Source organism: Lepisosteus platostomus, chromosome 5, assembly GCF_059453375.1.
Source record: "Lepisosteus platostomus isolate fLepPlt1 chromosome 5, fLepPlt1.hap1, whole genome shotgun sequence".
Classification (NCBI taxonomy): domain Eukaryota; kingdom Metazoa; phylum Chordata; class Actinopteri; order Semionotiformes; family Lepisosteidae; genus Lepisosteus; species Lepisosteus platostomus.
The window spans coordinates 54,815,277-55,073,477 of record NC_142615.1 but is presented as its reverse complement, the minus strand read 5'-3'; the positions used below and the strand labels follow the sequence as shown (position 1 = coordinate 55,073,477).

The window sequence follows — 258,201 nt, the reverse complement described above, 5'->3', positions numbered from 1 at the left end:
CCCAGGACAGGAACCAGTCCATCACATGACAAACACACACTCACTCACACACCCTGGACAGGACAGCACTCCATCACAGGACACACACACACCAGGGCCAGTTTTCCCAGAAGCCACACCCTGGACAGGAACCAGTCCATCACATGACAAACACACACTCACTTACACACCCTGGACAGGACAGCACTCCATCACAGGACACACACACACCAGGGCCAGTTTTCCCAGAAGCCAATTAGCCCAAAAGCCTGTCTTTGGACCCGGAGAACACAGGGAGAACATGCAGACTCCACACAGACAGCCCCCCGGGTCCAGACCCGAGCCCGGAGCCCCCCCGCGCTGAACCCCTCTGTACAGACGGCCGCACACAGCTCCGTTGTTCCCGATTCCCGAGGTGATCTGTTAAAAGAAGCCGGTGTGTTGCCTCCAGGTGACATTTCCTACTGGAGTCAGGACAGGAGGCTCTTCTGTACACAGAAGGGGGTGGGGGTGAGGAACAAGCCGCCCAGCCCTGTGGTTGAAGCCGATACCCCGGCTTCTCTCCAGACACAGCTGGGTGAGCTCCTCCAGTCAGTACAGGGGGCTCTACTGTACACAGAGGGTGGCGGGGGTGTGGAACAACTCCTTTGTTCGGGGCCTTGGGGCATTCTTGTTGTGAAAGGCGCTATATAAAAAAACTGAATTGAAATTGAATCTTACAGGTTTGGGTTTTTCGGAGATCTTGTCAGAGATCTTGTCTGACGTGCCATTTCAAAAACGTAACGACACTCCTCACGTCTGAGCGCCGCCTGTCTGTGACGTAACGTATGCTTACACAACCATGACGGTTTCATCATGGACAGCACGAAAGCCCGAAAAGTGGTTGACGTTTTAATTTGGCAACGCCACGATGGATCCCAGTTTTTTTTTTATTTTGGGGGCCAAAGAGGACAAAAAAGGAAACGTCTGGAGGTGGATCGATGGTCATCTCTGCGGTTGTTCTGATGTTCTGGAAAAAACAAAACAAAAAAAAAAAACGGCTCGCTTGCCCGGTCGTGTAGTGTTTCCACACCCCACGCAAATCAACTTCTCTTCGCCCCCGGGGGCTCGTCGCCCGCCGCACCCCTCTCACGTGATAGGGGCTTCCCCCGGCTTTGACGTACTTACCCCACCCCCTTCGGCCAACATCATACCGAAGGTCGCGCTTCGGGCCGCGGCGATGTTGACGGACTGTCTTGTAGCGTGAGAAGGGTTTAAATTTCGACTTAAGGAGTTGGCCATCGTTATATTTCACGAGGTATCATACGGGGGGAAAAAGAACATTTATATTTATCAACCTACTAGTAATACTGGGTGGATGTCACGTTCCCCAAAGTTCAGTGCCTCTCTCTAATAAAGTAGAAACGCGACATTAAACTCCGTTCGAAACGGGAGAAATCACCAGGACACGATACAACGTCCGGAAAAGAAAAAAAGAACTCCTATTCCCATTTGTAATGACCCCGTCGTGTTTTTCCCGGTGTGCGCTTATCTTTCGGAGACCGTTTCTCTCTGGTGTTGTTTTGCTGTTGGAATAAATGCCGAGGTGACCCTTCTGTGTGGAGTCTGCGTGTTCTCTCCAGCGGGTCGTTTCCTCCACCGCAGGGGCTGGTCGAACCTGGGTCTCCCAATCATCACAGAAGTGTGTGTCGTTTTGGGTGGTGGTGGGGGGGTGCATCGGGGATACTGCGCCCCAAGGGGGTGACCTCTCACCTTACTCCGGACGAAGGGAGAAGACCTGTACCTTCACGAGGGGAGAAGCTGATATTCACCCCTACTTCTCTCCAGAAACACCCCGGGATTGTTAACGAGCACAGAGAGTCAGGACCTCGGTTTTACGTCTCATCCGAAGGACGGCGCCTGTTTACAGTTCAGTCCCCCGTCACTATACTGGGGCATCAGGACCCACACAGACCGCAGGGTGAGAGCGCCCCCTGCTGGCCCCACTCACACCTCTCCCAGCAGCAACCTTGGGGGGGGGGGGGGAGGGAAAAAACCAAAAGCTAAACAGATTTTTTTTTAAAAAAATTTATTGATGCTTAACAAAAGGTCATCAGTCCAGTCTGGGGCCCCTCAGCTTCAGTCCAGACCAGTCTGGGGCCCCTCAGCTTCAGTCCAGTCTGGGGCCCCTCAGCTTCAGTCCAGTGCAGTCTGGGGTCCCTCAGCTTCAGTCCAGACTGGGGTCCCTCAGCATCGGTCCAGCACAGTCTGGGGTCCCTCAGCTTCAGTCCAGCACAGACTGGGGTCCCTCAGCTTCGGTCCAGTCTGGGGTCCCTCAGCTTTGGTCCAGCACAGACTGGGGTCCCTCAGCTTCGGTCCAGTCTGGGGTCCCTCAGCTTCGGTCCAGCACAGCCTGAGGTCCCTCAGCTTTGGTCCAGTCCAGTCTGGGGCCTCTCAGCTCCAGTCTAGTCCAGTCTGGGGCCCCTCAGCTCCAGTCCAGTCCAGTCTGGTGTCCCTCAGCTCCAGTGCTGTCCAGTCTGGGGTCCCTCAGCTTCAGACCAGCACAGTCTGGGGTCCCTCAGCTTCGGTCCAGCATAGACTGGGGTCCCTCAGCTTCGGTCCAGCACAGTCTGGGGTCCCTCAGCTTCAGTCCAGACTGGGGTCCCTCAGCTTCGGTCCAGCACAGTCTGGTGTCCCTCAGCTCCTGTCCAGTCCAGTCTGGGGTCCCTCAGCTTCGGTCCAGCACAGTCTGGGGTCCCTCAGCTTCGGTCCAGTCTGGTGTCTCTCAGCTCCGGTCCAGTCCAGTCTGGGGTCCCTAGGCTGCAGTCCAGTCGTCTGGGTCCCTCAGCTCCGGTCCAGTCCAATTCAGTCCAGTCCAGTCCAGATCTTAGCAGGCACAGAACCAGGAAAGGAACCTGGAAAGAATATTGTTATTGCAGGTGTGAGGGACACAGACACAGACGTCACCATGACATCAAACAGCAAGAGGAGACTCCTCCTTGAATCACAGACACGACCGGGCGGCGCCCCCCTGTCTGCTCACCTGCACCTCCTCTTCCTCTTCTTGTCCTTCCCGGCAGCCTGCTCCTCCTCTCCCTCGCTCTTCCTCTCCTGACCCACGGTCTCCGCCGCCTCCATCGGCTCGTCCTGATCATCTGTCTCCACTGACACGCAGCTCAGAGAGTTTAAAAAGACGCACCAGCGCTTCTGAAGCAGAGACAGGAGAGTCACATTAAGAGTCGGACTGGACACTCCAGTACATGAACACTGCACTGGGAGAGAACGGTTGATACAGACACACTGACTGGACACTCCAGGACATGAACACTGCACTGAGAGAGAGAGGGGTTCATACACACACACTGACTGGACACTCCAGTACATGAACACTGCACTGAGAGAGAGAGAGGTTCATACAGACACACTGACTGGACACTCCAGTACATGAACACTACACTGAGAGAGAGAGGGGTTCACACACACACACTGACTGGACACTGGACAGGAGTAAAGAGAGGATCAGAGCATTACCCACCTTCTTTTTCTTCTGTCTCACAGGAGGTGGTGATTGGACCTCCTCCAGCTGGAGTCCGAGGAGGGAGAGAGGGGGCAGGAGAGGGACAGCACAGGGAGAGAAAGAGAGAGACAGGTGAGTCAAGTGTCCCAAGAGTACAGAGACTCTGCTGAGATCACACTCGCAGTGAGTGACACCGACACTAACCAGCCTCAGGACAGCACTGCTAGAGCACCACAACCCAGACTCAACCACATCACAGCACAGATCAAACAGCAATATCTCACACATTGGGACACACACACACAAATACAACATAAACTGGAATGCTACAGAACCTTAAACAGACAATACACACTAGCTGAATATTTGACCAAAATAAAAAATAACAAACAGAAACAGACCCTGACGAAGTACAGGCTCAGTGACCACAACTTGGCCATAGAAACTGGGCGACACAGGCAGACCTGGCTGCCCAGAGAGGACAGGCTGTGCTCCCACTGCCAGCGGGGAGAAATAGAGACAGAGGTGCACTTCCTACTGCACTGTGACAGATACTCTGGGATTAGAGAAACATTCTTCCCGAAATTCAGAAATCTAATCCCAGAGTTCCCACACCTGCCAGAATCACAACGGGTCCCAATCCTACTGGGAGAGGGAGGAGGGAACTCAGTTGATCTGGCAGCCCAGTATGTGATCTCCTGTCACAGCCTGAGGAACAGTGAGTCTGTCTCCCAATAATGCTCCAGCCGCCTACAGTATATGTCAATATTTTATAATATGTCTTTGTTGTAAATGTCTGTAACATGTCTGCTTTACGCAGAGAGTGGCGGGGGTTGGATATCAAGGCCTGACGATACCGCATTATGCAGAGAGTGGAGGGGTGGGATGTCAGGGCCTGACGACACTGCTTTATGCAGAGAACGGAGGGGTGGGTGTCAGGGCCATACGACACTTCTTTATTCAGAGAGTGGAGGGGGTGGGATGTCAGGGCTAGATGACACTGCTTTACACAGAGAGTGGAGAGGTGGGTGTCAAGGCTATACGACAGTGCTTTCCGCAGAGAGTGGTGGGGGTGTGATGTCAGGGCCATAGGACAGTGCTTTACACAGAGAGTGGTGGGGGTGGGATGTCAGGGCCATATGACACTGCTTTACACAGAGAGTGGCGGGGCTAGGATGTCAGGGCCATATGACACTGCTTTACACAGAGAGTGGTGGGGGTGGGATGTCAGGGCTTGACGACACTGCTTTATGCAGAGAGTGGAGGGGTGGGATGTCAGGGCTATACGACATTTCTTTACGCAGGGAGTGGCAGGGGTGGGATGTCAGGGCCTGACGATACTACTTTACACAGTTAGTGGTGGGGATGGGATGTCAGGGCCATACGACACTTCTTTACGCAGAGAGTGGCAGGGCTTGACGACACTGCTTTATGCAAAAAATGGAGGGGTGGGTGTCAGGGCTATATGACAGTGCTTTCCGCAGAGAGTGGTGGGGGTGTGATGTCAGGGCCATACAGCAGTGCTTTACACAGAGAGTGGTGGGGGTGTGATGTCAGGGCTTGACAACACTGCTTCATGTAGAGAGTGGAGGGGAGGGTTTCAGGGCCATAAAACACTGCTTTATGCAGAGAGTGGAGGGATTGGTGTCAGGGCCATATGACACTACTTTACACAGAGAGTGGTGGGAGTGGGATGTCAGGCCCTGACGACACTGCTTTATTCAAAGAGTGGAGGGGTGGGTGTCAGGGCTATACGACAGTGCTTAATGCAGAGAGTGGAGGGTTGGGTGTCAGGGCTATACGACAGTGCTTTCCGCAGAGAGTGGTGGGGGTGTGATGTCAGAGCCATACGACACTTCTTTACGCAGGGAGTGGCAGGGGTGGGATGTCAGGGCCTGACGATACTTATTTACGCAGAGAGTGGCAGGGGTGGGATGTCAGGGCCTGAAGATACTGCTTTTCTCAGAGAGCGGAGGAGGTGGGATACGACCTCTCAGTGGGGCCAGCAGGGGGCACTCACCCTGCGGTCTGTGTGGGTCTTAATGCCCCAGTGTAGAGACGGGTGACACGATCTGGCCCACCAGCGACGAGCAGGTTACCAGATCTAGACAAAGGGAGCAACTCTTAGTCGTATGAGCTTAGTCACACATCGCAGCGATTAAAAAAACAAAACAAACATATTATGTCTGTTACTAACGACTTTTTTTTCCTACATTGAAAGTCACTTTCCCGGGTGATTTTCTAGCACGACTGGGGCTCTTCATTTCTCCTCGGTGTCTCATCGCGGGCGGATTTGAAACAGACCACAGAAGGTGGTCACACACTATATTATTATTTAGAGACAGGCTCACTGTCTGTATCTCAGGCTGGGACAGTAAATCACACTGTATTATTATTATTATTAATATTATTGAGAGTCTGGCTCACTGTTCCCCAGGCTGGGACAGGAGATCACATACTGTATTATTATTGAGAGACAGGCTCACTGTTCCTCAGGCTGGGACAGGAGATCCCACACTGTATTATTATTATTGAGAGACAGGCTTACTCTCTGTTCCTCAAGCTGAGACAGGACGTCACATACTATATTATTATTGATTGACAGGCTCACTGTTCCTCAGGCTGGGACAGGAGATAACACACTGTATTATTATTATTGAGAGACGGGCTCACTGTCTGTTCCTCAGGCTGGGACAGGAGATCACACACTGTATTATTATTATTGAGAGACAGGCTCACTGTCTGTTCCTCAGGCTGGGACAGAGGATCACACACTGTATTATTATTATTTAGAGAGAGGCTCACTGTCTGTTCCTCAGAGTTGGACAGGAGATCCCACACTGAATTATTATTATTGAGAGACAGGCTCACTGTCTGTTCCTCAGGCTGGGACAGAGGATCACACACTGTATTATTATTATAGAGAGACAAGCTCACTGTATGTTCCCCAGGCTGGGTCAGGAGCTCACACAGTATTATTATAATTATTGAGAGACAGTCTCACTGTCTGTTCCTCAGTCTGGGACAGGAGATTACACACTGTATTATTAGTATTGAGAGACAGGCTCACTGTCTGTTCCCCAGGCTGGGACAGGAGATAACACTGTATTATTATTGAGAGACAAACTCACTGTCTGTTCCTCAGGCTGGGACAGTAGGTCACACTGTATTATTATTATTGAGAGTGTGGCTCACTGTTCCCCAGGCTGGGACAGGAGATCCCACACTGTATTATTATTATTTAGAGACAGTCTTACTCTCTGTTCCTCAAGCTGAGACAGGACATCACATACTGTATTATTATTGATTGACAGGCTCACTGTTCCTCAGGCTGGGACAGGAGATCACACACTGTATTATTATTATTGAGAGACAGTCTCACTGTCTGTTCCTCAGTCTGGGACAGGAGATTACACACTGTATTATTATTATTGAGAGACAAACTCACTGTCTGTTCCTCAGGCTGGGACAGTAGGTCACACTGTATTATTATTATTGAGAGTCTGGCTCACTGTTCCCCAGGCTGGAACAGGATATCCCACACTGTATTATTATTATTTAGAGACAGACTCACTGTCTTTTCCTCGGTCTGGGACAGATGGTCACACACTGTATTATTATTGAGACAGGCTCACTGTCTGTTCCTCAGGCTGGGACAGTAGATCACGTTGTATTATTATAATTAATATTATTGAGAGTCTGGCACACTGTTCCCCAGGCTGGGACAGGAGATCCCACACTGTATTATTATTATTTTGAGACAGGCTCACTGTTTGTTCCTCAGGCTGGGACAGGAGATCACACACTGTATTATTATTATTGAGAGAGAGGCTTACTCTCTGTTCCTCAGGGGGAGACAGGACATCACATACTGTATTATTATTGATTGACAGGCTCATTGTTCCTCAGGCTGGGACAGGAGATCAGACACTGTATTATTATTATAGTGAGACAGGCTCACTGTATATTCCCCAGGCTGGGACAGGAGGTCATATATTATATTATTATTATAGAGAGACAGGCTCACTGTATGTTCCACAAGCTGAGACAGGAATTCACACTGTATTATTATTATTGAGAGACAGACTCACTATCTTTTCCTCAGTCTGGGACAGTTGGTCACATACTGTATTATTATTACTGAGAGTCTGGCTCACTGTTCCCCTGGCTGGGACAGGAGATCACACACTGTATTATTATTATTGAGAGACAGGCTTACTCTCTGTTCCACAGGCTGAGACAGGACATCACATATTGTATTATTATTATTGATTGACAGGCTCACTGTTCCTCAGGCTGGGGCAGGAGATAACACACTGTATTATTATTATTGAGAGACGGGCTCACTGTCTGTTCCTCTGGCTGGGACAGGGGATCACACACTGTATTATTTTTATTGAGAGACAGGCTCACTGTCTGTTCCTCAGGCTGGGACAGAGGATCACACACTGTATTATTTTTATTGAGAGACAGGCTCACTGTCTGTTCCTCAGGCTGGGACAGAGGATCACACACTGTATTATTATTGAGAGACAGGCTGGCTGACTGTCTGTTCCTCAGGCTGGGACAGGACATCCCACACTGTATTACTATTATTGACAGATAGGCTCACTGTGTCTTCGCTTGGGCTTGAACAGGAGATCACACACTGGATTATTATTATTGAGAGACAGGCTCACTGTCTTTTCCTCAGGCTGGGACAGGAGGACATACACTGTATTATTATTATTGAGAGACAGTCTCACTGTCTGTTCCTCAGGCTGGAGCAGGAGATCACATACTGTAATATTATTATTGATTGACAGGCACACTGTTCCTCAGGCTGGGACAGGAGATAACACACTGTATTATTATTATTGAGAGACCGGCTCACTGTCTGTTCCTCTGGCTGGGACAGGGGATCACACACTGTATTATTTTTATTGAGAGACAGGCTCACTGTCTGTTCCTCAGGCTGGGACAGAGGATCACACACTGTATTATTTTTATTGAGAGACAGGCTCACTGTCTGTTCCTCAGGCTGGGACAGAGGATCACACACTGTATTATTATTGAGAGACAGGCTGGCTGACTGTCTGTTCCTCAGGCTGGGACAGGACATCCCACACTGTATTACTATTATTGACAGATAGGCTCACTGTGTCTTCGCTTGGGCTTGAACAGGAGATCACACACTGGATTATTATTATTGAGAGACAGGCTCACTGTCTTTTCCTCAGGCTGGGAGAGGAGGACATACACAGTATTATTATTATTGAGAGACAGTCTCACTGTCTGTTCCTCAGGCTGGAGCAGGAGATCACATACTGTAATATTATTATTGATTGACAGGCACACTGTTCCTCAGGCTGGGACAGGAGATCGCACCCTGTATTATTATTATTGACAGATAGGCACACTGTGTCGTCGTTTGGGCTGGGACAGGAGATCACACACTGTATTATTATTACTGAGAGAGAGGCTCACTGTCTGTTCCTCAGGCTGGGACAGGAGATCACACACTGTATTATTAGTATTGAGAGACAGGCTCTCTGTCTGTTCCTCAGGCTGGGACAAGAGATCACACACTGTATTATTATTATTGTGAAACAGGCTCACGGTTTTTTTTCCCGGGCTGGGAGAGAAGATCACACTGTATTATTATTATTATTGAGAGACATGCTCACTGTTTGTTCCTCAGACTGGGACAGGACATCCCACACTGTATTACTATTATTGACAGATAGGCTCACTGTGTCTTCGCTTGGGCTTGAACAGGAGATCACACACTGGACGCGGAGCCGATCATTTGCAATTGGGCTGTGCCGACAGACCAGGACGAGCTCTGTCGGCTCAAAAGCAGCGCAGGACCTGCAAGAACAACAGAAAGATTAGCATCCAGCGGGGGCTTCATAGTGAGCCCAAGATCTCATCAAGAATCGGCTCCAGCAACAGGGCTGGGCGCATTGTTCCATTCTCCGACCACTCTCGGTGTAAACAAGTCCCTCCTGGTCTCTGCTTGAATTGCACTTTCCTGCGTTTGCTTTGGTGTAACTGGCTTCCCCTGCATGGGCGAATGTGTAGAAGATCCTTAGTAAGTCATTGAAGAAAACCGAGAAGAGGTCGGAGTGGCCTCTGTCGTTCATCAACAATCCAGTCAGGCAGTACTCCTCTGTAAAGCGCCGTTCGTTCACATCGATTGGCTTTTTTTTGCCTTCATTCGTACAAGTAGTAAAAGCAGACGCCCCTATTCTGCCGTGACTCGGTTGCGGCTACAACGCAAAGTACTGACCACTATACGATCACGGCGAGTTACCGAGACACACGTGGCAGGGCGGAAAAGGTGTGCTCTCTTCGTGTGACATAATTCGGAAAAGTCCTGACGTTGCATTTCAACTGAGCCCCAGTATACATCGACCCTTCGACACTCTGAGTGACAACTCTCTTGCGTGTTTTCTCATATTTATGTAGTTTGCTTGCATGATGCCCGGAACAGCGGGGTTGTGTGTTCCCATATGGTCTAGCGGTTAGGATTCCTGGTTTTCACACAGGCGGCCCGGGTTCGACTCCCGGTATGGGAACGTGTCCGTTTTGCCTCCTGCTTTCCAAAAGATCAGCACCGTGTACGAAAGAGCCGCATTAAAACCGCTCGAACATGCAAAACGTGCGAGAAGAGGGGGCGCTTGTTTCCAACCGAAACTTCTCGCATGTGAGACGAGCTGATCATCGCTGTGGGAGTGTTACTCTGGTAGACAGGGCTGACCTTCGGCAATAGGATTTATACTCTCCAAGATGGTATTTGCACTTTCTGGAGAGGCGATTTTCTCCACTTCAGTAGCCCGATTTCGTCGATTGCGTGGAGAGGGCTGTAGAATGTGGCGCCGCCTTTCCTGCTCCATCCATGACAGGCGTGCTGGTCTCTGGAGAGAGAGCACGGTCCATCAGCGCACTCCAATAAAGGCACTGGAAGCAGCTGAATCGCATTGGCGAAGCTCAGCGCTGGGCCGCTGGGCACGTCTTACCACCGTTTCCGTAGTGTAGTGGTTATCACGTTCGCCTCACACGCAAAAGGTCCCTGGTTCGAAACCGGGCAGAAACAGCCTTCTTTTGTCGCCACACACAAAAGGGGATTGGGGATTCGCCTAGCGCTGTGATCGAACAGACCCACTCACCTCTTAGTGTGGCGGGATCTGCACAGTGCATGTCGCAGCGCATCCTGCTTTCACTTCAATGCGCGTCCTGATGTACCCCGGTCTCCCGCGTGACAGGTGGGGACAGGTGACAGGTCCTATACTAACGAGGAAGACATCGCTCTCTCCGACCCCCGGCATCATGTCCCGACCCACCGTGCTGGAAGCCGACGCGTGCTGTGATTCCTTTACGGAGCAGAAATGACAACCGAGGAGCCGAGAGATCATTTCAGCATTTCGCGTCTGAACGGAAAACACAGACGACCAACTCGGAATGACTTGCCTTTGACGCTTCTCAAAGCGTTCTTTGTGCATCGAACAGACCCACTCACCTCTTATTGTGGCGGGATCTGCACAGTGCATGTCGCAGCGCTTCCTGCTTTCACTTCAATGTGCTTCCTGATGTCGAGTCGTGTGCCGTGCGGAGGCTCTGAAAGCGCGAGCAATGAAGGTGCACGGCGCTGTGGAAAGAAACACAGAGAAGTGAAAGCAAAAGGAGGTAGAAAGCTCCTGACAGCCGCTTCCTCTTCCCCCCCTTGCATTTTTCCCGTCTTGTTGTGCTAGCTGACAACGGCATGAAGAGGAAAACGGAGAAACCGTTTTTTTTATTTGAACAACAAAAATAAATATTATACAAAAAAGAGCACATGTGACGTATCAATAACATCGTCAGGGGCACGTGCTATAATCCAACTACACTTTCTGAAAATTCTACTGTCCAGACAAATGTACATGCTGATCTGCACTGAGCTGCTCAATTGAAATCCAGAAGGCAACACAGCCGCGCTCCTATACCAAGAGCCAAACCTGGACCGCCTGGGTAAAAAAACAGGAAACCTAAGCACTTATCCATAGTGACAGCTTTTGAAAAGGAGCTCTAATATTCACAAATACGAAGACAAGGTTTAAAATACTCCATAGGTTTAAAATTCAGGAATATGAATGGTCAATTGTTTACAATTGGAGCTTTTATGTTTCGTATGATTTAGTGACTTTTTTTACAACATGTAGAAAAAAACAGCACACCTAAATGACAAAGCCTTAGAACTACAGAGAAAAACAAATTGCGTTTAAAGTAAGTTTAAAGGCTCGAGATAACAGTGCAATATAAACGCAAATGTTTGTCGTCTTTGTGGCGCTTACTTTTTGTTGCTTTATCGAATTTCATGCAGTTTATTTCTGACATAAGACATAACAAGCTTGTGTATTTATGAAAAAAAAGCAGGGCAACAATTTACGTTAAATGCACATATAGTAAATGTATTTTCTCATATAATGGTGTGTTTTTTTTGTCTAAAAATCGTTCATGAATGGTTTAACAGACACTTTGCATGATTAAAAAAATATATTTATGAATCTTAATGTTTTATACAATAACGTTTTATTGTGAACATCGGCCCTGTTTATCAATATCACCAGTACAGTTCTGGATTTTATTCTGCCTTCCTACGCACATATGAATTTCCTTTCACTCAACAGCTCGCATGTGTGGTACTGTAGCTTATTAGCGCCAGGGAGAAAAAGAACGTCGTTGGCTTTTAAATGATGAACCATTTGCGTTTATACAAAATGACAAAACGTTGTCGCTGACATTTGGCCATACTCTGTTTAAACACCTGTTGTTTTCTCTAATATTGGCTCCTGTGCTTCGGACCATTTATGAGAGGAGAAGACACTGAAAAAGTCGTGAGAAAGTGGATTTTACACCTGTGCCAGTGCTGTAGTGGTATCATACAGACGCCCATACAAATCCATCACAAGCTGGAAGCTCTGGAAGGCAACATAAAAGATTGCTCTGTCCGTTGGTGGATGAGGTATGCTCGTTTTTTTCAATGTAAAATGTAATGTACAAAGATCAAATTTGATTCAAAATCCACGAGAGGAAGGGAAGATATCACTTAAAAAAATAAGAACTGAATATTTGGATCCGGGACCTCATACTTATCAAATTATTAAAATAATACTTATTAAAATATCAGATTGTGTTTCTGCAACATTTCGTGCACAGGACGCCGTATTTAACAATAAAAAAACAGTCACAACGAGGGCTTTACACGCAGTCCTGGGTATTTTCCCCTTTTATATTTTTGCCACTTTATATCGAACCTGTTACACTCCCAAAAGTGCAGAGTAGCTTGTAAATAAAAATGTACAATTCACCGCTGGTATAAACAGATGTGGGCCTTGTTTGCCTTTGTAAGCATTTGTTTAAAAAATAAGTTCACAATACGTTAAAAACACAAAAAAACACAAATTTAATCATATAACGATACAAACTCAATACCAAATCATTATGCCAATTAAGTACCTATCCTTTGAAAACAGAGAACACCTTTATATCTACAAAAAAAAACGTGACATTTGTGTATACTTTTGAATTACAATGCAGGCAGAGTAGTCCTCTGAATTCAAAGATCAGATTTTGGCCAAAACAAGACAATCAGACGGGAGTTGAATTCGGAACAAGAGCCTCTGCTTCGTGGTTTATTGAGCTTTTGATCAACGTCTGAGTTAAAAAAAAATTGCTATTTCAACTCTTTGATTGAAGTACACAAGAAACACATTCCTCCAAGCCAGAGTCAAACCAGCAACCTAAGGATTCTTCATTATTGCCACTACAGTCCTCTGCTCTATCAACTGAGCTATCTGTTTCTGGCACATACTGCCCAATGTTGTGCAATGTTTTGGGTGATTTAAATCACAGTTCGACATCAGGTTTTCAACTCGTTTCCTTAGTCTTGTTTACCTTGAATTTAAGCCACGAATCAGGTTTCTACAGTATGAGCTTCTGGAGATATTACAAAATGTTTGATGGGGCATCAATCATTCCAGGCGGATATTGACACCTTTTTTTCTCGAGGGATCATATTAAACATTTCATTAGGATCGAGAGGAGGATCGCCATGAGACACAAAACAGTTTCTTTCTGTCTTTCTTAGAAAGTAGCATTTGTGCTACATTAATAATATTTTCGTGGAAATATAGAAGTTGTAATTTTTAAAACTTATATTTGAATCAAAATGTGGTTTTGAGTTAAATATTAGCGTGTTCATGGAATTAGTTTGTGTTTGTCATTACTATATATATATAGCCATGTTACCAGAATTTGTAGCTGAAGTTTAATACTTGTGTTTTTTATGATGATTAGCCATTTGTTTATTACAATATTGTATAAAATGCATAATTTGAACTATATATTTTTCAGGGGTGAATAATTGTATATTCTCAGAATAAATTTCTAGACCAAATCATTGGCTTGATTTACTAGTTTCTACAACTATGAGACCTATCTTTGATGTATAATAGACCTTTAACTATATAGGTATAATAGTCCTCTAAATGTTTCCGTATAATAAAACTCCAACCATTTATGTATAATGGACATACTGTATAATCAGAGATGTGTAATTGACGTATAATGATATACGTATATTAAAATTTCATTCTAGACCAATTACGGACCACATTTATACATCTAAGGTATGTGTTTAATCAATGTACTGTACATCAGGAAAATAAAGCATATGCTCAGTAGAGGGGTTGTCATATTTTGTCTGTTAATCAAACATAAACAACAATTATGGACAACCATTTTTTGCCAAGGTTGTGAATATTATAATGCCTTTAAAGTCACGTTTAAACTTTCTGTAAAATTAAAAAAAAACACAGAAATACAAGCGGGCACTGATTTGTGTTCACGATACTCAAATGTAACAAATCCTGCTCTGGAAATTGTCTCTTCTCCCCCTGTGAGCCACAATCCCACCAAAAGGTCTCTGTGTGTCTCTGTTTGGGAGATGTCAAGATGCTGAGCCTGTGCTGTGCTTCAGTGGCAGGTGTAGAAGACACGCTGTTGTACACGGAATGCAAATTGAGCTCCTTGGACATGAAAACTGACAGATGGTTAAACCTTCTCTCAATAAACAGGAGATCCTGTGTCCGAAGTCCTGAGGTGTCTTTCTTCCTGTCTTGTCATACAGAATGTATCATTAAGGACGACCACATATGGCTTGATTTTGTTAAATGCAAGTATTTATTTCCTTTCTTGGAACCACTTGTTTTTCGAGAATTTCTAACAATTTGTGAAATATGAAATAGAAATCTTGCTTATAAGTGCAGAAGAAATACTGCCAGTTGGCAAGAGAACGACACCATTTTTTTTTCTTTAACCAAAAACCTGCATAGGGAGATAAAAATCCAATTGAAAAAATCCACTTGAGAAGTTTTCGTTGGGGAAGATGGTTGTGGAAGGGCAAAAAAATCGCAGGTGATTCACTCCTCTTGACTAGGTGGCGCTAGGAAGTGCAGAGTTTATATCCGGCTGAAGAAACTCCTCTTTCTCAGCTCCGCTTCTCTATTGTTTTGAAGTTGCGGCCGCGCTAACGAATGACGTCATTATACTACGCGAACCTGCATGTACTTCAACTACGTGTGGGTGACTGAATAATTTTCTTTAGATAACGAAAGTTGTTGTTTTTCTTTAAAATAACTTCAGGTTCTGAATAGGTAACGTCTTGTCGACTGTGTTTATGCTTGAACAGAGCACAGCCCTGACAACAGGATCTGTGAAGAATAAAAAATAAGTTGTTCTGTTTAAACTTCGGAAGTCAGTCTTTGTTTCTGACCGACTCTGAAGAAGGATGGCGGAGTGCTTGTTAAATCTGCAAACCCAGCTTGACTCTTTCATGCACGTTTTGCTCAAATCGATCGTGTATGAAGTGTCAGAAGTTTTTGGAAACAGGATGTCTGACTCCGAGAACGAGTTTCAAGACAAACTCCGCAATATCTCCCAGATCCTGGTGAGACGGGCCGTGTTTAAAATCACACAGTGTGTGGAGGACAGTGTCGGGAGTGAAATGGCGCAACTGAAGAAGGAAAACGAGAGCTTGAAGTGGAGATTGAAGCTGTGGGAGAAGGAGTCGGGAGCAGAAGGATATCAGGGACCGACAGATCATGTTGGATACACGCTTCCCTGTGAAGTGACTGCAGGAATAAAAGAAGAAATGGACACGAAACTAGAGCTGTCAGGTCAGTGTGGTGACTTGTATGTAGTCGGGATCTGTGCGAGTTTAAAAACAGTGTCTTTAACTTCCTCACTGGTGAGAGTATAGTGGAGAGATGCAGAGTGAAGTGGGAAAGACTTGTGTGTTGTAGCAACGGGATTTTTTACTGGAAACTAAACTGTTTTGTCTGGTTACGGTAATAAACACCTCGTTCAGATTCAGCAATTGTTTCACTGAATCAGTGAATAAATACAACGTCATTAGGAAAGAAAACGTATAGATATTGATTTTACGTCGTATTGGCTTTTTATATATTTACTGATGAATGTGTATATAACAATAATTTTAATCGGTTTAAGTATTTCAGTCCTCCGGTCCTCCTCTTCTCAATGCAGTCTTAATCTTAATGTACTGTAGTGTCCAGTCGGTCAGTGAGTCTGCATTAACCCCTCTCTCTCAGTGCTGTGTTATTGTACTACAGTGTCCAGTCATTGTGTCTGTATTAACTCCTCTCTCTCTCAGTGCAATGTAAGTGTACTTTAGTGTCCAGTCAGTGTGTCTCTATTAACCTCTCAGTGTCAGTGCAGTGTTAAATGTAGTGTGCAGCATTATGTGTAATGTTGTTGTGATATTATTCCAGTAGACTCGCATTTTATACAGCAGTTTTGGTCCTGACAAAGCCTGTATATCCAAAATTGCATATAATCAGAACACCATCCTTAAATGGAGCGGAGGGGCGGAGCAGTGGCTCTGTGGCTAAGGATCTGCGCCTGTGGCTGGAAGGTCGCAGGTTCAAATCCTGCGGCTGGCAGAGGAATCCTACTCCATTGGGCCCCTGAGTAAGGCCCTTAACCCTAACTGCTCCAGAGGTGCTATACAATGGCTGACCCTGCGTTCTGACCCCAAGCCTCTCTCCCTATCTGCTTGTCTCATGGAGAACAAGCTAGTGTATGTGAAAAGATAAATTCCTAATGCAAGAAATTGTATAGGGCTAATAAAGTAATCTTATCTTATCTTAAACAACTCATCTGTCACTGTACTAGCATGTCCATGTATATAGTGTAAATTACAATAAAAACAGTGATACAATTTAACTTTTCTTGTCTTGCTTTTTTTCCCTCTTTGTACTTATATTGATGTTCATGCTGCATGATAACTAGTGACTAGTTCCCAAAGAGCAGCTCAGCTGCGTGCTGTTAAGACTTGAATTTTTGGGGATTCCCACATCTTTATTTATAGTATTTGATTTTTTTTTCACAGCTGACTGGCTATACATGAATTTGTGTAAAAATACGTAACGTAAAATATGAGTCTGCTGTATTTTAAATCCTTTTTCAAGTTATGTGTTCAGAGATGAAGTGTGTTTGAATCTGTGATGTATATCAAGTTCTGAAAATGAGTTTTGAAAAGTTAATTTACTTACTACTGTTGTGTCATACAAATGACAAAGTTCAGGTGTCAGTGAAGCAGAAGTCTCTTTATTTCATATGCATATGGAAGTCTGGCTTCCAACCACCGGACTTAAAAATAAGTAGCTAAAGATGTTATTTTATACCTTTAAACAAACAAGTTACTATGACGCATTCTAAACAAATGATAAGACAGCAACACATGCCGATTAATTATATCTAAGTTGCAGACTAGACAACAGTTAGTTCTTTTCACATTCTGGGCGTACAGCCAGCTTACCAAATACATGCCCTTTACCTTACTGACCAAGAACAGGCAGCATCTTTAAATATTTGGGCACAAAGCTAACTTCAAGACACTAGACTGCATAGTTTGCAAAATACAAAAAAATACAAAAACAAAAAAATGATATTATCATCTCACTTCCCAGGTCTCTCCCTTATCTCTTCACTGCTAAATAACGTCTTTGCTATCTGAAATTTAAATTTTAAGCTAGTACTTTTTGTGTGGATATTACTTCCTTTTGAGCACTACTTGAAGCTCGTGTTAAAACTCAGGGCTCAATACTTGACCCTTTACTTTTCAGCATTTACATGTGTCCACTTGGTCAGCTTTTAAGGTCACATGGCCTCAACTGTCATTTCTATGCTGATGATTTTCACCTAGACGTCCATACCAAACCTGACAGTGATGTGGCTTTCTCTATTTTATCGAATTGCATCTCCGACAGAAAAAAACCTATGTGACTCAGAATTTCCTTCATCTTAACTGTGACAAGACTAGAGTCATGCTTATTGGCACCACCCACAAACTTTGTAAAACCAATGCTCTAGACCTATCCGTAGATAGTTCTGTACTTGAGCTTCAGTCTAAATTGAAAACCCGAAGATATTTAACTCAGACCTGACATTGGACCCATATGTGCAGCATATTGTCAAAGCATCTTCCTTTCACATACTATACAGCCACCTTTGAAGGTTTTATATACAGATGCAGCCATTCAAAACGCGTGAGGTACACCATGGTACAACATGGTGGGCGTGTTGCATCAAAACACGGTATGATGCAGTGTAACATGTCATATGACGTCATATCGGAAAGTATCCGGAATCACCTTGTAAAACTGCCAGGAGGAGCTATTAAAGGTTAACTCTCATGTACAGCATTTGAGCTTTTAAATTTAAACTGTGTATTACAGCATGTTAATCATCAGTCATTAAAAAGTTAGTATATTTTTTGAATGCAAGATTGTTCAGTTGGGCAAAAGTACACAACACAACCTTTATCATAAATATTTTAATTATGCAGAAATATTTTATGCATCAAAGCCTTTACCGAAGATATCACTAATAGTATTAATGAATGACCTTGGATAAGCTGTAAACTCAAAGTATTACGCTGGTCCACATTATTTGTAACCGTCATTTTAAATGAAAATACTTTTAATTTTTCATCGACAAAAAGTAACACCACAGCATTTCGTTGATCTAACTAACAAGAATGGGACATTAGCTAGACAATATGATAAAGGAATAAATGACTTTTTTGGTTTATTTCTTTAACACATTTATTTGAACATTTCCATCGATTGTACAAGCACTGAAAAACTGCCAAATCCCTAGTTCGTCGGGCATTTTCTTTTACTATAACAGACATAAAAACTCCCTTGCTTTTAACAGAGCGTTTCATAATTTCTAACAACGAAAATGATTTAAACTGCGACACTTTTATATCAAGAGCTCAAAATATCACAAGGATCCTCAAGAGATCAACAAAGACAACAGAAAAAGATATGTGTATCAGATACTGTACATGAGAATCCAAGCTTTTTTTATCTACGCTAAGAAGTAGTCTTTAAAATTTCTTCATCACACAGTGAAGTCAAAATTCCGGGATGTGCGTATATTAGAAAATATAGGACTTCTTCGAATGTGTGTCAGGCAATCAGACTTTGGGACCAGAATTATCAGTTTTATTAAATGTCTTTTTGATACAATCAGACAAATGCAACATAAATTGTTATCTTTGTCTTTTAAGTATCTTAATAAACTATCAGCATAGCTTTCTCCCCGTTTAGATTTATTTTTCTTGGGATTTTGGGATCAAACGTGGGAAGATTAGATTGTAATCATTTTTATTTTTTAAATACATTTTAGGAAAGTGTAATCTATACTAAAAAGCTGTATTTATTTTAATGATTCCCTCTCGCACTCCAAAACATACTGGTAAGTTAATTGGCTTATGGGAAAACTGGCCCTGGTTATGTGTGTTTGTGTCTGTCTGTCCTGTGATGGACTTGCGCTATGTCCAGGGTGTATTCTGCCTTGTGTCCGTTGCTTACTGGGATAGGCTCCAAATCCTCTGTACTGGATAAAGAGATTAGAAAATGGATGGAAGTAAAGGCACTGTGTGGATGGAACTATACACAGTGTTAGAAACCCACTGTGAGATGGCAGCATCTCACTGAGGCTAAATTATTTTATAGGGCTGGCTTAAGGAAACAGCCTTTCCACCTCTCTTGCACATCAATAGCCATACCTAGTTAGTTATTTCAACAAATCTTAAGATGCTGGCTCTGTGGATCCGCATCAGCTATGTTTGTCCATTCCTTCAATTCATGTGCATCCAACACACAGTTCAATGCTAGCAACTACACAAAATCTAAAATACAATCCTCATTTCAGTATCTATGTAAACATACAGTCTGTTAACTTCATCATCTTCATCAAAAGTATGCCTAACCCCATCAGGTTGTGTTCTTGTTATCAGTGTATTCCTCAACTTTCCTCAAATTATCTTTTTCCTACCAACATCTCTAGTCTTATATCCTGCAATAACTCAGCCAACACTTAACCCCTCAAAAGCTGCATGTGTTAATTTCTTTAAATCACAAATATCATATGTAAATACTGGCCAAGTAATACTCTGCATGGTGGAATAATAGTTTATTTTAAAGGGAACTAGAGAAACTAGGAACTAGAGAAATCAAGAAAGCCATTTCTTTCTAGAATTAATAAATGCACATCCTGTTCACTGGGGAAATTAAATCCACACTTTAATATGCATCTTTAATATGTTCAGAATTTGACAGCGAGAATCCTGATCGGGATGCATTACGCCTGTCCTTGCACTGGCTTCCTATCAGGTTTCGAGTCAACTTCAAAATCCTCATCCTCATTCAGTACCTATCTGGCTTATTATCTGTCTACTCCCCACCTTTGTCCGTCTGACTCTGGTCTTCTAGCTGTCCTCAAGAACATCTACATTCTGTGGGTGACAGGACCTTCTCTAGCTGCACCCCAGAGCTCTGGATTTGTATCCCCAGTGATATCAGTCACCTACCCTGAGTGCATTTAAATCTAACCTCAAAACCTTTTTCAGACGAATTAGTGTCTGTATCTGCTTCATTTTCTAATTGTGGTAGCACTTCTAACTGCTTGTCTTTCTTTTATGTATTTACTTTGTAATCTGTGGTCCTTATAACTGTTTTTACATCTACTGTATTGCTTTATTGCTTTGTCACTCTTCTCATTCGCTCTTTGCTAAATGACTTTTCATACTAATCTGATCCATCTAACTGCTTATTTTCTGTGCTTTCTCTATCCTGTTAGATTTACAATTATTCTGAAATTTTTCTTCTTGAAATGACTCATTTTTAAATACCTTTTTTCACTGTTAATATCTTGCAGCAACTATGCGACAAAATATACACTTAGCTCAACCTGACAGTTCATCCTGCTACCAACATTGAATAAAAAAATCTTTAGATTTCTATATTTGTCTTTATCTAGTGGTTTCATTAGTGACACAGGCTAAACTTTCTTGGAAAAATGTATTTTATGTGTTGCGAAAAACTGACTTGCTTTAACAAAATATATTTACAGATCCTTTCGCCTGGCAATCTACCTGAATGCCCAACTATCTGTGAAGCCCTCCATGAAACCATGTTTGCTATTAATTCATTTGGATCTCACTGACAGAATTGCTGTTTTTTATGCGTGCTAAGTTTCTGATTCCTCACTCTGTTTCATGTGTAGAGATGGATAAGACTTTATTGATCCCAAAGGGAAATGGACGTACATGTTCATGAACATGTTTGCATGTTCTTTTGTAATATACACTTTTTGTGATTTTTTTGTATATCTAAGCAAGTGTTCCTGCATCCCTCTTCTGCACTATGTATAGTCATGGCTTTTTTCTGTTTGCTTATTTCAAAGTAACACCTGCTCCATTTCTAAAACTTTTTGCTCTTGTGCATTTTTGTATTTTTTACACCTCTAGCACTTTAACGTCCTGAATTTATATTTGCCTTAATTTGTAGGACGAATTTTTGTTTTAGCCTTAAAAAGCTTCAGTTTTCACTATCTTTTGTTTCTTGTCCTTCAACTGTTATTATTGATCATCGAAGTATTGTACTTGACATGACTTGATTCACCCTTTCCTGAACATCTGTGAGTGGCAGAGATAGTGCTGTCTCTGGTGCGATCTTTTGCAGCTGACATTTCACTGTTTTAAACGAATAAGAAATTAGATTGCTCATAAATCACTTATTCTAAATAAACACAGTGTAATTGCTCTCTGAAAATGTTTGATTTGGAGACCTTGATCGAAACTGATTTTAGATGTCAGAAAGGATTTATTTTCTCTGTGTATTTCTGTGTGCGTATTTCCTACATTGCTTTGTCGAGATTTTAACTTTATATTTAGGCTCAGATTTCAACTATAAATCTCACACTAATTACTAGCGGTAAATACTGATGTTTTGCTCCCTCTTACCACAAAAATCTATATGTATTGTATCTGGGATGACCTAATTTTTGTACGTGTACCTACTGTGATTCGGAAACGGAACGGTTAAAGATGGCGACAAGTCAGGCACCCAGAGGGAGGGGGAGAGGGGGTGCGTCTTCCTGCCTCCATAACTAAAATGCCAAATAGTAGTGGCTTAAGCGATGTACACAGTCATGTAACTGACAGTTTGAGGTAGCCTATCGTATAGATTTCGCTTTGTTGCTGATAGATTAAGCTTTCGAAACTCAGCCCCAAATTCATGTGACTGATTTTTCACCCTGTTTCATTGGTTAAACGCAATGATCACATGCACCACCATGGTAACTTGCATGTGTAGTTTTTAATTCAGTTTGAATTATAACTGTACGTACTGTCTTCATATTTGGCAAGGGCTTTAAAGAGAGGGCGCGCGAAAAATATTCGATGCCGTCGTCCTGGAAGAATTTGACCTCAGAACGTTTGACTAGCCTACTGTATGTTCCTAAATTAATATCATTTATGACCTTCTATTTATATACCTTCTTCTGCTCCTCTTCTTTTTATGCTCAGCTACTAAAATTTCCCTTTAGCGGTAAAATTTCCTATAAATATTCAATACTAAGCGGATTAAAATGTGCACAGTAAAGAGATTAAATGATTAAATCTTTTCACTACCGACTAATGCACCATGAGTGCCCGTCGGTACCGTGCATTTTGAATGGCTGCATCTGTATAATAAAGTTTATTATTATTATTATTATTATTATTATTATAATAAAGGTCTTGTCTTCTTGTCCTGTGTTTTCAGGCTCAGAGGCCAGTGTTCTCCCTGATGCTGGGGAAAGGGCTCCTCTTGAACAGCAGCACAGTGAGGAGGAGGAGTGGAGCTCCAGTCTGATGCAGGAGACAGAGATCACTGCTGCAGAAGGGAAAGAGACACTCAGTGAGCAGCACACAGAGAGCAGACAGAGTGTGGAGGATCTGGACTCTGTGCCCATGATGAAGACGGAGCCTGAGAGTGGGACACCTGGACTCTTAGTATGTGATGCTTTTACAGAGAAGATTAATAATCAGGACACGAACAATATGTCACAAGGTTGTAATGAACTTTACTGTGTCTCTGTACAAGAGCTCAAAGAAGAACTGAGTGAGTTTAATCTTACAGATAAGGACATGGAGCCCCAGTTGATTGACCCCGCAGAGCTGAAGAAGGAGCCCCAGGTGATTCAGACTGCTGAGCTGCACACTGAAGGACACGATGGAGAAAACAAATCTCAGTTTCAGAACAGAGAGCAAAATCATTCCATGAAGGATTTGCAGAATAAGAAACCCCAGCATGATCAGACAATGAGGAAGAATCACTCAAAGCCTTGCTCAGATGGAGTGGACAAACTGCCATTACAACACAGGGATGAGCAGCCTTTTTGTCAGTCTAGAATTTCAAAAAACCTTCGCTCAGGAGAGAAATCTTTCACTTGCCGTCAGTGTGGGAAGAGTTTTAGTCAGTCACACAACTTAAAAAGACACCAGGGTATTCACACAGGAGAGAGACCATTCAGCTGCAATCAGTGTGGGAAGAGTTTTAGAGACTCAAGTGCCTTAATAGTCCACCAGCGCATTCACACAGGAGAGAGACCATTCAGCTGCAGTCAGTGTGGGAAGAGTTTTAGTCAGTCAAGAACCTTAATAGTCCACCAGGGCATTCACACAGGAGATAAATTATTCAGCTGCTGTCAGTGTGGGAAGCGTTTTAGTCAGTCACACTACTTAAAAAGACACCAGCGTATTCACACAGGAGAGAGACCATTCAGTTGCAGTCAGTGTGGGAAGAGTTTTAGAGTCTCAAGTGCCTTATTAGCCCACAATCGCACTCACACTGGAGAGAGACTGTTCAGCTGCAGTCAGTGTGGGAAGAGTTTTAGTAAATCAAGTAACTTAAGAGCCCACCAGCGCACTCACACAGGAGAGAAACCATTCAGCTGCAGTCAGTGTGGGAAGAGTTTTAGTCAATCACATGACTTAAAAAGGCACCAGCTTGTTCACACAGGAGAGAGACCGTTCAGCTGCAGTCAGTGTGGGAAATGTTTTAGTCTTTCAAGTAACTTAAGAGCCCATCAGCACATTCACACAGGAGAGAGGCAATAGAAAACACTAGGGAGGAGATCACACACCTATCTACATCAGTGGAACTGCAGTGGAGAGGGTCAGCAGTTTCAAGATCCTGGGAGTTAACATCTCAGAGGACTTAACCTGGACCCACCACACTAAAACCATGGTCAAAACAGCACGGCAGTGCCTATTCTTTCTCCGTAGGCTAAAGAGGTTTGGCATGCCATCACATATCCAGGCCAACGTCTACAGGTGCACTATTGAGAGCATCCTGACTGGTTGCATCACTGCCTGGTATGGGAACTGCTCCGCCCGGGATCGCAAAGTACTGCAGAGGGTGGTGAAGTCAGCACAGCTCATCACCGGCTGTGAGCTACAAAACATCCAGGATATCTACTCAGCTAGATGTCTGAAGAAGGCCAGGTCCGTTCTCAAGGACCGCAGTCATCGCAGTCACAAACTATTTTCCCTCCTACCATCCGGTTAACGGTACCAAAGTATTCGGTCCAAGTCCAACAGACTACGGAACAGCTTCTACCTCCAGGCAATCAGACTGCTAAATAGCCAACCTCCAGCTCCTTTAGCAAATCACCTGTAATGGCTACATGGACACACAGTTTTCACTGTATTCAGCATAACTGCACTACTTGTATATATTGCATACACCATGGACACATAGCAGCTCTACTCATATTGAGTTTTATTAAATTTCTATTACATCTGTTATTATGTAACCTTATTTTCATAATCTCAATTTTGTGATTTTTGTGTTTTTGTGATTTCTGTGATTCTTGTGATTTTTGTGAGCTTGCAGAAAAGACATTTCATTGCCAGCAACTACTGCTGCATGCTCTGTTGTTGTGCATTTGATAAATAAACTTTGAAAATAAATTGTTGCAGTCAGCGTGGGAAGAGTTTTAGTGACTGAATCACCTTAAGACACCACCAGCGCATAAGATAAGATCACTTTCTCACATTAGGATTTTGTCTTCTCACAACACTCTCACTATGAGGCCCACAGATAGGAAGAGAAGCTAGGGGTCAGCATCTCTGGTGTAGTTGTGGTTAAGGGCCTTGCTCAGGGGCCCACCAGCATAGGATTTCTCTGCCAGCTGTGGGATTTGAACCAGCAACTTTCCACCCACAGATATACATCCTTAGCTACAGAGCCACTGCACCTAATCACACCAGAGAGGGACCTTCCAGCTGCAGTCAGTGTGGAAAGGGTTTTATCCAGTCAGGTGACTTAAAAATACACCGCTTTAGTCACCACTTTAGTTTTTGATTTAATCATAGTCTTAGTCAAGTCAACTGAAATGTCTATTAGTTGAAGTAGGTAACTGCGTCAGCATGTGACATCTGTTAAAGGTTCCTCAGCTGACACTTTGCGTTTTCTTCTCTTTTCAGCATGGAACAAACCTGTACTTGTTCCTAAAATGTCTATTAGTTACTTTGTAGTCACCCACTTTTGATTTAGTCTAGTCAACTAAATGTTGACTATAATTACTCTTACTTATGGTTGATTAGAACAGAATTGGTTCTAGTCATGCAGTTTACTTTATGTGTATAATAACATGTATAAAGATTTACATGTTAGGATGAGCGATTATATGAGCGATTACATTAGGATGAGCGATCCCTCCTCAGCAAAGGGCTCAGTTTTGTACCAGTTCCAAGGAAGCTGGACATCCCCCAGACCAATGTCGACCTTAACCGCTTTTACCGCAGGATCCGTCTCAGAGCACATTTTGCCGACAATTCCTCTTCACAGGCAGCTGATAACAACCCGGTTATTGATGTCATTAACAACATTAATCCCAAACAGAGCTGTTGGACTCTCTCCTCTGGCCGTTTTCCACCAGTTGATTATTTCATCAACCAATGCACTAATCAAGCTCCCAAGGCACTCTCTATACCCAGTAAACATAGGTCTAACCTCACCCAAGGAGAAAATCAGGCGCTCCAGTCTCTTCGCAACAGGGATGATATCGTCATCAAACCAGCGGACAAAGGAGGTGCTGTTGTGGTGTGGCATAAGGATCTGTATGTCTTTGAAGCCTAAACAACTAACTGACACTAACTGACACTTCTGCCTACCTCCGTCTCCAACAGGACCCTACCACTGACTACCAAAAGGAAGTGGTATCCACCATTTCCCTTCTTATCAGCGGTAACGAGCTCCCCCAGGAGGCGAACCGGCTCATCATGGAACATCCACAGGTATCTCAATTTTACCTCCTCCCCAAAATCCACAAACCGGACACCCCTGGACGGCCCATCGTATCAGCATGTAACTGTCCAACTACTTACATCTCAGCCTTTCTCGACAGCCTCATGAGACCGCTGGTTGAAGATCTTCCCTCATACATCAAAGACACCAACCACGCGCTCCAACTTTTCAATGGTTTCCAATTTCAGGGTACCGAATGCCACATTTTTACCATGGACATCACATCTCTGTACACCGTCATTCCCCATAATGATGGCCTTACAGCCCTCAAGCACACGCTGGACAAACGCACAGTGCTTGATCCACCCACCCACACCCTGGTACGCCTTGCAGAATTGGTCCTCACACTGAACGCATTCTCTTTCAATAATCTTTATTACAAAAAGGTCAGTGGAGTTGCCATGGGCACCAGAATGGGACCCAGCTATGCCAACATTTTTGTCGGCTGGGTAGAAGAACGCTTCTTCGCTTCCTACACTGGCTATGTCCCTGACTTCTATAAACGATATATTGATGACTGCGTTGGTGCCGCCACATGCTCCAATGATCAGCTTGAGTTCTTCCTGCACCATTTCACCAACTTCCACCCGTCCCTCAAATATACGGTTAACATATCTTCCACCACTCTTCCGTTTCTAGACATCCACTTGTCTATCAACTACCCCCGTAGACATCCACTTGTCTACCAACTGTCCACTCGAAGCCCTCGAAATGTACTCATTTTTCATCAACAGAGAATACCCCAGCAGTGTGATTGACAGGGCCCTTGCCCGAGCCAAAAACACCCCCCGGACCATCAACCTGATCAGGAACTCTCGCCGTAACAACCGCATTCCTTTCGTGCTTCCTTACCACCCTAACACACTTCCTATCCCCAGGACCATTAACCACAACTTTTCCATCCTACAGAATGATCCCTCCATTGGGGCCCTCTTTTCTGATCGCCCTATCATCTCATATCCGCCGACCACCTAATCTGCGTAACCTCCTTGTTCACAGCTCCCTTGACCGCCCTCAACAACCATCCACACCAGGCACTTTCCGTTGCAACAGAGCTCGCTGTATCACTTGCAAGTACACAGCCACCACCACACTCATTCAAGGCCCCTCAGGACAATTCCGGATCACCCAGACAGCATCTTGTACCTCCAGCAACCTTATTTACTGTATCTCTTGCAGTAAATGCCCAGCCATCTACATTGGAGAAACAGGAAGGAGACTCGGAGACCGCTTCAGAGAACACGTCAGGGCTATGAAGATTAAAGATCTCTCCAAGCCCATTGTTTCTCATTTCACCTCTGACGGCCACGACCACTCTAATCTCTCCGTCTGTGTTCTCAAAGACGGTTTTCCGAACTCATACATCAGAAAGACCACCGAAACTAAAATTATTCTGCAGCTAGGATCACACATTCTCCCTTCCCTTAACGACAGACTACTGTTCTTTTAAATTTTCTCCATTCATTGGAAGTTTCATTTCACACCTCTCTGCACCCATTCTGACTTCACACCTCTTGATTGGCCTCTCTTTCTGTCCCCTGCTCCCGCCTCTCACTCCTCCTCCCTCCCAACCTTTGTTCTCCCGCTACTTTACCTTTGCCTACTGCCCTGTCTCTCTCACACCTGAAGAAGGCTCCACGGCCGAAACATTGTGTTCTCTTTCTTCTTTTTTTCAGCATGGAATAAACCTATAACTTGTTCCTTTTTTAATCAAAATAATATTAAGACCTGTATGTATTCAAATAGTATTATCATTATTTATACTTACGCATCAAAAGACGATTGCTGAGAAAAACATGACAGTATTTAACCTAAATGGCAAACAACAAATATCAGCAATGCATTGTGGTATATAACCAGAAAAGATGCTGTGTTAGATGTGTTTTCAATTTCAATTATATATGCATTTATTAACGTTGTCAATATTATTACGGTTGCAATTTAACCATGGTGAGAATCCCTGCCTGTCATACAAGAGAGTGGGGTTTGATTCCCGACAGGGAGCTAAGGAGCTTTTTCTATGACCTGTTTACAATTTAAACTGTAGTGTGAGACACCTTTCGTCTACAGAAATCTATTTTTTTTAAAGGAGATGAATTGGTTATAACAACACAAAACATCAAAGTGAAGTTGCTTTTCAGCAACTCCTTGGCTACATGGGAATTTTGTTTTTTTGACAGTAGGGTCATTTGCAAAATTAAACAAGGAATTGATTCACTCCTGTGGAATACTGTATAAAATGGAAGACAGGTTTGATACGGAAACAACTACACACATTTTAGTTTTTTTTCCAATTGTACTCCCATCAAAGTGACATAAGAAAAGTCATTGTCAGAAGTGGGATATGAAAACAAGCCACCAGGGGAGACGGCTGTAATAACGTCACCAGAAATATATTGAAAACAAATGGGCTGTCACTAAGGAAATTCATAGAGAAATACAGGTCCCACCATAAAACACCATAAGGAGTGCAAAACATGTTAAGTTATTTCTGTACTTCATCAGTGTCGGTAAAAGAGGGACTCAAGGACACAAAGACTCTAGTTTGGGATTCAGGCTGAGAAAGGGAAGTGTGACTTTGGACACAGGGCATTGCAGAGAGGAACAAATGGCGCAACGAAACAAAATGCCAAAACCCCAGATTGAACCAGGGACCTTTAGAGCATCAGTCTAAGGCTTTCTCAGCTGAGCTATTTCAACCTCTGTGTACGATCCAACCTCTGCTGTCTGCAGTAGCCTCCCAAAGTTCCAGCATGAGTGCACGAAGAGGAGTGGTAGAGTGTTACTGCAATGTCATTCAGAAGGGTAGTGATCCAGCTCAGCTCTCTGAGGTTTGGTAGATACATCTTCTTCATGAGTAATGTAGGATCAACGTCTTCAGGCTGGAGGAAGGGCTTGCATTTTGGCAGTAGTAACTGACTGAGTAGTGTCTTCTAGGACCTGGTCTTATCAGGTTGCTTTGCCACGTTTGTCAGTTCTGCTGAAAAGACCTGTCTCTAGGAAATTTAGGAAGCAGAAGAATGACTATGTGAAAGGTGACATGATCTGCTGGCTGTTTGATGTGATCATGAATGACACAGGAAATTCGAATTCTTGCAATAAAACAAAACAAGATCCATAAAACACTGGTGGGAGTGCAAAATGTGAGAAGATAAAAAGACACCTGTTTCTGCCCAATTTCAAACAGGGGATCTTGCACATGTGTGATGAACGTGATAATCACAATATTACAGAAATGACAGCAGCATTGAACATGGCGAGACGTAAAAGATTGTTAATTCCCTTCAAATACTCACAGTGTGTTTATTCTGCTGTATTAATTTACTGTGCTCATCCGGCAGTAACAAACCTGTTATCTACACACTGCTCCCAGGTGACTCCACATTCTACAGCTCTCTAGCAAAAGAGGAAGTCAGACTACAGAAATGGAGAAAATCTCCTCTTCAGAATGTGGAAATATATTCCTGAGAGAAGTCGTTTCTTGACGTTCAACACTCTCTGCAAGTCACCCATTCCCACCTTGCGCAGTGCAGTGGTTATCACATTCTCTTAACACACCAAAGGGTTTCAGTTTGAAAGCGGGCGACACTTTTTGCACATTTGTCACTGCTGAGGTTGCTTTATGGGTCTATTTTCTATACTGTGCTGATCAATTGGAAATCAAATGGCAAAAAAGACCCATTCCCACACCTAAGGTCAAATATTAGGAATCAAAACTGCTCGATTGTATGGAAGCACACAGCTTTATAAAGATGTCCAAGTGCAAGATCTTTTTATTCATAGAAGACCCTATTTATGTTATATGAGAAATATTAATATTAATACAGAATCTTTTTTCACCAAATAAATGGGCTTCCTGACTTCAGAAAGCCTTCTAGACAAATACTAAAAGAGCAAAAATTCCATTTGGTCAAAGAAATGAAAACACATACCCTACCAAACCGTGAGTACAGGCCATTCAGGGTGATAATACAGAAACATTTATAATTCAACAAATAAAACCTGTCAACTGGTAATCACCACTTATCATAAAAAATAAGTAGCAATACACAGTAGGGGACTCTTGAGTGCAAGTTAAATCCATGCAAGAAGGGGGTTTAGTGTTGTATTTCCAAATCAGATATGCAAATGAGAGATCTGGCCCAGCCAATCTCAAAGCTCCCTTGGTCTGGAATGGAGCTGCTCCCCTCTTCTAGTTATTCACACTGGAGTTAGGTTACATATTAGCACATTTCATCTAACAGTTGCTCCAGAAACAAAAACGTAAACAAATGACCTGGAATGTGACCACACCTATTAGAATGTAGTTCAACAGATAACTTGTAAACCTTGTCATAAGATTTTTTTTGTTCTACAAAATATACTTTATTCTGCAAAAAAAACATCTCAAAAGGAACATCTCACACATATTAACACTCCATGTAATAAAAAACAACGGCGGAACGGAGATTGATTGTCCGTTATCAATCTTTGCAAGTGGGGGCGAATTTGCGCAATTAACAGAGTCCCTCCAAACCTAGCACTTGCTATTGTCCTTTAATCCCTGTATAGGGCCCAAAGTCCTTTCCAGCGCTCCCTCGCCGTGGGGAAACCCCATTTGGCGACTAGGCGCTTCGTCCTCCTCCTGAGGTCTGATGGGCTCCCGCAGCGCCCGACAGAGGTTGCAGTAGAAGATGCAGTCGAGTTTCATGGGGAAATGTGGGACATCTCGACCCCCTTCCTCGACCGGCTGACACATCCGTGATGTACTCATACTTGCCGCCCCAGACGAAGCCGAAGTTCATCCCTTGCAGCGCTCGTCTGAGTCTGGCCGGCAGCGTGTACACCACCGCCAGGTAAACCAAAGCCGGCAGGATGTCTGCTTTCAACACCATCACTTTCCCTGTGTAGGACAGCGACCGCGTTTTCCACAGACCCAGCTTCGCGTTCACCTTGGCGATCCTCTTGGTCTAGTTGTTGGTCTCGTTGTCCTGGCTCTGGAAGGAAACCCCCAGTATTTTGAGGGGCTCCGTGCAGAGCACGAGACCCTCCGGCGCCGTCGTCCTGTACTTCCAGGGCCCGAAGAACTTCAGTTTGCTCTTTCGGCGGTTGAGTTTCGACCCCGAGGCTCTGGAGTATTGCTCCATGACCTGCAGGGCCCTCCTCAACCCCCTGTCCGACCTCAGGAACAGCGTCGTGTCGTCGGCGTACTGGGAGATCTTCTGGGTTTCCCCCGCGCCTCCCGGTATCTCCAGGGTCCCGTCACACCGTCTCTGCTAAGGGCTCTTGAAAGCAGGGAGATGATGCCCTCCCTCATGGTGTCTCCGAGTTTCACCCAGCGGAAAATCTCCTGCGCCACTTCCACCAGATCTGCCGCCAGGGTGTCCCAGAAGCAGGTGTAGAATTCCTTGGGGATTCCGTCCGGCCCTGGCACCTTGCCATTCTCCATGGACAAGAGCGCCGCCTTCAGCTCCTCGGCCGCGATCGGACCCTCCAAGTCCTCCCTCACCTCCTCAGGTACTCGTGCCTTCAGCTCCTCCAGAAAAGCATCGCCTGCCTCCACCTCTGTCTGCTTTTCTGAAAAGAGCTCCGTGTAGAAAGCGGTGGCCACTTCTACCTTGTCGCTCTCGTCCAGCACTTCCTCTCCATCTCCCCGTCTCAGGCCGTGGATCACCCTCTTTTTCTGGGCTCCTCGGACCTGATTGAGTTTGCGGAGCCTCTCCTTCAGGTCCCGTGCCCGGGCTGAATTGAAGGCTCCTCCCCCGTTAGCCGAGCTGTACTCCTCCTCTAGTTGTCTCTGGAGTCGTGCAGCTTCCTTCCTCTCCCTGGCCGCCTTCCGTCTGCAGTACGTCTGCGCCAGGGTTCGGGTCCTGTCTTTCACTGACTCCCACCATTCCACCACGGAGCTGTAGCCATCTCTCAGATCGCCCCAGCTCGCGTAGTCTTTCCGGAACAGTGCCCTGAAGTCGTCTTCCTCCAGTATCTCCCGGTTCAGCTTCCAGTACCCACGACCGAATGCCGGCAGGCTGGTGTTAGCCACCACCGTCAAGCGCTCGTGGTCGGAATACCACGCCGGGGACACCGTCGCCGACTCCAGGGAGCAGGTCGTGTGCAGGAAGATGTAGTCCAGGCGGCTGCACACTCCCCGGGAGTTTTTCCAGGTTGTTCCGGCGTCGTTAGGGCGACACCGTCTGAAGCCGTCTACTAGGGAGAACTGCTTAAGTAGCGATTCCAGCTCTGCCGAGCTAGCGTCGCTCCCCTTCTCCCGGTCGACGTTGAAGTCCCTGCCAAGCACCACCTGTCTGTTGGTGGTGCAGCAGCTGGCCAGGTCAGCAAACACTTCCTTCAGGATAGAGGGTTCTGTTGGAGCATAGACGTTAATTGCTCTCAACTTCTGCCCCCTCCAGTCGATGTGTGCGACCAGGATCCGGCCCTGCACCACCGGGAAGGAGGAAACCAGCGTCATCTCTGGGTTTCCGAGGAGGATTCCCACTCCGGAAGAGTGGACCCCTCCTACACTCCAGCATGATTCTCCCTTCATCCATTCCCTGGTGAATGTCAGCTTGTCGCTTTCATCCTTCAGGTGGACCTCCTGTAAGAAACAAACTGAGAGGCCAGATCATGAAAGACTCCCCGTCTTTTCAACGGGTCTATTAGCCCTCTCACGTTAGTTGTTAGAAAGGTAAGTTTCACAATCATGATTAAACAAGTGAAAGTTGAACCTCCTCTCTTTGTGCTTACAGTGGAAAACTTGGGAGTCTACATCTGGGCACTGTTTAGCCTAGATGTAGCTCCTCTTGTCTGGGTCCTGGGGGGAATATGCTGGGCTCCCTCCAGGTCTCGCTGGGGACTGAAAGGTAAACATGCTGGACAGGTCCAGCCCTACCATCAGTCCCGGCTCCAGGGCGGCTTCAAAGTAATCCTCGTCTTCCTCGAGGATACTCTCCGCCACCGCTTTGGGAAGGCTTTTTTCTTCCCTTTCTCCAGGAGTTTCGGGGACCTCCAGTTGCTCCTGGGCCTCGGGGGAAGGGGGCTCCACTTCCTGGGCTGCCTCTTCCTGTTGTTCCTGGGCCTCGGGGGAGGGGGTTCCGACATCCTGGGCTGCCTCTTCCTGTTGTCCCTGGGCCTCGGGGGAGGGGGTTACCTCTTCCTGGGCTGCCTCCTCCTGTTGTCCGTGGGACTCGGGGGAGGGGGGTTCTGTTTCCTGGGCTGTCACTTCCTGTCGTCTTTGGGCCTTGGGGGGGAGGGTTTCCATTTCCTGGGCTGCCTCCTCCGGTTGTTACTGGGCCTCGGGGGAAGAAAGTTCCGTTTCCTCTAGGACGAGGAAACGGTTCTCCCTTACCACTCTTTTCTTTTGTCCTTCCGAAGGTGGATCCGCCCTGCATCTCTTCTCCCGCTTTCTCTTTCCCTTCTTGCTGGGAGTTATTAGGGCCCTTTCTCCGGTCGGCCATTTTGTCCGTCGTCCTGGCAGCCATCTTGTGGCACTGGTGCAGCTGGGGGTGTGGCCTCGGCAGTTTCGGTTCTCTGCGGGGGAGGTGCGGGTTCTTTGTTCTCACCTCTCTCCCTTTGTCTTGAGACCGGTTTCTGCCCGCCGGCTTCCACCACCTGCGCAAATGAAGGTTTGCTTACCTTGCATTGGTGAAGGAGGTGCCCCTCTTTGTTACAGTTGTGACATCTGACGATGTCACACGTGTTCTCCTTGTGGCATCCTGGGGAAGTAAAGGTACCCCCTGTCGGCTCCGATGTTGAAGCGGGCCGGGGGGTGCTGGAAACCGTCGACGCCCTCTGGGTCCTCTTTCAGGAGGACTCGGTACTGGCGTTTGCCATACCAGACGCCGCAACTGTCCCTGATCTCCGTCGGTTCGCCCACCACAGTTACATACCTCCCTAGGTACGCTGTTACCAGTTCCATTGGTTCATAGGGGTTGTATGTGAGGACTGTGATGGTCCTCTGGTTTGTCTTCCTCATAGGCTCCGGCCTGAAATCAGAGAAACCGGGGTGCTTACCTTTTTCTCTGATCATTTTCGTTGCCTTTTCATATGAGGCGTCCGTGGCCATGTAGGTCTCCATGTATCTCTTTGCCTTGTTGTCTTGCAGGCAGTAGAGATCTCCGGCCACCAACTGCAGGATCCCTCTCAGGAAGGTAATGAAAAAGGATTTCGCAGTTGGCATCGTCTCTGTTTTCTTGGTCCAGTGGAACCGGATCAGTGTCTTCTTGTCTGCCATCTGGAAAGGAGAAAAAAGAAAAAAGGAGAGAAAGAGAGAGAGCAAGGTCCTGTGGAGAGGAGGGTTTAGCTGCTAAAGGAGCAGCGAGGGAGCCCTGGCCTTTGTCCTTGTGGGCAAAGCCCAGCTAGGTGCAGGCGCAGGAGGAGAGAGAGAGAGGGAGCGGATAATGCTTCCGAGTCTCCAGGAAGAAACTAAGAACTGCGGGCAGGCCACGAGTACCTACTCCCCGCCAAGAGGCCAAGGAGGCAGAGAGAGAGAGAAGAAGCGGATAGCGCTTCCGAGTCTCGAGGAAGAAAGCAAGCACTGCGGGCAGGCCACGAGTACCTACTCCCAGCCAAGAGGCCAAGGAGGCGGAGCAAGAGAAAGGGGGAGGGGAGAGGAGAGAGCAGAGAGAGAGAACGTTGCTGCCGGATCCCACCCAGCTCAGCTGCTGCTTGGCCTTAACCCCCTAGGCTCAACCTAGGGCGATACCAGCTCAAGCACTCTTCAGGATCTTCGATCGCCTTCTAGAACTTTGGAAAGACAGGAACTGCGGGCATGCCACTTGAACTTGATCTTAGCCAAAAGGCCGATAAAATTGGATTCCAGCTCACTGGCCCTGCAAAACTTAGTTCAAGACTTTAAACTCTCAGACACATATAGATGTATATATCCCACAACAGCAGGATATACATGGTCAGGGAGGAATAGCAGCTCCAGAACTGACTATTGCTTTGCCTCAGAGAGAGTGAAAGTTGTTGGGGTCACTCTTCAGCCTGTCTTCTTCTCAGATCATCAAGCTTTAGGGTGTAGAGTGGAACTCCAGGGCGGGACTTTCTTTGGCCCAGGCCTCTGGAAACTCAACACAAAGCTGCTAGAGAATGACGGGGTAGTATCCTGCTACAAGGAGAAACTATCACAGTGGCTGTCCTTGCAGTGTCTGTATGGGTCAGTAGGAGGATGGTGGGAGGAGGTGAAGGTGAGGACGAGGGTCTTTTTCATGGCTGAGGGAAGGAAGGCTGCCAGACGGAGAGGAGTGTTAGCCAGGAAACAGAGGCAGCTGCAGCGTCTCTACACGATGCTGCACAGTGGCTTCGATGTGCTCGAGGATATCACCCTTTTAAAAAAGGATGTCTGGAGCATAGCGGAAGAAAGTAGTCGAGGAGTGCTGTTAAGAAGCTGAGTGCAGTTCTTGGAAGAAAATGAGAAGTGTACTCGCTTCTTTTTCAGGAAAGTGGTAGGCTCCAAGTCTGTCATGGAAAGTGTAGTTGATGAGGAGGGAAGAGAGAGTACAGAGCTGAGTGCTATCCTCTCCTGCATTGAGGCCTTCTTGTCACGGACGTCCAAGGGGCCTAACCGTAGGTAGCAGGAGGGCGGAAAAAGACCCATATGCGTAGCGGCGAGACGGGAAAAAGGCCCGGGCTCATTAGTGCAAATAGTTCAGGAATGCCGTATAGAAACCTGTGCCCTCAGGGAGCGGATGTGGGGCGCCCTGGTGCTAGGCGGGTCTCAGGACATCCAAACGTCAGTGCTGAGCGAGGACAGAGTGCAAGACCCGGAAATATTTAGCCAAAGGGAAAGAGAGGGACAGGAAAGACAGCAGACCAGAAACAAGGGACAGGACAGAGAAGGACCGCCCTCTGGCTGCATAGGGCGTGACACTTCTACACAAGACTGTACAGCTCTACAGAGGTAAAGGATGAAGAAATTCATTTTTTTACCTCAAAGCTAGAAAACATTTTGAGTGAAGAAGAGAGGGAAGTACTTGAGGAGGATTTGACAGTAGAAGAGCTGAGAGGCTATTTAGAGCTTACAGAAGGGGAAAACTCCGGGTACTGACAGGCTCCCTAGAGGGGCGTCTGCTTTTACTACTTGCATGAATGAAGGCAAAAAAAAGCCAATCGATGTGAACGAACGGCGCTTTACAGAGGAGTACTGCCTGACTGGATCGTTGATGAACAACAGAGGCCACTCCGACCTCTTCTCGGTTTTCTTCAGTGACTTACTAAGGATCTTCTTCACATTCACCCATGCAGGGGAAGCCAGTTACACCAAAGCAAACGAAGGAAAGTGCATTTCAAGCAGAGACCAGGAGGGACTTGTTTACACTGAGAGTGGTCGGAGAATGGAACAATGCGCCCAGCCCTGTTGCTGGAGCCGATTCTTGATGAGATCTTGGGCTCACTAAGAGGCCCCCGCTGGATGCTAATCTTTCTGTTGTTCTTGCAGGTCCTGCGCTGCTTTTGAGCCGACAGAGCTCGTCCTGGTCTGTCGGCACAGCCCAATTGCAAATGATCGGCTCCGCGTACAGAAGGAACGTGCGTTTGGTACAAGAGTGCATGAAGGCACCGGAAACACATTGGGAACAAATGACCGGTCGCTCAAGACCTCTGTGAAGTACAGGAGCGTGCAAAACAAGGCTGTTTCCACCTGGTCTCGAACCGGGGACCTTGCGCATGTGAGGCAAACGTGATAACCGCTGCACTACTTGTAACTGAATGAATTTATATCTTTTGTATTCTGATAACCCATACGATAAGATCTGTTAGGTTTGCATGCATATTCTATATATTAACAAATGTATCCTCGTGTATTTGTACCTGTGTGTGCGTTGTTTGAGTTATGTCGCATGGTTGGATTCTAAGACCATTAAAAGAATCAATTTTGTGATTTACTGCCACAAAAATAATTGTCCCAGTAAATGCCCAAACCCCTACAGAACTGGTGCCTCGTGAGAGAACACTACAACAGTGTGTGATATCCTGTCCCAGCCTGTGGAGCAGACAGCGAGCCTGTCTCTTAATAATACTAATAATACAGTGTGTGATTCCCTGCCCCAGCCAGAGGAACAGACAGTGAGCCTGTCTCTCAATAATAATACAGTGTGTGATCTCCTGTCCCAGCCTGGGAAACAGTGAGTCAGCCTCTCAATAATTATAATACAGTGTGATCTACTGTCCCAGCCTGAGGAACACACAGTGAGCCTGTATCTAAATAATAATAATACAGTGCGTGATCTCCTGTACTAGCCTGAGGAATAGACAGCGAGCCTGTCTCTCAATAATGATAACCTAGTGTGGAATGTCCTGTCCCAGTCTGAAGGACAAACAGTGAGCATGTCCCTCAGTAATAATAGAACAGTGTGTGATCTCCAGTCCCAGCAGGAGGAACAGACAGTGAGTCTGTATCTCAATAATAATAATACAGTGTGTGATCTCCTGTCCAAGCCTGGCGAACACTGAGGCTGTCTCTCAATACTAATAATACAGTGTGTGATATCCTGCCCCAGCCTGAGGAACAGACAGTGAGCCTGTCTCTTAATAATAATAATACAGTGTGTGATTTCCTGTCCCAGCCTGGGGAACAGTGAACCAGATACTCAATAATAATAATACAGTGTTATCTCCTTTCTCAGCCTGGGGAACACTGAGCCTGTCTCTCAATACTAATTATACAGTGTGTCATTTCCTGCCCCAGTCAGAGGAACAGACAGTGAGCCCGTCTCTCAATAATAATAATACAGTGTGTGATCTCCTTTCCCAACCTGAGGAACAGACAAGAATGAGCCAGTCTCTCAATAATAATAAAGCAGATTATGATCTGCTGTCCCAGCCTAAGGAACAGTCAGGAAAGAGCAGGTCTCTCTATAACAATAATACAGTTTGTGATCTCCTGTCCCAGCCTGAGGAACAGACAGTGAGCCTGTCTCTCAATAATAATACAGTGTGTGATCTCCTGTCCCAGCCTGGGAAACAGTGAGTCAGCCTCTCAATAATTATAATACAGTGTGATCTACTGTCCCAGCCTGAGGAACACACAGTGAGCCTGTATCTAAATAATAATAATACAGTGCGTGATCTCCTGTACTAGCCTGAGGAATAGACAGCGAGCCTGTCTCTCAATAATGATAACCTAGTGTGGAATGTCCTGTCCCAGTCTGAAGGACAAACAGTGAGCATGTCCCTCAGTAATAATAGAACAGTGTGTGATCTCCAGTCCCAGCAGGAGGAACAGACAGTGAGTCTGTATCTCAATAATAATAATACAGTGTGTGATCTCCTGTCCAAGCCTGGCGAACACTGAGGCTGTCTCTCAATACTAATAATACAGTGTGTGATATCCTGCCCCAGCCTGAGGAACAGACAGTGAGCCTGTCTCTTAATAATAATAATACAGTGTGTGATTTCCTGTCCCAGCCTGGGGAACAGTGAACCAGATACTCAATAATAATAATACAGTGTTATCTCCTTTCTCAGCCTGGGGAACACTGAGCCTGTCTCTCAATACTAATTATACAGTGTGTCATTTCCTGCCCCAGTCAGAGGAACAGACAGTGAGCCCGTCTCTCAATAATAATAATACAGTGTGTGATCTCCTTTCCCAACCTGAGGAACAGACAAGAATGAGCCAGTCTCTCAATAATAATAAAGCAGATTATGATCTGCTGTCCCAGCCTAAGGAACAGTCAGGAAAGAGCAGGTCTCTCTATAACAATAATACAGTTTGTGATCTCCTGTCCCAGCCTGAGGAACAGACAGTGAGCCTGTCTCTCAATAATAATAATACAGAGTATGACCTCCTGTCCCAGCCTGGGGAACAGTGAGCTTGTCTCTCAATAATAATAATACAGTGTGTCATTTCCTGTCCCAGCCTGAGGAACAGTGAGCTTGTCTCTCAATAATAATAATAATACAGTTTGAACTCCTGTCCCAGCCTGAGGAACAGTGAGCCTGTCTCTCAATAATAAAAATACAATGTGTGATCTCCTGTCCCAGCCTGGGGAACACTGAGGCTTTCTCTCAATACTAATAATACAGTGTGTGATATCCTACCCTAGCCTGAGGAACAGACAGTGAGCCTGTCTCTCAATAATAATAATAGAGTGTGTGATTTCCTGTCCCAGCCTGAGGAACAGACTGTGAGCCTCTCTCAATAATAATAATCCAGTGTGTGATCTCCTGTTCAAGCCCAAGCGAAGACAGAGTGAGCCTATCTGTCAATAATAGTAATTCAGTGTGTGATCTCCTGTCCCAGCCTGAGAAACAGACAATGAGCCTGTCTCTCAATAATAATAATACAGCGTGTGATCTCCTGTCCCAGCCTGAGGAACAGACAGTGAGCCTGCCTCTCAATAACAAGCCAATGTGTGATCTCCTGTCCCAGCCTGAGGAACAGAGAGTGAGCCTGTCTCTCAATAATAATACAGTGTGAGCTCCTGACCCAGCCTGGGGAACATACAGTGAGCCTGTCTCTCAATAATAATAATACAATGTGTGATCTCCTGTCCCATTCTGAGGAACAGACAGTCAGCCTATCTGCCAATAATAATAATACAATATGTGATGTCCTGTCTCAGCCTGTGGAACAGAGAGTAAGCCTGTCTCTCAATAATAATAATACAGTGTGTGATCTCCTGTCCCAGCCTGGGGAACAGTGAACCAGACTCTCAGTAATAATAATACAGTGTGATCTACTGTCCCAGCATGAGGAACAGTGAGCCTGTCTCTCAATAATAATAATACAGTATGTGACCAACTGTCCCAGACTGAGGAAATGACAGTGAGTCTGTCTCTCAATAATAATAATACAGTGTGAATTCCTGTCTCAGCTTGTGGAACATACAGTGAGCCTGTCTCTCTATAATAATAATATAATGTATGACCTCCTGTCCCAGCCTGGGGAATATACAGTGAGCCTGTCTCACTATAATAATAATACAGTGTCTGATCTCCTGTCCCAGCCTGAGGAACAATAAGCCTGTCAATCAATAATAATACAGTATGTGATGTCCTGTCTCCGCCTGAGGAACAGAGAGTAAGCCTGTCTCTCAATAATAATAATTCAGTGTGGGATCTCCTGTCCCAGTCTGATGAACAGACAGTGAGCCTCTCTCTCAATAAGTATAATACAGTGTGTGATCTCCTGTCCCAGCCTGAGGAACAAACAGTGAGCCTGTCTCAAAATAATAATAATACAGTGTGGGATCTCCTGTCCCAGCCTGGGGAACAGTGTGCCAGACTCTCAATAATATTAATAATAATAATACAATGTGATCTACTGTCCCAGATTGAGGAACAGACAGTGAGCCTGTCTCAATAATAATACAGTGTGTGACCATCTGTCCCAGACCGAGGAAAAGACAGTGAGTCTGTCTCTAAATAATTATAATAATACAGTGTGGGATCTCCTGTCCCAGCCTGGGGAACAGACAGTGAGCCTGTCTCTCAATAATAATAATACAGTGTGTGATCTCCTGTCCCAGACTGAGGAACAGACAGTGAGACTGTCTCTCAATAATTATAATAATACTGTGTGAGCTCCTGACCCAGCCTGGGGAACATACAGTGAGCCTGTCTCTCTATAATAATAATTCAGTGTGGGATCTCCTGTCCAACTCTGAGGAACAGACAGTGAGCCTGTCTCTAAATAATAATAATACAGTGTGTGATCCTCTGTCCCAGCCTGAGGAACAGACAGTGAGCTTGTCTCTCAATAATAATAATACAGTGTGTGATCTCCTGTCCCAGCCTGAGGAACAGTGAGCCTGTCAATCAATAATAATACAGTATGTGATGTCCTGTCTCAGCTTGAGGAACAGAGAGTAAGCCTGTCTCTCAATAATAATAATACAGTGTGATCTACTGTCCCAGCCTGAGGTACAGACAGTGAGCCTGTCTCTCAATAATAATATAGTGTGTGACCACCTTCTGTGGTCTGTTTCAAATCCGCCCGCGATGAGACACCGAGGAGAAATGAAGAGCCCCAGTCGCGCTAGAAAATCACCCGGGAAAGAGACTTTCAATGTAGGAAAAAAAAGTCGTTAGTAACAGACATAATATGTTTGTTTTGTTTTTTTAATCGCTGCGATGTGTGACTAAGCTCATACGACTAAGAGTTGCCCCCTTTGTCTAGATCTGGTAACCTGCTCGTCGCTGGTGGGCCAGATCGTGTCCCCCGTCACTACACTGGGGCATTAAGACCCTCACAGACCGCAGGGTGAGTGCCCCCTGCTGGCCCCACTGAGAGGTCGAATCCCACCTCCTCCGCTCTCTGCGAAAAGCAGTATCTTCAGGCCCTGACATCCCACCCCTGCCACTCTGTGCGTAAATAAGTATCGTCAGGCCCTGACATCCCACCCCTGCCACTCCCTGCGTAAAGAAGTGTCGTATGGCCCTGACATCACACCCCCACCACTCTCTGCGGAAAGCACTGTCGTATAGCCCTGACACCCAACCCTCCACTCTCTGCATTAAGCACTGTCGTATAGCCCTGACACCCACCCCTCCACTCTTTGAATAAAGCAGTGTCGTCAGGCCCTGACATCCCACCCCCGCCGCTGTCTACGTAAAGTAGTATCGTCAGGGCCTGACATCCCACTCCCGCCACTCTCTGTGTAAAGTAGTGTCATATGGCCCTGACACCAATCCCTCCACTCTCTGCATAAAGCAGTGTCTTATGGCCCTGAAACCCTTCCCTCCACTCTCTACATAAAGCAGTGTTGTCAAGCCCTGACATCCCTCCCCCGCCACTCTCTGTGTAAAGCACTGTCGTATGGCCCTGACATCACACCCCCACCACTCTCTGCGTAAAGCACTGCCGTATAACCCTGACACCCTCCCCTCCACACTCTGCGTTAAGCTGTGTTGTCAGGCCCTGATATCCCACCCCCGCCACTCTCTGTGTAAAGCAGTGTCATACGGCCCTGACATCACACCCCCACCACTCTCTGTAGAGCACTGCTGTATGGCCCTGACATCACACCCCCACCACTCTCTGCGGAAAGCACTGTCATATAGCTCTGACACCCACCCCTCCATTTTTTGCATAAAGCAGTGTCGTCAAGCCCTGCCACTCTCTGCGTAAAGAAGTGTCGTATGGCCCTGACATCCCACCCCCACCACTCTCTGCCGAAAGCACTGTCGTATAGCCCTGACATCCCAACCCTCCACTCTCTGCATAAAGCAGTGTCGTCAAGCCCTGACATCCCACCCCCGTCACTCTCTGTGTAAAGCAGTGTCATATGGCCCTGACATCCCACCCCCACCACTCTCTGTGTAAAGCACTGTCGTATGGCCCTGACATCACACCCCCACCACTATCTGCGGAAAGCACTGTCGTATAGCCTTGACACCCACCTCTCCACTCTCTGTGTAAAGCAGTGTCATCTAGCCCTGACATCCCACCCCCTCCACTCTCTGAATAAAGAAGTGTCGTATGGCCCTGACACCCACCCCTCCATTCTCTGCATAAAGCAGTGTCGTCAGGCCCTGACATCCCACCCCTCCACTCTCTGCGTAATGCGGTATCGTCAGGCCTTGACATCCAACCCCCGCCACTCTCTGCGTAAAGCAGACATGTTACAGACATTTACAACAAAGACATATTATAAAATATTGACATATACTGTAGGCGGCTGGAGCATTATTGGGAGACAGACTCACTGTTCCTCAGGCTGTGACAGGAGATCACATACTGGGCTGCCAGATCAACTGAGTTCCCTCCTCCCTCTCCCAGTAGGATTGGGACCCGTTGTGATTCTGGCAGGTGTGGGAACTCTGGGATTAGATTCCTGAATTTCGGGAAGAATGTTTCTCTAATCCCAGAGTATCTGTAACAGTGCAGTAGGAAGTGCACCTCTGTCTCTATTTCTCCCCGCTGGCAGTGGGAGCATAGCCTGTCCTCTTTGGGCAGCCAGGTCTGCCTGTGTCGCCCAGTTTCTATGGCCAGGTTGTGGTCACTGAGCCTGTACTTCGTCAGGGTCTGTTTCTGTTTGTTATTTTTTATTTTGGTCAAATATTCAGCTAGTGTGTATTGTCTGTTTAAGGTTCTGTAGCATTCCAGTTTATGTTGTGTTTGTGTGTGTGTGTCCCAGTGTGTGAGATATTGCTGTTTGATCTGTGCTGTGATGTGCTTGAGTCTGGGTTGTGGTGCTCTAGCAGTGCTGTCCTGAGGCTGGTTATTGTCGGTGTCACTCACTGCGAGTGTGATTTCAGCAGAATCTCTGTACTCTTGGGACACTTGACTCACCTGTCTCTCTCTTTCTCTCCCTGTGCTGTCCCTCTCCTGCCCCCTCTCTCCCTCCTCGGACTCCAGCTGGAGGAGGTCCAATCACCACCTCCTGTGAGACAGAAGAAAAAGAAGGTGGGTAATGCTCTGATCCTCTCTTTACTCCTGTCCAGTGTCCAGTCAGTGTCCAGTCAGTGTGTCTGTATGAACCCCTCTCTCTCTCAGTGCAGTGTTCATGTACTGGAGTGTCCAGTCAGTGTGTCTGTATGAACCCCTCTCTCTCTCAGTGCAGTGTTCATGTACTGGAGTGTCCAGTCATGTGTCTGTATGAACACCTCTCTCTCTCTCAGTGCAGTGTTCATGTACTGGAGTGTCCAGTCCGACTCTTAACGTGACTCTCCTGTCTCTGCTTCAGAAGCGCTGGTGCGTCTTTTTAAACTTCCTGAGCTGCGTGTCAGTGGAGACAGAAGATCAGGACGAGCCGATGGAGGCGGCGGAGACCGTGGGTCAGGAGAGGAAGAGCAAGGGAGAGGAGGAGCAGGCTGCCGGGAAGGACAAGAAGAGGAAGAGGAGGTGCAGGTGAGCAGACAGGGGGGCGCCGCCCGGTCGTGTCTGTGATTCAAGGAGGAGTCTCCTCTTGCTGTTTGATGTCATGGTGACGTCTGTGTCTGTGTCCCTCACACCTGCAATAACAATATTCTTTCCAGGTTCCTTTCCTGGTTCTGTGCCAGCTAAGATCTGGACTGAACTAGACTGGACTGGACTGGAGCTGAGGGACGCCAGACTGGACTGCACTGAAGCTGAGGGGCCCCAGACTGGACTGGACAGGAGCTGAGGGACACCAGACTGGACTGGACTGGAGCCTAGGGACACCAGACTGGACTGGACCGGAGCTGAGAGACACCAGACTGGACTGCACCGGAGCTGAGAAACACCAGACTGGACTGGACTGGAGCTGAGGGGCCCCAGACTGGACTGGACTGGAGCTGAGAGACACCAGACTGGACTGGACTGGAGCTGAGGGACCCCAGACTGTGCTGGACCGAAGCTGAGGGACCCCAGTCTGGACTGAAGCTGAGGGACCCCAGTCTGTGCTGGACCGAAGCTGAGGGACCCCAGTCTGGACTGCACTGGAGCTGAGGGACACCAGGTTGGACTGGAGCTGAGGGGCCCCAGACTGGACTGGACTGAAGCTGAGGGGCCCCATTCTGGACTGGACTGAAGCTGAGGGACCCCAGACCCCGGTCTGGACTGAAGCTTGTAATTTTTGTTAAAAAATATATCTGTTTAGCTTTTGGTTTTTTCCCTCCCCCCCCCCCCCAAAGTTGCTGCTGGGAGAGGTGTGAGTGGGGCCAGCAGGGGGCGCTCTCACCCTGCGGTCTGTGTGGGTCCTGATGCCCCAGTATAGTGAAGGGGGACACTGGACTGTAAACAGGCGCTGTCCTTCGGATGAGACGTCAAACCGAGGTCCTGATTCTCTGTGCTCATTAACAATCCCGGGGTGTTTCTGGAGAAGAGTAGGGGTGTTACCCCAGTGTCCTGGCCTGATTCCCCCCCTGGTCTTGACCCATCATGGCCTCGTTATCACCCCCCCTCTCTGAACTGGCTCCATCCCTCTGCTCTCCTCCCCACTGAGAGCTGCTGTGTGCTGAGCGGACTGGAGCATCTTCCAGGTGGGGGCTGCACACTGGGGGGGCTGGAGGGGATCCCCCTGACCTGGGAAGAGCTCTGAGTGGAGAGTCCGGACGGATTAATTATTATTATTATTATTCGTGCTGCACTGGGCTCCTGTCCTGGCAGTGAGAGGGGGACTCTGTGATCAGTACAGATACTTATGACTGTATAATAATACACAATAGAAATGGAAAACAGGGTAGCGCTGTAGTCTCTTCGAAACGTTTTGAACTGCCAGAAGAAGTTTTCACAACCCGGACTCGTGAAGGTACAGGTCTTCTCCCTTCGTCCGGAGTAAGGTGAGAGGTCACCCCCTCGGGGCGCAGTATCCCCGATGCACCCCCCCACCACCACCCAAAACGACACACACTTCTGTGACGATTGGGAGACCCCGGTTCGACCAGCCCCTGCGGTGGAGGAAACGACCCGCTGGAGAGAACACGCAGACTCCACACAGAAGGGTCACCTCAGCATTTATTCCAACAGCAAAACAACACCAGAGAGAAACGGTCTACGAAAGATAAGCGCAAACCGGGAAAAACACGACGGGGTCATTACAAATGGGAATAGGAGTTCTTTTTTTCTTTTCCGGACGTCAGTTGTATAGTGTCCTGGTGATTTCTCCCGTTTCGAACGGAGTTTAATGTCGCGTTTCTACTTTATTAGAGAGAGGCACTGAACTTTGGGGAATGTGACATCCACCCAGTATTACTAGTAGGTTGATAAATATAAATGTTCTTTTTCCCCCCGTATGATACCTCGCGAAATATAACGATGGCCAACTCCTTAAGTCGAAATTTAAACCCTTCTCACGCTACAAGACAGTCCGTCAACATCGCCGCGGCCCGAAGCGCGACCTTCGGTATGACGTTGGCGGAAAAGGGGGTAGGGTAAGTACGTCACAGCCGGGGGAAGCCCCTATCACGTGAGAGGGGTGCGGCGGGCGACGAGCCCCTGGGGGCGAAGAGAAGTTGATTTGCGTGGGGTGTGGAAACACTACACGACCGGGCAAGCGAGCCGTTTTTTTTTTGTTTTGTTTTTTCCAGAACATCAGAACAACCGCAGAGATGACCATCGATCCACCTCCAGACGTTTCCTTTTTTGTCCTCTTTGGCCCCCAAAATAAAAAAAAAACTGGGATCCATCGTGGCGTTGCCAAATTAAAACGTCAACCACTTTTCGGGCTTTCGTGCTGTCCATGCTGAAACCGTCATGGTTGTGTAAGCATACGTTACGTCACAGACCGGCGGCGCTCGGGCTTGAGGAGTGTCGTTACGTTTTTGAAACGGGCACGTCAGACAAGATCTCTGACAAGATCTCCGAAAAACCCAAACCTGTAAGATTCAATTTCAATTCAGTTTTTTATATAGCGCCTTTCACAACAAGAATGCCCCAAGGCCCCGAACAAAGGAGTTGTTCCACACCCCCGCCACCCTCTGTGTACAGTAGAGCCCCCTGTACTGACTGGAGGAGCTCACCCAGCTGTGTCTGGAGAGAAGCCGGGGTATTGGCTTCAACCACAGGGCTGGGCGGCTTGTTCCCCACCCCCACCCCCTTCTGTGTACAGAAGAGCCTCCTGTCCTGACTCCAGTAGGAAATGTCACCTGGAGGCAACACACCGGCTTCTTTTAACAGATCACCTCGGGAATCGGGAACAACGGAGCTGTGTGCGGCCGTCTGTACGGAGGGGTTCAGCGCGGAAGGGCTTCGGGCTCGGGTCTGGACCCGGGGGGGGGGGGGGCTGTCTGTGTGGAGTCTGCATGTTCTCCCTGTGTTCTTCGGGTCCAAAGACAGGCTTTTGGGCTAATTGGCTTCTGGGAAAACTGGCCCTGGTGTGTGTGTGTCCTATGATGGAGTGCTGTCCTGTCCAGGGTGTGTGAGTGAGTGTGTGTTTGTCATGTGATGGACTGGTTCCTGTCCAGGGTGTGTGAGTGTGTGTGTCTGAGTGTCCTGTGAGGGACTGGTGTCCTATCCAGGTTGTGTGTGTGTGTGTCCTATGAGGGACTGGTGTCCTGTTCAGGGTGTGTGAGTGTGTGTGTGTGTCCTGTGAGTGACTGGTGTCCTGTCCAGGGTGTGTGAGTGTGTGTGTGTCCTGTGATGGACTGGTGTCCTATCTAGGGTGTGTGTATGTCCTGTGATGGACTGGTGTCCTGTCCAGGGTGTGTGAGTGAGTGTGTGTGTGTCCTGTGATGGACTGGTGTCCTGTCCAGGGTGTGTGAGTGTGTGTGTCTGTGTGTCCTGTGATGGACAGATGGTACCAAGCCTGGACACCCATGAGACACTGGCTTCCTCAGAAGACTCTCACGGAGGGCACACTGTCCCTAACCCGGGTCCAGAAGAAACTACAGTGATCTATAATTCCTGCGCCTCGGAAGGGTTAATGACGTCTATGTCCGGCGCCCGCGCCCGTGGACCGGCGGTTTGGCGTCGCGCTCCGCAGCTCGAGCTCCGGTGAGAGGCAGAGCGGAAGGGAGTCGATGTGGCCTCGGCGCCATCTTTGCTGGTGAGTCAATTGTGACCGTTGCGGTACAATAAACCATCAATAAACCTTTTCCCACCCCGTCCAGTATTTCTGTCGCGGCCCACGTCCCTTACAATCGACAAACTATAAAAAAACAGTAGCCCTTTGCAACATTACACGCCATTTTTTTTATTTTAAACGTCCGCTAGATACGCAGGTGGCTCGATACCTGTCTTATCCTCGCCGGCGTCTTTATACCGGCAAGTGAATTTTATTTGGGGTCCCTCAGAATTGTGACAGAAATGTCAGTGAACCACAATAAAAAACGAAACTTTTTTTTTAAAGGCGGTGAATGGATTTTTTGAGTAACCGTGTAGCGACTAACGTAAGGAAAAAAAAGTTGTCTTTCCCTACGAAGACGTTTTGGTACAGGACTTTCTTTAAATATCAGTTGTGCATAGCGTTTTACAAAAAGTTGATGATGATCTTGGAGATAATTGCAAAGGAAAATTGAGATAACTACCAAAACATTACGTGTGAAACGACAGGACAGAACTTTGAACCCACAAAGAAACAAAGGTATGAAATATTGCCTCGTCATGGGGGGTTGATAATTGTAGTAAGTGTTCCTAATTTTCGTAAAGAAATGTATATTATGGGAGTCACACGTGAGATTTAGTGTATATACGTTTCATATTGTGCATATATACGGGGTTAAAAAGTGGAATGAGTATGATTATAAACTCGTGTGTCCTTTAATCAGATAATTTTCGAACAAGCTTTGATTAGACAGGTGAAAAACAACATCAGATCCTTTTTTTTAATATATTCTCACGTCTGAATATCAGCTTCTCCCCTCTGGCCAACATTTCAGGGCTCCCAGGTGTAGATCCCAAATTGAAACAAATATTAATTTGTTACCCAGTTAAACAGTTAATAGAAGTGAGTGACCAGGGTAAATAAAGGTGGGTCAGTGTAAACTGTTTATTCTGGACCAGACTTTGTCATGTGTGATATGTCATGACTTCTTATATTAAGTTTTATCTTTATATTTAGTTCTACATGTGTAATAGATGCGATGTGTGTCCATAAAAAGGTTTCAAGTTCGTTTTAAAACCGTGTTTCCTTTTTAGGGTACGTTTGCATTCCAAGTGTGGGGTTTTTGCCTTTTTATCATATTTTGGATGTGAATCCGTGGTATTTTTGCTGAGACAAGTTGCCTTTCTTATACGCGGTGGGATCTGCTCGTGAGATGTCCGCTTGGTCCATTTCTGAGCTCAGTATAAGGTGTAGAAAGCATGACTGTCATCATAACCCGCCTCTCACCCAGGTGTGGAATAATGTTGTGACTATTGCTTCAGCAATAACATGCTGATTGCATGTTTCTAGATGGGTATAACAGAGATCTCAACTACTGAGGGGCCTTATTAATAAAGTCTCCACAGCCGAAGCGCTGTGTCTCTTTTCAGCTGGCGATAAACCTTTCCTCGATCCTTTGCGGACTTGTAAAACTGTTCCTGATCAGAATAAAAAACGCTCACGCTAATATACAAGCACCCGTGTCTCGCCAAAGCTGACAAATAAACAGACAGACAAGCCGCACTGCACGTGTGAACAGGGGAATGAGCTAGCGAGCGGGGATAGGGCGCCTCCTGCGCTTAAAAGCTTACAGCACCTGGTATTCCCAGGCGGTCTCCCATCCAAGTACTAACCAGGCCCATCCCTGTTTAACTTCCGAGATCAGACGAGATCAGGCGTGCTCAAGGGGGTGTAGCCGTAAGCGAGAGCAAGGCTCGCTGGCACCCTTCTTATTGAGAGGACAGCTCCGTCACCTCTTTTACGACGCTGCTTTTTTTCCCTTGCGTTTTTCTCTTCTTCCCACGTTCTCTCTCTTCACTGCCTTCGTCCCCGCTCTATTTCACTTCAGCCTTTCACTCTTGCTTCCTTCCAATGAGGACGGAGCTGCGGGAGAAAGGGCGCTATAGAGGATCGCTGTGGAGAGCTGCTGCTGTGCTTTGACATCTGAGCTCTGTGGAAAACGATCTCAATACAATTCTGAAAAACGCGACTCTCCGAACGCCAGCCGAACAAGTCTCCACAGCCGAAGCGCTGTGTCTCTTTTCAGCTGGCGATAAACCTTTCCTCGATCCTTTGCGGACTTGTAAAACTGTTCCTGATCAGAATAAAAAACGCTCACGCTAATACACAAGCACCCGTGTCTCGCCAAAGCTGACAAATAAACAGACGGACAAGCCGCACTGCACGTGTGAACAGGGGAATGAGCGAGCGAGCGGGGATAGGGCGCCTCCTGCGCTTAAAAGCTTACAGCACCTGGTATTCCCAGGCGGTCTCCCATCCAAGTACTAACCAGGCCCATCCCTGTTTAGCTTCCGAGATCAGACGAGATCAGGCGTGCTCAAGGGGGTGTGGCCGTAAGCGAGAGCAAGGTTCGCTGGCACCCTTTTTATTGAGAGGACAGCTCCGTCTCCTCTTTTACGACGCTGCTTTTTTTCCCTTGCGTTTTTCTCTTCTTCCCACGTTCTCTCTCTTCACTGCCTTCGTCCCCGCTTTATTTCACTTCAGCCTTTCACTCTTGCTTCCTTCCAATGAGGACGGAGCTGCGGGAGAAAGGGCGCTATAGAGGATCGCTGTGGAGAGCTGCTGCTGTGCTTTGACATCTGAGCTCTGTGGAAAACGATCTCAATACAATTCTGAAAAACGCGACTCTCCGAACGCCAGCCGAACAAGTCTCCACAGCCGAAGCGCTGTGTCTCTTTTCAGCTGGCGATAAACCTTTCCTCGATCCTTTGCGGACTTGTAAAACTGTTCCTGATCAGAATAAAAAACGCTCACGCTAATACACAAGCACCCGTGTCTCGCCAAAGCTGACAAATAAACAGACGGACAAGCCGCACTGCACGTGTGAACAGGGGAATGAGCGAGCGAGCGGGGATAGGGCGCCTCCTGCGCTTAAAAGCTTACAGCACCTGGTATTCCCAGGCGGTCTCCCATCCAAGTACTAACCAGGCCCATCCCTGTTTAACTTCCAAGATCAAACAAGATCAGGCGTGCTCAAGGGGGTGTGGCCGTAAGCGAGAGCAAGGTTCGCTGGCACCCTTTTTATTGAGAGGACAGCTCCGTCTCCTCTTTTACGACGCTGCTTTTTTTCCCTTGCGTTTTTCTCTTCTTCCCACGTTCTCTCTCTTCACTGCCTTCGTCCCCGCTTTATTTCACTTCAGCCTTTCACTCTTGCTTCCTTCCAATGAGGACGGAGCTGCGGGAGAAAGGGCGCTATAGAGGATCGCTGTGGAGAGCTGCTGCTGTGCTTTGACATCTGAGCTCTGTGGAAAACGATCTCAATACAATTCTGAAAAACGCGACTCTCCGAACGCCAGCCGAACAAGTCTCCACAGCCGACGCGCTGTGTCTCTTTTCAGCTGGCGATAAACCTTTCCTCGATCCTTTGCGGACTTGTAAAACTGTTCCTGATCAGAATAAAAAACGCTCATGCTAATACACAAGTACCCGTGTCTCGCCAAAGCTGACAAATAAACAGACGGACAAGCCGCACTGCACGTGTGAACAGGGGAATGAGCGAGCGAGCGGGGATAGGGCGCCTCCTGCGCTTAAAAGCTTACAGCACCTGGTATTCCCAGGCGGTCTCCCATCCAAGTACTAACCAGACCCATCCCTGTTTAACTTCCAAGATCAAACAAGATCAGGCGTGCTCAAGGGGGTGTGGCCGTAAGCGAGAGCAAGGCTCGCTGGCACCCTTCTTATTGAGAGGACAGCTCCGTCACCTCTTTTACGACGCTGCTTTTTTTCCCTTGCGTTTTTCTCTTCTTCCCACGTTCTCTCTCTTCACTGCCTTCGTCCCCGCTCTATTTCACTTCAGCCTTTCACTCTTGCTTCCTTCCAATGAGGACGGAGCTGCGGGAGAAAGGGCGCTATAGAGGATCGCTGTGGAGAGCTGCTGCTGTGCTTTGACATCTGAGCTCTGTGGAAAACGATCTCAATACAATTCTGAAAAACGCGACTCTCCGAACGCCAGCCGAACAAGTCTCCACAGCCGAAGCGCTGTGTCTCTTTTCAGCTGGCGATAAACCTTTCCTCGATCCTTTGCGGACTTGTAAAACTGTTCCTGATCAGAATAAAAAACGCTCACGCTAATACACAAGCACCCGTGTCTCGCCAAAGCTGACAAATAAACAGACGGACACGCCGCACTGCACGTGTGAACAGGGGAATGAGCGAGCGAGCGGGGATAGGGCGCCTCCTGCGCTTAAAAGCTTTCTGAATTCTGAGTACGTACGGGATCCTCGGCCTTGCGCTTAGAACAAAGTCCAAGTCCCTTTGCAGACAACAGCAGTTGTCAAATGATTGTCTCTGAGGATGTGCGACAATGGCCAAGGAAAGCCCCGATCTGAGCTTGCGCTCACTTTTTGACCAAGACACAGATGTGTGCTGATTGGTTGAGAGTTTGGCTGGCATTGGAGACCCACGTGGTATTACCACACCCTGCCAGTCCCTGATTGGTTGATCAAGGTGAGATATGAGTCACTTACTCTTGACACTTAGGAATGCAGTCCAGATGTCCATTTGGCACTCCCTAGACAGATAGGCGCCAATGGATGACCATTGATCATGATAGCCAGGCTTAGCTAAGTGCATCCCCATCTGGGAGCTGTCCCTTATCAAAAGAAAACATCTTAAATCAGCCTGCATGAATACTTTCTCTGTGGCTGCACCACAGAGATGGAAGGTGAGATGGGGCCTCATTTAGGACAGAATACCACCGCTTAATTCTGTCTTATTAACAAGCATTGCCGCTACAACGGCATCTCTCCTGTCAAACTTCCTCCTGACGTGTTTGACAGGATCTGGGCCGTGGTGAACAGTGGGAAAGACGCCCTGTGGAGAGTGAGGAACATGGGGCTGTTCAAAGGCATCGAGGTCCCAGTCAAGGCAGCAGGTAGCCTGGCCCTGTTCATCACCCAAGAGAACTATTACCTCAGAGATCTGTGGAGAGAAAGGAGGGAGGAAGCAGAAAATCTGTGGGAAATAGAGAGCATAGTTCAATATCTCAAGAAACTGTGAAAAACATTATCATGTTTAAGTAAAGAATGTGATTTACACCAGAAAAAAAGAAATTGTTGCTATGTAACTGGTACCACGCTCCGCCGCAGGGAAGGCTCGCTCCGTGCGCACACGTCCTTTCAATGCCAGTTCAACAAGTGCTCCGCATTAGCAGCGTCGGGGCTCCGGCGTGTCGCACCTCACCTCGCACAGCCCCCTCCTTGAATGTCTCGCGCTGGGCATGCTCTTCTCCACCTCATCTTATCGCGTGTGACCACCGACAATGGCCACAATGCCGGGGAATGGCACCTGTAAAGTGTTAATTGGGGCACAGGAACAGCCCGTCTCGTCTCGGGGGCCGGCTTCAAAGACAATACAGCAAACACAGCGGGGCGGGGGAAGTAGACGACACGACACATGCAGGTACATTCAGCTCCGGTGGGAACGAGTCATTTGTCGGTCTTTTAGTGTTCCCCTTTACCAATCAGTCGGGGTCTCCTCCTAATCCCCGTCTCATATGTAACAATCAATGACGAGGCCCCCCTGTCCCGCGATATTGTATTTGTCTCCTGGCCGCTGGCTGGCGCCGTGAGATTTAGTACTCGCGCAAGAGACCGGGGGCAGAGCGCCCCCCACAAAGTGTGCGCTCCAGGTTCCCTCTCGGGGCTCTGCAACACAGCGGAAAGGCAGCGAGAAGAAGCCTCTTGCTCTGACGCCGCAAGCCACAAGAGGGCGGAGGCGCCGCGCGCCCGGCCGACGTGTTGGACTGGTGTGCTTTATGTGCTGAAATAAACACGCGACAGCCCAGAAATGTTTTCAGAGTGCTGTGCACTGGAGGTTTTTGTCTTGTGAAGACTTGCCTTGTGCTCCTCCGTGCAGTTTGTTTGTTCTCCTCCAGTGCAGGACAAGCCAACACAAGGGAACACATTCGCCAACATCCAGGTACGCAATGCAATTTGGAAAGAGGCTCCTTTCCAAAGAGTTGCACACGAACGATCCTTCAGTCCAACTCGGGGGGCACAGAGCCCCAGCCACACACAGCTTCAAGTAGCGAGTTAGGCGCCATGGCTTTCGCTTGCGGCCACACCACCCTGAATGTGCCCAATCTCGTCTGATCTTGGAAGCCAAGCAGGGTTGGGCCTGGTTAGTACTTGGATGTGAGACTTCCTGGGAATACCAGGTGCTGCAAGCTTTTGCTCTCTCGGCCAGCAGGGGTCGCCGTTGGTGCCGTAGGCTTTGGGAGGAAAACCTGGAGGATGGAAAGGTGATCTATAGCCTCATCTCTAGAGATGTTTTGTTGCTATGGCATGTGTGTGACCCATATAAAAAAAAACCCATTTGTAAAACGAATATCGAATCTGCCTCTAAATCTGCAAATGAAGATGAGTCGATAAACCACTTGTTTTTCATATAACTATACATATATTCATTTATTACTGAGTTCATTAATTGAGCAGGGATACAATAGAGGTACAGCCATTCACTGTTTGACATGTCTGCACTGGTACAGAACCTAGCAATCAGAAAACGGGTGAAACTGTCTTGAGAATTAGCATACAGTACCGAGGCCCCCATGACCAAATAAAGGCTAACCTCGATAATCAGCCTAAATAATACAGACTACAGCAAAACGACTGACTTTGAAAAGGGAATGAATGTCCGGAAGGAGTAGTGCAACGAGCTTGAAATGCTTCTCCGGACCTCTAACTAAAAGAAACCGAGAACCAGCAGTGGAATCGACTCCCTTCGAACTGGGATCGTATCGCAGCTCATGGTGTCGTAACTCTTCCGTATCCGATATTGAACCAAGCACATCAGGGGAGAGCGCGAACGCAGTCCCCCACTACCAGAAATTATGCAGTCGAGATTCCCACATTTGGGGAATTCGCAGGGGTCAGCACAGCCGGAGTGCAATGGCCGAGCCTCGCCCTGGGTGAACCGATTTCGATTTTTATGAACTTTATTTTCTTTTCACAAAAAAAATACAGGACATCACAAATTAGAAAGCTTTACATTAATATACATACTTAAAACAGTATATATGATCACATCTCATTACATTTTGACACGGTACCAGTTAAATAGCAACAATTTCTTTTTTTCTGGTTCAAATCACATTCTTTACTTAAACATGATAATGTTTTTCACAGTTTCTTGAGATATTGACCTATGCTCTCTATTTCCCACAGATTTTCTGCTTCGTAGCTTCGTAGCAATATCTGGGACAGACTTCCCCCCTGAGGGTAGCGGCCTGTACATTATTTACCTTCGGAGTCTTTCCTGCTTCCCACCCCATAGAAATTGAAACATCAATCTCCTCAGCGCCGCCGCAACACGGTGTTGGATTGGGAAGGTAGAAGCCAGAAAATTCAAGACAGGCAAGAGCTCGGCTTTGATGACCAGCACCTTCCCTGTCATGGTGAGGTCTCGGTCCTTCCATTGCATCAGTTTTTTGTTTAAGATTGGCAATTTGTTCTGCCAATTTACTGTTCCTATCTCTTCTCCAAAATACACCCCCAGGACCTTAATTCTCTTCTCTTGCAGCCTGAGATCATGTCCTTCTTTTGGCTCCCTCCAGTTCTGATAAAAAAAATCTCACTCTTAGATTTGTTAATTTTTGCAGAGGAAGCCAAAGAGAACTGATCACAGCACTGCAGTGCTCTGCTAATTGAGGCATTGTCAGAGAGGAGGAGGGTGACGTCATCCATGTATAGAGACGTCTTTACCTCTGTTTCTTTCACAGCGCCGTGCACCTTTTCATTGCTCTCGCTTTCAGAGCCTCCGCACGGCACACGAAAAAAAATCAATATCAGGACGCGCATTGAAGTGAAAGCAGGAAACATGCACTGTGCAGATCCCTCCACATTAAGAGGTGAGTGGGTCTGTTTGATGCACAAAGAATGCTTTGAAAAGCGTCAAAAGCAAGTCATTCCAAGTTGGTCGTTTGTGTTTTCCATTCACATGCGAAATGCTGAAATGATCTCTCGGCTCCTCGGTTTTCATTTCTGCTCCATAAAGGAATCACAGCACGCGTCGGCTTCCAGCATGGTGGGTCGGGATATGATGCCGGGGGTCGGAGAGAGCGATGTCTTCCTCGTTAGTATAGTGGTGATTATCCCCACCTGCCACGCGGGAGACCGGGGTACATCAGGACGTGCTTTGAATGTGAAAGCAGGAAGCGCTGCGACATGCACTGTGCACACTAAGAGGTGAGTGGGTCTGTTCAATCACAGCGCTAGGCGAATCCCCAAACAGTATGCATGGCGACAAAAGAAGCCGGTTTGTTTCTGCTTGGTTTTGAACCAGGGACCTGTCGCGTGTGAGGCAAACGTGATAACCACAACACTACGGAAACGGTGGGAAGCTGTGCCCAGTGGCCCAGTGTTGAGCTTCGCCAATGCGATTCAGCAGCTTCCAGTGCCTTTATTGGAGTGCGCTGATGGACCTTGCTCATTCTCCAGAGACCAGCACGCTTTTCATGGACAGAGCAGGAAAGGCGGTGCCACATTCTACAGCCCTCTCCACGCAATCGACAAAATCGGGCTACTGAAGTGGAGAAAATCTCCTCTCCAGAAAGTGCAAATATCATCTTGGAGAGTATAAATCCTCTTGCCGAAGGTCAGCACTGTCTACGAGAGTACCCCTCCCACCTCCTGCAGGTTTCTGAGCTGCAGCAATGATCAGTTCGTCTCACATGCGAGAAGTCTTCAGGTGGAAACAAGAGCCCCCTCTTCTCGCACATTTTGCACATGTTTGAGTGGTTTTAATGCGGCTCTTTCGTACATGGTGCTGATCTTTTGGAAAGCAGGATCAGGTGACTCCTGTCACACGAGAGAGCACAGCCTTTTCCACCCCCAGCGTGTGTTTTGGTAACTTGCCATGATCGTATAGTGGTCAGTACTTTGCGTTGTGGTCACAACAACCTCGGTTCGAATCTGGGTCATGGCAGAATAGGGGCGTCTGCCTGTACTACTTGCATGAATGAAGGCAAAAAAAAAGCCAATCGATGTGAACGAACGGCACTTTACAGAGGAGTGCTGCCTGAGTGGATTGTTGATGAGGCCACTCTGACATCTTCTGTTTTCTTCAATGACTTACTCAGTGAAAATATTCAAGGCGATCTTATCACTGTACTCCACGTAGATGATCTAAATGAATTCACAGTAGAGTACAGGACACACCGTGAGGAGCTCACGCAGTCAGTACTCTTGAATACGACAAGAGGAAAGGCACACTGCACATCTGTGGAACAGATTTAGCTTAATTGGCTTAGCTGGCTAAAGCACCTGTCTAGTAAACAGGAGATCCTGGGTCCGATTCCCAGCGGTGCCTTTCTTCATGTCTTACTGTACAGAGTTTATCGTTATAGGCAAATCCCATGCCTTTTAATTTACGTGAATGCAAGTGTTCGTTTCCTTTCTGCAACAACTTGTTTTTAAAGAAATCTATACAGCTTGCGAAAGATGAAAGACAAATGTTGAACCCATGCCCCCAAAGAACCTGGAGCCTTAAGCCAGCACCTTAGACTGCTCAGCCACACTACCCGCTGTGCCTTGTCTCTTTGCCTGGAGGAAGCCGGGTGGCTCTTGCTCTTTTCGTCCAACTTAGTGGCGTTATGACTGTGGAACCGACTGCACCTGCTTTTTCTGAGATGCTTCCCCTCTCATGGCGAGATCTCGACTTCTTTAACATAAAGTTTTTCTGTGGAGCAGGCTTCAGACCTCTGCGTACAGCACCCTTGATCTCATTTTTTTTACAACAGCTGCATCCGGAAAATTGTGCTTTTTACTTTTTATTTGTACAACAAAAATACATACAATACAAACAAGAGCACATATAACGTATCAAGAAAATCGCCAGGGGTTCATGCTATAATACAATTACATTTTATGAAACACGATTGCACAAGGTAAATAAGAAAAGGTCCGCACACCCAGTGGGCAGTGATTCGTCGAATATACTATATATCACATCTTTGAAAAAATAAAACATTTCCCTGGGTCAGAGATTAAATAAAACTTCACTCGCACCAAACAAATTTATATTTCTAAATATCACAACATGATCGAATTTAAGTCATTTTAATAACAATGAATAGTCACCTATGCATTGCAATATAAACATTTATATTGATTTAAATCGCGTTTAAATCGCCTTTATTTAAAACCCATAAATAAAGCTGATAGTGTTTAGACTTTTAATTATTTAAAACTGTATTATAGCAGCACAATGCACAATGCAACGTAAATCGCTATCTTTGTCTTCTGCGTAATAATGTTCACCTCTCTGTCCAGCAAATTAACAATAGTAATAATAATGAACTTTATTGTATATGGCGCCTTTAAAGGTGGCTCCTCAAAGCGCTTTACAGGATAAAAACAATAACAACATTACTGTTAGGCTGGGCAAACTATTTTTTTTTAAAGAAATACAAAATGAGATATAATGATGTGTTCCGGCTTAGACATTAACGAAGAGCATAACAAAGGTCATAAAGGTCATAAACTATATTAATTTTGGAACATCAACATATTATGTAAACTGTATGTTGCTGTTATTGGTATTTTAAGGAAAAAAATACTGTAAAATCCTGGGTTCGGTACAATGATTCAGGCATTCATGTGAAGGACAACAGAGCTTTCACTGGCTCAAAAAGACAAAAAGAATAACGGACACAGCGCGAGCCTGCATTCTCTCCTCAGCCGTCCACACCACACTTTTCCCTGGGTCAGATTTTAAATAAAACTTCACTTGCACCAAACAAATTACCACACACTGAACACTGAACATGTTAACCCAAATATGTCTCACAATAATTTTATGGTACATTACTTTGCTAAAATGTATTTAAAAATAAAAACGATTACAAACGCCAGCAGAGAGAGAGACACACACACAGTTCTTCATTGTCAAAAAGTAATTGTTTTTTACTTTTTCAGCACCCAGACAAACGCAAACGCGTTATTAATGAAATGTTTTTATTCATTCTTAATCAAACTCACAAGTTGTCATCTGCTGTTGAAGCTCTGTGAGACTAGACTCACACATGGCTAGACTTGACTCGGCTCTGGCTTTCCCATCTATACCGATGCACTGCAAGTACAACCCTCCTCTCTGCGGGAGTGCTGGCTGTGACGAATTAAACCTGTTTCACAGGTATTTTCAAAGTAGAAGGGGGCAAGATTTCCAGCAAAAGACACCTCCCCCCCTTCAAAACCCAGTAAGTACAGTACTTACTAGTTAAGAAAGCTAGGCTCCTCAATGAAATCGCTTTAACATGCTAATGCATTGGTGTATTGGAGTAAGTAAAAAGACAAGGGACATTCTTCCTCCCCCTACATATTCAGAGTAGAATAGAATTTTCCTTTGACAAAACAAGGCTCGCCAGATAATGTGAATCGAAACCTGTTTTTCTAGCTTTTAAAGTCGTGCAATGTATAAGCAGGAACACATCATTATTTCTTACATATGAAAAATACATAATATAGCTCCCAAACAAACACAAACGTGTTTTTAATAAAATGCTTTGTTCACTCATAATCTGACAATTTCAGGAAGACTAAGGAAGGACTAAGGAAATTGTCATCTGTTGTTGAAGCTCTGTGAGCTCGGTGACTTTGAGACCACTTGTTATCCCAGGTTGTTTGAATCGCCACAATTCAGATAGAGAAAAAAGAGCTGACTGACAAGATTTAAGATGTGGCTGTCAATGTTGGATTAAAAAAAACACGTTGCCCGATGTTAGTTGCATTGATTGAAAAATAATTTTAGTTCGAGAGACTGGATAAGTAATTCAAGTGTTTTTTTTTTAACTTCCTGAAAAACAAGTAATAAAACTAAATTCAATTTAAAGGTCTTTATTAACATGACAGATGGGTGCAATCAGTGTTGGGTATTTACTTTGTAATCTGTATTGCTTGGTGATGCCACTTTTAAAGGTGATATATAAAATCAAGGCTTTAACTTGCTTTAACTCTGCAAGTCTGAGTTCTTGTGTCCGTCCTATCTGAGACCGAAAGTATTACAATATGTATCTTTATAGCAGGTGGTGTACAGCTTTTTAGTATAGATTACACTTTTCTAAAATGTATTTAAAAAATAAAAACGATTACAATCTAATCTTTCCACGTTTGATCCCAAGATCCCAAGAAAAATAAATCTAAACGGGGAGAAAGCTATGCTGAAAGTTTATTAAGATACTTAGAAGACTACACAGCCCAATTTATGTTGCATTTGTCTGATTGTGAGGCGAAACAGCCCTACACAGCCCTGTCGCAGTACACAAATATAATCATATCGTTATTAATTTCTTTAGATACGCAATTCCATATTATATTAGCAGAAAAGCTTAAAACTGCCACTATTTCACATGTTAGTTAAAGACTTCGATGCTTAAAATGTTTAGGGAGAAATCGAATTTTCTTTAAAGTACTGATTCCTGTACTTTAGCCTTCTGAAGTAGTTCCATAATATCTGGTATACGGAAAAGAAAGTGTTGAGAAAAAAAGCCTGGATTCTCATGTATCTGATACAAGTATCTTTTAATACAGTCTTTGATGTGCTCTTGAGGATCCTTGTGATATTTTGAGCCCTGGTTGAATGATAAGTGTTGCAGTTTAAATAATTTTCGTAGTTAGAAATTATGAAACGCTCTGTTAAAAGCAAGGGAGTTTTTATGTCCGTTGCAGTAAAAGAAAATGCCTGACAAAGTAGGGCTTGGACAGATTCCAAGTGCTTGTACAAATGTGCTTAAGAAATTATCCACGAAATGCTGTGGTGTTTGTCAAAGAAAAAACTAAAAGTATTTTCGTTTAAAATGACGGTTAGAAAGAATGTGGACCAGCGTAATACTTTGAGTTTACAGCTTGTCCAAAGTCATTCATTATTAATACTATTAGTAATATCTTCGGTAAAGGCTTTGATGCATAAATATTTCTGATAAAGGTAGGTTGTGTACTTTTGTCCAACTTTTGTCCAAGCTCAAATGCTGTACATGAGAGGTTCCAGCATGACCTCAAATGACGCGATACACTGCGTGATACTGCATGATACTGCGTTTTAATGTGACACGCCCACCGGGGTATACCACGAAATACCCCACCCATTTTGAATGGCTGCATCTGTGTATACGTCGCTGCGACGTATTATCAACATCTAATTGCAACCGTAAAATCGACAACATTAATAAAGGCATATATAACGTCGAAAACACATCTAACACAGTGCCTGAGGCTTTTTACTGTATATATCGTGGGTGCTGCAACTAGGAGTATACAGCCATCTGCACAGTGTACGAAGTAAATTATTTACGTAGTAATTAATTAATTTACTATATTTATTACTGTATTTTCTATATTTATTACTGTATTTTCTATATTTATTACTATATGTACTATATTTATTTTACACGTGTAAATAAATTAATGTTTGGCCATTGACAAAGTACAACTATTTTTTAATTACAAGTTAAGTAAATCCTTTTGCCCAAAACTGAAGGGGCGACACTCCTCCCTCCCCCCGTGACACCAGGCCTGTCCCCATCCTATTCCATAATGTCATTATATATAATACCTTACAACAGTGACCGTTTCCTTACTAACTGCATGCGTTAAAATTGCACATCAGCTCATAGTAGGGGGCACATAGCTGCGATGTATTATCAATGTTAAATTTCAACCATAATATCGACAACATTAATAAACGCATACGTTGTGGTATATTTTCCGGTTATATACCACAATGCATTGCTAGTATTCGTTGGTCACCATTTTGGACAGGTTTTTCAATCGTAGAAGAAATCCGCAAATATCTCAGCAATCCTCTTTTGACGAGTAAGTATAAATAATAATAATAATACTATCTGAATACATACAGATCTTACTTAATATTATTTTGATTAAAATAGTACGTTAATAAGCAAAAAATGGCACATAAAAATAGTGTGAAGGGGAAGATGACACAAAATCGTTTTGCCGTTTCTCTAATTATTCTTATTCTATGTTGTACTTTCAAACTTTGGGTACTCTTTAATTAGGACAGACTTTATTGCTCAACTGCTATGATGCAAGCCAAATTTTATACGTTTATTATAGCTTTGAGCTTAGTTAACCTTAATGGTTCATTTTTGAGATTATACTAAAGAAGATATTAATCATCATTTATTTGGGTAGTAATATTATATAATTTTCTCCTAGCTGCGGTGCTGAAGTCCCACCCTACCTTTAAAGAAATAAAGGAACACACAATGTGTTACTTGAAGAATGCATATGCAAGGCAGGGGGCCAGGAGATCTGGACACTGAAAATAATAGGTTTCTGGTTCTAACTGTTAGGACAATTAGACAGGGTTTGCAAATGGTGGACAAAAATCGTCTTAACTTTCATTGTAATATTTTTTTTCTTGGAAATATAGAAGTTGTACATTTTAAAATCTGTATTGTAATGTATAATAGGCCTCTACCCATATACGTATAATAGTCCTCTAAAATTATCCGTATAATAGACTTCTAACCATATACGTATAATAGACCTCTAAAGTTATCCGTATAATAGACCTCTAACCATATACGTATAATAGTCCTCTAAAGTTATCCTGAACTCCAATCATATATGTATAATAGTGCTCTAAATTTATCCGTATAATAGAACTCCAACCATTTATGTATAATGAACACCTTATCATAGACGTATAACAATAGACATATATTAGAATTTCATTCTAGACGAATTGCGGACCACATTTAGACGTCTAAGGTATGCGTTTAATAGACGTATATTATACATCTTTTGCCCACTGGGCCGTCGTCCATGTGACTGGATATAAAAATAACTGATTCATTTTTAACCGGTCTCTGGAAGCTTAGATGTGACTATTTTTCCTTCCTTATTTCTTCATTCCCATGAATTTACTCTGTATTAGAGGAAATGCGAAAGTGGGAAACTGCAGACATTCTTCGTGAGTGGTGGATTGTGGTCAGTGAGCATCTGCACATCTCTAAGTCAGTTCCACAAGCTGTTCTGTTGGGGATGTAGCTCAATGGTAGAGTGCATGCTTTGCATGTATGAGGTCCTGCGTTCAATCCCTGGCATCTCCAAGTGTTTCATATTACTGTGCTCACATTGCAATCTTCTGTTGTGTGAGAACTCTTTGTCTGTGTTTATAGACAGCTAGGTTTACACAATTAAATTTAGACACACTCGAAGTGCTACAGTGTTCTCTCCTGTTTTAAATGTAACTCCAAAACATTTCGTTCTGTTCTTCACACTTGTCATGGCTTTTGCAGAAAACACGATTTGAATTTCTTGAGAGATCATTCAGCGAGTGAGTCCTTCCTCTGGACTCCGCACTAAGCTGAAAGCTGCACAAACTCCTCATTGCATGTCCTATACTCTTACAAGCGCTCTCGTGTAGATGTGGAGCACAGTTATAAGGACACTTTGAACTTTTTCCGTTTGAAACGGAAAATGCAAATGATCATGAAAAGTATTGATCGTATAAAATATCCATGGTACAACTCGAGAAAGAACTGAAGGACTACACAACAACTTTTGATGATTACAAGTTACTTTAAGAAATACAACCATCCGCACATGGGCTTGGATCCTGAACGCTTAAGTTGAAAGAGCAAAAGCGAAGGATGACCTGTAAACTCTCTTCATTGTCTTAAAGTTTATAAAATAAAACAATATCTTACTTAATAATTTCTTACTGTTTATAGACCATTTATTGAATTTTTGCAAAATCTCATTTACAAACTTTTTTCTGTTAAATTGTTATTCACATACTCGAATGTAGATAAACGTTATTGTCTTCCGGGTGTGTGCCCATTTCTCAAAAAAAATATTTGTTAGTCTGTTGGGAGGCTGCACAAGGTGTTTAGAGATAGAACATCTAAAAGACAGGCTTTCTAAGCTTAACATCAAGGCAGTTTTCTCAACAGAAATGCTCTTTGGCACTTTCAGCTTTACTTTGGGAACATTGCCGAGATCACTTCTGAGCCAATGCACGTGATAGTGTGCCGGCAAGTACATTTAATATTGGCTGTGTTAGCGAGCTGCTTTTCCCTTTGAAACTTTTACTTCTTCATGCTGAATCATTGGCAGGGGTAAAGCTAATTAAATCTTTTCGCATAGCGCTCCATCAGAAAATACTTTCTCCTTGGTCAAAACGGGCACAGAAAGTTTTATAAGGGCAGCCTGTTTTGCACCGTCTAAATAACCGACAGTATGCGAATAAGCTTTTTAATAACAGTATTTACAATATAACCCATGTTAAAAAAATGCTTTTAGCTTCTTTTAGTCTAAGAAACAGGGGTGTTTTAGCGGATTGTGGTCTTCAATTAGTAAACGCTGAAGTGTTTCCCCGCTTGTGAACAGATCTGGCTCCATTTAAACAGAATCCTGCTCAGCTCCTGCTTTCACTGCAACTTTTGAATTGAGCCCAAAGCGATAAGCAAGCTGAATTATCAAAGCTCATTAGGTACTAGAGATCATGGTATGTTATCAGGTAAATGCAGTCCCATGTATCCTCCGTAATTTCGAGTAAATACCAAAACACACCATCCGCGACCCACAGCGGGAATAAGCAGGACTTGGTTGTTCAGAGCGTGAGGCAACTATCGCCAAGAGGGGGGTTTGATCCTCGCTCTCGCTACTATTTGAAATGCCAAAGACGCGTAATAGAGATTTTTGCAGATGTTTTTTTATGCTCCACTATACATTACAATAATGAAAACAAATCAATTAGAAATATGCAATACAACGTCGGTTCCCGAAAATAAAATCTGTTTTACACAGACATCATTGCTTTTGAGATAATCCAGATTGTGAAGACAACTGCGCCCTAGCTCTGGAAAATATTACTCAAAGGTTGGAAAGTACAACACGTTTGTACGTTTGACGTTTACAACATGTAACATGGCACTTCTCCAGCAAAGCAACTCAGGTTAGTGAACTACTGGTGTATTCAATACACCTCCATTCATCCATCACTTGTCAGGATGGTTGAGTGTTCTAAAGCACCATTCAAAGTGCTTTACAGGTAATGGGGACTCCCCTCCACCACCACCAAAGCACCATGATCAAAGACTTGTGTTTTTCTAGCTCTCACGGGTATTCTTGTCTCCAGATCGAGGTGTGGGTTCAAATCCCACTCCTACCAGTTGCTTGTCAGGATGGTTGAGTGTTCTAACGCACCCTGATTAAGGACTTCTGTTTTTCTAGCTCTCATGGGTATTCTTGTCTCTAGATCGAGGTTTTGGTTCAAATCCCACTCCTACCAGCTACTCTTTTTCCCTGTTACATTTTCCCATCTTGATGTGCTTGCTGACAATGACAGGAGGAGGAAAATGGAGAAACTGCTTAGCAGACACATGATGGGCAGGAAGATTCATGAACTATTAGATGTGATTAGCAGAAAGTCAACTATAAATAGACTTTGTGCATTAAGAACTGTTTGTGTTGCCTGTAATCTAGGTAAGATTTTCGGTAAGGTATGCATTCAAATGTGAAAGACTATAATAACATAAAACCAGGAGAAGACTTATTGAAACATACTGTTTTCCTTGCGGTTTCTAATGTATTTTATTAAATGGGGGCTTTGTGAAATCAACTTTTAGCCTCTTGGAATGCAGTCACTCTCCCCGGTCTAAATACCATTATGTAAAATTAGGAAGCAGCAGTATTTTGATAAAGTGCGGTCTTCCTTTATCACAGTAACACAACAGTAAACAGTAAACGCTCAGGTGTTTATAATTACTCGGGAGCAGATCACCCTCAATTTAGAAAAAACCTTTGCTCGTCCCTTGCTTTCACAGCGATATCTGAATCGAGCCCCATAGCGTTAAGAAAGCTAAATTACACAAAGCTCATATGACATTGGGAGTCACTGTACCCTATCACGTCCCTATCGCGTCAGAGAGACGCGGAAGTCCTGGGTTCGAGCCTCCAGTCGGGATGGGGCCGACCAGATACGGCAAGGGTGCCCGCCGGAGCCCCCGTTGCGTTACATTGGTGTCAGAAGCGGGGTGGGATAGCCCTTCGCCGGGGATGGCGATTTAAGCGGGGGAGAGTGTAACGCTTACGGCCGACAGGCACTGTGTAAGAGCCGGCGTACCAGAGCTGGTGATGTCACCGCCCTTCCCTGTGATAGCAGGACTACAGCTACTGGGCTGTAGAGAGATCTCTCTTTAGCTCACGGGTCTAGGTCGCTGCAGAGAGACGCGGAAGTCCCGGGTTCGAGCCCCGGACGGTGCAGGGGCCGACCAGATGCGGCAAGGGCACCTGCCTGAGCCCCCGTAGCGTTACAATATGAAATTTGTTAAGAACTTGATTGTCTATTCAAAGCGGGAAATATTTCTTATTTCTTCTGCAGAACCACCGGCATCGGAATATACTGATCCGCATAAGAAGCGCTTTCGGCTTCTGATGGTTTTTATTGAGCGCTGCTCTTAACTTTACATTTGCTCAGGCTAGTTTTCCCCATGAAAAAAATACATTTCCCAAATTACACGATTTCACTTTTTTTCCTATCAACAAGTAGAAATAAATAAAACATATAATGCAATATAAGAGCCACAGACAGGATGCCTGGTGGTCTAAGGCGTTGCATTGAGGTCGCAGTTTCCCCTGGAGACGTTTGTTCAAATCCTACTTCCGACAAAGAGCCTCTCTCATTAGAGTAGAAACGACAGAATCTCTAAGTAGAAAACATTTCCACAACATCTCGCATTTCACGTGTTTAATGTTATTTGTCTTAGTGGCTGTTTCGGTGAATGATGGCTCTCTTTTCTTGCAGGGTGACGGCAAACTTCTTCAGAGACGGAGTCTCCCACGCACAGCTTTTCTTTATCAGGACCGAAGGTAACAGAGACAGACTTCAAATTCAAATGAATTACTTCTTGAGCATTTATGACCGGTAAAAAGCTGAGAGCAGAAGAAAACGTCATTGGAAATGAAGAAATGTCTGCTGACAGTAATCAGAGCTCGCGCTCAACTGCGGACAACCCCTCCTTGTTAGTACAGTGTTGAGTACCCCTGCTTGTCGCGCGGAAGACCGGGGTAAGTTTCGGTGACAGGGTGCTGGTTTAATTTTTTAACAACCTGACTTCAGTTAAAAACTGTGTACTATTTACTAAGTTTCAGACTAGTTATTGCGGTAGAATATGGAGATCATATCTAGCTCTGAGCTCAACTGCAACAAGAAGTCGTGCTTAACAAAGTCAGAGCCCAGCTGAACGTGTGCTCAGTGTAGTGCCCAGGACTCAGGAGCATTGTTGTGGTTCTAATTAGCACGAACTGCAGGGGCTCTGAATCAGAGCATTTCAATTTATCTGTTCAGTAAATTAAAATGCAAGACACCTTAAAATGGGATTATTACTTTGTCTCTGTCCCGTTTGTATATAATCAAATGTTTAAAAGATACCAGTAAGGACACACAACTACTAATGGGATACTTATTGGAAATAATCCCAAAACAAGCACGTGCGGCAGCTGGTAAACCCCTGTAATAATATTTGCAGTGACAAAACACTTTGAAGATTTGCAATCTGTTTAAATATGGATTTACTAAATTTCAGTTCTCCGGCATAACTGTACTCTCACTGTTGCATACTAAAGGCTTTACATGCATTAGCTGTGATAATGCTTCTAATAAACACAGAATGAAACTTAGTTTTGTTCCTCATGGTGATCCTCTTGTAGATCCAAATGAAATGTTTAATATGATCCCCCAAGAAAAAAAGGAGTCCATTTCCGAATAATTGATACCCCATCAAACATTTTTTAATATCCCTGCAAGTTTATACAGAGAATCCTGGTTCACAGCTTAAATTCAAGTAAATAAAAAGGAAACGAGTTGGAAACGATGTCAATCTGGGATTTAAATCACCTGGAACATTTCACTACATTGGGCAGTATGGGCCAAAGAGCAATTACCAACATCCCTTTGATAGCTCAGTTGGTCGAGTGGAGGACTGTAGTGGGTAATAGCAGGGAATCCTTAGGTTGCTGGTTCAATTCCAGCTCAAAGGAAGGCGCCTTTTGTGTACTTTGTTGGTTCAACTCTGGCTTGAAGGAAGATGCTTCTTGTGTATTTTAATCAAAGAGTTAAAATAGTGAATCTGTTTCATTCAGACGTTGACCAAAAGCTCAATAAATGACGAAGCAGAGGCTCCTGTTCTGAATTCACCTCATGTCTGATTGGAAAATACCCCAGACAGCGTGTAAAGCTCTTGTTGTGGCTGTTGTTTTATTATTAGATTAAAATGACGTATTGTGCACTAAATGTTGCAGAAACACAATCTGATATTTTAATAACTTTTATTTTAATAATTTGATAATTTGAGCATCCTGACTGGTTGCATCACTGCCTGGTATGGGAAGTACTCCGCCCGGGATCGCAAGGTATTGCAGAGGGTGGTGAAGTCAGCGCAGCTTCTCACCAGCTGTGAGCTACCAAGCATCCAGGAGATCTACTCAGCTAGATGTCTGAAGAAGGCCAGGTCCATTCTCAAGGACCCCAGTCATCCCAGTCACAAACTGTTTTCCCTCCTACCGTCCGGTTAACTGTACCAAAGCATTTGTTCCAAGTCCAACAGTCTACGGAACAGCTTCTACCTCCAGGCAATAAGACTGCTAAATAGCCAACCTGTAGCTCCTATGCAAATCACCTGTAATGGCTACATGGACACACAATTCTCACTATATTCAGCATAACTGTATATATTGCACACACCATGGACACATAACAGCTCTACTCATATTGAGTTTTATTCCATTTCAAAAATGTAACCTCAATTTTGTGATTTTTGTGTTCTTGTGAATTTTTGTGATTTTTGTGATTCTTGTAATTTTTTTGAGCTCGCAGAAAAATACATTTCATTGACAGCAACTACTGCTGAACACCATATTGTTGTGCATTTGATAAATACACTTTGATTTGATTTGATTTGATTACCCTTTTGCCCCTCGACCTTACACCTCGCTTTCTGTTTTGGATTGTACGTCTATCTCCGTATCTCCTGGTTTACGAACTACCTTTCGCCTTTTGACCACGATATGCCTGACGTTTCGGATTATACGCCTATTTCAGATATCTACCTGCTCCATCGTCTGCATAGGATCCGCATACCTTTTTCATTGGAGCTTCCTTTAAAAATCTTGTGGCTTCTTCCAAATAACGCAACAGTTTTTCTGTGCCTATTTGCTGTTTTGATTTGTGGAAAAGGTTGTCAATCAGTGAATGTTTGACCACTAGAAATTTAGAGTGGGTCTATAAAGCTGCTCAATAAATTGGGGCGATCTGAAACCAAACCAAAAGGAGCGCATCTTCCCAGATGCACTTCCTCAGAGCGCACCTAATCGCCCTTTTGCGTAAACGGAAGGGTTTATCCCCAAAAATTAAATGGCAAGCAGAGTGCCGAAAAAGCCAAAAGACGGCTGCTCAGGTACTTGAAGAAATATATTCGGGCGATTCATGGGAAGACTAAGATGTGCATCTTCTTTTTCTGAAGACGCCTTTGATGAAGGACTGGACCCACTGCTGGATTGTGAGTATTTTTGTTTTGTTTATACAATCCAGACCATTGCTATTATTAGTTATAAACCTCAATAACACCATTAGATCGAACGTTATCTGTATATATGGGAATGAGAAATTCTTATTGGTTATATGTTGTGAATATGAGTGGTCTTTTTGAGTCTTATTAGAAACAAAGAAATATTAGATTTGCAAATATTGTTTTCTGCAAAGAAAGTCTTTGCATGTTTTTGTTTTACTGCAAATATTGAAAGGTAATCCTTCTGAGTCTCATGGACAATGCAGACAAAACAAACGTTTGGCTATTATAGTTGTAGGGAAAACCGGTTCAGGGACGCCAAATATGTAATCATAGTGGCTCTCTGAAGGCACCAGTTCTGTAGGGTTTGGGCATTTACTGAGACAATTATTAATTGTAGCAGTAAATCACAAAGTTGATTCTTTTGATGGCTTTAGAATCCAACCATGCGACATAACTCAAACAACGCGCACACACAGGTACTAATACACGAGGATACATTTATTAATACATAGAATATGCATGTAAACCTAACAGATCTTATCGAGAGGGTTATCAGAATACAAAAGGTATATATTCAATCAGTTACAAAGAGTTACACATCAAGAGGACATACGTTCAGTATATCATTCATTAAGACCGTTTCGTAAATGAACTTGGTTACAACGTCTACATTAGATACTCAAACAAGTACATAACTCTTAGGAATTAAATTGATATCAACTGGTTTGAATAACAATTGAATTCTCGAGCTGTAATGCATTGAAGTTGAATACTCATCCAATCTTTGGGGATTCAGATCTCCTGCGGGCACAAAGAAACAGTTGCAGGCTGTTGCTGTCCAATCCGCGCTCTCTGGCTCCGTGCCAGGCTGTGCTGTGCGGCTTGCGACGGTGCGCTGCTGATGCTCATTGTTGGCTTTAACTAGCAAAGTTTTTGCACAGGAGAAAAGATGACTGTGGGTCCCAGCAAGTCAGGAAGAGGACCGGTTCATTCCTGATGAAGAGCTAGTTCTGAATAGTGATTCAGCTTTCCACAGTTCCGACCTGTTCACGAGGCCTGCTGCTGGTTACTCTCTGGCAACCTCCACTCTAGACTCTTAGAACAAAGGAAAGTTCTGGCACTCGGACACACTGGCCGTTCCGTGGTTGTCCGGGCTGAGTCTCAGGATGGTCAGGAGGCGCGCTGCGAGAATGTCCTGCCCTTGGGAGCCTTCTGCTCCTGGGCCGTCCTGCCCTGGAATTCTCCTTTGAATTCCCTTTAGAACAGTCCACAGAATCCTCTCCAGAATCTTACTGAATCTTACTGACTCTCCCTGAATCTCTCAGGCTCTCTGTGTTGCCTGTTTTTACCTGGAGGAACTTCAGCTCATTGATTGGCTGAAAGTTCCATGGGCATCAGAGTCCCACGTGGGTTACTCGGCCCTACCAGTCCCTGATTGGTTGATCCAGCAAGGGCTGGAGAACTACTGTTCACCAAGTGGATGGACACACATGGGTGACCATGTGTAGTACCATCCACAAGGCATACAGTGGAGACAGTCCATCACAAGGTGAAAAAACTCGATGGGTCTTGGCAGGTTCAGGATGGTGTTGGGAATAGGAATGGCAAGGACTACAATCAGCACATGGGGGTGGATTTTTTGGATGCTCTTATAAAGGATTACAATTTGGCCCACAAAACTAGAACATGGTACAAAGAACTGTTCTTTCATTTCATTTATATTGTGGTGGTGAAAGACTCAATGTGAGGAGCAACAGGTAGTGGTTAAAGCCCAGGTTAAGGGGTGTTGGGGGTGAAAGCAGTGGATTGGGTCTGACTGAGCTCATTACTGACCTCACTGATGCAAACTCTATATGGGTTTGTGTACATGGGGTTGCCTTGGAGGCTACATGAGCTGAAGGAAAAGAACCCCTTTGTCATGTATCATGAAAACATCACCCACTGCATTTTAAAATAATTTGAACAAGAGCAATAGGGTACCGCTGGAGTTTATAGACTGACATAACTGCATGAGTAACTGGGAGAGGAGAGATGCAGTTCAGGAGGATTAGAGCTCTACAAGAACATATCCCCCACTCTCACAGCAGGGCCTGTTGTACCCAGTACAGTACTGCTGATCTAGAAGGCTGTTGATGAGGTTTTGAGCACCCAACTGAGAAACAGGTTCAGCCCTGGGAATAAGGGACAAAGAGGGAGATTCTTTATCCTGAAGTGGTAACTTGTTTTACAATAGCAGACAATATAAAGAAACACAAACCCCATCTTCTGGTTCTGCTGCTGCTCCACACAGGTTCCACTGGGAACAAGAGGGGCCAGGAGCTCATGAACAGTAATCAGGGTTGTTGCTACAGGGTGGAGCTGGAGAAAGTTAGATGCAAAGTGTTCAAATATAACGCATTCCACATGCACCCTTATTCCCACATGCTCGCATTCCACTCATTCTCACATATCCAGGTGCACACTCTTTCACAAATGCTCACGCCGTAAGTGATTAGCCTATCACTTTTCCCTGCCTTCACTATTTCAGTTCTCCTCTTCCCCCTGTTCCTCACTCACTGTGGTAGTCTCCCTGAGCTCCTGTAGTGCGCATACTTCTCCAACTCCTTTCTTTTTTGGATTATTACTGACATTTACCTGTTTCGTGGTTTTTCACTCTCGCCTCTTGTTTTTGGATTTGTTTGCCTTATTCTACTGCCCTCTACCGTGTTTTGGACTTATTGCTTGTTTATTTGATTAAGAATTTTTGCATTGCGTTTTTGGACTTTACTACTTTTTTTTACTCTTCCATTTCTGATACCAGACTTGTCAAGTACTGAAAGCTTGAACTTCAGAGGAGTGAAACACAGGGGAGAACCCACCTCTCAAGTCCCAAAGGCCTGCCACTATGTTTGCCCTGTGCAGAAGATAAAAAGCACAAGAAACAGAGAGCAGACCAGCTCCAGTGTGGTAAGCTCAGCACCTCAGTCTCAACTTCTAGTGGTCTCATGAATAAGATGCTGGCCTCGTACTGCTGTGTCTGACTGCCTGCTCATCTCTGAACCTGGCTATGTTGTACTCCTGTTTGAACAGGAGGTTACCTAGAGCTTTGAAACCTGTTCTCCCTCAGAAACTGTTCGCTGAGTGAGAGGAGAGGACAGACAGGCTAGATGGGCTAAACTTGCTTCTCTTACCTATCTGTTCAGCAGGTACCTGATCCAGCAATCTGCTGTGAGCTGGATTAGCTATTGGATATTATAATGAGACTCACACTGGCACTGACAGAGCAGTCTGCGACTCTCCAGACTGGACTGGTATCTTTAGAACATGTGGTCATACTGGTCATAATGTATTGACGGATTAATCAGAGATATGTATGTGATATAATTCAGGACTACGATGTCACAGGAAGACAAAGGAGAGAATGGAAGTACTGCAGGTTCCAGAAATGTTTGTCAGCTGGAATGAGTACAGAGATTGAGTACCAGAAACCGGGCACTCATTCTCACTACCACAGAACAGTCAGCTGGCTAACAGTGGACAGCAGGCGCTGACCTGGGAGTAATATCAGTGACCCTGCTTGCCTGAATGTTGTGTGAGGACAGACACTGCAGAGAGAGAGATTAATGAACAGGACTCTCTCCCACTCTTTCCTTTTCCAGGGCTCAAGGTGAAGGACAGCTGGGGGGGGGGGTTCTTACAAGAATGTGCGTGCAGCTGAGACATCTGTGTCAAGGGTATCCCATGAACAATCTGACCCCTGAGACAACACCAGGCAGAGAGAGGAGCAGCTCAAACACTGCAGTGTATCTGATACACCATGAACAGGGGACAGTCTATGGAAAGTCACACAGGGTCCTGGCTCCGGGGTTGTGCTGGGTTGATAAGGGGTGCTGTAGGTCTGAAAACCTATTCAGTACCAGTATGGAGCAGCATACTGCAGCAGTGATGTTAATGATTAGCTCCCAGTAAGAACAGGGATGACTCCAGCCAGTGATGGTAATGTGAGGGTAGTTCATACTGGGACTGGGAGTGTGTGTCTCTCTACTATCTGATCATAAAGTTGGGCAGGTAAGACAAAGAAGTCATTTGGAGGAAGAGGTATCATTCAGTGGGAGAAGACAAAATATCTCCCAAGTGGAGGCACAGAAGTTGCAGTGGGGAGAAAGCCATTATTAACCTCTCTCACTCAGTGCAGTGTTAATGTACTGTAGTGTCCAGTCAGTCAGTGCGTGTATTCACTGTCTCACTGTGTTTTCTCATGAGACTGAGTGAGTGGGTGGGTGGAGCCTTAGAGTGTTTGAATCGTGTGGCAGTGTTTGTTCACTGGTTTGTGTTTTCTTTGTCATTTTTTGGGGGGGAGAAAAAGAAGGTTTTGGTAAAAAATTGGTTTATTTTCATTCCATAGGCAGCTCTGGGGGCTCTGATCCTCTCATTTGAGAAGCTTGCGTGGCGCCATGGTGTTAAAATTTCCCCTGTGGAGTTCTGTCCACTGGAGAGGTGCATATGTACAGTTGGGGAGGTCGTGGGCTGCAAGATCAAGTCCGCTTCCTGCATGAGTGGAGGGATAGTTGTTTTCCTACAGTCTACTGATCTGGCAAACACCCCGGTGGAGAAGGGGGTTGTCTTGAACGGTACCTTCTCCCTGGTGCTGCCCTCTCCAACGTGCCTCTGTTTATATGGAACGAGCTGCTGGAGAGGAAGCTGTCCCGGTACAGATAGGTGGTCTCTCTGATGAGGAGGGTCCCTCTGGGCTGCAGGGCACCACAGCTAAAGCAAATCATGTCTTTCTGAAGACAAGTGTACGTGATCTTGGTGGAAAAAAACGCTGGAAGTGATCAATGTGGCGCTTAAATTTTGAATTGACAACTGTGATTATGTGGTATTCGCTACTTCGGAATCGATGAAGTGCTTCAGGTGCGGGAGCGAGGGGAACATGGTGAAGAACTGCCTGGAGATGGAGGATGAAACGAGCAGGTACCCTCAGTCCCAGGGTGCACTGGAGGTCAGGCAGGCAGAGGGGAGCGGAGCAGCGCAGGGAGGCAGCGGGGAGACAGCCCACAGGCGGTTTGCAGGAGAAGAGATTGCTGGAGGTGTCCCACACAGGAGAATAGGTAGGAGAGATTGGACTGCCACAGCTTAAATTCAAGGTAAACAAGACACTAAGGAAACGAGTTGGAAACTTGATGTCGAAGTGGGATTTAAATCACCCATTTCACATTTTACTTCATTGGGCAGTATGTGCCAGAGAGCAATACCGTGGCATCTCTTCGATAGCTCAGTTGGTGGAGCGGAGGACTGTAGTGGAATCAGCAGGGAATCCTTAGGTCGCTGGTTCGATTCCGGCTCGAAGGAAGGTGCTTTTTGTGTAATTTAATCAAAGAGTTAAAAAAAGCTAATCTGTTTCATTCAGACATTGATCAAAAGCTCAATAAACAACGAAGCAAAGGCTCCTGTTCCGAATTCAGCCCACGTCTGATTGTATTGTTTTGGCCAAGATCTGATCTTTGAATTAAGGGACTACACTGTCTGCTTTGTAATTCAAAAATACATACAAATGTCAAGTTTTTTGTAGATATAAAGGTGTTCTCTGTTTTCAAAGGATAGTTACTTAATTGGTATAATGATTTGGTATTGATTTGGTATCGTTGTATTATAAAGTTTGTGCTTACTGTGTTTTTATCGTATTGTGAACTTATTTTTTAAACAAATGCTTACAAAGGCAAACACGGCACACATCTGTTTATAGCAGCGGTGAATTGTACATTTTTATTAAGTACAAGCTACTGTGCACTTCTGGGAGTATAACAGGTTTGATATAAAGTGGCAAAAATCTAAAAGGGGAAAATACCCCAGATTGCATGTAAAGCCCTCGTTGTGACTGTTTTAGATAAAAATGGCGTACTATGCACGAAATGTTGCAGAAACACAATCCGATATTTTGATAATTATTATTTTAATAATTTGATCAAATTGAGGCCAAGGATCCAAATCTTCAGTTCTGATTTTTTAAAGTGATATCTTTCCTTTCTGTCGTGGAAGTCACACGATGTGAGCAATTTTTTTTTACGTTGCGATCCAAAGAGGCTCAGACGCACAGTCTAACAGTAACCAAACCAGAATGGATTCTGCTGGGAGCCGGGCTGAGCTCATTCTCACTCCCTGTGCTGAAAACAGAATTATTTCTTCCCCGAACATCGTCTACAGATCACTTGGGCGCTTTTAACCTTCTCGCAGCTACGGGCGAGACTGACGCTCACGATATGAAGGCACCCGGTGGTACACCTTCTCTAACTCTCACAATCGTAACAGACTTTGCTTTTAAAAAAAAAAGTAGATATAGCCCTGAGAAAAGCATTAGCTTTATCAGTTTTGACATTTATCTATTTTAAATCAAAGTTTGACTTTTTTATTGCATTTTACATTATAATAATAATCATCATCATCATGATGATTGCATACACTTATATAGCGCTGTTCTGGATACGCCACTCAATGCGCTTCACAGGTAACGGGGACTCCCCTCCACCGCCACCATTCTCCTGAATGATCACAGAGAGTCAGGACCTCGGTTTTACGTCTCAGCCGAAGGACGGCACCTGTTTACAGTTTAGTGTCCCCGTCATTGTACTGGGGTATCAGGATCCGCATGGACCGCAGGGTGTGCGCCCAGTGACAAAAAACTAGATGTGTGTCGGGCTCGGCTGCATCAGGACAATGACGTCACGGGGACAAAGTAGAGGAAATCAAAACGGTTCTATAAAAGACCTGTGTCAGCTGTTGGTTTGCAGTCTGGGCTCTAAATCCTCCGATCCAATTTTAAATCTCTCTAATACCTGAGATGCGGCTTCTTCTGAGAATTTATTCGCATACTTATTATGTGTAAGTGTATAGATGAAACCTTTCATATATTATTCAGTTTTAATCAAAATGCTTTACTAACGGTTTTTATTTGCATTCGAAATGAAGCGGAATTTTAGCACGACACACAAACCCTTTGTCTTTTTTAGAGAGTGATTTTTAAACAGACAAAAATGTAGAAAACGTGTTTTTTTTAGCACTTCAATAGCAGGGTCAGTGGCGTAATGAATAACGCGCCGGGCCTCGCGTCAGAAGATTATAGGTTGGCCTGCCGTCTGGCTTGTTGCGTTTATACCACTTACATTCTTTTATATAAATTAACTGCACCTGAAAGCTATAGAAAACACTTTGGGTAAGTTGTCTGCAGCCTCATGCGAATTTCGACAACTTACCCAAAACACTGTACTGTCTGGAGATCAGCTCCAGCTCTGAACTCAATTGCAATGAAAAACCATGTGTAACAAAACTGGAGAACAGCTGAACTTGTGCTCAGTTCGGTGATGAGGGTTCAGAACTGTCCTTGTTGTAATTAGCATGAACTGCACAGGCTCTGAATCAGACCATGTCAATTAGTCTGATCAGTGTAGGACACGTTAATGTAGAATTATTAATAGGTTTATTAGTTAGTTCAGGTTTACCCACCTGAACTAATGTAGAATTATTACTTGGTCTGTCTCTTGTTTGTATAAAAATGAATGTCTCTGACAACTTAATGTTAGTTTTACGATGTAGGTCAGGCATTGACATATGCATGAGTGTACAAAATGACTCCTGATTCAACTCATGTTCTATAGGAGATTGGCGATTCCTCCTGTTTCTCGTACAACCATATCAGAACAGAAGCCCGTGTCACCCAGCTGTGATTCAAGATCGACTCGCATCTTTATCCCTTTTTTGTTCGTGATCATTATTTTCTTTAGTTATGATCAATATTGAACTTTTTCTAAATGAAATGACAATAATCAAACATGCAGGCAGATTTTTGAAAAGTATTCGGAATTGACAGGGTGCTCCTTTGGAACAGTCGTCAGAAAATGTGAGAAACTGAAAGTTATGTAAGCTCTCACACAAAGCATTGAAGATTGGAATCTGAGTGTAAAAAAGCTACCCGTCTTCCAGTGATAGGCAGGGATACACACCATGACTCGAATAGACTCAGTGAACTTTAACACCTATGATATTACGAGTGCTTTGCACATGTCGAACTTCAAGAAGGAACTACTACAACAGTTGTGGACATAATTCAATACCACCGGCAAAGTCCAATGCCGGCAACTTCTGAGAAAATAATGTTCACTCATGGAATTTGGTCTTTGAATGGCTGGCGGGAAAATTCATTTATACTCCTGTTGCACCCTCAGCTGAAACATGTTAAAATAACAACGCAGATTTGTTGGAGAACCTGACAAGAATTATTGGGTTAGCACTGAATATATTCTTGTATATTTACTTTAATTTTAATATAAATATAAACATGCATGCTGTATAATCTATTGTAATTTTAAAATATGTTAGTTGAGGATGCGATGGGGGCTATTATACCCTGTGAAACACGCAAGGAACTGTAAAAAAGGCTGGTATTTGAATAAAATTGGCGATCACAAGAAAACCACAAGTTATGTGGTATTATCATCAATATCCTTCAAAATCGACGTTCAAATGAAGGATTTGAAGAAACTTTGAAAAAAGCAACAGTAATAGCAGAGGATTTTGATTTTTGCTCTTCAAGTCAGTAGATCGCCATAGAGTTGCACCCCTACAAACAGCACAAAGGATGAATCCCACCTCCTTCGTTATTGCTATATTTGTGCCGGTGAAAGTAGCGTTTGTGCTATAGAAAGCATCTCGGAAGATGAAGGTGCAGTCACTTCCACATGTCATGATATCATTAGATCCGACGACAAGAGCTGAAGCCCCCGCCATTTTCCAAGCCAGCAATGTGAGGAAGATGAACACGGAGGAAGGTAGTGTGGCCGAGTGGTCTAAGGCGCTGGATTTTAGGCTCCAGTCTCTCTGGGGGCGTGGGTTCGAATCCCACCGCTGCCAAATGTTAATGTTTTAAGACCTGCAATACGATCAGTAAAAGCGCTTTTTGTTAGGCTGAGGGAGGTGTTTAGAGATAGACTTTATAAAAGACAGGCTGTCAGCTTAACATCAAGGCAGAAAAAATATTTTGTTTTCTCAACAGAAATTCTCTTTGGCACGTTCAGCTTTATAGGGAACAACGTCTGCCGAGATCACTTTTGAGGCAGTGCACATGATAGTGTACCGGCAAGTACATTTACGGTAATATTGGCTGTGGTGGTGAGCTGCTTTTGTCTGTGAAACTTTTAATTCTTCACGCCGAATCGTTGGCAGGGGTAAAGCTTATTAAATCTTTGAACATAGCGCTCCATCAGAAATACTTTGTTCGTGATCAAAAGAGATCAGAGGATTAAATTCATGAATTCACATAGCATACCTTACAGGAAAGATTTAAAAGGGGAATTGATTGTGCTTCCTGATGTTGTTCCTGTGGTTTCTTTGGATACAAAGGTGAATGTTCTTTGACGTTCTGCTAGAGTATCCACTGGGTGGGCTTTATCAATTAGCTCGGATAGGTCATCTGTGCTCCGTCTCCGGAAAATAATCAGCACTGTCGTTTTTTCCTGTGCTGTCTTTTAAAACATATAAGATCACGAGTTTACAGATTTCTCCAAGTAACAACTATACATTTAACCCAGCGGTTAGCATTCCTTCAATCCAATAGTTTTACTCCGGGTAAAAAACAGCGAAATATGTAGAGAGATGATATTCAAATATTTCAACATTCTTATTGGATTACCTGTATGGATATATCGCTCAGAATTCCTAATATGATTTTGAGTTCAGTTTTGCTTTACTACTTTCAGAGTCTTTTATTGACCTTGCTGAAGCAGAGAAGTGACACAATCACAAATGCGACCTACCTGTGCTGCTGTTTTTGGCTAATAATAGTTAAAAAAAACAGCTCCTTGCATTAAGAGCAAGAGCAACCAACACGCTCGCTCGTTGTGTTTGGTATTTTCCGGGGTGCTCTTCCTCAGCTGCAAAGTTATTTGGCGAGCAAAGACCTCTGAGAAGGAGTCTGAATCCGTCAACAACACAGGAATTCTAAGATCGCACTGCCGTCTTGTGTACAGAGATCTGCCTTTTCCTTATAGAGTGTTTTGGTGTTTAAGAACACGTATCCTACCTTGAATGCTAGTTTCAAAAGATACGTTACCGGATCACAGATTTTCTTGAAAGGATTTGGGAATGCACTTACCGGGATTCAAACCCGGTTCAATTATTTAGAAGGCACCTATACCACCAACGCACTTCTGAGAAACACCGGCACATTTCCGCAATCCTCCCTCTCACCTACAAAGTTATGAAGAGACAGACGTCCAATGAAAACTAATTTGATTCACTCAAGGCTTCGCTCTTTTGTTGTGATGTCATTTTAATTAATGTAGCTGTGATAAGGTGTTGTTTCTGTCTCTTAAAGTTTAAGTCTGCTCCTTTCTTCCTGGTTTAGAAATAATGTTCCATGATTGTTTACAAACACCACTATCAATTATTTGTCCAGCTCTAACGCCTGTGTGCGTTGACAAGGCATCTCAAAAGGACATATTAAATAACATGATCCTTCCTGTTACCATTCCTGTGGTTGGAGTGTTGTTTTGCCCTTTTTCGTTCTTCTACAATATTTGCAGACAGGACTTTATCACTCAAGTTGTACAAAACAAGTCGGTCCATGAGAATCATCAGTACTGCTGTTGTTCTATGCGTAGTTTAATCAAGGCAGTCGAGTGAGGAGGTAAAAAAGCACTCCCCGTCGATAAATCAATCATCGTCGCCCGTGTGACTGGATATAAAAATAACGGATTCATTTTAACCAATCTCTGGAAGCTTCAATGCGGTTATTTTTCTTTCATTATTTCTTAATTCCAATGAATTTACTCTGTAGTAGAGGAAACACAAAAGTGGGAAACTGCAGGCATCCTTCGTTAGTGGTGGATTGTGTTCAGAGAGCATCAGCACATCTCAGTTCCGTTAATAAGTCTGTTGGGGATATACCTCAGTGGTAGAGCGCATGCTTTGCATGTATGAGATCCCGGCATCTCCAGGTGCTTTATATTTCTGTGCTCGCATTGCAATCTTCTGTTGAATGTGAACTCGTTGCTCATGTTCATAGAGAGCCAAGTTCACACAATTAAACTCTGGCAAACTCGAAGTGCTACGGTGTTGCTCTGCTGTTTTAAATGTACCTCTAAAGCATTTAGTTCTGTTAACTACCAAATGATTTGAACTAATTTTATGTCATATTCAGGAAATCCAGAGGTCTTCAGACGTGTCGTGGCTGTTGAAGAAAACACCTTTTGAATCTCACCCGGGATTTCTTGAGAGATCATTCAGTAAGCGAGTCCTCCTTCTGCACTCCGCACTGAGCTGAAAGCTGCACGAATTCCATTGTACAACCGAGAAAAAAACAACGACATTTGATGATTACAAGAAATTCAAGAAACACAACAGTCCGAACACAGGTTTGAACCCCGAACGCTTAATTTAAAAGACAAAGCGAAGGATACGACCTGTAAACTCTTTTACAGTTTATGATATAAAAAAATCTTCCTTTCAGAATAATTTCCTGCTGCTGATAGACTATTTATTGAATTTTAACAAAATGTTTTTTTAATTTTTAACAAAAAAGTGTGCACACTTATAGAACCAAGGCATTGAAAGTTTTTTTAATTGTTGTTCCAAAAAATGTTCCATTTGTTTTCATTCTTAATCTTGTTGATTAAAAGATTAAATGCAAAAAAATCTGAATGTGAAAAAAGGTCAAAATGCTATTGAAAAAATCAGTAATGTGAGGAAAGATGAATTGTGGGAGCCCCTTACCTCCCCATGTCATGCTGTATTTCTCACTCATTCTACTGGGAGTGGTGCCGTCGCTTCTGGATAAAGTCTGTCAGTAGACATTCCAGACGGGTCAGGTACTGTATGACTGCGCTTCGGCACAAGAAGAGACATGTGACTTGCGAGGATCACGACAGTGTCATTCACCATCCGGAGCCCGGATAGCTCAGTTGGTAGAGCATCAGGTTTTTAATCTGAGGGTTCAGGGTTCAAGACCCTATTCGGGCATTTGTGTTTTCCTTAAGTGTATTGTGAATTTAATTATAAATCGTATTTTATCTTCCACTCTTCTAGCTGTACTGTCGATATTTTAAAAGTTAATCACTTGTATTTTCTTTAGTGTTTCCTTTCACAAACCGAAAATGTTCAAGACTATTTTGTCACCACACTCCACGTAGATAATCACAGGAAAAGAAAAGGAAACGCAGTGAGGAGCTCACACAGTGAGTACTCTTGAATACAACAAGAGGAAAGGCACACTGTACATCTGTGGAACATCACGTCCGAGTTTACAGTGACGGCTTCTATTTCCACTGATGAATGAGACAGATTCATGAGGAGATCCTACGCACAACTAAGCGAACACATCGCTATTTCGGTCTGATGTAGAGGCTCCATTTGTGTCAGCAGTACTATAAATGTAAGTCTTATACACTTTCAGGGGCTGCATCTGTAGCGCTTCATCTAAGAAGACTGTTTTACTTTACCACACGGTTACATTCACCCACCCAATTTATTCTCAGAATACCCAATGGCTCAATAACCCTGTTTCCCCTGGGAACCACCAGTGTACAGTCCCATTCCATTCAAAAATATAACAAATATATTAAATTAATATAGTCAATGAACAAATATATTCAATGAACTGTGTAACAGAGGGCTAAAACTGTTTTTTGGGATGGCTGAGTAGTTAAGGTGTTGGACTTAAGCTCAATAAGCAAATGTCTATGAGGGTTCAATCCCTACTCCTGTAATTTGCTTTTGAAGTGACAGAACACTTTGAAGATTTACACTCTATTAAAATATGTATTTACTAAATTTCAGTTCTCTTCACTCCCTGGGATAACTGAACTCTCACTATCACATACTTAAGGCTTTACATGCATTAGCTGTGATACAGCTCCTAATAAAGACAGAATGAAACTGTATCAATAATAAATGACATGTTTTAAACAAACGTGTATTGCTTAACTTCATTATTAATAAATTGGTGTGACAGGAAAGCAAATTAAATATTACAATGATATTCCAAGCAACTGATGTGTGCCGGAACCAAATGTCATCCACTGTGGGCTTTGTAAATTGTTTAAAAATTGTAAGTGAAGTTGAGATAATTAACAATTTGTTGAATCCTGCAGTTACAGATTAAAATGTGAGAAGACTTTCTCTGGGTTTATCTCTGTCCGAGTGCCTGATGTGAATATGCTGAACGCGGTGTCTTTGATTTACAGTATGTACTCAAACAACCAAAGAATCCCATTCTTGTCATCCTATGGTTTGTCAAACGTGATTTTTTCAAAGTGTGTGCAATTTCGTTTAGTCTTTCGCTCCTGTACTAGAGCAGTAATGTTTCTAGACGCGCATGAGCATGGTATAGCATGCTGACAGCAGGAACACGTGGCCAACAAGCAGTGACAGTATCAGAGGTGTCTGCAGTATGTTGGTTTGTGAGCAGCGATAAAATAAAATGCAGTGGAAGCAGGTGTGCCTGCATTAATAAAGCTCCATCGAGCAGAAAAAGTAACAGAAGAACCAACCTAAATCCAGCAGAAAGTTTCTGCAGCTGAAATCACAGGCAAACTGCCACAGGCTTGAACTCACAACCTCAGCATGACTCCATTATGTACTGCTATATAAGGACAATGCACCAACCAACTGTGCCACTGAAGCTGCACAATGGGATTGTTACATGTCTTAGATGTATTTATTGGAAGGTTGCAGATATCATAAATCACTGATTTCATTATCTGCATGTTTAATATCCAGGAGAGAGAACTCCTTCAGGTTCTACAGCTCATAAGTGCACTTTAAGAAGTCTGCTTTTGTGAGATGGATCTCCGAGGTGCAGCTTTTTTCTTATTACTAAAGATACCTCTACATTGTAAACTATTTGAAGACCTAGAAAAAGGAACATGGCGTTAGTTGAAATAAGCACTGAATGGGTTAAAACCCACGCTCTTTGAATTGCTAAAGCGATGCCTTGAGGAGAATAAATCAACATACTGTATTCACACAGGTCACTTGGCCATGGACAAGAACGATCAGCTACCACCACTATTATTATCATTATTATTATTATTATTCAACCATTTGGGGAACAATACAGTTGAACAATCCCACTGTTCTTATGGCAAGAAAAATAACATGAGACCACTGTAAGAGGACGAGTGCTGTAATTGTTTGAACAATTGATTTCTATTTTTCCCTCTTATGGGCGACCCTGTGGTATTTCTTTTTCTCTTCGTTGTTGTGCCCGGGCTAGTTCTGCAGCGATATTTGCCGCAGAAATTTCTGCGCAGCTCCGTATTAAATCTGTTCTCAACTGCAATGGACAGAAGACGACTCCAGTAGATAGCTGTGTAGTTCTGTAGGACCACACATGACACAGTGATAGTGCGGCTCTTAATGGACTGGTACACAGACCACATGAGAGGCAAGCAAAACGCTTTTAAAATTCCAAAGGCTCACCAAGTCAGAGGAACAGCAATGAACTGAAAAGATCTGTTACAGACATCTATGTCAACCTCTTTAGAGCTATAAATGCCATTTTTTTTTAATTTATTTGTAGATTAACACTCCCAAGTAACAGCACTTTACAGTATATTAATGTTAATTCCGCTGGTGGACATTAGCTGGTGTTTTTTGTAACAATTTGTTTGCTCTGCTGTAAGGAATAATAATAATAACATCACTTTATTAACCCTTTACAATTTATTGCATTAGGAATGATCTTTTTGCATACCCCAGCTTGCTCTCCATGAGACACACAGATAAGGAGAGAGCCTGGGGTCAGAGCACAGGATCTGCCATTGTATGGTGCCCTGGAGCAGTTGGGGTTAAGGGCCTTGCTCAGGAGCCCAGTGGAGTAGGATTCCTCTGCTGGCAGAGGGATTTGAACGAGCAACCTTACAACCACAGGCGCAGATCCTTAGCCACAGAGCCACTGCTCCACCCTAAATATGGAAAGTAAAGTATAGTAAAGAATATACAGTATATAAAGCACGCAAACCTAAATGTTCAAAGTTTTCAGGCTCTTTAGCATTTTCCTTCACATATGGAAAAAGTTTGATGTGTTCTTGTCACATTTCTCCAAGTAGATAATCTACACAAGAGCGCATGTAACAGTAAAGGACATACAGTGAGGAATTCGCGCAGCTTTCAGCTCAGTGCAGAGTCCAGAGGGAGGAATCGCTCGCTGAACGATTTCTCAGGAAATTTCGGTTGAGTTTCAACAGGTGCTTCTTCAACAGCTATGACAAGTTGGAAGACTCATTGAAGTCTGAAGAGATCAGCCTCTCTGACAGAGTGTCCAGTGACACTAACTAACTGTCCTACTGTTCTCTGCTAACGTAGAGGGTGAATGTTGATTTAGGTGAATGTAAGGTTTCTTTCTTGTAAAATATTTTCGAGCGTATTTTTGCTGCTGAAAATTAATCTTGTGTATTTGAATGAATTCTGATATTGTCACCTAATTCTATACATTGTTTCATCAGACTAGAACATTTAGAGGAGCTCAATTGCATTAATTAATTGCATAGTGATATTATTTCTTGCCGTTTAAATACTTCAGTCAAAACTGTAGAGAAGTTGCTCCTGTTTTCACCATTATAAGAACTGTGATGCACCAGTATTATTTACTCTCATAAAAGTATTGTAATTGTATTGTTCTGTTCCGTTACAGCCTTGAGTGACACAAATCTTCTCCTTTACTGCACTACACTTCTCCAGAGGCCAGTTCAGCACACAAGGATCCTCATTCAAACAAACACTGCAATCATTTGATAAATGCCATTTCTCATCCTTTCTCTTAGTGTTGGTGCTACTATTGTATGCAAAGGAGGCGACTTGACAATGAAAGGTGTAATCATCTTAAAGAGAGTCTTCATGAAGGAGTGTGTCGGCAAGCTCTCCTCTGGCAATTGACCGGGCTTGTGAAGAAACCAATCTCATTCAACAACCATACAAATTGCACAGCTTAAGGCACATGAAGCACAATTCGTGGGCTAATTGACACAAAACAATGTCACTTCACCTTATCCACAAAGCTGTTTTGCTTGTCTGACCACCTCTTCCTACATTACAGTGAGCACATACTGTATATTTCAGTATCTTTTATTTACCTTACTATTTTACTGTCCCTTTCACCCATGTGGAGATGTATCCACAGCGAAAACCCCGTGTTTCGCCCTACGTTTGTGCCAGTTTTACAATCGGTGTAGGAGCCTGCCTTACAGAAGTCCAGTAGCACAGTTGGTCAGTGTGTGGTATGCATATAGCTGTGCACAGTGGAGTTATAATGAGGTTGTGTGTTCAAGCCTTCCCTGGAGCATTAAGTCTTTTGAACGTTTTCCACCCAAAAAACGTTCATTCGCTGTAGTAGTTTCACTGTGACTTTGCAGGTAAAATATTCTTAATGAGAATAATATTTCATATGCGATAAATAACTGAACTAGAAAATATTGGAGAGAAATGGCTAGTCACACTATTTGCAGCAGGCACTCAGACAGAGAAATGTCCTGTCATTAAAGAAAATTCATGAAGAAGAGGAGTGACATCATTGCAAAGGCGATATTTTCTGATGTCTGTCTTGGTTAATATTCATTTGCGTGGGAATTACTTCTGTCATTATTACTAATACTGATAAAAACAGAAAACTCACAGCTCTCTGGAAGTTGGCCTGGACTCTAGAAAGTGTTTTTATTTGCAAGCGGCTCTGGAACTCAACACCTGTTGATGGGTCACTTCTGTCAGACACATCAGTGGAACCCAAGCCCACCTACACACACATTCACACACACTAACAGATATACTGTACACCTACACTCTCACACACATTTACACTCACAGACACATCACACATTTATACACACAATAAGACACTCACACACTCACATATATACACTCACAGACTCACAGATACACAAATAGACACTATATACGCACAAAGACACCTACATACACTCTTAGGTACAGACACACTATAACTAACACTAATGCAGATACTGCTAATATTACAACAGTAACACAATCACCAAAACTTACACTATCATTGTTACTAACACTGACAAAAACTACTACTAGACTAATAATACTTATAATAACAGTAATACTCTCATGAAAACTAACATGATGATGATGAGTGTTAATACTCTGACACTAACACTATAAGTATCACTAATATTACATAAATACTAGCATTAAAACTAAAACTATCAGTAATGCTATCATCATTAATACTCACATAGACACTACACACACTGACAGACATGCCCACACATACACTTACAAATATAAAACTACACACTGACAAACACCACACACTCACGGACACAAACCATACACACACATTCTCAGGCATGCATTCACAGAAACAAATAGACACTATGCATACTCATAGACACACACTTATAGACACCAAACACTCAGAGACCCCACACGCTCACACACTAACAGACACAACAAGCTCACAGACACATACCTACACACTCACAGACACACAGCCCACACACACAGACACCACATACTTCCAGACACGCACCCACACACGCACAGATACTACAAACTCACTTACCTACAGATACACTATAACACAAATATAAATACTACTAATACTACAACAGTAACACTATAATTATAATTAATATTAACATGAATATGAACATTAAAACTAAAACAATCAGTAGTGCCACTGTCATTAATACTCACATGAACACTAGCATTAAAACTACCAGTTGTAATCTCAGTAATATTAACATGAAGACACTGATATTAGTATTAGTTGCTGCTCGTTGCTCGTGACGTCACACCGCTCTCTGTGACAAATGCGAGACACTTAGAAGCGTGCAGTGACAAGGCGCCTGTCGCCGTGGTTACCATTCTTATGATTTATAAACACTGGAAAAATGCATTTAAACTGTTACATACATTTATGAACTTGAAATATCATTTTCTAGCTCTAGGATACAGTTACCTAAATAATAATATGAATAATCATTGTTTAATTTCGGATTGAACATTATTAACCCTAAACGCACTATGGTAATTGGTCGATACAGTCTTTATTAACTGTTCTCTAGATACTTAAACAGGGTCAAGAAAAGAATCAGTACTCACCAATCGGTGAAGTTAATCGATTTTTCTACGGTTCTTCTCCGTGCGCTCCGTGCGCCTCCCACGCTCTTTCTCTCTCTGATCCCGGTGCTCTGGCTGGTGTCTGTGACATCACAGCGCTTATTCTGACAGAACAGAGCGCGTCTCTGCTGCTTTTGTGTGTCTTTTTCATGAATGCCAGAGGTACTCGAAATGTTGCAAAAAGAAAAGCGTTTTTTTTTTGTTTTGTAAAAAAGTGAGTGCTGATTTTTATTTTATACAGGAAACGCATGCATGTTGAAACACTATTTAAATTCTATAAATAACTGAGAAATAATAAAGCAAGGAAAACATGATACAGTATATGTAAAAATACAATTTGATCACATAATTTACTTCATTAACTCTGGTGGTTATATGTTTTTTTTCTGTTGTGTTTTTTTCTCTTGTACATGTTTCTTAATCTTCTGGTTGTAGTTAAATTTGTAAATTCTATACGTTTAATAAAAAAAGTTTTAAAAAGTAGTGCATCTCTGCTGGAGGAGACTCCTGGTTTTCATACAAATATAACATCTCCAAAAAACTAAACCGGGCTGTGAAGAGAGGCGATTTATAACAGTTGGAGAAGGAGAGCGACAAACCGAGGAATGAAAATCATTAAACAGAAAAAAAATAGTTTACTTCACAGATTAATGCGTTACAAAGATTACCCGTGTGGAGCAGTAGAGAACGAGCACGAGTCCCTGAAATAAGCGCTTTTAAGGGTTTTACACGAATCTTCAGAGTAAAAGAGCCAGGAGGATCAGACTCCTGATCCTGGAGGTGTATACTGGTTTTATTTCCACCAAGCTCTCACTTCTATAGGTAGTCTGATGATTTCACTTAACTTTATAATTGTAACTAGACTTCACCTAATTGTACATTTATAAGACTGTCTGTGAGACACTTGTGAGAGCAGCTGAATCCCAGGGCTGGTGTGGAATCACACACAGACAGATCTTCTTCTGTGTGATCTGAGTCCCACTGCTCAGAGCTACAGACTGGTCAACTGGTCACTATTTTAGTCACGACCATCGGCCTTTGGCTACTAATAATCAATATACTGATCAGAGTGTCAATACTGGTGTTTATTACATAAATACAAAAATAATTCCACACTCACTTGTGTTATAAAACACTTAAAAAACATGTTTGGAGGCTGATATACATTAAAGAAAGTAATACTGAAGGGCTGGAAGTCCTGGAAAGGGTTTATTGAAGTTTCTTGCTTCTGCCCTGGAACAGAGCCCACAGCTGCCAGATCAGTGACCCCTGAGCCCAGTTCACAGAGAGGAGAATCAGGAGCTCTTTTATGTCTCTAAGAGGGCTGGGAGAAAGGGGAAAAGGGGGAAATGTGACTTGAGTCCAGGCTGTTCTGTCTGATATTGTTCATGTAGCAGCACTGATTGTCTGAATATCTTCTGGTTCTGGATTGTGAGGATAGAGAGCAGTACAGCATTGAGCTTCTGTCTGAGTGTGAGTCTGAGTTGTGAATCTGACTGAGAAGAGAATAATGATTTTTTATTCTGCCTCTGAGAATTTTTCTTCTTTGCCAAGTGGTGTTGCATCCCCTTCAGATACTCTGCACAGACTGCACAGAGTGAGAGAAGAGGAGAGAGAGATGGACAGATAAGAGCACACACAGCGAGACAGACATACGTCTTGATTTACTTTGAAGCAAGTTTCAAAGGTAAACGCAGACGTCACTTTGAGCACTTGGTCTTTTATAGTACAAATATCACACTGTGCTCTACATGGCCGTGTCTTCAAGATCGTTGTGAACCAACACAGTGGGCAAAAGACGTATAATATACGTCTATTAAACGCATACCTTAGACGTCTAAATGTGGTCTACAATTCGTCTAGAATGAAATTCTAATATACGTCTAAAGTTATACGTCAATTATACGTCTATGTTTAGACGTTCATTATACATAAATGGTTGGAGTTCTATTATACGGATAAATTTAGAGGACTATTATACTGTACATATATGGTTGGAGTTCCGGATAACTTTAGAGGACTATTATATGTATATGGTTAGAGGTCTATTATACGTATAACTTTAGAGGTCTATTATACGGATAACTTTAGACGTCTATTATACGTATATGGTTAGAGGTCTATTATATGTATATGGTTAGAGGTCTATTATACGGATAACATTAGAGGTCTATTATATGTATATGGGTAGAGGTCTATTATACATCAAAGATAGGTTTTATAGGTGTAGAAACAAGTAAACCAAGCCAATGATTAGGTTTAGAAATTTATTCTGAAAATACACATTCACACCTGAAACATATGTATTTCAAATTATACATTGTATACAATCAATCAACAATCAACATATGGGCAATAATCATAAAAAACACAACTAGTCTTAAACTTCAGCTACAAATTCTGGCAACATGGCAATATACAGTATAGTAATGACAAACACAAAACTAATTACATTAACACACTAACTCAAAACCACATTTTGATTCAAATATACATTTTAAAATGTACAACTTCTATATTTCCAAGAAAAAAAAATATTACAATGGAAGTTAAGACGATTTTTGTCCACTATTTGCAAACCCTGTCTAATTGTCCTAACAGTTAGAACCAAAAACATATTATTTTCAGTGTCCAGATCTCCTGGCCCCCTGCCTTGCATATACATTCTTCACGTAACACATTGCGTGCTCCTTTATTTCTTTTTCCGTTGATGTAGGGTGGGACTTCAGCACCGCAGCTAGGAGAAAATTATATAATATTACTTCCCAAATAAATGATGATTAATATCTTCTTTAGTATAATCTAAAAAATGAACGGTTTACTTAGCTCAAAGCTGAAATAAATGTATAAAATTTGGCTTGCATCATAGCAGTTGAGCAATAAAGTCTGTCCTAATCAAAGAGTACCCAAAGTTTGAAAGTACAACATAGAATAAGAATAGAGAAATGGCAAAACGATTTTGTGTCATCTTCCCCATTCACACTATTTTTATGTGCCATTTTCTGCTTATTCACGTACTATTTTAATCAAAATAATATTAAGAAAGATCTGTATGTATTCAGATAGTATTATTATTGTTCATACTTACTCGTCAAAAGAGAATTGCTGAGATATTTGCGGATATACTTCTACGTTTGAAAAACGTGTCCAAAATGGTGACCAACGAATACTAGCAATGCATTGTGGTATATAACCGGAAAATATGCTGGGTTAGATATTTTCTCAACGTATGCGTTTATTAATGCTGTCGATATTATGGTTGGAATTTAACATTGATAATACATCGCGGCTATGTGCCCCCTGCTATGAGCTGATGTGCAATTATAACGCATACAGTTAGTAAGGATCGGTCACTGTTGTATGGTATTATATATAATGACATTATGGAATAGGATGGGGACAGGCCTGGCATCACGGGGGGAGGGAGAAATGTCGCCCCTTCAGTTTTGGGCAAAAAGATTTACCTAACTTAATTTGCACCCTAAAAAAATAGTTGTACTTTGTCAATGGTCAGACAACACTAAATGACACGAACAGTCACTCAGTCTGTTTGATGGGCAGGAGGGCTATCCGTCCAGGAACTGCACATATCAGTGTTGTTATTGAGTGTCAACATTACGATCCTGTTTGCTCAGGTGGACCGATTCCTTGCAGTAGTTTATCATTATACTTAAAATCGTTATATAACTAGGACTAGTTATAGCAGTCTGTGCTTTCTGTTGGTTTTACAACATTTTTTTCTTAACGATTCAGAACGTCCATGTAGCTGCAAAAATGAACGCTTATGGTACTTTTCGCTCCAGGCAATACAAACCGTGAGAGTGACGAAAAATGTGAAACTGAACTTCATCGCAAATACCAGATTGCTAGTCGTAATCTTCTATCATGGCATAGCTGCGAGATTTCATTTGGGTAGCTGCACCATACAGCTCCGTTTCAACCGAAATATCACCCCCCCTCAGAATTTCAGACGCCCCCCTAAAGATTTTTCCCCGGGCACCGCGCACTGATGGGGGACGGGGTGTCCAGGAAATGGTATCAACTTTTGTCAAGAAAATAAAAATAGAAACTCTATAGGCACTCAAACATTTTACTGTTTTTTTTTCAGGCAGGTGGCAAGACCCCCTCAGCAAAACCCTTGTATGCCAAGCTGTGGGCATTGATTCGTCGAATATACGTATATTCACGGCGAAAATACGGCTATACGTATATATACGTCGCCTCGACGTATAATCAACGTCGAATTGCAACCGTAAAATCGACGACATTAATAAACGCATATATAACGTCGAAAACACATCTAACACAGTGCCTGAGGCTTTTTACAGTATGTATCGTGTGTGCCGCAACTAGGAGTATACGGCACTCTGCACAGTGTACGAAGTAAATTATTTTCGCAGTAATTAATTTACACGTGTATAATAAATATAGTAATAAATATAATAAATTAATTACTGCGAAAAAGTAATTAATTTACACGTGTATAATAAATATAGTCATAAATATAATAAATTAACTTCGTACACTGTGCTTTGATATGGATGTTCATTGGAAGGATTTGAGGAAACTATCAAGGATCTCAGAACAACCAAAGATACATTTGGGCATCTGCTATTGGTAAAGATTAACGAATACAGTAAGTGTGAAGTTTGCACACACACGAGAGAAAAAAATCAGTTTTAATTCACTTCATTAAACTGACGGTGTGTATAGCAGAGGATGGTTTCGATCCATCGACCTCTGGGTTATGGGCCCAGCACGCTTCCGCTGCGCCACTCTGCTGACAGCTGCTGAAGCGTGATTCAACACAACTGCTCTATCTTTGCTTTCTAAAAGTGCGCCCGAGATGAAAAGTCTAAACGGTAAACGCAGACGTCACTTTGAGCACTTGGTCTTTTATAGTACAAATATCACACGCTGCACTACATGGGCGTGTCTTCAAGATCGTTGTGAACCAAAACTTCTGCTTTCCAAGGCAACTGATTCTTTCGTCGTTAATTCCCAAATCTTCAATGAGAATCAGTGAAATGAAAACCAAACACATGTACACACTCGCGTCCTAGCGTGAAAGAAAAAAGATGGAAGCATTTGAGAAATAACGAGTAGTCTGAACAGCTCCAGCCTGTCAACTGCTCTTCAAAGTGATCGCTACCTCCACACCCAGTTTATAACACTGAAAATGATTCAGGAAGCATAGCAAAGGTCTAAAACCAGTGGTTGAAAAGCGTCTTGATACATAAAATGACAATTTCTCAAAAGTAATATCTTCATCTTTGAAATATTGTCATCCATATATTTTCGTTTTTCTCTTTTTTACATATCACGCTTTCGAGAAATAAACTGTCTTGTAATGAAGGCTGCATTAGAAAATGTGTATCTAGCTTTGTTCAAATAAAACTGGCACATCCCAGTGGGCAAAAGATGTAGAATATACGACTATTAAACCCATACCTTTTAAATTGTAATCAACAAATGGCTAATCATCATAAAAAAAACACAACTAGTAAACTTTAGTTACAAATTCTAGTAACATGGCAATATATATATAGTAATGACAAACACAAACTAATTACATGAACACGCTAATATTTGACTCAAAACCACATTTTGATTCAAATATAAATTTAAAAATTTACAACTTCTATATTTCCACGAAAATATTATTAATGTATCACAAACGCTACTTTCTAAAAAAGACAGAATTAAACTGTTTGTTTTGTGTCTCATGGTGATCCTCCTCTCGATATGAATGAAATGTTTAATATGATCCCTCGAGAAAAAAAAAGAGTCAATTTCCGCCTGGAATGATTGATGCCCCATCAAACATTTTGTAATATCCCTGGAAGTTTATACAGTAGAATCCTGGTTCGTGGGTAAACAAGACTAAGGAAACGAGTTGGAAACTTGATGTCGAACTGGGATTTAGATCACCCGAAACATTACGCTACATTGGGCAGTATGTGCCAGAGAGTGGCTTTTTCACTCAGACGTTGATCAAAAGCTCAGTAAACGGCTCACGTCTGATTTTCTTGTTTTGGCCAAGATCTGAACTTTGAATTCAGCGACTACTTGGTCTGCTTTGTAATTCAAATGTAGATACAAATGTCACGGTTTTTTTGTAGATATAAAGGTGTTCTCTGTTTTCAAAGGATAGGTACTTAATTGGCTTTATGATTTGGTTTTGATTTTGTATCGTTGTGTTATTAAGTTTGTGCTTTTTGTGTTTTTAACGTATCGTGAACTTATTTTTGAAACAAATGCTGACAAAGGCAAACATGGCACACATCTGTTTATACCAGCGCTGGATTGTGCATTTTTTTTAAGTAAAATCTACTGTGCACTTTTGGGAGTATAATACTGTAGGTTCGATATAAAGTGGCAAAAATATAAAGGGGGAAAATACCCCAGACTGTGTGTAAAGGCCTCGTTGAGACTGTTGTTCTCTTGTTAAATATGGCGTACTGTGCACGAAATGTTACAGAAACACAATCTGATATTTTTAATAATTTATAATAATAATAATAATAATAATTTCTTACACTTATATAGCGCTTTTCTGGACACTCCACTCAAAGCGCTTTACAGGTAATGGGGTCTCCCCTCTACCACCACCAAGTGCTCTCGGATCCAAATATTAAGTTCTAATTTTTTTAAAGGTGATATCTTCTCTTCCTCTAGTGGAAATCACACGATGTGAGCAATTTTTTTTGTTTTTTTTTTTCACGTTGTGATCCAAAGAGCCTGAGACGCACAGTCTGACAGTAACCGAACCAGAATGGATTCTGTTGGGAGTCGGACTGAGCTCATTCTCACTCCCTGTGCTGAAAAGAGAATCGGCTCTTCCCCGAGCACCATCTACAGCTGCTGGATGGTACTCTGCGTCCTGCTGCTCCAGCAAATATTTTGACGAAAGACAGATCACTTGTGCGCTTTTAACTTTCTCGCAGCTACAGACGATACCGAAGCTGGCGATATGAAGGCAACCGCTGGTACACCTTCTCTAACTTTCACAATCGCGATAAACATGTTTTTTTAAAAAAAGACCTTTGAAGAACTAGATATAGAAATATATAACTAGATAAAAACATTAGCTTTATCGGTTTTTACATTAATCGATTTTGAATGTAATTTGATCTTTTTACATTGCATTTTACATTGAAAAAAAAAACGTGCATACCTAATCCACCAACGGACAGAGCAATATTTTATTTTATTTTATTTCAGAGCTTCCAGCGTGTGATGGATTTGGATGGGCGTCTGTATGATACCACTACAGCACTGGCGCAGGTGCAAAATCGACTTTCACAGGACTTTTTCATTGTCTTCTCCTCTCTCAAATGGACCGAAGCACAGGAGCCAATATTAGAGAAAACGACAGGTGTTTAAACAGAGTATGTCCCAATGTCTGCGACAACGTTTTGTAATTTTGTATAAACGCAAACGGTTCATCATTTAAAAGCCAACATCATTCTTTTTCTCACTGGCGCAAATACGCTACCAGACATGCGAGCTGTTGTGTGAAAGAAAATTCATATGTGCGTAGGAAGGCAGAATAAAATCCAGAACTGTATTGGTGATATCGATAAACAGGGCTCATGTTCACAATAAAACTTTATTGTATAAAACGTAAAAATTCGTAAATATTTGTTTTAATCATGCAAAGTGTCTGTTAAACCATTCATGAAGGATTCTTAGACAAAAAAACACACCGTTATATGAGAAAATATATTTACTATATGTGCATTTAACTTACTTTTTAACAATTTTAGTTTCAAGGTCAATGAAAATTGTTTCCCTGCTTTTTTGTCATAAATACACAAGCTTGTTATGTCTTGTGTCAGAAATAAACTGCATGAAATTTGCTAAAGCAACAAAACGTAAGTGCGACAAAGAAGACAAACATTTGCGTTTATAGTGCAATGTTATCTCGAGCCTTTAAAATTACTTTAAATGCAATTTGTTTTTCTCTGTAGCTCTAAGGCTTTGTCATTTAGGTGTGCTGTTTTTTTTACATGTTGTAAAAAAGTCGCTAAATCATACGAAACATAAAAACTCCAATTGTAAACAATTGACCATTCATATTCCTGAATTTTAAACCTATGGAGTATTTATACCTTGTCTTTGTATTTGTGCATATTACAGAGCTCCTTTTCAAAAGCTGTCAGTATAGATTAGTGCTTAGGTTTCCTGTTTTTTTATCCAGGTGGTCCAGATAAGACTCTTGGTATAGGAGCGCGTCTGTGTTGCCTTCTGGATTTCAAATGAGCAGCTCAGTGCAGAAAAGAACCCTGTAGATTAGCATGTACATTTGCATGGACAGTAGATTTTTCAGAAAGTGTAATTGGATTATAGCACGTGCCCCTGACGATGTTGTTGATACGTCATATGTGCTCTTTTTTGTATTATATGTATTTTTGTTGTTCAAATAAGAAATATTTTAAAAAAACTTTCAGGATGGTTGCTGCTGTAAAAATAAAATGACATCAAGGGCGCTGTATGCAGAGGTCTGAAACCTGCTCCACAGAAGAACTTTATCCAGAGGTGTTAAAGAAAATTGATTTATTTTCCTGACTGCAATGTATGGTGAAGCATAAAATCTAGCTGCATAAATCTCTATTACGTGTCATTTATGAAGGCGTTTCAAATAGCAGCCAGTGAAGGATTAACGCTTTTGGAGCATGTATTATGTTCTAAATACTCTTATTTAAATAAGCTTAAATTCGCATACTGTTATTTAGACATTGCAAACCAGTCTGACCTCATACAACATTCTGTGCCCGCTGAGTAGATCTTAAAGCAGCTTCAGCCAGAGTAGCAGTAATGGCAACACAGTGCTTGGAGTTCAGCTTTTCTTATTTCTTCTGCAGAACCACTGGTATCGGAATATACTGATCCGCATAAGAAGCGCTACCTGTTTCAGATAGTTTTTATTGAGCGCTGCTCTAAACTTTACATTTGCTCAGGCTTGTTTTCCCCATGAAAAAAGACATTTCCTTAATTACATTTAACTTTTTTTTCCCTTATCATCAAGTAGAAATAAATAAAACATATCGTTCCATTTAAGAGCCACATGCAGGATGGCTGGTGGTCCAAGGCGTTGCGTTCAGGTTGTAGTTTCCCCTAGAGATGTTTGTTCAAATCCCACTTCTGACAAAGAAGTTAGAGTAGAAACGATAACATCCCTAAGTAGAAAACATCTCACATTTCATGTGTTTAATGTTAAGTGTCTTAGTGGTTGCCTCGGTGGTTGATGGCTCTTCTCTCTTGCAGGGTGATGGCAAACTTCTTGAGAAAGGGAGTCTCCTACGTAAGGCTGCTCTTCGTCAAGAGCGGAGACAAAAGGAACAGACTTCAAACTGACATTAATTACTGAGAGCAGGCGAAAATGTCTTTGGAAAAGAGGAAATGACTGCTGACCGTAAACAGAGCACCGGACAAGCGCTCCTTGTTAGTGTAGTGCTGAGTACCCCTGCTTGTTGCGCGGGAGACCAGGGTATGTTTCTGTGACAGGGCACAGTGTCCATGTGGGTTCAATCCCCACTCTTGGTAGTGTTGTAATAAGTTTTAAGTGACAGAACACTTTGATGATTTGCACTTTAAATATGAATTTACTAAATTTCAGTTCAGTTCTCTTCACTCCCACTCCCTGGCATAACTGAACTCTCACTATCGCATACTGAAGGCTTTACATGCATTAGCTGTGATACAGCTCCCCAATAAAGACGGAATCAAACAGTTTGTTCTGTTTCTCATGGTGATCCTCTTCTCGATCCAAATGAAATGTTTAATATGATGCCTCAAGAAAAAAAAAGGAGTGAATTTCCACCTGTAATGATTGATGCCCCATCAAACATTTTGTAACATCCCCGGAAGTTTATAAAGTAGAATCCTGGTTTGTGGCTTAAATTCAAGGTAACCAAGACTAAGGAAACAAGTTGGAAACTTGATGTCGAACTGGAATTTAATCACCCAGAATATTTCACTACTTTGGGTAGTATGTGCCAGAGTGGAGTTCTTTAGATCCATTGACAGCTCAGTTGGTAGAGTGGAAAACTGTAGTGGGAACAGTAAGGAATCCTTAAGTCGCTGTTTTGACTCCAGCTGGAAGGAAGGTGCTTTTTGTGAACTTTAATCAAAGAGTTAAAATAGCAAATCTTTTTCACTCAGACGTTGATCAAAAGCTCAATAAACGATGAAGCAGAGGCTCTTGTTCCGAATTCAGCTAACATCTGATTGTCTTGTTTAGGCCAAGATCTGATCTTTGAATTAAGGGACTACTCTGTCTGATTTGTAATTCAAAAGTAGATACAAATGTCACTGTTTTCAAAGGATAGGTACTTAATTGGCTTTATGATTTGGTATTGATTTTGTATCGTTATATTATTAAGTTTGTGCTTTCTGTGTTTTCCATCGTATTGTGAACTACTTTTTTAAACAAATGCTTACAAAGGCAAACACAGCACACATCTGTTTATACCAGCGGTGAATTGTACATTTTTATTAAGTACAATCTACTGTATTTTTAGAAAAAAATGGCGTACTGTGCACGATATGTTGCAGAAACACAACCTGATATTTTCATAATTATTATTTTAATCATTTGACAAGTATGAGGTCCAGGATCCAAATCTTCAGTTCTGATTTTTTTTAAAGTGATATCTTCTCTTCCTCTCTCGGAAATCACAAGATGTGAGCAAATGTTTTTTGTTCTTTTTTTTTCACGTTGCGATCCAAAGAGCCTCAGACACACAGTCTGACAGAAACCAAACCAGAATGGATTCTGCTGGAGGCCGGACTGAGCTCATTCTCACTCCCTGTGCTGAAAACAGAATTATCTCTTCTCCGAACATCGTCTACAGCTGCTAGATATTGCTCTGCGTCCTACTGCTCCAGCAATTCCTTTGATCAAAGACAGATCACTTGTGTGCTTTTAACCTTCTTGTAGCTACAGGCTCTTTGATGGCTCATGCTGATCGTCCTCTGGATCCAAAAGAAAATTTTAAAGCTGATGCATTTTCGATTGTAATTTGCATCTAGCTACAACGTCCCTGGAAAAAATATTTTATTAGTTGTGTGCAATCGGTATCTTTTACTTTACAGATGGTAGTGGAAATAGTTTTTAAAATGTTTTCTAAAGAAGATTGTATTGCCAGGACCTGCCTTTAGCGCTCAGTAGCGATTACACTGTTGATATAGATGGAGAAGAAATGTAAGATGAATTGATGATCTAAGTTAAAATAGCCCTATCACGCCTCCTGTAACAGTGTTTGTATTCATAGCAAGTAATATTCTTTTTCAAACCCGAACGTTGCTTTTGCATTAAGTGTTACATAACAATTACCGGTTTCGGTAGCTTCTGAAGAGCGCACTTTTCCAAACTGAAGCCTATAAGAACATTATTCAAGATGCACCATGGCCCAGAATCGTGCATCGGGACAAGGATTAACATCAATTGAAAGAACTCGCAAATAAAAGATTTGACCGAAAAATTAAATGAGTAGGCAAGTATTAAAACAACACCATAACTTCTTGACTTCCAAACTCTTTCCTGGTTCAGGCCATGTAAAATGACATCATCAGTGGAGTCATGCCGAGGTTGTGAGTTTAAGCCTCACCTGGAGCAGCCTGGTTTTCTGTCTTGACAGGTAAACAGTGTTTTGTGTTATTTGCTAAATGGAGAGAGGATTCTGTGTTAATTGTGCTCCTCCTGGAAGAGGTCAAGATGAGATGTTCACGAGGCTGGTGGTAAATATCCTATCCAGGAATATTTTTTGTTCTTTATCGGGGAATATCGAATATCGGGGCTGTATAAAGGGGCTGTAGGGGGTCAGATCTATAGATGTAGTAAACACATCAGTGGAGACGGTGTGTCTGCTCTCTGTGAGAGAGACGGGCGGAAAGAATAATCTGTGGTCTGGGAAGAAGAGACCCTCTTTTGAAGAGCGGCGCTCCTCACGGAAGAGAATGAAAAAAATATTTTTCAGGGACGCTGATTTTTCTCTTTGGGGGAATTAATGTGTGACCTCGTGGCGCAATGGTAGCATGTCTAACTTCAGATCAGAAAGTTGTGAGTTCAAGTCATGTTGAGGTCAGCTGATGTGCTTGCAGGTGCTGCTGGTCCCGAACCCAGAAATTACACCACGCGGTTGGGTTTTATCTGTACACCACTTAGGTAATCTGAACAAAATAACAGAGCAGTATAGAACACGCAATAAGGAGCTTATGCAGCGAATAATCTTGAACTCGACGAGAGAAAACTGCCCATCTGCGTAACATCATGTCCGACTTTAGAGACAGTAACATCAGAGAATGGAAGTTTCAGACCATGTTTTTGTTACAGGTTCAAGCAAACCTGAAAGTTAGGGAGTGTTTGGTCACTTTTGTATGAAAACGTGTCTGAAGCCTGTAATTATAATTCGCCCCTTTTTTAATTGTGGTTGAAATCCACTCCTATGTACCAAGACCTTACAGTATATTCATGTTTACTTAAATGACTAACGCTATTGGACATTAGTTGGTGTCTTTTTTTGTAATGATTTGCTATTTCATGCAGGAAAGAAAGGAACCTAGACCCAACGTTTGCTTTCAGGTGCAGTTCATTTACATACCGGACATCTATTTCTGAGGAGCCTGATTTAAATCACACAACCCCGGAAGAAGTCGAATCGATAATCTTGTAAACCGAAATAAGACGCGTTATCCATTAAACCACTAGCCCGTCACGTAAATGAATTGCACCATGGTGAGTTCAGTGCCGCTACTAGTAATACCCCACCCCCATCTTAAATTTCTAAGTGAGAAACGTGTTTTCTACATTTTTGTCAGTTTTAAAACTAGGAGTATACGGCACTCTGCACAGTGTACGAAGTAAATTATTTTCGCAGTAATTAATTTATTTACACGTGTATACTAAATATAGTAATAAATATAATAAATTAATTAATTACTGCGAAAATAATTTACTTCGTACACTGTGCAGAGTGCCGTATACTCCTAGTTTCGGCACACACGATATATACAGTAAAAAGCCTCAGGCACTGTGTTAGATGTGTTTTCAACATTATATATGCGTTTATTAATGTCGTCGATTTTACAGTTGCAATTCGACGTTGATTATACGTATATTCGTATATTATACGTTGAATATACGTATATTCGACGATATATATATATACGTATATTCGACGAATCACTGCCCACTGGGAATAGGTTTATTCCATGCTGAAAAGAGAAGAGAGAAAACATAGCTGTGAAACCTTCTTCAGGTTTGTTTTCTCTCTTCTCTTTTCAGCGTGGAATAAACCTACAGTATTACTTGTTCCTTTGCAGATACGAATGCTGACGTAGCTACCCACCTGAATATATTAAACGCTTCATCTATATGATTAACATAATGTTCTCCTGAATAACTACTCAAAAGAAGCCGTAGCTCAGGTGTTAGAGAGATTTGAAATCGGATCGGTGGATTTAGAGTCCAGACTGCGAACCGACAGCTGACACAGGTCTTTTATAGAACCGTTTTGATTTTCTCTACTTTGTCCCCGTGACGTCATTGTCCTGCTCGCAGCCGAGCCCGACACACGATACTGTCTGGTTTCTGTCACTGGGCGGGTCTGTGTTGGTTCTAATGCCCCAGTATTATGACGGGGACACTAAACTGTAAACAGGTGCCGTCCTTCGGCTGAGACGTAAAGCCGAGATCCGGGACCTCATACTTATCAAATTATTAAAATAATAGTTATTAAAATATAAGATTGTGTTTCTGCAACATTTTGTGCACAGTACGCCATCTTTATCTAAAAATAAAACAACAGTCACAACGAAGCCTTTACACGCAGTCTGGGGTATTTTTCCCTTTTATATTTTTGCCACTTTATATCGAACCTGTTATACTCCCAAAAGTGCACAGTAGATTGTACTTAATAAAAATGTACAATTCACCGCTGGTATAAACAGATGTGTGCCGTGTCTGCCTTTGTACGCATTTGTTTAAAAAAGTAGTTCACAATACGATAAAAACACAGAAAGCACAAACTTAATAATACAACAATACAAAATCAATACCAAATCATAAAGCCAATTAAGTAGCTATCCTTTGAAAACAGAGAACACCTTTATATCTACAAAAAACTTGACATTTGTATGTATTTTTTAATTAAAAAGCAGACAGTGTAGTCCCTTAATTCAAAGATCAGATCTTGACCAAAACAAGACAATCAGACGTGAGGTGAATTCAGAACAGGAGCCTCTGCTTCGTCGTTTATTGAGCTTTTGTTCAACGCATGAATGAAACAGATTCACTATTTTAACTTTTTGATTAAACAAAGTACACAAAAGGTGCCATCCTTTGAGCCGGAATTGAACCAGCAACCTAAGGATTCCCTGCTATTACCCACTACAGTCCTCCACTTTACTAACTGATCTATCAAAGGGATGTCAGGATGTCAGGAGCTGCTCTCTGTCACATACTGCCCAATGTAGTGAAATGTTCTGGGTGATTTAAATCCCAGATTGACATAGTTTCCAACTCGTTTCCTTTTTTTTAATTTGAATTTAAGCCGCGAACCAGCATTCTCTGTATAAACTTGCAGGGATATTAAAAAATGTTTGATGGGGTATCAATTATTCAGAAATGGACTCCTTTTTTTTCTTGGGGGATCATATTAAACATTTCATTTGGATCTACAAGAGGATCACCATGAGGAACAAAACTAAGTTTCATTCTGTGTTTATTAGAATCTGTATCACAGCTAATGCATGTAAAGCCTTTAGTATGCGACAGTGAGAGTTCAGTTATGCCGGAGAACTGAAATTTAGTAAATCCATATTTAAATAGATTGCATATCTTCAAAGTGTTTTGTCACTGCAAATATTATTACAGGGGTTTACCAGCTGCCGCACGTGCTTGTTTTGGGATTATTTCCAAAAAGTATCCCATTAGTAGTTGTGTGTCCTTACTGGTATCTTTTAAACATTCGATTATATACAAACGGGACAGAGACAAAGTAATAATCCCATTTTAAGGTGTCTTGCATTTTAATTTACTGAACAGATAAATTGAAATGCTCTGATTCAGAGCCCCTGCAGTTCGTGCTAATTAGAACCACAACAATGCTCCTGAGTCCTGGGCACTACACTGAGCACACGTTCAGCTGGGCTCTGACTTTGTTAAGCACGACTTCTTGTTGCAGTTGAGCTCAGAGCTAGATATGATCTCCATATTCTACCGCAATAAGTAGTCTGAAACTTAGTAAATAGTACACAGTTTTTAACTGAAGTCAGGTTGTTAAAAAATTAAACCAGCACCCTGTCACCGAAACTTACCCCGGTCTTCCGCGCGACAAGCGGGGGTACTCAACACTGTACTAACAAGGAGCGGTTGTCCGCAGTTGAGCGTGAGCTCTGATTACTGTCAGCAGACATTTCTTCATTTCCAATGACGTTTTCTTCTGCTCTCAGCTTTTTACCGGTCATAAATGCTCAAGAAGTAATTCATTTGAGTTTGAAGTCTGTCTCTGTTACCTTCGGTCCTGATAAAGAAAAGCCGTGCGTGGGAGACTCCCTCTCTGAAGAAGTTTGCCGTCACCCTGCAAGAAAAGAGAGCCATCATTCACCGAAACAGCCACTAAGACAAATAACATTAAACACGTGAAATGCGAGATGTTGTGGAAATGTTTTCTACTTAGAGATTCTGTCGTTTCTACTCTAACGAGAGAGGCTCTTTGTCGGAAGTACGATTTGAACAAACGTCTCCAGGGGAAACTGCGACCTCAATGCAACGCCTTAGACCACCAGGCATCCTGTCTGTGGCTCTTATATTGCATTATATGTTTTATTTATTTCTACTTGTTGATAGGAAAAAAAGTGAAATCGTGTAATTTGGGAAATGTATTTTTTTCATGGGGAAAACTAGCCTGAGCAAATGTAAAGTTAAGAGCAGCGCTCAATAAAAACCATCAAAGCCGAAAGCGCTTCTTATGCGGATCAGTATATTCCGATGCCGGTGGTTCTGCAGAAGAAATAAGAAAAGCCGAACTCAAAGCACTGTGTTGCCATTACGGGTACTTTGGCTGCAGCTGCTTTAAGATCTACTCAGCGGGCACAGAAAGTTGTATGAGGTCAGACAGGTTTGCGCTGTGTAAATAACAGTGTGCGAATTTAAACTTATTTAAATAAGATTATTTACAATGTAATACATGCTCCAAAAGCGTTAAAACTGCACTGGCTGCTATTTGAAACGCCTTTAGAAATGACGCGTAATAGAGATTGATGCAGCTGGCTTTTATGCTTCACAATACATTGCAATCAGGAAAATAAACCAATTAGAAATATGCAATACAACGTCTTTGAGTTCGGCTATTTTTATTTCTTCTGCAGAACAACTGGTATGGGAATGTACTGATCTGCATAATTCGCGCTTTCGGTTTCTGATCGTTTTTATTGAGCGCTGCTCTGAACTTTACATTTGCATGTGCTAGTTTTCCACATGAAAAAAAAGAGATTTCACTTTTTTTCTTATCAACGAGTAGAAATAAATAAATTACATATAATTCAATATAAAAGCCACAGGCGAGTTGGCTGGGGGTCTAAGGCGTTGCGTTCAGGTCACAGTTTCCCCTCGGGTTTTTTGTTCGAATCCCACTTCTGAAAAAAAGGTTTTCTCGTTTTTCTCTGTGAAAAGACAATCAAGTTCTTAACAAATTTCATATATTAGACTTCCGCAATACGTTCTGGCTTTAACAGGAAACTGTGCGCTTCCACAGAAAGAGTAACAAGAGGAGACGTTTCCATGTTACTTGTAGACTTAGATAAAGGAACGTGGCGGTGAATGAAAGAGGCGCAGACGGGATTCGGACCCGCGATCTTCGGTTTACGAGACCGACGCCTTACCACTTGGCCACCGTGCCGTCGCTGGGAGCGGGGTCAGCTTACTATATGTTGAATCAACCCTAGTAATTTTACTGTTGTAATAGAGGAACAAGAGGCGCAGTCGGTAGAGCTTGCGACCCTTAAGTTCAAAATCGTTGATTCATGGGTTGTTTGTGTCCTTTCTGATCCCTCTAATCTTTTAGTAGGACAGTGCAAGCAGGACGTGATAGGGTACAGTGACTCCCAATGTCATATGAGCTTTGTGTAATTTAGCTTTCTTAACGCTATGGGGCTCGATTCAAATATCGCTGTGAAAGGTTTTTTCTAGATTGAGGGTGATCTGCTCCCGAGTAATTATAAACACCTGAGCGTTTACTGTTTACTGTTGTGTTACTGTGATAAAGGAACACCGCACTTTATCAAAATACTGCTGCTTCCTAATTTTACATAATGGTATTTAGACCGGGGAGAGTGACTGCATTCCAAGAGGCTAAAAGTTGATTTCACAAAGCCCCCATTTAATAAAATACATTAGAAACCGCAAGGAAAACAGTATGTTTTAATAAGTCTTCTCCTGGTTTTATATTATTATAGTCTTTCACATTTGAATGCATACCTTACCGAAAATCTTACCTAGATTACAGGCAACACAAACAGTTCTTAATGCACAAAGTCTATTTATAGTTGACTTTCTGCTAATCACATCTAATAGTTCATGAATCTTCCTGCCCATCATGTGTCTGCTAAGCAGTTTCTCCATTTTCCTCCTCCTGTCATTGTCAGCAAGCACATCAAGATGGGAAAATGTAACAGGGAAAAAGAGTAGCTGGTAGGAGTGGGATTTGAACCAAAACCTCGATCTAGAGACAAGAATACCCATGAGAGCTAGAAAAACAGAAGTCCTTAATCAGGGTGCGTTAGAACACTCAACCATCCTGACAAGCAACTGGTAGGAGTGGGATTTGAACCCACACCTCGATCTGGAGACAAGAATACCCGTGAGAGCTAGAAAAACACAAGTCTTTGATCATGGTGCTTTGGTGGTGGTGGAGGGGAGTCCCCATTACCTGTAAAACGCTTTGAATGGTGCTTTAGAACACTCAACCATCCTGACAAGTGATGGATGAATGGAGGTGTATTGAATACACCAGTAGTTCACCAACCTGAGTTGCTTTGCTGGAGAAGTGCCATGTTACATGTTGTAAACGTCAAACGTACAAACGTGTTGTACTTTCCAACCTTTGAGTAATATTTTCCAGAGCTAGGGGGCAGTTGTCTTCACAATCTGGATTATCTCAAAAGCAATGATGTCTGTGTAAAACAGATTTTATTTTCGGGAACCGACGTTGTATTGCATATTTCTAATTGATTTGTTTTCATTATTGTAATGTATAGTGGAGCATAAAAAAACATCTGCAAAAATCTCTATTACGCGTCTTTGGCATTTCAAATAGTAGCGAGAGCGAGGATCAAACCCCCCTCTTGGCGATAGTTGCCTCACGCTCTGAACAACCAAGTCCTGCTTATTCCCGCTGTGGGTCGTGGATGGTGTGTTTTGGTATTTACTCGAAATTACGGAGGATACATGGGACTGCATTTACCTGATAACATACCATGATCTCTAGTACCTAATGAGCTTTGATATTTCAGCTTGCTTATCGCTTTGGGCTCAATTCAAAAGTTGCAGTGAAAGGAGGAGCTGAGCAGGATTCTGTTTAAATGGAGCCAGATCTGTTCACAAGCGGGGAAACACTTCAGCGTTTACTAATTGAAGACCACAATCCGCTAAAACACCCCTGTTTCTTAGACTAAAAGAAGCTAAAAGCATTTTTGAACATGGGTTATATTGTAAATACTGTTATTAAAAAGCTTATTCGCATACTGTCGGTTATTTAGACGGTGCAAAACAGGCTGCCCTTATAAAACTTTCTGTGCCCGTTTTGACCAAGGAGAAAGTATTTTCTGATGGAGCGCTATGCGAAAAGATTTAATTAGCTTTACCCCTGCCAATGATTCAGCATGAAGAAGTAAAAGTTTCAAAGGGAAAAGCAGCTCGCTAACACAGCCAATATTAAATGTACTTGCCGGCACACTATCACGTGCATTGGCTCAGAAGTGATCTCGGCAATGTTCCCAAAGTAAAGCTGAAAGTGCCAAAGAGCATTTCTGTTGAGAAAACTGCCTTGATGTTAAGCTTAGAAAGCTTGTCTTTCAGATGTTCTATCTCTAAACACCTTGTGCAGCCTCCCAACAGACTAACAAATATTTTTTTTGAGAAATGGGCATACACCCGGAAGACAATAACGTTTATCTACATTCGAGTATGTGAATAACAATTTAACAGAAAAAAGTTTGTAAATGAGATTTTGCAAAAATTCAATAAATCGTCTATAAACAGTAAGAAATTATTAAGAAAGTAAGATATTGTTTTATTTTATAAACTTTAAGACAATGAAGAGAGTTTACAGGTCATCCTTCGCTTTTGCTCTTTCAACTTAAGCGTTCAGGATCCAAGCCCATGTGCGGATGGTTGTATTTCTTAAAGTAACTTGTAATCATCAAAAGTTGTTGTGTAGTCCTTCAGTTCTTTCTCGAGTTGTACCATGGATATTTTATACGATCAATACTTTTCATGATCATTTGCATTTTCCGTTTCAAACGGAAAAAGTTCAAAGTGTCCTTATAACTGTGCTCCACATCTACACGAGAGCGCTTGTAAGAGTACAGGACATGCAATGAGGAGTTTGTGCAGCTTTCAGCTTAGTGCGGAGTCCAGAGGAAGGACTCACTCGCTGAATGATCTCTCAAGAAATTCAAAGGGTGTTTTCTGCAAAAGCCATGACAAGTGTGAAGAACAGAACAAAATGTTTTGGAGTTACATTTAAAACAGGAGAGAACACTGTAGCACTTCGAGTGTGTCTAAATTTAATTGTGTAAACCTAGCTGTCTATAAACACAGACAAGGAGTTCTCACACAACAGAAGATTGCGATGTGAGCACAGTAATATGAAACACTTGGAGATGCCAGGGATTGAACACAGGACCTCATACATGCAAAGCATGCACTCTACCATTCAGCTACATCCCCAACAGAACAGCTTGTGGAACTGACTTAGAGATGTGCAGATGCTCACTGACCACAATCCACCACTCACGAAGAATGTCTGCAGTTTCCCACTTTCGCGTTTCCTCTAATACAGAGTAAATTCATGGGAATGAAGAAATAAGGAAGGAAAAATAGTCACATCTAAGCTTCCAGAGACCGGTTAAAAATGAATCAGTTATTTTTATATCCAGTCACATGGACGACGGCCCAGTGGGCAAAAGACGTATAATATACGTCTATTAAACGCATACCTTAGACGTCTAAATGTGGTCCGCAATTCGTCTAGATTGAAATTCTAATATATGTCTATTGTTATACGTCTATGATAAGGTGTTCATTATACATAAATGGTTGGAGTTCTATTATACGGATAAATTTAGAGCACTATTATACATATATGATTGGAGTTCAGGATAACTTTAGAGGACTATTATACGTATATGGTTAGAGGTCTATTATACGGATAACTTTAGAGGTCTATTATACGTATATGGTTAGAAGTCTATTATACGGATAATTTTAGAGGACTATTATACGTATATGGGTAGAGGCCTATTATACATTACAATACAGATTTTAAAATGTACAACTTCTATATTTCCAAGAAAAAAAATATTACAATGAAAGTTAAGACGATTTTTGTCCACCATTTGCAAACCCTGTCTAATTGTCCTAACAGTTAGAACCAGAAACCTATTATTTTCAGTGTCCAGATCTCCTGGCCCCCTGCCTTGCATATGCATTCTTTAAGTAACACATTGTGTGTTCCTTTATTTCTTTAAAGGTAGGGTGGGACTTCAGCACCGCAGCTAGGAGAAAATTATATAATATTACTACCCAAATAAATGATGATTAATATCTTCTTTAGTATAATCTCAAAAATGAACCATTAAGGTTAACTAAGCTCAAAGCTATAATAAACGTATAAAATTTGGCTTGCATCATAGCAGTTGAGCAATAAAGTCTGTCCTAATTAAAGAGTACCCAAAGTTTGAAAGTACAACATAGAATAAGAATAATTAGAGAAACGGCAAAACGATTTTGTGTCATCTTCCCCTTCACACTATTTTTATGTGCCATTTTTTGCTTATTAACGTACTATTTTAATCAAAATAATATTAAGTAAGATCTGTATGTATTCAGATAGTATTATTATAATTATTTATACTTACTCGTCAAAAGAGGATTGCTGAGATATTTGCGGATTTCTTCTACGATTGAAAAACGTGTCCAAAATGGTGACCAACGAATACTAGCAATGCATTGTGGTATATAACCGGAAAATATACCACAACGTATGCGTTTATTAATGTTGTCGATATTATGGTTGAAATTTAACATTGATAATACATCGCAGCTATGTGCCCCCTACTATGAGCTGATGTGCAATTTTAACGCATGCAGTTAGTAAGGAAACGGTCACTGTTGTAAGGTATTATATATAATGACATTATGGAATAGGATGGGGACAGGCCTGGTGTCACGGGGGGAGGGAGGAGTGTCGCCCCTTCAGTTTTGGGCAAAAGGATTTACTTAACTTGTAATTAAAAAATACTTGTACTTTGTCAATGGCCAAACATTAATTTATTTACACGTGTAAAATAAATATAGTACATATAGTAATAAATATAGAAAATACAGTAATAAATATAGTAAATTAATTAATTACTACGTAAATAATTTACTTCGTACACTGTGCAGATGGCTGTATACTCCTAGTTGCAGCACCCACGATATATACAGTAAAAAGCCTCAGGCACTGTGTTAGATGTGTTTTCGACGTTATATATGCGTTTATTAATGTTGTCGATTTTACGGTTGCAATTAGATGTTGATAATACGTCGCAGCGACGTATACACAGATGCAGCCAAAATGGGTGGGGTATTTCGTGGTATACCCCGGTGGGCGTGTCACATTAAAACGCAGTATCATGCAGTATCACGCAGTGTATCGCGTCATTTGAGGTCATGCTGGAACCTCTCATGTACAACATTTGAGCTTGGACAAAAGTTGGACAAAAGTACACAACCTACCTTTATCAGAAATATTTATGCATCAAAGCCTTTACCGAAGATATTACAAATAGTATTAATAATGAATGACTTTGGACAAGCTGTAAACTCAAAGTATTATGCTGGTCCACATTCTTTCTAACCGTCATTTTAAACGAAAATACTTTTAGTTTTTTCTTTGACAAACACCACAGCATTTCGTGGATAATTTCTTAAGCACATTTGTACAAGCACTTGGAATCTGTCCAAGCCCTACTTTGTCAGGCATTTTCTTTTACTGCAACGGACATAAAAACTCCCTTGCTTTTAACAGAGCGTTTCATAATTTCTAACTACGAAAATTATTTAAACTGCAACACTTATCATTCAACCAGGGCTCAAAATATCACAAGGATCCTCAAGAGCACATCAAAGACTGTATTAAAAGATACTTGTATCAGATACATGAGAATCCAGGCTTTTTTTCTCAACACTTTCTTTTCCGTATACCAGATATTATGGAACTACTTCAGAAGGCTGTCAGCCAGTCAGATTCCAGGAATCAGTACTTTAAAGAAAATTCGATTTCTCCCTAAACATTTTAAGCATCGAAGTCTTTAACGTGAAATAGTGGCAGTTTTAAGCTTTTCTGCTAATATAATATGGAATTGCGTATCTAAAGAAATTAATAACGATATGATTATATTTGTGTACTGCGACAGGGCTGTGTAGGGCTGTTTCGCCTCACAATCAGACAAATGCAACATAAATTGGGCTGTGTAGTCTTCTAAGTATCTTAATAAACTTTCAGCATAGCTTTCTCCCCGTTTAGATTTATTTTTCTTGGGATCTTGGGATCAAACGTGGAAAGATTAGATTGTAATCGTTTTTATTTTTTAAATACATTTTAGAAAAGTGTAATCTATACTAAAAAGCTGTACACCACCTGCTATAAAGATACATATTGTAATACTTTCGGTCTCAGATAGGACGGACACAAGAACTCAGACTTGCAGAGTTAAAGCAAGTTAAAGCCTTGATTTTATATATCATCTTTAAAAGTGGCATCACCAAGCAATACAGATTACAAAGTAAATACCCAACACTGATTGCACCCATCTGTCATGTTAATAAAGACCTTTAAATTGAATTTAGTTTTATTACTTGTTTTTCAGGAAGTTAAAAAAAAAAACACTTGAATTACTTATCCAGTCTCTCGAACTAAGATTATTTTTCAATCAATGCAACTAACATCGGGCAACGTGTTTTTTTTAATCCAACATTGACAGCCACATCTTAAATCTTGTCAGTCAGCTCTTTTTTCTCTATCTGAATTGTGGCGATTCAAACAACCTGGGATAACAAGTGGTCTCAAAGTCACCGAGCTCACAGAGCTTCAACAACAGATGACAATTTCCTTAGTCCTTCCTTAGTCTTCCTGAAATTGTCAGATTATGAGTGAACAAAGCATTTTATTAAAAACACGTTTGTGTTTGTTTGGGAGCTATATTATGTATTTTTCATATGTAAGAAATAATGATGTGTTCCTGCTTATACATTGCACGACTTTAAAAGCTAGAAAAACAGGTTTCGATTCACATTATCTGGCGAGCCTTGTTTTGTCAAAGGAAAATTCTATTCTACTCTGAGAATGTAGGGGGAGGAAGAATGTCCCTTGTCTTTTTACTTACTCCAATACACCAATGCATTAGCATGTTAAAGCGATTTCATTGAGGAGCCTAGCTTTCTTAACTAGTAAGTACTGTACTTACTGGGTTTTGAAGGGGGGGAGGTGTCTTTTGCTGGAAATCTCGCCCCCTTCTACTTTGAAAATACCTGTGAAACAGGTTTAATTCGTCACAGCCAGCACTCCCGCAGAGAGGAGGGTTGTACTTGCAGTGCATCGGTATAGATGGGAAAGCCAGAGCCGAGTCAAGTCTAGCCATGTGTGAGTCTAGTCTCACAGAGCTTCAACAGCAGATGACAACTTGTGAGTTTGATTAAGAATGAATAAAAACATTTCATTAATAACGCGTTTGCGTTTGTCTGGGTGCTGAAAAAGTAAAAAACAATTACTTTTTGACAATGAATAACTGTGTGTGTGTCTCTCTCTCTGCTGGCGTTTGTAATCGTTTTTATTTTTAAATACATTTTAGCAAAGTAATGTACCATAAAAGTATTGTGAGACATATTTGGGTTAACATGTTCAGTGTTCAGTGTGTGGTAATTTGTTTGGTGCAAGTGAAGTTTTATTTAAAATCTGACCCAGGGAAAAGTGTGGTGTGGACGGCTGAGGAGAGAATGCAGGCTCGCGCTGTGTCCGTTATTCTTTTTGTCTTTTTGAGCCAGTGAAAGCTCTGTTGTCCTTCACATGAATGCCTGAATCATTGTACCGAACCCAGGATTTTACAGTATTTTTTTCTTTAAAATACCAATAACAGCAACATACAGTTTACATAATATGTTGATGTTCCAAAATTAATATAGTTTATGACCTTTATGACCTTTGTTATGCTCTTCGTTAATGTCTAAGCCGGAACACATCATTATATCTCATTTTGTATTTCTTTTAAAAAAAAATCGTTTGCCCAGCCTAACAGTAATGTTGTTATTGTTTTTATCCTGTAAAGCGCTTTGAGGAGCCACCTTTAAAGGCGCCATATACAATAAAGTTCATTATTATTACTATTGTTAATTTGCTGGACAGAGAGGTGAACATTATTACGCAGAAGACAAAGATAGCGATTTACGTTGCATTGTGCATTGTGCTGCTATAATACAGTTTTAAATAATTAAAAGTCTAAACACTATCAGCTTTATTTATGGGTTTTAAATAAAGGCGATTTAAACGCGATTTAAATCAATATAAATGTTTATATTGCAATGCATAGGTGACTATTCATTGTTATTAAAATGACTAAATTCGATCATGTTGTGATATTTAGAAATATAAATTTGTTTGGTGCGAGTGAAGTTTTATTTAATCTCTGACCCAGGGAAATGTTTTATTTTTTCAAAGATGTGATATATAGTATATTCGACAAATCACTGCCCACTGGGTGTGCGGACCTTTTCTTATTTACCTTGTGCAATCGTGTTTCATAAAATGTAATTGTATTATAGCATGAACCCCTGGCGATTTTCTTGATACGTTATATGTGCTCTTGTTTGTATTGTATGTATTTTTGTTGTACAAATAAAAAGTAAAAAGCACAATTTTCCGGAAGCAGCTGCTGTAAAAAAAATTACTCCAATACTCCAATGAACAGACCCACTCACCTCTTAGTGTGCACAGTGCATGTCGCAGCGCTTCCTGCTTTCACTTCAATGCGCGTCCTGATGTACCCCGGTCTCCCGCGTGACAGGTGGGGATAATCACCACTATACTAACGAGGAAGACATCGCTCTCTCCGACCCCTGGCATCATATCCAGACCCACCATGCTGGAAGCCGACGCCTGCTGTGATTCCTTTATGGAGCAGAAATGAAAACCGAGGAGCCGAGAGATCATTTCAGCATTTCGCATGTGAATGGAAAACACAAATGACCAACTTGGAATGACTTGCTTTTGACGCTTTTCAAAGCATTCTTTGTGCATCAAACAGACCCACTCACCTCTTAATGTGGAGGGATCTGCACAGTGCATGTTTCCTGCTTTCACTTCAATGCGCGTCCTGATATTGATTTTTTTTCGTGTGCCGTGCGGAGGCTCTGAAAGCGAGAGCAATGAAAAGGTGCACGGCGCTGTGAAAGAAACGGAGGTAAAGACGTCTCTATACATGGATGACGTCACCCTCCTCCTCTCTGACAATGCCTCAATTAGCAGAGCACTGCAGTGTTGTGATCAGTTCTCTTTGGCTTCCTCTGCAAAAATTAACAAATCTAAGAGTGAGATTTTTTATCAGAACTGGAGGGAGCCAAAAGAAGGACATGATCTCAGGCTGCAAGAGAAGAGAATTAAGGTCCTGGGGGTGTATTTTGGAGAAGAGATAGGAACAGTAAATTGGCAGAACAATTTGCCAATCTTAAACAAAAAACTGATGCAATGGAAGGACCGAGACCTCACCATGACAGGGAAGGTGCTGGTCATCAAAGCCGAGCTCTTGCCTGTCTTGAATTTTCTGGCTTCTACCTTCCCAATCCAACACCGTGTTGCGGCGGCGCTGAGGAGATTGATGTTTCAATTTCTATGGGGTGGGAAGCAGGAAAGACTCAGAAGGGAAATAATGTACAGGCCGCTACCCTCAGGGGGGAAGTCTGTCCCAGATATTGCTATGAAGCTACGAAGCAGAAAATCTGTGGGAAATAGAGAGCATAGGTCAATATCTCAAGAAACTGTGAAAAACATTATCATGTTTAAGTAAAGAATGTGATTTGAACCAGAAAAAAAGAAATTGTTGCTATTTAACTGGTACCGTGTCAAAATGTAATGAGATGTGATCATATATACTGTTTTAAGTATGTATATTAATGTAAAGCTTTCTAATTTGTGATGTCCTGTATTTTTTTGTGAAAAGAAAATAAAGTTCATAAAAATCGAAATCGGTTCACCCAGGGCGAGGCTCGGCCATTGCACTCCGGCTGTGCTGACCCCTGCGAATTCCCCAAATGTGGGAATCTCGACTGCATAATTTCTGGTAGTGGGGGACTACGTTCGCGCTCTCCCCTGATGTGCTTGGTCCAATATCGGATACGGAAGAGTTACGACACCATGAGCTGCGATACGATCCCAGTTCGAAGGGAGTCGATTCCACTGCTGGTTCTCGGTTTCTTTTAGTTAGAGGTCCGGAGAAGCATTTCAAGCTCGTTGCACTACTCCTTCCGGACATTCATTCCTTTTTCAAAGTCAGTCGTTTTGCTGTAGTCTGCATTATTTAGGCTGATTATCGAGGTTAGCCTTTATTTGGTCATGGGGGCCTCGGTACTGTATGCTAATTCTCAAGACAGTTTCACCCGTTTTCTGATTGCTAGGTTCTGTACCAGAGCAGACATGTCAAACAGTGAATGGCTGTACCTCTATTGTATCCCTGCTCAATTAATGAAATCAGTAATAAATGAATATATGTATAGTTATACGAAAAACAAGTGGTTTATCGACTCATCTTCATTTGCAGATTTAGAGGCAGATTCGATATTCGTTTTACAAATGGGTTTTTTTTTATATGGGTCACACTCATGCCATAGCAACAAAACATCTCTAGAAATGAGGCTATAGATCACCTTTCCATCCTCCAGGTTTTCTTCCCAAAGCCTAAGGCACCAACGGTGACCCCTGCTGGCCGAGAGAGCAAAAGCTTGCAGCACCTGGTATTCCCAGGCAGTCTCCCATGCAAGCACTAACCAGGCCTGACCCTACTTAGCTTCAGAGATCAGACACGTTCAGGGTGGTGTGGCCGCAGGCGAAAGTAATAGCACCTGACTCGCTACTTGAAGCTGTGTGTGGCTGGGGTTCCGTGCCCCCCGAGCTTGACTGAAGTATCGTTCGTGTGCAACTCTTTGGAAAGGAGCTGCTTTCCAAATTGCATTGCGTACCTGGATGTTGGCGAATGTGCTCCCTTGTGTTGGCTTGTCCCGCACTGGAGGAGAACAAACAAACTGCTCGGAGGAGCACAAGGCAAGTCTTCACAAGACAAAAACCTCCAGTGCACACGTCAAACAGTGAATGGCTGTACCTCTATTGTATCCGTGCTCAATTTGGGTGGGCAAAACGAGAAAACGAGCGCACCGTTTCCTACACATCTGCAGTCACCAATGCACATTCGCAGCATTTCCCGGGACGCAATTTGGCCTCATTTGCATAACACCAGACCGGCAGATCGCTACGCAAGCTCGCTTCGTGCACCTGCCATACACCGAACAAACACCGGAGCCTTTTCAGCAATTTCCAAAAAACGGGCCTGCTCGCCTGCCCACAAGGCTCCATCTCTTACCCGCTCTCCAGAGCCTGCTGTCTTCTGTGCTGTTCTCTCGGCACCGCTGCAGCGCACACAACTCCTGTAGCGCGGGGAGAAAGTTTCCACGCTCCGCCGCAGGGAAGGCTCGCTCCGTGCGCACACGTCCTTTCAATGCCAGTTCAACAAGTGCTCCGCATTAGCAGCGTCGGGGCTCCGGCGTGTCGCACCACACCTCGCACAGCCCCCTCCTTGAATGTCTCGCGCTGGGCATGCCCCGCTCTTCTCCACCTCATCTTATCGCGTGTGACCACCGACAATGGCCACAATGCCGGGGAATGGCACCTGTAAAGTGTTAATTGGGGCACAGGAACAGCCCATCTCGTCTCGGGGGCCGGCTTCAAAGACAATACAGCAAACACAGCGGGGCGGGGGAAGTAGACGACACGACACATGCCGGTACATTCAGCTCCGGTGGGAACGAGTCATTTGTCGGTGTTAGTGTTCCCCTTTACCAATCAGTCAGGGTCTCCTCCTAATCCCCGTCTCATATGTAACAATCAATGACGAGGCCCCCCTGTCCCGCGATATTGTATTTGTCTCCTGGCCGCTGGCTGGCGCCGTGAGATTTAGTACTCGCGCAAGAGACCGGGGGCAGAGCGCCCCCCACAAAGTGTGCGCTCCAGGTTCCCTCTCGGGGCTCTGCAACACAGCGGAAAGGCAGCGAGAAGGAGCCTCTTGCTCTGACGCCGCAAGCCACAAGAGGGCGGAGTCGCCGCGCACCCGGCCGACGTGTTGGACTGGTGTGCTTTATGTGCTGAAATAAACACGCGACAGCCCAGAAATGTTTTCAGAGTGCTGTGCACTGGAGGTTTTTGTCTTGTGAAGACTTGCCTTGTGCTCCTCCGTGCAGTTTGTTTGTTCTCCTCCAGTGCAGGACAAGCCAACACAAGGGAACACATTCGCCAACATCCAGGTACGCAATGCAATTTGGAAAGAGGCTCCTTTCCAAAGAGTTGCACACGAACGATCCTTCAGTCCAACTCGGGGGGCACAGAGCCCCAGCCACACACAGCTTCAAGTAGCGAGTTAGGCGCCATGGCTTTCGCTTGCGGCCACACCACCCTGAATGTGCCCAATCTCGTCTGATCTTGGAAGTTAAGCAGGGTTGGGCCTGGTTAATACTGGGATGGGAGACTTCCTGGGAATACCAGGTGCTGCAAGCTCTTGCTCTCTCGGCCAGCAGGGGTCGCCGTTGGTGCCGTAGGCTTTGGGAGGAAAACCTGGAGGATGGAAAGGTGATCTATAGCCTCATCTCTAGAGATGTTTTGTTGCTATGGCATGTGTGTGACCCATATAAAAAAAAAAAAAGTTTGTAAAACGAATATCGAAGCTGCCTCTAAATCTGCAAATGAAGATGAGTCGATAAACCACTTGTTTATCGTATAACTATACATATATTCATTTATTACTGATTTAATTCATTGAACACGGATACAATAGAGGTACAGCCATTCACTGTTTGACATGTCTGCACTGGTACAGAACCTAGCAATCAGAAAACGGGTGAAACTGTCTTGAGAATTAGCATACAGTACCGAGGCCCCCATGACCAAATAAAGGCTAACCTCGATAATCAGCCTAAATAATGCAGACAACAGCAAAACGACTGACTTTGAAAAGGGAATGAATGTCTGGAAGGAGTAGTGTAACCAGCTTGAAATGCTTCTCCGGACCTCTAACTAAAAGAAACCGAGAACCAGCAGTGGCATCTACTCCTTTCGAACTGGGATCCTATCGCAGCACGTGGTGTCGTAACTCTTCCGTATCCGATATTGGACCAAGCACATCAGGGGAGAGCGCGAACGCAGTCCCCCACTACCAGAAATAATGCAGTCGAGATTCCCACATTTGGGGAATTCGCAGGGGTCAGCACAGCCGGAGTGCAATGGCCGAGCCTCGCCCTGGGTGAATCGATTTTTTAAGAACTTTATTTTCTTTTCACAAAAAAATACAGGACATCACAAATTAGAAAGCTTTACATTAATATACATACTTAAAACAGTATATATGATCACATCTCATTACATTTTGACACGGTACCAGTTACATAGCAACAATTTCTTTTTTTCTGGTGTAAATCACATTCTTTACTTAAACATGATAATGTTTTTCACAGTTTCTTGAGATATTGACCTATGCTCTCTATTTCCCACAGATTTTCTGCTTCCTCCCTCCTTTCTCTCCACAGATCTCTGAGGTAATAGTTCTCTCGGGTGATGAACAGGGCCAGGCTACCTGCTGCCTTGACTGAGACCTTGATGCCTTGGAACAGCCCCATGTTCCTCACTCTCCACAGGGCGTCTTTCCCACTGTTCACCACGGCCCAGATCCTGTCAAACAAGTCAGGAGGAAGTTTGACAGGAGAGATGCCTTTGTAGCGGCAATGCTTGTTAATAAGACAGAATTAAGCGGTGGTATGCTGTCCTAAATGAGGCCCCATCTCACCTTCCATCTCTGTGGTGCAGCCACAGAGAAAGTATTCATGCAGGCTGATTTAAGATGTTTTCTTTTGATAAGGGAGAGCTCCCAGATGGGGATGCACTTAGCTAAGCCTGGCTATCATGATCAATGGTCATCCATTGGCGCCTATCTGTCTAGGGAGTGCCAAATGGACATCTGGACTGCATTCCTAAGTGTCAAGAGTAAGTGACTCATATCTCACCTTGATCAACCAATCAGGGACTGGCAGGGCGTGGTAATACCACGTGGGTCTCCAATGCCCGCCAAACTCTCAACCAATCAGCACACATCTGTGTCTTGGTCAAAAAGTGAGCGCAAGCTCAGATCGGGGCTCTCCTTGGCCATTGTCGCACATCCTCAGAGACAATCATGTGACAACTCCTGTTGTCTGCAAAGGGACTTGGACTTTGTTATAAGCGCAAGGCCGAGGATCCCGTACGTACTCAGAATTCAGAAAGCTTTTAAGCGCAGGAGGCGCCCTATCCCCGCTCGCTCGCTCATTCCCCTGTTCACACGTGCAGTGCAGCTTGTCCTTCTGTTTATTTGTCAGCTTTGGCGAGACACGGGTGCTTGTGTATTAGCGTGAGCGTTTTTTATTCTGATCATGAACAGTTTAACAAGTCCGCAAAGGATCGAGGAAAGGTTTATCGCCAGCTGAAAAGAGACACAGCGCTTCGGCTGTGGAGACTTGTTCGGCTGGCGTTCGGAGAGTCGCGTTTTTCAGAATTGTATTGAGATCGTTTTCCACAGAGCTCAGATGTCAAAGCACAGCAGCAGCTCTCCACAGCGATCCTCTATAGCGCCCTTTCTCCTGCAGCTCCGTCCTCATTGGAAGGAAGCAAGAGTGAAAGGCTGAAGTGAAATAGAGCGGGGACGAAGGCAGTGAAGAGAGAGAACGTGGGAAGAAGAGAAAAACGCAAGGGAAAAAAAGCAGCGTCGTAAAAGAGGTGACGGAGCTGTCCTCTCAATAAGAAGGGTGCCAGCGAGCCTTGCTCTCGCTTACGGCCACACCCCCTTGAGCACGCCTGATCTCGTCTGATCTCGGAAGCTAAACAGGGATGGGCCTGGTTAGTACTTGGATGGGAGACCGCCTGGGAATACCAGGTGCTGTAAGCTTTTAAGCGCAGGAGGCGCCCTATCCCCGCTCGCTCGCTCATTCCCCTGTTCACACGTGCAGTGCGGCTTGTCCGTCTGTTTATTTGTCAGCTTTGGCGAGACACGGGTGCTTGTGTATTAGCGTGAGCGTTTTTTATTCTGATCAGGAACAGTTTTACAAGTCCGCAAAGGATCGAGGAAAGGTTTATCGCCAGCTGAAAAGAGACACAGCGCTTCGGCTGTGGAGACTTGTTCGGCTGGCGTTCGGAGAGTCGCGTTTTTCAGAATTGTATTGAGATCGTTTTCCACAGGGCTCAGATGTCAAAGCACAGCAGCAGCTCTCCACAGCGATCCTCTATAGCGCCCTTTCTCCCGCAGCTCCGTCCTCATTGGAAGGAAGCAAGAGTGAAAGGCTGAAGTGAAATAGAGCGGGGACGAAGGCAGTGAAGAGAGAGAACGTGGGAAGAAGAGAAAAACGCAAGGGAAAAAAAGCAGCGTCGTAAAAGAGGTGACGGAGCTGTCCTCTCAATAAGAAGGGTGCCAGCGAGCCTTGCTCTCGCTTACGGCCACACCCCCTTGAGCACGCCTGATCTCGTCTGATCTCGGAAGCTAAACAGGGATGGGCCTGGTTAGTACTTGGATGGGAGACCGTCTGGGAATACCAGGTGCTGTAAGCTTTTAAGCGCAGGAGGCGCCCTATCCCCGCTCGCTCGCTCATTCCCCTGTTCACACGTGCAGTGCGGCTTGTCCGTCTGTTTATTTGTCAGCTTTGGCGAGACACGGGTGCTTGTGTATTAGCGTAAGCTTTTTTTATTCTGATCAGGAACAGTTTTACAAGTCCGCAAAGGATCGAGGAAAGGTTTATCGCCAGCTGAAAAGAGACACAGCGCTTCGGCTGTGGAGACTTGTTCGGCTGGCGTTCGGAGAGTCGCGTTTTTCAGAATTGTATTGAGATCGTTTTCCACAGAGCTCAGATGTCAAAGCACAGCAGCAGCTCTCCACAGCGATCCTCTATAGCGCCCTTTCTCCCGCAGCTCCGTCCTCATTGGAAGGAAGCAAGAGTGAAAGGCTGAAGTGAAATAGAGCGGGGACGAAGGCAGTGAAGAGAGAGAACGTGGGAAGAAGAGAAAAACGCAAGGGAAAAAAAGCAGCGTCGTAAAAGAGGTGACGGAGCTGTCCTCTCAATAAGAAGGGTGCCAGCGAGCCTTGCTCTCGCTTACGGCCACACCCCCTTGAGCACGCCTGATCTCGTCTGATTTCGGAAGCTAAACAGGGATGGGCCTGGTTAGTACTTGGATGGGAGACCGCCTGGGAATACCAGGTGCTGTAAGCTTTTAAGCGCAGGAGGCGCCCTATCCCCGCTCGCTCGCTCATTCCCCTGTTCACACGTGCAGTGCGGCTTGTCCGTCTGTTTATTTGTCAGCTTTGGCGAGACACGGGTGCTTGTGTATTAGCGTGAGCGTTTTTTATTCTGATCAGGAACAGTTTTACAAGTCCGCAAAGGATCGAGGAAAGGTTTATCGCCAGCTGAAAATAGACAGCGCTTCGGCTGTGGAGACTTGTTCGGCTGGCGTTCGGAGAGTCGCGTTTTTCAGAATTGTATTGAGATCATTTTCCACAGAGCTCAGATGTCAAAGCACAGCAGCAGCTCTCCACAGCGATCCTCTATAGCGCCCTTTCTCCCGCAGCTCCGTCCTCATTGGAAGGAAGCAAGAGTGAAAGGCTGAAGTGAAATACAGATGCAGCCATTCAAAATGAGCGTTAAAAACCCGCGGTTCAGTAACCGTAGGGCACCGCGGTAAGTGATTGGCTGGCCAAAATGACCGACAGGGGCACTCGTGGTGCATTGGTTGGTAGTGAAAAGATTTAATCATTTAATGTCTTTACTGTGCACGTTTCAATCCACTTAGTTTTGAATATTTATATGGAATTTTACCACTAAAGGGAACTTTTAGTAGCTGAGCATATAAAGAAGAGGAGCATAACGCATCTGAAGGTCATAAACGATATTAATTTAGGAACATAAACATTACTGTATGTACATAAACTGTACTGTGTATGGCTGGTCTTGATAGTTTAAAGAAAAAATACACACCAGTCTTCCATTTCTCCCTAAACATTTTAAGCATGAAAGTTTTATGAAACGATACCCAAATAAGTGATTGCTGTATAGAATGAATTTTAATTTTTAAAAATTATTTAACACAAAAATTAAGCTGTTTACATCTTCCGCCTGAGAACAGTCACCCGTTGCTACCCAACGCAGAAACACAGCCACTAACTAGCAAAGAGAGGACATTAGCTAGCCAATATGATAAAGAAATAAATGATTATTTTGTTTATTTCTTTTGCACATTTATTTGAAGATTTCCATCGATTGTACAAGCACTTGGAAACTGTCCAATCCCTAGTTCATCAAGCATTTACCGGTCTGGCGCCGGTCTATGTCTTCTAGGATATAATGCCAGCGAACTCTTGTTTTTATGTCCACTATAACTACGCTGGGCAAACGTTCCAAGGTCAAATTCTTCCAGCACGGGGGTACCTTTAAAGCGGAGACGACGGCACCGAAATTTTTTGGCGTGCCTTCTCTTTAAAGCCCTGGCCAAATATGAAGACAGTACGTACAGTTATAATTCAAACGGAATTAAAAACTACACATCCCAGTTACCATGGTGGTGCTTGTGATCATTGCGTTTAACCAACGAAACAGGGCGAAAAATCAGTCACATGACTTTGGGGCAGAGTTTCAAAAGCTTAACCTATCAGCAACAAAGCGAAATTTACACGATAGGCTACCTCAAACTGTCAGTTACACGACTGTGTATGTCGCTTAAGCCACTCCTATTTGGCATTTTAGTTATGGAGGCGAGAAGACGCCCCCCCCCTCTCTGGGTGTCTGATTTGCCGCCATCTTTAACTGTTCGGTGTCTGAATCGGAGTAGCTACGCATACGAAATAAAGTTAATCCCAACTACAAAACATATATTTTTGTGGTAGGAGGGCGCAAAACATCAGTATTTACTGCTATTAATTACTGTACGTTTTATAGTTGAAATCTGAGCCTAGATATAAAGTTAGATATAAAGTTAAAATCTCGACAAAGCAATGTAGGAAATACAGAGAAAATAAATCCTTTCTGACATCTAAAATCAATTTCGATCAAGGTCTCTAAAACGAACAAGAAAAAGAGGATTTTCGGAGGGCAATTACGCTGTGTTTATATAGAATAACTGATTTATGAGCAATCTAATTTCTTGTTCGTTTAAAACAGTGAAATGTCAGCTGCAAAAGATCGCACCAGAAACAGCACTCTCTCTGCCTGTCATAGACGTTCAAGAAAGGCTGAATGAAGTCATGTCAAGTACAATAATTCGGTGATCAATAATAACAGTTGTAGGACAGTATATAAGGAGGATAAGGATTTTGAAGTTGACTCGAAATCTGATAGGTAACCATTGCAAGGACTTGAAAACAGGTATAATGCATCCCTGATAGGATTCTTGCTGTCATATTCTGAACATATTGAAGATTGCTCAGTGTGGATTTAATTTCCCCAGTGAACAGGATGTGCATTTATTAATTCTAGAAAAAAAGCCTTTCTTGATTTCTCTAGTTCTTAGTTTCTCTAGTTCCCTTTAAAATAAACTATTATTCCACAATGCAGAGAATTACATGGCCAGTATTTACACATGATATTTGTGATTTAAAGAAATTAACACAAGCAGCTTTTGGAGATTTAAGTGTTGGCTGAGTTATTGCAGGATAAAAGACTAGAGATGTTGGCAAGAAGAAGATAATTTGGGGAAAGCTGAGGAATACACTTATAACAAGAACACTTCCTAATGGGGTTAGGCATACTTTTGATGAAGATGATGAAGTTAACAGACTATATGTTTACATAGATACTGAAATAAGGATTGTATTTTAGATAATGTGTAGTTGCTGGCATTGAACTGTGTGTTGGATGCACATGAATTAAAGGAATGGGCAAACATAGCTGATGCAGATCCACAGAGCCAGCATATTAAGATGTTTATAATTAGAGGCAATTTGTTTAAATAACTAGGTATGGATACTGATGTGCAAGAGAAGTGGAAAGGCTGTTTCCTTAAGCCAGCACTATGAGATATTTTATTCTCAGTGAGATGCTGCCATTTCATAGTGGGTTTCTAACACTGTGTATAGTTCCATCCACACAGTGCCTTTACTTCCATCCATTTCTAATCTCTTTATCCAGTACAGAGGATTTGGAGCCTATCCCAGTAAGCAACGGACACAAGGCAGAATACACCCTGGACATAGCGCCAGTCCATCACAGGACAGACAGACACAAACACACACACACCAGGGCCAATTTTCCCATAAACCAATTAACTTACCAGTATGTTTTGGAGTGCGAGAGGGAGTCATATCACACATATGGAGAAAAACCATGTGACCCAGAGAGAACATGTAAACCCCACACACACAGGATGGCAGGAATTGAACCTAGGACCCCAGTGCTGCAAGATAGCAATGCTAACCACTTTGCCACCATTATAAATGGATGGATATCTTAGTTATCTTTTTAGTTCACAGGTTTGCATGCATAATTTAATTTTGAAAGCCACTGAGACATCAGGTACAACTGTTGTATTTATGAAAAAGAAACAAAACAAAAAACATACTAACAACTGTGCCATCCTACTCCTTAGTTAATACATTTTATTATTCATAAACAGTTAACATTGTTAGCAAAATATTTTGAATTATATTTAACCCTATTTTTTCTTTAGTTTTGTATTTAACTTATTATATGATAGTCAGACTTAATGTATATTTGAACAATGAAAATATATTTTTACAAGATGCGGGGGAAAGTGCAACAGCTTATTACAGTGCTAAATTCTTATATTATTGATTGCTAATAGTTTATGCTAACACCTAACTTTCTTAATTAGATGTTTTTAAAACAGTGAACTAAGTGTAACATACTATTCAGAAATACAATCGAAAATAGTTTTGTGGTGTTTGTATGGATGAAACGTTTCTAAAATGTATAACGTAACAAAATTAATGTAATGTCATTAGACAGAACAACACGTTTCTGGTTTGTTTTAATTAGCTAGTATTAGTTAGTAGTTAGTAGTTTTAATTTAATTAGTATTGCAATTCGCACTGATTCCCTTGTGAAGATATGGACTTAAGAATATTCGTGCATGGTCAAAAAAATGGCATTAAGCACTTAAAATTAATATGGTTAATAATAGTAAACTGTAACGTGCTGTAACAAGATCGGTTAAACTGCGAAGAAAATGCTTTCAGAGAAAATGTTTCAGGTGTGAAGAACATAGATCTCAAATGCAATTTCAACAAAAACCTGTTCCCACACACCCTGCCCCCACTACCATTAGAATATACACAAAGCACTGAAATCTTTCGAGCTAATGATCAGGTGACCCGAGAGAGAGAGAGAGAAACACCAAGGGGTGCGGAACCAGGGAACTATTTACGTGGAAAACGGGCGATCTCCCCAGACTGTCCGCCCGTTTCACTGTTACCTAGCTACCTCTTTATTTAGAACTCACTAACACTGATTTTTAGTTTAGAAGGATTCAAGTAGGGTTTTAGATGAAAGGCAGCGACCTTAATCAAGCCCAAATCATAATTGAACCCATTCAGAGCCTACATTACATTTTAGCATTTCATTCTGAGCAGAAGACCCTCACACCTGAAGAAGGCTTGCATTTTCTCTCTTCTCTTTTAAGCATGTGTACAATGTGTAATACAATTACAATGTGTAATTACAATGCTGTAATACAATTTGAATCGTATGAGGGTGGGGGGGGGAGGGGGAGGTGTCTTTCGCTGGAAATCTCGCCTGCTTCTACTTTACAAGTCCCTCTCTGCCGGAGTGCTGGCTGTGACGAATTAAACCGGTTTCACAGGTTTCAATCACAGACCATGTGACATGGGAGTCAGGAAACTAACACACAGCGTCACCGGATTTGATAACGCTATAAAAACGCTATAAAATAATGTGACTAGGCACAGAACAAGTTTACAGCACAGTACAATAATAAATGCTGACCATGACTTTAGAAGCATAAATTGCCTTACACTCAATTTAAACACAAGCTGTCTTTAGCCCTCTAAGCTGGTTCATACAGAAATGTAGAGATCCAGGCTCAGAACACACAGCTTCATTAGCGAATACATATGCAGGACAACTAGAGAAGACGTTTTACAGAGGATGGATTTTTAGAAACATCCCATCAGTGACATCACTGAAGTCAACTCCTAGGTACTGTAACTGTCGTGTGGATAGTTTCACAAGAATCAGACAAAGGTTTAAGCATCGCTTGTTCTAGATAAAACTGCGAAAAAAAAACCAACAACCCATAATGTACTTCTTTGCGGGTCTGTTTGCCCAAATCATATATTCACAATGTGAAATCTAGAAAATAATATTACGTAACCAAAATCCGGAATATGGAAACAGAACCTGTGTAATTGTTGATAGATGATGTACTCGTAACATTTTTACAAGACAAACTACAACATTTAAAAAATGACTTGTATGTACTTGATATCTCTAATCAATCCACGGCGACATTGTTAAAGCAGAGTCCCAGTAAAATGAAACTAAAACGCCCTGGGCATACCGTTTCGCGCTTCATATTAGTTGCTCAAAAGTAATTTGACCGTATGAAATGCATAATATAAACCTAGAAACATATACGTGAGCAGTATTTACGTACTGTAGTATCGGTGTTAAGACATACCTCTCAAATACTGTAAATCAAGTTAAAAATATCTCAAGACCGATTCTGGTCATAATGAAACCATGTTTCGTGTATGTTTTCTTTAAAGTACCGAGACCAGCCATATAATGTATGTTTATGTTCCAAAATTAATATCGTTTATGGCCTTCACACGCGTTGCAGTATGCTCCTATTCTTTTTATGCTCAGCTACTAAGATTTCCCTTCAGTGGTAAAATTAGATATGAATATTCAATACTTAAACGGGCACAGTTAAGACATTAAATATACATATACATACTGTATACAGTACAGTTTTCATACAGTAATATGTTTATGTTCCTAAATCAATCTCTTTTATGAGCATGTGAAAGGCATGGTGAATCGATTCTCAAAAATTACTGTACTTTGCATGATTGGAAACAAATGCGTGATTGCAAAATGCTGTGGTGTTACTTTTACAAAGACGGTCAATGAAAAAAAGAATGTTAACCAGGGCAATACTTTGAGTTTACACTTACAGCTTGTCCAAGGTCATTCATTATTAATACTATTAGTAATATCTTCGTTAAAGACTTTGATGGCCACAGCTCAAACATGAGAGGTTGAGCTTTATTAGCTCCACCTTGCCAAAATTCCGGATACTATTATTTTGCTTGTCATATTATAGGAGAATTTACGGTAACTAGCGGTATTTACCGGTAACTTGCGGTAGACTGCGTACAGCGTACCGGAAAATAATGCGGTATCGCCCACGCATTTTGAATGGCTGCATCTGTATGTCCCCCAGCTCGGAGCCCATTGGGCCTGCTGGTGTGACCAGAGCTGCAGCGTCGCCATGCTGGTGGGGGTCAGTTCGGCTTTTCTGTTGGAATGAACAGGGGGGTTACATGATGGTGCTGTCTGTGGTCTGGCTGTCCTGCTGCTCTGGATGAGGGGTGCGTAGTGTGGTGCAGGTTCTTGTCCCATCCTGCTCTTGGTCCAGGTTGGAGGGTTGCACCGATTCTGAGTCTTGTTAGCTGGTATGGATGGGTTTGGGGGTGTTGATACCAGAGTGGTCCGGGGGGGGTGCAGGTGTCTCGGGGGCATTCTTGTTTTTCTGTGAGTTCAGGTTGATTCTGTTGGTTTTGCCACGAATCTCCCTCACGCAGGCAAGTGCTCCCGCATTCCTACGAGCTCTCCCCGTACCAAACGTGCACGTGTCAATCATTCCTCTGCTTAAACCCTCATCTGCCCCCCGGTCATTGCTCACGATTGAGATTCTCTCCAGGAGCTTACGTACTAACTACACCTTTGCCTTACTACGACTTCTCCCCTGGACCTCGACCCCGCTTTCCGACTACAGCTTTAGCCACTCGATTTTGTACCTTCGCCTGTTTTACGCTTTCTCGGATCCTGACCCCAGCCTGTCTCTTCGTTTACGCCTCTGCCTTCTGAATCCACACCGACGCAACTTCTACGCCTTCCCGGACTCCGACCCCTGCCAGTCCCTCGACTACACTTTCGCCTGTCGATTCTGTGCCTACGCCTGTGCTACATGTGGAAGACCGAGTCAAAAGGTGAGGACAGTGACTATGCGTGGGAAAGGTTTTCTGTTCGCACCTAAGATCCCTGTCTTAGGTGCAAACTAAAGCCTGTGATTCCTCACACCCATTCAACCAGAGAAAATTGAAACAGATTGTAGGATGCCAAATGGCACCCCCCTGTCCTGTTTGTTTGACTTCTGACACTGCACCTTTCCCTGTATGTTCCTTTGATATGATAAAGTATTGCCTACTTTTAATGTTTAAAAAAGGAAAGTATAACTTCAGTCCAGTGAGCATGTCTTGAGTGCTAGGGGAAACCCTTTCTCTGTGATATGCTCCCCTTCAGCTGATTGTATTAAAGATCTCTGTTGACAATCTCCCAACCTGAGTGAAGACTGAGTTTTCTTCGACATCCGCCTTCCCGGACTCGGACCCCTGCCTGTTTACTCCGACTAGGCCTGCGTCTCGCGCCAACCCTACCAAGGGCACCGCATTGGATCCCTATCCTCAGCAGTCAGCCCCTGCGTGACAGGTTCTGAGTGTCTTGGTTACATCCGTTTGTGTGTATAGATGAAAAAGCTATTGAAGAGCACCCCGACACCCCCCACCCATCTCGGTGGAAGTTGCCATGTTCAAAAAATCCTAAAAAGATAATTAAAGTTTCACACAACAAAGCATGACTGTGAAAGGTCAGGAGGCCTGCCTAATGGTGGTGCTGGCCCCACTAGCACCTCTTCCAGCAGCAACCTTAGTTTTTCCCAGGAGGTCTCCCATCCAGGTACTGACCAGGCTCACACCTGCTTCAGTACTGAAGGCTGCTGATTATGGCCAGCAGCCATATCACCCTGCAACTCACAACTGGCAACCCACTGAAGCTAAGCAGGTGGGAGCCTGGTCAGTACCTGGATGGTAGACCTCCTGGGAAAAACTAAGGTTCCTGCGGGAAGAGGTGCTAGTGGGGCCAGCAGGGGGCGCTCACCCTGCGGTCCATGTGGGTCCTAATGCCCCAGTATAGTGACGGGGACACTATACTGTAAACAGGCACCTTCCTTCGAATGAGATGTAAAACTGAGGTCCTGACTCTCTGTGGTCATTACAAATCCCATGGCGTTTCTTGTTAAGAGTAGGGGTGTAACCCCGGCGTCCTGGCCAAATTTCCCCATTGGCCCTTACTAATCATGGCCTCCTAATAATCCCCCTCTTTGAATTGGCTACATTTCTCTTCTCTCCTCCTCACTGATAGTGGTGAGTGTTCTGGCGCACTATGGCTGCCGTCGCATCATCCAGGTGGATGCTGCACATTGGTGGTGGTGGAGGGGAGTCCCCATTACCTGTAAAGTGCTTTGAGTGGACTGTCCAGAAAAGCGCTATATAAGTGTAAGCAATTATTATTATTATTATTAATGAGCACAACACTTGATTACAGTAAAAAAATCATTAAAAAATAAAGAAATGTTCCACAACTCAAAGCAAGGTTGTATAAGGTTAGGGGAGCTGTCTGGTGTGTAAAACACCTGGTTGCAGCACTGTGGCTGTTGTGCTTGAAGAGCTATTGACTCGTGAATACCACCCCCCTATCCCCATGTACCGGCTGTCTAATGGTGCCATATTGAAAAAATCATTACAAAATAAATAAAGGGGCCACAGCCACAGCAAGGTTGTATAAGGTTAGGGGGCCTGTCTGGTGTGTAAAACATATGGTTTCAGCAGTGTGGCTGTTGTATTTGAATTGCTATTGAGCCATGAAGAAGACCCACCTATCCCACTGTATTACCTGTAGTGTTACCTTCAGAAAATCATAAAAAAATAAAGAAAGGGGTCACAGCCAAAGCAAGGTTGTATAAGATTAGGGGGCGTGTCTGGTGTGTAAAACATATGGTTTCAGCAGTGTGGCTGTTGTATTTGAATTGCTATTGTAGCGGCAATGCTTGTTAATAAGACAGAATTAAGCGTTGGTATGCTGTCCTAAATGAGGCCCCATCTCACTCTCCATCTCTGTGGTGCAGCTGCAGAGAAAGTATTCATGCAGGCTGATTTAAGATGTTTTCTTTTGATAAGGAACAAGCTCCCAGACGGGGATGCACTTAGCTAAGCCTGGCTATCATGATCAATGGTCATCCATTGGCGCCTATCAGTCTAGGGAGTGCCGAATGGACATCTGGACTGCATTCCTAAGTGTCAAGAGTAAGTGACTTATAGCTCATCTTGACCAACCAATCAGGGACTGGTAGGGCGTGGTAATACCACGTGGGTCTCCAATGCCCGCCAAACTCTCAACCAATCAGCACACATCTGGGTCTTGGTCAAAAAGGGAGCGCAAGCTCAGATCGGGGCTCTCCTTGGCCATTTTCGCGCATCCTCAGAGACAATCACGTGACAACTGCTGTTGTCTGCAAAAGGACTTGGACTTTGTTCTAAGCGCGAGGCCGAGGATCCCGTACGTACTCAGAATTCTACCAACGTGAATGCTCCGCTTGATCAACGGCAGCCTACAGTTGGACCCTCGTCGACAAGCTGAATAGCTTATTCAGAAGCAGCGCTGGACCGGGAACGAACCAGCTTCTTCCCAGGCAAAAGAGTGACTTGTGAGGACTCGCGGTCACACTCTGTGCATAGAGACTTTCTACTAGCCAGCCGGACTGCTGGTAGATCCCCTCGGAGCAACGACTGCCCTGCGCGCCGCAGTCAGATTTCTCCGCCCGTCCTACTCCGAGCTGCACCTTGACTGGTTGGCCGGTAGCCAGAGAACGCCGACACAACGCCCATTGGACAACCGCTGCAACAGAGGCTGCAACAGAGCCTGTCAGCTGGTTTGGTGTTCGTGGCGGGAGATTCCAAATCCATACACAGTGGATAAGTAAACCCCATGTTCTACATTGCGTCATTCAATTATACCTCAACACAAGTTTTTATCAATTTAATTCATGAGTAATGTATTTACTTCCGAGTTTAGAGTTTAGAGTAACAGTGGGTAATAACACTGATTAGCGATTTGATAACTGAACGATATATATTGACATATATTCTCTGTTGTGTATCTCTTTGTGTTTGCATCTCTTCGAGATTACATACCTTGTATATTGATAACCCTCACAGTAAGGTCTGCCGCTCGTATCCAGGCAGACTAGTATATCTTTGGTGCACAATTTATATTAATAAATGTATCTCGTGTATTGAACCCGTGTGTGTGCGTTGTTAGTTGTTCTGACGGTTGATTTTCTAAAAGCTACAACGAACAACCTCCTGATTACTGTTACAATTAATAATTGTCTCAGTAAACCCATCAAACCACTACACTATTGAGCCATGAAGAAGACCTACCTGTCCCATTGTATTACCTGTAGTGTTACTTTCAGAAAATCATAAAAAAAATAAAGAAAGAGGCCACAGCCACAGCAAGGTTGTATGAGGTTAGGGGCCCTGTCTGGTGCGTAAAATATATGGTTTCAGCAGTGTGGCTGTTGTATTTTAATTACTATTGAGCCATGAAAAAGACCCACCTATCCCAGTGTATACCTGTAGTGTTATCTTCAGAAAATCATAAAAAATAAAGGTTCCACAACCCAAAACAAAGCTGGGAAATGTCAGAAGACCTGCTTAGTGTGCAAAACACTTACTTGCAGCATTGTGGGTACTGTGATTTAAATGCTATTGGTTTGTGAACAGAATACCCCTATCCCAGTGCATTGTGCCATATTAAATAAAAGCACGAGAAAAAGAGATTCAGAACGCAAAGTTGTGTCAGTGTTCTGTGTAAAAAATCGGTTTGAACATCATGGGAGCTGTTTTTAATGAGCTGCTGAGTAAAGAATATTTTAATCTTCCTGCTGTCAGTAGTATTGTCAATATAGTTGACCCTTACCTGAATGAAAACAGGGCGTAATTGAAGGGTTTCAGAAATCAAACATAGCTTTATTCCTGTGCTTACAGTCTGGGTAATTGGAGACTGCACTGTTCTGCTTCCTAAGGTCATATATGGGTTTTTCGCACGAAGCCGTATCGAACAGTATTTTTCGCGTTGTGAACGTGTGCACACAGCGGTCCTCCGGGTTCCAGTAAGTGCGTAATTACGCATCGATGAAAAACCGGAGGTTTAAAAAAAGATAATTAGCCCACTGATAGTTTGATGTAGAGGCTGTGGAAATATCCACAAGTCTTGGTCTTTAAAATGCATTTGGTTTGACGGCGTTCTGTGCTTCCATTGGGAAGATATGGACAAAAGAATATTCGTGCTTGGTAAAAAAAATGTCATAAAAACGAAAAAGTAAAGGCTGAGAAAGCATTCACAATGTATTTTATACACAAAGGAAGTATTCTCGCAACTCTAAGAGGTTTCGTGGTTTAATTTTTTTTAATTGTTGAATCATATTTAAATGTTAAACAACTGAAGAGTATATTTCTGTAGACCAGGATGGCCGAGTGGTTAAGGCGTTGGACTTAAGATCCACTGGACAAATGTCCACGTGGGTTCAATCTCCACTCCTGGTAGTGTTGTAATAAGTTTTAAGTGACAGAACACTTTGATGTTTTACACTCTATTTAAATATGAATTTACTAAATTTCAGTTCAGTTCTCTTCACTCCCACTCCCTGGCATAACTGAGCTCTCACTATCGCATACTGAAGGCTTTACATGCATTAGCTGTATGCGATAGTGAGAGCTCAGTTATGAGTTCCCAATAAAGATGGAATCAAACAGTTTGTTCTGTCTCTCATGGTGATCCTCTTCTCGATCCAAATGAAATGTTTAATATGATGCCTCGAGAAAAAAAAAGGAGTGAATTTCCGCCTGTAATGATTGACGCCCCATCAAACATTTTGTAACATCCCCGGAAGATTATACAGTAGAATCCTGGTTTGTGGCTCAAATTCAAGGTAAACAAGACTAAGGAAACGAGTTGGAAACTTGATGTCGAACTGGAATTTAAGTACCCGGAACATTTCACTACATTGGGCAATATGTGCCAGAGAGGAGCGTTTTAAATCCTTTCGATAGCTCAGTTGGTAGCGCGGTTGACTGTATTAGAAACAGTTAGGAATCCTTAAGTCGCAGTTTTGACTCCAGCTCGAAGAAAGGTGCTTTTGTGAACTTTAATCAAATAGTTAAAATAGCGAATCTTTTTCACTCAGACGTTGATCAAAAGCTCAATAAACGATGAAGCAGAGGCTCTTGTTCCGAATTCAGCTAACATCTGGTTGTCTTGTTTTGGCAAATATCTTATCTTTGAATTAAGGGACTACACTGTCTGATTTGTAATTCAAAAGTAGATACAAATGTCACTGTTTTCAAAGGATAGGTACTTAATTGGCTTTATGATTTGGTATTGATTTTGTATCATTATATTATTACGTTTGTGCTTTCTGTGTTTTTCTATCGTATTGTGAACTTATTTTTTAAACAAATCCTTACAAAGGCAAACACAGCACACATCTGTTTATACCAGCGGTGAATTGTACATTTTTATTAAGTACAATCTACTGTATTTTTAGAAAAAAATGGCATACTGTGCACGATATGTTGCAGAAACACAGCCTGATATTTTCATAATTATTATTTTAATCATTTGACAAGTATGAGGTCCCGGATCCAAATCTTCAGTTCTGATTTTTTTAAAGTGATATCTTCTCTTCCTCTCGTGGAAATCACAAGATGTGAGCAAATGTTTTTTATTATTTTTTTTTCACGTTGCGATCCAAAGAGCCTCAGACGCACAGTCTGACAGTAACCAAACCAGAATGGATTCTGCTGGGAGCCGGACTGAGCTCATTCTCACTCCCTGTGCTGAAAACAGAATTATCTCTTCCCCGAACATCGTCTACAGCTGCTAGATATTGCTCTGTGTCCTACTGCTCCAGCAATTCCTTTGACCAAAGACAGATCACTTGTGCGCTTTTAAACTTCTTGCCGCTACAGGCTCTTTGATGGCTCATGCTGATTGTCCTGTGGATCCAAAAGAAAATATTAAAGCTGATACTGATATTTTCGATTGTAATTTGCATCTAGCTACAACGTCCCTGGAAAAGATAATTTATTAGTTGCGTGCAATCGGAATCTTTTACTTTACGTATGGTAGTGGAAATAGTTTTAAAAATGTTTTCTAAAGAAGATTGTATTGCCAGGACCTGGCTCAGCGCTCAGTAGCGATGACGCTGTTGATATAGATGGAGTAGAAATGTAAGATGAATTGATGATCTAAGCTAAAATAGCCCTAACACGCCTCCTGTAACAGTGTTTGTATCCATAGCAAGTAATATTCTTTTTCAAACCTGAACGTTGCTTTTGCATTAAGTGTTATGTAACCATTAGCGGTTTCTGTAGCTTCTGAAGAGCGCACTTTTCCAAACTGAAGCCTACAGATGCAGCCATTCAAAATGCGCGGTAAAAACCTGCGGTACGGTAACCTACCCACAAGCCACCGCGGGGCACCAGAGGGTACCGCAGGGCAAGTGATTGGCTGGCCAAAATGACCGACAGGGGCACTCGTGGTGCATTGGTTGGTAGTGCAAAGATTTAATCATTTAATGTCTTTACTGTGCACATTTTAATCCGCTTAGTTTTGAATATTTATATGGATTTTACCACTAAAGGGAAATTTTAGTAGCTGAGCATAAAAAGAAGAGGAGCATAATGCATCTGAAGGTCATAAACGATATTAATTTAGGAACATAAACATTACTGTATGTATGTAAACTGTACTGTGTATGGCTGGTCTTGGTAGTTTAAAGAAAAAATACACACCAGTCTTCCATTTCTCCCTAAACATCTTAAGCATGAAAGTTTTATGAAATGGTACCCAAATATGTGATTGCTGTATAGAATGAATTTTAATTTTTAAAAATTATTTAACACGAACATTAAGCTGTTTACATCTTCCGCCTGAGAACAGTCACCCGTTGCTACCCAACGCAGAAACACAGCCACTAACTAGCAAAGAGAGGACATTAGCTAGCCAATATGATAAAGAATTAAATGATTATTTTGTTTATTTCTTTTGCACATTTATTTGAATATTTCCATCGATTGTACAAGCACTTGGAAACTGTCCAATCCCTAGTTCATCAGGCATTTTACCGGTCTGGCGCCGGTCTGTGTCTTCCAGGATATAATGCCAGCGAACTCTTGTTTTTATGTCCACTATAACAGACAATCTCCTTTGCTTTTAACCGAGCGTTTAATAATTTCCTAAAATGAAAATGATTTACTTTATTTCACTCACAGGATCAATAAAAGTATCTATCATCTGTCTAAACTATGGGACAGAATTCTGGGGTCTCCCCATACCAGAGATTATGGTAGGGCTTCAGAATGGTGATTGGCTGACACCATCTGACACCCCTCTGATTGGAGAAAAAAAGACGTGCTGGTTTGCTATACATACTGTACCAGGAAGAGGATTTCTTTCTATTCAAAACATGTATTTTAAAAGTTTAAGAAGTAAAAACCTTACAGCGTTCACAGATTTCTAAACTGATCAGGATCGTTATCTTTGTCTTATGCATAATAATGTTCAGCAAATTAATAATAAACTTTATTTTATATAGCTTTTTAAACGAATAAGTAATTAGATTGCTCATAAACCTAATCACTTGCTTTTTCTTTTTATTTAGGCTCAGATTTCAACTATAGACCGTATTATTAATAACCATAATAACAACCAACCAACAAAAACAACCATATAAACATAATACCAACCAAAAACATAGATAACAACCACAATACAAAATCAAATAATCAAACCATTTTACTCTCGCAAAGTCCTCCAATTATCATAATCCCGCCCCTTATGCAAAACCAAACCTTCCTCCCATCCCAGTTTATCCTGTTTATCATAAACAAAATCCACCTCAATTTTCAACATGAAGCATTACACAAAATCAATACCTCAACACTCTATACTCAACAACGATAATTCACAAACAGCCAGAACATGTAACTACACATTCCCAAACAGACCTAATTTCCATAGCCCCGCCCTTTATGCAAAACCAACATCCCTCCCCTGTTCTCTCACTCCCCTGGTGGTTGTAATTGTTTTTATTTTCAAATAAATTTTAGCAAAGTCATGTATTTTAAAAATCTTAAGATTTTTATATTTATGTCTTTATTTAGTGGTTTCATTAGTGACAAAGGCTAAACTTTCTTGGAAAAATGTCTTTTATGTAAACCATGTTTGCTATTAATTCATTCAGGGCTAAAATATGTTCATTGTCTTCTAATGAAAAAGGGTTCCTTTCGCCGTAGTCGGGAGCCTAGCCTTTAACTAGTAAGTACTGTATTTACTGGGTTTTTGAGGGGGGGGGGGGTGTCTTTCGCTGGAAATCTCGCCTCCTACTTTGAAAATACCCGTGAAACCGGTTCAATTCGTCACAGCCAGCACTCCTGCAGAGAGTTGGGTTGTACTTGCAGTGTATACAGTACACGCGTTATGCTCTTCGTTAATGTCTGTGAAGTTTTATTTAATCTCTGAGCCATACTGATTCTTCTGGAAGCCAGTTTCCGCCAGGGAGTAAAAAAAAAACACACTATGGTATTCTCTCCAATGCAGTGCAGTTAAAAACATACCTCTGATGCTGCTCCTAAATGAATATCGTTTATGACCATCAGAAGCTTTATGCTCCTTTTCTTTTTTCCAGTGGATTGAACAGGGAGAGGCATTTCATGATGTACTTTTCACTGATGAAACAACAGTGGCTCTGGAACAGTTTTCAACCAAGTCGTTTTATAAAAAGGGGAGATATGTACACGTTACTGAAGCTAAAAGTTTAGCCTTTGTCACTAATGTAACCACTAAATAAAGACATATAGAAATCCCTACGTTACAGACTGTGTATGGCTGGTATTGGTAGTTTAAAGAAAAAATACACACCAGTATTCCACTTTCTCCCTAAACATTTTAAGCATCAGAGTCTTACATGTGGTTATTTCGAAAACGTTTGTACGTGCTCCTTCTTACCATGTTACTGTTTACTGTTACTGACCATATTAAGTTTAAGTGCCTGTGGGCACTCTTCCTGTCCGTGGGGGGTGGACCGTCTTTCATTAGAAGGTTAGTCTGTTCTACTCTGAGAATGTAGAGGGGGTGGAAAGTGCCCGCTGTCATTTAATTAGTATTAAAATCTTAGTTATCTTTCTAGTTCACAGGTTTGCATGCATAATTTAATTTTGAAAGCCACTGAGACATCAGGTACTACTGTTGTATTTATGAAAAAGAAACAAAACAAAAAACATACTAACAACTGTGCCATCCTACTCCTTAGTTAATACATTTTATTATTCATAAACAGTTAACATTGTTAGCAAAATATTTTGAATTATATTTAACCCCATTTTTTCTTTAGTTTTGTATTTAACTTATTATATGATAGTCAGACTTAATGTATATTAATGTATATTTGAACAATGAAAATATATTTTTACAAGATTTTACATTAAGCACTTAAAATTAATATGGTTAATAATAGTAAACTGTAACATGCTGTAACAAGATCGGTTAAACTGCGAAGAAAATCCTTTCAGAGAAAATGTTTCAGGTGTGAAGAACATAGATCTCCAATGCAATTTCAACCAAACCTGTTCCCACACACCCTGCCCCCACTACCATTAGAATATACACAAACATTTTAGCGTTTCATTCTGAGCAGAAGACCCTCACACCTGAAGAGTGCTGGCTGTGACGAATTAAACCGGTTTTACAGGTTTCAATCACAGACCATGTGACATGGGACTCAGTAAAGTAACACACAGCGCCACTGGATTTGATAATACTGTACCTAACCAAAATCCGCAATATGGAAACAGAACCTGTGTAATTGTTGATAGATGATGTACTCGTTGAAATAACTCATTTCTAAATACCTTTTTCACTGTTAACATCTTGTAGCAACTTTGCGACAAAATATACACTCTGACAGTTCATCCTGCTACCAACATTAAATAAAACAAATCTTAAGATTTCTATATTTATGTCTTTATTTAGTGGTTTCATTCGAAGCTTACAATGTTTAGGGAGAAATGGAATACTGGTGTGTATTTTTTTCTTTAAAGTACCGAGACCAGCTATATACTGTATGTTTATGTTAAGATTTCCCTTCAGTGGTAAAATTAGATATGAATATTCAATACTTAAACGGGCACAGTTAAGACATTAAATATACATATACATATTGTATACAGTACAGTTTGCATACGGTAATATGTTTATGTTACGCGATTAAAAAATAAATAAATAAAACTGAAAGGTCCAGCACCAGCTGGATTTGAACACACAACCTACCAGTTGGTAGTCACACACCTAGACCAGTAGGCTACAAGACAGCTCACATAAGCAGCCAGGCGAAACAGCCCTACACAGCCCTGCCGCAGTACACGGATATAATCATACCGTTATTAAATTCTTGAGATACGCGATTCCATATTATATTCCCTTTTAATCAAATTCTAAAAGTATGCTTGTTGACTCCGGTATCACGTTAGTTAAAGACTTCGAAGCTTACAATGTTTAGGGAGAAATGGAATACTGGTGTGTATTTTTTTCTTTTCATGATAGGTGTCGCATTTTAAATCATTTTCGTAGTTAGAAATTATGAAACGCCCTGTTAAAAGCAAGGAAGTTTTTATGCCCGTTGAAGTAAAACAAAATGCCTGACAAAGTATGGCTTGGACAGATTCCAAGTGCTTGTACAAATGTGCTAAAGAAATTATACTTTGAGTATACAGCTTGTCCAAAGTCATCCATTATTAATACTATTAGTAATATCTTCAGTAAAGGCTTTGATGCATAAATATTTCTGATAAAGGTAGGTTGTGTACTTTTGTCCAACTGAGCAATCTTGCTTTCATAAAATATACCAACATTTTAATGACTGATGATTAACATGCTGTAATACACAGTTCAAAATTAAAGGCTCAAATGCTGTACATGAGAGGTTAAGCTCCCCCTGGCGGTTTTACAAGGCGACGCCGGATAGTTATGCGTGATGCCCCGGTGGGTGTGTCGCGGTATGCCGCAAAATACCTCACCCATTTTGAATAGCTGCATCTGTATAGATCACCTTTCCATCCTCCAGGTTTTCCTCCCAAAGCCTACGGTACCAACGTCAACCCCTGCTGGCTGAGAGAGCAGAAGCTTGCAGCACCTGGTAATCCCAGAAAGTCTCCCATCCAAGTACTAACCAGGCCCAACCCTGCTTAGCTTCCAAGATCAGACAAGATCAGGCACGTTCAGGGTGGTGTAGCCGCAAGCGAAAGCCATGGCGCCTGACTCGCTACTTGAAGCTGTGTGTGGCTGGGGCTCCGTGCCCCCCGAGCGGGACTGAAGGATCGTTCGTGTGCAACTCTTTGGAAAGGAGCTTCTTTCCAAATCGCATTGCGTACCTGGATGTTGGCGAATGTGCTCCCTTGTGTTGGCTTGTCCCGCACTGGAGGAGAACAAACAAACTGCTCGGAGGAGCACAAGGCAAGTCTTCACAAGACAAAAACCTCCAGTGCACAGCACTCTGAAAACATTTCTGGGCTGTCGCGTGTTTATTTCAGCACATAAAGCGCACCAGTCCAACACGTCGGACGGGCGCGCGGCGCCTCCGCCCTCTTGTGGCCTTGCACCATCAGAGCAAGAGACTCCTTCTCGCTGCCTTTCCGCTGTATGCAGAGCCCCGAGAGGGAACCTGGAGCGCACACTTTGTGGGGGGCGGGGGACCGCGTTCGCGCTCTGCCCCCGGTCTCTTGCGTGAGAACTATATCTCACGGCGCCAACCAGCGGCCAGGAGACAAGTACAATATCGCGGGACAGGGGGGCCTCGTCATTGATTGTTACATATGAGACGGGGATTAGGAGGAGACCCCGACTGATTGGTAAAGGGGAACACTAACACCAGAGTGACACCCCCGGCGTCTCTTTTTGAGAGACGCCCTGGGATTTCTTAATGGCCAAGGAGGGTCGGGACCTCGGTATTACGCCTCCCCCGAAGGACGGCGCCTGTTTGTGCAGCAGAGTGTCGCCATCAGGATGCTGGGGCATAAGAAAGCCAATCAGACCGCAGGGTGAGCGCTCCCTACTGGTCCCAGTCACACCTCTTGCAGGAGCAGCAGCAACCTGAGCTTTTCCGGGGGGAATCTCCCATCCGGGTGCCGGCTAGGCTCACACCTGCTGGGCTGCCGTGGGTGAGCCCAGTCGAGAGTCGCAGGGTGAGATCTAGTCACCGGGGAGAAACGATACAAGCAAAGGATTACTCGGCTCCCTGCACTTGAAAAGAAAATAACAAATGACTCGTTCCCGCGGGAGCTGAATGTACCTGCATGTTGTAGTGGTTTGATGGGTTTACTGAGACAATTATTAATTGTAGCAGTAATCACGAGGTTGTTCGTTGGGGCTTTTAGAAAATCAATCGTCAGAACAACTAACAACGCACACACACGGGTTCAATACACGGGATACATTTATTAATATAAACTGTGCACCAAACATATATTAGTCTGCCTGGATACGAGCGGCAGACCTTACTGTGAGGGTTATCAATATACAAGGTATATAATCTCGAAGAGATTCAAACACAAAGAGATACACAACAGAGAATATATGTCAATATATATCGTTCGGTTACCAAATCGCTAATCAGTGTTATTACCCACTGTTACTCTAAACTCAGAAGTAAATACATTACTCATGGATTAAATTGATAACAACTTGTGTTGAGGTACAATTGAATTCTCAAGACGCAATGTAGAACATGGGGTTTACTTATCCACTGTGTTTGGATTTGGAATTTCCCGGCACGAACACCAAACCAGCTGACAGGCTGATCATGATAGCCAGGCTTAGCCAATTGCATCCCCGTCTGGGAGCTTGTTTCTTATCAAAAGAAAACATCTTAAATCAGCCTGCATGAATTCTTTCTCTGTGGCTGCACCACAGAGATGGAGGGTGAGATGGGGCCTCCTTTAGGAGCATACCAACGCTTAATTATGTCTTATTAACAAGCATTGACGCTACAACGTCTATGACAGGCAGAGACAGTGCTGTTTCTGGTGCGATCTTTTGCAGCTGACATTTCACTGTTTTAAACGAACAAGAAATTAGATTGCTCATAAATCACTTATCCTATATAAACACAGCGTAATTGCCCTCCGAAAATCCTCTTTTTCTTGTTCGTTTTAGAGACCTTGATCGAAACTGATTTTAGATGTCAGAAAGGATTTCTTTTCTCTGTATTTCCTACATTGCTTTGTCGAGATTTTAACTTTACATTTAGGCTCAGATTTCAACTATAAATCGTACACTAATTAATAGCAGTAATTACTGATGTTTTGCTCCCTCTTACCACAAAAATATATGTTTTGTAGCTGGGATGAACTTTATTTCGTATGCATAGCTACTACCATTCGGACACGAAGCGGTTAAAGATGGCGGCAAATCAGACACCCAGAGAGGGGGGGGGGGGGGGGCGTCTTCTCGCCTCCATAACTAAAATGCCAAATAGGAGTGGCTTAAGCGACATACACAGTCGTGTAAATGACAGTTTGAGGTAGCCTAGCGTGTAAATTTCGCTTTGTTGCTGATAGGTTAAGCTTTCGAAACTCTGCCCCAAAGTCATGTGACTGATTTTTCACCCTGTTTCGTTGGTTAAACGCAATGATCACAAGCACCACCATGGTAACTGGGATGTGTAGTTTTTAATTCCGTTTGAATTATAACTTTACGTACTGTCTTCATATTTGGCCAGGGCTTTAAAGAGAAGGCGCGCCAAAATTTTTGGTGCCGTCGTCTCAACTTTAAAGGTACCCCCGTGCTGGAAGAATTTGACCTCGGAACGTTTGCCCAGCGTACTCCTAGGTACTGTAACTGTCGTGTGGATAGTTTCACAAGAATCAGACAAAGGTTTAAGCATTGCTTGTTCTAGATAAAACTGCAAAAAAAACAAAACAACAACCCATAATGTACTTCTTTGCGGCTCTGTTTGCCCAAATCATATATTCACAACGTGAAATCTAGAAAATAATATTACGTTGTTGATAGATGATGTACTCGTAACATTTTTACAAGACGAACTACAACATTTAAAAAATGACTTTTATGTACTTGATATCTCTAATCAATCCCCGGGGACATTGTTAAAAGCAGAGTCCCAGCACAAAACGAAACTAAAACGCATACCATTTCGCGCTTCTTATTAGTTGCTCAAAAGTAATTTGACCGTATGAAATGCATAATATAAACCTAGAAACATATACGTGAGCAGTATTTACGCACTGTAGTATCGGTGTTAAGACATACCTCTCAAATACTATAAATCAAGTTAAAAATATCTCAAGACCGATTCTGGTCATAATGAAACCATGTTTCGTGTATGTTTTCTTTAAAGTACCGAGACCAGCCATATACTGTATGTTTATGTTCCAAAATTAATATCGTTTATGGCCTTCACACACGTTGCAGTATGCTCCTATTCTTTTTATGCTCAGCTACTAAGATTTCCCTTCAGTGGTAAAATTAGATATGAATATTCAATACTTAAACGGGCAAAGTTAAGACATTAAATATACATATACATACTGTATACAGTACAGTTTGCATACGGTAATATGTTTATGTTCCTAAATCAATCTCTTTTATGAGCATGTGAAAGGCATGGTGAATTACTGTACTTTGCATGATTGGAAACAAATGAGTGATTGCAAAATGCTGTGGTGTTACTTTTACAAAGACGGTCAATGAAAAAAAGAATGTTGACCAGGGCAATACTTTGAGTTTACACTTACAGCTTGTCCAAGGTCATTCATTATTAATACTATTAGTAATATCTTTGTTAAAGACTGATGGCCACAGCTCAAACATGAGAGGTTGAGCTTTATTAGCTCCACCTTGCGGAAATTCCGGATACTATTATTTTGCTTGTCGTATTATAGGAGAATTTACGGTAACTAGCGGTATTTAGCGGTAACTCGCGGTACGCAGTCTAGCTTGCGGTAGACTGCGTACAGCGTACCGGAAAATAATGCGGTATCGCCCGCGCATTTTGAATGGCTGGATCTGTATATGTATAATAGTCTTCTAAATGTATCCGTATAATAGAACTCCAACCATTTATGTATGGTCTATGATCTATAATCATAGATGTCTAATTGACGTATAACGATATTCGTATATTAGAATTTCATTCTAGACCAGTTACGGAGCACATTTACACGTCTAAGGTATGCATTTAATAGTCGTATATTCTACATCTTTTGCCTACTGGGATGTGCCGATTTAAACTTAGCAAACCAAGATACACATTTTCTAATGAAGCCTTAATTAAAAGACAGTTTGTTTCTCGAAAGTGTGTTATGTAAAAAAAGAGAAAAACGAAAATATATGGATGGCAATCTTTCAAAGCTGAAGATTTTACTTTTGAAAAAATGACATTTTATTTATGCAGATGCATTCGCTGGTTTTAGAACTTTGCTGTACTTCCTGAATCATTTTCAGTAGTTTAAAGTGGGTGTAGATTTTTCTTTCAGGTTAGGACGCGAGTGTGTACATGTGTTTGATTTTCGTTTCACTGATTCTCATTGAAGATTTGGGAATTAACGAGGAAAGAATCAGTTGCCTCGGAAAGCAGAAGGTTTGGTTCTCAACGATATTGAAGACACGCCCATGTAGAGCAGCGGGTGATGATTTGTACTATAAAAGACCAAGTGCTCAAAGTGACGTCTGCGTTTGCCGTTTAGACTTTTCATCTCTGGCGCACTTTTAGAAAGCAAAGATAGAGCAGTTGTGTTGAATCGCTACATGGCAGCTATCAGCAGAGTGGCGCAGTGGAAGCATGCTGGGCCCATAACCCAGAGGTTGATGGATCGAAACCATCCTCTGCTATGTACACTTTATGCACGATAGATTTAGCACACCATCAATTTAATGAAGTGAATTTAAACTGATTTTGTCTCTCGTGTGTATGCAAGCTTCACACTTAAGGTACTCTTTCCTCTTTACCAATAGCAGATGCCCAAATGTATCTTCATAGTTTCCTCAATTCCTTCAAATTAACATCCATATCAAAGCAATTATGTGTATATATATATATTACAATTAAGGTACATATTAAAAATATCAACGCACATTTGTATAATGCTCATTTAATAATGATTGTCAAGGATTGTCAAGTTCTCCAACAAATCTGTGTTCTAATTTTAAAATATTTTTGCTAAGGATACAACGGGTGTATAAATGAATTCTCCCAACAGCCAGTTAAAGAAAAATTCCACACGTGAAGATGGTTTTCTTGGACATTGACTTAGGTACTTATTTGTTTACCTGTTGTAGTTGCACACAAGTAAAACACGAAGATTTCCTGCAACATTCAAGAGGGTTTGCGAAGAAATCCCTTCAATTTTTAGCGGAGATTATATTTACATCATCACAATCTGAAGCCCGTCCCTGAGTGCGTTTGACCCATCAGCCCTTTGTTTAACAGCTGCACAGGGACACATTCCCATTGCTTTTCACAAATCACTGGCATTTGTTTGCAGCATTTCTTCTGTCCTGAGAAGCAAGATTTGTATTTTATCTTTCAGAAGTTGTATGAATTTCTTGAAGTTCAGAAACAACTTGTTCCAGAAAAGAAATGAACACTTGCTTCAAAGTAAATCAAGACGTATGTGTCTCTTGCTGTGTGTGCTCTTATCTGTCCATCTCTCTCTCCTCTTCTCTCTGGCAGTCATTGCAGAGTATCTGAAGAGGATGTAACACCACAGCGTACCGGAAAATAATGCGGTATCGCCCGCGCATTTTGAATGGCTGGATCTGTATATGTATAATAGTCTTCTAAATGTATCCGTATAATAGAACTCCAACCATTTATGTATGGTCTATGATCTATAATCATAGATGTCTAATTGACGTATAACGATATTCGTATATTAGAATTTCATTCTAGACCAGTTACGGAGCACATTTACACGTCTAAGGTATGCATTTAATAGTCGTATATTCTACATCTTTTGCCTACTGGGATGTGCCGATTTAAACTTAGCAAACCAAGATACACATTTTCTAATGAAGCCTTAATTAAAAGACAGTTTGTTTCTCGAAAGTGTGTTATGTAAAAAAAGAGAAAAACGAAAATATATGGATGGCAATCTTTCAAAGCTGAAGATTTTACTTTTGAAAAAATGACATTTTATTTATGCAGATGCATTCGCTGGTTTTAGAACTTTGCTGTACTTCCTGAATCATTTTCAGTAGTTTAAAGTGGGTGTAGATTTTTCTTTCAGGTTAGGACGCGAGTGTGTACATGTGTTTGATTTTCGTTTCACTGATTCTCATTGAAGATTTGGGAATTAACGAGGAAAGAATCAGTTGCCTCGGAAAGCAGAAGGTTTGGTTCTCAACGATATTGAAGACACGCCCATGTAGAGCAGCGGGTGATGATTTGTACTATAAAAGACCAAGTGCTCAAAGTGACGTCTGCGTTTGCCGTTTAGACTTTTCATCTCTGGCGCACTTTTAGAAAGCAAAGATAGAGCAGTTGTGTTGAATCGCTACATGGCAGCTATCAGCAGAGTGGCGCAGTGGAAGCATGCTGGGCCCATAACCCAGAGGTTGATGGATCGAAACCATCCTCTGCTATGTACACTTTATGCACGATAGATTTAGCACACCATCAATTTAATGAAGTGAATTTAAACTGATTTTGTCTCTCGTGTGTATGCAAGCTTCACACTTAAGGTACTCTTTCCTCTTTACCAATAGCAGATGCCCAAATGTATCTTCATAGTTTCCTCAATTCCTTCAAATTAACATCCATATCAAAGCAATTATGTGTATATATATATATTACAATTAAGGTACATATTAAAAATATCAACGCACATTTGTATAATGCTCATTTAATAATGATTGTCAAGGATTGTCAAGTTCTCCAACAAATCTGTGTTCTAATTTTAAAATATTTTTGCTAAGGATACAACGGGTGTATAAATGAATTCTCCCAACAGCCAGTTAAAGAAAAATTCCACACGTGAAGATGGTTTTCTTGGACATTGACTTAGGTACTTATTTGTTTACCTGTTGTAGTTGCACACAAGTAAAACACGAAGATTTCCTGCAACATTCAAGAGGGTTTGCGAAGAAATCCCTTCAATTTTTAGCGGAGATTATATTTACATCATCACAATCTGAAGCCCGTCCCTGAGTGCGTTTGACCCATCAGCCCTTTGTTTAACAGCTGCACAGGGACACATTCCCATTGCTTTTCACAAATCACTGGCATTTGTTTGCAGCATTTCTTCTGTCCTGAGAAGCAAGATTTGTATTTTATCTTTCAGAAGTTGTATGAATTTCTTGAAGTTCAGAAACAACTTGTTCCAGAAAAGAAATGAACACTTGCTTCAAAGTAAATCAAGACGTATGTGTCTCTTGCTGTGTGTGCTCTTATCTGTCCATCTCTCTCTCCTCTTCTCTCTGGCAGTCATTGCAGAGTATCTGAAGAGGATGTAACACCACTTGGAAAAGAAGAAAAATTCTCAGGAAAAATTCTCAGGAAAATTCTCAGGCAGAATAAAAAATCATTATTCTTTTCTCAGTCAGATTCACAGCTCTCACAGACCGTCTTATAAATTTACAATTAGATAAAGTCATGTAACAGTTTTACAGATAATTTAAATAATCAGACAGCAGTTTTGGCAGTGGATACATCTCCACATGGGGGAAAGAAACTGAAATATATGTGCTCACTGTAAAGTAGGAAGAGGTGGTCAGACAAGCAAAACAACTTTGCAGATAATGTGAAGTGACATTGTTTTGTGTCAATCAGCTCACGGATTTCGCTTCATGTACCTTAAGTTGTGCAATTTGTATGGTTGTTGAATGAGATTGGTTTCTTCACAAGCCCAGTCAATTGCCAGTGGAGAGCTTGCCGACACACACCTTCATGAAGACTCTCTTTAAGATTTAATTGTCAAGTCGCCTCCTTTGCATACAATAGTAGCACCGACACTAAGAGAAAGGATGAGAAATGGCGTTTATCAAGCGATTGCAGTGTTTGTTTGACTGAGGATCCTTGTGTGCTGAACTGGCCTCTGGAGAAGTGTAGTGCAGTAAAACAGAAGGTTTGTGTCACTCAAGATTGTAACAGAACAGAACAATACAATTACAATACTTTTATGAGAGTAAATATTACTGGTGCATCACAGTTCTTATAATGGTGAAAACAGGAGCACCTTCTCTACATTTTTGACTGAAGTATTTAAACGGAAAGAAATACTATCACAATGCAATTCATAAATGCAATTGAGCTTCTCTAAATGTTCTAATCTGATGAAACAATGTATAGAATAAGGTGACAAGGTGAATTCATTCAAATGCACAAGATTAATTTTCAGCAACAAAAAAAGTGCTCGGAAATATTTTACAAGAATGAAACCTTACATTCACCTAAATAAACATTCACCCTCTACATTAGCAGAGAACAGTAGGACAGAAGGTTAGTGTCACTGGACACTGCGTCAGAAAGGCCGATCTCTTCTCCCTCATTATGCAGGCTTGCCCACTCATGATGAACTGTCCTCCAGCGATACTCAGCTGCCATCATCGACTCAGACATGACGTTCATGTACATATTATACCTTAATATGGCACTGCATTACAATAATTTGATCAAAACAACTGGTGAAAAAATAATAATCAAATATTTCTTTCCTTCTTTTAGTAGATAAAGACTTTGTCCAAAAAAGAAGCATTTATTCCTTTCCTCTCCTACCACCCTTACAAGTCACCCAGTTTTTAATTCAGAGGTGGATTAAAGCTCTAGTCTCTTTGGGGGTGTTAGTTGGAATCCCACTGCTGCCAAATATCTCCAACTATCTCAGTGTTAAGAAGCAAAAAACACACATTTGCTGCAGAAGGAACAGGAGAATTTGAGCCATTCAGCCTTATAGTGTGATGTCATTTTCTCATGCTCATTTTTAGATGCTTGTGATCGAATCTATGATTCTTATGAGTGTGGTCACCCTCCATAAAGGTTGCACAGATACAGATGCAGCCATTCAAAATTATTTTGCGGTGCGCTTTATGCATTCTACCGTGAGTTTCCGTAAATTCTCCTATAATACCGCAAGCAAAATAATGGTATCCGGAATTTCCGCAAGGTGAGCTAATAAAGCTCAACCTCTCATGTTTGAGCTGTCGCCATCAAAGTCTTTAACGAAAATATTACTAATAGTATTAATAATGAATGACCTTGGACAAGCTGTAAACTCAAAGTATTGCCATGGTCCACATTATTTTTTTCATTGACGGTCTTTGTTAAAGTAACACCACAGCATTTCGCAATCACGCATTGGTTTCCAATCATGCAAAGTACAGTAATTTTTGAGAATCGATTCACCATGCCTTTCACATGCTCAAGAGATTGATTTAGGAACATAAACATATTAACGTATGCAAACTGTACTGTATACAGTATGTATATATATTTAATGTTTTGAAGGAACCCTTCTTTCGTTGGAAGACAATGAACATATTCTAGCCCTAAATGAATTAATAGCAAACATGGTTTACATAAAAGACATTTTTCCAAGAAAGTTTGGCCTTTGTCACTAATGAAACCACTAAAGACATAAATAAAGAAATCTTAAGATTTTTAAAATACATGACTTTGCTAAAATGTATTTAAAAATAAAAATGATTACAAACGCCAGCAGAGAGAGAGAACAGGGGAGGGATGTTGGGTGTGCATAAGGGGTGGGGCTATGGAAATGAGGTCTATTTGGGAATGTGGAGTTACATGTTCTGGCTGTTTGTGAATTATCGTTGTTGAGTATGGAGTGTTGAGGCAAAATGCAATTTAGCACTTTCTAGCAAGAGGAGACCCCCAAATTAATAATGTAACATGCTATTGTTGGTGCATGAACATAGTTCATAGTAACTGTATTCTGTTATTTCTTTAGATACACGATTCCATGTTATTTTTTAACCCCTGGCGGGACTGGGAGTCCATAAGAATCAAGTAATAGGTTTCCTTGCGCTTTGACAGATTGTCTTTAAATCAATTGTTGATTTAAAGGTTGACAGTAAATGTTTATATTGTAATGCATACTGTACAGCCTCAAAAGATATTAGATATGAGATATTAAGAGAGAGCATCTGCATTTATAACTTAGTTTTTAAAATTAGTCAAGCAATATGAAGCATCTCTTTTTACTTTAAAGTCCCTTAATTATAATTGAGCACAGCTTTCTCACCACTTAGATTAGAGAGAGAGAGCGTAGAGAGAGCGTAAAACCTGGGTGTAACAGCTGTTCCTTTTTCTGATCACTCGCATTCTGGATACACGTCTCACCTGTCCTGTTCTTTGTTTTCCTAATTTGTTGATTATGCCTGTTGCGATCCACTCCTGCCCTCACACCTAAAGAAGACTATTTTAAATTTCTTTGCGCGGTCCATTGTGCAATTAACCCTTGTATGTGCTGTCCTTAAGGTGATATCACATAAAGGTGATATGTAAAATAATATTTTTTATTATTGTTATAGAGAAACATGATCAGATTTTCCCCCGTTCAGAAAAAAATATCTAAAGTATACTAGTTTGTCACTAGCATACTTTTAATACAGTCTGTGCTCTTGAGGATACTTGTGATATTTCGAGCTCTGTTGAATGATAAGTTTAAATAATTTTCGTAGTTTCGTATGAAAATCTGTTAAAAGCAAGGGAGGTTTTATGTCCGTTACAATAAAAGAAAATGCCTGACAAAGTAGGGCTTGGACAGATTCCAAGTGCATTTATGCAATTTACGTTGCATTGTGCATTGTGCTCCTGTAATACAGTTTAAAATAATTAGAAGTCTAAACAGTATCAGTTTTATTTATGGGTTGCAATTTAAAAAAAGTCAAAAACCGCACTCAAAATGCAATTTATAGCTTTCTGGCAAGAGGAGACACCCAAATTAATAATGTAACATGCCACTGTTTGTGCATGAACAAGGTTAAACTGCTATTTCCTTAGATATGCGATGCTTGTCTGTCCTGGCTGTGCTCTCTCGCTCTCTCTCTCGCTCGCCCTTCCCCCCCCCCCTCTCAATTCAATTCAAGGTGCTTTATTAGCATGACAGATGGGTACAATCAGTGTTGGGTATTTGCTTTGAGATGCCACTTTTAAAGGTGATATATAAAATCAAAGCTTTAACAGACTTTGATTTTAGTCTGAGTTCTTGTGTCTGTCCTATCTGAACCCAAAAGTATTACAATATGTATCTTTATAGCAGGTGGTGTACAGCTTTTTAGTATAGATTACACTTTTCTAAAATGTATTTAAAAAATAAAAACGATTACAATCTAATCTTTCCACGTTTGATCCCAAGATCCCAAGAAAAATAAATCTAAACGGGGAGAAAGCTATGCTGAAAATTTATTAAGATACTTAGAAGACAAAAATATCAATTTATGTTGCATTTGTCTGATTGTGAATCAAAAAAACACATATATTTAAACACGTGTTTGCAATTTAAATCAAAATGCAATTTAAATCAATATAAATGTTTATATTGTAACGCCTAGGTGACTATTCATTGTTATTAAAATGACTTAAATTCGATCATGTTGTGATATTTAGAAATATAAATTTGTTTGGTGCGAGTGAGGTTTTATTTAATCTCTGACTCAGGGAAACATTTCATTTTTTCAAAGAAATGTTTGTTAAAAAACAAGTCATGGCTCCAGCACGATTTGATCACAGACAAGGTGACATAGGAGTCAAGAACCTAACCCACTGCGCCACCAGCAAGGTCACATGGAGAGTGCTGAAAAAGCACTACAGAAACATTATCAACAGACAATGTACAGCGTGTACTATTCTTGTGTTGCGGTACATGAATATATCGTTCTTAATTTCTTTAGATACGCGATTCCATATTATATTCCCTTTTAATCAAATTCTAAAAGTATGCTTGTTGACTCCGGTATGACGTTAGTAAAAGACTTCGATGCTTAAAATGTTTAGGGAGAAATGGAATACTGGTGTGTATGTTTTCTTTAAAGTACCGAGACCAGCCATATACTGTATGTTTAAGTTCCAAAATTAATATCGTTTATGGCCTTCGCACGCATTACAGTATGCTCCTATTCTTTTTATGCTCAGGTACTAAGATTTCCCTTCAGTGGTAAAATTCCATATAAATATTCAATACTTAAACAGGCACAGTTAAGACATTTACTGTAAATCTTTCTACAACCGACCAACGGACCACGAGTGCCCCTGTCAGTCAACCAATCATGTACCGCAGTATTTTGCTTCATCGCGCGTCACGATGTGCGACGCCATAGCCAATTAACTCCGGTATGTGTCTGTACACCGCACTTTGAATGGCTGCATCTGTATAACGTGCCACGTTTTCAGAGAATTGCATTAAATACAGGTCAGAAGAAGGCGACAAAGTGTCCACTAGGCAGTTCAGCGATTTCAACGGTGTTCTCTGTTGTTTAGGTCCAGAATGACACCCGTTACAACCAGGAAACCCACAGTGTCAGGCATCAAAAAGACTTCCCAAAACCCTGATCCTCTCCTTGATCGGGTGATGGCATCCAGACATTTCCTGCAACAAAGCCAGGATACGGTCTTCAACAACACGAGTGAAAAGCTAATTCCCAACCTTTGCAATCCTTTGCAAAGAAGGACCGCATGTGCTCAGTGTTAAATGCACTGTTCATTATTAATAATAATAATAATCTTTACATTATATAGCGCCTTTAAAGGTGGCTTTTCAAAGAGCTTTACAGAATGACAACAATAAAGTTAAAAAAATACACAAGATAAGCAGCATGAGAATACACAGTTAGAGGAGACAATAGATGGTGGTATTAAATACAGTAGGAACAGAGGGGTAAAGAATAGTTCATTAAAGGCTCTTCTAAAGAAGAGGGTTTTGAGTCTGGATTTGAAGGAGTTTAGAGAAGGTGACTCTCTGATATTCTTGGGGATAAAGATCCAGAGCTTTGGGGCAAAACAGGAGAAGGCCCTGTCACCCATAGAGTGTAGATGGACTGGGGGACAGATAGGAAATCACAATTAGAAGAGCGAAGGTTATGAGGTGGGGAGTAGGGCGATAACCCAGACAGGTATTCAGGTGCCAAGCCATCGAGAGCCTTATAGGTGAGAATGAGGATTTTGAAGTTGACAGTGTAAGAAAACCGGCTCAGGGACGCCAAATATGTAACTGTAGTGGCTCTCTGAAGGCACCAGTTCTGTAGGGTTTGGGCATTTACTGGAACAATTATTAATTGTAGCAGTAAATCACAAAGTTGATTCTTTTGATGGCTTTAGAATCCAACCATGCGATATAACTCAAACAACGCACACACACAGGTACTAATACACGAGGATACATTTATTAATACATAGAATATGCATATAAAACTAACAGATCTTATCGAGAGGGTTATCAGAATACAAAAGATATATATTCATTCAGTTACAAAGAGTTACATATATCAAGAGGACATACGTTCAGTATATCATTCATTAAGACCGTTTCGTAAATGAACTTGGTTATAACTTCTACATTAAATACTCAAAACAAGTACATAACCCTTAGGAATTAAATTGATATCAACTGGTTGGGATAACAATTGAATTCTCGAGCTGTAATGCATTGAAGTTGAATACTCATCCAATTTCTGGGGATTCAGATCTCCTGCGGGCACAAAGAAACAGTTGCAGGCTTGTTGCTGTCCAATCCGCGCTCTCTGGCTCGGTGCCAGGCTGTGCTGTGCGGCTTGCGACGGTGCGCTGCTGATGCTCACTGTTGGCTTTAACTAGCAAAGTTTGTGCACAGGAGAAAAGATGACTGTGGGTCCCAGCAAGTCAGGAAGAGGACCGGTTCGTTCCTGATGAAGAGCTAGTTCTGAATAGTGATTCAGCTATCCACAGTTCCGACCTGTTCACGAGGCTTGCTGCTGGTGCTAACCTCGAGTGGATCCTCTGGTTACTCTCTGGCAACCTCCGCTCTAGACTCTTAGAACAAAGGAAAGTTCTGGCACTCGGACACACTGGCCATTCCGTGGTTGTCCGGGCTGAGTCGCAGGATGGTCAGGAGGCGCGCTGCGAGAATGTCCTGCCCTTGGGAGCCTTCTGCTCCTGGGCCGTCCTGCCCTGGAATTCTCCTTTGAATTCCCTTTAGAACAGCCCACAGAATCCTCCTGAATCCCTTCTGAATCTTACTGAATCTCCCCTTCTGAATCTCTGTGTTGCCTGTTTTTACCTGGAGGAACTTCAGCTCATTGATTGGCTGAAAGTTCCATGGGCATCAGAGTCCCACGTGGGTTACTCGGCCCTACCAGTCCCTGATTGGTTGATCAAGGTGAGATATGAGTCACTTAATCCTGACACTTAGGAATGCAGTCCAGATGTCCATCTGGCACTCCCTAGACAGATAGGCGCCAATGGATGACCATTGATCATGATAGCCAGGCTTAGCTAAGTGCATTCCCCTTTGGGAGCTCTCCCTTATCAAAGGAAACCTTAAATCAGCCTGCATGAATAGTTTCTCTGTGGCTGCACCACGGAGATGAACAGAGATGGGGCCTCATTTGGGAAAGCTCGCAACACTTAATTCTGTCTTATTAATAAGTCTCGCCGCTACATATGTATAGTTATATGAAAAACAAGTGGTTTATCGACTCATCTTCATTTGCAGATTTAGAGGCAGCTTCGATATTCGTTTTACAAACAGTTTTTTTTTTATATGGGTCACACACATCCCATAGCAACAAAACATCTCTAGAGATGAGGCTATATATCACCTTTCCATCCTCCAGGTTTTCCTCCCAAAGCCTACGGCACCAACGGCGACCCCTGCTGGCCGAGAGAGTAAAAGCTTGCAGCACCTGGTATTCCCAGGAAGTCTCCCATCCAAGTACTAACCAGGCCCAACCCTGCTTAGCTTCCAAGATCAGATGAGATCGGGCACATTCAGGGTGGTGTGGCCGCAAGCGAAAACCATGGCGCCTAACTCGCTACTTGAAGCTGTGTGTGGCTGGGGCTCCGTGCCCCCCGAGCGGGACTGAAGGATCGTTCGTGTGCAACTCTTTGGAAAGGAGCTTCTTTCCAAATCGCATTGAGTACCTGGATGTTGGCGAATGTGCTCTTGTGGCCTTGCGGCGTCAGCGCAAGAGGCTCCTTCTCGCTGCCTTTCCGCTGTGTTGCAGAGCCCCGAGAGGGAACCTGGAGCGCACACTTTGTGGGGGGCGGGGGAACGCGTTCGCGCTCTGCCCCCGGTCTCTTGCGCGAGTACTAAATCTCACGGCGCCAGCCAGTGGCCAGGAGACAAGTACAATATCGCGGGACAGGGGGGCCTCGTCATTGATTGTTACATATGAGATGGGGATTAGGAGGAGAACCCGACTGATTGGTGAAGGGGAACACTAACACCAGAGTGACACCCCCGGTGTCTCTTTTTGAGAGACGCCCTGCGATTTTCTTAATGGCCGAGGAGGGTCGGGACCTCGGTTTTACGCCTCCCCCGAAGGACGGCGCCTGTTTGTGCAGCAGAGTGTCGCCATGAGGATGCTGGGGCATAAGAAAGCCACACAGACCGCAGGGTGAGCGCTCCCTACTGGTCCCAGTCACACCTCTTGAAGGAGCAGCAGCAACCTGAGCTTTTCCGGGGGGAATCTCCCATCCGGGTGCCGGCTAGGCTCACACCTGCTGGGCTGCCGTGGGTGAGCCCAGTCGAGAGTCGCAGGGTGAGATCTAGTCACCGGGGAGAAACGATACAAGCGAAGGATTACTCGGCTCCCAGCACTTGAAAAGACTGACAAATGATTTGTTCCCGCCGGAGCTGAATGTACCTGCATGTGTCGTGTCGTCTACTTCCCCCGCCCCGCTGTGTTTGCTGTATTGTCTTTGAAGCTGGCCCCCGAGACAAGACAGGCTGTTCCTGTGCCCCAATTAACACTTTACAGGTGCCATTCCCCGGCATTGTGGCCATTGTCGGTGGTCACACGCGATAAGATAAGGTGGAGGAGAGCGGGGCATGCCCAGCGCCAGACATTCAAGGAGTGGGCTATGCGAGGTGAGGTGAGGTGCGACACGCCGGAGCCCCGACGCTGCTAATGCGGAGCACTTGTTGAACTGGCATTGAAAGGACGTGTGCGCACGGAGCGAGCCTTCCCTGCGGCGGAGTGTGGAACCTTTCTCCCCGCGCTGCATTTGTTGTGTGTGCTGCAGCGGTGCTGAGAGAACAGCACAGAAGGCAGCAGGTTCTGGAGAGCGGGTAAGAGACGGAGCCTTGTGGGCAGGCGAGCAGGCCCGTTTTTTGGAAATTGCTGAAAAGGCTCCGGTGTTTGTTCGGTGTGTGGCAGGCGCACGACGCGAGCTTGCGTAGCGATCTGCTGGGCTGGTGTTATGAAAATGAGGCCGAATTGCGTCCCGGGACATGCTGCGAATGCGTCCCGGGACATGCTGCGAATATGTAGGAAACGGCGCGCTCGTTTTCTCGTTTTGTCCACCCTTTTGAGTGTTAGTGTGGCGTGTGAGTATGCGAAAGAGTGGGCCCAGCAGGAGGCGGTGGTGTGCGGGGCGAGGAGCTGGCCTAGGCTGCGCGCTTTGTGCTGTGGGTGCGAGCCGCTTGCAGGGGTTTGTACAGCTCATACTTACCTGGCAGGGGAGATACCTTGATCAGCCTGTAGGTGGAGTAGTTGGATTGTTTTCTTGTTTTGTGGAAGCAGTGTTTGTTTTGCAGTTCACGAAATGGCAACTTTTGGATCCCGCAAGAATGCTGTGAGTTTTGAGCTTTTGGATGACCTCTTCATGGATTGTATGCAGTTCAGCAGAAAAGTGTTGCAGAAGGAACTTGGCTTTGAACCTCGGCACTTGGATTTCATCTTCGCTCTCCCAGGTCAGAAAGCTTTTGAGGTTGTTTTTGCTACCTATTCTCTGTTTGAACAATGTGTGGATGTGTTTGAGGCAAAAAGAGGGAAAGTTCCTGCCCTTGAGAAGATCGACTTGCAGCCTCTGACACAGAGAGAGAGGAAAACGGTGCATGTTGTTATGTTCTCGGAACTGGCAAAGACAGAGGACATTCACACCTGGCTTAACCAGTACTGCACCGTCCACCATGGAACTGAGGTTAGAGATGTTGACGGTATAAAAACAGGAGCAAGGAAATTCGAGGTTCGCTTGCTACCGGACAATGTAAATGGAGGCTTAAGGCACCTGCCCTCTACAATCCGGCTGGGCGCCTGCAATGGCTATGTTTTTTATGTGGGACAACCAAAGGTGTGTTGGCGCTGTGGTGCTGTGGGACACCTGGCATCGTCCTGCACTGTGAAATGCTGCAAGACTTGTGGCAAACATTGACATTTAGCCTCTGACTGTTCAATGCTGCCAAAGTGCAATTTATGTGACTCGGAAGGACACGTTTTTAAGAACTGCCCTCACGCCTACGCCAATAAACTCAAAATGAGAAAGGATGAGGCAGTGCTTGTTTCAGCCAAACCGGCCCGAAAAGCCAAAGCAAACAACAAGTCAAACAAAGAACCCTTGTTGGACAAAGACTCTCAGCCTCCAGCCAGGATCAGTCCTGCTGTGGCTCCAGGGCCGGTGGAAGAGAAATCCACTACGCCCCCACAACTGCAGACTGCACCAGACAAGCACGAGGGTTTGAAAACCCCCGAGAACAGCGAGGACCCCTCCCCCACTCCTGCTCCTCAGAACGAGAGCCAGTGTGGGGCCCCCCGGTGGAGCGGGTCCAGCGAGGATACCCAGGATTCAGCGGAGCTGCTTTTCTCAGACTCTGCAAGTCCTACAGATGCCCTCCTCTCCTCCATCCAGTCCATCACGGAGGATCTGCAGCAGCTGGTGGGTGAGGGGGAAGAGGAGACTGGTGCATCGGCTGCACCCCTTTCCCCTCAGTGCTCCCAGGAGCTGGACTTGAGGAAAAGGAAAAATGACTCTGTTTTCTCCCCGAGCGAGGAGGAAGGAGAGCATGGCGATGGGGACAGCTGGAACCCCTCCACCCCTCCCTCTACCCCCTTCCTTGAAATGGACTCCGTGAACGCTTTTACTGCTGCCACCCTGATGAAGGCTCATTCAGAGGATGGCTGGCAGGAAATTGGTAAGAAGAAAAAGAAGAAGGTAACAGGTGAGACAGAAGAGAAATGTGTTTTGTAAAGACTGGTTCCACTTTCTTATGTAATATGGCTCTAAACATAATTTCTCTTAACACCAGAGGTATCAATGACAGAGTTAAATGCCAGTCTGTCTTGGATTACCTCCAGCAGAGAGAGGGAGATGTGTTGATGTTGCAGGAGTGTGCTTTAGCCTATCAAGAGAGGTATAAAAGCTTTGAAGATATGTTGGATAAAGGGCCTTCTGTTTGGTCAGGGGACAATAACAGAGCCTCTGGCGTGGCCATTCTTTTCAAAGGATGGGCATTCAAATTGAAAAGTATTCAGAGGGTCATAGATGGCAGGTTGCTGTGTGTGGATGTGGAATGGGGGACCGTTAACCTGCGGCTAATCAATGTGTATTGTCCTACTGACGTGGGAGGAAGGGTGGAGCTACTCAAAGCACTCTCTCCACTATTGTTATGTAGCACAGACGTGATAGTGGGAGGGGATTTTAATTGTATCTTAGAGCACACAGACAGGCAGTCTAGCTCTCCGATAAAATTGGATTCCAGCTCATTGGCCCTGCAAAACTTAGTTCAAGACTTTAAACTCTCAGACACATATAGATGTATATATCCCACAACAGCAGGATATACATGGTCAGGGAGGAATAGCAGCTCCAGAATTGACTATTGCTTTGTCTCAGAGAGAGTGAAAGTTGTTGGGGTCACTCTTCAGCCTGTCTTCTTCTCAGATCATCAGGCTTTAGGGTGTAGAGTGGAACTCCAGGGCGGGACTGTCTTTGGCCCAGGCCTCTGGAAACTCAACACAAAGCTGCTAGAGAACGAGGGGGTAGTATCCCGCTACAAGGAGAAACTATCACAGTGGCTGTCCTTGCAGTGTCTGTACGGGTCAGTAGGAGAGTGGTGGGAGGAGGTGAAGGTGAGGACAAAGGCCTTTTTCATGGCTGAGGGAAGGAAGGCTGCTGCAAGACGGAGAGGAGTGCTAGCCAGGAAACAGAGGCAGCTGCAGCGTCTCTACACGATGCTGCACAGTGGCTTCGATGTGCTCGAGGATATCACCCTTTTAAAAAAGGACATCCGGAGCACAGCCGAAGAAAGTAGTCGAGGAGTGCTGTTAAGAAGCTGAGTGCAGTTCTTGGAAGAAAATGAGAAGTGTACTCGATTCTTTTTCAGGAAAGTGGTAGGCTCCAAGTCTGTCATGGAAAGTGTAGTTGAGTGCTATCCTCTCCTGCATCGAGGCCTTCTTGCACGGACATCCAAAGGGACTTACCGTGGGGAACAGGAGAGCGGAAAAAGACCCATATGCGTAGCGGCGAGACAGGAAAAAGGCCCGGGCTCATTAGTGCAAAGAGTTCAGGAATGCCGTATAGAAACCTGTGCCCTCAGGGAGCGGACGTGGGGCGCCCTGGTGCTAGACGGGTCTCAGGACATCCGAACGTCAATGCTGAGCGAGGACAGAGTGCAAAACCCGGAAATATATAGCCCAAGGGAAAGAGAGGGACAAGAAGGACAGCAGACCAGAAACTAGGGACAGGACAGAGAAGGACCGCCCTCTGGCTGCAGAGGGTGTGACACTTCTACTCAAGACTGTACAGCTCTACAGAGGTAAAGGATGAAGAAATTCATTTTTTTACCTCAAAGCTAGAAAACGTTTTGAGTGAAGAAGATAGGGAAGTACTTGAGGGGGATTTGACAGTAGAAGAGCTGAGAGGCTATGGAGAGCTTACAGAAGGGGAAAACTCCGGGTGCTGATAGGCTCCCTAAAGGGGCGTCTGCTTTTACTACTTGCACGAATTAAGGCAAAAAAAAGCCAATCGATCTGAACGAACGGCGCTTTACAGAGGAGTACTGCCTGACTGGATAGTTGATGAACGACAGAGGCCACTCCGACCTCTTCTCCGGTTTCTTCAATGACTTACTAAGGATCTTCTTCACATTCGCCCATGCAGGGGAAGCCAGTTACACCAAAGCAAATGCAGGAAAGTGCAATTCAAGCAGAGACCAGGAGGGACTTGTTTACACCGAGAGTGGTCGGAGAATGGAACAATGCGCCCAGCCCTGTTGCTGGAGCCGATTCTTGATGAGATCTTGGGCTCACTAAGAAGCCCCCGCTGGATGCTAATCTTTCTGTTGTTCTTGCAGGTCCTGCGCTGCTTTTGAGCCGACAGAGCTCGTCCTGGTCTGTAGGCACAGCCCAATTGCAAATGATCGGCTCCGCGTACAGAAGGAACGTGCGTTTGGTACAAGAGTGCATGAAGGCACCGGAAATACATTGGGAACAAATGACCGGTCGCTCAATACCTCTGTGAAGTACAGGAGCGTGCAAAACGAGGCTGTTTCCACCCGGTCTCGAATCGGGAATCTTTCTCGTGTTAGGCGAACGTGATAGCCGCTATATTTCGGAAACCTGCAGGGACCGCTGCTGGTGTCTCGCTTGCGTTTCGAGCTGAGAAAGGGAAGCGTCACTTTAGGCAGGGGGTGCTGGAGAGAGGAACAAAGGGCGCGATGAAACAAAATGCCAAAACCCAGGATCGAACCAGGGACCTTCAGATCTTCAGTCTAACGCTCTCCCAATTGAGCTATTTCAGCAGTGCACAACGCGCACAGTCACCTGCTCCAGCCTTCCTGTGTTGCGGCATGAGCGCACCAAGAGGAGCAGGAGCAGGAACGTCACTCAGAAGGAAAGCCACCCAGCTGCGCCCTCTGAGCTCTGTCCAGCGCATCTTCCTCGCATGGACTCCTGCCTGCGACGGACAGGAAACAATTAGCAAGAACAGAACAACACCCCATGGGTGTCTCATGACCACACCTTAGGTTGTGACACGTGCAGGTGTGAGGGGTTGCCGGGCTACTTTGGAGCAGAGCTTGGGCGGAGGGGGGGCGGGAAAGCAGACAAAGAGGTGACACCTCAAGGTCTGCACGATCACAGCTCTCCGCCGCCCCAGGCTTCCGCTCGATAAGCTACTGGACACACCCGCCCCTCCTCACACAGACCGTGGAAAAGCCCCCAAGTGGGAGGGCTCTCTCTTCCTCCCAGGAGCTCTTGGACACGACGCACAGTCTCTCCAGGAACTAAGCAAAGTGTTTAAAGATACTTTCTCAGCTTGACATCAAGGCACAAACCAAAATCCTTCTTGCGTCCTCTCAACCTAAATGCGTTTTGCCACTTTTTGCGTTATGCAGGGAACGACGTCTGCCCAGATCACCTTTGTGTCAATGCAAATCGTAGTGTGCCCTCCGTTTTAATGTTGGCTGTGCTGGCGTGCTGCTTCTGTCTGTGAAACTTGAATGTTCTGCTTCTTCACACCGAATCGTCGGCAGGGGTTGAGCTTGTTAAATCATTGCGCATAGCGCTCCTTGAAAGTACTTTGTCCAAGTTTAAAAGCGATCGTGGGATTAACTTCATGCGTTCAAAAAGCATGCCTCGCATGACAGATTTAAATGGGGAATGGAGTCTGCTTCTTGCTGTTTTTCCTGTGGTTGCAGTTACAAAGTTGATCGTGCTTTCACATTCTGTTAACAGTATTCACTGGCTGAGCTTTATCAGTTGGTTCGAAAAGGAATCTCTGCTTCGGTTCCAGAAAACTCATCTGTACTGTGTTTTTTTCCGTGCCCATGGCAGTCTTTTAAAGCTGGTAGTAATGGCGGCAAAGTTAATTTTTAATCCGCTTTAAAAGAATAAGGACGGGCTGGGGCGAGCTCCATTTACCACTCTTTCAGCTAACCGCCGCACTCGCAAACTGATTACACTGCAGAGCCACAGGCGCCTCGCTTTTCTCCATTCTCTGGGTCAGGGTGAAAAAAAAACTTTGCTGGTATTAGCTGGCCTGCTGGGAGCACCTCTTCTTCACTGATAAGCAAGATTTGTGTTTCATCTTTCGCAAGCTGTATAGATTTCTTTCAATACAAGTTGTTCCAGAAAGGAAACGAACACTTGCATTCACCTGGATTAAAAGGCATGGGATTTGCCCGTAAGGATACATTCTGTACAGTAAGACAGGAAGAAAGGCACCGCTGGGAATCGGACCAGGATCTCCTGTTTACTAGGCAGGCGCTTTAGCCAACTAAGCCACGGCGCCAGCAAAGTGCTGTCCTTTGACAGCCACTTGGACACGTCTCAACTGCTCTGAGACATCTGCGTTCGGTGTGCACCGAGCCTGCTCGCCTTGCAAGTTGCCTCATTTACATGCGATAGCTCCACCACTAAGAGAAAGGATGAGAAATGGCTTTTATCTGGCACTTTTCATGTCAGAGGATCTCAATCTGCTTTCCGTGTACAAGAGGATGTCCAACTCATGTAGCTAAAGACGTAGACGACAGTGCTCCACTGAAATCTTGATCTCACAACCCTCGGCATGACTCCGCTGTGTTCTCCTTTAGACAAAAGGGGGAAAAGACTTCTTTCATCACACGTTTTGCACTGTTTACGGTGTTTGCAGTGCTCTTTCTTAAATGAAAACCAGGAATCGGCACCATATGAGGTGAGACTAGATAATATTGGAACAAGTAGCCTCGCCATTCCATGCGTGATGTGAGCAAAGTGTAATTCCTGTCTTTATAGTGTGCTTGTTAGAGACTTAGCTGGCACCCAGAGCGCTTTAAATCCGGGAGTCAGCAGCCCAAGACAAGAGAGCTTCCTTCGTCTATGTTTTTTGCGTGAAGGGGGGAAACCATGCGTGTGCTGCAAACGATCTTAGTATCGAAGTGCCGTCCCACATAACCGATCCGAACAATCTGCTTTACAGAGGAGCACTGCCGGAGCTTATCGTTGGCAAACTGAAGACCAGGCCGACCTCTTCTGTGACTCTTGAACACTCAATCTCAAGATTGTGAATTCAAGCTCCACGCTGGCGGGAAATTCCATAGGTAATGATCACATTTTCTTGCATGCTAATCAAAAGAAATATTAAGAAACTTTTCCCCATACCAGTTTTTTACAAAAGTAAAGGCACACGGCACATGTGTGCCACATCACGTCCGAGTTTAGTGACAACTACCTCAGAGATTGGAAGCTGGGTAGTTTCAGATCAGATCACTTTTTTATCAAAGGTTCAAGCAAACCCAAATAGTTTTGCAAGAGACATTTCAGTATCCCAGTCAAATCCAGTACGATTGCTGGATCCTTCGAATTCGACTGAACTATAGCACAGATCTGCAGTCCACCATTAGAATACTGTGGGTGTGTTGTATAAGCCATACCGCCCAAAATAGTTCTAAAACAGGAGATGCATCCTCGTTTAGGAACGTGGTATAAAGTGAAATGGTCTGGGAAGAGTCCTTCGTTTGAACAGTTCAAAATAGACGTAAAGGGGTATTTACGGACTCTTTCGAAATGTAAGAACAAGCTGTGCGGACCTTATCTTTATTTACCTTGTGTAATCGTTTTCCAAAAAGTGTAATTGTATTATAGCATGTGCCCCTGACGATTTTCTTGATACCTTATATGTGCTCTTGTTTGTATTGTATGTAGTTTTGTTGTTCAAATAAAAAGTAAAAGACACAACTTTCCGGATGCGGCTGCTGTAAAAATAAAATGACATCAAGGGTGCTGTACACAGAGGTCTGAAACCTGCTTCGCAGAAGATCTTTATCCAGAGGTGTTAAAGAAGTCGAGATCTCGCCATGAGAGGGGAAGCATCTCAGAAAAAGCAGGTGCAGTCGATTCCACGGTCATAACGCCACTAAGTCGGGCGACAAGAGCAAAACCCAACCGGCTTCCTCCAGGCAAGTAGTGAGACAAAGAGAGAGGGCACAGCGGGTAGCGTGGCCGAGCGGTCTAAGGCGCTGGATTAAGGCTCCAGTCTCTGCGGGGGCGTGGGTTCGAATCCCACCGCTGCCAGGTGCTTCTGTCGCGACCTCCTTTCAGCTGACTTCAGACGAAAGGGAGGGAGCTGCTTTTTGGCAGTCTCTCGAGAAACTAAGCAAAGTGTTTAAAGATACTTTCTCAGCTTGACATCAAGGCACAAACCAAAATCCTTCTTGCGTCCTCTCAACCTAAATGCGTTTTGCCACTTTTTGCGTTATGCAGGGAACGACGTCTGCCCAGATCACCTTTGTGTCAATGCAAATCGTAGTGTGCCCTCCGTTTTAATGTTGGCTGTGCTGGCGTGCTGCTTCTGTCTGTGAAACTTGAATGTTCTGCTTCTTCACACCGAATCGTCGGCAGGGGTTGAGCTTGTTAAATCATTGCGCATAGCGCTCCTTGAAAGTACTTTGTCCAAGTTTAAAAGCGATCGTGGGATTAACTTCATGCGTTCAAAAAGCATGCCTCGCATGACAGATTTAAATGGGGAATGGAGTCTGCTTCTTGCTGTTTTTCCTGTGGTTGCAGTTACAAAGTTGATCGTGCTTTCACATTCTGTTAACAGTATTCACTGGCTGAGCTTTATCAGTTGGTTCGAAAAGGAATCTCTGCTTCGGTTCCAGAAATCTCATCTGTACTGTGTTTTTTTCCGTGCCCATGGCAGTCTTTTAAAGCTGGTAGTAATGGCGGCAAAGTTAATTTTTAATCCGCTTTAAAAGAATAAGGACGGGCTGGGGCGAGCTCCATTTACCACTCTTTCAGCTAACCGCCGCACTCGCAAACTGATTACACTGCAGAGCCACAGGCGCCTCGCTTTTCTCCATTCTCTGGGTCAGGGTGAAAAAAAAACTTTGCTGGTATTAGCTGGCCTGCTGGGAGCACCTCTTCTTCACTGATAAGCAAGATTTGTGTTTCATCTTTCGCAAGCTGTATAGATTTCTTTCAATACAAGTTGTTCCAGAAAGGAAACGAACACTTGCATTCACCTGGATTAAAAGGCATGGGATTTGCCCGTAAGGATACATTCTGTACAGTAAGACAGGAAGAAAGGCACCGCTGGGAATCGGACCAGGATCTCCTGTTTACTAGGCAGGCGCTTTAGCCAACTAAGCCACGGCGCCAGCAAAGTGCTGTCCTTTGACAGCCACTTGGACACGTCTCAACTGCTCTGAGACATCTGCGTTCGGTGTGCACCGAGCCTGCTCGCCTTGCAAGTTGCCTCATTTACATGCGATAGCTCCACCACTAAGAGAAAGGATGAGAAATGGCTTTTATCTGGCACTTTTCATGTCAGAGGATCTCAATCTGCTTTCCGTGTACAAGAGGATGTCCAACTCATGTAGCTAAAGACGTAGACGACAGTGCTCCACTGAAATCTTGATCTCACAAACCTCGGCATGACTCCGCTGTGTTCTCCTTTAGACAAAGGGGGAAAAGACTTCTTTCATCACACGTTTTGCACTGTTTACGGTGTTTGCAGTGCTCTTTCTTAAATGAAAACCAGGAATCGGCACCATATGAGGTGAGACTAGATAATATTGGAACAAGTAGCCTCGCCATTCCATGCGTGATGTGAGCAAAGTGTAATTCCTGTCTTTATAGTGTGCTTGTTAGAGACTTAGCTGGCACCCAGAGCGCTTTAAATCCGGGAGTCAGCAGCCCAAGACAAGAGAGCTTCCTTCGTCTATGTTTTTTGCGTGAAGGGGGGAAACCATGCGTGTGCTGCAAACGATCTTAGTATCGAAGTGCCGTCCCACATAACCGATCCGAACAATCTGCTTTACAGAGGAGCACTGCCGGAGCTTATCGTTGGCAAACTGAAGACCAGGCCGACCTCTTCTGTGACTCTTGAACACTCAATCTCAAGATTGTGAATTCAAGCTCCACGCTGGCGGGAAATTCCATAGGTAATGATCACATTTTCTTGCATGCTAATCAAAAGAAATATTAAGAAACTTTTCCCCATACCAGTTTTTTACAAAAGTAAAGGCACACGGCACATGTGTGCCACATCACGTCCGAGTTTAGTGACAACTACCTCAGAGATTGGAAGCTGGGTAGTTTCAGATCAGATCACTTTTTTATCAAAGGTTCAAGCAAACCCAAATAGTTTTGCAAGAGACATTTCAGTATCCCAGTCAAATCCAGTACGATTGCTGGATCCTTCGAATTCGACTGAACTATAGCACAGATCTGCAGTCCACCATTAGAATACTGTGGGTGTGTTGTATAAGCCATACCGCCCAAAATAGTTCTAAAACAGGAGATGCATCCTCGTTTAGGAACGTGGTATAAAGTGAAATGGTCTGGGAAGAGTCCTTCGTTTGAACAGTTCAAAATAGACGTAAAGGGGTATTTACGGACTCTTTCGAAATGTAAGAACAAGCTGTGCGGACCTTATCTTTATTTACCTTGTGTAATCGTTTTCCAAAAAGTGTAATTGTATTATAGCATGTGCCCCTGACGATTTTCTTGATACCTTATATGTGCTCTTGTTTGTATTGTATGTAGTTTTGTTGTTCAAATAAAAAGTAAAAGACACAACTTTCCGGATGCGGCTGCTGTAAAAATAAAATGACATCAAGGGTGCTGTACACAGAGGTCTGAAACCTGCTTCGCAGAAGATCTTTATCCAGAGGTGTTAAAGAAGTCGAGATCTCGCCATGAGAGGGGAAGCATCTCAGAAAAAGCAGGTGCAGTCGATTCCACGGTCATAACGCCACTAAGTCGGGCGACAAGAGCAAAACCCAACTGGCTTCCTCCAGGCAAGTAGTGAGACAAAGAGAGAGGGCACAGCGGGTAGCGTGGCCGAGCGGTCTAAGGCGCTGGATTAAGGCTCCAGTCTCTGCGGGGGCGTGGGTTCGAATCCCACCGCTGCCAGGTGCTTCTGTCGCGACCTCCTTTCAGCTGACTTCAGACGAAAGGGAGGGAGCTGCTTTTTGGCAGTCTCTCGAGAAACTAAGCAAAGTGTTTAAAGATACTTTCTCAGCTTGACATCAAGGCACAAACCAAAATCCTTCTTGCGTCCTCTCAACCTAAATGCGTTTTGCCACTTTTTGCGTTATGCAGGGAACGACGTCTGCCGAGATCACTTTTGTGTCAATGCAAATCGTAGTGTGCCCTCCGCTTTAATGTTGGTTGTACTGGCGTGCTACTTCTGTCTGTGAAACTTGAATGTTCTGCTTCTTCACACCGAATTGTTGGCAGGGGTTGAGCTTGTTAAATCTTTGGAGAATGGAGTCTGCTTCTTGCTGTTTTTCCTGTGGTTGCAGTTACAAAGTTGATCGTGCTTTCACATTCTGTTAAATTCTGTATTCACTGGCTGAGCTTTATCAGTTGGTTCGAAAAGGAATCTCTGCTTCGGTTCCAGAAAACTCATCTGTAGTGTGTTTTTTTCCGTGCCCATGGCAGTCTTTTAAAGCTGGTAGTAATGGCGGCGAAGTTAATTTTTTATCCGCTTTAAAAGAATAAGGACGGGCTGGGGCGAGCTCCATTTACCACTCTTTCAGCTAACCGCCGCACTCGCAAACTGATTACACTGCAGAGCCACAGGCGCCTCGCTTTTCTCCATTCTCTGGGTCAGGGTGAAAAAAAAACTTTGCTGGTATTAGCTGGCCTGCTGGGAGCACCTCTTCTTCACTGATAAGCAAGATTTGTGTTTCATCTTTCGCAAGCTGTATAGATTTCTTTCAATACAAGTTGTTCCAGAAAGGAAACGAACACTTGCATTCACCTGGATTAAAAGGCATGGGATTTGCCCGTAAGGATACATTCTGTACAGTAAGACAGGAAGAAAGGCACCGCTGGGAATCGGACCAGGATCTCCTGTTTACTAGGCAGGCGCTTTAGCCAACTAAGCCACGGCGCCAGCAAAGTGCTGTCCTTTGACAGCCACTTGGACACGTCTCAACTGCTCTGAGACATCTGCGTTCGGTGTGCACCGAGCCTGCTCGCCTTGCAAGTTGCCTCATTTACATGCGATAGCTCCACCACTAAGAGAAAGGATGAGAAATGGCTTTTATCTGGCACTTTTCATGTCAGAGGATCTCAATCTGCTTTCCGTGTACAAGAGGATGTCCAACTCATGTAGCTAAAGACGTAGACGACAGTGCTCCACTGAAATCTTGATCTCACAACCCTCGGCATGACTCCGCTGTGTTCTCCTTTAGACAAAAGGGGGAAAAGACTTCTTTCATCACACGTTTTGCACTGTTTACGGTGTTTGCAGTGCTCTTTCTTAAATGAAAACCAGGAATCGGCACCATATGAGGTGAGACTAGATAATATTGGAACAAGTAGCCTCGCCATTCCATGCGTGATGTGAGCAAAGTGTAATTCCTGTCTTTATAGTGTGCTTGTTAGAGACTTAGCTGGCACCCAGAGCGCTTTAAATCCGGGAGTCAGCAGCCCAAGACAAGAGAGCTTCCTTCGTCTATGTTTTTTGCGTGAAGGGGGGAAACCATGCGTGTGCTGCAAACGATCTTAGTATCGAAGTGCCGTCCCACATAACCGATCCGAACAATCTGCTTTACAGAGGAGCACTGCCGGAGCTTATCGTTGGCAAACTGAAGACCAGGCCGACCTCTTCTGTGACTCTTGAACACTCAATCTCAAGATTGTGAATTCAAGCTCCACGCTGGCGGGAAATTCCATAGGTAATGATCACATTTTCTTGCATGCTAATCAAAAGAAATATTAAGAAACTTTTCCCCATACCAGTTTTTTACAAAAGTAAAGGCACACGGCACATGTGTGCCACATCACGTCCGAGTTTAGTGACAACTACCTCAGAGATTGGAAGCTGGGTAGTTTCAGATCAGATCACTTTTTTATCAAAGGTTCAAGCAAACCCAAATAGTTTTGCAAGAGACATTTCAGTATCCCAGTCAAATCCAGTACGATTGCTGGATCCTTCGAATTCGACTGAACTATAGCACAGATCTGCAGTCCACCATTAGAATACTGTGGGTGTGTTGTATAAGCCATACCGCCCAAAATAGTTCTAAAACAGGAGATGCATCCTCGTTTAGGAACGTGGTATAAAGTGAAATGGTCTGGGAAGAGTCCTTCGTTTGAACAGTTCAAAATAGACGTAAAGGGGTATTTACGGACTCTTTCGAAATGTAAGAACAAGCTGTGCGGACCTTATCTTTATTTACCTTGTGTAATCGTTTTCCAAAAAGTGTAATTGTATTATAGCATGTGCCCCTGACGATTTTCTTGATACCTTATATGTGCTCTTGTTTGTATTGTATGTAGTTTTGTTGTTCAAATAAAAAGTAAAAGACACAACTTTCCGGATGCGGCTGCTGTAAAAATAAAATGACATCAAGGGTGCTGTACACAGAGGTCTGAAACCTGCTTCGCAGAAGATCTTTATCCAGAGGTGTTAAAGAAGTCGAGATCTCGCCATGAGAGGGGAAGCATCTCAGAAAAAGCAGGTGCAGTCGATTCCACGGTCATAACGCCACTAAGTCGGGCGACAAGAGCAAAACCCAACCGGCTTCCTCCAGGCAAGTAGTGAGACAAAGAGAGAGGGCACAGCGGGTAGCGTGGCCGAGCGGTCTAAGGCGCTGGATTAAGGCTCCAGTCTCTGCGGGGGCGTGGGTTCGAATCCCACCGCTGCCAGGTGCTTCTGTCGCGACCTCCTTTCAGCTGACTTCAGACGAAAGGGAGGGAGCTGCTTTTTGGCAGTCTCTCGAGAAACTAAGCAAAGTGTTTAAAGATACTTTCTCAGCTTGACATCAAGGCACAAACCAAAATCCTTCTTGCGTCCTCTCAACCTAAATGCGTTTTGCCACTTTTTGCGTTATGCAGGGAACGACGTCTGCCCAGATCACCTTTGTGTCAATGCAAATCGTAGTGTGCCCTCCGTTTTAATGTTGGCTGTGCTGGCGTGCTGCTTCTGTCTGTGAAACTTGAATGTTCTGCTTCTTCACACCGAATCGTCGGCAGGGGTTGAGCTTGTTAAATCATTGCGCATAGCGCTCCTTGAAAGTACTTTGTCCAAGTTTAAAAGCGATCGTGGGATTAACTTCATGCGTTCAAAAAGCATGCCTCGCATGACAGATTTAAATGGGGAATGGAGTCTGCTTCTTGCTGTTTTTCCTGTGGTTGCAGTTACAAAGTTGATCGTGCTTTCACATTCTGTTAACAGTATTCACTGGCTGAGCTTTATCAGTTGGTTCGAAAAGGAATCTCTGCTTCGGTTCCAGAAATCTCATCTGTACTGTGTTTTTTTCCGTGCCCATGGCAGTCTTTTAAAGCTGGTAGTAATGGCGGCAAAGTTAATTTTTAATCCGCTTTAAAAGAATAAGGACGGGCTGGGGCGAGCTCCATTTACCACTCTTTCAGCTAACCGCCGCACTCGCAAACTGATTACACTGCAGAGCCACAGGCGCCTCGCTTTTCTCCATTCTCTGGGTCAGGGTGAAAAAAAAACTTTGCTGGTATTAGCTGGCCTGCTGGGAGCACCTCTTCTTCACTGATAAGCAAGATTTGTGTTTCATCTTTCGCAAGCTGTATAGATTTCTTTCAATACAAGTTGTTCCAGAAAGGAAACGAACACTTGCATTCACCTGGATTAAAAGGCATGGGATTTGCCCGTAAGGATACATTCTGTACAGTAAGACAGGAAGAAAGGCACCGCTGGGAATCGGACCAGGATCTCCTGTTTACTAGGCAGGCGCTTTAGCCAACTAAGCCACGGCGCCAGCAAAGTGCTGTCCTTTGACAGCCACTTGGACACGTCTCAACTGCTCTGAGACATCTGCGTTCGGTGTGCACCGAGCCTGCTCGCCTTGCAAGTTGCCTCATTTACATGCGATAGCTACACCACTAAGAGAAAGGATGAGAAATGGCTTTTATCTGGCACTTTTCATGTCAGAGGATCTCAATCTGCTTTCCGTGTACAAGAGGATGTCCAACTCATGTAGCTAAAGACGTAGACGACAGTGCTCCACTGAAATCTTGATCTCACAACCCTCGGCATGACTCCGCTGTGTTCTCCTTTAGACAAAAGGGGGAAAAGACTTCTTTCATCACACGTTTTGCACTGTTTACGGTGTTTGCAGTGCTCTTTCTTAAATGAAAACCAGGAATCGGCACCATATGAGGTGAGACTAGATAATATTGGAACAAGTAGCCTCGCCATTCCATGCGTGATGTGAGCAAAGTGTAATTCCTGTCTTTATAGTGTGCTTGTTAGAGACTTAGCTGGCACCCAGAGCGCTTTAAATCCGGGAGTCAGCAGCCCAAGACAAGAGAGCTTCCTTCGTCTATGTTTTTTGCGTGAAGGGGGGAAACCATGCGTGTGCTGCAAACGATCTTAGTATCGAAGTGCCGTCCCACATAACCGATCCGAACAATCTGCTTTACAGAGGAGCACTGCCGGAGCTTATCGTTGGCAAACTGAAGACCAGGCCGACCTCTTCTGTGACTCTTGAACACTCAATCTCAAGATTGTGAATTCAAGCTCCACGCTGGCGGGAAATTCCATAGGTAATGATCACATTTTCTTGCATGCTAATCAAAAGAAATATTAAGAAACTTTTCCCCATACCAGTTTTTTACAAAAGTAAAGGCACACGGCACATGTGTGCCACATCACGTCCGAGTTTAGTGACAACTACCTCAGAGATTGGAAGCTGGGTAGTTTCAGATCAGATCACTTTTTTATCAAAGGTTCAAGCAAACCCAAATAGTTTTGCAAGAGACATTTCAGTATCCCAGTCAAATCCAGTACGATTGCTGGATCCTTCGAATTCGACTGAACTATAGCACAGATCTGCAGTCCACCATTAGAATACTGTGGGTGTGTTGTATAAGCCATACCGCCCAAAATAGTTCTAAAACAGGAGATGCATCCTCGTTTAGGAACGTGGTATAAAGTGAAATGGTCTGGGAAGAGTCCTTCGTTTGAACAGTTCAAAATAGACGTAAAGGGGTATTTACGGACTCTTTCGAAATGTAAGAACAAGCTGTGCGGACCTTATCTTTATTTACCTTGTGTAATCGTTTTCCAAAAAGTGTAATTGTATTATAGCATGTGCCCCTGACGATTTTCTTGATACCTTATATGTGCTCTTGTTTGTATTGTATGTAGTTTTGTTGTTCAAATAAAAAGTAAAAGACACAACTTTCCGGATGCGGCTGCTGTAAAAATAAAATGACATCAAGGGTGCTGTACACAGAGGTCTGAAACCTGCTTCGCAGAAGATCTTTATCCAGAGGTGTTAAAGAAGTCGAGATCTCGCCATGAGAGGGGAAGCATCTCAGAAAAAGCAGGTGCAGTCGATTCCACGGTCATAACGCCACTAAGTCGGGCGACAAGAGCAAAACCCAACCGGCTTCCTCCAGGCAAGTAGTGAGACAAAGAGAGAGGGCACAGCGGGTAGCGTGGCTGAGCGGTCTAAGGCGCTGGATTAAGGCTCCAGTCTCTGCGGGGGCGTGGGTTCGAATCCCACCGCTGCCAGGTGCTTCTGTCGCGACCTCCTTTCAGCTGACTTCAGACGAAAGGGAGGGAGCTGCTTTTTGGCAGTCTCTCGAGAAACTAAGCAAAGTGTTTAAAGATACTTTCTCAGCTTGACATCAAGGCACAAACCAAAATCCTTCTTGCGTCCTCTCAACCTAAATGCGTTTTGCCACTTTTTGCGTTATGCAGGGAACGACGTCTGCCGAGATCACTTTTGTGTCAATGCAAATCGTAGTGTGCCCTCCGCTTTAATGTTGGTTGTACTGGCGTGCTACTTCTGTCTGTGAAACTTGAATGTTCTGCTTCTTCACACCGAATTGTTGGCGGGGGTTGAGCTTGTTAAATCTTTGGAGAATGGAGTCTGCTTCTTGCTGTTTTTCCTGTGGTTGCAGTTACAAAGTTGATCGTGCTTTCACATTCTGTTAAATTCTGTATTCACTGGCTGAGCTTTATCAGTTGGTTCGAAAAGGAATCTCTGCTTCGGTTCCAGAAAACTCATCTGTAGTGTGTTTTTTTCCGTGCCCATGGCAGTCTTTTAAAGCTGGTAGTAATGGCGGCGAAGTTAATTTTTTATCCGCTTTAAAAGAATAAGGACGGGCTGGGGCGAGCTCCATTTACCACTCTTTCAGCTAACCGCCGCACTCGCAAACTGATTACACTGCAGAGCCACAGGCGCCTCGCTTTTCTCCATTCTCTGGGTCAGGGTGAAAAAAAAACTTTGCTGGTATTAGCTGGCCTGCTGGGAGCACCTCTTCTTCACTGATAAGCAAGATTTGTGTTTCATCTTTCGCAAGCTGTATAGATTTCTTTCAATACAAGTTGTTCCAGAAAGGAAACGAACACTTGCATTCACCTGGATTAAAAGGCATGGGATTTGCCCGTAAGGATACATTCTGTACAGTAAGACAGGAAGAAAGGCACCGCTGGGAATCGGACCAGGATCTCCTGTTTACTAGGCAGGCGCTTTAGCCAACTAAGCCACGGCGCCAGCAAAGTGCTGTCCTTTGACAGCCACTTGGACACGTCTCAACTGCTCTGAGACATCTGCGTTCGGTGTGCACCGAGCCTGCTCGCCTTGCAAGTTGCCTCATTTACATGCGATAGCTCCACCACTAAGAGAAAGGATGAGAAATGGCTTTTATCTGGCACTTTTCATGTCAGAGGATCTCAATCTGCTTTCCGTGTACAAGAGGATGTCCAACTCATGTAGCTAAAGACGTAGACGACAGTGCTCCACTGAAATCTTGATCTCACAACCCTCGGCATGACTCCGCTGTGTTCTCCTTTAGACAAAAGGGGGAAAAGACTTCTTTCATCACACGTTTTGCACTGTTTACGGTGTTTGCAGTGCTCTTTCTTAAATGAAAACCAGGAATCGGCACCATATGAGGTGAGACTAGATAATATTGGAACAAGTAGCCTCGCCATTCCATGCGTGATGTGAGCAAAGTGTAATTCCTGTCTTTATAGTGTGCTTGTTAGAGACTTAGCTGGCACCCAGAGCGCTTTAAATCCGGGAGTCAGCAGCCCAAGACAAGAGAGCTTCCTTCGTCTATGTTTTTTGCGTGAAGGGGGGAAACCATGCGTGTGCTGCAAACGATCTTAGTATCGAAGTGCCGTCCCACATAACCGATCCGAACAATCTGCTTTACAGAGGAGCACTGCCGGAGCTTATCGTTGGCAAACTGAAGACCAGGCCGACCTCTTCTGTGACTCTTGAACACTCAATCTCAAGATTGTGAATTCAAGCTCCACGCTGGCGGGAAATTCCATAGGTAATGATCACATTTTCTTGCATGCTAATCAAAAGAAATATTAAGAAACTTTTCCCCATACCAGTTTTTTACAAAAGTAAAGGCACACGGCACATGTGTGCCACATCACGTCCGAGTTTAGTGACAACTACCTCAGAGATTGGAAGCTGGGTAGTTTCAGATCAGATCACTTTTTTATCAAAGGTTCAAGCAAACCCAAATAGTTTTGCAAGAGACATTTCAGTATCCCAGTCAAATCCAGTACGATTGCTGGATCCTTCGAATTCGACTGAACTATAGCACAGATCTGCAGTCCACCATTAGAATACTGTGGGTGTGTTGTATAAGCCATACCGCCCAAAATAGTTCTAAAACAGGAGATGCATCCTCGTTTAGGAACGTGGTATAAAGTGAAATGGTCTGGGAAGAGTCCTTCGTTTGAACAGTTCAAAATAGACGTAAAGGGGTATTTACGGACTCTTTCGAAATGTAAGAACAAGCTGTGCGGACCTTATCTTTATTTACCTTGTGTAATCGTTTTCCAAAAAGTGTAATTGTATTATAGCATGTGCCCCTGACGATTTTCTTGATACCTTATATGTGCTCTTGTTTGTATTGTATGTAGTTTTGTTGTTCAAATAAAAAGTAAAAGACACAACTTTCCGGATGCGGCTGCTGTAAAAATAAAATGACATCAAGGGTGCTGTACACAGAGGTCTGAAACCTGCTTCGCAGAAGATCTTTATCCAGAGGTGTTAAAGAAGTCGAGATCTCGCCATGAGAGGGGAAGCATCTCAGAAAAAGCAGGTGCAGTCGATTCCACGGTCATAACGCCACTAAGTCGGGCGACAAGAGCAAAACCCAACTGGCTTCCTCCAGGCAAGTAGTGAGACAAAGAGAGAGGGCACAGCGGGTAGCGTGGCCGAGCGGTCTAAGGCGCTGGATTAAGGCTCCAGTCTCTGCGGGGGCGTGGGTTCGAATCCCACCGCTGCCAGGTGCTTCTGTCGCGACCTCCTTTCAGCTGACTTCAGACGAAAGGGAGGGAGCTGCTTTTTGGCAGTCTCTCGAGAAACTAAGCAAAGTGTTTAAAGATACTTTCTCAGCTTGACATCAAGGCACAAACCAAAATCCTTCTTGCGTCCTCTCAACCTAAATGCGTTTTGCCACTTTTTGCGTTATGCAGGGAACGACGTCTGCCGAGATCACTTTTGTGTCAATGCAAATCGTAGTGTGCCCTCCGCTTTAATGTTGGTTGTACTGGCGTGCTACTTCTGTCTGTGAAACTTGAATGTTCTGCTTCTTCACACCGAATTGTTGGCGGGGGTTGAGCTTGTTAAATCTTTGGAGAATGGAGTCTGCTTCTTGCTGTTTTTCCTGTGGTTGCAGTTACAAAGTTGATCGTGCTTTCACATTCTGTTAAATTCTGTATTCACTGGCTGAGCTTTATCAGTTGGTTCGAAAAGGAATCTCTGCTTCGGTTCCAGAAAACTCATCTGTAGTGTGTTTTTTTCCGTGCCCATGGCAGTCTTTTAAAGCTGGTAGTAATGGCGGCGAAGTTAATTTTTTATCCGCTTTAAAAGAATAAGGACGGGCTGGGGCGAGCTCCATTTACCACTCTTTCAGCTAACCGCCGCACTCGCAAACTGATTACACTGCAGAGCCACAGGCGCCTCGCTTTTCTCCATTCTCTGGGTCAGGGTGAAAAAAAAACTTTGCTGGTATTAGCTGGCCTGCTGGGAGCACCTCTTCTTCACTGATAAGCAAGATTTGTGTTTCATCTTTCGCAAGCTGTATAGATTTCTTTCAATACAAGTTGTTCCAGAAAGGAAACGAACACTTGCATTCACCTGGATTAAAAGGCATGGGATTTGCCCGTAAGGATACATTCTGTACAGTAAGACAGGAAGAAAGGCACCGCTGGGAATCGGACCAGGATCTCCTGTGTACTAGGCAGGCGCTTTAGCCAACTAAGCCACGGCGCCAGCAAAGTGCTGTCCTTTGACAGCCACTTGGACACGTCTCAACTGCTCTGAGACATCTGCGTTCGGTGTGCACCGAGCCTGCTCGCCTTGCAAGTTGCCTCATTTACATGCGATAGCTCCACCACTAAGAGAAAGGATGAGAAATGGCTTTTATCTGGCACTTTTCATGTCAGAGGATCTCAATCTGCTTTCCGTGTACAAGAGGATGTCCAACTCATGTAGCTAAAGACGTAGACGACAGTGCTCCACTGAAATCTTGATCTCACAACCCTCGGCATGACTCCGCTGTGTTCTCCTTTAGACAAAGGGGGAAAAGACTTCTTTCATCACACGTTTTGCACTGTTTACGGTGTTTGCAGTGCTCTTTCTTAAATGAAAACCAGGAATCGGCACCATATGAGGTGAGACTAGATAATATTGGAACAAGTAGCCTCGCCATTCCATGCGTGATGTGAGCAAAGTGTAATTCCTGTCTTTATAGTGTGCTTGTTAGAGACTTAGCTGGCACCCAGAGCGCTTTAAATCCGGGAGTCAGCAGCCCAAGACAAGAGAGCTTCCTTCGTCTATGTTTTTTGCGTGAAGGGGGGAAACCATGCGTGTGCTGCAAACGATCTTAGTATCGAAGTGCCGTCCCACATAACCGATCCGAACAATCTGCTTTACAGAGGAGCACTGCCGGAGCTTATCGTTGGCAAACTGAAGACCAGGCCGACCTCTTCTGTGACTCTTGAACACTCAATCTCAAGATTGTGAATTCAAGCTCCACGCTGGCGGGAAATTCCATAGGTAATGATCACATTTTCTTGCATGCTAATCAAAAGAAATATTAAGAAACTTTTCCCCATACCAGTTTTTTACAAAAGTAAAGGCACACGGCACATGTGTGCCACATCACGTCCGAGTTTAGTGACAACTACCTCAGAGATTGGAAGCTGGGTAGTTTCAGATCAGATCACTTTTTTATCAAAGGTTCAAGCAAACCCAAATAGTTTTGCAAGAGACATTTCAGTATCCCAGTCAAATCCAGTACGATTGCTGGATCCTTCGAATTCGACTGAACTATAGCACAGATCTGCAGTCCACCATTAGAATACTGTGGGTGTGTTGTATAAGCCATACCGCCCAAAATAGTTCTAAAACAGGAGATGCATCCTCGTTTAGGAACGTGGTATAAAGTGAAATGGTCTGGGAAGAGTCCTTCGTTTGAACAGTTCAAAATAGACGTAAAGGGGTATTTACGGACTCTTTCGAAATGTAAGAACAAGCTGTGCGGACCTTATCTTTATTTACCTTGTGTAATCGTTTTCCAAAAAGTGTAATTGTATTATAGCATGTGCCCCTGACGATTTTCTTGATACCTTATATGTGCTCTTGTTTGTATTGTATGTAGTTTTGTTGTTCAAATAAAAAGTAAAAGACACAACTTTCCGGATGCGGCTGCTGTAAAAATAAAATGACATCAAGGGTGCTGTACACAGAGGTCTGAAACCTGCTTCGCAGATGATCTTTATCCAGAGGTGTTAAAGAAGTCGAGATCTCGCCATGAGAGGGGAAGCATCTCAGAAAAAGCAGGTGCAGTCGATTCCACGGTCATAACGCCACTAAGTCGGGCGACAAGAGCAAAACCCAACTGGCTTCCTCCAGGCAAGTAGTGAGACAAAGAGAGAGGGCACAGCGGGTAGCGTGGCCGAGCGGTCTAAGGCGCTGGATTAAGGCTCCAGTCTCTGCGGGGGCGTGGGTTCGAATCCCACCGCTGCCAGGTGCTTCTGTCGCGACCTCCTTTCAGCTGACTTCAGACGAAAGGGAGGGAGCTGCTTTTTGGCAGTCTCTCGAGAAACTAAGCAAAGTGTTTAAAGATACTTTCTCAGCTTGACATCAAGGCACAAACCAAAATCCTTCTTGCGTCCTCTCAACCTAAATGCGTTTTGCCACTTTTTGCGTTATGCAGGGAACGACGTCTGCCGAGATCACTTTTGTGTCAATGCAAATCGTAGTGTGCCCTCCGCTTTAATGTTGGTTGTACTGGCGTGCTACTTCTGTCTGTGAAACTTGAATGTTCTGCTTCTTCACACCGAATTGTTGGCGGGGGTTGAGCTTGTTAAATCTTTGGAGAATGGAGTCTGCTTCTTGCTGTTTTTCCTGTGGTTGCAGTTACAAAGTTGATCGTGCTTTCACATTCTGTTAAATTCTGTATTCACTGGCTGAGCTTTATCAGTTGGTTCGAAAAGGAATCTCTGCTTCGGTTCCAGAAAACTCATCTGTAGTGTGTTTTTTTCCGTGCCCATGGCAGTCTTTTAAAGCTGGTAGTAATGGCGGCGAAGTTAATTTTTTATCCGCTTTAAAAGAATAAGGACGGGCTGGGGCGAGCTCCATTTACCACTCTTTCAGCTAACCGCCGCACTCGCAAACTGATTACACTGCAGAGCCACAGGCGCCTCGCTTTTCTCCATTCTCTGGGTCAGGGTGAAAAAAAAACTTTGCTGGTATTAGCTGGCCTGCTGGGAGCACCTCTTCTTCACTGATAAGCAAGATTTGTGTTTCATCTTTCGCAAGCTGTATAGATTTCTTTCAATACAAGTTGTTCCAGAAAGGAAACGAACACTTGCATTCACCTGGATTAAAAGGCATGGGATTTGCCCGTAAGGATACATTCTGTACAGTAAGACAGGAAGAAAGGCACCGCTGGGAATCGGACCAGGATCTCCTGTTTACTAGGCAGGCGCTTTAGCCAACTAAGCCACGGCGCCAGCAAAGTGCTGTCCTTTGACAGCCACTTGGACACGTCTCAACTGCTCTGAGACATCTGCGTTCGGTGTGCACCGAGCCTGCTCGCCTTGCAAGTTGCCTCATTTACATGCGATAGCTCCACCACTAAGAGAAAGGATGAGAAATGGCTTTTATCTGGCACTTTTCATGTCAGAGGATCTCAATCTGCTTTCCGTGTACAAGAGGATGTCCAACTCATGTAGCTAAAGACGTAGACGACAGTGCTCCACTGAAATCTTGATCTCACAACCCTCGGCATGACTCCGCTGTGTTCTCCTTTAGACAAAGGGGGAAAAGACTTCTTTCATCACACGTTTTGCACTGTTTACGGTGTTTGCAGTGCTCTTTCTTAAATGAAAACCAGGAATCGGCACCATATGAGGTGAGACTAGATAATATTGGAACAAGTAGCCTCGCCATTCCATGCGTGATGTGAGCAAAGTGTAATTCCTGTCTTTATAGTGTGCTTGTTAGAGACTTAGCTGGCACCCAGAGCGCTTTAAATCCGGGAGTCAGCAGCCCAAGACAAGAGAGCTTCCTTCGTCTATGTTTTTTGCGTGAAGGGGGGAAACCATGCGTGTGCTGCAAACGATCTTAGTATCGAAGTGCCGTCCCACATAACCGATCCGAACAATCTGCTTTACAGAGGAGCACTGCCGGAGCTTATCGTTGGCAAACTGAAGACCAGGCCGACCTCTTCTGTGACTCTTGAACACTCAATCTCAAGATTGTGAATTCAAGCTCCACGCTGGCGGGAAATTCCATAGGTAATGATCACATTTTCTTGCATGCTAATCAAAAGAAATATTAAGAAACTTTTCCCCAAACCAGTTTTTTACAAAAGTAAAGGCACACGGCACATGTGTGCCACATCACGTCCGAGTTTAGTGACAACTACCTCAGAGATTGGAAGCTGGGTAGTTTCAGATCAGATCACTTTTTTATCAAAGGTTCAAGCAAACCCAAATAGTTTTGCAAGAGACATTTCAGTATCCCAGTCAAATCCAGTACGATTGCTGGATCCTTCGAATTCGACTGAACTATAGCACAGATCTGCAGTCCACCATTAGAATACTGTGGGTGTGTTGTATAAGCCATACCGCCCAAAATAGTTCTAAAACAGGAGATGCATCCTCGTTTAGGAACGTGGTATAAAGTGAAATGGTCTGGGAAGAGTCCTTCGTTTGAACAGTTCAAAATAGACGTAAAGGGGTATTTACGGACTCTTTCGAAATGTAAGAACAAGCTGTGCGGACCTTATCTTTATTTACCTTGTGTAATCGTTTTCCAAAAAGTGTAATTGTATTATAGCATGTGCCCCTGACGATTTTCTTGATACCTTATATGTGCTCTTGTTTGTATTGTATGTAGTTTTGTTGTTCAAATAAAAAGTAAAAGACACAACTTTCCAGATGCGGCTGCTGTAAAAATAAAATGACATCAAGGGTGCTGTACACAGAGGTCTGAAACCTGCTTCGCAGAAGATCTTTATCCAGAGGTGTTAAAGAAGTCGAGATCTCGCCATGAGAGGGGAAGCATCTCAGAAAAAGCAGGTGCAGTCGATTCCACGGTCATAACGCCACTAAGTCGGGCGACAAGAGCAAAACCCAACCGGCTTCCTCCAGGCAAGTAGTGAGACAAAGAGAGAGGGCACAGCGGGTAGCGTGGCCGAGCGGTCTAAGGCGCTGGATTAAGGCTCCAGTCTCTGCGGGGGCGTGGGTTCGAATCCCACCGCTGCCAGGTGCTTCTGTCGCGACCTCCTTTCAGCTGACTTCAGACGAAAGGGAGGGAGCTGCTTTTTGGCAGTCTCTCGAGAAACTAAGCAAAGTGTTTAAAGATACTTTCTCAGCTTGACATCAAGGCACAAACCAAAATCCTTCTTGCGTCCTCTCAACCTAAATGCGTTTTGCCACTTTTTGCGTTATGCAGGGAACGACGTCTGCCGAGATCACTTTTGTGTCAATGCAAATCGTAGTGTGCCCTCCGCTTTAATGTTGGTTGTACTGGCGTGCTACTTCTGTCTGTGAAACTTGAATGTTCTGCTTCTTCACACCGAATTGTTGGCAGGGGTTGAGCTTGTTAAATCTTTGGAGAATGGAGTCTGCTTCTTGCTGTTTTTCCTGTGGTTGCAGTTACAAAGTTGATCGTGCTTTCACATTCTGTTAAATTCTGTATTCACTGGCTGAGCTTTATCAGTTGGTTCGAAAAGGAATCTCTGCTTCGGTTCCAGAAAACTCATCTGTAGTGTGTTTTTTTCCGTGCCCATGGCAGTCTTTTAAAGCTGGTAGTAATGGCGGCGAAGTTAATTTTTTATCCGCTTTAAAAGAATAAGGACGGGCTGGGGCGAGCTCCATTTACCACTCTTTCAGCTAACCGCCGCACTCGCAAACTGATTACACTGCAGAGCCACAGGCGCCTCGCTTTTCTCCATTCTCTGGGTCAGGGTGAAAAAAAAACTTTGCTGGTATTAGCTGGCCTGCTGGGAGCACCTCTTCTTCACTGATAAGCAAGATTTGTGTTTCATCTTTCGCAAGCTGTATAGATTTCTTTCAATACAAGTTGTTCCAGAAAGGAAACGAACACTTGCATTCACCTGGATTAAAAGGCATGGGATTTGCCCGTAAGGATACATTCTGTACAGTAAGACAGGAAGAAAGGCACCGCTGGGAATCGGACCAGGATCTCCTGTTTACTAGGCAGGCGCTTTAGCCAACTAAGCCACGGCGCCGGCAAAGTGCTGTCCTTTGACAGCCACTTGGACACGTCTCAACTGCTCTGAGACATCTGCGTTCGGTGTGCACCGAGCCTGCTCGCCTTTCAAGTTGCCTCATTTACATGCGATAGCTCCACCACTAAGAGAAAGGATGAGAAATGGCTTTTATCTGGCACTTTTCATGTCAGAGGATCTCAATCTGCTTTCCGTGTACAAGAGGATGTCCAACTCATGTAGCTAAAGACGTAGACGACAGTGCTCCACTGAAATCTTGATCTCACAACCCTCGGCATGACTCCGCTGTGTTCTCCTTTAGACAAAAGGGGGAAAAGACTTCTTTCATCACACGTTTTGCACTGTTTACGGTGTTTGCAGTGCTCTTTCTTAAATGAAAACCAGGAATCGGCACCATATGAGGTGAGACTAGATAATATTGGAACAAGTAGCCTCGCCATTCCATGCGTGATGTGAGCAAAGTGTAATTCCTGTCTTTATAGTGTGCTTGTTAGAGACTTAGCTGGCACCCAGAGCGCTTTAAATCCGGGAGTCAGCAGCCCAAGACAAGAGAGCTTCCTTCGTCTATGTTTTTTGCGTGAAGGGGGGAAACCATGCGTGTGCTGCAAACGATCTTAGTATCGAAGTGCCGTCCCACATAACCGATCCGAACAATCTGCTTTACAGAGGAGCACTGCCGGAGCTTATCGTTGGCAAACTGAAGACCAGGCCGACCTCTTCTGTGACTCTTGAACACTCAATCTCAAGATTGTGAATTCAAGCTCCACGCTGGCGGGAAATTCCATAGGTAATGATCACATTTTCTTGCATGCTAATCAAAAGAAATATTAAGAAACTTTTCCCCATACCAGTTTTTTACAAAAGTAAAGGCACACGGCACATGTGTGCCACATCACGTCCGAGTTTAGTGACAACTACCTCAGAGATTGGAAGCTGGGTAGTTTCAGATCAGATCACTTTTTTATCAAAGGTTCAAGCAAACCCAAATAGTTTTGCAAGAGACATTTCAGTATCCCAGTCAAATCCAGTACGATTGCTGGATCCTTCGAATTCGACTGAACTATAGCACAGATCTGCAGTCCACCATTAGAATACTGTGGGTGTGTTGTATAAGCCATACCGCCCAAAATAGTTCTAAAACAGGAGATGCATCCTCGTTTAGGAACGTGGTATAAAGTGAAATGGTCTGGGAAGAGTCCTTCGTTTGAACAGTTCAAAATAGACGTAAAGGGGTATTTACGGACTCTTTCGAAATGTAAGAACAAGCTGTGCGGACCTTATCTTTATTTACCTTGTGTAATCGTTTTCCAAAAAGTGTAATTGTATTATAGCATGTGCCCCTGACGATTTTCTTGATACCTTATATGTGCTCTTGTTTGTATTGTATGTAGTTTTGTTGTTCAAATAAAAAGTAAAAGACACAACTTTCCGGATGCGGCTGCTGTAAAAATAAAATGACATCAAGGGTGCTGTACACAGAGGTCTGAAACCTGCTTCGCAGAAGATCTTTATCCAGAGGTGTTAAAGAAGTCGAGATCTCGCCATGAGAGGGGAAGCATCTCAGAAAAAGCAGGTGCAGTCGATTCCACGGTCATAACGCCACTAAGTCGGGCGACAAGAGCAAAACCCAACCGGCTTCCTCCAGGCAAGTAGTGAGACAAAGAGAGAGGGCACAGCGGGTAGCGTGGCCGAGTGTTCTAAGGCGCTGAATTAAGGCTCCAGTCTCTGCGGGGGCGTGGGTTCAAATCCCACCGCTGCCAGGTGCTTCTGTCGCGACCTCCTTTCAGCTGACTTCAGACGAAAGGGAGGGAGCTGCTTTTTGGCAGTCTCTCGAGAAACTAAGCAAAGTGTTTAAAGATACTTTCTCAGCTTGACATCAAGGCACAAACCAAAATCCTTCTTGCGTCCTCTCAACCTAAATGCGTTTTGCCACTTTTTGCGTTATGCAGGGAACGACGTCTGCCGAGATCACTTTTGTGTCAATGCAAATCGTAGTGTGCCCTCCGCTTTAATGTTGGTTGTACTGGCGTGCTACTTCTGTCTGTGAAACTTGAATGTTCTGCTTCTTCACACCGAATTGTTGGCGGGGGTTGAGCTTGTTAAATCTTTGGAGAATGGAGTCTGCTTCTTGCTGTTTTTCCTGTGGTTGCAGTTACAAAGTTGATCGTGCTTTCACATTCTGTTAAATTCTGTATTCACTGGCTGAGCTTTATCAGTTGGTTCGAAAAGGAATCTCTGCTTCGGTTCCAGAAAACTCATCTGTATGTTTTTTTCCGTGCTCATGGCAGTCTTTTAAAGCTGGTAGTAATGGCGGCGAAGTTAATTTTTTATCCGCTTTAAAAGAATAAGGACGGGCTGGGGCGAGCTCCATTTACCACTCTTTCAGCTAACCGCCGAACTCGCAAACTGATTACACTGCAGAGCCACAGGCGCCTCGCTTTTCTCCATTCTCTGGGTCAGGGTGAAAAAAAAACTTTGCTGGTATTAGCTGGCCTGCTGGGAGCACCTCTTCTTCACTGATAAGCAAGATTTGTGTTTCATCTTTCGCAAGCTGTATAGATTTCTTTCAATACAAGTTGTTCCAGAAAGGAAACGAAAATAGTTCTAAAACAGGAGATGCATCCTCGTTTAGGAACGTGGTATAAAGTGAAATGGTCTGGGAAGAGTCCTTCGTTTGAACAGTTCAAAATAGACGTAAAGGGGTATTTACGGACTCTTTCAAAATGTAAGAACAAGCTGTGCGGACCTTATCTTTATTTACCTTGTGTAATCCTTTTTCATAAAGTGTAATTGTATTATAGCATGTGCCCCTGCCGATGTTATTGATATTTTATATGTGCTCTTGTTTGTATTGTATGTAGTTTTGTTGTTTTCAGCTGACTTCATATGAAATGGAATGAATTGCTTTTTCACAGTCTCTCGAGAAACTCAGTTTTAATGCCCTCCATTTTAATGTTGGTTGTGCTTGCGTGCTGCTTCTGTCTGTGAAACTTGAATGTTCTGCTTCTTCACACCGAATCGTTGGCAGGGGTTGAGCTTGTTATATAATAATTATAATAAATAACTTTATTTTATATTGCACTTTTAAAGGTGGCAATCTATATGAGAGCGCATGTAACAGCACAGGACACCCAGTTAGGAGCTCACACAGCTTTCAGCTCAGTGTGCAGCGCTCTCTTGCCTTCCTGAAGATGACGTTAAATTAGTTAAAATCATGTGATAGTTAACAAAGCTTAATAGTGAAACAGCCAGCACAAATGGTTGTGTTTGTGATTATGTCACTTCTCTACTACAGCAGTGTCGATAAAAGAAACTCTGAAACCACTAAAGCACTGCACAACTGAATTCGGGAGAATAATATTAGGGATTCTGAGCGATATCTGCATACAAGCAATCCAATACAGATGCTGAAGTCTTTAAATATTGACTCTCCCTGTTGTGCTGCCTTTTCCTTGAAGGAAAACTATTCAACTGGAAGAATGTTTATCGCAGGTTTAAAACTTGCTGTTGCTATTTGGAGAAATCCACAAACTCGTGTTTTTCTTGTGTTTTAAAAGACAGCCATACCCACTGACAAAATAACGACACTGCTGCTGATTTTTTCCGGAGCCGAATCACAGTTGACCTTTGTGAGCCAATTGATGAAGCCGACCCTGTGAATACTATGGCAGAAGGTGGAAGAGCGTTCAACTTTATAACTACCGCAACCACAGGAACAACAGCAAGAAGCAGAATCAATTTCCCATTGAATGGTGCTGTTGTTTGAGGTATGCGTTGTGAACGCATGCAGAGAATCCCACAATTTCTTCTAAACTTGATAAAGTATTCCTGATGGAGCGCTGTGTGCAAAGATTTCATAAACTGTACTCCTGCTGACAATTCGGTGTGAAAAAGCAGAGCATTCGAGTTTCACTGATAAAAGCTGAATGCAAGCCAAAAGCAATATTAAATGGAATTTACAGCACACTACGATTCGCACTGACTGAAAAGTTATCTCGGCAGCTGTTGTTCCCCGCGTGAAGCTGAAAGGGTCAATGAGCATTTCTGTTGAGAAGACAAATTAAAGCTTTTTTCTGCCTTGATGTTGAGCTGACAAAGACTATCTTGAAAGATATCCCAATCTCTCGACAGACTGTCGAATAAATTCTTAACTGATCAAATTCTCATCGGAAGCAAGGTCTTAACATAGAAGAAACTGGCAGCAGCGGAATTTGAACCCATGACACCAAAAAGACCGTAGCCTAAAACCCAGCACTTCAGACCGCTCAGCCACACTACCTACTGCAGCACATTCCTTCCTTACATTACTCAATTAAAGAACACTGGGCTTTAGCTCTTGTCCAACATGGAAACGACTGTACCTTCGTTTTATGAGATATTTCCTGTCACTTGGTGAAATCTCAACTTCTTTGGCAGCTCTGAATATAGTTCTTCTTTGGAGCAGACTTCAGACCTTTTATTTAATTTATAAAGGAGGGCGCATTCCAAAATGTGTAATTCCTGTTTTAGAAAAGCTCTGGGCGGTGTGTCTTCTTTTAACGCACAAACAGTGTTCTAACTGTATACTGTAGATCAGTGCAGCTATCGTACTGGATTTAGCTGGGATTCTCAAATTTTTCTTAAGAAGGTATTCAGGGTTGCTTAAAACTTGAATAAAAAAGTGATCTGAAACTACCTACTGTACCTTCCAATCTCTGATGTTGCTGTAACTAAACTCGGATGTGGTCTTTTGCAGATGTGCAGTGTGCCTTTACTCTTGTCGTATTAAACAGTACCTCTGTTGTTGGGCAGAGTTGAAGGGGAACAAACTGCACAGAAAATTACGGAACGATAAAATGTTTCTACACTTCAAAATGTCCCTTTAAAACCCTCCTCACACACGTCAGTGTGGGGAGTGGGCAGGTAGAGAGGTTTTACAGATGCTCATGATATTTCTCATGGGGTGTTACCTGTTGTAGTATCTCTCTCTGCGCCTCTGCGGCTGAAGTGTGAGGTAACGTTTTGAACAGCCTCTTTGTCTTACAAAACAAGAAATGAAAATCAACTGGTAAATTGAACAGTGCAGTAATCAGCACAGTATACATTAGGAAGCAATTAAACAAAAGATTAGCAAAAATTGAAGCTGAGTAGATTGGAGTAAGAAATTAATTCTATTTGTAAGCAAACAAGAACCCACGCTGGGCATGAATCACACCAATCTTTCAGCATTTCTGAAACGTTTGATTGAATTGACAAAGAAATCCTCTCCCGATCTTCATCTTTGAAAAGGTTAACCTTTTGAGCCAGCAGGTGTAACACTGCAAAGCTGGCTGTTTCTCACAGATGTTTGAAGCTGTAGATAACATTTTGCATGTTTGGTGCCATGGCTTAGCTGGTTAGTGTGCCTGACTAAAAAACAAAAGATCCTGGGTGTGAATCCCAGTGGTATCTATTCATAAACAGCGGGCCAATCACTGCCAATATTTATGGAGCTCAATTTAAGGATGAAAGGATATGCATGTGTTACAGCTTTCTGCAGGTATTTTATGTTTTAGCACAAGTGTTGGCTCTGTGGCACAATGGAGGGCGTGTTGGGCTTCTAGATGTTAATAGAATGAAGTCATTCAAAGGTTGTGGGTTGGAGTCCACCCAGAGTCACATGTTATTTTGATTCAGCCTTTCGAAATCCTCTAGGGATTGGTGTTGATCAAGTCAAATAGAGGACTTCTTCTGAGTCGACAGTCGAAAATGAACAAGCGGCCACAAGGGAGAAATTAGCACTGGACCTGGTCGGTGATCGGATTATTCCTATCCTGTAGTCCTTGCACTGGTTCCCTGTCAAGTTTCATGTCGACTTTAAAATCCTCATGCTCACCTATGAGCCTCTCCATGGCTTGGCACCTCAGTACCTGTCTGAGCTCTTATTGCCCTACTCCCCTAATCGCAACCTTGGCTCTTCTAATTCTGGTCTCCTATCTGTCCCCCAAGCCCGTCTACACTCTACGGGTGACAGGGCCTTCTCCGGTTATTCCCCCAACCTCTGGATCTCTATCCCCAAGGATATCAGAGAGTCACCTTGTCTAAACTCCTTCAAATCCAGACTCAGAGCCTCCTTCTTTAGAAGAGCCTTTAATTAACTATTCTTTACCCCTTTGCTCCTACTGTATTTAGTACCACCATCTACTGTCTCCTTTAACTGTGTATTCTCATCCTGCTTATCTTGTGTATTTTTTCATTGTATTGTTCTCATTCTGCAAAGTGCTTTGAGAAGCCACCTTTAAAGGTGCTATATAAAGTAAAGTTTATTATTATTATTAATAAAGAACAGTGCATTTAACACTGAGCACACTTGGTCCTTCTTTGAGAAGGACTGCAGGGGTAGGGAACAAGCTTTTCACGTGTGTTGTTGAAGACCATATCATCGCTTTGTTGCAGGAAATTTCTGAATGCCATCATCGGAGTAAGGACAGGATCAGGGTTTGGGGAAGTCTTTTTGATGCCTGAAACTATGTGGTTCCTGGTTGTAACGGCTGGCACTCTACACATAAACAACAGAGAACACAGTTGACATCGCTGAACTGCCTAGCGGACATTTTGTCGCCTTCTTCTGACCTGTATTTAAAGCAATTCTCTAAAAACGTGGCACATTATATCTGTGGTACCTTTATGGAGGGTGAGCGCACTCATAAGGATCATAGATTCGATCACAAGCATCTAAAAATTAGCGTGAGAAAATGACATCACGCTATAAGGTTGAATGGCACGAGTTCTCCTTTTCCCTCTGTAGAAAATGTGTGTTTTAAAGGAGATGTCATGTTATTTTTTTTGCCAGACAAAGCCATGCCGTAAGAACAGTGTGGTTATTTAAATGTATTGGTATGAAATTGGTTTAAATCAAAGGGATGTAACAACAAAAAATTAAGTGCTTCTTAACACAGAGATAGTTGGAGATATTTGGCAGCAGTGGGATTCCAACTTACGTCCCCAAAGAGTCTGGAGCTTTAATCCAGCTCTTTAGAGTGCTCGGCTGTGTTAGCCCTGACTGCCTCATACCTCACACTGGCTCAGAGAAAACTGGGTGGCTTGCAAAGACTGGTAGGAGAGGAAAGGAATAAATACTTATTTTTTATCTGCTAAAAGAAGAAAGGAAATATTTGATAATTGTCTAGCAGTTGTTTTGATCAAATTATTGTAATGCAGTGGCAGGTACAATTAAGGTATAATATGTACATGAACTGAGTCTGAAGTCTGAGTCGGTGATGGCAGCTGACTATCACTGGAGGACAGTTCATCATGAGTGGGTAAGCCTGCATAATGAGGGAGAAGAGATTGGCCTCTGTGATGCAGTGTCCAGTGACACTAACTATCTGTCCTACTGTTCTCTGCTAACGTAGAGGGTGAATGTTGTTTAAGGTGAATGTAAGGTTTCTTTTTTGTAAAATATTTTCGAGCACATTTTTGTTGCTGAAACTTTATCTTGTGCATTTGAATTAATTCCAATATTGTCACCTAATTCTATACATTGTTTCATCAGACTAGAACATTTAGAGGAGCTCAATTGCATTCATGAATTGCATAGTGATAGTATTTCTTGTCGTTTAAATATTTCAGTCAAAAATATAGAGAAGGTGCTCCTGTTTTCACCATTATAAAAACTGTGTTTCACCAGTAATATTTACTCTCATAAAAGTATTGTAATTGTATTGTTCTGTTCTGTGACAGTCTTGAGTGACACAATCCTTCTCTTTTACTGCACTACACTTCTCCAGGAGCCAGTTCAGCACACGAGGATCCTCAGTCAAACAAACACTGCAATAGCTTGATAAAAGACACTTCTCATCCTTTCTCTTAGTGTTGGTGCTACTATTCTATGCAAAGGAGGCGCCTTGACAATTAAAGGAGTCTTCATGAAGGTATTAATGGCAAGCTCTCCACTGGCAATTGACCGGGCTTTTGAAGAAACCAATCTCATTCAACAACCATACAAATTGCACAGCTTAAGGCACATGAAGCGAAATTCGTGAGCAGATTGACACAAAACAATGTCGCTTCACATTATTTGCAAAGCTGTTTTGCTTGTCTAACCACCTCTTCCTACTTTGCAGTGAGCACATATATTTTATTTTCTTCTCTTATATTTTCCTTGATATTTTACTATCCCTTTCCCCCATGTGGAGATGAATCCACATCCAAAACCCCATGTTTCACCCTGCATTTGTGCCAGTTTTACAATCTGTGTAAAAGCCTGCCTTACACAGGTCTAGTGGTACAATCAGTCAGTCTGTGTTACTTATATAGCTGTATACAGTGGAGTCATGCTGAGGTTATAAGTTCAAGCCTCCCCTGGAGCCATTAAGTCTTCTGAATGTTTTTCACTCATAAAAAGTTCATTCGCCGTAGCAGTTTCACTGTGACTTTGCAGGTAAAATATTCTTAATGAGAATAATATTTTGTATGCGATAAATAACCGCACCAGAAAATATTGGAGAGAAATGGCTTGTCGCACTATTTGCAGCAGACACTCAGACACAGAAATGTCCTGTCATTAAAGAAAATTTATGAAGAAGAGGTGTGACATCACTGCAAAGGCGATATTTTCTGATGTCTGTCTTGGTTAATAATCATTTGCGTGGGAATTACTTCTGTCATTATTACTAATACTGATAAAAACAGAGAACTCACAGCTCTCTGGATGTTGGTCATGACTCTAGAAAGTGTTTTTATTTGCAAGCGGCTCTGGAACTCAACACCTGTTGATGGGTCACTTCTGTCAGACACATCAGTGGAACCCAAGCCCACCTACACACACATTCACACACACTGATAGATATACTGTACACCTACACTCTCACACACATTTACACTCACAGACACATCACACATTTATACACACAATCAGACACTTACACATTCACATATATACACTCACACATGCTATCATCATTAATACTCACATAGACGCAGGCACTACACACACTAACAGACATACCAACACATACACTTACAAATATAAAACTACCCACTGACAGACACCACACACTCACAGACACACACCATACACACACATTCACAGGCATGCATTCACAGAAACAGACACTACGCATACTCACAGACACACACTTATAGACACCAAACACTCAGAGACCTCACACGCTCACACACTAACAGCCCACACATGCACATACACCACACACTTCCAGACATGCACCCACACACGCACAGATACCACAAACACACTTATCCACAGATACACAATAACTAACACAAATATAAATACTACTAATACTACAACAGTAACACTATCACTAACACTGACACAAACTACTAATAATAACAGCAATGCTGTTACTAAAACTAACATTACTACTAGTGTTAATACTCTAACAGTAACACTATAATTATAATTAATATTAACATGAATATGAACATTAAAACTAAAACAATCAGTAGTGCCACTGTCATTAATACTCACATGAACACTAGCATTAAAACTACCAGTTGTAATCTCACTAATATTAACATGAAGACACTGATATTAGTATTAGTTGCTACCCGTGACGTCACACCGCTCTCTGTGACAAATGCGAGACACTTAAACGCGTGCAGTGATGGAGTTCCTGTCGCCGTGGTTACCATTCTTATGATTTATAAACACTGGAAAAATGCATTTAAACTGTTACTTACATACATTTATGAACTTGAAATATCATTTTCTAGCTCTAGGATACAGTTACCTAAATAATAATATGAATAATCATTGTTTAATTTCAGATTGAACATTATTAACCCTATCTATCTATGAATTGGCTTCATTACTCTGCTCTCCTCTCCACTGATAGCTGATGTGTGGTGAGCACTCTGGCGCACTATGGCTGCTATCGCATCATCCAGGTGGATGCGGCACATTGGTGGTGGTGGAGGGGAGTCCCCATTACTGTAAAGCGCTTTGAGTGGAGTATCCAGAAAAGCGCTATATAAGTGTAAGCAACTATTATTATTATTAACCCTAAACACACTATGGTAATTGGTCGATACAGTCATTATCGTCCTGGCCAAATTTCCCATTGGCCCTTACCAATCATGGCCTGCTAATAATCCCCCCTCTTTGAACTGGCTACATTACTCTGCTCTCCTCCCCACTGATAGCTGATGTGTGGTGAGTGTTCTGGCGCACTATGGCTGCCGTCATATCATCCAGGTGGATGCTGCACATTGGTGGTGGTGGAGGGGAGTCCCCATTACCTGTAAAGCGCTTTGAGTGGAGTGTCCAGAAAAGCGCTATATAAGTGTAAGCAATTATTATTAATTAACTGTTTTTTAGATATTTAAACAGGATCAAGAAAAGAATCAGTACTCACCAATTGGTGAAGTTAATCGATTTTTCTACGGTTCTTCAGTTGAAATAATTGGTTGTCGATAGATAAGTGATCAATAACTCTTCTCCGTGCGCTCCGTGCTCCTCCCGCACTCTTTCTCTCTCTGATCCCGGCTCTCTGGCTGGTGTCTATGACATCACAGCACTTATTCTGACAAAGCAGAGCGCGTCTCTGCTGCTTTTGTGTGTCTTTTTCAGGAATGCCAGAGGTACTCGAAATGTTGCAAAAAGAAAAGCGTTTTTTTTGTTTTGTAAAAAAGTGAGTGCTGAGTTTTATTTTATACAGGAAACGCATGTATGTTGAAACACTAAATTCTATAAATAATTGAGAAATAATAAAGCCAGGAAAACATATATGTAAAAATACAATTTGATCACATAATTTACTTCATTATCTCTGGTGGTTAATTTTTTTTTCTGTTGTGTTTTTTTTCTCTTGTACCTGTTTCTGATCCTCTGGTTGTAGTTATATTTGTAAATTCTATACGTTTAATAAACAAAAAAGAGCGCGTCTCTGCTGGAGGAGACTTCTGTCCGGAGCCCGGAGGGCTTTTCATACAAATATAACATCTCCCCCCAAAAAAAAAACGGGCTGTGAAGAGAGGCGATTTCTAACAGTTGGAGGAGGAGAGTGACAAACAGAGGAATGAAATTCATTAAACAGAAAAAAAAAGTTTACTTCACAGATTAATGCGTTACAAAGCGTACCCATGTGGAGCAGTAGAGAACGAGTCCCTGAAATAAGCGCTTTTAAGGGTTTTACACGAATCATCAGAGTATAGAAGCCAGGAGGATCAGACTCATGTTCCTGGAGGTTAAAATGTGTATCCTGGTTTTATTTCCACCCAGCTCTCAGCTCTATAGATAGTCTGATGATTTACATTAACTGTATAACTGTTACAAGACTTCATCTAATTGTACATTTATAAGACTGTCTGTGAGACACTTGTGAGAGCAGCTGAATCCCAGGGCTGGTGTAGAATCACCAGAGCACTGCTCAGAGATATAGACTGGTCAACTGGTCACTATTGTAGTCACGACCATCGGCCCATTGGCTACTAATAATCAATATACTGATCAGAGTGTCAATACTGGTGTTTATTACATAAATACTAATATAATTACACACTCACTTGTGTTATAAAACACTTAAAAAACATGTTTGGAGGCTGATATACAGTAAAGAAAGTAATACTGAAGGGCTGGAAGTCCTGGAAAGGGTTAATAGAAGCTTCTTGCTTCTGCCCTGGAACAGAGCCCACAGCTGCCAGATCAGTGACCCCTGAGCCCAGTTCACAGAAAGGAGAACCAGGAGCTCTTTTATGTTCATGTAGCAGCACTGATCGTCTGAATATCTTCTGGTTCTGGATTGTGAGGATAGAGAGCAGTACGGAGTTGAGCTTCTGTCTGAGTGTGAGTCTAAGCTGTGAATCTGACTGAGAAGAGAATAATGTTTTTTTTTATTCTGCCTCAGAATTTTTCTTCTTTGCCAAGTGGTGTTACATCCCCTTCAGTTACTCTGCACAGACTGCCAGAGAGAAGAGGAGAGAGAGATGGACAGATAAGAGCACACACAGCTAGAGAGACATACAGTACGTCTTGATTTACTTTGAAGCAAGTGTTCATTTCCCTTCTGGAACAAGTTGTTTCTGAACTTCAAGAAATTCAAACAACTTATGAAAGATAACATACAAGTCTTGCTTATCAGGACAGAAGAAATACCGCAGGAAAATGCCAGTGATTTTTCTCCTTTTAACGAAAAGTGGAGAAAAACAACGGCAGTGCATTTCCGTCGGCTTGATTTAGCTTAATACAAGTATTCACTTCCTTTTCTGTAGATTACAGAATGCGAAAGATGAAATAAAGTTATTGGTTATTCATGGTCAGTGCAGGAGAAATACTGCTGGCTGGCAGGAAAATGTCAGTATTTTATTTTAACTACAAACGTGAATGGCAAAAAGCAACGGGAGTGTGTTTCTGTGCAGTTGTTAAACAAAGGGCTGGTGGTTCAAACCCACTCAGGGATGTGCTTCAGATTGTTCTGCTGTAACCATAATCTCTGTTTAAACTTGATGGGATTTCTTTGCAAACCCTCTTGAACTTTGCAGGAAATTTGCATTTTACTTGTGTGGAACTACAAGTAAACAATTAAGTACCTCAGTAAATGTCCAAGAGAACCATTTTCACGTGTGGAATTTTATCTTCAACTGGCTGTCAGGAGAATTAATTTATACACCCGTTGTATCCTTAGCAAAAATATTTTAAAATTAGAACACAGATTTGTTGGAGAACTTGACCATCATTATTAAATGAGCATTATACAAATGTGCGTTGATATTTTGTATATGTACCTTAATTGTAATAAATATAAACATAATTGCTTTGATATGGATGTTCATTTGAAGGATTTGAGGAAACTATCAAGGATCTCAGAACAACCAATCTTGGTAAAGATTAACGAATACAGTAAGTGTGAAGCTTGCACACAAACGAGAGAAAAAAACCAGTTTTAATTCACTTCATTAAACTGACAGTGTGTATAGCAGAGGATGGTTTCAATCCATCGACCTCTGGGTTATGGGCCCAGCACGCTTCCGCTGCGCCACTCTGCTGACGGCTATCAGAGCGTCATTCAACACAACTGCTCTATCTTTGCTTTCTAAAAGTGCGCCCGAGATGAAAAGTCTAAACGGTAAACGCAGACATCACTTTGAGCACTTGGTCTTTTATAGTACAAATATCACACGCTGCACTACATGGGCGTGTCTTCAAGATCGTTGTGAACCAAAGCTTCTGCTTTCCGAGGCAACTGATTCTTTCGTCGTTAATTCTGAAATATTAAATGAGAATCAGTGAAACGAAAACCAAACACGTACAGATGCAGCCATTCAAAGTGCGCGGTACAGACACCGCAGTACAGATACCGCAGGTAAGATGACACGCGATACCGCGGTGCGTGATTGGTTGACCGACAGGGGCACTCGTGGTCCGTTGGTCTGTCGTAGAAAGACTTACTGTAAACGCCTTTACTGTGCCCGTTGTAGATATTGAATTTTACCACTGAAGGGAAATCTTAGTAGCTGAGCATAAAAAGAATAGGAGCATACTGTAACGCGTGTGAAGGCCATAAACGATATTAATTTTGGAACGTAAACATACAGTATATGGCTGGTCTTGGTACTTTAAAGAAAAAAATACACACCGGTATTCCATTTCTCCCTAAACATTGTAAGCTTCGAAGTCTTTAACTAACGTGATACCGGAGTCAACAAGCATACTTTTAGAATTTGATTAAAAGGGAATATAATATGGAATCGCGTATCTAAAGAATTTAATAACGGTATGATTATATCCGTGTACTGCGGCAGGACTGTGTAAGGCTGTTTCGCCTACCTGATCATGCGAGCTGTCTTGTAGCCTACTGGTCTAGGTGCGTGACTACCAACTGGCTGGTTGTGTGTTCGAATCCAGCTGGTGTTGGACTTTTCATTTTTATTTATTTATTTTTTAATCGCGTAACATAAACATATTACCGTATGCAAACTGTACTGTATACAGTATGTATATGTATATTTGATGTCTTAACTGTGCCCGTTTAATTGAATTAAAAAAAAAATATTTAACACGAACATTAAGCTGTTTACATCTTCCGCCTGAGAACAGTCACCCGTTGCTACCCAACGCAGAATGGTGATTGGCTGACACTATCTGACACCCCTCTGATTGGAGAAAAAAGACATGCTGGCGTGCTATACACACTACCAGGAAGAGGATTTCTTTCTATTCAAAACGTGTATTTTAAAAGTTTAAGAAGTAAAAACCTTACAGCGTACACAGATTTCTAAACTGATCAGGATCGTTATCTTTGTCTTATGCATAATAATGTTCACCGCTCTGTCCAGCAAATTAATAATAAACTTTATTTTATATAGCGTTTTAAACGAATCAGTAATTAGATTGCTCATAAACCTAATCACTTGCTTTTTCTTTTTATTTAGGCTCAGATTTCAACTATAGATCGTATTATTAATAACCATAATAACAACCAACCAACAAAAACAACCATATAAACATAATGGTGGTGCTGGACCTTCCAGTTTTATTTATTTATTTTTTAATCGCGTAACATAAACATATTACCGTATGCAAACTGTACTGTATACAATATGTATATGTATATTTAATGTCTTAACTGTGCCCGTTTAAGTATTGAATATTCATATCTAATTTTACCACTGAAGGGAAATCTTAACATAAACATACAGTATATGGCTGGTCTCGGTACTTTAAAGAAAAAAATACACACCGGTATTCCATTTCTCCCTAAACATTGTAAGCTTCAAAGTCTTTAACTAACGTGATACCGGAGTCAACAAGCATACTTTTAGAATTTGATTAAAAGGGAATATAATATGGAATCGCGTATCTCAAGAAATTAATAACGATATAATTATATTCATGTTGCAAAAGAACTGCAACGGACATAAAAACTCCCTTGCATGGTTTCATTACGACCAGAATCGGTCTTGAGATATTTTTAACTTGATTTACAGTATTTGAGAGGTATGTCTTAACACCGATACTACAGTGCTTAAGTACTGCTCACGTATATGTTTCTAGGTTTATATTATGCATTTCATACGGTCAAATTACTTTTGAGCAACTAATAAGAAGCGCTAAACGGTATGCGTTTTAGTTTCGTTTTGTGCTGGAACCCGTGGATTGATTAGAGATATCAAGTACATACAAGTCATTTTTTAAATGTTGTAGTTCGTCTTGAAAAAATGTTACGAGTACATCATCTATCAACAATTAGGTTCTGTTTCCATATTGCGGATTTTGGTTAGGTACAGTATTATCAAATCCAGTGGCGCTGTGTGTTACTTTACTGAGTCCCAATCTGTGATTGAAACCTGTAAAACCGGTTTAATTCGTCACAGCCAGCACTCTTCAGGTGTGAGGGTCTTCTGCTCAGAATGAAACGCTAAAATGTTTGTGTATATTCTAATGGTAGTGGGGGCAGGGTGTGTGGGAACAGGTTCGTTCTTCACACCTGAAACATTTTCTCTGAAAGGATTTTCTTCGCAGTTAACCGATCTTGTAACAGCATGTTACAGTTTACTATATTATAAATTAACCATATTAATTTTAAGTGCTTAATGTAAAATCTTGTAAAAATATATTTTCATTGTTCAAATATACATTAAGTCTGACTATCATATAATAAGTTAAATACAAAACTAAAGAAAAAATAGGGTTAAATATAATTCAAAATATTTTGCTAACAATGTTAACTGTTTATGAATAATAAAATGTATTAACTAAGGAGTAGGATGGCACAGTTGTTAGTATGTTTTTTGTTTTTTTTTAACCCAATCTCCGGGAAACCATTAGTACGATGGTGAATCGGAGATTCTCAACCCTTGCTGCGTACGACTGGAAAAGAATTCGTGATCGGATCAACGAAATGCTTTGTAGGAAGAGGCGGTCTTTTCCTCTTGTCTAACAGTCTGTCCACAAACAAAACATTCCTGTTAGACAAGAGGAATTGAAAAAAAAACAATGTTGTCAATGAAAACCGGTGTGTGTGTCTCTCCCTGCTGGATGTCCCTCTCACAAACTGCTGAATGAATAAAATAATTTTATTGAAAACGAGTTTGCGATTGTCTGGTCTTTAAATTCTGGAGATACGCGATTCCATATTATATTCCCTTTTAATCAAATTCTAAAAGTATGCTTGTTGACTCCGGTATCGCGTTAGTTAAAGACTTCGATGCTTAAAATGTTTAGGGAGAAATGGAATACTGGTGTGTATGTTTTCTTTAAAGTACCGAGACCAGCCATATACTGTATGTTTAAGTTCCAAAATTAATATCGTTTATGGGCTTCACACGCGTTGCAGTATGCTCAGGCACTAAGTAAAAGGAGATGCTTCGTATTGCTTGACTAATTTTAAAAACTAAGTTATAAATAAAAAATTGCAGGCGCTGTCTGCTGTAAGCGTTACAATATACATACAGTACCCAACACTGCTTGTACCCATCTGTCATGCAAATAAAACACCTTGAATTGAATTGAGGGGAGAAGGGGGGGATACTAAAGCCAATACTGGCTCAATGGGCTTTGACGTGCTAATGCGTTGGTTTAACGGTCCGGGTGTGGCAGGCTTCCAATGTCAACTCGACTCGATTAGAAGACAATGAACGTATTTTAGCCCTAAATGAATTAGTAGCAAACATGGTTTACATAAAATACATTTTTCCAAGAAAGTTTATAATAATACGATCTATAGTTGAAATCTGAGCCTACTTTAAAAATAAAGGAAAAGCATTTTCAGAGAGCAATCACGCTGTGTTTATGTAGAAAAAGTGATTAGGTTTATGAGCAATCTAATTACCTATTCGCTTAAAACGCTATATAAAATAAAGTTTATTTAGAGATGAATGATCAGTGTCGCAGTTTAAATAATGTGAGTCAGGAAACTAACACAGCGCCACCGGATTTAATAACGCAATAAAAACGCTATAAAATAATGTGACACAGTACAGCACAGTACAACAATACTGACCATGACTTTAGAAGCATAAATTACCTTACACTCAATTTAAACACAAGCTGTCTTTCTGTATGAACCTCTAAGCTGGTTCATACAGAAAATGTAGAAATGCATTAGCCTGATCATGATTAAAAAACACATAATTAAACACGCGTTTGCGATTTAAATCAGAACACGATTTAAATCAATATAAATGTTTATATTGTAACGCATACTGTTCAGCCTCCATTTCTCTATAAAAATTTACTGTTGCACACACACACAATAGAAGCAGGAACCGCTGTCAGAAGGGAAGATATATTCAAAATATCGCAAATATCGATCATGTTGCGATATTTTGAAATATAAAAGTCAATTGATTGTCCATAATATCGCTTACCTATTTTTTCGAAGAAATGTTTGTTAAAATAAAAGTCCAGCACCAGCTGGATTCGAACACACAACCTGCCAGTTAGTAGTCACGCACCTAGACCAGTAGGCTACAAGACAGCTCGCATGATCAGGTAGGCGAAACAGCCTTACACAGTCCTGCCGCAGTACACGGATATAATCATACTGTTATTAAATTCTTTAGATACGCGATTCTATATTATATTCCCTTTTAATCAAATTCTAAAAGTATGCTTGTTGACTCCGGTATCACGTTAGTTAAAGACTTCGAAGCTTACAATGTTTAGGGAGAAATGGAATACCGGTGTGTATTTTTCCTTGTGATATTTTAAGCTCTAGTTGAATGATAGGTGTCGCATTTTAAATCATTTTCGTAGCTAGAAATTATGAAACGCCCTGTTAAAAGCAAGGAAGTTTTTACGCCGTGACACACATGACACCGCGTGATACTGCGTGATACTGTGACACGCCCACCGGGGTATGCCGCGAAATACCTCACCCATTTTGAATGGCTGCATCTGTACACACTCGCGTCGTACCGTGAAAGAAAAATTATGGAAGCATTTGAGAAATAACAAGAGTAGTCTGAACAGCTCCAACCTATCAACTGTTCTACAGTGATCGCTCCCTCTACACCCACTTTATAACACTGAAAATGATGCAGGAAGCACAGCAAAGTTCTAAAACCAGCGGTCCCACGGGTTCCAGTTCGTGCGTAATTACGCATCGATGAAAAACCGGAGATTTAAAAAAAGAGAATTAGCTCACTGATAGTTTGATGTAAAGGCTGTGGAAATATCCACAATTCGTGGTCTTTAAAATGCTTTTGGTTTGAAGGCGTTCTGTGCTTCCATTGCGGAGATATGGACAAAAGAATATTCGTGCTTGGTCAAAAAAATGTCATAAAAACGAAAAAGTAAAGGCTGAGAAATCATCCACAATGTATTTTATACACAAAGCAAGTGTTTTTGTAACTCTAAGAGATTTCGTGAAAGCGCTACAGGCGTGCCAAAATCGTTTTCGAACTTCAAGCTAACCTTACCCCAGTCTAAAACCAGCGGTTGAAAAGCGTCTAGATACATAAAATGACAATTTCTCAAAAGTAAATTCTTAATCTTTTAAATATTGTCATCCATATATTTTCGTTTTTCTCTTTTTTACATAACACGCTTTCGAGAAATAGACTGTCTTGTAATGAAAGCTGCATTAGAAAATGTATTTTGCGTTATTCAGCTTTCTTAGCGCTTGGGTCTCGATTCAGATATTGCAATGAAAGCAACAGGGGAGTAAGTTTTCCTTTTCTAAATCAAAGGTGATCTGCTCACAAGGAAGTATAAAAACTTCAGCGTTTACTTTTTGAAGACCGCAAATTGTCGAAACACTGTTGCTTCATAAGCTAATAAGTAACGTTTCTGAGCACGCATTGTATTACTAATGCTATTATTAATTTAAAAAAAAGCTTAAACTCACATAATGGAATTTGGACGGCTCAAAGTAGTCTATTCCTTGTACAACTTTACTTGCCCGCTGAGTAGAGTTTTAACCAACGACAGCAGATGTAGCAGTAATAGCAACAGCATGGTTAGAGCGTCACAATACACTCTATGAAAGAATTGTGGCTTCAGATCGTTTTGTTCTGTTGAAGCTGCCTACAGGCTCTGAACTGTTGACATTGGCTGTGATCTTCTTTTTTCAGGTTTCATGAAATTCTTCACATATTTGAAATATTTCATTTGGGTTCGCCTAATACACGGTGCAACCCGTACCTGCAGCAGAATGCTGTGGTACATGAAGCCGTTTTGTTTATCGTTGTAAGGATTGCGGAGCGTACCACAAATCGAGCAAGCGAAAAGAAAATTAAACAGGAGTCACTTTTTGGATTGCTAATCCATTGTGCTCTGCTCGTCTAGGTTCAAATCCTATCCTTGTCATGGTTAAGGCGTAAGACGAACATGGTATCACAGGCTGACAGCAGGAACACGTGGCCACAAGCTGCAGTACATTGGTTTGGGAACAGCAATAACTTTCCTGTGGAGACAGGTGCGCCGGTATTAATACAGCTCTTTCGAGTGGAAAGAGTAACAAGAACTGACTTAAACTTACCAGTTAAGTTTAATAGCTAAAAACACAAAACCAACCTCTTCAGTGGTTGAATCTAAATTACAGAAGCCAATGTTGCCATCAAGGAAAAAAAAAATATTGAGTTATGTAGTTTTGAGACTAAATATCTCACTTTCAGTTTGAAGCTGTACAATGGATTCCAGGTCACATTCGTTCTTAATTCATATATATGAGTGTGATAATGGTTAAAACTGTGTTTACATGAGGTACAAACGGTAACCTTTTCATTCCGAGAAGAAAGTCAGTCTGTATGCATTTCTCAGCGTGCACATTGTCAGGAACACTAAACCCACAGTGCCAGCAAACATTTCGATAGTCTGTAGGTACTGCCATTGCAAATGTAACAGGTTTTGCTATCTCGCAGTTAGGAGATAATTTTGTATTTCTTAATTAGGAGAATTCTGGATTTTTTTCCTTGGTGGCAACAATGCACTTCCACAATAAATCATAGACTCTGCTTTCAAAGTAGCTGCACCAGGCACTTGGACACAGATAAACATAGGGATTTAAAATTCAGGAATATGAATGGTCAATTGCTTACAGTTGGGTTTTTTACGTTTCGTATTTAGCGATTTGTGTATAAATCTTTTAACAATTCATTAAAATGCTAACAATATGTAAAATAAAAACAACAGCACCGTTAAATTCGGGGAGACGGGCAGTTTTTTTTTACAGATTCCAATCTCTAATGCTGTGTTTGAGAGCTGTGTGTGAGAGCTTACTGTACATAACTTTCCTTTTCTCACATTTTCTGACAACTATTCCAAAGGGGCACCTGTCACGGACGTCCAAAGGGACTAACCATGGGGAGTAGGAGAGTGGAAAAAGACCCATATGCGTAGAGGCGAGACTGGAAAAAGGCCCGGGCTCATTAGTGCAAAGAGTTCAGGAATGCCGTATAGAAACCTGTGCCCTCAGGGAGCGGACGTGGGGCGCCCTGATGCTAGGCGGGTCTCAGGACATCCGAACGTCAATGCTGAGCGAGGACAGAGTGCAAGACCCGGAAATATATAGCCCAAGGGAAAGAGAGGGACAGGAAGGACAGCAGGCTGGAAACTAGGGACAGGACAGAGAAGGAGCGCCCTCTGGCTGCAGAGGGCGTGACAGTACCCCCCCCCCCCCTTCATGTCAGGCACCCTGTCAAGATGTGAGTCGCTCTTGAATCAGAGCGGGGTGACACGGGCTTCTGTTCTGATATGGTTGTACGAGAAGCAGGAGGAATCGCTTCACTCGTATGGAGCATGAGCTGAATCAGGAGTGAGACATTTCGTGTGCTTGTGCATATGTCAACGCCTGACCTACATCGTAAAACTAAAACTAAATTAAAAACTAACATTAAGTTGTCAGAGACATTCATTTATATACAAACAAGAGACAGACAAAGTAATAATTCTTCATTAACTTGTCCTACACTGATCAGACTATTTGAAATGGTCTGATTCAGCCTGTGCAGTTCGTGCTAATTAGAACAACGCCAGTACTGAACCCTCATCACTGAACTGACTACTTAGCACAAGTTCAGCTGCTCGCCAGCTTTGTTACGCACAGTTTTGCATTGCTATTGAGCTCAGAGCAGGAGCTGATCTTCAGACAGTACCGTGTTAAGTAGTCTGCAGCTTCGTGCAAAACAGTTCGACAGTTCATTGCAAATTACCCAACGTGTTTTCTATAGCTTTCAGCTGCAGTTAATTTACATAAAGAAAATCTACTACTGGTTTAAAAGCAACATGAGTCAGACAGGAGTCAAACCTACAATCTTCTGATCCAAAGTCAGATGCATTATACATTACACCACTGGCCCTAACCTTATGGTGCTCAACAGCACCATAGTGACCTCAGTGCCACTACTAGTAATGCATCACCCCCATCCAAAATTTCTAAGTAAAAACAAACTTTTTCTATACTTGTCTGTTTAAAAATATGATATCTTTAAAAAAGACAAAGGGTTTGTGTGTCATGCAAAAGTTTTGATTCATTTCGAATGCAAAGTAAAACCATTTTCTTCCAAGAAATCATAAATTTGTCTCATCCTCCATACTATAATCCTCTCTTGTAGTAGTAAAGCATTTTGAATTCAACCGAACAATATATTAAAGGAACAAGTAATAGGTTTATTTCATGCTGAAAAGAGAAGAGAGAAAACACAATGTTTCAGCTATGAAAACTTCTTCAGGTTTGTTTTCTCTCTTCTCTTTTCAGCATGGATTAAACCTACAATATTACTTGTTTTTTTGCAGATATGCATGCTGAAGTAGCTATCCACCTGAATATATTAAACGTTTCATCTATACGATTAACATAATGTTCTCCTGAATAACTACTCAAAAGAAGCCACAGCTCAGGTGTTAGAGAGATTTGAAATCAGATCGATGGATTTAGAGTCCAGACTGCGAACCGACAGCTGACACAGGTCTTTTACAGAACCGTTTTGATTTTTTCTACTTTGTCCCCGTGACATCATTGTCCTGCTTGCAGCCGAGCCCGACACACAGTACCATCTGGTTTCTGTCGCTGGGCGCTCACCCTGTGGTCCATGTGGGTCCTAATGCCCCAGTATAATGACGGGGACACTAAACTGTAAACAGGTGCCGTCTGTCGGCTGAGAAGTAAAACTGAGGTCCTGACTCTCTCTGGCCTTTAAAAATCCCAGGTCGTCTCTTGAAAGAGTAGGGGTGTAACCCCAGCATCCTGGCCCAATTTTCCAATGGCCCTTACCAGTCATGTCCTCCTAATAATCCCCATCTATGAACTGGCTTCATTACTCTGCTCTCCTCCCCACTGATTGTTGATGTGTGGTGAGCATTTCGGCACAGTATGGCTGCCGTTGCATCATCAAGGTGGGGCTGCACATTGGTGGCGGTAGTGGGATTCCTCATTACCTGTAAAGCGCTTTGAGTGGAGTGTCCAGAAAAGCGCTATATAAGTGTAAGTGATAATAATAATCATAATAATTATTATTATTATTATGTAAACTGCAATAAAAATATAATATTTGTTTCAAAATTGATTAATGTAAAAACTGATAAAGCTAATGCTTTTTTCAGGGCTATATCTACTTTTAAAAAAAAGAGAAGTGAAATTTGGAGAAGATGCACCAGCGGGTGCCTTCACATCTCCAGCTTCAGTCTCGCCTGTAGCTGCGAGAAGGTTAAAAGCACACAAGTGATCTGTAGACGATGTTCGGGGAAGAGATAATTCTGTTTTCAACACAGGGAGTGAGAATGAGCTCAGTCCGGCTCCCAGCAGAATCCATTCTGGTTTGGTTACTGTTAGACTGTGCGTCTGAGGCTCTTTGGATCGCAACGTGAAAAAAAAACAATTGTTCACATCGAGAGGAAGGGAAGATATCATGTTTAAAAAATCAGAACCGAAGATTTGGATCTGGGGCCTCATACTTATCAAATTATTAAAATAACAGTTATTAAAATATTAGATTGTGTTTCTGCAACATTTCGTGCACACTACGCCATTTTTATCTAAAAATAAAACAACAGCCACAACAAGGGCTTTACACGCAGTCTGGGGTATTTTCCCCTTTTAGATTTTTGCCACTTTATATCGAACCTGTTATACTCCCAAAAATGCACAGTAGATTGTACTTAATAAAAATGTACAATTCACCGCTGGTATAAACAGATGTGTGCTGTGTCTGCCTTTGTCAGCATTTGTTTAAAAAATAAGTCCACAATACGATAAAAACACAGAAAGCACAAAGTTAATAATACAACGATACAAAATCTATACCAAATCATAAAGCCAATTAAGTAGCTATCCTTTGAAAACAAAGAACACCTTTATATCTACAAAAAACTTGACATTTGCATTACAAAATGTATTTTTGAATTACAAAGCAGACAGAGTAGTCCTTTAATTCATAGATCAGATCTTGGCCAAAACAAGACAATCAGACAGGAGCTGAATTCGGAACAGGAGCCTCTGCTTCGTCGTTTATTGAGCTTTTGATCAACGACTGAATTAAACAGATTCACTATTTTAACTCTTTGATTAAAATACACAAGAAGCACCTTCCTTCAAGCCAGAGTTGAACCAACAACCTAAGGATTCCAAAGTGTTTTTATTACAGTTCCCCACTCGATCAACTGAGCTATCGAAGAGATATCAGGAGCTGCTCTCTGGCACATACTGCCCAATGTAGTGAAATGTTCCGGATGAGTAAAATCCCAGATCGACATTGTTTCCAACTCGTTTCCTTAGTCTTTTTTACCTTGAATTTAAGCCACAAACCAGGATTCTATTGTATAAACTTCTGGGGATATTAAAACATGTTTGATGGGGCATCAATCATTCCAGGCGGAAATTGACTCCTTTTTTTTTCTTGGGGGAAATGAGGAACAAAACTAAATGTCATTCTGTGTTTCTTAGAAGCATTATCACAGCTAATGCATGTAATGCCTTTAGTATGTGAAGGTGAGAGTTCAGTTATGCCAGGGAGTAAAGAGAACTGAAATTTAGAAAATTCATATTTAAATAGATTGCAAATCTTCAAAGTGTTCTGTCACTGCAAAATTATTACAGGGGTCTACCAGCTGCGATGCGTGCTTGTTTTGGGACTATTTCCAATAAGTATCGCATTAGTAATTGTGTGTCCTTACTGGTATCTTTTAAACTGTGAGGGACATTCGGTTATATAGTCATAATCCGATTTTAACGTGTTCTGCATTTTAATTTACTGAACAGATAAATTGAAACGTTCTGATTCAGAGCCCCTGCAGTTCGCGCTAATTAGAACCACAACAATGCTCACGTGTCCTGAGCACCACACTGAGCACATGTTCAGCTGGGCTCTGACTTTGTTCAGCACGACTTCTTGTTACAGTTGAGCTCAGAGCTAGAGATGATCTCCATATTCTACCGCACTAAGTACTTCGAAAGTTAGTACACAGTACACACTTTTAAGTGGAGTCAGGTTTTTAAAAAATTAAACCAGCGCCCTGTCACAGAAAAGTACCCCGGTCTCCCGCGCAACAAGCGTAGGTACTCAGCACTGTACTAACGAGGAGCACTTATTCGCAGCTGAACGTGAGCTCTGTTTACTGTCAGCAGGCATTTCCTCATTTCCAATGACGTTTTCGCCTGCTCTCGGCTTTTTAAAGAGGGTCATAAACGCTCAAGAATTAATTCATGTGAGTTTGAAGTCTGTTTCTGTTGTCTCGGCTCTTGACAAAGAAAAGCCGTACGTGGGAGACTCCCTCTCTGAAGAAGTTTGCCGTCACCCTGCAAGGGAGAAGAGCCATCAATCACTGAGACAATTAACATTAAACACGTGAAATGCGAGATGTTGTGATTTTTTTCTATCGTTTCTACTCTAACGAGAAAAGCTTTTCATCAGAAGTGGGATTTGAACAAATGTCTCCAGGAGAAACTGCTAACTGACCGCAACGCCTTAGACAACGAGCCTTCCTGCCTGTGGTTATTGTATTGAATTAAATGTTTTATTTATTTATAAGAAAAAAGTGAAATCAAGTAATGAGGGAAACGTATTTTTTTCATGGAGGAAACTAGTACGAGCAAATGTAAAGTTTAGAGCAGCGCTTAATTAAAACGATCAGAAACCGAAAGCGCTTCTTTTGCGGAACAGTATATTCCGATACCAGTGGTTCTGCAGAAGAAATAAGCCGAAATCCAAACACTGTTGCCATTACGGCTACTCTGGCTGCAGCTGCTTTAAGATCTACTCAGCGGGCACAGGTTGTAGGAGGTCAGACTGGTTGGCGCTGTCTAAATAACAGTGTGCGAATTTAAACTTATTTAAATAAGACTATTTACAATGTAATACATGCTCCAAAAGCGTTAATACTGCACTGGCTGCTATTTGAAACGCCTTCATAAATGACGCGTAATAGAGATTGATGCAGCTGGCTTTTATGCTTCACAATACATTGTGTAGCGTTTGCAGGTTCTTTTCAGAACTAAAGAACAGTGGAGACGCGGTTAACCAACCAAGCACAAGCTTTATTTAACAACCACACAAAAACCAAACACAGGAGCTACACACACATGAGGAGACTGACGGAACACGTACACATATTTAGGGTGGTAATTACCTAACAACACACTATACTTTTACAGGACTACACAGGGCACTAGAATTACTAGGACATTATTTACACAGGTAGGGTCAGCCGCTGGTCATCGTGCTGACCCTCAGACTCTCCCCGGCTACCACTCCCAGCATGCCCAGCGGTACTACGAGCGCCTAGGGGCGCTTCCTCCTCACCACCAGGCGAGGGCGTTACACTGCCCCCACCTGAAGCGTCTGGCGTCTCGCCGACGTCGAACACCCCCCTCAGGCTGTACTCGTATTCGGCCAACTGCTGCGGAACCCTGCGTGAGCGGCCGCTGCGCTGCGGTGACGGCTGGCGACCCACGGACGCCCCACTATCGGCCGGCTCCAGCCCCGGCTGCTCCTCTAGAGCCTCCCCACACGGCTCCTCCTCCGACAGCGCCAGCTTAGGGCTGAGGCCTTTGCGGCGGCGCGGGTTGTACACCCAAACCGAGTCCCCGGGCTGGAAGGCAGGTCCCCTGCAGCGCAGGTGGTAGTACCGCTTCTGCCGGACCCCCGCCTGTGTCAGGTGGGTCCGTGCAAAGCTGTGCACCCGCTGCATCCGCTGCCACAGGTCCCACTCGTAGTCCGGTCCAGCCGGCAGTGCCAACCCATTTTCGGGCGGCGGGCCGAAGACCAGGTCCACCGGGGTTCTTATTTCCCGGCCCAGCATGAGTGAGGCCGGGGTGCACCCGGTGGATTCCTGGACCGCGGTCCTGTACGCCCAGAGCTCGAGGGGGAGGTGGCGGTCCCAGTCCCGTTGGTGCCAGGACACCAGGGTGGCCAGCTGGGTGGCGAGCGTCCGATTAAACCGCTCCACCAACCCGTCGCTCTGGGGATGCAGCGGTGTGGTCCGCGTCTTAGTGATCCCCAGGCGCTGGCACACTCTGGCGAAGACCTGGGACTCGAAGTTACGCCCCTGGTCACTGTGTAACTCCTCCGGCACCCCCAGCCTGGCAAACATCCCCTCCAGCAGTGCATCGGCCACCGTGGGGGCACTCTGGTCCGGGGGGCCGTAGGCCTCCGGCCACTTCGTAAAATAATCCATGGCCACCAAGACGTAGCGGTTCCCGGCCTCGGTGTGTGGAAACGGGCCCAAAACGTCCGCCCCCACCCGCTCCATAGGAGCCCCCACCTGGTGTTGTTGGAGGGGGGCCCAAGAGTGCTCGGGGGGACCCTTCTGCGCCACGCACACCGCACACGTTCGGCAGTACCGCTCCACGTCCCGGTGGCAAAGACCCCAATAAAAATGGCCTCGGAGACGCTGCAGGGTTTCTTACCGCCGAAGTGCCCCATGCCCGGCTGGCCGTGCACCGCTCGGAGCACCGCCCCGCGGAGCGACCGAGGCACCACCAGCTGCCACCGTACCTCACCACTGGAGGGTACCCGCCAGTGCAGCACCCCGTCCTTTACCTCCAAGGCCTCCCACAGGGCGCAGAGGGCCTTGACGGACTTCGGGTGACCAAGGCCTGCTCCAGCGATGCACTTGGTGCCGCAGCTCCTCGTGTGAGAGGGCCTTGAGAAAGGCCTGGAGAGCCATCTCCCGCTGCGCCTCCCGGGGGAAAGTTGGGTATCCTCGGCGGGCGAGGAACGCGACATCAGCGGCAACCGGGCCCAGTCGCTCTCCTGGTCGGCGCCGCCGCAGGGCCAGCCTCTCCCGCATCAAGTCCGGCGCCTCCTCCACACCGAAACGCAGCTGGAGAGCCGCCGCCAGCGCCGTGTATTCGCCTCTGTCCTCCTCCGGGACGTCCAGGAGCACCTGGCAGGCCACTCCTTCCATCTCTGCCCGGCACCAGCCATTCGTCCAGGCCGCGAGCTGGAACTGCGCCTTGTAGGTTTCCCAAGGCGCTTCCCCGTCGTAGCGACCGGGTTGCACCCGCACTGATGGGTGTGGGAATCGCTGGTCAGCTCCAGCAGGGAGGGTATCTTCTCTTTGGGGCATCCACTGGGCGGGAGTAGCGGGCAGTCGCCCCAATTCTTCCGGCAGGACCACTACTGGATAGCCCTGGTAAGGGCTGTGGCCACCAGTCACACCCAGGAGTTGCTCAGGCTCCCTATGTGCGCTGCCGATGGGTTCTGTCTCTTTTAGAGTCAGACAGCACTTGACAGAATCAGCTAATGTCTGCCAAGATTTGTCCATCCTGCCCGCTTCTGACACCAATGTAGCATTTAGAGGTTCTTCTCAGAACAAAGGACCAGTGGAGACGCGATTAACAAACCAAGCAATAGCTTTATTCTTTAACAACCACAAAACCAAACACAGGATATACATGCACATGAGGAGACTGACAGAACACGTACACATCTTTAGGGTGGTAATTACCTAACAACACACTATACACACTTTTACAAGACTACACAGGGCACTAGAACTACTAGGACATTATTTACACAGGTAGGGTCAGCCGCTGGAAAGCAGGGATAATAAGGAAATGGGTGGCACCCAAGCACATGTTAAAGAAAAAAAACTTGGCTTCTTAAAAGTGATTATGATAGCCACAGGACAGAAGAGACAGTGCACTGTGGTCCAATAATGACTGTGTTGAAACAGCCAGAGTGTGCTGCATGCCATGGAGATGGAAAAGGTAGCTCATCCCAGTCAATCGCAAGGTTGTGTAGGACTGCACATGACCTGATGATGATGGTGCTGGCTCTTGATGGACTGGTATACAAACCAAATGACAGCCAAGCAAAGCGTTAGTTGTTTTACAATTCCGAAAGATTGTTCAAAGTGGCTTCTTGCATTTTTATGACTCCTGTTATAGTGCTTCTCTTGTAATGTTGTAGGATTGTGCACAGGTGTCAGAAGATATAGTCATAAAGAATAACCACAGGCAAAACAACATGCCAGCTTGCTCTTCCCTACTTTGAAAGGAAGATATTGGAACTGATAAAAGAACTTAATTTGAAATGTAAGCTCCTACTGACACAGGAGAGAGAGTTCTGAAAAGTAAGCACAAGGCACACCATGGATAAATAAATGTATTAATTTAAAAAAAGAAATACTGAGAAGGTCAGAGGAACAATAATTGTTGTATTTATTTGCTCAGGTAGTTTTATAAGTTTAACTTTCAGTAAAGTTCTGTTAAAAATAAAACTGGTCATTAGTTGGCGTCTTTTGTAACGATTTAGCAATAGTGACATGTCGGCTTGTTCGACTGGAGTGTTAAACAAAAAAAATACAGTAGCGTCCTGTCTCAAGTGTACAGCTGCAGTTCTCGTTTGTTTCGTGACAAATTGCAATTGCATTAGTCTGTGTAAAAAAAGACTTCTGCAGCTCCAGTGGTGCGATCGAACTCATGCTGAGATTGAGTTCAAGCCTCACCTGGAGCAGTGTGGCCTATATCTTCAACTATGTAAACTAACTGACCAGTTTAGGTCCTGTTAAGTATTTGCTGGAGATCAGGTCTAAATTAACATCAAAGGAACAAGTAAAGGTTTGTTCCTTGTCAGACCTGAAGAAGGCTCCAAAGCTCAAACGTTGTTTGCTTCTCTTTTCTGCATGAAATAAAATTTTACTTGTTCCTATGCAGTCCACACATGCTGACACAGCTCCCTACTTAAATTACCATCAGCAATGGACCTCCAGCAGACCTATACACAAATATATGAGAGAGGTCTACTGAAATGAGAGGAGCACGATGGAGTACCGAAGACTTGAAAAAGCACTCACTTTTCTGTTTTTGTTGTTACCAAGATTTGTTTTTAATGTTCTTTTTCTCTTTGTTTTGAAGTTGTTCTGTTTTTTTTTTCTTTTTTGTAGTTGTTAGACTACTACAGGGATTTACCTAGGTTCTATTAAGACTTCTTTTATCAAAACATATTTTATTAATAAAAGTGTGATTTCTTAATAATCAACTTTAATGTTATCTTTATTAGTAGCTGTATTACAGGTAATGCATGCACAGCCTTTATTATGCTATAGTGAATTTTCAGGTATCCCATGGAGGGAAGAGAACTGAAATTAAGGAAATACTTATTTAAAGGGGTATAAGTCTTAAAAGTGTTCTGTCACATCTGGGTGTTAATTGAATAGATTTGTTGTATTATTTCATATGATTTGACTCTACACTTGTGTTTCTCAGGAGACAGCAGTAATATTGGGGATTTGCAGGTACAGATAATAAATTATACTATACAAGTGTAGAGGTTTGATGGGTTTACTGAGACAATTATTAATTGTAGCAGTAATCACGAGGTTGTTCGTTGTGGCTTTTAGAAAATCAATCGTCAGAACAACTAACAACGCACACACACGGGTTCAATACACGAGATACATTTATTAACATAAATTGTGCACCAAACATATACTAGTCTGCCTGGATACGAGCGGCAGACCTTACTGTGAGGGTTATCAATATACAAGGTATATAATCTCGAAGAGATGCAAACACAAAGATACACAACAGAGAATATATGTCAATATATATCGTTCGGTTACCAAATCGCTAATCAGTGTTATTACCCACTGTTACTCTAAACTCGGAAGTAAATACATTACTCATGAATTAAATTGATAACAACTTTTTTTGAGGTACAACTGAATTCTCGAGACAGAATGTAGAACATGGGGTTTACTTATCCACTGTGTATGGATTTGGAATCTCCCGGCACGAACACCAAACCAGCTGACAAGCTCTGTTGCAGCCTCTGTTCCAGCAGTTGTCCAATGGGCGTTGTCCCGGCGTCCTCTGGCTACCAGTCTGAATCCATCAAGAAGACAGGAATTTTAATATCGCACTGCCGTCTTGTGTACAAAATATTTGTTCAGCTCTAACGTCTGTGTGCGTTGACAAGGCATCTCAAAAGGAGGTATTAAATAAGAAAATGATCCTTTCTGTTACCATTCCTGTGGTTGGAGCGTTGTTTCACCCTTTTACGTTCTACAATATTTACAGACAAGGTTTTATCACTGGAGTTGTACAGAACAAGTGTGCATCAGTCCATGAAAATCATCAGTACTGCTGTTTTTCTATGCATAGTTTAATCAAGAGCACTTAAAAGATGCAAAAGATTGATTGTGGTCTGTGAGCACCTGCACATCTTCGAAAGTTCTCTATGTCGGGGGTGTAGCTTAGTGGTAGAGCGCTTGTCTTACATGTATGAGGTCCCAGGTTCAATCCCTAGCATCTTCAAGTGCTTTATGTTACTGTGCTCACATCGCAGTCTTCTGTCGAGTGAGAACTCTTTGCTCGTGTTCATAGAGAGCCAGGTTTACACAATTAAACTCGAAGTGCTACAGTGTTCTCTGCAGTTTTAGATGTACCTCCAAAGCATTTAGTTCTGTTAACTACCAAAGAATGTGAACTAATTTAAAGTCACATTCAGGAAATCCAGAGAACGTCTTCACACTTGTCGTGGCTGTTGCAGAAAAACCTCACCCGGGATTTCCTGAGAGATCATTCACCGAGCGAGTCCTCCCTCTGGATTCCGCACTGAGCTGAAAGCTGCGCGAATTCCTCACTGCGTGTCCTGTACTGTGTAGCACAGTGACAAGAACGCCTTGAGTTTTTTTCCGTATGTGAAGGAAAATGCAAAAGAGCATGAAAAGTGTTGATGGTATAAAATATCCATGGTACAACTCGAGAAAGAACTGACGGACAAAACAATGACATTTGATGATTACAAGAGAAACACAACCATCCGAACATGGGCTTGGATCCTGAACGCTTGTGTTAAAAGACAAAGCAAAGGATATAACCTGTAAATGTCTTCATGTCTTACAGTTTATGAAATAACACAATTTCTTCCTTTCTTAATAATTTCTTACTATTGATAGATGCTTTTTTGAATTTTAACAGAATCACAATTACAGACATTTGGGGTTAAACTGTTATTCACATATTCTAACGAAGAGAAACGTTAGTGTCTTCCGGTATGTGAGCCCATTTCTCAAATAAGAAAAGAATAAGTTATATAAATTGAATTATTCTATTTTGTAGGCTTGCATAGTCTTATTCATATTTCAGTTAAACCTTTTCTTCTGTAGTAATTTCACTTGATATTATATTAGTCCTGATTTACAATTTTTGGACATGGTTCATCTTAAATAATTTGTAATTAGTTTCAGTTTTGGAAAATCGCGCCCAGAAGCTACTAAAACTGGTAATGTTTGCATAATGTGTAATGCAATAGTAGCATTTTGGGTGGGAAAACAAAAGGTATTTCTTGGTATGAATCCCAACACTTCATAAGCGGTGTTCGAGGATTTCTCGCTTCAGATAAAGCTGTCAATACATCACAGATTTTTACTCAATCAATATCAGCAGTGTTATCGCTACCGAACACTAAATATAGATCCTGGCAATACTTCGTGAGATCTTCGTAAGAAAATCCAAAAAAGTACAGAAGCAATAAACGCTTTTTTTGGATCAAGAAGAGGATAATTATGAGACTCAAAATATCCCTGTCTTTTCTTTTTTCGAGGACAAATGGATTATTGAGGTGTAAAGATGGGTTCAAAACCAAAATCATCTGCTATTGCTGCTGTTTCTTTGATAGTTTCTTCAAATCCTTCAATTGATCATTGATTTAGAGGAATAATATTATACAAATTGTGGTTTTCTGTGAATTGCCAATTTTATTGTAATTACATCTTCGTTTACAGATGTCTTGCATGTATCACAAGGTACTGTATAATAGTCGCCGTGTGTCCTCAGCTAAAATGTTTTAAAAAGTACGACAAAAGTACAATATGCTTAACAACATTTATGGTTATATCTATATTAAAATGAAGGTAAATATACCAAGATATTAAAAAACAATTGTACAGTCCTAATCTCATAATGCTTGTGAAGTTTTCCAATAAATCCGAACTGTAATTTTGAAATATTATTGCTGAGAATGCGAAGAGAATACAAAGATCAAAATCAATGAGTGAAAATACAAAAGTAGTTCATTAAACTGAGTTTCTTCCCTGAAATGATTTGATTTGCTTGCAAAGTACTAAGCAGCTTTGAACGGATCACGGGAATCAAATATACAGATGGGTTCAGAGTGTGCTTTCCAACTTTTGTGTAACATTTTCCTTTGATAGGGCAGAGTTGTCTTCACAATCTGGGTTACATAAAAAGGAGTGACGTCAGTACAAAACAGCTTTCCTTCTTGGGGAACAACGGTTGTGTTCCATATTTCTAACTATTTTGGTTTCAAGATCTCAATTTAGTGTGAAACATAAAACCACCCTTTTGGTTAACAACCGAGCCACAAAGACTCATGTACATCTTAACACTCCTCGGTCTCAGTGAAAGTAATACACTCCGTAAAATTTCCAGAGATTCATTTATTTTTAAAGGAAAATCACCAACAGCGGCCGAGATCTACTGGAGTTTTTCATTCTATACTGCGATTTCTGAAGGGTACCCTGTGAAAATATGAGTTTTGACGAGAAGGGATGGACATATAAGGCTTGGGGAATTAAACTTTAAGGTGAAGACTGCGGGTTCAGCAGCAGCAGAACCTGATCAGTATCAGTTGACTCCGATATACTTTGAAAATTAACTTCGGGATTTAGAGTCAGACATGCTACCGTTGCACCATGGGGTACTTAATTAAAAAAAAATAGAAAAACAGTCAGTGTTCCTGGATCTGTTATCAAGAACAACACCTGCACAAGAGCTGCGCAGGAAGAATTTTTTCTCTTCACAGGAGAATTTTTTGTGAAGCTGATTTGTCTCCTTTGGGGAATTCAAAACAGCTGAGAGCTGTGACCTTGTGGCACAAAGGTAGCATGTCTGACTCCACATCAGAAGGCTGTGTGTTCAAATTATGTCGAGGTCTGCTTTTAGTTTTTCAGGTTCTGCTCGTCCTGAACACGGAATTCACACCATGTAGTTGAGTTCTATCTGTACACCACATAGATAATCTAAACAAAATAGAGCCCTACTGGACATACAGTTAGGATCTCCCACAGCGAATACCCTTGAACACAAGAGAGAAGGCACAGTTCACATCTGCGAAACATCACATCCGTCTTTAGAGACAGCTACATCAGAGAATGGAATCCCGGAAGTTTCAAATAATTTCTTTTAATACAGGTTCAAGCAAACCTGAAAGTTAGGGAGTTTCTGGACACTTTTGTTTTATTTAAAAGTGTCTGAAGCCTGAAAATGTAATTTGAAAAAAAAAAAACGCTATTGGACATTAGCAGGTACTTTTTGTAACGATTTGCTATTTCATGCTGGAAAACAAAGGAAACAGACCCAATGTTTGCTTTCAGGTGCGGTTCATTACATAATAGACATCTATTACTGAGGAGCTTGAATAAAATTTACATGAGCCAGGTAGAAGTCAAACCTACAATCTTATGATCCAACATCAGATGCGTTATTTATTAAACTGCTGGTATTTCACATAACCTGAATTCCCCAATAGTGTGCTCAGCGTTGCTACTAGTAATATACCGCCCCGTCTAAAATTTCAAAGTGAGAAACGTGTGTTTTCTGATTTTTTATGAGTTTTAAAATATAATCTCTTTAAATCAGACAAAGGCTTTATGTTCCGCACTGAAATTCCAATTGATTGAGAATTCAAAGAAAGACTGTTTTCTTCCACAACACCGTATAATTATCACATCCACCAGACTCTCCAACTTCTCCAGACCTTGCTGGGTGAGCATTCGCTCCGATAAATTAGGTCACGTATCATGTTAAATCACTTCTTCTCAACACAACATTTCCTGGTACACGTTTTCTCTATGAAAAAAAGACATTTTTCCCTTGCATGATTTCTCGTTTTTTATCAAAGCGTACAGAAAGAAAAAAGAAGAAGAAATAGTGTTGCAAAAGAACTCTGTCGCCCTTGGGAAATGTCAAACGCATTGGACATGAAAAATGCCCAATAAAAGCCATTTCTCTTCGTTTCTTAGTGTCGGGGCTGCTACTGTATGTAAAAGAGGCAATTTGCTCTGAGAGCAGGTTCAACACTTTCTGAACGCAGATGTCTCAGAGCAGTGTGTCCAAGTAGCTGTAAAAGGTGACAGTCATCCCGTCACCGTAGCTTAGTTGGTTAAAGCGCTTCTCAATTAAACAAAAGAACCTATGCTCAAATCCCAGCTGTGTATTTCTTCTTATCTTGTAGTACAGAACGTACCATTTTGGGCAATCACAAAGGGCTTGACTTCGTTAAATGCATGTGTTCATTTCCTTTCTGGAAAACTTGTTTTTGATTAAATTCACACAGCTTGCGAAACATGAAATTCAGTTTTTGGTTATCAGTGCAGAAGAAATATTACCGGCTGGCAAAAAGAACGGTAAGATATTTTTTTTTTGATTCGAGAAAATACTCCACCAGTCAGTCTCTGTGGCACAATCGGTTAGCGTGTTCGGCTGTTATCCAAAAGGTTGGTGGTTCAAGTCCACCCAGGGTCAGGTTTCTTTTGCGATGTAAACATTGTTTTCGCATCGGTCGATTGGATTTCTCAGCTAAATCACAGCCATTTTAATATTTGTAGGAAATGCGATTGTTCAACACGTGTCAAAAATGTCCAATAATGCCCAACATCGCAACTCCCCAGAAAACCATATTCACCCAAGAAAAATGATCGTCGAATCGTCATTTATACTCCCGTCACATCCTCTGCTGAAATATTTTAAAAATACAATGCAGATTTGTTTGAGAACTTGACAAGCATTGTTTTGTTAGCACTGTGCAGTTGGATTTTGATATTTTGACATATTTACCTTAATTTTAAACTGTAAATACTGTACAATCTATTGTAATTGTGTTGTAATATTAAAATATGTTAGCTGAGGATGCAAAGGGGTGAAAGGGAAAGGTCAGAGGGTACAGTAACAACAAGGTTAGGATTGGTGGAGGTGGTAGGGGTGTTGATGGTTTTTCTCTGTAGAGGATGATTGAGTTTTTTATCGTTCTCTGAAGTGAGAAACTGGAAGAGTTGGGAGTTGAGAGATCTGATGAGGTTAGTTATAAAAGGAAGTTGATGTGGAGCTGTTAGCTGTAAGAATTCCTTAATGTCTTTGATGTTGTCATCAAAGATAAACTGCAGTAAGCAAAGATAAAAAGAAAATTATCTTTGCATACTGCCCTGTCTTTCTAACAACTGAAGAAGGCATGGAATAACCTTTTACTTGTTCCTTTGCAGCCTACGCATGCCGACGCAGCTACAGTATAGTTCTGCAAGTCCATCTAAAATAACTTTGTTAATATATGCAGGTGATAAATTAACGTGTCTGAGTATCTTTTCCAGCTTTACTGAATTACATCAACTTGCCCACCGAGGATAAGCGTACCTCCGTTGCCCGAGTAACGTGACGCCTGTGAATGACGTGTAAAGAGCGCATTCTATACCTAGTGGAGACGGACAACGTTTCCAGCGCTGGGTTTCAGGGGCTTTCCCAACCTCTCCTCGACCTTTAAACGCCTTACATAGTAAATTTACATTATCCTGTAATATGAATTTCCCTAACAGAAAAAAAAAATGTAACAGAAGAAACTCTCGTAAGGTTAAATTCCCCCCCCCACGATTACAACCTCCGATTAAACTGCTGCCTGGCCGGTGTACGCGTCGCCAGTCCGCTCCGGCTCCGCAGGAGACGGGCTGTCAAACCCGAGACGGGAATCCGGGTCCGGGCTGCCCCACGGGTGAGTGAACCGCCGTCCTCTCCGGGCTTAGTCCGGACGGAAGCTCAGTAGTACCTAGTGCCCTGTTCACTAACTGCTGTAGGGTACGAGAGGTCGGCGGTGACTAAACACTCCGCCTGCAGGGAGAGGGACGGGACGGAGACGGTTATTCTCTTCTGGCAGTTTATTTTAACTGTCACATTTCCACCGTCTCTCTCTCTCTTTCATTTTCGTCCTGCTCTCTCCCGTTTCCTCGTCACATGGCCGCCGCATGGCCAGTCAGAGAACAAGGAAACGCGTGTATCATCATCGTAAACCTGTTCAGAGACGGAAGTAGAGAGCTCTCTTTAACTTAAAAATATTTTAAACTGCATAACCGAATAAAACAATGACAACGGCCCAGGGCATAAACGCGCACCAGTTTCTGACGCGTAGGCGGACTTCAGAGGCGCCTGACTCCTTTTGTCGTTGAACCGACTTCTGTCTTCATTACTTCGGAGTTTCACTCCTACTTCGTATCAGAAATAAATAACTTTCCACACGACTTTACAGGAAGCTGGAAACAACAGGTTCGAGAAGTGATATTTACATGTCTCTATATATAATACTTTCCGTACAAATAAAAGGTATAGATGTCTGGGGGAGGCTCAGTGGTTGTTATTCCTGCCCTGGGATCAGTTCAGAACCTGGGGTGCTGTCTGTGTGGAGTTCTGAACTGTGTTTGTGGGGGTTTCCTCCTGGTGCTCCAGTTTCCTCCCAGTCCAGAGACAGGCTGGGGGGTTAATTGACTTCTTGGTGTGTGTGTATATGTGTGTGTCCTGTGATGGACTGGTGCCCCGTCCAGGGTGTGTGTGTGTCCTGTGATGGACTGGTGCCCTGTCCAGGGTGAACCCTGCCTTGTGCCTGTTGCTTGCTGGGATAGACTCCAGCTCCCCCCTGTGACCCTGGACTGGATACAGCTGTTAGAAAATGGATGTCACTGTCCCCGGTCTCTTTGTGTGTGTGTCACTGTCCTTGGTCTCTCTGTGTGTGTCACTGTCCCTGGTCTCTCTGTCTGTGTCAGTGTCCTCGGTCTCTCTCTCCAGATGCGCTCCAGAGGTGGCAAGGCTGTAGACTGGAGGATGATGGGAGTGTGGCTCTGTTGGATCACTACAGCTTCAATGGACAAGACTTCCTGTCCTTTGAGGTGGACAACATGACCTGGAGAGCAAGTTCCCTGGAGGCAGAGGGCACTCAAAGGGACTGGAACCAGAACAAGATTAAAAACCAGTATACCAGATTCTTCCTGGAGACTGACTGTATGGAAACACTGAAGAGATTCCTGCAGTACAGAAAGAAACACAAAAACCACACAAAGGTGAGACAGAGAGATATCAGATACAATATGAGACAAATGCACCTAGAAGCTCTACACAAGAAGTTCCCCCATGTGCAGAGGAGTGGGTGGCACAGTGCAGTTTCTGGGGTGCTGTCTGTGTGGAGTTTGCATGTTCACCTCATGTTTGTGTGGGTTTCCTCCCACTTGCTGGTGGGTAAATTGGCTTATGGGAAATTGGCTCGTGTGTGAGTGTGTGTCTGTGTCTGTGTGAATGTGAAGCTTGTGTGATCCTGTGTGAATAGGACGTGTCTGCAGTGCTCCAGTTCTACTGTGATCTCCTTTCTTAGCCTGAGGAACAGACAAAGAGAAAATGTGTTTGATTTGTATAATTGTCTAATACTGACATGTTTTGGTTGTAAAGGTTTGCAGAAAGGAGCCACACAATATTTTGTCTGTGCAGCGATGTCGCCTCACCTTGCACAGTGTCCACACTAATTCTCAGTGTGTTAACATTGCTTCCGGTCTCCCTCTCAGTCTCTCCTCAGGTGTTTGTCTCTTCCGAGCATCTGGGAGACACACAGAGCTGTTCCCTGTCCTGTCTGGTCACCGGGGCTTCAGTCCTAGAGTCATAGAGGTCAGTTTGTCCAGGCCTGGAGAGACCGAGGGAGAGGACGTGTGGTCCAGTGGGCTCAGACCCAATGGAGACAGCTGAGGAAGAGTGTGGAGATCTGAGAGAGTAAGATCGAGGAATACAGCTGTACTGTCACTCATCACAGCTCCAACCACAGCGTCACGCTGAGCTGGGGTAAGTGTCTGGAGCAGATCAGTGTGTGTTATACTATATCACACACGGGGGTGAGAGTGGAGCAGATCAGTGTGTATTATACTGTATCACATACAGGGGTGAGTCTGGAGCAGATCAGTGTGTATTATACTGTATCACATACAGGGGTGATACAGGAGCAGATCAGTGTGTATTATACTATATCACACACGGGTGAGTCTGGAGCAGATCAGTGTGTATTATACTGTATCACACACTGGGGTGAGTCTGGAGCAGATCAGTGTGTATTATACTGTATCACACACAGGTGAGTCTGGAGCAGATCAGTGTGTATTATACTGTATCACACACTAGGGTGATAACAGAGTCACATTATTTTTGTTATGCAGCAGGTAACGTCTGAAACTTTTCTTGTCTCTATAGCAGATTATGCCGCATGTCTGAACTCTATCCACCTGGATTCCAGACTGCATGTCAGGGTGATTCTGGCACTTCTGTGTGTGATGGCAGCAGGGGCTGTAGTCATCTTGCACCAGAAGAAGCTGTGCTGTGTGCCATTTTTACCACTGTCTTCACAAAGTCTTTTCACAGACCCCAGCTTGCTCTCCATGAGACACACAGACAGGGAGAGAAGCTGGGGGTCAAAGTGCAGGGTCAGCCATTGTACAGCACCCCTGGAGCAGTTGGGGTTAAGGGCCTTGCTCAGGGGCCCAAAGGAGTAGGATTCCTCTGCCGGCCGCAGATTTTTAAAAAAGATTTTAAGATTTTTGAAGTACGCAGGCTGGATAGCCAGTAGCCATATCACCCTGCAACTCGCAACTGGTCAGTACTTGGATGGGAGACCTCCTGGGAAAGCTGAGGTACTGCTGGGAGAGGTGTTAGTGTGGCCAGCAGGGGGCGCTCACCCTGCAGTCTGTGTGGGTCCTAATGCCCCAGTATAGTGATGGGGACACTAGACTGTAAACAGGCGCCGTCCTTCGGATGAGACGTAAAACCGAGGTCCTGACTCTCTGTGGTCATCAACAATCCCAGGGTGTTTCTCGAAAAGAGTAGGGGTGTTTCCCCAGTGTCCTGGTCTAATCCCCCCCTGGTCTTTACCAGTCACAGCCTCCTAATTATCCCCATCTCTGAACTGGCTTCATCCCTCTGCTCTCCTTCCCACTGAGAGCTGCTGTGTGCTGAGCGGACTGGAGCATCATCCAGGTGGGGCTGGAGGGGATCCCCATTAACCTGTAAAGTGCTTTGAGTGGAGTGTCCAGAAAAGCACTATATAAATGTAAGGGATTATTATTAATTTTTATTATTAAGCTGTTTAAGATGGCAACACACTTCAGGCGCATGGAACATGAATGCTGGACACGAATATTAATAAGCTTCCAATGACAACACCACAGAGCAAGAACACGTTTGAGCTGAAAGATGTATATTTCACATTGAAACCGCAGGAAGTCTGATTACAGAGTAATTATGTGGTGAATGTTTCTACCACCCTGGGGGTGTCAAAGCATGGTGTTGTAGTCCTAGATGCATTTTTTAAAACTCTGTTTGCTTTTGGACATCCACTTTGTAGGAAGAGATTTAGTTCGAGTTTGCTTTTTATTTTATTTTATAGAAATTGGCCTGTCTCATTATTGTCCAGTGCTTCAGGTTAAGGAGCTAGAATTGTGTTAAGGAGCCTCTGAGACTCCTTATTTGATATATATGGAGTACCTGGGGGACAGCTCTGTGGCTCAGTGGTTTTGCTTGGCTGCCTCGTACTGCAGAGGCCCCGGGTTCAATTCCAGACCCAGAGTGCTGTCGGGGTGGAGTCTGCATATTCTTCCGTGTGTGTGTGTCCCTTATTGGACTAGCAGGGTACACCACTATCCATCCTGGATGCATGCACATGATCTCACAAAAGACTTGAACGCGGGTGCCTTGTGCTTCCATTGGATGACAGAGGAGCTACGACCACGATGATTACACAGTACCTAGTTTGGATGATGTCTTACGCTCATGAAAGTCGACTGCAGTTCCAGATATTGAGCAGGTATATTCAAGATTTATACAACCCTGACAGCCTCGATCCTTTCTTGACAGCCTTGTTAGGAGCAAAGGCAATTACTGCTATGTTTAATTACTCTGGTGACCGACACCAAGCTGCATGGTCACTATAATCCACTATTTATTCCATACATGCCAGCGTGATTAAGTAGCACTATAACCCTGAGTATGCACAGATATATACAGTATGTCTCCTTCAAGAAGTTCCTTGAAGTATGTTCCTTTTAAATCATTAATACTACACTTTCTTATATTGATTAAATGAAATGGTCTGAGACACATGTTTGAAAAGTTTAAAATAGGCATGAGGGCGTTATCTACAATACAGTATTTCTAAATGTAAGAATGTGAGAGTTGTGTGGACCTTATCTTTTTTTTACCTTGTTTAGTCTTTTTTTTGGTCAAGTGCAATTGTATTACAGTATGTAGCCCCTGACGGTGTTATTGGTGTTATATGTTATATGTACTCTTGTTTGTACGGTATAAATTTTTGCTGTTGCAATAAAAAAAAAACGAAAGTCGTGCATAGCAACGGTCACTAAGGAAGTGCGGCTTAATCCCGGAATTCCGGTGTCCGTGCAGTAGAGGGAGACACTCCCTCCGCTCTCACAGTGGATCAGCTGTCACCCTGCTCACAAGGGGGTGGAGGGGATCCCCATTAACCTGTAAAGAGCTTTGAGTGGAGAGTCCACAAAAGCGCTATATAAGTGTAAGCAATTATTATTATTTATAACAAATCAAATTACTAAAGAACATATGAAACGTTAATGATACCAATAGACAATTCAGCTTATTAGAGCTCAGTGTTTGTTCTGTACACATGTACTTATAATACATGGAATAATTTACAAAGATCCCACTACGTCCCCCTGTGTAGAATAGATGTTCATAATCTGTTTAGTCTATTGTTAGTCTCTAAACTGTCAAAATTGAAAATCTGACGTTTAATCATATTCCACTTACTGTAAGTCCACCTGTTCTGATCTGTGGTTTCAATGTCATCAACCATCAACTAACCAACCATTTTTATTCTCCTTAAAACTTTTGAAATCCAACTTTTGAGCAGCTGGTCAGAAAGTCAAGTTGCCCAGTAAGGCTGATCGAATGTTCCCTTCCAAACATACGTGAGAGGAAAAATACACCAGTGATTGCCAAAGCAAACAATTCTCAAAAAGTATTTCCTTGGACCTGAATACTACTACTACATTTAAATGTGATATATATATATATATATTCATTAAACAACTCTCAATGCATTTTCACTGTACTGAGACCAGACCTTGATGTTTAAACAGAGAACCACTCATAGAGAAAATATTATACTATATCCATATATATTGAACCTTAATATAAATGCTACGGTATTTGAAGCTTGCATTATTCTTAGACGTCGGTCTGTTGCCAGTGGCCAGTCGCCAGTGTTTCACAGAGGAATCCTGTGCAGACTGATCCTCCGACACTCAGTCTCCCATAGGGTGGCACTGCCCTGTGGAGCAAAGACATCACCGATGAAGTTTCTGGCGTTCAGAATGCGCGTCGCCAAGGCTGTGCTGCTTAAGCATCTCACCATCTTCCTCCTTGTCTTTCGAGAACACCACGCCATTGTCCTCCTGGCCCCAGCGCAGGCTGGTGTTGCCCAGCTCGGTGTGCCTGGACAGCTCTCTCGTCACCTGTGGAGGGGACAGTACCACAGCAGCCCGGGTCAGAAATCAGGGCCTGGTACGTCTTCCTGAACGAGAGCCGCGGTCTTGTCGCGGCAGGGAGGACGCGATCGCCGGGCGAAACAGGGAAGCAGCAGCAGACAGCGCCTGTGGTGGGTGATAGTGGTCTGTAGTGGGAGGTGGCAGCTGGAGTGAGTGCTCTGGAAAACGTGGGACGTAGTGGGATTCAAAGTTGCAGAACGAAGCAGGGAGGCAGCCAGATAGGTGACGTCGAAAGCAAGCAAAGCCCGGAGCCGATAGATACCCAAGCGAAGCAGCTAAGAGACGAGGTCGAGGCGAGAAATCTTCGACGCCAAGGAGTAAACACAAGGGCAATCCAAGAGCAAGGTCGAGGGAAATGGGGTCAAAGAATCAAGGAAAACTTGACTAAGGAACACCAAGGCTCAAGCCTGAACTCCCTAACACTGAGCGAGCGGAGGGCTGACTGTGAGCAGGTGGAACTGATCTTCCACCCAATTGCACTGTCACGGCAACCAGGTGACTGACAGGTGGCCACGTCGGTTGCTGTGGTTACTCGGAAGGGTCTTTGAGCAATCCAACGTGAGCAGGCATGATAAAATAAACAAAGCCAGCAAGGGAAAGGTCAGCGCTTCGATATAACTGCAACTATGATCTCCAGTATTCTCTCTCTTATATTCTAGTTTAAAGCCCTTATTAACTCTATAACTCTACCCTGCACTTTTGGGCCTATTCATATGCTCCCTTAATTCAAAATGCCAAAAGGAAGATAATAGTAATTTCTTCTGTTTGTTTTGTATTGTGTTTATTAATCACTTCCACTCCCCAGTTTATAAATACTCCCAGTCTGTCCACAGCTCTGCGCTAATCTTCTCTTGCTCCCCTCCCTCCATCCTATCTTGACCCTTGCAACTGCCTCCCTGGCTCATTCTTCACAAATGATTTCCCCAGCCAGGTGAGGTAACACTACAATAATAAGTACACTATCCCTTTATATTCATCTGATTGTTTCCTGAATTCCTAAAATGCTGCTTTTTAACCAAAGAAAATCCCCAATAATGATTCATATTGGTAGGAACCCACTGCGTGCAATGTGTGACAACCATTATGATTGAGTGTATTTCTGATTTCTGTATAACAAAGCAATGTGTGGCTCATTATGCATAGCATTAACTGGATGATCTTTTTTGTCTACTGCAGCTCCAACAGTATGATTTGCTTAGTTTCTTCTTTACGAGGAGCCTGGAATATCGCAAGCCACCTATGCACACTGACACAATCTAGTAGTCGATTTCCTATACCTGGACCAGAAGCCACTCTTTAACATCTGGGTCATTAGGATTCACTTCCAAGTCCATTAATATCCTTACTCTCAGCACCACTCTCTTCCCTGTGGAGGAAAGGATGAAAACAGCATAGAAGACAAAAAAAGAGGCAAACCCCATTCTGAAGTAGCATTAAGTGATTCACCCTGCCTGGTCTGAGGGACAGTTATATGGTCAAGGACGTCAAAACATCACTTACAATATTACAAAAGACTGGTGCTCTGAAGGTGGCTCCAGAGTCTATCCCAGCAAGCAACAGGTGCAAGGCAGGGTTAACCCTGGCAGTAATGCCAGTCCGTCACAGGGCACACACCACAGCTCATTTTCCCAGGAGCCGATTCAAAACCTACCAGCATGTCTTCGTACTGCAGGAGAAAACCCACGCAAAGACAAGGAGAACATTCAAACTCCATGCAGACAACAGCCCAGATACTGAACCCAGAGCTCAGGCACTACGAGGCAGCAATGCTAACCACTGCACCCAGTGCACCCTGGGACCGACTCTGGGCCACCACAAGTGCGAACTGGATAAGCGGTCGTGGAATAGCAAAGTGAAGGCGACGTTCCCCGCAAGGTTACCCCCATAAGGCTGTCGAAGTGGCACCGCGATAACTTACCACTGTAGCAGAAGAAAGCGTAGGTGGTGTTGCAATTATAGTCATTCCAGGAGCCTCTCGCACTCCCCTGAAGATTCACGGCGCCACAGCTCTCGATGCCACCATAATTGTTGGGCTCGCCCACGTGCCAGGGGCGGAAAGTGGAGACGTCCCCATCGGACCACTTCCAGGGCTCGGTGAACAGTCCGATCCAGACCTCCCTGCCTCCGGCCGTAACTCTTACTAACTCATTCTCGCTCTGGCTCCTCACCCGGGTCAGGTCGGTGTAATGTTCTCTGCAAAACGTCAGGGCTTCTGTCCAGTTCTTGGCCTCAGCCACCAGGAAGTATTGATCGGCTGCGCCTTCCCCCCCTGAAGAAGTGAACCCCAGTCAGTAGTCGGGTTGAGGGTCGCGGAGCAGCCTCGGCAAGCAACAGGCAGGATACCACCTGGATGGGACGCCAGTCCACTGCACGGAGGCACAAGCACCGCATACAGTCACACCAGGGCCAAACATTCCCAGCAGCCAATTCACTCACCAGAGCGTCTTTGGACTGTGGGAGGACACTGGAGCACCTGGAGCACCCGTAACTCCGAACCAGTTAGCTCCTAAATTCACTATGACCTGTGACCCTGAGCAACCGTTATTCCCCGCCCAGCCCTCCATCAATCAACATGCAGTTTCACTGCTGACGCACACAAATATTACACCTTCTCCAGCTGTTATGAATCGCCTCTCTTCAAAGCCCGGTGTGTTTTTTTTTTGGAGATGTTATACAGATGCAGCCATTCAAAGTGCCGGAGGTAATTGATGCAAAACACCGCGGTACGTGATTGGTTGACCGACAGGGGCACTCGGTCGTAGAAAGATTTACAGTAAATGTCTTTACTGTGCCCATTTTAGCATTGAATATTTATATGGAATTTTACCACTACCACTAGGTGACTATTCATTGTTAAAAATGACTTAAATTCGATCATATTGTGATATTTTGAAATATTTATATTTAGAAATATAAATTTGTTTGGTGCGAGTGAGGTTTCATTTAATCTTTGACCCAGGGAAACGTTTCATTTTTTCAAAGAAATGTTTGTTAAAGAGAGAGTCATGGCTTCAGTGGGATTTGATCACAGACATTGTGATAGGGAAGTCAGGAGCCTAACCCACAGCGCCACCAGCAAGGTCACATGGAGAGTGTTGAAAAAGCACTACAGAAACATTATCAACAGACAATGTCAGCGTGTACTATTCTTGTGTTGCGGTACATGAATATAATTATATCGTTCTTAATTTCTTTAGATATGCGATTCCATATTATATTCCCTTTTAATCAAATTTTAAAAGTATGCTTGTTGACTCCGGTATCACGTTAGTTAAAGACTTCGATGCTTAAAATGTTTAGGGAGAAATGGAATACTGGTGTGTATGTTTTCTTTAAAGTACCGAGACCAGCCATATACTGTATGTTTAAGTTCCAAAATTAATATCGTTTATGGCCTTCACACGTGTTACAGTATGCTCCTATTCTTTTTATGCTCAGGTACTAAGATTTCCCTTAAGTGGTAAAATTAGATATGAATATTCAATACTTAAACGGGCACAGTTAAGACATTAAATATACATATACATACTGTATACAGTACAGTTTGCATACAGTAATATGTTATGTTCCTAAATCAATCTCTTTTATGAGCATGTGAAAGGTATGGTGAATCGATTCTCAAAAATTACTGTACTTTGCATGATTGGAAACAAATGTGTGATTGCGAAATGCTGTGGTGTTACTTTTACAAAAACAGTCAATGAAAAAAAGAATGTGGACCAGGGCAATACTTTGAGTTTACAGCTTGTCCAAGGTCATTCATTATTAATACTATTAGTAATATCTTCGTTAAAGACTTTGATGGCGACAGCTCAAACATGAGAGGTTGAGCTTCATTAGCTCCACCTTGCGGAAATTCCGGATACTATTATTTTTTTGCGGTATTATAGGAGAATTTACGGTAACTCGCGGTGGACTGTGTAAAGCCCACCGCAAAATAATGCGGTACCGCCCACTTGTTTTGAATGGCTGCATCTGTATATGTCAGAAAGAGCACTGTGACGTCAGAGACACCAGCCAGAGCGCCAGGATCAGCGAGCGAGACCGCGGGAGGTGTGCGGAACGCACTGCGAAGAGTTATTGATCACTTATCTATCGACAACCAATTAAATCAACTGAAGAACCGTTGAATAAACGATTAACTTCATCGACTGGTGAGTACTGATTCTTTTCCCGTTCTTGACCCCGTTTTAAATATCTAGAAAACGGTCAATACCGCCTGTATCGATCAATTACAGTACCATAGTGCGTTTAGTGTTAATAATGTTCAATCCGAAATTAAAGAATGGTTATTCAAATTATTATTTAGGAATTTAATCCTAGAACTAGAGAATTATATTCCAAGTTGATAAATTTGTTTAAGTAACAGTTAAAATGCATTTTCTATTTGTTTACAAATCATAAGTATGGTAACCACGGCGACACGCGCCAAGTCACTGTGCCCGGCTAGGTGTCTCGCCTTCATCACAAAGAGCGGTCTGACGTCACGGACAGCTACTAATAGTAATACTAGTGTATTCATGTTAAAATTTGTGAGAGTACAACTGGTAGTTTTAATATTAATGCTAGTATTCATGTTAATATTAGTGCTTATTATGGATATACTGTTAGACTATTTACACTAGTAGTCATGTTAGTTTTAGTGATATTATTACTGTTATGGAACAAGTAATAGGTTTATTCCATGCTGAAAAAAAGAAGAAAGAGAACACAACGTTTCGGCCGTGGAGCCTACTTCAGGTATCACACTCTCTCTTTCTCTCTTTCTTCTTTTTTTCAGCATGGAATAAAACCTATTACTTGTTCCTTTGCAGCCTACGCATGCTGACGCAGCTACCCACCTGAATTATTACTGTTATTATTAGTATTAGTAGTGTAGTAGTAACTTTGTGTTATAGTTAGTAATAATGATAGTGTTAGTTATAGTGATAGTGTTACTGTTGTCATATTAGTGGTATTTTTGTTAGTGTTTGTTATAGTGTAACTGTAGGTAAGAGTGTATGTAATGTCCATCAGTGTGTGAGTTTGTGTCTGTGAGTATGTGTACTGTCTATGTGTGATTCTGTAAATGTGTGCGTATCAGTGTGTGGGTGTGTATCTCTGAGTGTAGTGTCTACAGTATGTGTGTGTCTGTGAATGTGTGCTAGTTTGTATTTGAGCATGTATGTGTCTGATTGTGTGTATAAATGTGTATGGTGTTAGTCAGTATGTGTAGTGTCTGTGTGTGTGAATGTGTGTGAGTGTGTAGGTGTATACTGTATCTCTCTGTGTGTGAATGTGTTTGTAGGTGGGCTTGGGCTCCAATGTTGTGTCTGATAGAAGTGACCCATCAACAGGTGTCGAGGTCCAGAGCTGCTTGCAAATGGAATCACTTTCTAGAGTCCAGACCAATGTCTACAGAGCTGTGAGTGCTCTGTTTTTATCACTATTAGTAGTAATGACAGCAGTAATAGTAGCAGGAGTATTAGTATCAGAATTACCATTAGAATCTGAAGTCATGGTCGTAGTAGTAATGGTAGTAGTGGTATTAGCAGTTGTGTCAGTGGCAGCAGTATTAGTAGCAGTAACAGTACTATTAGTAGCTTTAGTAACATTAGTAGTAGCAGTAGGAGTAGCTGTAAAATTGTATTAGTTGCAGTTGTGTCAGTGGCAGCAGTAGTAGTAGCTGTAGTAGCAGTATTACACTAGAACCATGTGTTACGATCCCTGCATCCCGGCAACGAAAGAGGCAGAAGAAGGCGTAGTCTTAGTTCATTAGTCTACCTATCACTGTACGCTTTCACCACCACACCTCCATCTCATCTTGTATTTAAACACTAGTCTTTCCCTACCTCCTCGCTCAGTATTGGTTTTCCTTTCGAGCTACTTAGTTGCGCTACGCCTTCTACCTCTTCGTACTGTTCTGGTTCTGACTTTGGTTTCTCCACTTTTACTACATTTTTTGGATTACGGCTCGGCTTCGGTTGCTCTTTCTCAGTTTGGATCTCTGGCTTCCCCTGGACTCTCGGCTCTCTCCTTCGTCTCATCTATCCACCAGGGCCGCTGGTCTGCCCAGGATTATGCCATAAACTTTCGAGTAGCAGCAGCAGAGACTCACTGGGAGGATGAGGTCCTAATTTTTCTTTTTCTGCAAGGGTTATGTGAAGAAATAAAGGATCACCTGGTAACTATACCACAGTTGGGCAGAACTTTGGAGGAAGTAATTTCCCAGGTGTTGGAATTAGAGTTTAGAATTTGTCAGAGGAATATAGAAAGATCTCAGACACAGATACTAGAGGTTCCTCGGCCACCACCTACCAACACTCTAGACTCGGAATAATCTATGGAAATTGCCCGCACCCGGTTAACTCCAGAAGAAAGAGAGAGATGCAGACGAGAGGGCCACTATATGTTCTGTGGAAAATTAGGACACTTTAAAGCTGACTGCCCTGCTTTACATTCGTCTTTGAGGCGCCTCCCTACTACTCAAGATCCTGTGGTGAGTGAGTTAACTCAATCCTCTAAGTTTTCCTCAGGATTTTCTATTATGTCTACACTGTTTTGGGGTAATAAACAGACGCCACTTCTTGCTTTTATTGACTCGGGGGCAGCAGGGAACTTCATCGACGCCTCCTTAGCTCAAGCTTGGAAATTACCCCTGACCCAGGTGACTCCTCCTCTTCATGGACAATCTATTGATGGTTCCCCAGTGTCTCCAGGACTTATAAGATGGCAAACTGAATTAATAAGATTTTTTAATAAGGTTTTATCTCCTCGAGACCCCATCACATCCCCTTGTACTAAGCTTTCCCTGGCTCCAACAGAATGACCCTAACATTTCATGGTCCCGTAGAGAAATTTTAACTTGGGGACCCCAATGTATTGGTAGTTGCTGTCGTCTGCAAGGTTGTAAGAGTTGCACTCATGGAAACGCCCCCTTCTGGTGTTCCTACGATACCCCCCCCAATATTCTGATCTACAGGAAGCCTTCAATGAGCAAGAGGCCTTGGCTCTCCCACCCCACCGACATTATGACTGTGCCATCGACCTTTTGCCAGGAACTATTCCTCCTAAAGGTCGTATATTCCACTCTCCAATATGGAATCCGAGGCCCTGAAAATATATATACCAGATTCTCTGAAGGCTGGAATTATACGCCCATCCACTTCTCCTGCTTGTGCCAGTTTTTTTTGTGGAAAAGAAGGATGGTTGGCTCCGTCCCTGTATTGATTATAGTGGCCTTAATGAGATCACTATTAAGAACCGGTACCCTTTGCCCATAATTCCGGCAGCGCTTGAGTCCGTGCATGGGGCCAAGATCTTCATCAAACTGGATCTACGAGGGGCTTATAATTTAATCCGTATTCGGGAAGGGGACGAGTGGAAGACAGCATTCATGACAACCCATGGACATTATGAATATTTGGTCATGCCTTTTTGTTTGGTAAATGCCCCAGCAGTGTTTCAAACCTTTATTAATGATATTTTTTGTGATCTGCTACTGTAGCGGCGAGGCTTATTAATAAGAAAGAATTAAGTGTTCTGAGCCTTCCCAAATGAGGCCCCATTTCTCTGTTCATCTCTGTGGTGCAGCCACAGAGAGACCATTCATGCAGGGTGATTTAAGGTCCTAGGGCAGCTCCCAAAGGGAGCTAAGCCTGGCTATCATGATCAATGGTCATCCATTGGCACCTATCTGTCTAGGGAGTGTCAGATGGACATCTGGACTGCATTCCTAAGTGTCAGGAGTAAGTGACTCATATCTCACCTTGATCAACCAATCAGGGACTGGTAGGGCCGAGTAACCCACGTGGGACTCTGATGCCCATGGAACTTTCAACCAATCAATAAGCTGAAGTTCCTCCAGGTAAAAACAGGCAACACAGAGAGCCTGGGAGATTCAACAAGAAAGGGAAGATTCAGAGGAGATTCAGTAAGATTCTGGAGAGGATTCTGTGGACTGTTCTAAAGGGAATTCAAAGGAGAATTCCAGGGCAGGACAGCCCAGGAGCAGAAGGCTCCCAAGGGCAGGACATTCTCGCAGAGCGCCTCCTGACCATCCTGAGACTCAGCCCGGACAACCACGGAACGGCCAGTGTGTCCGAGTGCCAGAACTTTCCTTTGTTCTAAGAGTGTAGAGTGGAGGTTGCCAGAGAGTAACCAGCAGCAGGCCTCGTGAACAGGTCGGAACTGTGGACAGCTGAATCACTATTCAGAACTAGCTCTTCATCAGGAACGAACCGGTCCTCTTCCTGACTTGCTGGGACCCACAGTCATCTTTTCTCCTGTGCACAAACTTTGCTAGTTAAAGCCAACAGTGAGCATCAGCAGCGCACCGTCGCAAGCCGCACAGCACAGCCTGGCACCGAGCCAGAGAGCGCGGATTGGACAGCAACAAGCCTGCAACTGTTTCTTTGTGCCCGCAGGAGATCTGAATTCCCAAAGATTGGATGAGTATTCAACTTCAATGCATTACAGCTCGAGAATTCAATTGTTATCCCAACCAGTTGATATCAATTTAATTCCTAAGAGTTATGTACTTGTTTCGAGTATCTAATGTAGAAGTTATAACCAAGTTCATTTATGAAACGGTCTTAATGAATGATATACTGAACGTATGTCCTATTGATATGTGTAACACTTTGTAACTGATTGAATATATACCTTTTGTATTCTGATAACCCTCTCGATAAGATCTGTTAGGTTTATATGCATATTCTATGTATTAATAAATGTATCCTCGTGTATTAGTACCTGTGTGTGTGCGTTGTTTGAGTTATGTCGCATGGTTGGATTCTAAAGCCATCAAAAGAATCAACTTTGTGATTTACTGCTACAATTAATAATTGTCTCAGTAAATGCCCAAACCCTACAGAACTGGTGCCTTCAGAGAGCCACTATGATTACATATTTGGCGTCCCTGAGCCGGTTTTCTTACACTACAAAGGTTTGTCTTGGTATACCTTGATGACATTCTAATTTTCTCTAATACCTTCCAGGATCATGTTCTCCATGTCAGAGAAGTTCTCTCCCGACTCATAAAGAATAAACTTTATGTCAAACTGGAGAAGTGCACTTTTAATGCTTCTAGGATTCACTTTTTAGGTTACATCATCTCTCCAGAAGGGGTGAAAATGGACTCAAGTAAAGTCTCCGCAATTACTGATTGGCCCACACCCAAGAACCTTAAACACATGCAACGGTTTCTTGATTTTGCCAACTTCTATAGGAGGTTTATTTGAAACTTCAGCTCGGTGGTTGCTCCCATAACCTGTTTAACTCGCAAAGGACCCAGACAAGGTAAATGGACCCCTCAAGCAGAAGAGGCATTTCAGGACATGAAACACCTGTTCACTACTGCCCTCATCCTGAAACACCCTGATCCTTCTTTGCCTTTTGTTGTTGAGGTGGACGCTTCTGGCCATGGTGTGGGCGCTGTTCTCTCTCAACGTCATGGAGAAAAACAAATTCTTCACCCCTGCGCCTTCTAAGAAGTTATTCCCTGCACAGATGAACTATGATGTTGGTAACCGTGAGCTTCTGGCTATTAAGTTAGCATTGGAGGAATGGAGACACTGGCTGGAGGGAGCTCATCATCCATTCTTGATATACACAGATCACAAAAACTTGGAGTATTTACAATCGGCCAAACGTCTATGTCCTCGCCAGGCCAGATGGTCCCTCTTTTTCTCCAGATTTAATTTCCTTATCACCTACACTCCAGGCTCTAAGAACATCAAAGCTGATGCTCTCTCACAGATCCACGACCCCCCTGAGGCTGAACTGCTTCCCGAACCCATCATCCCTTCTGGTAAATTCCTGGCAGCTGTCAGATGGGACATAGAAGTTGTAGCTAGACGCGCCTTGGCTGGACAAACTGTACCTCCTCAGTGCCCTCCGGACAAGTTATTTGTCTCAACCCCAGTCAGATCTTCTGTCTTCTGTCTTCTGACGTACCTTGGATTTCATCTCTAGAGACTTCTGGTGGCCAACCATGGTTAAAGTTGTCAAGGAGTATGTCCAGGCCTGTTCTATCTGTTCCCGAATTAAGTCTTCTCGGATGAGGGCGGCAGGCCCTCTTCAACCCTTACCTATCCCCAACCGTCCTTGGACCCACCTCTCAGTTGATTTTATTATTGACATTCCACCAAGCCAAGGATACACGACAGTCATGACAGTAGTAGATCGTTTCTCTAAATCTGCCCATTTTATTCCCCTACCTTCCTTGCCTTCGGCTAGGGAACTAGCAGACCTGTTCGTACTGCATATCTTCCGTCTTCATGGCATCCCTAAAGACATTGTTTCCGATAGGGGCCCCCAGTTTATTTCACAATTTTGGAAGGCCTTCTGTAAGTCACTGGGAGCCCCAGTTTCGCTTACTTCAGCTTACCACCCTCAGGCCAACGGTCAAACTGAGCGTATGAATCAAGAGCTGCTAACCTACTTAAGGGCATATATCTCATCTACCCAAGAAGTGGATCACTGGCTTCCCCTGGACTCTCAGCTCTCTCCTTCGTCTACGGTATTTGGATCACGACTTGTCTCTATCGGCTCCTGCAAGTGGCTTCATTACTTGGTTTTGGTTTCACTGGCCGAATCCTTAACAGAATACTGAGCCACTTAACATGGACCCAGCAGAACAAGAGGAATTTCGCTCGGTTTTGGATCAATACTGGCAAGCCTTACTCCAGTTACAGGCTTCAGTCCAACAGATTTCACCGCACCTGTCGGCAGTGCCGCCTACCAGTAATAGTGAAAGTAACGCTGGAGCTGCCGCTTCGGCTCCGCCCCCGCCAGCTTCTACACCCGCTCCTCGACCTCTTCCACTTACACCACCTGACAGGTTTGACGGCAACCCTACGAGATGTCGGGGTTTCTTAGCACAGTGTGCGCTGGTTTTCAGGCTCCATCCGGAAACTTTTTTTTTCTCCTCAAGACAAGATTGCCTTCGTACATTAGTTTCTCTGTTAACTGGCTGTGCTCTGGATTGGGCAACTGTCCTACTAGATCGCAGGGCTCCTGAGGTACAGGACTATGATCTCTTTTTAGAGAAATTTAAGGGTTTTTTTTGTCGTTCCTCAGCTGGACAAGACTCCTACCGCCTCTCATCTATCCGCCAGGGCCGCAGGTCTGCACAGGATTATGCCATAGACTTTAGAGTAGCAGCAGCAGAGACTCACTGGGAGGATGAGGTCCTAATTTTTCTTTTTCTGCAAGGGTTATGTGAAGAAATAATCACCTGGTAACACCTCCGTCTCATCTTGTATTTAAGCACTAGTCTTTCCCTACCTCCTCGCTCAGTATTGGTTGGCCTTTCGAGCTACTTAGTTGCGTTACGCCTTCTACCTCTTCGTACTATTCAGGTTCCGACTTTGGTTTCTCCCCTCTTACTACGTTTTTTGGATTACGGCTCGGCTTCGGTTGCTCTCTCTCAGTTTGGATCTCTGGCTTCGTCTACGGTATTTGGAGCACGACTTGTCTCTATCGGCTCCTGCAAGTGGGTTCATTACTTGGTTTCGGTTTCACTGGCCAAATCCTTAACAAGTAGCTAAATACACAGGTCACACTGCTCCAGTTGAGGCTCAAACTCACAACCTCAGCATGACTCTGCTGTGCATTGCTGTATAAGCACCGCGCGCTGACCGACTGCGCCACTGGAGCTGTTTAACACCCTCTCCTCATACAGACTGACGCTGCAGAAACACAGGCTGCAAACGGGGTTTCAGTTGTGGATCCATCTCCACATGGGGGAAAGGGACAGTAAAATAGCAAGGAAAATACAAGAGAAGAAACTGAAAGAATTGTGCTCACTGCAAAGTAGAAAGGAAAGAGGTGGCTGGATACGTAAAACAACTCCGCAGATAATTTGTAACGACATTCTTTGGTGACAATCAGCGGTCGGATTTCTCTTCAGGTCCAGCTCTGCAGTTTGAACGTACATTCTCCGAGATTGGTTAGTTATATGTGATCAGCTGATATTAAATAGGACTAATAAGAATCAATACAATTGATGTCTGGCAAAGGCAAATAACCTTTGTACATGATCTGGAATGTGACTGGTTAAATTTAAGCAAAGTTGCTACCCCCTTTATAAAGGGTGTGCACACTTATACAACCAAGACATTGAAAGTTTTTTTTTTATTATTGTTCCAAAAAATGTTCCATTTGTTTTCTTTCTTAAATGTTGTTGATTAAAAGATCTTATTAAATGCGAAAAAATCTGATTGTGAAAAGGTCAAATTCTTAGTGAAAAAATCAGTAATGTGAGGAAAGATGAATTGTGGGAGCCCCTTGACTCCTCGTGTCGTTCTGTATTTCTCGCTCATTCTACTGGGAGTTGTGCCGTTGCTTCTGGATAAAGTCTGTCAGTGGTCATTCCAGATGGGTCAGGTATGACTGCACTTCGGCACAAGAAGAGACATGTGATTTGCGAGGATCCCGGCAGTGTCTTCGTTTTTTTCTAGAGCCCAGATAGCTCAGTTGGTAGAGCATCAGACTTTTAATCTGAGGGTCCAGGGTTCAAGTCCCTGTTTGGGCGGTTGTGCTTTTCTTCAATCTATTGTGAATGTCATTCTAAATCGTCTTTTATCTTTCCCTCTTCTAGCTGTACTGTGGTTATTTTAAATGTTCATCACTTGTATTTTCTTTAGTGTTTCCTTTCACAAACCGAAAATGTTCAAGGTGATCTTCTCACCACACTCCACATAGATAAATTAAAAGAAATCACAGAAGAGTAAAGGACACGCAGCGAGGAGCTCCCGCAGTGAGTACTCTTGAATACGACAAGAGGAAAGGCACACTGCACATCTGCGGAACATCGCAAAGTAATTTTTTTTATGAAAGGTTCAAGGAAACCTGAATATGTTTGCTAGAAGTATTTCAGAATCACAGTCAAATCGAGTAAGATTGCTGCACAGATCTGACGTGTGAATTTAGAATACTGTTTGTGCGTTGTATAAAATACGCTGTTCAAAGCTTTTAAAAAACTACAGAGATACGTTTCGGAATGCGTCTTCCTGTAAAAATAAAATCTCTACACGGGTGCTATAAGCAGAGTCTGAAGCCTGCTTAACAGAAGAACTATATTCAGAGGGCCAAAGAAGTGAATATTTCACCAAGCGAGAGAAAGCATCTCAGAAAAAGGAGGTGCAGTCTCTTCCATGCAGAATAACACCACAAAGTCAGACTACAAGTGCTGAAAAGCTGCTATCAAGGGTAACCCGGCCGAGCGCTCTAAGGAGCTGGATTAAAGCTCCGTCTCTTCGAAGGCATGAGTCGGAATCCCACTGCTGCCCAGTATCTCCTTGTTAAGAATCATGGTTTTGTTGTTGTAGATTCTGCGCGATTAAATCAGTTTCAATAGAATTAATTTGAACAGTCATATTTGTTTTATTCCTCCTACCATGGCAATTTGTGCTCAAAGATTTAACTTTTTTATATTTTAAAAAACATGCTAGCCTTAATGGGAAAGTAAGCGGCACTGCAGGCGTGGTGGCCAAGTGCTAAGACTTCGGTATCAATAAGGTCAATAATCTGTTAAACATTTTATGCCATTTTTTCCATAAATGATGTTCACGTTGGAACAGTGAGAAAGGCGTGCCTGGATGCGCTTGAACCATCACCTTATTATCATTTGAGTCCCACCCTGACCGCACTAAGCAATTGTACCACAGAGACTCCAACAAGTCAGTTTTCTCCATTTGCAGTTTTGGGTAAAAAATAATCTGCACTTTTAAGCAAGTATTGTATTTCAAATTTGGCAAATTTCTTGAAAAACGTTGTTTCAGAGAGAAGCTGAGTAGACAGGAATAGCCCAGTCAGTAGAATATCGAGCTTTTTATCTCTAGGTCCCTAGTCAGGTGACTGTTTTTCTTGCAACTACTGTGAACCTGCGAAATAGATGGTCTTTTGTCCCTCAGTATAACATAGAAGTTGTTCTATTAATGTTTAAAATGTTCAATATTTTTCATGCTCTTAAGCACTTTCTGTCACAAAGTTTATAGTGTTCTTGGTGCTGTGCTGCACGTAGATAATATAGACGAGAGCACAGATAACAATACAGGACAAGCAGTGAGGAGCTCACGTAGCTTTCAACTCAGTGCAGAGTCCAGAGGGAGGCCTAGGTCGCTGAACGATCAACAGGTATCTAATAATGACATTCACAAAGGTGACAATACGTTTTTTTCAACATATCCTTACATTTACTCATACAGCACAATGTATTTTCTGTACCCTCAAATCCCCAATGTAACTACTTTCTCCTGAGAAACACAAGTATAGAGTGAAATCACAATAAATTATACAACAAATCTATTCAAATGCCCAGATATGACAGAACACACCCCTTTAAATATGTATTTCCTTCATTTCAGTTTTCTTCCCTCCCCAGGATACCTGAAAATTCACTATCGCATATTAAAGGCTGTACATGTAATACATCTACTAATAAAGATGGACATTAAAGTTAATTATTTAAAAAATACACTTTTCATTAAGACATGTATTGACAAAATTATTGTGAATAGTTGTGGTGTCTGGAAAGCAATTTTTGTTAAATATAACAATTTTCAAGCGAGTGGTGCATAAGCTTGTTATTTAGTGACTTAATTATTTCCACTGCATTCACAACAGTTCTAATGTGTTTGCTTGTTCCGCATAGCCTGCTACTGAGTTGTTTTCAGAACTGAAACCTATAAGAACATTATTTAAGATGCACCATGGCCCAGAATCGTTCATTGGGACTAGGATTAATATCAACTGAAAGTACTCCAAAATAAAATATTTAACCTGAATATTAAAAGAGTAGGAAAGTATTAAAACAACACCATAACGTCTTAACTTCCAAATCTTCTTCCAGGTTCAGGCCATGTACAGTAAAATGACATAATCAGTTGAGTCATGCCGAGGCTGAAAGTTTAAGCCTCACCTGGAGCAGCCTTGTTTTCTGTCTTGACAAAAAAAGTGTTTTGTTCCACAACGGCGTGAAATGATCATGTCTTTCACTCTACTTCTCTCTTGTAGTAAAGCAGATCTTGCTAGGTGAGCATTTGCTCCGGTAAATTAGGTCACTTTTCATGTTAACTCACTTCTTCTAAACACATTTCCTTGTGTATGTTTTCTCCATGAAAAAAAGACATTTTCCCTTACATGATTTCTCGTTTTGTTTCATCAAAGAGTACAGAAAGAAGAAAGAAAGGAAAAGTGTGGTAAATGAACTCTGCCGTCTGTGGGAGATGTCAAGCGCATTGGACATGAAAAGTGCCCAATAAAAGCCATTTCTCTTCGTTTCTCTTACAGTCAGGGCTCCTGTTCCGTGTAAAGGAGGCAGCTTGCTCAGCCAGCAGACTCAGGGCTTACTGAACGCAGGTGTCTCAGAGTGGTGTGTCCAAGCGGCTGTAAAAGAGGAGAATTCTGCTGGCGCTGTAGCTTAGTTGCTTTAAGTATCTGTCTCGTTAACTGGAGATCCTGGCTCCACATCCCAGCTGTGCCCTTCTTCCTGTCTTTTTGTGCAGAAAGTACCATTTTGGACAACCGCATAGGGCTTGATTTAGTTTAATGCATTAATGCATTTCCTTTCTGCAACAACTTGTTTTTCAAGAAATTCATACAGCTTGTGAAAAATGAAATTTAATTCTTGGCTATCAGAGCAGTAGGAATATTGCCGACTGGCAAGAAAATGCAAGCAATGTTTATTTTCTTACCAGAAAGGTGCGAATGGAGCAGAGCCTTTCTCATCAGTCTCTGTGGTGCAACCGGCAAGCGTGTTTGGCGGTTAACTGAAAGGTTGGTGGTTCAAAACCACCCAGGGACGATCTTCTTCTTCTTATTATTATTATTATTATTGTCAATGTAAACACTGTCTCCACAAAAGCCGAACCTTTAACCCTCTTTATATTTGCCGAAAATGCGAGTCTTTTGCCCGTGTCCAACAACAACACTTGAGACCAGGGAAGTCCAATAGTGATCAACACCGCAACTCCCCAGAAATCCATATTCACCCATGGAAAAGTATCTTTGAAGGGCTGGCGGGATATATCATTTATACTCCTGTTGTATCCTCTGCTAAAATAGTTTAGAAATACAATGCGGATTTGTTTGAGAATTTGACAAGCATTGTTGCGTTAGCACTGTGAAGTTGGATGTTGATATTTTGATATATTTACCTTAATTTTAACATAAATGCTGTTCAATCTATGCTATACAATCAATCACAGGTATATTTTGAGTCTCGTACTGATCGTCCTGTGGATCCAAAAGAAAATTTTAAAGCTGATACACTTTCGATTGTAATTTGCATCTAGCTACAGATGCAGCCATTCAAAATGCGCGGTAAAAACCCGCGGTACGGTAACCTACCCACAAGCCACCGCGGGGCACCGGAGCATACCGCAGGGCAAGTGATTGGCTGGCCAAAATGACCGACAGGGGCACTCGTGGTGCATTGGTTGGTAGTGCAAAGATTGAATCATTTAATGTCTTTACTGTGCACATTTTAATCCGCTTAGTTTTGAATATTTATATGGATTTTACCACTAAAGGGAAATTTTAGTAGCTGAGCATAAAAAGAAGAGGAGCATAACGCATCTGAAGGTCATAAACGATATTAATTTAAAACATTACTGTATGTATGTAAACTGTACTGTGTATGGCTGGTCTTGGTAGTTTAAAGAAAAAATACACACCAGTCTTCCATTTCTCCCTAAACATTTTAAGCATGAAAGTTTTATGAAACGGTACCCAAATATGCGATTGCTGTATAGAATGAATTTTAATTAAAAAAAAATATTTAACACGAACATTAAGCTGTTTACATCTTCCGCCTGAGAACAGTTACCCGTTGCTACCCAACGCAGAATGGTGATTGGCTGACACCATCTGACACCCCTCTGATTGGAGAAAAAAGACGTGCTGGTTTGCTATACCAGGAAGAGGATTTCTTTCAATTCTAAACGTGTATTTTAAAAGTTTAAGAAATAAAAACCTTACAGGGTACACAGATTTCTAAACTGATCAGGATCGTTATCTTTGTCTTATGCATAATAATGTTCACCGCTCTGTCCAGCAAATTAATAATAAACTTTATTTTATATAGCTTTTTAAACGAATAAGTAATTAGATTGCTCATAAACCTAATCACTTGCTTTTTCTTTTTATTTAGGCTCAGATTTCAACTATAGATCGTATTATTAATAACCATAATAACAACCAACCAACAAAAACAACCATATAAACATAATACCAACCAAAAACATAGATAACAACCACAATACAAAATCAAATAATCAAACCATTTTACACTCGCAAGTCCTCCAATTATCATAATCCCGCCCCTTATGCAAAACCAAACCTTCCTCCCATCCCAGTTTATCCTGTTTATCATAAACAAAATCCACCTCAATTTTCAACATAAAGCATTACACAAAATCAATACCTCAACACTCCATACTCAACAACGATAATTCACAAACAGCCAGAACATGTAACTACACATTCCCAAACATACCTACTTTCCATAGCCCCGCCCCTTATGCAAAACCAACATCCCTCCCCTGTTCTCTCTCTCCCCTGGCGGTTGTAATTGTTTTTATTTTCAAATAAATTTTAGCAAAGTCATGTATTTTAAAAATCTTAAGATTTTTCTATATATGTCTTTATTTAGTGGTTTCATTAGTGACAAAGGCTAAACTTTCTTGGAAAAATGTCTTTTATGTAAACTATGTTTGCTATTAATTCATTCAGGGCTAAAATATGTTCATTGTCTTCTAATGAAAGAAGGGTTCCTTTCGCCGTAGTCGGGAGCCTAGCCTTTAACTAGTAAGTACTGTATTTACTGGGTTTTTGAGGGGGGGGGGGTGTCTTTCGCTGGAAATCTCGCCTCCTACTTTGAAAATACCCGTGAAACCGGTTCAATTCGTCACAGCCAGCACTCCTGCAGAGAGTTGGGTTGTACTTGCAGTGTATACAGTACACGCGTTATGCTCTTCGTTAATGTCTGTGAAGTTTTATTTAATCTCTGAGCCATACTGATTCTTCTGGAAGCCAGTTTCCGCCAGGGAGTAAAAAAAAAAACACACTATGGTATTCTCTCCAATGCAGTGCAGTTAAAAACATACCTCTGATGCTGCTCCTAAATGAATATCGTTTATGACCATCAGAAGCTTTATGCTCCTTTTCTTTTTCCAGTGGATTGAACAGGGAGAGGCATTTCATGATGTACTTTTCACTGATGAAACAACAGTGGCTCTGGAACAGTTTTCAACCAAGTCGTTTTATAAAAAGGGGAGATATGTACACGTTACTGAAGCTAAAAGTTTAGCCTTTGTCGCTAATGTAAACACTAAATAAAGACATATAGAAATCCCTACGTTACAGACTGTATATGGCTGGTATTGGTAGTTTAAAGAAAAAATACACACCAGTATTCCACTTTCTCCCTAAACATTTTTAGGATCAGAGTCTTACATGTGGTTATTTCGAAAACGTTTGTACGTGCTCCTTCTTACCATGTTACTGTTTACCGTTACTGACCATATTAAGTTTAAGTACGCTGGGCAAACGTTCCGAGGTCAAATTCTTCCAGCACGGGGGTACCTTTAAAGCGGAGACGACGGCACCGAAATTTTTTGGCGCGCCTTCTCTTTAAAGCCCTGGCCAAATATGAAGACAGTACGTACAGTTATAATTCAAACTGAATTAAAAACTACACATCCCAGTTACCATGGTGGTGCTTGTGATCATTGCGTTTAACCAACGAAACAGGGCGAAAAATCAGTCACATGACTTTGGGGCAGAGTTTCGAAAGCTTAACCTATCAGCAACAAAGCGAAATTTACACGATAGGCTACCTCAAACTGTCAGTTACACGACTGCGTATGTCGCTTAAGCCACTCCTATTTGGCATTTTAGTTATGGAGGCGAGAAGACGCCCCCCCCCCCCCCCCCTCTGGGTGCCTGATTTGCCGCCATCTTTAACCGCTTCGTGTCGAAATCGCAGTAGCTACGCGTACGAAATAAAGTTCATCCCAGCTACAAAACATATATATTTTTGTGGTAAGAGGGAGCAAAACATCAGTATTTACTGCTATTAATTAGTGTATGATTTATAGTTGAAATCTGAGCCTAAAAATAAAGTTAAAATCTCGACAAAGCAATGTAGGAAATACAGAGAAAATAAATCCTTTCTGACATCTAAAATCAGTTTCGATCAAGGTCTCTAAAACGAACAAGAAAAAGAGGATTTTCGGAGGGCAATTACGCTGTATTTATATAGAATAAGTGATTTATGAGCAATCTAATTTCTTGTTCGTTTAAAACAGTGAAATGTCAGCTGCAAAAGATCGCACCAGAAACAGCACTCTCTCTGCCTGTCATAGACGTTCAGGAAAGGCTGAATGAAGTCATGGTGATCAATAATAACAGTTGTAGGACAAGAAACAAAAGATAGTGAAAACTTAAGATTTTTAAGGCTAAAACTCAAATTCATTCTACAAATTAAGGCAAATGAAAATTCAGGACGTTAAAGTGCTAGAGGTGTAAAAAAATACAAAAATGCACATGAGCAAAACGTTTTAGAAATGGAGCAAACAGAATAAAAGCCATGCCTATAGTGCAGAAGAGGGATGCAGGAACACTTGCTTAGATATACAAAAAAATCACAAAAAGGTCTATGTTACAAAAGAACATGTAAACATGTACATCAATTTCCCTTCGCGATCAATAGTCTTATCTATAAACATGAAACAGAGTGAGGAATCAGAAATTAGCATGCATAAAAAACAGCAATTCTGTCAGTGAGCCCTAAATGAATTAATAGCAACTATGGTTTCATGGAGGGCTTCTCAGATAGTTGGGCATTTAGGTAAACTGCCAGGTGAAAGGACTTGTAAACATATTTTGTTAAAGCAAGTCAGTTTTTTCCGCAACACATAAAAGACATTTTTCCAAGAAAGTTTAGCCTTTGTCACTAATGAAACCACTAAATAAAGACATAAATATAGAAATCTTAAGATTTGTTTTATTTAATGTTGGTAGCAGGATGAACTGTCAGGTTGAGCTAAGTGTATATTGTGTCGCAGGGTTGCTGCAAGATGTTAACAGTGAAAAGGGTATTTAGAAATGAGTTATTTCAAGATGAAAATTTTCAGAATAATTGCAAATCTAGCAGGATAGAGAAAGCACAGAAAACTGGCAGTTAGATTGATCAGATTAGTATGAAAAGTCATTTAGCAAAGGGAATGAGAAGAGTGACAAACTAGTATACTTTAGATCTTTTTTTCTGAACCAGGGAAAATCTGATCATGTTTCCCTATAACAATAATAAAAAACTTTATTTTATATATTACCATTAAAGGTGGCATCTCAAAGCAATATGGTAGATGTAAAAACAGATAAAAGGACCACAGATTACAAAGTAAATACATATAAGAAAGACAAGCAGTTAGAGGTGCGACCAAAATTAGAAAATGAAGCAGATACAGACACTAAGTCTTCTGAAAAGAAAGGTTCTGAGGTTAGATTTAAATGCACTCAGGGTACGTGACTGATATCACTGGGAATACAAATTGAGAGCTCTGGGGTGCAGCTGGAGAAGACCCTGTCACCCACAGAATGTAGATGTTCTTGAGGACAGCTAGAAGACCAGAGTCAGACAGACAAAGGTGGGGGAGTAGACAGATAATAAGCCATATACTGTAGGTACAGAATGAGGATGAGGAATTTGAAGTTGACTCGAAACCTGATAGGTAACCAGTGCAAGGACTTGAAAACAGGTGTAATGCATCCCTGATAGGATTCTCGCTGTCATATTCTGAACATATTGAAGATTGATCAGTGTGGATTTAATTTCCCCAGTGAACAGGATGTGCATTTATTAATTCTAGGAAAAAAAAGCCTTTCTTAATTTCTCTAGTTCTTAGTTTCTCTAGTTCCCTTTAAAATAAACTATTATCCCACAATGCAGAGTATTAAATGGCCAGTATTTACACATGATATTTGTGATTTAAAGAAATTAACACAAGCAGCTTTTGGGGATTTAAGTGTTGGCTGAGTTATTGCAGGATAAAAGACTAGAGATGTTGGTAAGAAGAAGATAATTTTGGGAAAGCTAAGGAATACACTGATAACAAGAACACTTCCTAATGGGGTTAGGCATACTTTTGATGAAGATGATGAAGTTAACAGACTATATGTTTACATAGATACTGAAATGAGGATTGTATTTTAGATTTTGTGCAGTTACTAGTATTGAACTTTGTGTTGGATGCACATGAATTGAAGGAATGGGCAAACATAGCTGATGCGGATCCACAGAGCCAGCATATTAAGATGTTTATAATTAGAGGTAATTTGTTTAAATAACTAGGTATGGATACTGATGTGCAAGAGAGGTGGAAAGGCCAGCACTATAAAATATTTTATTCTCAGTGAGATGCTGCCATTTCATAGTGGGTTTCTAACACTGTGTATAGTCCATCTATTTCTAATCTCTTTATCCAGTACTGAGGATTTGGAGCCTATCCCAGTAAGCAACGGACACAAGGCAGAATACACCCTGGACATAGCGCCAGTCCATCACAGGACAGACAGACACAAACACACACACCAGGGCCAGTTTTCCCATAAACCAATTAACTTACCAGTATGTTTTGGAGTGCGAGAGGGAGTCATATCACACATACGGAGAAAAACCATGTAACCCAGAGAGAACATGCAAACCCCACACACACAGGATGGCAGGAATTGAATCTAGGACCCCAGTGCTCCAAGATAGCAATGCTAACCACTTTGCCACCATTATAAATGGATGGATATCTTAGTTATCTTTCTAGTTCACAGGTTTGCATGCATAATTTAATTTTGAAAGGCGCTGAGACATCAGGTACTACTGTTGTATTTATGAAAAAGAAACAAAACAAAAAACATGCTAACAACTGTGCCATCCTACTCCTTAGTTAATACATTTTATTATTCATAAACAGTTAACATTGTTAGCAAAATATTTTGAATTATATTTAACCCTATTTTTTCTTTAGTTTTGTATTTAACGTATTATATGATAGTCAGACTTAATGTATATTTGAACAATGAAAATATATTTTTACAAGATTTTACATTAAGCACTTAAAATTAATATGGTTAATAATAGTAAACTGTAACATGCTGTAACAAGATCGGTTAAACTGCTAAGAAAATCCTTTCAGAGAAAATGTTTCAGGTGTGAAGAACAAACCTGTTCCCACACACCCTGCCCCCACTACCATTAGAATATACACAAACATTTTAGCGTTTCATTCTGAGCAGAAGACCCTCACACCTGAAGAGTGCTGGCTGTGACGAATTAAACCGGTTTTACAGATTTCAATCACAGATTGGGAATCAGTAAAGTAACACACAGCGCCACTGGATTTGATAATACTGTACCTAACCAAAATCCGCAATATGGAAACAGAACCTGTGTAATTGTTGATAGATGATGTACTCGTAACATTTTTTCAAGACGAACTACAACATTTAAAAAATGACTTGTATGTACTTGATATCTCTAATCAATCCACGGGTTCCAGCACAAAACAAAACTAAAACGCATACCGTTTCGCGCTTCTTATTAGTTGCTCAAAAGTAATTTGACCGTATGAAATGCATAATATAAACCTAGAAACATATACGTGAGCAGTACTTAAGCACTGTAGTATCGGTGTTAAGACATACCTCTCAAATACTGTAAATCAAGTTAAAAATATCTCAAGACCGATTCTGGTCGTAATGAAACCATGTTTCGTGTATGTTTTCTTTTTCATCTTGAAATAACTCATTTCTAAATACCTTTTTCACTGTTAACATCTTGTAGCAACTTTGCGACAAAATATACACTCTGACAGTTCATCCTGCTACCAACATTAAATAAAACAAATCTTAAGATTTCTATATTTATGTCTTTATTTAGTGGTTTCATTCGAAGCTTACAATGTTTAGGGAGAAATGGAATACTGGTGTGTATTTTTTTCTTTAAAGTACCGAGACCAGCCATATACTGTATGTTTATGTTAAGATTTCCCTTCAGTGGTAAAATTAGATATGAATATTCAATACTTAAACGGGCACAGTTAAGACATTAAATATACATATACATATTGTATACAGTACAGTTTGCATACGGTAATATGTTTATGTTACGCGATTAAAAAATAAATAAATAAAACTGAAAGGTCCAGCACCAGCTGGATTCGAACACACAACCTGCCGGTTGGTAGTCACGCAACTAGACCAGTAGGCTACAAGACAGCTCGCATAAGCAGGCAGGCGAAACAGCCCTCCCGCAGTACACGGATATAATCATACCGTTATTAAATTCTTGAGATACGCGATTCCATATTATATTCCCTTTAAATCAAATTCTAAAAGTATGCTTGTTGACTCCGGTATCACGTTAGTTAAAGACTTCGAAGCTTACAATGTTTAGGGAGAAATGGAATACTGGTGTGTATTTTTTTCTTTTCATGATAGGTGTCGCATTTTAAATCATTTTCGTAGTTAGAAATTATGAAACGCCCTGTTAAAAGCAAGGAAGTTTTTATGCCCGTTGAAGTAAAACGAAATGCCTGACAAAGTATGGCTTGGACAGATTCCAAGTGCTTGTACAAATGTGCTAAAGAAATTATACTTTGAGTATACAGCTTGTCCAAAGTCATCCATTATTAATACAATTAGTAATATCTTCAGTAAAGGCTTTGATGCATAAATATTTCTGATAAAGTTAGGTTGTGTACTTTTGTCCAACTGAGCAATCTTGCTTTCATAAAATATACCAACATTTTAATGACTGATGATTAACATGCTGTAATACACAGTTCAAAATTAAAGGCTCAAATGCTGTACATGAGAGGTTAAGCTCCCCCTGGCGGTTTTACAAGGCGACGCCTGATAGTTAGTCACGTGACACACGTGAACCGCGTGATACCCCGGTGGGCGTGTCGCGGTATGCCGCGAAATACCTCACCCATTTTGAATGGCTGCATCTGTACAACGTCCCTGGAAAAGATATTTTATGAGTTGCGTGCAATCGGTATCTTTTACTTTAGGGATGGTAGTGGAAATAGCTTTAAAAATGTTTTCTAAAGAAGATTGTATTGCCAGGACCTGCCTTTAGCGCTCGGTAGCGATTACGCTGTTGATATAGATGGAGAAGAAATGTAAGATGAATTGATGATCTAAGATAAAATAGCCCTAACGCCTCCTGTAACAGTGTTTGTATTCATAGCAAGTAATATTCTTTTTCAAACCCGGACGTTGCTTTTGCATTAAGTGTTATGTAACCATTAGCAGTTTCGGTAGCTTCTGAAGAGCGCACTTTTCCAAACTGAAGCCTATAAGAACATTCTTCAAGATGCACCATGGCCCAGAATCGTTCATCGGGACTAGGATTATCAATTGAAAGTACTCCAAAATAAAATATTTTTTATTTAAAATTAAAAGAGTAGGCAAGTATTAAAACAACACCATAACTTCTCGACTTCCAATCTCTATCCTGGTTCAGGCCATGTCAAATGACATAATCAGTGGAGTCATGCTGAGTTTGTGAGTTTAAGCCTCACCTGGAGCAGCCTGGGTTTCTGTCTTCACAGGTAAACAGTGTTTTGTGTTATTTGCTAAATGGAGAGAGGATGCTGTGTTAATTGTTCTCCTCCTGGGAGAGGACAAGATGAGAAGTTCACGAGGCTGGTGGTAAATATCCTGTCCAGGAATATCGGGGCTGTAGGGGGTCAGATCTGTAGATGTAGTGAAGACATTAGTGGGGACGGTGTGTCTGCTCTCTGTGAAAGAGCCGGGCAGGAAGAATAATCTGTGGTCTGGGAAGAAGAGACCCTCGTTGGAATAGCGGCGCTCCTCACAGGAGAGAATGAAATCTTTTTTGAAAATCTTTTTCAGGGACGCTGATTGTTCTCTTTGGGTGAATTAAAAGCCCTTGCAGTGAGTGACCTCGTGGTGCAATGGTAGTGCGTCTGACTCCAGATCAGAAGGTTGCGTGTTCAAATCACGTCGAGGTCAGCTGATGTGTTTGTAGATGCTGCTGGTGCCGAACCCAGATTTTACACCACGCAGTTGCGTTTTATCTGTACACCACCTAGGTAATCTGAATGAAATAACAGAGCAGTACGGAACACCCAGTCAGGAGTTTATGCAGTGTTTCATCTTGAACACGACAAGAGAAAAGGCACACTGCACATCCGCGAAACATCACGTCCGACTTTAGAGACAGTGACATCAGAGAATGGAAGTTTCAGACCGCTTTTTTGTACAGTTTCAAGCAAACCTGAAAGTTAGGGAGTGTTTGGTCACTTTTGTATGAAAAAGTGTCTGAAGCCTGTAATTATAATTTGTCCTTTTTTAATTGTAGTTGAAATCCACTCCCATGTACCAAGACCTACAGTATATTCATGTTTGCTTAAATGATTAATGCTATAGGACATTAGCTGGTGTTTTTTGTAACGATTTGCTTTTTCATGCAGGAAAGAAAGGAAACCAGACCCAACGTTTGCTTTCAGGTGCGGTCTATTTACATTAGGACATCTATTTCTGAGGAGCCTGATTTAAATCACACAACCCCGGTAGAAGTCGAATCGACAATCTTATAAACCGAAATCAGACGCGTTATCCATTAAACCACTAGCCCGTCACATAACTGAATTGCGCTTTGGTGAGTTCAGCGCCGCTACTAGTACACCACCACATCTACAATTTGAGAGAAACGTGCTTTCTACATTTTTATCAGTTTTAAAAAATCATCACTTTTAAACAGACAAAGCATTTATGTGTCGCTCTGAATTTCTAATTGATTTAGAATTCAAAGAAAAAAGCGTTTTGTTCCACAACGGCGTGAAATGATCACGTCTTTCACTCTACTTCTCTCTTGTAGTAAAGCAGACCTTGCTAGGTGAGCATTTGCTCCGGTAAATTAGGTCACTTTTCACGTTAACTCACTTCTTCTAAACACAACATTTCCTGGTGCACGTTTTCTCCATGAAAAAAGACATTTAACCTTACGTGGTTTCTCATTTTTTTTCCATCAAATAGTACAGAAAGAAGAAAGAAAGAAAGGAAAAGTGTCGTAAATGAACTCTGTCGTCCGTGGGAGATGTCAAGCGCACTGGACATGAAAAGTGCCCGATAAAAGCCATTTCCGTACGTTTCTCTTAGTGTCGGGGCTCCTATTGAATGTAAAGGAGGCAACGTGCTCAGCCAGCCGATTCAACGCTTACTGAACGCAGGTGTCTCAGAGCGGTGTGTCCAATCGGCAGTAAAAGAGGAGAATTCTGCCGGCGCCGTGGCTTAGTTGGTTAAAGCACCTGTCTAGATAACGGGAAATCCTGGCTCCAAATCCCAGCAGTCCATCGCCTGTGTTGCACTGGACACCCTGTAGATCATCAAAAAAAAATATTGAGCTCATTAGTAATGAAACTGCCGGATAAAAGCCATTTCACATCCTTTCTCAACTTGCTCAGCGAGCAGGCTCACCGCACACTGAACAAAGATGTGACAGAGTGGTGTGTCCACCTGGCTGTAAAAGGGAAGTACTTTGCTGGCGTTGTGGCTTAGTTAGTTAAAGCGCCTGTTTAGTAAACAGAAGATCGTAGGTTCAAAACCCAGTGGTGCCTTTCTTCCTGTCTTCTCGCACTGCTTATTGTTATAGACAACATGCTTCTGCATTATGTTTAAAGGAAGTGTTCATTTAGTTTTTGGCACAACTTGTTTTTCAAGAAATCCACACATTGCGAAAGAGAAAGTGCTCATCTTTCTTATCAATGCAAAATAATTACTGCCAGCTGGCAAGAAAATGACAACGATTTGTTTTTACTTTAGCCAAAAATCTGTGAATGTAGAAGAATACGACATGTGTCAGTTTCTATGGCACACTCAGTCAGGGTGTCCTTCAGTTAAACACAACGTTGGTAGATCAAACGCACCCAGAGACACACTTCGAATTAATCCGATCTTAACATTACCTTCGCTAAATGTGATTGAGTTTCTTTGCACGTCCTTAGCCATCTTGATGTTTGGAGAGATTTTCAACTTTTGACACGAGTCAAACTACAAGTAAATAGTTGAGTACCTAAGTCAATATCACCGGGAATGTGAATATAAATGTTAACATCAATATTTCTGCTGTCTCCTGAGAAACACAAGTATAGAGTCAAAACACAATAAATAATGCTAAAAAATTATTCAGTTAACACCCAGATGTGACAAAACACATTTAAGACTTACATCCCCTTTAAATATGTATTTCCTTAAAATCAGTTCTCTTCCCTCCCCAGGATACCTGCAAATTCACTATAGATACATATTAAAAGCTGTGTGTAAGTCTTACATGTGTTCTGTCACATCTGGGTGTTAAATTAATAGATGTGTTGTGTTATTTAATATGATTTGACTCCAGGCTTGTGTTTCTCCAGAGACAGCAGAAATATTGGGGATTTGCGGCTACAGAAAATAATGTGAACTTTACAGGCAAAAATAAGGTTACGTTAAAGAAACAAAAACTTATTGTCACCCTTTTCAACGTGATTTTTTAAGACATTTGTTCGGAATAGTATATCTTCTCGTGTCTGTGGCTGTTATCCTACAATAACGGTGGTGAAATAGCAGGAATGTGCGGAAAGAATCGGAGATAGAACAGAAGACCAGTCATCCAGTCGATAGTAAGGTTGTGTAGGACCTCACATACTACGATGTCAGTGTTGAGTAGTGTGGTTTAAAAGCTTTTTCACGAACCAGGAAGGAGTAGAAATCTACAGTCTTCTGATCCGTAATCAGACACGTTATCCATTGTGCCATTGGCGTTTGTATTGCATTCCTATCCAGCACCACATTGAGTTCAGAGCCGCTACTATTCATGTGTGTTGTACGTGTGTCTAGTTACTACGTCTTTCATTATGTCTGGTTTAAAATAATGTATCTTTAAAACAGACAAAGGGTTTATGAGTCAGCCTGAAATTCACACACGAAGAATAAACAATATCGCGTTTAAAAAGAATACAGAGATGCCGGCGATAGATAACGGAGCATCTTAAGTGCGCGCTATCACTGAACTAAACTCCCGATCGTTAAGTTTGTCAGCGGCTTTTTAATTGTGTTAGGAAGAGCAAACAGTCCACAGTGTACATTTTAAAGGTCTAAGCAAAACAATCAGACGTGAGGATTATCCAGAACAGGAGCCTTTACTTCTTTGTATACTGAGCTTTCGGGTTAACATCAAAGTAAAAGACAAATTCGCAATTTTCACTTTTTGATTAAGGAACAAGAAAACACCATCCTTCGAGCTGGATTCAAACCAGGGACATAAGAAATGCCCACTGTTTTTGTCTACAGTCTTAAGATCTAGCAATTGAGCTATCAAGAGGTCGGAAAGTAAACGCTTTGTCACACATGTAGCCCAATGTAGTGTAGTGTTCCTCTATTTAAATCCGAGTTCGACGTCAAAATACTCACTCCCATAGTCTCGTTCAGAAGAAGAAATGGACCAGAGTTCTTATAAAATGTTTGAAGGGACATCAGTGCAGGCTGAAATTGACCCTTTTTCTATTGGGATCAGGATCATATAAAACCTTTCTTTTGGATTGAGAAGAGGATCATGGAGACACTCAAAACATCCCTGTCTTTGCTTCTTTCAAGGATGAATGGAGTATTGAGCTGCAAGCATCGGTTTAAATCAAAACTCTCTGCTACTGCAGTTGCTTGTTTGAGAGTTTCTTCAAATCTTTCAACTGAACGTTGATATCAAGGGATATTGACAGTTATATCATAGGGACTTTGGTTTTCTTTTGATCGAAAATTGTATTAAAATACAAGCCTCTTTCACAGTTGTATAATACTTTCCCTTGCATCCTCAGATCAAATTTCTAAATACCACAAAGTTACAACATATGGAATAGCATTTATTTTAAAATGTATTTTAAAACTAGCATTTATTTAGAGCTATATTTAGAGCTTAGTAAAGATAGCATTGCTAATATTGATGGAGTAGAAATGTAAGATGAATTGACAGCTTTTTCTGAACTTAAAAAGTCCTACAAAGCCTCCTGTAACAGGTAAGGACTCATAGCAAGACATTGCTATTGCATTGCGCATTTTGCAGATACGACCAGTTTCTGCTTCTGGTGAGTGCATCTTTTCCAAACTGAAATTAACAAGAACATTTTCAAGATGTGCCATGTCCCTAAATCGTTCATCAGGACTACTATTAATATCAGGTGAAAGCAGTACAAAGCATCAATTTAAGCTAAATATTAAGAGACTATATCTGTCAGCTACTGCTGTAAGCCATGTTCAGCCAACGCTAGAAATATTACTGCTCTACTACAGTAGCTAAAGAAAGCAAGTCCGACTTAGAAACGGATCACAAGTCGAAAACATAAACCAACAAGGATGGGATTCAAACCCACGCGTGCAGAGCACAATGGATTAGCAGTCCATTGCCTTAACCACTCAGCCACCTCGTGATGAGGGCCACCCCACTTGGGCATGATTTTCCTCGGCGACCAGGCTCAGCGCACATCGACCTCAGATGCCTCAGAGCGGTGTGTCCAAGCGGCTGTATAAGAATAGGTAATAGGTTTATTCCATGTTATTCCAATAGGTTTATTCCATTGAGGGTGGGTACCCACCTGTATAAGAATAGTGTTCTGCTGGTGCTGTGGTAAAGCTGGTTAAAACACCTGTTTCATAAAGAGGAAATCCTGGATCCGAATTCCAGCGGTACCTTTTTTCCCATCTTGTTTTACAGAACATGTAATTTGGGACACTCAAAAAGGTCTTGATTTGGTTTAATGCCTTTATTCATTTCCTTTGCAGAACAACTTGTTTTTTTTAATCATATAGCTTGCGAAAGGTGAAATGCGAGTGAATTGTTTTGTTCACCAAAAGTATGTAAATGAAAAAGGTGTAAGCATTTCTGTGGTGCAATTGGTTAGCATGTTCAGCTATTAACCCCAATGTGGGTTTTTTGATCCCACCCAGGGACGCACTTCTTCCTATAGTAAACATTATCACTCCAAAAATTTAATTTTTCCGCAAAACCTGAACTATTTTGATATTTGCAGTAGTAAACCATTACTACCAGTACCAGAGTCAACATTACCGGGAATTTTCAATAATTACGGACATAAAAACTCTCTTGTTTTTAACAGAGCGTTTCATAATTTCTAACTATGAAAATTATTTAAACTGCGACACTTATCATTCATCTTTTATATAGCATTTTAAGCGAATAGGTAATTAGATTGTTCATAAACCTAATTGCTTTTTCTACATAAACACAGTATGATTGCTCTCTGAAAATGCCTTTTCTTTATATTTAGGCTCAGATTTCAACTATAGATCGTATTATTATAAACTTTCTTGGAAAAATGTCTTTTATGTAAACCATTTTTGCTATTAATTCATTTAGGGCTAGAATACGTTCATTGTCTTCCAATCGAGTCGAGTTGACATTGGAAGCTTGCCACGCCCGGACTGTTACACCAACACATTAGCATGTTAAAGCGATTTCATTGAGGAGCCTAGCTTTCTTAACTAGTAAGTACTGTACTTCCTACTTTGAAAATACCTGTGAAACCGGTTTAATTTGTCACAGCCAGCACTCCCGCAGAGAGGGGGGTTGTACTCGTTAATGTCTTAGCACAAAGCAGAAACTTCTTGTATTTTCCGATGACATACAAGTGGAAAGATTACAGATTTGAATCGTCTTTTTTTTGAACCAGGGAAAATCTGATCATGTTTCTCTATAACAATAATAAAAAACTTTCTTTTACATTATTTTGCATATCCCGCTTACACATCGCACGACTTTAATGAATCTATTCTTTATTAATACTAAATAAATAATACTAAAAATACTACAGCAAAGAGGTCACTTGATTTTTGGAATAATTCCAAATAGCACAATGATCCACTGGCATCCCTGAAGTCTGTTTAGTCCATAATCTTCCAAATACAATCACTAAGCAATTATAAGAATTATACCATCCTATTTCTTTGTGATGTCCTGTAAAAACTAAACCTATTTTTATAAGGCTTTTACTCAAAAGATTTCCAAACACACAAAGCATTTGTGAAGTACTATAGTATTTCTAAAGGTTACTGGTACAACATCGATCATTAAAGCTTAACCATAAAGTTTAGATTGCTGACTATGGACTAACTACATTAACTAACTGCAATGCAACAGTATACATTTTACAAGTAAGAATATCTGGTTGAATTCTTGCATTTGTAGCCAATTTAATGCGAGAGATTTTAAGTTTTAACAGAAGAAAACTACGAATATGAAAACATCCATAACAACAAAAATTACTGTGCAAATATCAAAAGGCTACTTCAGTAATGAAATAATAATCACAGTAGAAACCAGACACTGTTTACACCATATTGTTAAGAAAGACTCAAGACAGAAATGTTCATGTACAGCTGGAAAAAACAGCTTCTAAAACAACAGTGAAGGCTGCAACATTACGCCCATGCTTTTCCACACTTGTAAGGATAACCTTAACCTTAGGCTGTTGAGTCCAATCAATTAAAGCTGGAGTTCTGCAGGTTGTACAGGCTTAAAAGGTAGATCGGTAGTTTATCTGCAATATAGTCCAGTACTTTAGGTGTTTCTTGGTTTAATTTTCCTGCTTATTACTTACTTTCCTACATTTCCAATGCAGTTCACTATCATTATACACAAAAGCCAAACCATAAACTTTGAAGCTAGCAGTCTTCAAGAAAACACCTGTTGGTGTTAAATGGTGAGGTTTTATTATAATCTAGGGTATGAAAACAAACTAGCTACATTTTTTAACACACTTTATAATACACCACTTTTTTGTTGTATCCCAAGTGATTTGAAGCATTTCTGTTTTAATTGAACTTCTAGATTTCTCCAATGCTTGTCATATGCTAAAAGAATAGCTTATAACAGGAAATGCAAAGTCTGTTTTTTTAAAAAAGCTCCTTTAAAGCCTGTGCCCCAGAAGGTCCATTTATGTTGAGCTGTGAAAGTGCTTTACAGTTAAAACCTTGTGTAAATGGTTAAAAGCAATGATCCAGGGACCAAAGGTGATTCAGGAGCCTAGAACCAATATTTGTGTGCTCGGTGCAGTCACATGTTGAAATTTGTTCCCCGTTTTTGAAAAAGTCCCACTGTATGCTGTTCCTTTTATTTACAATAAGAATCTAGGAACCTCTAGGAGACATCAACTGCAAAGTGACATGACTGAGAGCCTCTTGAGTCCTGCAGATACAGGTACCTCATAATTTTAATTAAATCAAATGTGTACTGTACGTGTAAAACTGAAACTGACCTAACAATCATCACCTTTTCTGCAGAGCGTGTTTAATTGTACTGTTTCAGCACATCAGTTTTTTTTCCCCCACAAACTTTCCAGAGGAGCTATAAATATTTTAAATAAATACACACAGTATTGCTCATAAGGTCTGCTATTTGAGGTCCAGTTATTTAGATGCATACATCTTTTTTTATCTCAGCTTTTCAGCTGAGATACACAGATCATACATAGACAATGCAGTAAAAAAATCAAGTATTTAATCATTAGGTATAACAGTTTCCCTTTAGGCCTCTGAAAACACCACCTTCTACCTTGTGAATACCAGTACCTCCTAATTGTCTAAAGGCTTTATTTCTTAAGAGCATGACATTAAAAACTGCTAAACTTTACAGCTGCATGTTTGCTTGCACCATTCCAATACCTCTCAAGCAGTGAAAACAAATAACCTGCTGCAAAGCTGCTTATTATGGAGAAAAAAATCTCAGTTACATTCCCAGATCATAATCATTAGCTTTCCCAGCTGCAAATAACTACAGGTGCAAAGAGACAATGTTCAGACACTCAAAACAACCTGCTTTTTTGGTAATTATATGATGATTAATATTACTAAGTAATATTCTTTAGTATAAAAGTTTTTTATAATTGTTATAGAGAAACATGATCAGATTTTCCCTGGTTCAGAAAAAAGACGATTAAAATCTGTAATCTTTCCACTTGTATGTCATCGGAAAATACAAGAAGTTTCTGCTTTGTGCTAAGACATTAACAAGTACAACCCCCCTCTCTGCGGGAGTGCTGGCTGTGACAAATTAAACCGGTTTCACAGGTATTTTCAAAGTAGGAAGTACAGTACTTACTAGTTAAGAAAGCTAGGCTCCTCAATGAAATCGCTTTAACATGCTAATGCGTTGGTGTAACAGTCCGGGCGTGGCAAGCTTCCAATGTCAACTCGACTCGATTGGAAGACAAAGAACGTATTCTAGCCCTAAATGAATTAATAGCAAACATGGTTTACATAAAAGACATTTTTCCAAGAAAGTTTATAATAATTCGATCAATAGTTGAAATCTGAGCCTAAATATAAAGAAAAGGCATTTTCAGAGAGCAATCACTGTTTTTATGTAGAAAAAGGGATTAGGTTTATGAGCAATCTAATTACCTATTCGCTTAAAACACTATATAAAATAAAGTTTATTTGAATGATATGAATGATAAGTGTCGCAGTTTAAATAATTTTCGTAGTTAGAAATTATGAAACGCTCTGTTAAAAGCAAGAGAGTTTTTATGTCCGTTGCAGCAAAAGAAGATGCCTGAAAAAGTAGGGCTTGGACAGATTCCAAGTGCATTTTTGCAATTTACGTTGCATTGTCCAATGTGCTGCTGTAATACAGTTTAAAATACAGTAAGTCTAAACTGTATCAGCTTTATTTATGGGTTGCAATTTAGAAAAAGTCAAAAACCGCACTCAAAATGCAATTTAGAGCTTTCTGGAAAGAGGAGACACCCAAATTAATAATGTAACATGCCACTGTTTGTGCATGAACAAAGTGATACTGCAATTTTCCTTAGATACGCGATTAAAAAAAATAAATTTTTTGAATCCCCGGCGGAACACATTCCATAAGAATCAACGCTTTTATATATCGCCTTTAAACACATATATTTAAACATGTGTTTACGATTTAAATCAAAACGCAATTCAAATCAATATATATGTTTATTTTGTAACGCATAGGTGACTATTCATTGTTATTAAAAAGACTTAAATTCAATCATGTTGTGATATTTAGAAATATAAATTTGTTTGGTGCGAGTGAGGTTTTATTTCATCTCTGACCAAGGGAAACGTTTAATTTTTTCAAAGAAATGTTTGTTAAAGCAATAAGTCAGAGTTATAGTGGGATTCAATCACAGACCATGTGACATGGGAATCAGCAACCTAACCCACAGCGCCAACGGCAAGGTCACATGCAGAGTGCTGAAAAAGCACTACAGAAACATTATCGACAGACAATGTACAGCATGTACTATTCTTGTGTTGCGGTACATGAATATAATTATATCGTTATTAATTTCTTTAGATACGCGATTCAATATTATATTCCCTTTTAATCAAATTCTAAAAGTATGCTTGTTGACTCCGGTATCTCTTTAGTTAAAGACTTCGATGCTTAAAATGTTTAGGGAGAAATGGAATACTGGTGTGTATTTTTTCTTTAAAGTACCAAGACCAGCCATATACTGTATGTTTATGTTCCAAAATGAATATTGTTTATGGCCTTCACACGCGTTACAGTATGCTCCTATTATTTTTATGCTCAGCTACTAAGATTTCCTTCAGTGGTAAAATTCCATATGAATATTCAATACTACAACGGGCACAGTAAAGACGTTTACTGTAAATCTTTCTACGACAGACCAATGGACCACGAGTGCCCCTGTCGGTCAACCAATCACATACCGCAGTACCGCGCGTCATCGAGCGTCACAATGTATGACGTCGTAGCCAATTACCTCCGGTACGTGTGTGTACCGCGCACTTTGTACCGCTGCATCTGTATGTGTGTATTAATGATGATAGCACTACTGAATACTAGTATTCATGTGAGAATTAGTGATGATAGAGCTACTTTTAATTTTGGTTTTAATTCTAGTATTCATGTTAATATTAGTGATAATCATAGTGTTAGTGTCAGAATATTAAGACTCATTGTCATGTTATTTCTTTTGATAGTATTATTGTTATTATTGGTATTATTAGTGTACTGCTAAGTTTGTGTTATTGTTAGTAATAATGATACTGTAAGCCTTAATTGCAGTGTTACTGTTGTAATATTGGCCGTATTTGTGTGTTAGTTATAGTGTAACTGTAGGTAAGAGTGTAGGTAAGGCCCCGGCTGCCCTGTGGTGGCTCGGGGAGGGCCTGTGGGTCGAACTGGAGGGGCTGCTCTAGGTTGAGGAGAGCCGGGTGCGGCCCAGGGCTCAGAATGCGATGTTGCCTGGAGTTGCTTGACTGCCTGGAGTTGTACGATGAGGTCCTGGCCAAGATTGGATTGGAGGCAGCATATGTGGGATTAGTGAGTCACTGAAACCCCTCCCCTTGTCCAGCTTACACTGTGGTATCGGGGCGGTACAGGGGCTGGGGTGACTCTCCTGACCCCCTCAGCTTTCCAAGATACCTGCGCCACCCCACTCAACCTGGAAATCTCCCAGATCCAAGGGGAGAGAGACAGGAGCTGGGCTGGGACACCAGCCTGCTGTTATTTCAAGTGGGTGGCTGAAAAACACACCACTTACAGATCACCAGTAGGGGGCATCATAGAGTGGGTGGTGAGACTCTTGGTCATCGATGGCAACAGTGGGGTTACTCCCCCTCTCTCTAATGGCTCTATTAACAGTGGGGTGTCTCTCTCTCTCTCTATTGGCTCTATTAACAGTGGGGTGACCCCCCTCCCCCTCTCTTTTGGCTTTAGAGATACCACAGTTCCACCCCTAGGTTGCATCTCCTGTCTGGCGCTGTGGAGGTATGATGATGATGATTCACTGTCTTTGTTCTCTCTCTTTGGTACAAGAGTTGGTACTGAGTTCGTGAAGTTTAACAGAGGATATGATAAGAAATTTTACCAAATCCCAAAATTAAAACAGTGAAGACAACAGGCAACACAACGAGAGCTCTGATAATGGAGGTTTGGTTTGACGGCAGCAGACATGGTCAGGACATCTTGCCTGATTCTCTCTCCCCATTTTCTTAGGATTTTCCCTTCCAGGGCACAGGAATCATGAAGCAGGATGACTAGGAGGAGGCGAAGGAGACACTGAAGTCTTACTTCGAAAACACGAAGGTCAGGTGTCACTTCTCTGAGGTGGACAAGTGCTTCTGCCAGTCTGCAGCAGAGCTCGACCTCATCCTGCAGAACAACCTGGGAGTCCCTGTAGCTGAGGTCTGTGAATAGCAGGTTAATTTTTTCTCTTTGTAGTAGTCTTAGGACAGTCTGACTTGTTGTGGGACTCAGCAGGAACAGAAAGGTCTTCTGTGTGTCTTCAGTCTCCACAGCCAAGGAGACGCACGATCCAGATGGGTGAGGCTGTTAAAGAAAACAAGATGTTCATCCCTCCCTCTCCTGGACCTCGGCGCCCCTGGGCCCTCCCTCCTCAATCATCTGAGCTCAGAGAAACCCCTGGTGACTGTGCCATGCCGCCCCCATCAACCCCTGGAGGAGCCCCCTCCTTTGAGTAACTTCAGAGTTCCTGAGACTCAGAGACAGGTGAGAAGTGAACAGAACCTCTGTCCTTGTGTGGCGTCACCTGTACAGGCTTTTATTGGACACACTGTATAAACTCATCTGGACAGACTCTTACTAGATACACTGTATAGTCTCATCTGGACAGACTCT

General features: G+C 42.6%; 1 protein-coding gene, 3 long non-coding RNA genes, 28 other non-coding genes and 4 pseudogenes across 38 annotated transcripts; 25 read left to right on the top strand and 11 right to left on the bottom strand.

Annotated features, from left to right (window-relative positions):
• Positions 1 to 9,963: 9,963 nt before the first annotated feature.
• trnae-uuc (transfer RNA glutamic acid (anticodon UUC)) lies at positions 9,964 to 10,035 on the top strand. Its single transcript has one exon. It is a non-coding gene; the product is annotated as a tRNA-Glu (tRNA).
• A 5,098-nt stretch (positions 10,036 to 15,133) lies between these two features.
• On the top strand, positions 15,134 to 24,832 carry LOC148669573 (uncharacterized). 3 transcript variants are annotated; one of them, XM_088632470.1, is made up of 3 exons: positions 15,136 to 15,672; positions 22,636 to 22,865; positions 22,993 to 23,153. In XM_088632470.1, the coding sequence occupies exons 1-3, from the start codon at positions 15,285 to 15,287 to the stop codon at positions 23,014 to 23,016; spliced, it is 642 nt and encodes a 213-aa protein (XP_088488596.1). In that variant the 5' UTR covers positions 15,136 to 15,284; the 3' UTR covers positions 23,017 to 23,153. The 3 variants fall into 3 exon arrangements, with proteins under 3 accessions (XP_088488594.1, XP_088488596.1, XP_088488595.1); XM_088632468.1 differs by having other exon boundaries at positions 15,134 to 15,672; positions 22,636 to 24,832; XM_088632469.1 differs by lacking the exon at positions 15,136 to 15,672 and having other exon boundaries at positions 22,727 to 22,865; positions 22,993 to 24,832.
• Positions 24,833 to 30,013: 5,181 nt separating this feature from the next.
• Positions 30,014 to 30,071, bottom strand: LOC148669572 (U7 small nuclear RNA). Its single transcript, XR_015938915.1, has one exon. It is a non-coding gene; the product is annotated as a U7 small nuclear RNA (small nuclear RNA).
• A 19,084-nt stretch (positions 30,072 to 49,155) lies between these two features.
• LOC148669571 (5S ribosomal RNA) lies at positions 49,156 to 49,274 on the bottom strand. Its single transcript, XR_015937216.1, has one exon. It is a non-coding gene; the product is annotated as a 5S ribosomal RNA (ribosomal RNA).
• A 537-nt stretch (positions 49,275 to 49,811) lies between these two features.
• On the bottom strand, positions 49,812 to 49,930 carry LOC148669570 (5S ribosomal RNA). The gene has a single exon (XR_015937719.1). It is a non-coding gene; the product is annotated as a 5S ribosomal RNA (ribosomal RNA).
• A 537-nt stretch (positions 49,931 to 50,467) lies between these two features.
• Positions 50,468 to 50,586, bottom strand: LOC148669569 (5S ribosomal RNA; annotated as a pseudogene).
• A 537-nt stretch (positions 50,587 to 51,123) lies between these two features.
• Positions 51,124 to 51,242, bottom strand: LOC148669568 (5S ribosomal RNA; annotated as a pseudogene).
• Positions 51,243 to 53,641: 2,399 nt separating this feature from the next.
• LOC148669567 (5S ribosomal RNA) lies at positions 53,642 to 53,760 on the top strand. The gene has a single exon (XR_015938487.1). It is a non-coding gene; the product is annotated as a 5S ribosomal RNA (ribosomal RNA).
• A 623-nt stretch (positions 53,761 to 54,383) lies between these two features.
• On the bottom strand, positions 54,384 to 54,554 carry LOC148669566 (U1 spliceosomal RNA). Its single transcript, XR_015937375.1, has one exon. It is a non-coding gene; the product is annotated as a U1 spliceosomal RNA (small nuclear RNA).
• An 11,802-nt stretch (positions 54,555 to 66,356) lies between these two features.
• Positions 66,357 to 72,160, top strand: LOC148669564 (uncharacterized). The gene is made up of 3 exons (XR_015937077.1): positions 66,357 to 66,427; positions 69,079 to 69,114; positions 71,927 to 72,160. It is a non-coding gene; the product is annotated as an uncharacterized LOC148669564 (long non-coding RNA).
• Positions 67,509 to 67,597, top strand: trnay-gua (transfer RNA tyrosine (anticodon GUA)). Its single transcript is given in 2 exon segments — positions 67,509 to 67,545; positions 67,562 to 67,597. It is a non-coding gene; the product is annotated as a tRNA-Tyr (tRNA).
• Positions 72,161 to 73,944: 1,784 nt separating the features above from the next.
• LOC148669562 (uncharacterized) lies at positions 73,945 to 82,063 on the top strand. Its single transcript, XR_015937063.1, has 2 exons — positions 73,945 to 74,216; positions 80,297 to 82,063. It is a non-coding gene; the product is annotated as an uncharacterized LOC148669562 (long non-coding RNA).
• Positions 74,370 to 74,458, top strand: trnay-gua (transfer RNA tyrosine (anticodon GUA)). Its single transcript is given in 2 exon segments — positions 74,370 to 74,406; positions 74,422 to 74,458. It is a non-coding gene; the product is annotated as a tRNA-Tyr (tRNA).
• A 9,884-nt stretch (positions 82,064 to 91,947) lies between the features above and the next one.
• On the bottom strand, positions 91,948 to 92,019 carry trnam-cau (transfer RNA methionine (anticodon CAU)). Its single transcript has one exon. It is a non-coding gene; the product is annotated as a tRNA-Met (tRNA).
• A 12,053-nt stretch (positions 92,020 to 104,072) lies between these two features.
• trnat-cgu (transfer RNA threonine (anticodon CGU)) lies at positions 104,073 to 104,144 on the bottom strand. Its single transcript has one exon. It is a non-coding gene; the product is annotated as a tRNA-Thr (tRNA).
• A 9,559-nt stretch (positions 104,145 to 113,703) lies between these two features.
• LOC148669559 (U1 spliceosomal RNA) lies at positions 113,704 to 113,873 on the top strand. The gene has a single exon (XR_015938643.1). It is a non-coding gene; the product is annotated as a U1 spliceosomal RNA (small nuclear RNA).
• Positions 113,874 to 116,202: 2,329 nt separating this feature from the next.
• LOC148669558 (5S ribosomal RNA) lies at positions 116,203 to 116,321 on the top strand. Its single transcript, XR_015938720.1, has one exon. It is a non-coding gene; the product is annotated as a 5S ribosomal RNA (ribosomal RNA).
• Positions 116,322 to 116,945: 624 nt separating this feature from the next.
• On the bottom strand, positions 116,946 to 117,110 carry LOC148669557 (U1 spliceosomal RNA). The gene has a single exon (XR_015937690.1). It is a non-coding gene; the product is annotated as a U1 spliceosomal RNA (small nuclear RNA).
• Positions 117,111 to 118,615: 1,505 nt separating this feature from the next.
• On the top strand, positions 118,616 to 118,734 carry LOC148669556 (5S ribosomal RNA). Its single transcript, XR_015937718.1, has one exon. It is a non-coding gene; the product is annotated as a 5S ribosomal RNA (ribosomal RNA).
• Positions 118,735 to 119,271: 537 nt separating this feature from the next.
• Positions 119,272 to 119,390, top strand: LOC148669555 (5S ribosomal RNA). Its single transcript, XR_015938096.1, has one exon. It is a non-coding gene; the product is annotated as a 5S ribosomal RNA (ribosomal RNA).
• A 537-nt stretch (positions 119,391 to 119,927) lies between these two features.
• LOC148669554 (5S ribosomal RNA) lies at positions 119,928 to 120,046 on the top strand (annotated as a pseudogene).
• An 11,343-nt stretch (positions 120,047 to 131,389) lies between these two features.
• trnal-uaa (transfer RNA leucine (anticodon UAA)) lies at positions 131,390 to 131,472 on the top strand. The gene has a single exon. It is a non-coding gene; the product is annotated as a tRNA-Leu (tRNA).
• A 6,635-nt stretch (positions 131,473 to 138,107) lies between these two features.
• Positions 138,108 to 138,226, bottom strand: LOC148669552 (5S ribosomal RNA; annotated as a pseudogene).
• A 14,598-nt stretch (positions 138,227 to 152,824) lies between these two features.
• On the bottom strand, positions 152,825 to 152,943 carry LOC148669551 (5S ribosomal RNA). Its single transcript, XR_015938689.1, has one exon. It is a non-coding gene; the product is annotated as a 5S ribosomal RNA (ribosomal RNA).
• Positions 152,944 to 161,841: 8,898 nt separating this feature from the next.
• trnal-aag (transfer RNA leucine (anticodon AAG)) lies at positions 161,842 to 161,923 on the top strand. The gene has a single exon. It is a non-coding gene; the product is annotated as a tRNA-Leu (tRNA).
• A 2,762-nt stretch (positions 161,924 to 164,685) lies between these two features.
• On the top strand, positions 164,686 to 164,767 carry trnal-aag (transfer RNA leucine (anticodon AAG)). Its single transcript has one exon. It is a non-coding gene; the product is annotated as a tRNA-Leu (tRNA).
• Positions 164,768 to 167,433: 2,666 nt separating this feature from the next.
• Positions 167,434 to 167,515, top strand: trnal-aag (transfer RNA leucine (anticodon AAG)). Its single transcript has one exon. It is a non-coding gene; the product is annotated as a tRNA-Leu (tRNA).
• A 2,763-nt stretch (positions 167,516 to 170,278) lies between these two features.
• On the top strand, positions 170,279 to 170,360 carry trnal-aag (transfer RNA leucine (anticodon AAG)). The gene has a single exon. It is a non-coding gene; the product is annotated as a tRNA-Leu (tRNA).
• A 2,666-nt stretch (positions 170,361 to 173,026) lies between these two features.
• trnal-aag (transfer RNA leucine (anticodon AAG)) lies at positions 173,027 to 173,108 on the top strand. The gene has a single exon. It is a non-coding gene; the product is annotated as a tRNA-Leu (tRNA).
• A 2,665-nt stretch (positions 173,109 to 175,773) lies between these two features.
• Positions 175,774 to 175,855, top strand: trnal-aag (transfer RNA leucine (anticodon AAG)). Its single transcript has one exon. It is a non-coding gene; the product is annotated as a tRNA-Leu (tRNA).
• Positions 175,856 to 178,520: 2,665 nt separating this feature from the next.
• On the top strand, positions 178,521 to 178,602 carry trnal-aag (transfer RNA leucine (anticodon AAG)). The gene has a single exon. It is a non-coding gene; the product is annotated as a tRNA-Leu (tRNA).
• Positions 178,603 to 181,268: 2,666 nt separating this feature from the next.
• On the top strand, positions 181,269 to 181,350 carry trnal-aag (transfer RNA leucine (anticodon AAG)). The gene has a single exon. It is a non-coding gene; the product is annotated as a tRNA-Leu (tRNA).
• Positions 181,351 to 210,138: 28,788 nt separating this feature from the next.
• On the top strand, positions 210,139 to 210,210 carry trnav-uac (transfer RNA valine (anticodon UAC)). Its single transcript has one exon. It is a non-coding gene; the product is annotated as a tRNA-Val (tRNA).
• A 5,133-nt stretch (positions 210,211 to 215,343) lies between these two features.
• On the top strand, positions 215,344 to 220,333 carry LOC148669541 (uncharacterized). 5 transcript variants are annotated; one of them, XR_015937000.1, is made up of 4 exons: positions 215,344 to 216,225; positions 216,742 to 217,013; positions 217,509 to 217,779; positions 218,185 to 220,333. It is a non-coding gene; the product is annotated as an uncharacterized LOC148669541 (long non-coding RNA). The 5 variants fall into 5 exon arrangements; XR_015937002.1 differs by having other exon boundaries at positions 215,344 to 215,677; positions 216,812 to 217,013; positions 217,509 to 220,333; XR_015937003.1 differs by having other exon boundaries at positions 215,344 to 215,677; positions 217,509 to 220,333.
• A 13,615-nt stretch (positions 220,334 to 233,948) lies between these two features.
• Positions 233,949 to 234,021, top strand: trnak-uuu (transfer RNA lysine (anticodon UUU)). Its single transcript has one exon. It is a non-coding gene; the product is annotated as a tRNA-Lys (tRNA).
• Positions 234,022 to 246,455: 12,434 nt separating this feature from the next.
• On the top strand, positions 246,456 to 246,527 carry trnaw-cca (transfer RNA tryptophan (anticodon CCA)). The gene has a single exon. It is a non-coding gene; the product is annotated as a tRNA-Trp (tRNA).
• The last annotated feature ends 11,674 nt before the right edge of the window (positions 246,528 to 258,201 follow it).

Coding starts and splice junctions, on each gene's coding strand:
- LOC148669573 (XM_088632468.1), top strand. CDS start 15,285: ATGGCGGAGTGCTTGTTAAATCTGCAAACCCAGCTTGACTCTTTCATG. Junction 15,673..22,635: donor CACGAAACTAGAGCTGTCAG/GTCAGTGTGGTG, acceptor CTGTGTTTTCAG/GCTCAGAGGCCAGTGTTCTC.